Source organism: Vanessa tameamea, chromosome 2 (assembly GCF_037043105.1).
Source record: "Vanessa tameamea isolate UH-Manoa-2023 chromosome 2, ilVanTame1 primary haplotype, whole genome shotgun sequence".
Taxonomy (NCBI): domain Eukaryota; kingdom Metazoa; phylum Arthropoda; class Insecta; order Lepidoptera; family Nymphalidae; genus Vanessa; species Vanessa tameamea.
The window spans coordinates 3,195,290-3,439,082 of NC_087310.1; the positions used below are offsets into that span (position 1 = coordinate 3,195,290).

The following is a 243,793-nucleotide window of genomic DNA, read 5'->3' on the forward strand; positions in this document are numbered from 1 at the left end:
TAGCTGAAGGATGTCGCTCCTACCCATCTTTATATATTTAACTGTTTTGAAAAATATAAAAGGGGGAGAAGGTTGAATTGGCCCGCGCCCGCCATCAACTGTAGATTCCAACCATAGATCGGCGAACCTTCCTCGAACATGCGAAGTGCAATTTTATAGTGTGTCAACACTTTGTTAAATAATATATGAACTAGAACTAAAGTCCAGCAGGTATCACAGCCGTAGCTGAGGTGTATAAAAGACTAATAGTCTTATTAATAAACTAGACCGTAGTCCAGCGGATAGCACAGTAATAACTACGTTATTCAAATCGACGATTAGACTTATAAATAAATCAACAAACTAGACCGTGGTCCGGTGGTTTTCACAGTCATAACTGCGGTATTTATAAAGTAGCCAATGCTACAAAAATAATAATAATAATAAGGATCAATGTCCCATAATTAGTTAATCAGTCATAGCTCAGGAAATCTGTAGTCAATGGGTTAAAACCTGGATTATCATTGCATTAAATCACTGTTTCTTATACCAGTTCAAGTGCACGACCGTCAGGCGGCCTAATGCAAGCAAAACGTTATCTGTTGCTCTATCCACTGTCGCAGAGTGTCGTTTTATCGTAAGATAATAAGTAATAATTCCAAACATAGTGGAATAATATTCAATGAAACTCATAGATTACCGCGTAGGAATCATTTAAGTGGATTTAACATATTTTGTTATATTTCATACCGTAGTAGGTTATAAAGTATGAATATATATCATAAACGTATAATCGTATTCTTCTTATAACTAAGACTTATATCTAAGACTTATAACTAAATCGAACGTTTTCTTAACTAGCTTATAAACCTTATATACGCTTCGCGTATCACGTTTTACTTAAATCTATAACTATACAGTGGATATCTGAACTCTAGCCTACAACAGGCACACACCCGATAGTCGATTACCTAAACCAGCTTAGAACTCAGATCATTATTTGCACGTGATAACCAACTTCAAAGAGATATACGCAGCCTTATTACTAAACTAGGTGCCCTACTACAATGCCTCTTATAATATCCTTAACACTGAGCTAAGATGGCGTCCCTAAAAGGACGAACATTTTGCTACAAACGACACTTCTCGTATAAAGCGATTAGTGCGCCATACATAGTTGCCAGCCTGGATGAAATCCATTATTTGGGTCCTTCACTGCATGAACGTATCACTTCAGCATTATTACAGCATCCGCAACGCCCTGCAACATTCGGTCGTGATTCTGGTACTACCGATTGATGAGAGACATCAATAACGACATCGACTTGTGCTGGTTGCTATATATACGAATGTCATCCTATCAGTCAATATCTGGCAATAGTCTTGGGATTTATTTATATTATTTATATTTAAAGGACTCCGTTAGGATTGAAGTATGTTTTCTCACTGTTAACGAATAAACGCAACGACAAAAATAAAAGATAGTTATTTTTAAAAATATATTCAATTCAGTTTTTATTAATAGTTTCGCAAACATTCGCTACACATGCCAACTTCGCTGAAATGTAAAAAAAATAAAACGTATTGTTTAATAAATATGAACTGCGACAGAGGTAAAATTTAACAGAAATTGTAAAGTTTAGCAATTTTGTATTTACTCGTCTATCAAGAGCCAGTGCGGATTCAAGTCGGGGCGAGCACTACTTTTAATCTGTTTGAATTGTTTTTATTATTGATATCGTGCTCTAATGTGTAGTACAACCTGCATTTATCGGATGAAATTCTGCCACACATGTATCCAATCCGTTTGGAGCAGTGTGGTAGAAAATTTCCATATCATATCGTAACCATGTCAGGATTTTCGTAAATACCCAGAACATAAACAACTTTCAACATTTTTGTTCGAATTTAGTTTAATATGTAAATTGCAGTGGTATCGGATTTTCTATAAAATGAAAAAGGCGCGAAGCATTTACGGACAGAATGAATGAACGTCGTTCAGTTGTCGTCGCTCCAAACGATCCATTCTTAGCAAAGACTGATTGCTTTGCGCGATACTTTTTATATAATGCGTGTATATATACTATTTATATACATCTTGCCTCGTTGATGTAGTCATTGCCTTGTAAGAGCGCAGATCCTGAGTTCAAATCCTGGATCAAATCAATACAACGGTATTGGGGTTTCTATCAATAAATATTTAGTAACGGTCTAAATTTTACATTAAACATATATTTTACATTTTCTAGAAAATGGACTTGTTAATATAATTGTTAATACCTTGGAAATTACAGAAACCCGTACTTTTTGCACTGAATTTTTTCACAAATCTTTTTAGAATTAATAAGTATGTTACTTTTGAATTAAACAGAAATGACCCACCCAATTATTTATTTACAATACAACAAAACACCTAACTAATTATCTCCAATTTAATTTTATTTATCAAGTTCCGTTAACAGCTTCCCGGATGTTCAATACGCCTTTTTTCGCAAATCAATTATGAACATCATTGATTTATCAAATTTTCGGCCAATGATGTCGCATCATTTCGATGTCAAATGTTGTTTATTTGGTCCGCTTGTGGTTGGAAAATATACCTATACTATTGTATAGGGATATATAAGGAGTTTTCACTATACCATCTCATACCATGACTATACTATACTACTACTACTACTACTACTACTACTACAACAACAACAACAACTACTACTACTACTACTACTACTACTACTACTACTACTACTACTACTACAACAACAACAACTACTACTACTACTACTACTACTACTACTACTACTACTACTACTACAACAACAACAACAACAACAACAACTATTACTACTACTACTACTACTACTACTACTACTACTACTACAACAACAACAACTACTACTACTACTACTACTATTACTACTACTACTACTACTACTACTACTACTACTACTACTACTGGTACAACTGAGAGAACAAGAAACATAAACTCACAACACGCGGTGGATACGCGGATACTACGTATACTAAAACCGTTATGTACGGGTGGAGTCAGAAGTCCAGGACCAGGACATGCTATTCCGTACCTAATACATTCATAGCACGATCATGACATGAGACAGTGTACAAAGTAGATTATTTAAGGACGGATGAGGAAATGAAAACATACTAAAACTATATAATATATACAAAATTGTATACAAGCAGTTACAATTAGTTTTAAAAACACTGTATGGGAGACGGGGGTATATTCGAAATTTGTGTAAATGTATTCCTTTCCTTTATATTGGTTTTATGAATAGCCTCCAGTTATCGTTTCAAGTAAAACATTTCACAACAGCGGTCGGAGTAAATTATTCATAATTAATACCATTTCATATATTTTACAATAATAAATCAAACGTAGAACTTTAGTGGGATAGTGGTATAGTGGTTCAAAATATTTATCGAACTATTGTTTGTGAGTTAAAAGATCAACTCAAGTTATATTTAGTTTACAAAGTATGTTCTCTATTCCCTTACTCTCGCGATCAAACACAACGGCAATTTAAATTGACCGGGGAGAGTGCGTGCAAGAATTTAAATGCTTTCCAAGACTTACTTTAAAGAAAATCCCCTAACGAAATGAAATGTTTATCCATCATATTAAAATTGGGTTCGAAGGCTTATAACCAGACCAACGAGACGCTTCGCATATAAAAGAAAATCTCTAAAAGAGCCTCAAATATTTTTCTCATGAAAGGGTGGATACGAAATGAGGACTCCGTGACAAGCTAAATTCTATTTGAAAATTTATTTCTCACATATCATCATCATAGCAGTCTTATTCCATTACTTTCTCATCCTGATATATAAAATTCTATATAACCGCTTTATTGTAAATGATACCAAAAATATTTTTATTTTGTTTCCAATAATTAAAATTTAATATAATATTTTAATTTATTTTTAAATTTCGTTTCGTATTTATTAATATTACTTAATTTTATATCTGACTCAAGAACATGATATTACGCCACAATAATTTTAATTTAAAGCCAGTGATAATGAAACGCAGCTTATATGATACAATTATATACCTATAAAACCTTCTCCGTACATCGTTATATCTTCTAATATAAGTTTTATGTATGTTGTTTTAGTAGTTTTTTCAAATAGGCATTAAAAAAAAAACCGTGTCCGAATTTATTAGTAAAGATGATGTCATTTATTTACAACATTACCTAACTTTTTAATTTTTTAGTATTAAAAATAAACAAAAATCCAACATCAAATTAGAAAGTTTTCTCATATTCGAGAAAAAGGTCAAAGTCATTATGATTATCCTTTTTTTGTTTAACGACCTGTCCACAGTTCACAGCTACTGCAAATTTTGAAAGGATAAAAAATATATTTTGATAGAAATTAATATATTTTTACTTTTTGTATTAAAAATTACAAGTAATAACACGGGTACCACTAATAACGTTAGGTTTTTAAATAATTAATTTACAATTATATTAAATTCTTAGTTGAAAAGTGTAACTAACTACTGAACTTCTTGCCAATTCTTCACATCAGAATCTACATTCTACATTATGAAACTGTGATACTTCGGATTAAAAAATACTTTGAAATACCTACTCGTGTAAAGCGTGTGTTTATTTTAACGATGCGTTTTAATAATATAAATACCGTAATAGTTATTACAAAAAATTATGCAGATTCACACCACGCAATTTAGTATTCCTTTACTAAGATAACCTATCTACTAATAGTGTAATACACATTTTGTTAAATATATAGTAATTGCTTATATTGTTTCATCTTGTCACCCTTCTATGCAGACCTGATTTTCACAGTAACTTTTTTTTTTTTTATTGTATATAATTAAAGGCCACAATATAAATAGTTCGAACTCAATATAAATAATGAAAACTTTTTTTTCTTTTTATCGTAATTGTTCATCACTATATGACATAAAAATGATTATAATATGGAACATATTACATTTGACATGATTTTAAATACAAGTGAAATAGCACCTGCGATATGAGATTTTGTTTATTGTGGATATGTTTTGATTCGTAGTCGTAATTAATAATGAGGAACAATTTTCTGAATATTCTCTACGTATGCTGGGTTCCGGGAACTACACAATTCCATGTCATGTATATGTATATTTCGAATTATATTGTCTTAAAGATTTACACGTACCAAATGGCCCTATTATTAAATATACACCAGCAGATTTGTGACATCGAAAATTACATTTAATAATGTATTTTTTTATTCAAGAAAATTAAAAATAAATAATTTGAGAGTTAATAGCTAACTAACATAATAATGTGTAAATTATAATACGCGTATACTCAAGGGAGTGAGAGAGGAAGCGAAGAGGGATCTTAAACCGCGTCAATATATGTTTAAAAATAAAAACTATAAGAAGCTATTCCCAGAACATGAATTTATACATACGCTGTGTATTCAGAGAACTCCTATAAGACATTTTTATAAATTGCTTTTTTTTTTTTTTTTATAATGTGACTGCAATCACTCAATATAACTCAGTTATATTTATTTTTGTTTCAGATTTAACATTCAGACTACGAGACATTAGTATGTTTAACTAAGAAAAACTCCAAATTAAATTAATGTGCCTATAGAAATAATAAGGTGATATATTCATATTTTAAGTACAAAATATTTATTAGTGTTTAAAAAAAGAAGACAATAATAAATCTATAGTTCGTCAATAGTGTGATTGACAACATTGAATATAACATTCAAAGGCTGGGATATATTGTGAAGTGTTGTTAAACGTAATCATGTTACCCGTGCCGCAAGATCGTTTGTCTGGTCGCCGCAGCAGCTCCATAGTCAGCAGAACGCTTCTCGGTCGCCGAGCTTCAGTTTACGTCACGAGTAACCAACAGGATCCTGCTAAGGTCAGATATACTATCAATACACATAGGCTTTAAGTACTTCTTACATTTTCAGTTTATTAATCAGTTAACCTCCTATTAGTATTATTTTTTATATTATTCAAGCGACTTCTTACGATATAAATAAAATATATAATACCCTATATCACTCAGGAATAATGTAGCTTTCTGTGAAAAACCTTTTTTTATAAATAAAATTACCCTTTTTTAATATTTCTATAGATTATTTGAAATACTTTACCTAGTGATTACATGGAAGAGATTGCTTGTTCAGCAAAAAAGAAAGAATATTTGTGAAATATATTTAACTTTATATATTATATATTATACTTCTTAATACAAAAGCAATGTGTGTTTACTTTAAAGTATAATGTTGGCTATTCTAGAAACTTATATATTTTTTACTTATAAACTGCATTGTACGTCAATATCGAAACGCACAAAAGATGGTCTTAAAGTTATCAGCCGACCGTCAGACGTTCAGATCAGGTAGTTGATTAGTAGCTGAATGTGAACAGAAAATTTACTAAAACTGGTAAATTTTCTTTAATAATATTATAATAATAATAACTGATATGACTTATTTTATACCCACACATATACATGAACACATACAAATAATAATTATTATTTGACAAGACAATTATAATAATCAATATACGTATTATTATCACATGTTTGGCAAAAGTTAAAAATGTGTGGTTTTATAAAGTACATTTTAGCTTAGCATAAAATTGTTGAATCGGCTTTGATTTCTTTAATTGTTACATAAAACATTATATTTTAAGTAATTCCCCAAAACTGAAATGAACGAAAACAACAGCAACCCGAAATGATGGATATCCATTTGTTAGATTTTCATACGAGACATGCAGGTTTCCTCGCGATGTTTTTCTGCCTTTACACAAATGTTGAACTCTAAATATGTATGCGGTTAAAATTCACGTTATATAACCATCAATCAAACTAAGCTCGAACAAAAAACTCAAACTGTAAAATTCTATATGAAAGCTAAAAATAACCACATACATAGAATTATAGAATATCGAACTACAATTGCAATTCATATTGAATATCAATTTCAATTCTAGTTTACAATCCTGAATGTGACTCTGTTCGTGACTTACAATAATGGGTTTCTCCACTCGTTCGTTTGGGTCCAACTCTGACGGAATCGTGTAGTCCCAGAGGTGCAATTCGTCGCTTCTAGTTTCCGAAGTCGATTCTGGAATGATCTAGAACGACGCAAACGGTTTTCTATGTATTTCACGCATTGTAGCTTCTACTATTATTTATTGAATGTTTTAAAAATTATATATATATTATTATATAATATATATATTGTTATATTTTTAAATATATTTTATATATTTTGTATTTTATATTTAAAAATCTATTATGCATGAGTGAGAATAAATAAAGATTCAAATAAATAAAACGCGATAAGGCTTTATGCAAGATGGACTGAATTTGTATCTCACTTTTTAGTAATCACTTATTCTATCGCTTGCACTATTGTTGTATTCCGGTGTAAACGTGTTTCCGGTTGAGTGAGCCAGCGGAAGTTAATTATTATTACTCAAACTCAAACTCAAAAATCCTTTATTCAACATAGAAGCATTACACTTACTTATTGATGGTCAAATTAAACACTACCACCGGTTCGGAACACCCTGACCTGAGAAGAACCGGCGAAAGAAACTCAGCGGGTCTTTTTTTTTGTCAAATTAAGTAGATACATAATTGTATATGAATAGAAACAGCCAGGAGGCGATCGTTTCATTCCCAAGGTGTGCTATCAAACATAAACTCACTAATTGTATAGTAACCTTTCGCACACAAGCGTTCCTTAACAATTTTTTTAAATTTGGCAACAGAAGCATTTTGAACGCTTGCTGTGATCCTGTTGTAGAAACGTATACATTGCCCCACAAAAGAGTTACTGACTCTATACAGTCGAGTAACAGGAGTAACAAGATTGTGTTTGTTCCTTGTACCAATGTTATGAGAATCACATTTTCATTAATATTTTTCCATACATACAAAACATTACAGAATATATATTGAGAAGCAACAGTTAATATCTTAATTTCTTTAAATTTATTCCTTGGCTCCTAGGTTATAGATTGCGCGAATATCCCTCTTCTGCAGCACAAATATAGTATGGATAGCGGCTGCGTTACCCCAAAGCATAATACCTACCGTAGGACATTATACTGTGAAAGTAACTGAAATAAACTAGGCGAGCCGTATCAACATCGGTAAATAATCTAATTTTTTTGACCGCAAATGCCGCAGAACTCAGTCTACCCGCCAATCCGTTTATATGGGGGAGCCACTGTAACTTGGCATCAAGAGTAAGGCCAAGAAATTCAGTTGTTTCAACTGGATCCATCGATTCCCCATTGATAAGTACATCGGGTTATACATTTTGCAGGTTTGGTGTGCTAAATTTTACAATTTTAGTTTTTTTATTATTCAGCCTAAGATTATTTACGCTAAACCAGTGTACTATATCAGACATAGCATTGTTTACATCGTCATATTGTACCTGTTTCCTACTAATTTTAAAAACCAAAGAGGTATCATCACTATTTACAAAGTAATATAATATATCATATAATGACGGCAGTTCAAGATGTAATAGCTAAAATTATCAGAAGTGACATGTTTAGCAATAAGTTAAGTTTTTTACGTCTTCAGGCTTCCTTACCTCTGAAAAAAAAGGAATCCTTATAACATCACTTCGTTGTCCATCTGTCTGTTTTTATGTCCATCCCTTTTTCTTAGGTACGCGTGGATTCAATCAATCGATCATTTCATCAATCTAAATATACGCAATCAAAAGGTATGGCCGTTTATGTCGCAAACATTCGCAAAGATAATCAAAACCTCTATCTTGTAGCACAATTATTGGAAAAAAAACCAAAAACCGTAATGGTTTTGTTACATCAGTGTATATTTGACTGCTGTTGCGGAACCCTCATTGTGCGAGTCCGAATTGCACTTGCCTAGCTTTTTAAATTTAAAACGCAATTCTTATTATACAGAAATATTTTTTAAAATAACACATAAACACATTACACATTAGTTGCATCTTATGTCATCCTCAACATTTCGATTTTAGAATTTATTTCTTCTGACATATTCAAACCGTTTATCTGGACTCCATTCAGGTATATAATAACTTACATTATTCAAAATTTGTTCTATTTGTGGATCGAATCCGTATAAAAATGTTTACATTATCAATGGCTGTCAGTATTACCCGCGGGTATTTGCGGGAAATCCGACGGTAACAGCTGAAAGGAATTTGCATTATAAATCCAGGGCCTGGCAAATAGGCCTATTCGAGGATATAAGTCAACTTCGTGAACCATTACCAGTAGAAATTATAACCGTTGTAATATCACGTTTAACATGGAAAGCAATAATGCCAAAACAGGCTATGATAAATGGGTATTCGATATATTATTAGTCATTTTAAATTTCGAACTATTAATTCGTACCACTAACCGCATCGTTAGCAATAAAACCGTTCCTTGTACAATTTTGTCTTCATTTTATTGATTAACTTTATAAAGTAAAATATCAACCTGTAAAGGTCCCGCTGCTGGGCTAAGTCTTCTTTTCATGGAAGATTCCTCAGGATTTTTTCGTTCACTGCCAAGCACGAGAAGTACTAAAACCAAAAATGAAGCACATGAAAATTTAGCGAGGCAGGGTTTGAACCAGCAGTTGTCGATTAAGGCACGCGTTCTAAACACTGGGCCATCACGGCTTTATAATGTAATTGTTTTACAATAACAAAACGAAATAGGTAATATTTTATTCCTTTAGGAACAAGCCTCCATATTGTTATACTTATTATTATATATATATTTGAATATTTTGGAAATAAACAAAGTTATTTTAACAGAATTTCTACTGGATTCATATTTTTGGAAAGTACGTGATAATAATAATTGGTTTAATCTATATTAAACAGTTGAATTAATAACTATGCCGTATACACAATTAAGTTTTAATACTATAATGTCTTGAGACACAGTTATTTAAATATTTTCTTTTGTTTCCTGAAAGTAAATTAATAGTAATTCCGGAATAGTTGATCGAATGATCAAACAATATATTTTTTTTTAATGTTAATGTTTAATTTTTTATAATATAAGAGAGCCTGGTTACATTTCAAAGTGAATAAAACATAAGAAAAGTAATACGAGTATATACTTTGGAATAGTCTATAGTTTATATCTTATGAAAATATGAAGATCACTAAGCTATTTGAAGGAAACGATTTTTCGCCTTTTGATGTTTCATATATCTATGAACAATCTATTAAAATAATAAATCATTCATTACTAATTAAAATAAACACTACCTTGTCTTGTTTACCTTCACTTTGAAGATTTAAAAATAATAAATTGTTGGTTTGTTCTTCTTTTTTACAATAAGTATTTAACACAATGAAATTACGTTGTAGTGAAGACATATTAAATAATTTATCACTTTTTATTATATAAATTAACTTCTAAAATTTGATGAGATCATTTCAACCAGAATTTTTATAAATCTGATATTAGATTTTTGTTTTTGAAAATTCTTATAAAAAATATGATCAAACTGCTCAAGGCAATTTGGATTGTATTTTTATCTATATAAAAAAAAAGATAAAGGATGAATTATAAAAATAGTGTATTGTGTATGGTAAGGTTACATAAATATATCTTAGTAATTAAATATTTAGGTAGATGAACACTTACCATCAGGTAACGAATATTAGTCGGTTAGTCTGTTGAAAATTAAAAGTATTTATAAATAATGATTTGTTATATGTAAAGTGTTAAAAATAATCGACCCTCCCAATAATAACTATTACGCACTATACGATTCGCGTCAATCATAAGCCATCGTTTGTAATAAATCTTTTTAGAGGTCGAACGTTTTTTTGATAGCCTATAAATTAACACTAATTCTACATATTTTACGATTTTCCTTATAGTTTTACAGATGAAATATATTTAAGCGCATATAACATATTGTAACTCGTGTTTTAACTCAGTTTAACTATATTTTGAAATAAAGGTCGACTTAACTGATACTCAATGCAAACACCGGCGGAAATGTTTACATGTTTCGTTTTTAAATCGTGTTTAAATAAATTTATGAATGGAATAATCTTAAATTCTTGATTGAGATGTGCTAAGCTCTATATAGAATATTTTTTTCCAAGTGGTACGACTTTGAAGTAACATCCACTCGTCAGACGATTTATTAGATAATTTTTTTTTTTTTGGTACCGTCTTTGAGTGAGCTAGTAAATATAACTGGTTCAAGGCTACGTTTAAGATGCCACGGAACACGTTCAAGGTGTGAATAGTATTTATTCATTTACATATATTTCTTGCAATGCCAGTGTCAAGATTGACATCTAATAAGGTGAATGTCTTTGCCTACTAAAATAAATTTAAAAAAAAGATACTTAAAAAAATATTTGTCTCTGGTATTAGTCAATTTGTTAAAAAGGTCATTTTAAGTCTCTGTTTTGTATAAACTTTGTTGTAGTTATTTTATTATTCGAGTCGCTGCTCGACATTTCATGGTTGGAATTTTAAACGAGGATATTTGCTTTATACCTTAAGTTAATATATTTTTGTCACAATCGGATTACACTTATATTATCTTTGCGGATTTACACGAAGGTAAGTGTGTTGTTTTAATTAAAATGTCCATAATAATTAATTTGTAACTCTATTTAATTCGACATTTTACCTAATATTATATTGCTTATTATTTAAACTCAAACTCAAAAATCTTTTTTTATGGTATAGTTTGGCGCCACCAACCTTGGGAACTTATGTCCCTTGTGCCTGTAGTTACACTGGCTCACTCACCCTTCAAACCGGAAAATAACAGTACTGAGTACTGCTGTTTGGTAGTAGAATATTTGTTACATAATATTCATTATAGAAGCATTATAGCGCTATTTATTTCCCTTTCATAGTCCAATAGCTAAGTTCGTCACTAAACTATAAAGGTAGTTAATGTTTTATAGCTACAAATTAAAATTATATATAAGCCTTCGCCACGTCTATCTGTCTGAACAAAAGTAACTCAAAAACTACCGAACGCATTTCATACGGTTTTCATTCACGAGGATGGTTAAGTGTAATTTTGGTGCAATTTGGCTAAAATGTGGAGATGATTCTTGAAAATGTCGAAACAAATCATGCCGATTGAGAGAGTACTTGTACTTCGTGTTCAATTGTTACACGTTTACATCCGATATATGTGAACCTGTATTAAACCCGTAATAAACAGTAATTACTATAAAATTTATATACTGAAAAAAAAAAAAATTAATTCACTGAACGTTAGGACGTTTTATTCTTGTTCGGAGAACAGCGTTCCTTCAATAGCGTGTCATTCATTTGATGTGAACATTGTTGTCTTCTAACGTATTTTCACTTGAAACGTTTTAGTACTAAAAGATAATACTCGTAAGTGTTCGGAACAAATTGACACGATTCTAAACACGAAATGTCACGACGTATTCTACACAACAACTTGTATATATTTTGCATATGACCCAAGACGCTTAACTGGTAGTTTCTTAGATAAGCGCGTTTGATGAAATAAACTTTCCTGTTTTAGAATATAGACTATGCCTCTGGTTTTACCTGTATTAAATTTGACTATCCGTGCCTATTTGATTGACAAGATGAAATTGCCAACAGTTCATCTAAGAGTATCTTCTAATATAACATTTTTCTGTTTAATAAGTCTGCTAGTTTCGCTCGGCAAGTCGTCTGTATAATACAAATTTAGATTCAGATAAATTGAAAACACATTAGCGTGACAATCTTGTTGATACATGAGGTGTCAAGGATCGACTGACAATCGATTTGTTGAGTAAAAACAAACTCAAATTCCTTTATTCAATATCGAAGCATTACACTTACTTATTGATAGTCAAATCAAACACTACAACCGCTTCGGAAAAGAAAATAGCCTGACCTGAGAAGAACCGACTAAAGAAACTTAGCTGAAACAAACATCTTAACATCTTTTATTGATAAACGTACGTAGATATAGAAAATTAATGAAAACTTTGTATTACAGACATGAGTATAACAAGGCTTAAAACGAATACTATATTCAGAAACTTGTACAGACGTAGAAAAATTCTTAAGTTTCTAATATAGAAGATAATTATGTACCTGTTTTATATATCAATGACTTATCGATCGATCTTAAATGATTATAAAACAAATGAAAACCTTACCCTTCTAAATTTTGATTACGACAATAATTGAAATACATAGAATCCTTAACATTTCTAACACATAAGATCATTATATGCCTGTGCTATGTACCAATGACTACTCAAATGATTATAAGAGAAATAAAAAGATGAATAAATACGTAATGAATCTATCTTTTTTTCATTTTATCATTATATCCCTATAATAAAATATATTACTTAATTATTCGTTTTTCGGCCGAATATAATAAAAGCAGCCGAATAGGCCGAATACCGAATAGCAACCGAATATTCGTTGCAAGTCTAGTTACAACGATGTTTTACTTTGTGCAAGACCGTATACCCATACGGTCAGTAACACATCTACCGCGAAGAATTACTTATGATCCTTGGTTTGATCCGGTTTGAAGGGTGTGTATAAACGAGGACAAGGGTCATTAAATCTTAAGACAGTTCACAGAGTTGGTGGTAAAGTTTGCGATGAATAGTACATCAGGCGACCCGTCTGTCAGTCCGTCAGTCTAACGTAGAATGATTAAATATTTTCGGTCCTATGTTATATTACACAAAGAAATTTAATTAATAATCCTTTTTAATTTAATTAATAATGCTTTTCTATTAAGCAGAAGGTTCGATTTCGATTTAATGGCTCATTATTATGATGAAGATATAATATATACTACTAACTACTAAACAGCATGAGATGCTTTTTTATAGTAAGAAATAATACGATACGACTTGCGTGCCATATTTTATACGTTCATGGCACTATGCCAAAAAACTTTCTTTTCAATTGCCAAGACCAATTGAACAAAGTTTAACTCAATCGGAAGAACGATAAGTGAATGAAAGAATACAAATAAAATAAACACTTTTTTATATGTATAATATACTAACAATATTCGTTAATAACACAGTTATACAAAAGTATCAATAAATCAACGTCTTTATGTAAAAAATACTATCAATCAATAATTATTTAATCAATAAATAAAATCCCATTTTATACATTTAGAACAAGATTATCAACCAGGTATAGCTGCAACGCCTTTTTTTTTTTTTTGTTTTTTTTTTGTTTAACGAGGAGGAAATGCATTTACGCATGTCGCCCGGTCGGGGGACCGGGACGGGTATGTGGGACTCAACCGGGAACTAATGCCCCGTGCCAGGGCACGCTAATGCTAATGCCCTGTCCTACCCACTAAAACCATCCTCGGGTTTCCACCATGCCGCCTAGTGGTGAGGCCACGGGATCGCCAAGGGCATGCAAGCACGACCCCACCAGCGGCAGCCGCCGTAAGGCGGCTGAATATTCATGGAAAGCGCGCCTAGTGCGCGCCTTCCCCCTAATCCTCCACGTGGGAAAGTGGCGAAGTCCCCCGAGTCCGCCACTGGAGGCTGGGCGTCAACGAAGCAGACGCCCTGCGGCGGATAAGATGGTAGGCTCCGCCGCTGACCGCCGGTGTAAAACACCTGGGAGGCTCGAGTAGCGAGCCCTCCCACTTCCTCCTAGCCAACGAGGCCACTCACATGGTCCGCCCTGACACCGATCAGGGACGTACTAGGAGCAGCCCAGCGGCATCCCTCCCGCCAGTCTTAGCCGTAGCCGGCGAGCAAGCTCAAGCCGGCCCCGTTGCCCAGGGTACGCCACGAGGAGGCGACTGACATGTACCCCATAGCTGCAACGCCTGAATAATATACATAAACGTTATTCGCAGACATGAAGAAATTGTGACCTCCTGCGTTGGTTGTCAAGGATGTCAAGGTCGTAGAAAGAAAACATCCAACTCAATTCGGCGATCTTTTAATAAAATAATTAAATTGTTAGCTTCTGTTTTATCTTTCAAAAGTAGATGTGTATGGATATGTTTTATTAATATTATAGTAAGCTGTGGGCATAGGTTTTATATTAAGTTACTAAAGTGGACATATGGCGAAAGTTTTTACTGTGATACGCTTTGCACCAAATGGAATCACTATGACTATTAAAAGGTATCTTATTATCTTGACAATATCCAAATCTCTCGTTAGCGAATCACCTCGTTTAGCCTATTTATTACACTATCATTTGTTATATATTCATAATAACTATAGTTATTAAGTTCTCGGGGAACTCCTGAAATAACAGTAACAAAGCCTGATGAAAATCCTTTAATTGTAACAATCTGACTCCCATCTCGGACATTCCGAAGTCAGAAAATTTATAAGATGTATCATTAAGATCATTGAAGGTCGAATGCGAGCCAGTGTAAGTAAAATGCAGTAGAAAGGTAGAAGGTGTCCTTTTGTTTGTCATCACGGCATACGAGTCAGCCTTACACTCAGCCTGCGCTAGTGGATGATTTACATCATAAAATAATTTATCAGCGAAATTAATTAATTACTGTATCAATATTATTTTCGGTAAAATACAGCAATACTATATGAATAATTTGATATCTCCATCAGTCATTTCTGATCCGATTATCGCCCGTGTGAGCAACTCGCCTGTTATAATAACAACAATGAGTAAATATACATTAATCATTTCGTTAACACAAACAACGGCCAAGACCTACTTTAAGATCAATCTTATAGGATTTTCTTAGGCTTATTGTTAGACCTAGTTATGAAATCAAAATTGTTTTCTTTCGTTACGTCAACGATCGTCATCACGAAATATATAGTATTTTTTTTTATTAAGTATCTGCCAGATATATGCCATACTTTATCAGAATGTTTGTTATTATTAAAATTGTTACAGCTTACATCGAAATACTGAGGTAATAATGCACATCTATAATTTTGTTTGATCGTTTATAGATATGCCATTATACACTTATACGAGTACTACATTATACACAGTAGTGAATAAATTATAGACAGCGCGATTCAGGAAAGTGACAATTTCAATCAGCGCCATCTATCGGTACCGGGTTGTAGCATACGCAATTATAAACGCTCCCATATGCGTACGTAATTATTGGTACATATATTTTCAATACGTTTCGGTTTCTTTATTATTATTTATGAGCAGCAGTTTTAAGTCTCGAAGATATAAATACTCTGTAGAGGATTTTAATACACATTTATTATTTATTCTAACAAATTATTGATATCGTATTTAATTAATATTATATTCTTAACATATAAAACATAAAAAATATATAATTATTTTCTTCTATTAAAATGTTCGATATATAAAATCAAATTAATCGATCTCGATTGATTTCACAGAACAAAATTTACTCAATAATAGAAATTGCAAAAAAAATACTAAATAATGAATTCTGACGTAATCACCAAAAATACGTCCCCCTACCCCGTCCCTTACGTCATCAATAATAAGAAAAGCAAACCCCCTTGTTTACGTAGTACTTGAATGCCGCCTAAGGTAATGTATTATAAGACTGCCTGCTTTAATTCGATCACTATAAATAATAAACACATGCATCATGTTTAATCATTCTCATCTGTCATCCCTTGCAGGTAGATTTAGCTCCGCGACATACGCGATGAGGAAGGTTAGACAGCTAACTGACATTGATACTGCTCGATTAGTATATTTTCATAGTATCATGTTCTATGGTATATAAATTTGGTGTAATGCTGCTGATACAGAAACCATATTTATATACGTGAAAAGAGACCCATTATATTTACAATCTCAGCGCTCGAGACTCCCTTCGAGATGTTTCAGCGATACTGTTATGGTATACAGATAATATATATCCAAAAAGTAACAAGGACGGGCCCTTGTATGGGACGCTACATACATTGACATGCTGTCGGCCCTGTCGCAGATCAGGGAGACAATGTTAAAAGCCGGAATCTCCATGGAAAAATTTTGATTCGATTTGTTTTAATCATCCTAATGTTTTACAACTTTATACCAAAACTTTAATACAAAGTCTCAACAAATGTATCATGCTTGGAAAAATAATTTAATTCGATTATTATTCAATTTCAGGGACGAGTTCCCTTGCCTAATTCATAATAAACATTAATAGTAAATCTCAGACATAAAATGTAAAACGAGACCGTTCTAAGTATCGTATTAACGTAAAAATTTGCTACCGAAAAAGATTTTAACGTAAAGGAGCGGTGGTGAAATAGGAGTGAAACAAAATTCCCATTTGCTTTTATCTCGTATTCAAGTATCAAAGAATACACGACACCTGCCGCTCCTCACGTCCCAGATGTTAGAATCAGTTGAATACATTTTGACAACCAATTACAAATTTCTTTTCACTTATTTTCCAGAATAATAAACCTTTATAAAGTTACGTACCGAAGAGGAATTTATTTATTACAAAAGTTTCATTAAAAAAAAAAAAGATCAATAATATATTGCCTCCATACAAAAAACTACTACACCAATATACATAGAACTTACACAAAAGATGAATCGTATTTCGGAGAAAATTTTGAAAATTATTGAGGAATAATACTACTAACTAATAATACTAAATAATAATAATACTAACAAGCGATTAATTGCTTGTGAAAAAATTTATCATAGTATAAATAAAATGAAGTTATTTGAATTAAGAACTAGCTATAAATATGTGTGTGTACATTGTGTTTGTTTAAAAATAAAATACTCGAAGTGGAAAAATACCTATGTCAACAACCTTTGTAATAAAAGCAACTGACCATTCCTTAAAACGACTTTTATTCACGGCGACTATTACATAAAGCGCTCCACCTACGCTTACTCGATCATTTTATAGAACCATATGCTATAGCGAATACAATACTGGTTTATATAATAACGTCAATGAAATATAGAAAATCATATAAGACTAGTTGTCGTCGTATAAAATACCTATAGCTATGTGCTTCTTTGGAGTTCAAGCTGTGGTTTGGCTGTGAAAGCGCAACAGACCGACTGACAGACAGGGAGATTTACTTTCGAATTTATTATTTTTTATTGATTGTGAAAAATGAATAATTATGAAAAAGTTAAGGAACACATTCTGGTGCACTATAATTTGTTCTGCGTGGACGGCTAATCTCGCGAATAGGCACATTATTTTTATGTCCCGACAATCTCAATTGCTCGGCATCTTTACGTTACTAACTTAACTATACATAAAAAATAAACCGGTCTTAATTTATTTTAGATTACGTTAACTGCACTTCATAATAGAATCATAAATATAATCTATCTCGCGAGATTCACATTTTTGTAGTTACGTTCGCGGTTTTCGAGAAAATTGTAATGTAGCCAATTCTCTATTTGTAATCTACATTTTATTCAGTTGTATTTTCGCAATAAAAGTAACCAATATCACGGACATCATCTAATATCTATCGAAAGCAATAAAATTGCTTTTCATATGTAATAAAGATAAATCTCTAAACACTGACAAATGCTGCTCTGTCACGTTTATCTGCAACCGCAATATAATATACACCCAGTATCACATTATTGAGATATATATGTAAATGATCTGTAAAATTTAATTTTGACTTTATATTTTATTATATACTTGAATAAATAAGGCATCTGGCCTATTGGGCCAATTAATGGTAAGTGTGTACTAACGCTCAAATACATTGTCAATATAAAAAATATTGGAATATTACCCATTCCTTGCATCACCATTGTGAGTTGAATGCAATAACACAAAAAAATAATATCCTTTCTTAATTTTTTTTTATAATTAATTTCGTCTTACATCATTTAGATTCATGATAAATATGCCACATGTCCCAATAATAAAAACTAATTTGTCTATAAAACTAGTAAATAACACATATCGAATTTTAATTACATTCAATTTTCATAAGTAATGATATATGCCAGATAATCACTTCTAACATCACTGTGATGAAAAATATTTTTTATTGCAATTTATACAAAATCAAAATATTTAAATTCCGAAATAAATATCGATAAAATATAAAAAATAATTCTCAAATAAATTCAAATTCAGAATTACACGATATTCTCATTAGTTACATGTCTATGATGCCAACAACATCTATCTAATTATCGAATATTAAATTTTCTCAAAATAAGGTTTAAAAAATTCAATCTAACTTCAATCATATCTAACTAAAATCGTCCCTCAAGCAAGTTTTCTAATATAGTTCATAAAAACTTTAAACGAAATTGATATAAACTTGAATATTTGCAGTGTAATTTCTTGAAAACTTACAATAATAACGAAATTTGGAAAATCTTTAGTGCCTAAGTAATATAATAAAACACACAGCATAAACAAACAGCAGCAACAAATAAACTCGAAGATCTTACTAGTGAAAAAGTTAGATAATGTTTTCCACAATATATCGCCTGTATTTATACTCAAAATAGTTTAATACCAACTTCTAATAAAAAAAAGGTATTTCGTTTGTTACACTTTCCTCAAATGTTAGTCAAAAAATAATAGCCTTATACTTTTGCAGTTCAAGTTTGCTTGATACCAAATATCATCAAATTCGGTCCAACGGATCGAAGTCAATCAAAGATCGTCGGTCGGCCGACAAAGACACACAGAGTTACCTTCGGATTTACAATATAAGTATGGAACAGATAGAAGAGTTTAAAAAATAATAATAATCGTGTAAAAAAAAAAAAAAGCCTTCTGACTAATTTCATATTATATTATTTAAAGATAAATTAGAAAAAGTAGAGCATGGCTAAGTAGTCGTAGGCGGTCGGTAGATAATAGAATCAAAATAAGTAATCAAGTTCGCTATCAGCAAATAAGAGTTCGCATAAGCTTGCTGGTTCATTAATGATAACTATTATCAACATGACTGGCGCTATAACTTATTATCGATATATTAATGTATGAGCAATGAGCATGTTTCATAAGCCTCTGTTCCAAATTATTAAGCATATCTTTGTTATTATTATTATAATTTATTGTCTGTGGTCTATCTACAATTCAAACTTGATTTTTTGTGACATATACTTCTGGTATACCTACATATGAATCTCATTTCAAAGTTTGGTTTAAAACAAAATAGTCAAGTCTACAAAAATACAAAAATGACTTTTTTATGTGTTTAATTGTGTTTGAAATTCATTCCGTACTGGGTTCGGAAGGAAGATATTGTGAGAAAATTTGATTGGTGACAATAAATTATGTCAGTTTTATCGAATATTTATCATTATAGATAACTCAGGAACTACAAAAGTTACGCTATAGTGACACGTTGAAATTTTAATTATCCAATTCACACTTCTAAAACTGAATCCATGATAGGTTTTCAAACATTACTGTGTTCTATAGATCTATAGCTCCATTGACTCATGTAGAATCATTCAACTCTTAACACTGTTCTTATTTAAAATCAGTTTCAGTATGATTTGATAGTTAACAAGTTTTCGACGCCCGTTCCACTCCATCAAGGATGGAGTTTCGTTAAATCTATTCTTAGTGGATGTCTACACCCTATAGGGAACCTTCTTGATAAATTTCAAGTTTGTAGGTGTTCTAGTTTCTGAGATTTCGTGATTAATCAGTGAGTGGTATTTCGCTTTTATATATATAGATAAATAAGTTTATATTTTGCAATAAATTAGGTTTCTTGCAGACTTAGACTTCGCCTTTGTTTGAAACGTAATAAAACAAAATTGGGGCGTTGTTGAGTGTTGACTCAATGTATAAACTCAATGTTGACTGTATAAATAATTACTTTTATGAAAACCCACTCGACGGGTATTAATCAAAAGCGTCTTTTTATCTAAAGAGCCGTGAAATATGTTTCTATGTTTTGTAGGCAAAGACTTGAAATTTAATGGGATCCTTCTTAGCTATGAACGGATTTTACGACTATAAACTTGGAAGGAAAAATATGCAGCTTGTTAAAGTTAAGCACGCAGATTTCAAAGCTGTGTGTATAAACTTTTTTTTTATTGAGATCATGAAAACTTTTGATATATAATCCGTGTATCCTATAAATTTTATAATTATTATACTCAATGACGGATATCACATTCTGACACTTTGGTGATGACGCTGGTGTTCTGCATGGAGTTTCGAATTAAATCAAATCAAATGAAAATATACTTTATTTAAGTAGGCTTTTACAAACAATTTTGAATCGTCACTTAACAAACTATTTAAAGTAAAGCTCGGTTCCGGTTCGGAATGTAGATTCTACCGAGAAGAACCGGCAAGAAACTCAGTAGTTACTCTTTTTCAACATCTAAAAATACAGTCATGTTAATTACAATTATATATGTATGTTATGTCTCCTGCCTGGAAGTCAACAAGCATTAACTCCACGCTTTTTTGTCATATATATAATCTTGTATCGAATAATATGCCTTCTTTACCAATGTATTTTTTACAAATGACTTGAATCTATGAAACGGCAAAGTTAAAAATGTCTGCGGAATTTTATTAAAAAAACGGATACCTTCTTTCTCAATTCTTTCAGATTACCTCGACAACCCACTGAATAAAATTATTAGCTACCTTTTTTTAGATAAGACAATCAAAGGCTATCCAATTCACTTACAAACAAAAATTCAACATATTATTAATTTACGTTACTTTTAGCAACAAAAAATTGGAACTATACCAGACCACGAGTAACCGCGCGTCTTAATCTTCCAGTTTAAATTACAATAATTTAAATACTTATAGAACAGACATAATATGCATTTCAGTTTATTTTCAAGAATCGTATTGCGATTAGTATCAATAGAACGCAAGGACGATATATAGAAATAGAAAGCATTGACTAAAGGCAAGATGTTTCTCGCACGGATAAATTTGCGTAGGTCGTTTCACAGTAAGTTATTCGAGCAATTTTGTCGTGCTAATATGAAATGATTGCTAAAGTCATATTATATAGAGGCTTGTATTAAATTTAACTTTAAGAGATTGATATTTTTATTTATCCTTAGTGATACAGGATTTATACCGTAACTACATTTTATTTGAAACTAGCTGTGCCAGCGACTTCATGTGCGCTTGAGTTAAATAAAAAAGTTATTGTTGTAGCCTAAGTTACACTACGTCAGCTTTCTGCCAGTGAAAGTCCCGTCAAGATCGGTCCAGGCGTTCCAGAGATTAGCCGGAACAAACAGACAGAGAGACAGGCAGAAAAAATAAAAAAATAAAAATCAGTGTATGTACCGTATGCATACATACATATACATTTTGTAAAAACCGGTAATTTTAATATTACAAACAGACACTCCAATTTTATTATATGTATAGATATCATACGATATTTGATTTTTATTGACATCTATTGGTAGAATTACTAAACTGTTACAACTAAGATTACCTCTTATCTTGTTCATGAAAATCAAGAATGTTGCTCTACTTTTAAATTTTCTAACAAACGCATTTTACCTTGCAATATTTTTCTTCACTATCAAAACGAATAGAGATAGAATTTCATTACGATAAAAATATATGTTCAATCACAAGACCCGAGATAGTTCAATCCTCAATTATTCAAATTACTTTAGTTTATTATTAAATCGAAAATATGATTCAACAGGGAAATCATGCTAATATCCATTAGCACAATTCTACGCGGTATTGTTTGCATAGAAATTATTTAAAAATAATGTATTTGTTCATATTAATTTATATAATTTATTTTATTAATAATCATTTACTCACAAGGCAATTATAGAATGCTTTATTTGGTCATAAAGGTACGCGTGCCTTTGCATTAGAGTCGCGAGTCGATTATATCCAATCACGTCAATACGCAAGGCTCACGTTCAAATTTGTTCAAAAGCTTCCGAGCCGAAGTGTGCGAAGCAATGCATTGCTATTCGTCTTGTACTGCCATCAAACAATATAGATCAATACTTTTATTTTTCTTGTTTTTTATTCATAATTCGGTTAAAAAGAACAAACACGTTGTTGAATGAAGCCCATCTTATACAAAAATCTCTATAAATTGCGAAGTGGATTTGAAAGTGAAAAACGAACTAAGGCTAATTAAAAGCAATATGCAATTTAAAAAAAAAACGATTAATCGATGGGTCGCCTCTCGATATGTGTGGGGCAGAGCACAATCAGACGAGTATCAGACGCTTGTATTTACTCGAGCTAACTCGTATCGTATTATTCGCATCTTAATAGATAGGGACCTGTACCAATAACATTTTAATTTGAGATTATAATACTCGTCTGACTGTTGGTCTGCCCTCACTATCGCACTTTCGATTTAACGTCTAGATTAAATTAATATTTTTTTCAAATAATAAAACTTGATATCGATTTTAATTTAAACGTAATTTTTTGTTTATTATGCTATTACGCGTCTGATGAAAATGTTTTAAGTCGTGCATATTTTATTATGAAAATATACGAGAAAAATATGCTCACACACAGCAGACATTTTTATAAAATACTGAGTCCAATTATTGGAACCAAACCTATTGGAGATTTGGATTTCTATAAATCGGACCCGTTTTAATAACTTGCAATGGATTGACCTAGATAGAGATATTTTGTTTTCTAGAATGTTCGCAAAGGAAATTGTAACGAGCGATGAAAATATTAGCTATATTCTGAAAGAAGCAGCAACGTGGAATGATAAAGTACATGTTATTAATGAACGAAAAAGTTTTTAGACATTAATAATAATTTTAATAACTTATCAATTCGTACTTAACTGTTTTTCGTTTTATTCATCGATAGCTTTGCCTATTGCAAACCACTTTTAATCGTGATTATTCTTTTGTTACTCTTTACTTGTTCATATATATGTATATATAAGTTAATTGAACAATCAGTTCTGAGAGAGAAGGTAGCATAATAGTAGATTAGTCATCTGTTCTGAGTATTGTAAAGAAAGAAAAGTTAATTAAGGACACGGCACAATACAAAAAAAAAATCAAAATATACTTTATTCAAGTATAATTTTACAAGCACTTTTGAATCGTCATTTAACAAACTATTTAAAGTAAAGCTACCACCGGTTCTGAATGTAGATTCTACCGAGAAGAACCGGCCAGAAAATCAGTAGTTACTCTTTTTCAATATCTAAAAATACAGTCATGTTAATTACAATTATATATGTATGTTATGTCTCCTGCCTGGAAGTCAACAAGCATTAACTCCACGCTTTTTTGTCATATATATAATCTTGTGTCGAATAATATGCCTTCTTTTATTTTTTACAATTGACTTAAATCTATGAAACGGCAAAGCTAAAAATGTCTGCGGAATTTTATTATAAAAGCGGATACCTTGCCCCAAGAATGATTTTTTGACTTTGCGGAGTCGGAACTTGGCGTTATAAGCTTATCCTTACTTCTTGTCATTGTCACTGATTTTATCAAAGTGATCAATGCTACTGTGAATATACATAATATTGTTGTAAATATATTGTGAGCTCCAAGATTATAAATATACAGGATTGCTCTCTTTTTTAAAATAAACACAGATTCAATATCTGCAGCATTACCCCAAAGTAATATGCCATATGACATAATACTGTGGAAATAACCAAAATATACTAGACGAGCGATATCAATATCAGTTAGTTGTCTAACTTTTCTAACTGCGTATGCTGCGGAGCTGAAGTTTAGAATCCAATGCTATTCCTAAAAAAACCGTAGTATCGGCTACATCAAGACGGCCACCATTTAAAGATATATTATAATTTTACTTTCTAACATTGAGTAGGGTAAAAACTACACATTTTGTTTTTTGAGTATTCAAAACTAAATTATTTACTGTAAATCAATCGTGTATCTGTGATAATTGAATTAAATTAAATTATAAAAAGTATTAATAAAAACCTGACAAAAATAAATTAAAAATAGACAAAGTATATCTACGAAAAAAAAAAAAACACAACAAAAAAGGAAAGAAAAAATAAAAAAAGATATTTGCAATTGTACATCTCCTTTCTTTTTTTATCAAACAGTAAACTCCAAAATTAACTGATTAGATATTGTAAAAGTTTAACAAATATTACTCTAAGGGTTTTATGTTCGTGTAGGCAAATTTTTTAAAACCATTTTTCACTTTTGTTTTAATTACGAGTCCTGAAAGTAACAGTGTGACGGATGACTGTTATTAGCAAAACTGACTAAACACAAACTGCCAATAAAGGTTGCAAATGTAAAAACACTTTATAACAATGATTAATAGTTTTACCTACTTTACACATTGTTATTATTTACTAAGTATATTTTTCTTTATAATAAGGACTGAAAAATACCATCTACTGGTCACCACTGATAGCATGAACCTTCGAACCTGTAGTTATACCAGCTTACTCGCTTTATAATCTGGAAGTATTGCTGTTTGGTGGAGTATAACTCTTATAGAATAATCAATCGTGATTATAAACTTTAAACGATACTCGGTTATTTAATTAATGCGAAAATAATTGTTACATCGTAGATAATAATCACTGGACATATTAATATAACGACCCCAGTGCTCGTATATGCGTTGATCGATAGAAATTAATTAATATTCTATTGCCAAATCAGTAGGCTGTAGGCATTAAACGGTCCCGTATTATTACCTTAATATACATATTCGTACTATTAACAAAATAGTAAATAGATTACAATAAATCATTGATACAAATAGAATTTTCGTAAATATAATGTTTTTAACAACACATATATGATAATGTTGTCCTGGTCGATTATGGCAGCCATTCTCGACTAAGCTAATTGCGCAGAAAATGCTTTAGCGCTAAAGTATCTGCCCATGCACTGATGCTGTAGTCTTTTACTTAATTTTCATAATCCAGTGACGTCAAATCCAAAACGACTGGAAAGAGTAGCACAACAGGAGGAGGAGCAGGACAGCTTTACATACTTTTCAAGGCACAAATTTAGACTCCAGACTGTCACCGCAGAATTCTCAATGAAAAATGCCAATAACTGTTTGCCAATAACGGAAAAGCAGGACCCTGCGGTCTCCAACCTTCATAATGAAGCCATTAGACCTACCCATATAATAAAATGCGTCTTAAAACAACGTCTTCCAGGGTCATATTCAAGATTTATTTCAAATAAAATGATTACGGTATAATCTTAAGTCACAAAAATAGTATTTTAGCACTGGCCGTTATAGTTCGTCTCATATAACTTTACTGCTCTGAAACCGGAATTCCGGAAAGAATAAACGTAATTCCTTAACATAAAATAATATATACATGTAGTAAAATTGGAGTGTCTGTTTGTATTATTAAAATAACCGCTTTTTACTAAATTTATATTATACATGTATACACGGTACATATACCAAAATAACATTTTTTTCAATTCTTGTCTGTCTGTCTGTTTATTCCGACTAATCTCTGGAACGTTTTTCTCTTCGTATTATTCAGAAAATACCAACAAGCCTTAGTTTAATAAAAACTAAAATAACTATAAAAAAATATGTGGAGTAATTTTATTGCGTTGCGTTATAAATTATAAATTCAAAATGTACAAAAACAAAATCATATAGCTGTTATTTATTTATTATTATTAGTCGTATACAACACATGTATATTGTATTGTATAACACATTATACGTATTGTAAAGCGATTAAGTGGTAAGCGTTACATAATTCAGTATGTCTCCAGCGTCACTCAACATTGCTTCTACATTATTAAACGCTGCGATTTGTCTACACCTTTAAATATTAATGTATTAGCTGCTTAAGTAATACACTATTTAAAATATTATTAATAATCTACATTTATGATCTCTTAAAGCAGAACTATTTTATTGTAACATATATATTTTTTTTTACATGAATATTGTTCTTGTCGTGTTTATGTCATTGAACTGATAGTTTTTTTGTGTGAATATGGATCCCTAGATTATTTGTCTATTTATATAGCAGCATATATTTATAGTTAATAATGATCGAAATATAATTAAAATATTGAAGGTTTTATTTACTGAAATCCAATCAGATTTGCGAGTGCTTGGAACATTAATGATGTACTTAATCTTGAGGGTCTTATTTATCTTCTCCAGATATCGACTCGTCGTCCCCGAATTCACCCTTTTAACGGCTTTCGTTGAACTCGTATCTTTTAACACCTTCCTGGTTTTGCGCATCTTACAACTTTCAAAGATACTAAGAGGTTTTTGTCGCCTAATGGATAAGCGTCGAACATTTATAGAGGCAATGACCGTGTACAATGATATCTAAAACATATATGTCCAAGGAAGTATTTTTACCTGTTTTCTTCAAAATACCCATTCGTTAGAACACGTAAATATTAACTAAGCTATAGACAGTATACTCTGCTTCGATCCGGGCAAGTACTGATGCGACTGAACATGTGCTTAATTCGCATTTTGACATAATGAGAGAACACACAATGTTTAAGTCTAATATTTTTTACTCATATATACACAAATCTGTAATCGATCAATATCGCAAATAATAATATGTATACAAGTTCTTAGAAGGTTTCTTTTTTATGTATAACAACAGGCACAGGCCCTAAAAATTTAGCCGATGCCGATATAGCTTAAGAGCCGTATTCACCAACAATTCGACCCTTAAGTGTGGAACTATTTTATACGTGAAATTTTCTCAACATAGCCGGTCAGACGGTGATCTTAACGAAGCCCTTTATACTCTCAGTTAACCGTAGATCACTGTGTGATTTCGTTTATAACTAAGAAAAATTATAGATATTCGTAATGACATTAGACGCATTTGAAAAATCGCTAAAATAATTTAGTTTTATTCGACATCAGTATCGCTTATACAAATAAAGTGCAATTTATATTCTAGGATTCATTAAAAATTAACTAGAACTCACATAGAGTATGCGTATACCTTCGAAGATAAAACGATAAACTCCCAACAAAATAAACAATGAACCGCAACCTTTACATTTTGGAGCGTTAATTGTTACCTAGCCAAATTGAAACATTATTAGCTCGAGCGTCATTTATTTTTAAATTATTTCATTTTATTTTGTATATTATATTATTCATTCACAAACGCTCGGTTTTGTCTCGGCCTACTTTCCAGCGACGGCCTCTCCCGTGGCAATGAGTTCGATCTTTATCTCTTCTTCTCGAATCCCTGCCCGCGGCCTTACGAATCTCATCGCCCCACCTAGCTACAGGACGCTTAACACCACATTTGGCCGACACGCGGTCTCCACTCATGAACCAGTCTGCTCCAACGACCATCGGCTTTGCGGCACTTCTGACCTGCCCATTGCCTCTTCAGCTTACTGATTCGCCAAGCTATGTTAGTTCCCCTGGTTCTCTGACGAATAATTTTATTCCGGATTCTATTCCTAAGAGAAACTCCGAGCACAGGTCTCGCCATTGCTCGCTGAGTGACCTTCAACTGGTGGACTAGTCGAATTGGCTTAAATATAATATGTTTGGAGAGAGCTCAGGCGCAGGACCAGTGCTTTTCCCGTTCTCCAAAGCGCGTGAATTAAACACTGTCATATTCCAGGCATCTTTATAGAAAAACCTATTAACTTTTTTACTAGTTTGACCCATTATATCAACGCGAAATATCTCAATATACAGTCTTATAATTAGGCACTGAAGCAATGATGCAATTAAAAAAATATATTTATTACATTTTAATTATGAAAACAATTTTATACCAGTTTTTACTATACAAGCAGTTCAAGTATTTTTGCTTGTCTATTCAAGGTTCTCCTCGTTTAACTTTTTGGTTAGCAAACAAAAAGTGGTCATTCCGAGGTTTATTATAAAAGTTTTACCAACTTTAGTGTAACAGAACGGCTGAATAGTTTTATTCTACCTACACAATAATTACAAAAAAAAAACAGTCACAATTTTCAAAATAAAAATAACTTCTTTTCAACAAGTTGTTTCACTCAGGCTGGAATATCAGAGCGCCTACTTCACCCAATAACGTAATCAGTATTATTAAATTGTTAAGTAGATAAGTCCCAACCAGTAAATTTACACACTTGAAATTTTTTTTTTTTAATTTATATCAAAAAGATTTTCGTATGCATTATAAACATTTCCGCATGACGATACCTGATTTCAGTCAAAGCAGCAATCTCAATGAAGCTCTCTAGCAACGAATCTCAAAGAAATTTAACCAATTGTGTAGGACATATTATATGGCACAAGTATGTGCTTAAACAACAGTGCACTCTCTATTTCCTCATACTCATAATCCGATGGGACGGCAAATCCGACACGACCGAAAAGACTTCAGGCGCTTGACCAACGGCGTTAAGTGCTTTTCAAATAAACGGAAATGTAAATACTGTCAGAATATTTCTCGTCAGAAAAAGCGAATTCATTTTATATTATCTTCTTCCGGATTTCAATCTGAGGATATGCTGTGTTATATATATTAAATAGGTTTATGAACGAGCAAAATTGGCCACCTAATGCTAAGTGGTCAACATCGCCAATAGACATTGCCTTAAGAACCTTTACATAGTACACCAATCCATCACCGACCTTGAGAACTGTGTCATGTTCCCTGTGTCTGTAGTTACACGGCCCACTCACCCTCTAAACCAGAACACAACAATACTGATTATTGTTGTTTGACGCTAAAGGTGTGCTGGTTGGGTAACCTACTCAGACTGGCCGACGAACCTGAGATTATAACCTCGACACTAGAACTTCGATGGTCTAGTATCTAGGCTTTAATTATAATAAATTGCATATATATACAAATATTTATCTATAGTGTATAAGTTGGAAATAGTTTCGCGTAAAGAAACGAAGAATACAAAATTAAACTCGTGATACGTGTTTGATAGTTAACGAAAATATGAATTAGAAACATAAAAACGTATAATAATGCATATAGTTTAATGATCTTAAAATGAAATCGATAATCTATATAAAACGAGCGAACTTTCAGAGTTACGAAATTTCGTAACGGCAACATTTCATCACTTAGTACCATTAAACAGGCAATCGCGAAAGATTTCGATTATGATACAGCTTCACAGGAAATTTAATCATCGACACGAATTCTATAAGTCTTTGATTAAAATTCATTTTCATAAACTAATATAACAAAAATATATTCGATTTTATAAATATAACGAAACATTTTACATTATTTGTACTTACCTATATTCTGTTTGTGACAATTTAACGTTTTTTGTATTAAACAAGTTGTCGCCCGCAGCTTCGCTCGCGTTTTCGGTTTGATCGTCAGGTTTTAGATATAAAAACGTATCTTTGAAGTTCTTTGATTTGAGCTACCTTCATACCGAATTTCATCATATTCGGATCAATTTTTTGGCCGTCAAAGAGCAACAGACAAAGATTCGAACACACAGATTTGCTTTATAATATTAGTATAGGCTTAAAGGCAACGGTAGGAATCTTGGTGATAAGGCTTTGGTAGCCCGTCTGGGTAGGTACCATCCACTTATCAGATATTCTACCGCTAAATGGCACTACCCAGTATTGTGTTCTGGTTTGAAGGGTAGGTGAGCCAGTTTAACTACAGGCACAAGGGACGTAACATCTTAGTACCCATGGTTGGTTGCAATGCGCAATGTACGGAATAGTTAATAGTTCTTATAACGCCATTGTTAATGGGCGGTGGTGACTACTTAACATCAGGTGGCCCACCTACATCACAAAAAAAGAGAAAAAACAGGGAGATGGGTCAGCTCTATATAGAATAAATTGGATACCAACATGTTGATATTGACTCGACAAAGACAATTAATGAACCACAGTGTATTTTACTGAACATTTACTACACGATTTTATTTCACTTGTCCGTTAAAAAAACTTATAATATACATACGACGATTATTTATCGTCCGCGGGTTCGCTTGCTTATTAGGGATTGGTCGTTAGGTGTAGGGTATAAAAGCCTATTTCCTTCCTTGGGGCTCAAGCTTGATTCACACAAAATTTCATCAAATCTTATTTGCACAAACAACAAAAAATTAGTATAGATTATATTAAATTACTTAACTGAGATAAACCAGTGGCTAAAACACGCTCATAGCAGACAAACAACAGAAAAACGTGGGTATACCACAAGCAACACTTAATGCGTTTGTATGTGAGTTTTTATGTGCTTACATTGCATCTCGTTTTTGTGCGTTGAAAGGAAACACCACAAACACTTATAATATGTTTTGTGTGATTTTTTTCATTTGTTTCAAACTCGCATTGGTGCAGGGTGGTATTATAACCTTCTCATCAATAATATTTCGAGGATGTTATTGTTAGCTTTACTTGATTTATTAATAATAATAAATCAAGCAAAACTAACTAATCGTATAAAAAAATAATTAGTTTTGATGAAACCGTAACTAAGCCTGAAACAATCACACGGAGTTAAATCGGCAAAGTTGCCGCGACAAACTAAGTCCGCCATTCATTGAAAAGGCAAGTTTGAATGAAAGCTTTCTCAACTTTTGCTGGCGGTATTCTTAATGTATGTCTTTGAAAATAGTAAAGATTTCTGGAAAAGACAAATAAGAACATCGTTGGTTTACTGCAATAAGTCAACATTTATATACAATAAACATAGTACATACCACGTATTATATAAGCATGAGTTTTTTTTTTTTTGTAATAGGTACTTATCGACTGTAGATAACTTTGAGTGTACGAGTCAGTACCTTTGCTATCAATGTAATAGTTTTTGGATTAATCAATTCTTACAGTTGGTAAGCGATCGATAATTTTATTATGATTAAATCATAAAATAAATACATTATAAAATTCGCTCGAGTAAAATCATTATCATTATTTAAAGTAAAATAAAATGTAATTTAATAAACACCTAAGCCGCTGAGAGCCAATATGGCCCAGCGGCTACAAGACATGAATCTTAATCGTGGATTCTAAATTCATACCCTGGGCAAACACTACGCATTGGAGAAGCGTGGTGGAATAAGCTCCAAACCGTATCCTCAAAAGGGAAGCATGAGCTAAGCAGTGGGCCATTTACAGGCTTTTAATTTATTTTTATTTTACTACATATGGACCTTATAACGAGCGAGAGACAACACATTGAGGTCACTCTCGAATCATAAATTATTAAACACTCTTTGTAGTTTTGAAACATATTCAGCGGATAAAGTTTTTCGTATAACTCCGTAGTTATATTACTACGTTATATATTTTTTTTATACAATTGGATAATAAAAATGTTTAGACGTCAAAGCTACATAATACAGAGAAAGATATCAGTTCAGTAATTACGAAATCGAATTTCGAATAGTGTAAATGTTATCATTGTAAATAAGTAATTCTTCGATGAAAAACATTATTTATAATTGCAATCTACATGGGATTATTATAGAAGAATAATTTAATTAAACATTCGAAAAAGCCACGAGAATTTAATAAAACCCAACACTGTATTCGAGCGAAAACGCACTCAGTCCGACAAATCTCTTTGAATTAGAGGGTAAATTCAACCGTCAATATTGGCTAACTGTGTCACGCTTCATGATTATACTGACATAGATTCAATGTAAACGTATAGCTCTTATGTCAGCAAGTATTACTTACTTATTTTTCTGAGAAATACTGAGAATAATAGTAAAATATCATATTTAAAAAGGAAAATGTGCGTCTCGACAAAATGGATAACTTAAACTAATCTACGTTGAACTACTATAAATAGAATCTTTAATTGATTATAACATATATTTTATTCTTAGTTACAATTATTGAATATGTATATAAGAAATTTGTGTATGTACATTATTAGTATAAATATTGCCTACCGCTGCCGTATGCGTAAGAGAAAGGGAAATCAGACAGGCTGGCGCCGTAACGCGTAACGTAACGAAGCTTCTTACCCTCCCATAACAATTTCTTACTTCGAAAATTAAATATTTTTTCACTAGCAACTATTTAAAATTGAAATCAGTAAATAAATACTTATCCAAAATTTTAAACAATTAGTTTAAAAAAAGTAACAGTTGGTAAAGACTAAAGAAAATATAACTAAAGTAAATAAATTCAATGCATAACACTAAAAATTAACAGAAATTCAATTATGAAGCGATAAATATTATATATTACATATATAGCATACTAGTCGTTCGACCTCGATTAGGGATGGACATTTGGTGTAGTAAGTCATACTAAATCGGCATAGATCTAGTACGGCATATTTTATGTCACATCAATTCGATCGACAATAACATCAAACTACACGATCGAGCCCCATCGACCAGAATACCTGCAATAAGTGAATATTATTTATTTAACATGTTATGTAAGTATAGTATCAATACAAGATTGTCTGATTCTACTTGGTGGTAAAGCAGATACCAATCAATCATCATATATTCTACCGACAAACAGAAATAATTAGTATAGTTGTGCTGTGGTTTGAAGGATGAGTGAGCCAGTGTAACTACAATTACAACGGACAGAACATCTCAGTTCCCAAGGTTGATAGCGCATTGGTTATGTAAGAAATTATTAAAATTTCGTTCGATGTCAAATTTATGGGCAGTGGTGACGCACAGGGGGACCTATTTGCGCGTCTACCTAATGATGCCATAAAAAAACATTCCATTCGTTTATGAGGGCTTGTGTTAGCGCATACGTTGGTGCACTAAAATATGACTGCATTAGTCGATTCGTTTCAAAAGGTCTTATCGTAACAACATTTACCACAGATAATACATACGAAATGAAATACGAAATAACTATAATTTTGTTTTACTCTATTTTCCGAGAAATTTAAGACTAATTATTTCTCTGATATCAAACATCAAATTAAGCTAGAAGTATTGTACCACATACCAACCGCATGCTACGAAATTATAACATCGCGTCAGCAATTCCCCTAATATTCATAATTAATTTAATTAAAACTTTATTTAAAGTTAGTTCACTACTGATCGTCAACCGCTCCGTAGGCATCTGTATTCTAATTAGCAATATTAATATTAATCATAGACCACTAATAAATTATAATATTACTAGGAAAATCAAAAACGACTAATAAAATTCGGAGTGCAGCCTGGGCACCCCTGTTGAAGTGGTGTACGTCCTAAGCAGGGATACCCAGAGAGAGATTCTCCACCGCTGTAGTTGATGGTAAATATACCAAATCCTGGGGTAATAATACCAAATTTTGCACAACCATCATGCATCATGTTTTAGGGGGGAGAGGGAACGGATCTCCGAGATCCTCACATACCGGACGAAACGCAAGCACGTCATGATGGGTACCACCCAGTCATCAGACGTTATTGTTGTGTCCAATTCGATGATTGATGATTGGATATGAGTCAGCCACATTCATTGGGATTTAATATCTTAGCTCTAAGTATCTACAGGTTCTAGGGATATAACATCTTAGTTCCCAAGGTCGGTGGTGCATAGGCGACATTATGTTTAATATTTCTTAAAGCGCTAATGCCTATGTGCGATGGCCACATAACATCAAGGGGCCCATTTCGCCGTCCTCCTGCCTGTACTATAATTTTTTTTTTATAGAAAATTATATGGTGCTTGCTGAGATTTGAACTCACAATCTTCGGTTATGATTCACGAGTACTACTAGACCATCTTAGTTGAGAGTGTAAGTTAAGGTTTCGGTAAGACATAAATGCACAATGAGACGAAACTGTTAATGATTTAGACCAATGCCCATTAAAAACAAACGTTTGAAAAATAATAGTAGCCTCGATAAGCTCACCGTCAAAGTCGCGTATCATTATGTAATCTTATTAAAAAGTAAATATGGTACAATATCAAACAAGCGTATAAATATCAATGAAGCGAACAGTTTATTCGTGTAATATATATACGTAACGTAACTTGTTTGTATTCGTTTTCTTTGTTAGCAAGATTCGTGTCGAAAACGTGACGCGTTCGGCAACGATGGCGGTAAGCCTCGATCTATCATCAAGCGTAAATGGTGCTGACACAAGGCGGTGTACCGTTATATCACACATAATAATTTGGTTACAACGTACAGACACTGATTTATGAAGCTATGGAGTTACTATATCAAATCAGAATCATACTTTATTCAAGAAGGCTTTTACAAGCACTTTTAAATCGTCATTTTATAAACTATATTACGAGAAGCTATTAACGGGTCGGAATGTAGATTCTACCGAGAAGAACCGGCAAGAAACTCAATAGATACCCTTTTTCAACATTTAAAATACAAAGTTGTGTTATTTAAATACAATTATATATCTATATAATATATCCTGCCACTTCCTCTAACTTCCAAGTTAACAATTAGTATCATCTATACAATCTTGTATTGCATTTTTTCTTCCTGTATTTTTTACAAATGATCTGAATTTATGAATCTATTGAAATACATGTTACTATATTGATAAATAAATTAACCTCGTTCCTATTTGCACTACGTTTTACTCATGTAAACGTTACAACTCAAATTAAAGCTTAAATTTCGACTCCCGTCTTGCTTAAGACACTTCAAAAATTTAATATTTAATTAAAGTCCTCTGAGAGATAATTACTCATGCTCTTCTAAATCCTGTTTGTCTGAAGCTAAATTTATGTTTTTTGTTACTAATCTTATTAAAGCTCTCAAGTTAATTCAAAACATCTAAAGTCGAGAAACAAAATCTTTTAAAAGCATTGAGAAATTTCCTGATTAAATTATGGAAATCTCGACAAAGAGCATATTTTTTAAATCACTTTGTTGCATTAAATATCAGTTTTGCAAGATAAGATCTTTGTGTCTTATAAGAATGTGTTCTAAATAACTTATAATAAAATTAGTCAAATCAGCAATCTTTTAATTTATTTTATGAAAAACTTACGTAATTTTGACAGTAATATAATAGATAACAACACGCACACAAATTCTCAATTAGTGATGAACTTCCAAATAAAAAAAGAAAACAAGAAGACAATAATAACATTGTATATTCACGAAACTGATTCTAAAATTGAAATTATTTGCTACCTGAAAATAAAACTATGTAAGCAGATCATCCTTTAATAAATATTTCTATTATATTTACATAGTTTATCTAAGTAAGAAAAAGATAAACCAAAACCATGCACAACACTTCTGTAAAGATTAGTTTAAAAATAATATGAGGAAATAATGTTTCAAATATGTTTATTTTACTTTACTCTTCATGATAATCTTTATTTAAGTCTAATTACATTTTTAATATATTACACTTTTTTTAACTTACCAAATTAATTATTCTCTTAACATCGAACTTTGAAGGCATTACAAAATCGGTTTTATTAGCATAGAAACTATAATGTACCTATTAGTCCTGGCGGCAAATGGTTATTTTGCAAACATAAATTTAAGCCCCGTCTCGTTTGCACCAAAGGATAATAATAATAATAATAATAATAATAATAACTCTTTATTGTACATACACGAGAGAAAAGAAAAACTTACATTCAATAACACATTATTAAAAAAAAAATAAAGAAATGTACAACAGGCGGTCTTATCGCTTAAGAGCGATTTCTTCCAGACAACCAGCATGGAGGAGTTAATGTGAAAAAGCGGAAAGCGCGTGTACAGCACAGAAGTTAAATACTATATGAAATTATATTTATACAAAGGATTACGAATGAGAGAGCCTAAAATATTCAGGGATCTCAGCAAACGTTTAATGCCGCAACTAAATTTACTAAGGTCCGTTACTCAGCTAAGCCTATAGATTTATGAAGTGGCAACACATGGCCATAAAATATAAGGCTCTATCCAAATGGATTATGGATGTTTGAATTAGTAATATAAAATACATTACGACGTTTGCACATAAAATTATTCACATATGTTCGAATAGAGACGTGTCTGAACCTTAATGATGTTGATCAAAGTCAAAGTCAAATATCTTTATTCAATATAGAAGTGTTTACACTTGCTTATTGATAGTCAAAAATCTACCACCGGTTCGGAATTTAATACTTCGGACCTGAGAAGAACCGGCGAAAGAAACTCAACGGGATATTTTTTGATTTTGGGAACGTTACATATTACATCAAATTCCAGTGTCAATATATATTTCAAGTATCGAATTACCTTCTTATAAATATAAATAGGCAAAGGAATAACAGTTCAGTACCTTTCTGTCTTGTTGTTGCTGCGACTGTTGAAGAACTTTAGTGTTCGATAAAAACATTTTGGAAATAGAACGTTAATATCGATTATAATGTTAGCGCTAGCAATTACTAAAGTTAACTCCAAAATAGTTTTATAAAAAATACCATTAGAAGAAATCTATTCAAAATTGTTCGAATTTTGAATACATTCCAAATAAAATTTTTAAATTTGTTCTAAATGAAAAACGATAGCTGAATGAATGTGCTTATTGCAAATGTCACCGTTTATCCTACAAAATTCCAGTTTGGTCAGTAGGAACTTAATTCGTATATGAACAAAGTCGACAGCTTAATACCACGTGGGTTTCGTGGCTAAAATATCTAAAAGTATTAACTGAAAGCTGACACTCGTGGCTAAGTCGGTAGTATTATTCAACTAACATAATAAAAAGAGGCTGAATATGCATTAAATGTAAATTTTTGAATTTGTAACTTCCTATTAAGGGAAATAAATTGGTCTACAATTAAAATGGCCGGCGGACATTGACTGATATATAACCTCCTTGCTCAACGATGTCTCGAGACCGACCAGAGCGGAAAAAATGAGCCACCCGTCGACGTCCTGCCACAAAATTTATTGGCCACTTTAATGGAATGTAAAAATTTTCTCGCAATTCCTTTTCAATAGAGTATACTATAATAAATCTTAGCGAATAAAAACAGCTAGCTAGCGCTTTTTTTAAATTATTATGATGTAAAAAATGTATATGTATATCTCAATCATTATCACAATCATAAATTCAAATTTAACAGTCAATGTTTTTATTAATTACTTTGAAATAAGTGGATTTTTTGTTAGAACAATGTATAACATTGGCTATTAAATAACATCACGCCATCTAGCGTCAGCGGTTCGTAATAAGAAAAGAAGGACACTGGCAAAGTCTCACATACTCACGAAACTTTATTACAGTCATTGAATACAGGAAAATCCCATTAGATGTCGCTACAGTCGTGTTTTACTGAAAAAGCACGCAGTAGGGAGAACCGTTTTTTTTAAGTTAACTTCTTTGGATAAGTGGAATAATCCATTTAAGATTTTAATTAAATATTTAATCATTTATATTATTTAAATAACATTTTTAGATATTAAAGAAAAGGTACTTAATATCTACTGCTACTTATAAAATAAAATTTGGTTAAAGAAACTTTATTAATATCAATAGTTTTTTTTTTTCATTATTTAGACATAGTCTTTGTTGTTGTAACTTTCAGAAAATTCATAGACAAGTAAAAAAAACAGCGATGTAAGGTTTTTTAGAAATTTTGTAGATATTTCAGTCATCCAACAAAGTTCGGGCGACGTAGAACGAGGGAACTTTTTCGAACATTCTGGTAAGTCTACAAAAGTCCGGTTGAGGAAGTTGCCGAGTAAGAGCCCTCACTTATAAATAATCCTGGAACGTACCATGAGAGGCATTTAAATTGCCTACTTATGAAGACTTACTTGTAAATGGTAATTGGGTGAAAATCCATCGAACTTATTAAAACTAGTGCCTGATGATAATATTAAAGTTTTTATATATATATATATATAGATCATAATATTTTATTTAAATATACATATTTTTTATGGTATAAGTTGGCGGACGAGCATTTAGGCCACCTGATGGTAGTGGTCACCACTACCCATAGACAACGGCGCTGTGAGAAATATTAACCATTCCTTACATCGTCTAAGCGCTACTAACATTAGGAACTAAGATGTTATGTACATTGTGCCTATAGTTACACTGGCTCACTCGCCCTTCAAACCAGAACACAACAATACTGAGTACTGTTGTTTGACGGTAGAATATATGATGAGTGGGTGGTACCTAGCCGGACGGGCTTGCATAAAGCCCTACCACCGAGTATATATAAATAATATTTAAACTACTATAATATTGTCACTATAAGTTAAATAAGGAGGAGTTGGTAGACATTTTTTTTTACTAATTACATAAATATCGTGATCGAAAATATTTAACATAAAGATAATATAAATTTAGTCGCCTTTAAACTACAATCTCTCATAGTGTGAATATTTCATATCAGTCGGGTTAATATATTTTAACACACAGATGCCAAGCTGTCCTTCGCAGTACTTCGGGGTAATACATTTTACAGTACGTCTAACGACTTCATTACTGAGTTTATAGTTAGAGAGCTGTCGAACATTTCGTTATATGATTTATTCATGTTTCATATCGATAACGGATAAACTGCAGATTTATAGAAATTGATTTGGTAATTGATAATCAAATATGTATAATACAATTTTAGTTATAGTATACCACCAACTCCAGAAAGTTGATTATCAAAATGTATGACACGAACAGTAAAGACCTTACTATATGTATAGAGCATACATACATATATATACAGAACGTACCTTTTCGTTGCATTTATTTTATAAAAACCATTATTTTAATTAATGTATTATAGTTAAAAATGTAATATCACTAATTTTCATTAATATTTTGTAAAATTTCGTGAATTAATGATCGTCGCGTATGTTTTCAGTCCCAGAGGCAGACGACTAGGCAGATAAGCTAACTTTTTTTTTGGTAAAATATTTTCTGCGGTCCTTCGGACATCCTCAATCGAGTAATCCAAATATGCTATATATGTTCTTCATACTATATATATTTTAAATTGGATAAATAACCTTAAAACATAACAAAAAGATGGCAGCGATGATTTCTATCTCTTCGTTTTTTTTGTTTTTTCAATCAGTTTTGCCTGCGCAGGGCGGTTTAAAGACTGAAAACCCTGCGTGTAGTTCGTAAAACTGTATCATGCTCCAACCGCACAACATGGCTTACGTACTTTAAGACTTGTTTGAATTTTACCTACGCAAGCTCGACCTGCCCGTACATGCCTGTGCGTGCGGATGGCGATCAGCGTTCACGAAACAGTCGGGGCTTGTTATGGCTCGGTGTGGTACGTCTTCGCCCACTTCACAAAGTTGCATACGTACAATTGCGGGATAGTTCTTTATAGAAACAAAGAACTCTGAATTACAAAAATATGAAGCTATGATAATATTAGATTATAACATATATTCCTATTGTAAAATAAAATTGAAAAATATCTGAAGAGAGGAGACGTCATTTTGGTGAAGATCGATTACCTATCGCAAAATCTATCTCCTCGTGTGATAGGTCTTTACAAGTTAGCAATGCTACCATGGTTGTAGACACGGTATTTAATATATGACGGAGTGGCATGTCCCGGTTTGTTTTTAAAAAACATGACGTCACGAATGTCAGGGTTTGGATTTGTATCCATCTTCGAAGGTATGAAATTAAACTCAGGAAATATTCTTCTCTGATTTATTCCAAACAGAGGAGGTCCGATCGCTCCGACGGCTCGAACAAGCCTCTCGATACCGACGGGCGTTCGGCCTTTTATAACAAAAATGGGTGGGGGCACTATTCACTCAATATAACACCTATTTATGGACGGTGAAATATTTCAAACTAATTTAACATCTCAAAATTCACTAAATATTATTAATTTAATAATCAAACAGTTTTCAATTATTAAAAATAATTAAAACAATAATTTCCGGGCACGTGTTTTTCTTAAATACGTGATTTTCCACCGACATATACATAATATATGTATTTTCTTACAATTTATAGAAAAACATCATACTGTTCTTTTTCTAATCGGCTCCTCGATCGTTATATTTATGGCGCATTGCGATAATTTTTGGGACTGTCAGGGTGAAACGACATATTCATAAAAAAAATAATGATGTGAAAATTGATACCTAAGTAATGTAAAATTTTCACAAAACCTTTTAAAATATTAACCCAGCCAAAATGAGACCTGCATGCAATAAACCATTAATATTGTAGTTTTAATAATGACGAGTATGTCAAATTAAATATCAATATCCATCCAATTCACTTTTGTTAGTTCTCACTCGTGGAATTATTAAAAACCGACTCACGGTGATACGCTGTATTGAGGCGTGTATTCTTGAAATGTCATCATTAATTATTCTTGTCAACGTCGGATTGGCAAATGGGACACCCCAATCCGCCTACATGATTTTATAGAGTATGATATGACATACATTTGTTTTGGGTTCTTTAATCTCAGATAATGGATGCATTGAAAAAATCAAGCGTAGAATGGCTTTATCTAGCTACACTGACAAGATGACCGGTAGTATTCTTCATATTTTTCTAAGCCTTGGAAAACCGATCTTGCGACATATTGAGATAACGAAAGAACAGATTACTATCAAAGTGTGGAAGAATGTTATTGTTAATGCTGGAGAAAAATGTTATACTATATCATGGAACATGTTCTGAAAATGGTGCTTTTAAGCGTGAAAATTTTGTCCGTGAAACAAATAGTCGTGCATTTCCCTTAAATTCGAGGGAACCAAAGCACGCAACCGACTAACCTTGAGATGGCTGATCAGATAAAGGCTACACTGAATTTCCATAATACAAGTATACAAGGAAGGAACCATTACGGAGCAGGGGAGATAGTGGGATATTTAACGGGCCACGGTTGAAAAAAGATTGGATATATATTTATTAGTTTGGGCGTGTTTAAGAAGACCATAAATATCACGTGATAATCGGGCATAATTATAGATGAAGAAATAAAACGCCCCGTTTAAATCAAAATTACTCTTAATCCTTCCTTTGTGCTTTTCTACGTTACAAAATTATTATGGTCTGCAAATTTATACGTCTTTGTTCACAAGGTCTAAAAAAGTCTGCGGCCTACATTTTAAAACAACGCGAACGTTTCAATTCACCTTCATATTATAGTTAAGGTAGCCTCACTCGCGTTATTTGTATTATACGCGCCTTGCTTTCATATTTTTCGGTATATTTGTTGATATTTATGGTAACTGTTCCGCTGCTTCGGATCATATATGTGTGTAGGTGAAATAATATTTTTTTATAAATTGACCTTAATAAAACTATACAATAAACGTTTGCTGAGATAAACGAATTCAATAACACAAACTTTATACTTTAAACTTAATTATTTATTTATTAAACAGGAACGCGGCAACACACAGCTAGCAAAGTTTTAAAATAACATCCGCGCGTCCCTTACAAGCTCCTCTCGGCGCAACTGTCTCATTTCTATACTTTTTTTTTACAACAACCACGGTAATACGAAATGGGCATTTTTATTTTCATGATAATAGTTAATATGATATAGTTATTTCAAATATAACATAATAATTAATATAAAGCGATGTAATTTTTTTTCCATAGCCCGCGCATGTCATCTCCACCGCAGCCACTTATTATCTACAAAACATGATATAGTCAAGCACATTCAAATAATAAATGCTTTTACTCCCTCTTAAATAGTACTTTTTGCCTCGGTGGGTCATACTGATAGCGTATTGTTGTATATTCCTTATTTGTTTCAACTATTGGACTATCTTCTATAAAAGGGAGTGGTAGATCTTAAATAGTCGTAGGGCTATGGACAGAATAAATATATACAAATACAAATAAACAATATATAATAATTATATCAATATTTTGATACGCCTTATAGGCAAATTGTGTTTCAATGTTTCACAGATAATTCAATATACACCAACGGCTTGGTTATGAATATGCCTTAAATTTTATGTGATAGGGGCAATTATCTCGATGATTAAACGCCACGTCAATTACGCCATATTGAATCATACGGGCTGAAATAACGTACCGTTGCCAACGTGTATGAGACGGGATTGCCAAACAGAGCTAGTGTCTGTTCATTCCAATTAATTAATGAAAAATATTTTAACTTTCCGGTATAAAATAACATCACAATCAAACTGTATCGACGATCCCGAGTCAGGATTATAATTTGATTTTGTAACCTTTTATAAAAAGACAAAGAGAATTTTGTCATATCAAATTTATTGTGATATGGTCAAAAAGCTTATCGTCAGCGACGTTAATGGCGGAAAAGATATATATTTTTATGTATACTATGTTTTTATTAAATGGTTTAACATTGTATGAATACAATATATAATTAATACTGATATAAAACTTATATTGAATCCGAGCATTTCGGATGAGGCCGAGGGTACGTTATATTATCGTAACGATCTCGTAGTCTCTCCGATCCGTGCCGAAGACTGCTATCGCAAATATTTTAGTGGGTAAGAAGCCCACGTAACGCGACACGTTTTAGATATATTTAAAATAATAATAATAATAATAATAACAAACGAGCAAGCCGCATATTTTTTATATATTTTATTTTTATTTGGTTCTTCAACAATGTTTACACTGATTAAAACAATATAATATAAGCCTTTGTGATAGGTCTGAATTAATAATCGACCCAGTAAAGATTCTACTCAGAAATATTAAGTGAAACAGACTTCTACGTTTCGACAAAGGAGTAAGACTGATTTATTCAATATGTTCTTCGTAAGATTTGCGTATTTTGCTAATCTTACAACTCAAAATATCTAATCATTTTTACTGGATGGACTCAAGTCTATCGATATGATTCTTATATCTAGGAGACCAAACTACGCTACAGTACACAAAATTACTTCTCACCAATGCATTGAACATAACAATCTTTGTAGTTGGTTGTTTGAAGTTCTTAGATTCTCTTATTAGAAATCCTAGTATTTTAGATGCTTTGAGGGCTAAAATTTCAATCATCGATCAACATTTATAGAATTTAAGTTTTTGGTCAAAATTTATACCCAGATCCCGAATAATTTCTACGTCCATAAGTACTTCCCCGTTTATAATACATACTGTCGGTTTTCTATATTTATTTTTTGTATATAACGTGTAACATCTGACATCTCACCTAATAGTAATAAGAAACATTAACTGTATATCCTCGTTGGTCAAACATCGTCACGCGTCACGTTACGCATAACAAATCTGTTATTGATTATGTTTTAATAAAATAATAATAATTTATACGTATAATAGTGATATATTTCATTAAAGTCATGAACGATACCAATGAATTTAACGAATCATGTATATGAATATAATATAGTTTTATTGAAATGCTGAAAATAATAATGCTTACAAATGATTTATCATAGTCGTATAAATCGACAAAGCTAGCTAATTTTAGCATCATATAACGAAATGTATCTGTGGCTATTAAATATTTTATTAAATTCATTGATGTAGAATCAAACTATGATACATTGTGATCATTAATATTTCCAAACCAGCCTTTCCCAAGCTCCAACCTTTTGACCTACATGTAAGCATAAAAATATACTGTTGAAATAATTATATTCTAAGAAAAAAATATTCTACCTTCATTATGAACAATTTCTGAGTATGATATTCTTTCGTGTTTATCACGCGAATGTAAACTGCATAAATTATAATGTACCTAAAACGTATTTCTCGAAAACATGCTTTCAACTTGAATACACAAGATTATATTGCATTGACCCCGACGTTGCATGTTACAATGAAAATGTTATAATAATAAAATACTTGTAACATTAAAATAATAAAATTCATACGAATAAATATTGTAATTTGCACACCATACATTGTACCATACACTGGACGCAAGATAAGCGTGATGGTACCAACGAAGGTGGTCAACATCATACTATATTAAGTACGAATAAATACTCAACGCAAACATTTGTCAGAATTCCTACAGTTTGAATAAAAAATATATGCCTTAAAAACTCACAAATGTATCCTACTTTTTACTATAAAACAAGTTCAAATTAAACGTACATTTATTTATATTATTCCACTAAAATACTTTAGTTTGTTCTCTTTTAGACTATTGCTGTGATAAATAAAATATTAAACCGTGTGAACTTTCGCAATGTATATTGTCTATTTTATAAATTGCATTCTGGTTTAAATCGCGTCGGTACCTTTTGATTATTTTGCCAGACTTTTCAAAAGAGAGTGGTGGTGGTTTGTAGCTGATTGCTCGGCCCGTACATAAAATATGAAATTAATAAATAATATTCTGTAATTTATTGCTTTTTTGTTCATTTATTATTTTTTAATCTGGAATAATTTACCTATACGACAACTATATTTGCAAAATGCCAACTCAATTATTTGTCATACAGTACTACCAGTTACTAGTACTACAAACTTCAAGGAAGATTTTGCTAACTCCAAAAACATCTACCAAAACTTTACAGTATATTTATAATATTTATTTCAATACGTGCCATATGACTCATAGCATATGATAAAATGTCGTCATAAATGTAAATCCGATGAAATGAAATAGTTATAACCAATTTTAATCTAGATTCGTTAACAAATATAAGTAAACTAAATCGTATTATATATTATTTTAAAAAAAAGTAAACACTTTTATATACTGTCCAAATGTAAAAATACTTACTTAACTAGAACGCAGTCTTCTAAGTAAGTTCACTCGTATCACTTGTCCCTAATAAATATACTCACTGACCATTTGGAAAGAGTCGCCATCAACAATGTCCATCTGACATCAGTACCGTTGTTCGGATATGACTTATTTATTCCATGTTTATCTTCAGAACCATCCGTTCAGATCTCCAAGCATGGTACTTTGGTCGTCCAGAGACTTCAACAACATCGATATATACCAAATGGCTAAGCTTTTCATCGTTTATGTCAATACCGCGTCCTTTTTAATATGTTAGCTTAGACGTGTCTTCCACTATTGGGGTATCACGTTCTCTAGCTGACACGTCTCTGCAATTGGATGTGGTTATTTTGAGATGTAATCGGATGACGTGCCAGTGACTTTTCTTTTTGGGTCTTCCTCTAGTCTCAAACGGATTTATGTCAAGGATATTCTCTTTGGTCGTGTCATTTTAGCTTGATTTTTATAAGCTGCACTCTGGTCCAGTCTAGTTTTCATAGTCAAATTTTCATAAAGGAACTGAACCGTCACGAACCTTCCGGAAAAATGAGGGTTGCTTATCTACTGTCCGGCACCATACCTCGTGATTATACTAACTCGCATTTAGATTCACAATATAGTTATAATTCATTCATGTTTATAAAATAGTAAATTATAAAAATATATACATAATTCATATCAACGTAACTTAGATTTATAAAAAAATAAACAAATATATAATTGGTTTTTGTTTGTAGAAAAATCCTTTTTTATTTTTAAATATTAAACACGATACACGTTACGTTTCGTTGAAAGCTTTGCAACTATATTTTGATTGATACACACGCGATTTGTATACCTACTCGTCATGTATATATAGTGGATTAAATACAAACAAAAACATATTGTATTTTTTAGTAGTAGGAAGGCGGACAGGCAATTGTATCTGATAGTAAATCGACACTACATTGGTAGTCAGAAATATTAACCCTTCCTTAGATCAATGACCACCAACCTTGGGAGCTAAAATCTTGTAACCCTTGTCTGCAATTACACTGCCAAAAGTCCGGAGCCAATTGTTTTTTATGTAATAGGTTCGCGGACGAGCAAATGGGCCACCTTATGGTAAGTGATCACCACAGTCCATAGACATTGACGCTGTAAGAAATAATAATCATTCTTTACATAACACCAATGCACCACCAACCTTGGGAGCTAAGGTGTTATGTCCCTTGTGGCGGTAGTTACACTGGCTCGCTCACCCTTCAAACCGGAACACAACCAAAAGTATTGCTGCTGAGCGGTAGAATATTTGATTAATTGGTGGTACCTAATCCAAACACAAAACTACCTAGCAAATGTTCATTTTTGAAGCATTCCATATAAAAGCTAACTAATAAACTATAACTAAATTCGTACTCTGTTATAACATTTCGTTCATAATCATATTTAAGATATTACTGTATCGTAATATACATCTTCAAACAATGTTTACCGCAATCCTATTAATTATTTATTACGGTTCTACAAACAAATGACAGATTAATATATCAATGTGCTCCAAAGCTTTATTAATAATTTAATAGTCTAATTAATGTGCTGTCTAATAAATTATAAACAATTTATGTCTGAGCTTTATCATTGGAAGGCTGAAATAGTATGAGCCGGGACGCGTGGTTGACTTAGAAAAAATTTATTGAATTTATGAGCTATAAATGTACTGAATTAATATTTAATAGTAAAATATAATCTTCGAAACAAAGGTGCCTATATAAAATCTGATCAACTAAGCTCGTGATATTTTATAACCCATAAAAAATACGAATAGAAATAAAACTGATTGAAAGACAAACAAAAAAACCAGTGGGTTCATAAGCGTGTGCACTGATGTTTCTTATAGCAAAAGCAATTAATGAGTTTCTAAATTTATTCCATAAGAAGGTTGAATAGTATAGTTCTATGGAACTTCTTCATTTATGAAGGTAGAAATGTGAATATTGCTATTTAGATATGTATAAATATAAGTAAATTATATTCGAATTTACAATGGAAGATTTGTAATTAAAAATAAGGAAGTTCAATGAACTTTTTAGTCTTTGAACTTTATCATCAAAAAATTCGAACTACTGAGATATATCCGAAGATGACACGCAGTAAATACAACCGGGCCCCAAACAAGGACTTAGTCAAATACAGATAGAATATTTTTTTACAATCTGACTTTTTATTTGATTTTCAAAAGTTATTATAACGATAATAATTGCTTGGAAATGTTTATTTTTTTCAAAGACTTGTGTTTTACTTTATTTCAACGAAACATAATATACATCTTTAATTTCCGTTTGACAAAATTACGCATATACATATTTCAAGGTACCTCAACGAACGACTAATATTAAAACCCGAACACGAATGAATTAAAAAGAGCTTCATTAACAGCATTCATAGAGTAAAAAATATTTTTAATTCAATACACTTGACTTACAAAAAAAATGATGAAAGAATAAATAGTAGTAAGGCTTTTCGAAAAGTATTAACTGTATTACTGAATTAATATTATATTATTTTCTAATATCAATACATAAAGTATATTCCAATGTCAAGAGGACTGGAGACAAACAAAACTTAGATTTGCATATTTGGTTTAGAGATTTATATCTCGTAAAGAACAAACTATTCACTTACACGCAGATTAAGTATATATTGATTATACCATGCGGTTTACTAATAGTTCTAAGAAATTAATATGTACTACAAACAGATCTTAGTAATGAATATATATTTATTTATAATACATAACTTTTGCATGAAGATCCTTTAATGGGCTTTAATTTTTACTTCCAATATCAACATCTCTGACATTCAAAACGTCATTTTTCACTAATCAACAAAGGATACAACAGCTTATTTTAATTCTCGGCAAATGTCATATCAGTTCAAAGTCAATGATGTATTTTTAATTTTGCTTCTTCTGCCATTGAAATGGGCTTTGTACTAAATGGTTGTGATGGATAATTGCTATGGTTTTGGTTTATTTCAAAGTTCTATCTGCAAAATAAGGTATTATTAATTTCTTAAAATAAAATACAGAACCCTCGTTATCTGTATACATTGTATTCCAATGAATATTATTGTTTTTGTGCTAGATACTTCTGTTGATAATATGTTTCTTTTATTTGTGAATCGAAGATTGAGCTCTACAGAACGACCTATTTAATTTCTTCACAGCATGCAATATAATATTTTTTGTAATAACTCGTTCGTTAATAAGATTCTTTTGAAGTGATAACTTCTTATGCGAGGGTAAACCGCTTCGTTATGTAACGCGTTACGGCGCCAGTTTGTCGGGATTCCTTTCTCTTATACGTTCTTCGTTACAATTCTTGAATATGTAGATTAGAATTTTGTTACAATACATGTTCAAGAATTGTAACTAAGAATAAAATATAATTATTTTATTAATAAATAACCTTTCCTTACATTATCATATTAATATTCATAAAATTTAAGTAATAACCTTAGCTTCTGTCGGGCGTCCTGAGACGCACGTTTTTGTTTTCTTTGGTGACTCATAAAGTACAATACACATTGACTACAATTGAGCCAAAATAGATGAGTGGACAGACAACGCTGATTTTAAAAAAATATCGCAGTTTTCTATTACAAATCTGGGCAAGAACTATTGATTTGATTTGAACACTTTAGTATGTGCTTCATTTTTGTTTAAAAATCATCTCGTGGAAGAAAACCATTGTGTGGAAGCCTGCAATTTTTCAATGATATTTATCGACATACATGTATCCATGATGGCTTACAGTTGCTAAGGTGTTAATGATTGTGATCGATGTCCTAAATATCACCTTATGAGCTGGTAAATCTGTCTTTAGAGGTCCTCTTTAGAAAGTTCTAACTTCCTAGAAACATCAGATGATACAAATAATAACAAGACTGTATAGTTTTTATTTATGCTATTACAATTTAACTAATCAAAAAATTGAACAGGGCAAATTCTATAATAACTCATGAAACAAGTAAATGAGACAGACAAACAAAGGCAGGGCTTTATTTATAAAATACCTGGCACTCAGTAAGGCAATACAGTACTTCACGTCGACCCATCGCCTAAAACTTAACAAGGCGCAAATTCGGCCTTACATGGAATACTGCTCTCAACTCTAGGCGGGTGCTTCCCAGTACCAGCTTCTTTCATTTGACCATATTCAACGCAGAGCGGCTCGAATTGTCGACGATCAAGCCCTTTCTGATCTGCTTGATCCTTTGACTTTAAGTAGAGATGTTGGATTACTCTGTATCGTCTACCACATCTTTCACGAGGAATGTTCCGAAGAATTGTTTGGATTAATCGTGGCTGCTGAATTTCACCTTCGAACATTCCAAGTTTCACTCGCACCACCTAGATGAACGAAAATCCTCATCACCCTAATTTTTGGAGCAGTTTCTACCTCGAACAACCGCATTCTCTGTTTTACCGGCGTTTTTATACCCATTGATCTTGTAAGAAGATCTATTCACAAATAAAACTTACACAGGCACACTGACTGTCAAACAACGCACAGCCACTGGTGGGCTGAGAACCTACAAGTAAACTCATTTATTTATTACCAAATAAAACTAATCAAATCAAAACAACTAAAACAATTACAATTTATTAAAAAATTAACACTGTGAGTAAGCCACTGATGGTTCAATGACCTTTATATTTCGATAGGACAAATAATGAACATTGATGTTTCTTCGGATCAGTAGACACGGAACACAGCGGCGTCGACTCAGCGGCATGTGGCCCACCATTGGCGCATATTGTTTGATTGAGTCGACCTGGATGTAGCACCTCGTTTCACATCGCCGCCTCTCAGCCTGCTGGACTTAATTTAAAACTGTATTACATTTTCGAATCTATACTATCACAATATCATCACAATATGTATATGTGAATCGAACTTATTTTTAATTTATAGTGAGTTTATGATCGGTGAAAGAGTTACGTGGTAAATTAAATTTTATTTTAATCAAATAATATTATATTAATTTTGAAATTCAAAAAATATTTTTTTCCAATCCTTGCTCGATCCATAAAGGAAACGAGAAATCAAAAGAAATTGTACCAGATTCATATATCAACAAATCAAAGTTACAACTCCAAATACTCTATATCACGCCTTTAAATAACAGCCAGTTGAAACAGTCGACATTAAACTTCATTAATTTTAAGTGTATGGTGTAGTCGACGATGGCATAATGCATTTCGAATCAATTATAATCAAACGCGGAGCAATCGTTCAATAACACATACGCGATAACCGACCCTAGTTCCACAACACGAACCAGTTATGTACATATAGGTATGTAAAATACAGTGCGGTTCCATATTTCATGTTCCACCTCTTCTAACCTTTTTATAGCAGTTTATTTCAGCCACTTAAAGATTTTTATCGCATTGCTATTTTTAAGGCGCTTTATTACGATTATATCGATGAAATAACGCCACTATTTATAATTAATAACTTTTTCTACGTTGAATATTCGAAATTTAAATTAAATCGTATTCATGAAAAGGAGTAGACTCTGATTCTATATTTAAAAGACGCAAGGCTTAATTTTTTTTTCTGAGTGTCTGACGTGTAATGGGCGAATCACCTCCGCACGACACTGGCAAATACTACTAACCTGTACGCCGTCAATGTTTGCCTGAAAACATTAGTTGTAAGATGTTTTGTTTTGGTGCCTATAATTATATTGGTTTACTCACCATTGAAACTGTCTAGTTATTTTTGGGATATCAGGTATCACACATACGAACTTTCATATCATAAACGATTCTTATTGAATGACACATTTTTATATATAACATGTTTTTTGTAAAGCTGCAAACTTAATACGACGGTAGCGATGTTTTTAATGACAAAACAAAAAAAAAATACAAACAGAAATGAACACAGTTGAAAAGACACAAATTAATAAATCACACATGCCGTCTGAAACATGATGAAACGACGGTAGGCGGCATGGAGCATATCTCATTATTTTAGCTTCAACTTGTACGAGTATATGCATGAATTTGACTCCGAGTAATTTATAGTTTGCCAACGATTTATTCTCCTCTTCGGTATACACTGTGAGCGAGTAATTAATGTGTCTATGTATTGTTTCATTTTCCGCAAATAATAAAACGCAAACGATAATGTGAATGCCGATTGAGAAAGATGTTATTATTAGAAATATAAATGTCATGGCATTTATGTGCTCTTTACTAAATAAGGATATTATTCTAAAGAGGTTTTACAATGTGATTCATTAATTAATCTAAACGTACATACATATATTTGTTTTTATATACATTAGTGTTATATTTAAACTTATAAGTGTTAAGAACAATTTAATTTTCGTTAGTATATTATTGGAATATATAATATTATAAATTCAAATCGTACATGTTTGTGTACGGGTTTGAGTTTTGTTATGCCGCTGGATGGTTCAATCGATCGCCACGATTTTTGCTATATATACGTATACAAGTAGGACGTCAGCGTCCGCCGGGTCTTACTAGTAAAATATATTTTACAAAATGCATCATTAATTTTTTTTTCTCTTCAGTTCAAGAATTTCAGCGAGTAAAATCACTTCGAAACACTTTAAATACTGTATACATTCCTGCTACCACTTCACGCTGTCAGGATTTCTACAGTTATTTTTAATCTTACAAGCTAGCATAGGAGCTTACTAATCCTAGTATATCGGAATTGAATCCCGAATTAGGAAAATATAATTAATAATAGTCAATGAGTTTTTCTTTAAGATAATATCAGTATTTAGCAAAATTTAACTATTTAAACCAAGGGCGTTAGATATTACATTTAACCGTTGGGTATGACCAAAACTATGAGTATGAGGAAATAAATAGTGCACATTCGATTGTGAAAGATCCTGCACAGATAGCTCGTCCTTAAAATTGGTCTTTGTCGCCATTACATACATAATAACTTTAACATCTATACATTAAAAATTATCATTTATTCACAATGATCTTAGACATCGTTTCTAGAGAAGAAAATGTAGATAGATTTTTCTAAATTACTAATGCAATGCTAGCGAATTAATTTTCTGAATAAATAGCAATATCTTGATCTGATATATTAAATTAATTATCAATAGTTCAATTAAAATTGGAACTGTGATATTTGTTCTTCTAGTTTTGCATGCAATTTCTAACTTATCAAAACTAGTTCGTTTGATACTCGCTTGTAGGATTTAACATAACCTTATTGAAAGAAAGAGTTCGATTGTATTTTCTTTTATTATAAAGTTCATGTAATCTTTGTGTAATCTTATAATAATAACAAATCATTTACTTGAAATTAAAAACGCCCATTATGCTAATAACAATGTTCTTATCCTAATGTTAATATAATAGATATAAAAGATTAAATGAGGAGCACAAGCACTGTTAACGATCACTGCTGCGCTCTTCCAGTGGAGCAAAGTTAAAGTCAAAATATTTATCCATTACAGAAGCGTTAAACTTGCTAAATTATTGGCAAAAATCTATCACCGGCTCGGAAATAAACACCACAGACCTAAGAAAAACCGGCGAAAGTAACTCAGCGAGGCTTTTTTCCATCTCAAATTTAACAATTGTAAATTACAATAACGAAATTATCATTTTTTGTGCGATCGTTTCATTCCCACGAAGATTGATATACGTGTGATCAAGTCTGCCGGTGATCATGCTGTCGGTGCTGCCACTGACTGCACACTAAGGAATCGCATCTTTACACATCGTGACCTAAAAACAATCAAATCAGTCATCATATCATAAAATTTAAGAAAAGTACTTCTATTGTCTTTGAATTAAATATGGCATTATAGTATAACCTTTTTCAAAGAGTTTGAAAAAATACTACAAATTTAAGAAATTTAAGAAATTGGGAACCTTCAAGAAAAGAGCGTACTCTTTCCTGAAAGGCCGGCAACGCACCTGCAAACCCCCGGGGTTGCAGATGTCCATGGGCGGTGGTAGTCACTTTCCATCAGGTGAGCCTCCTGCTCGTTAGCCACCTATGACAAAAAAAAAAAAAAAAAAGAACTTTGCTAATATTAATTCCACATTTTCGTCTTTCTCTAAAAAATTAAATATTCTTTATTTGAAAATTTAAAATCGCCAACGAAAAGTCCATACTTAACTGATATAAAGCAAACAATTAGCAAATATATAATCCATCAACAGCTGGATGTCACAATTAACGTAACCTGTCATCCCTTTTTCTCGTTAGTCCCCAAAGCCATATCGTGATATAACGTGTGGATATTGTAGTAAGCTAATGTCACATCATATTAATTGCGTAATGCTCAGCCTGAGACAGGCATCAAGCACTGCTCTCGCTACTATAAATGAAGTTACTAATTCTACATAATCGGTAACGTCAAGAGTTTAATTACAAGCATGAATATCTTATCGTGACTGTCGACACACTAACGCGTTTAAGGTACCAGCTACTATACAACTGTGTATAGAAAAATAGATATTACAGGAATTAATATTTTGAAATGTTGTTTCATTTAATTATTGGAACGAAGTTATTTCCCCTCCAGGTTACCTTCAATTGTTTTAATACATATTTTTTAAGGAATTATTGAAAAAAAAGTGTCCATAAAAGTTTTCATTTATTTTATTGTTTCATTTTTTAATATATATTATATTAAAGAGAACCGGGTACCCACGAAGACTCTCTTTTTTTTAAATATTTTATTTACTTGTACATAGAAGACATTTGAGACTTTGCTCTTTGTTGACAAAGTGTATTAAGTATGTTTTGCGAAATTTTGATTTTAAGTAGAGCTTTGCTAAAACACAAACAACTTTGCCCGATCATTCTGTTTATTGTATAATTCCTTTTTACTTGCTTTAATAAATACTACTATCTATTTAATTTAAAGATATATAGAAGTTAAACATATTTAGATATTAGTCTTACGTTCTACTCGACGAAGTTCTAGAAGTTTACGAATGTGACTCGCGTTGTGTCTCCATTTAATCGACCCATTCAAAATATAACTCATTCCAGTTAGCCGAGATAAATATAATCACGTACTTTATGAGGTTAGACAAATGTGATGTACAAATGCTTTAACGAGAAGACCCAAACACAAATTAATCATCTTTGATTTCAAATTATTCAAATTATTCTTTCATGTCATTGGGTTCAGAAAAAGGACCTAAATTAAATTTTTCACATAAATTTATAACAGCATTGTGACGATTCACGAAATTACTAGTCTAGCGCTAGTAGCACGTCGGATTCAATCATTTTTATCAATGTTAAGCCAATCTGCAACCATTCAAACCTAAATTAAATCTGATGCCGTAAAACTTTGCTTAAAATCAATTGAAGTAATAACTTGAAAATATCTTACTGGTAGGCTTGGCTGCTTCTCTTAAGGGTATTTGGAATTATAGTGCATGTCCCATATTGCGAATGGGGTAATCTTTTACTTCACAACCAATCACGCAATTAAACGCGATGATCCCTCCAGGCTGTTTCAAATAACGAAAATGTGTTTATTGTTATCGTACATGTAAACATAAAATATTTATGTATATACTACTTGGGAAAATGAAATTAAATAAAAAATATATTCCGCTGAGTTTCTTTCGTCGGTTCTTCTGAGGTGTAATTTCCGAACCGGTGGTAGATTTTTGACTATCAATAAGTGAGTGTAATCACTTCCATATTGACTAAAGATTTTTGACTTTGACTTTGAATCATAATCTTAAAATTATAGGTTCATGTAACCTGAGTGCTTACCCTGATTTGAACCTGCAATGCTTTATCCGCTGACAATATTAATTGTTTTAACTAATGTGACGTCTCGGCTGCATATTTAAAAGAAGCTTGGATTATTCAAAACAATCAATTAAATTCATTTATTTCATATTAGTTATTCTATTTACTTCAATTAATAGATTAAACTTATGAGTTGTAATTTTTAAAACTAATTCAAATAAACTTTATTCAATAAACACAATACTACTACAACGAACAACTTCATGCATAATTTTAACATTTCTACTTATATTCAAAAATAAATTCAAATTATAAATTAAATTTTGCGAGTCTTAAAAAAACTGTTTTAGAATTATCTTCATTTTTTTATATACGACTCAAATGCAGAAAAAAATTAAACGCCGATTCGAATAAGACCAGACTAATTACAATAATATTTGTTATTTATCATCATAAATAAAAAAATCTATTTACGTCTTCGTTTGCGTATACGAGTTTGCTATTTTGTTAAATCTTAAAAATAGTTAGTTCGTAGTTAGTAAGTCGTTAAGCATATATGAAGATTTCCATCTAATCTAAGGAAGTCCTTAATTATAAATTTAAAGAAAATTATGGACACAAGACATCTTATAATGCACAAGTGTGTGTAAACTCAGGTGCACTCTTTATTCTATAAATCACATAATACGATGGGACGGTAAATAAGACAGTTCAAAACAAAAAGGAAATCATCGACGAGGAAATATACACGTGTCAAGTGTAAACAGGGGTATCCACCAATGGGCATTGAAGCAGCGTGGTTGAATAAACTCCAAGCCTTCTCATCAAAAGGAAAGGAAGCCTTAGTCCTATTGTGAAGTATTTACGAGCTGTTAATTTACTTTATTAAGAAAAAGCTTTGTTTTCTTTACAAATTTTATTTAATTGTAAGAATCCGCCTCGAAGAGGACCAAATTACAATACAGTAAAAAACTGGCAAAAAGTCCTTAGCCAATATTTTTTTTATGTAATAGGTTGACGGACGGGCAAATAGGCCACCTTATGGTAAGTGGTCACCACCGCCCTCAGACATTGACGCTGTAAAAAATAATAACCGTTCCTTACATTACGCCAATACGCTACCAACCTTGGGAGCTAAGATGTTATGTGGCGGTAGTTACACTGGCTCACTCATCAAACCGGAACACAGCAATACTAAGTATTGCTGTTTGGCGGTAGAATATCTGATGAGTGGGTGGTACCTACCCAGAAGGACTTGCACAAAGCCCTACCACCAATTAATTAACAATTTAGAGGTGGCAAACGAGCAGGAGGTTCACCTGATGGAAAGTGACCACCACCGCCCATGGACATCTGCAACACCGGGGGGCTTGCAGGTGCGTTGCCGGCCTTGTTCACTGAGTAGTATGTCGTATAACTAAATTATATCTATATTGACAGTCCTCGAATAAAGAAAGAGAATAAATCGGATCCGAGTGCTTTTGTGGCGAAACAATAACAGACGTATCCAGACTTTATAAAAGGAATAAATATATATAAAGGATGTGCCGAGATTTTAAAAATTGAGTGCAGTTTAGTTATCTTTCGACAAGTACACACTCTATAACCATATTGAAGTTTTGTTTTATTCACTTAACAAACAATATTTGTCTGTAAATTTTATATTTTTTTAATTTAGTGCAATAAATTCTAAAAATCTAACTATTTATGACAGTGATTATAAGTAGTTATATTTAAACTATATGTATAATATATTATTAATCATTTCTAAGTATTTTCTGTCATATCTGTTTATTAAATGGGTCCCTTTAACGAAGTTAAGACGTATTACAACTAAGTGATTACAATACTTAGCCGTAATATACACATTGGTGAGACGTGTTGGTATGTTAAAGGGACATAACATCTTAATCCGCAAGGTCCCTGGCGCATTGGCAATGTAAGGAATGGTTAATATTTCTTACAGCGCCAATGTCTATAGTCAAAGGTGATCACTTGACAATAGCTGACCATTTGCCTACCTATATCAAAAAATTAAAATGATAAACATAATATAAATTCCAATAGTCATACGCTTGTTTATTTCTAGAGACTACATACTATTATCTTATCCATATGCTCGAAAGATAGATCTTTCTAAAATATATATAAAAAATACTCGTGTTTTATTTCGTAATTCGAGCTAGATATGCCAGGATATTAATTATTTATTTTTCATCTCGCCTTTCCCTCGTGGATAGAGGTCAGGTGGGATATAACAACTCGAAACTCAAACTATAAATATTTTCTATTAGACACGCTGACGAGGTGGCCCGATGGTTATAGCATTTGAATCTTAACCGAATATTGCGGTTTCAAATCCGGACAATCACTATTATTTATTATATGCTTAGTTTGTGTATACGTGTACACATCGGATCTTAGACGGTGAAAGAAATCTCGTGAGAAAATCACCTTAGCCATGTTTATTCCATCATGTTGATCGTTGCGGTTGCTCTGGAGCTTGATGGAATAAAACTCTCGTCAAAAAGGAAAACAAGAGCACATTAAGATGCTGTTACTTTACTTTTTATATTAAACTATCCAAACAATATATACGAACTGTTTTTGCCATCATTTGAACGGTATAGAAATTCATATGATACGCCACTATCTAGGTAAGTGTAACCTATAGTTTATATTATTATATAAAAACACTCTCCATGGAAGAATAATTTATATGTGCCAATTTACATAGTAGACAAACCGATGTCCAACTTTATTAATCTCAAACAAATATACCAAGTTTCATTATATGTATAATATCATGTCACAAACCTGCACTGGAGTAACGTGGTGAAATAAGCTCCAAGCATTCATAACAAAAGATAAAACCTTAGCCAATTTTTGCAGTGTTAATAGGCCTTTTTTTGATAAAAGTTTGATAGGCAGTACTATATATAGAGACCCAATTTATTTCTTGATATTTAATATAATGTGTATCAATGCGTGCAAAGACATACTTAAGACGGTTCTCGTTACGTGTTATGTATGGATATACTGTTATATTAAGTAAATATATAAGTTAAATCTCCATTAGTCTCAATAGTCCAACTATAGCCCAGTGGTGTAACGGATTTGTTACTGATTACTTGAATTATTATTACTGGCTCTCCAAATAAAATCGTCTTCAATAATTTGCCCTGAAGAAATTAATTAATTAATTTGTAATTCATGTCACTCAGAATGATGTAGGACAACGATATCCATCCAAAACTTTTCAGGAATTTAAAAGTTATGGTTGAATATAGAAACTCATATACACATATATATGTATATATATATCAAATGTATATATATATATATACATGAATTACAAAAAATAAAAAATATTACAGTACGCCTTTTTTGGGCAGTCGTGTTGAAACATTTATTAATACTATGACATTTGATCGGAGGGAAAAAATGGATCGCATTTGTCGATGCGAGGGAAAACTGGAATTCTTATAGCAGTATGAACGTAATAAAAAGATGGAAATTTCAAGTAAATTGCTAGTTTCCTTCGTTTCGAATATTCATAGTTCTATTTACGTTTAAAATACGTTTAACCTTCGATTGCTTGATGGAAGTGTATCAATTTGAACTTTAATGCAATCTTATTGCAGCTGATGGATTCGCTGGCGGAGTCGGGGATAATCGCATTTTATACATTTACGTACGGTTACGTGTGAACGTTATAAATGCGAATTGCAATTTCCGAAAATTGAAATTAAACTTGGACGGAGATTGAAAATAAACTTTGCGCAAACTACTTCATATAAGTCATATATGTAAATTAAATGAATTGAAACGAATTTAATTTGATTGAAGATATTATATATTTGTCTGTAAAATATAAGTAAATTTCTTGCTTCGTTCAATTTAACGGTTTTACAAATATCGATTATTTATACGATAAATGGAACCTTTTTTCATAATAAAGCAAAAATAAAACTTTCAAAATTAAAAAATTAAAAAGTAATCTTGATCATTGATCATCAATCGTCTTTATATATGTTTAAATTAAATATAAAGTAATAATGATGATGATGTCCTCCTGAACGATGTCTAGGGAGACTAACCAACTACCCAGGTCATATTATAGAGCACAAATGAGTGCAGAAACACAGGTGCACTCTCTATTCAGATGAGTCAGAAAATCCGAAAAGACCAAAAATAGTTCAGACAGGACTAACGGCTTTATGTTCTTTATGAGGCACGGGATCGTGCACACTACCAACTCCCAGATTCTGGGTTGCAGTTGACAATTTTAACAGAAAAACCCAATTACTTTTTATCGGCTCGACCTGGGGTTTGATCCCAGGACCTCTATAAGGCACTAAGTTGTAAAGTTACCACCAGTTCAGAAAGGAGATCCAACCGAAAAAAAAACCGGTAAAACTGTCAGTATCAGTTCTATAAATTTTATTAAAAAGGTGATACAATTCAATTTATTTGTCTAATGGTCGACATTGGACTAAAATAATTATTGATAATTTCAGTAATATATGTATATTTTATTTTGCATGTTTCGAACATATTCTTTATCTACTCTTATTTCTATTGAATTTATTGACTATTATATATACTAAAGTTCCTAAATAGTTACCAAACAAAAAGAAAAACATAAGTTGAAGCACAGAGAAAAACAGGTACTGAACTATTTGCCTTCTTATATGTTTTAAAATATTTCATTGAGAATCGCCTCGTTTTTATAACATTAGAATTTAAATAATTGACATTGAAAAAAAAATATGAAGGCAAAACGAAAGTTGCACGTATCCTCAATTTACCGATCGTTAAATTTAACGCTACGTTGTTTCAATTACGCTACTATATTTGATCGTATCGCTACTTTATTAACTGAGTTTCATTAGAAGTGAAATGAAACACTTTGTTTTCTTCAACAATAAGTGGATAGGTAAACACGGGTAAAGAAACGTTGTCCACCCCAAGATTTACTACAGATTAAATGTCATTCTAATAACGATTAGTGTTAGTGTATTAAATTTCAGAAAATTCCTTGATAGAAAAATGTATGCATATTATTTTGAGGTTCTTTACTTTAAGATATACGCCTAGTGCTACATTATCTATAAGCAGACGAAAGTTATTTGATTGCTTTTATCAGATCGTCATAAACGCCAAGCTAGCAATGAGTTACTTATTTTGCGGATTACGTGACACAAACTCTGACTTTGATTTTTACTTAAAGCTGACATTAATAAAATATTTAATGATTGAAAAAATCATCTATCATTTTCTATTTCAAGTATTGTGATTTATTAAAACTTAAAGAAATATAAGAAAGCGAGATACACACTCCAAATGTTTTGCGACAAAGGTTTACTTAATTACAAATATCTAGCCTAAATCTGAAAAAATATAAAACACTTTGAACAAAGCATTAATTTAAATAAAGAAAACGCGTACCGAAATAAACTGAGAGTAAGCCCATTTCATACGATTTTTATTTGTGCTCTCGTATTACTCCAATTTAAGCAAAGTATTGGATACCTGATATTTGCTGTCTTCATTGGAGTATTTCCATTCTTTGTAGACGACGAACAGATTGTTTTTAATAATTTGAAATAAATTATTAAAAATTTAACATTAATTATTAATATTCTTCTATAAAAATATCATAAAATTAGAAACAATGTTTATCTACAAGAAAATAAATAAGCTAAATAAAGTAAAGAAAATAAAGAAAATAAAAAAATAAAATAAAGTCCTTAAGGCGTGAGGGATTCTAGTTGGATATATATATTTATATAAACGTATTTTCCATGAACAATGACCTACTTTACCACTGGCTGTATCGTTGATATAATCCGCCTTTTGAATCGGAACGGAAAATATTGTGTGTGTCGGACTCAGAGGTGCGGCGCGGATATTTCGACGACGACATTTACCTCACTTCGCACTTTCATTTCAAATGACATTTTAAACTATTCCCTTTATTTTAACACGCGTACTCATTCAAATAAAGTTATTGAGTGTGTTTTAGTTTTTATGGAATCTTATGTTACGAATTTAAATGTAAGACTACTTTTAATATTTAACAAGGAATATATTGCTTCAGAAAACGCTGAAATACTTATCTCTGTAAGATGCCATCTCAGCTATCTCTACGCCCACTCGTGTGGAATGTAATAGATAATCGTTATTATTAAAGACTGCAATGCCGATTACTAGTTCCAGTAATCACATTTTTTTCAATATTATATAATCTGTGTTTTTGCGATCGACTAAAAGCGTATAATAAATACTAACGCTGTGCATCCAATACTCGATCCGTTCTATATCCAATATTTTCAAAGACTATTTATATATCTTCAGAATAAATTAATTCAATATTTTATATTTAAATACGCTGAAAGCATTTTGTTGTCTCTCCGATTAGTGTCAATAACATCCAGTGTGTAAAAAAGCGCGTGCAATTTATTACACGCCGTAGAAGTGAACCGTGTTTCAGAAACGTATCATTTTGCACTTCATTCAACATAGAAGCACCAAAAATATCTAAAAATTTTACTTCACATTCAACGAATCATTACTTCAGAAATTAGTAATTGAAATATTTAGCTCAATATTTCTCGCCAATTCGTCGTTAATGAATAGGGAGTGCAACGTTTACCTTGTAATATTATAAATATTATAAATAAATATATTGTATATTACGTTATCACGGGTATAGAAAAGCACATAGGCTCCTCCTCCGGAAGATATCGTGAGCAATGAAATATATAAAATTACAAAACGTTTCTGGTACAATAAAATTTCACTTCTGTCACAGGTCCAAAATTACACGAGCATTTAATAATATTATAGATACTTAAATACCTATATTAAACAATCAGGTTGCTTTAATATTATACACATACTTAGAGATATCCTTCATCAGAATGCAAAATATTACCATGCCCGATATACTGCTACAATATTGCTGCCTCAGGATCAATCCGAATCGAATCAAAATCTACGATTACCTAATCACAGATACTAAAATATATACAAAACTAGCGACCCGCCGAGGTATCGCACGGTTACTATACGAGTTTATAAACAACTATAAGATTGAAAAACAAATCTAAAAAAAAGTTGCAATGCTCGGCACTTCTTAACTATAATATGCATGATTATACATATAAAAATTCCTCTTGAATCACTCTGTTCATTGATAAAAACCGCATTAAAATCAGTTTCGTAGTTTAAAATATCTAAGGATACAGACTACGGTAAGCGACTTTGGCTTATACCATGTAGAGATTTAAATAGAATATCTATAGAATCATTTTAAATAAGTTAATATTAAAACTTAAAATATAAATTTTAATAGGAGTTTCCTGGTTATGTATGAAGAATACATTCTTTATTTGTTTTATATAATTCATCTGCGCATTTCTGAATTTTTTATTTACCTGCTAATCTAATTCAACGAATATATATAAAATATATGTTATAGGACATCCACGATTCATATATTTTTGGTCCAAATGTAAAAAAATCGCTGTTGTCATTTAGAATTATCTCGTAAATGTCGAGCATAGCTCAAAAGCCATATTATGCGCGTATCATAAGAGCGCCCAATTATTAATTCGCCAATGACGCGTGGACAATTAAACAATATCTATGGACGATTGCTTCTCTTCCTGCTAATGATGTATCTTTCGTTGGATAAACGGAAAAGAGAGGGAATATATGGAAGAAAGGATGTCTGGGGCAATGGTTTCTGGAAGCCACATTATAAAGACTGCAGAAGTAAATCGGAAAGAATGATACTGAGAGTAAGGAAATGTTTTGGAAAAATACTTGACACTGATAAATTACAACTAATATAATAAAAACATAACCAAAAGTAGATTATAAAATTGTTCTATATATACGTATATAAAAATAAAATCATTTATTATTTAATCTAAAACGTAATTATAGGAGTGATTACAGTCCCCTCTAAGTCGTTAATGTGCAGTGAACGTTGCAAGTTTGGATGCTCATATAAAGTGTACCTCCGAAGGCCATTCAAACTGCATCAGTTTGAATGCGCTTGCCTTTTCGAAGCAACAACGAATATACATTACTACGGCTGACATAAGTTATACTTAAGTAGAGGATTACTGGGGCAGGAAACGTTAACTCAAACAATAAAACTGCACCACATTTACGTTTAAAATCTCCGACACATTTATACTCGTATATAAAATAAAAATAATTGTACAAAAATTTACAAAAAATATTGAAGGCGATCAATACCTCCACCCTACGTGTATACACAAATATACTTTACGTATGAACTTAAGATAAGATTACACTTTCGATAACAAACAATGAAATCCAATTTTAGTTGCTAGTAATATATCTTACACCACTTTCTTTGGATAAAGTTTTATTTATTTGGATTATCAACAGGTAGCGGTGGAATCTTAATCTTAAGGGGAAGATGTACATTTATGAAATATTCATTTATATTTTTTAATATATTATATGATTGCATGTGTTATTTTATTACAAAAACAAAAGACGGTATTTATAATTTATTAATATATATTTTTATCTTTATTATTAATTTTCTTGTAATGAATAGGCAGCATTTTCGTATAAATAATTATATAAACGTTTATTGTACATAAAAATATCTGTTAAATCCTGATAAATTAAAAAAAGGAGTTTTGATGGTTAAAAAACAATTTCTCAAGAATACACAAAAAATAATAATAATCTCCGATTATTAGATAATATTATCGTCGATACGTTTCCCGCCACCTGTTTACGTACTCGGCAAGAAAACACAAGTATTTTGTCAATCATTACGGCTATTGCGCGGGCGGGCTGCGGCAGTCGAGCGCTGGCAGCCGCTACGCCACCCTGTCTCGTCTACGCGCCACGAGTGCTACGCTGACACGACACGCACATGGCACTACGCGTAGTGTTGACTAGTTAACATTGGCACATTCAAGAAAATTGTAGGCGTGTCTCGATTAACTTTATATTTTTAATTTTACAGTTATTTATTTTATATTTATTTGTAACATTATTTTAATAAACTTTTATAATAAAAAATAAGAAAAAGTATTTACTAAAACTTTCAAAAAGTCTCTTAAAAAAAACTTACTTTAAGTGTAAAAAAGGACTTTTTTTGTTCTTTAGTGATTCAATAATTTTCAATATTTTTGTGTATACGTGATATGGCAATGAATACCTGATTAATGATCTTGTCATAATATAGCTAAATTATTAATCTTCCCTTTAGCGCTGAACTAATGAGGGATATATTTACCCATTATCCCCGAATTGTCAGAGATAGCTTAATGATAGTTAATAACATCAATACGATATGTTAAAGGTGGAGGGCTCGGATTAAATTATTCCAAACAAAGGGTAAAGTTTGCTCTATTTATACTAATAACATATCTCATTATCAAATACGGAAATTCTATTCAATATTATATATATTCTTATAAAATCTTAATAAAAATAATTCGACTATACGTATTTTATAATAAAGAATGTATTTTATTTGTTAATTTATCCATACGTATTTTGAACCCCTTCGATTCTAGAGCCTAGCACATAAACTCTTGTAATATTAACAAAGCAATACGCGGGTATGTTTTTACACTCGTAGGATAATAACTTATGCATTGTATTCGTTGTACGAGGTGTCCCAGTGGAATAGAAGAACTAAAATTACGCGTTTCAATCTTGAACATCCAACTACTGACGAACGCAGTTTTTATACATGTGTTATAGGTATAAGGCTATCTACCAGCGTGCTTACCAAGTATTATTTTTAAATTAATTAATTGTACATGATTTAGACTATACATACCAGTAGTATATACTGAAAATGATAATGTGAATCTCATAATTAATATAATATATAATCTAGAATTATATTAACATAAAAACTGATTTCACCGTAAAAATATCTTCAGAGTTAGATTGGATCTAATTTGGAAGTAAGTGAGATTAAGAAATATCATATGAAAGCTAATTTCTATATATTAAATGGAAGTTCCATTGAATTATTTCATTCCGTTTAATATTACTCGTAAGACATTAAACCGATTTAATATCAATCGTAACGCTATAAACATTTTATTAGGCCAAAAAGAGAGATGTTGGTATTCTGTAATTAGTTTCCTCGCACATATTACCATCAAACTCGATCGCAGCTACGTGTTTTAGATCTTGTGATATTATATTATCTCACAAATAAAAAAATAAGTGCTTTATTAACTACTTTTGTTCAAAGAATTATGAATAATAATAATAAATGTATCATCGCTTCGATAGTACAAATATGTTGTGTGAATATTACTTCAATCGATGAAGTCATTCGGAAGGTAAACGATCACTACTAGACAGTTGGATTACATATATAAATGTAGTAGATTATATCGTATATCTTGAGCAATATAACTGTACTACTTAAGTAAATACTCGTAAGACGCCCTGTAGGGAATTATACAATCGCACACATTAATATTCATTCACGTTACACTTAAAACATTACTGCAGCAATAAATTCTAGTCAGCAGTAAAAAAAAAAAAAACTCTGAATAAATTATTTATGGTCTATATTTTTATTTACGTATAAATTATATTGCAAATGATTTCAGCTAATGTGTATTTTATCAAAGAAAATTCACTCATAAAATCATTATGAAAGTGATATTAAAGATAAATTTAAAAAGTGATAGTGCGTAAAATGAATAAATTAAATTATAATATAAAAGTGATGTAGACGACGACGGTATGGCGGGCCCAATTCGACACCTCTCCACGTATCACCATGACCCAGAGCCTAACGCCAATTCGGTAAGTCTATAGAAGATAAATCTATACTAACCAATGTAGATACGTTTTTATTTAATCCCTAACTGAAATATTGCCAGTCTATTTACATAAAAGTAACCAATAAATCGGAAGATGCGGCGTGCTTCGATGAATGTTTTAGTGTGGTAGAGCTTCGTGCTAGCCCGTCTGGGTAGATATAACCCACTCATCAGATATTCTACCGCCAAACAGCAGTACCTAGTGTTATTGTGTTCCGGTTTGAAGGGCGAATGAGCCAGTGTAACAGGCAAGGGACTTAACATCTTAATTCCCAAGGTTAGTGGCACATTGGCGATGTAAGGAATGTTAATATTTCTTACAGCGCAATTGTCTATGTGGTAACCACTTACCATCAGGTGGCTCATTTGTTCGTCCGCCTAACTATATCGTAAAAAACCTCTGTCTTTCTGTTACTCTTTCAAGGCCAAACCACTGAATCGAATTTGATAAAATTTGATATAAAGCAAACTTAAACTCAAAGGAAAAGCATAGGATTCTTTATATTGCCTGGTAAACAACCTCTAAAACGCGAGCGAAGCTTTGGGCGATAACTAATATATAAATGTAGCTGGGTTTCGTAATCTCACCCGCTTAAAATTGAGGCTATTGATGTGACACGCGTCAATTTCATTCTCTTGTATAATTTGGAAGTAAAACAACAGCGTACCAAATTTTATAAAATATTTTACAACGACTAGGCAAAGTTCCAATCTAAAAAAAATAATATTTATTTATAAACTTTATTGTAATACAAAATAAAATGGTACAAAATAAAGTTTGGTAAGTATTTTCGTATCAAAGTCTACACATAATTTAACTTTTAAGTATCTCAATGAAATGTTATATCGGTTTTTTTTTAATATTATGAGAAGAATTGCTTGTTTTATTAAAAATCTCATTAACATTGTATTAGAGATATTATATGCGTATAAAATATTTAAGTTTGCCCTGGATATTAGACACAAGATACATATAAAATATTTATTTAGGAATCCTGAGTAAATAATGCTTGTCTATTATAAACTTATTAATTAAATATTATGATGATTATACTGGACAATCATCGATCTTTATGACGCTGTTATATTAACAACTAAATTGAGACTATGCTATAGTTTTTAATGATTTACTATCTACTAGTTACTTTAGCAATGAACAGCAATATATTGAATTCCAATTTCAATCGTGAGTGATCCAACGTTTATTTATTGATTTTATTATACACACAAGGGACATCTTAGATTTCATCAGTTTCATTCAGTTAGTATATAAAGTTGCTTATAATTGTCACTATATTGATTTACAAATATGACACTTCTGTACTGTACAGTAAAATAGGATGTATAATATGTTTATTGTCATAAAATCAGCATACTATTTTGTACGCATTTGGGTACTGTTTATTGTAAAAAGATGTCTAGTTATTATATGTTAAACAAACGAATCTATACATATAAATTTCTATTTTACATACGACCTTAAGAACACTTTTGTTCATGTATCGTGACAGTAGGATTGTTAATCCATAAGTGTGATGTAACGCATTAGTGTGATGTAAGGAATGGTCATTATTTCGTACAGTACCAATATATATCAGCAGTGGTGACCACTTACCATCAGGTACATTTACCAAAAAATATTTATATGAAGTGACTAGTTACTAAACTTTTAATATTGTCAGTCATTAAAAACCTAAAAATAGATAGTGCAAAGAACAACTTTGTTTTTAATTTCATTTTAAAAAATACTATTAAATATTTACATTTTTAGAATCATCTTTAGTAATAAATTTATTAATAAGTCGTGATATATTATTATATATAGAATATATATCCAATTCCAAGTTGTACGGATAAACTTTTACGCTCGAGTGCTCCGTGTTGAAGCAAGAATCTCAGTAGTGCTCAACGAAGCCAGAGTTATCGTTGATTTCAGTGGCACTCACCGGAAATGTTTACTCGACGAGCCGCGATGGCAGAATGTAACATTATCGTGTCGCTTCCAGAAACGGCTGAAATCCTTTACCACTCCGCTATGCAATTCCCTTTTGGCAGTCGAGCTGCACACAACACAGAATTTTAATTAGATCGGCTCCACTCTCAATATATCCTGCATCTATTCCGATATTTCATGGCGACTCTTAACAATGACTGCAGCCTATTCAACGGAGGAAAACAATTTTATATGGATTCTATTGTTCTTTGAATAGAATATCAAATCACACTGTATGATTTTTTTTATATATAAATCTTTTAGTATTATTTCCAGTAAATGCGTCATGAAAAATAATATCAGAATTCAATTAAATTGTTATTAAATTAAAATTATGTACAAGGTTTATTTTTATTAAAGCATTGAACTTTAAATTTTATACTTTTTGTGTCTGCATAAAGTAGACGTTAAAAGTTTCGTAGGAGAAAGTATTTAAATTTTTTGAAACATAAAATTTAGTAAACGCTCTCAAATTTCTCTGAAAAATTAAGCTATACATCGAAGTAATCATGTACTCGATATTTTAAAAAATGCCTGTTAAAACCAAATGCAGATATTTTTTTCCAAAAGTTCATATTTTTGTAATCGTTTTAGAACAATCACTTGTCTTTAGATAAACATATTTGTTTATTAGTCGTCGCCCGAAGATTAGCTCGTATTTTAGCGGTTAGGCATACTTGGAGTCCAAGCTTGCTTCATACTTATTTTCATCAAATTTGCTTCAGTGGTTGGTCATGAAAGAGAGAATTACTTTCGCATACATAGATTAGTGAGCTTTCAGAACACACGTGAACTCATCCTTTCATCTCAAAAACATATTCTAACGTATTAATTTAACTCGTCGTACTTATCATAAATGGTAGGTCTCCAAAATTTAATTCTCTGACTGGTAGTTGGTATTGGTTTGATAGCTAATCCGAATATATATGTAGATTACACTCAATAATATAACTAAATAAAAACATACAGAATAATATCAATAAAAAAGAATTAAACATAATCGTAATAATACCTACCCACTGTTTATCGAATTTAACAAATGCTCTGAACACCCTACGCTTGTGAAACATATAAATTGATGGTTTCTAGAAGAGTTTATATAAAAATGAAAATGATAATTACATATGTATAGAGTAAGTTCCATAAAATATATATAGTAGAGTGAACTGGCAGAAATCGTTACGTACCGGAAAAGCATTTTGCCTCCAGGCGACCTTTCCCCCTCTTATTTTCTCACACGGGAATTGTTAGAGGCTTTTCAATGTCATTTTTAATCAATTTCGAACGTTGTTAATTTAATTTATTGCGTCTGTTACATAATACATAATATACAACTCAAACAACTTTGTTCCTACTGAGTGTCCCACGGCACCTCTCGTTTTTTTTTCACGTACAATACGCTACAGAGATATTTACATTTCAGCATTCACGAAAAATATTTATTTTTATAGATAAACCTTATTTTGTTCCTAATTCATAGAAATACTAATATGTACGTGATAGTATATATAAAAATTAGGATAAAGAAAATTAAAAAAAAAGGAATATATTTTTCACTCAGTCTACAGGTTGAAATAAATCACAAACATCGAGTTCATTCGACTCGAAATAAAATTTTACAAACGAATGAACCTCAGCGACCAAACAAATTTAATCTAATAATTGGAAAAGAACACGGTGTCTGCATAATAATTTATTTAACCTGCTTCACCATAATCTGCTATCTAATATTTTACCATACAAACAAACACACACATACACATAAACACACACGCACATAACACACAAACAATTGTTGTTTTTTATGTTGTTATGTCTGGCACTCTAATTCACAGAACTTGTTTGAAAATTTAAAAGGAAATATTTATCGTAACGAGAACTTTTTAATCTCGAAATGAATACGAAAAATTTGCGAAACAATATATAAATTCCTTAAAAAGTATCGGCGAGGTATTACGAATACAAATAAAACACTGAACACGACGATTTATTCTTAGAACATTATTAACAATATGTGTGTATTTTAAAATACGCATATTATAATTTACACAATAATATATACATGTATATATAATTTATGTAGGTGCATGACACACACACACACACACACATACACATACACACACCCACTCACGCTTATAATATATGCTGTTGTAAGATATTGATATGGAAGACCGGTGTCTTCTGGCACAGGTGCCCTGCTGCACTTAAAAGAAGGCTCCAACCTTTACTATGGATACGCTGAATAAATATATATTTTTTTTAAATACTATTTATTTAATTTCTTTATATATAATATTAAAATACATATACAGTTATGGACACATAAGTTTATTTGTACATAATATCTGCTATTATATATAAATACATTATACATTATTATAATCAAGTAAATAACTATATACAGTAAGTATATAGTTATTTACTTGGTTGTACGGCTTTGTTTCAATCAGTCTCAATGGGTGGGTGTGCAACCGACACATTTCATAATTCTACCGCCATACTGTTATATTTAAAAGTGATACTATTACAGACACAAGTATATAACATCTTAAGAATGGTATGACGATGTATGGAATGTTTTAATTTCTTGCAGTACCAATGTTATGAGTAGTGGTAACCAAGTGGCTAGTAAGTACCATCCATTGGGCGTAAATGACATTGAATAATACTTTATTAATAACGTTTTCGATTTAATTGTAAGCTATGTAGTAACGTCTAATAAATAAAATGAAAACAACTGTTTTTATTATTATCCAATATATTTACTTTTACGGCCTCAAGTCCAAGACTCCCTCGAGTCTTCCTCCAGTCTAACCTTAATGGGACTGTCGTGTGGACAAACAAGCGAGTAATTAAGTGGTAGCATCACATAAATACAAAATTAACGTAATTTTTTATTGTGATATCTATACAGATTAAAGCATTTAAATACAAAAACATCGTTTCAACATTATGTTACGTTTCGATCAGATATAATATAATTGTTATGTGTCAATTATTATTAGTATATTTTATTCCCAAACGAAAAAGCAAATTTAAAATTACTTAGATTTTTTTATGATATAACTAGTTGGTACGACAAAAGGAACAATTTACAACGAAATTCTGCCACATGTGTATTCCACCAACCCGCATTGGAGCAGCGTGGTGGAATATGCTCCATACCTTCTCCTCGACGGGAGAGGAGGCCTTAGCCCAGCAGTGGGAAATTTACAGGCTGATTATGTTTATGATTATACGACAAAAGGGCCGCCTGATAGTATATGTCTCTGACAATGACGGTGTAAGGCGACCATTTCTTACATCGCCAATCCGTCACTCACCTTGGCAATCAAGATATTGTCCCTTGTGCCTGTAGTTACAACGGCTAACTCACTTTTCAAACCGGAATACAATAATACTGATTACTGCGGTAGAATATCTGATGAGCGTGTGGTACCTACCTAGGCTTGCACAAAGCCTAACCACCAAATAGATATTTAAATAGGTAAAACAAACATTTTTAGTAACTTTCAAACTATATAATAACAATCTTAATAAAAATTTATTAATATTGTATATTCATCAAAACGAATTATGAGCCGAGATGGCCCAATGGTTAGAATGCGTACATCTTAACCGATGACTATGGGTTCAAACCCAGGCAAGCACCACTGAAGTTTCATGAACTTAATTTGTGTTTATAATTCATCACGAGCTCGGCGGTGAAGAAAAAATATCGCGACGAAACCGGCATGTGTCTAATTCCAAGGAAATTCTGCCACATGTGAATCCACCAGCAGCAGCAGTAGCGTGGTGGAATATGCTCCTAACCTTCTCCTCAAATGGAGAGGAGGCCTTAGCCCAGCCGTGGGAAATTTACAGGCTGTTACTACTATTACATAAAAAGAAATATATAACTCATAACCAAGAAAATGTAAAAGTGATTTTTCCTTTTTTTAAATTTATTACCGTATTAGCTTACTCCAGTTTCGCGATACAGAATGAAATGTTGGCATTAAATTATGCCGTGACAAACCCGAGTTGCGACTTTTACGTGATAAGATCACGCCTCATCCAAACCTGAATAATGTTTGCTCATCACGTACTTTAAAATAACCAACTATAATACTGAACTATACAATAACTAATACGAATATTTACATCCTGACCCTAAACTACGCAGACCCGTATCGTAATGGCCTTTATATATACTATGTCTGTGTGTGTGTGCGAGTGTATATTGTATACATTTTCACATGTCACAAGCAATAATTAGGATTTCTGTATTTTCATAGTTAATTTTCATAAAAGAGTCTTGCGAATAATTATCCCTTTTTAATTGTGTCATTAAATTCAAATAATGTCTAAACCAACTTCATGATGATAAAGAACCGCTTCTGAAGACTCAAATTAAACTATCGGAAATTTCTTACTGAAATACCGCGGCTTTTGATGTTAATAATTCATCGCGTTCGCGTTGTATAGCTTAAGGAAAGAATCGTTAAAGTTATATTTAAGAGTAATTTAAAAACGTGCAAATTCTCAAAAGTGAAAATTATTTTTAACAAGAATAATACAATTCCAGTAATTTAATGTTTGTACTGTTTCCACTCAGTGTGGGTAGTTGGAATATAAATTGAGAAAAAACAAGGATTCACATCCCTATTTTTGTACACTCAATCAGTGCAATATACCCGCAATCCGTTGCATGTTTGCTTTTCATTAAAACTGTGAGAAACACGTTTTGTATTATTGTATCGAAGTTCGTGCATACAAATCACAGCGCAACTGATTAGTTGATTCCGTAGAGTATTGGTGACAACGTAAGGATTTATACACTCATTTTTACGGTTTAAATAGAAAACACGATAAACTAAGTTATGTTTCAAGTTTTTCGAAGATTAATGTCAGTTTCAGTTTCACAAGACAAGTCTAGTAATCTGACTAAAATATCGCTTATTGGTCGCCGATCACGTCATCGACTACAATCACCAATGACTTTTAAAATTAAACTTGAATTATTTGATCAGCGCTTCACAAACTGGAGGTAAGATTTTTCTTAAGGTTTTAACTCGAAAATTATTTGTATATATTTTGACTTTTATAATATTTATTACCATATTTTAGTCATTTTCTTTAACCAACACTTAATAACAATTTCAAAACTTATATATGACTAGTTGTCGTCGTGGCTTCGCTTTCGTTTTAAGGGTTAGCTGTCAGGCATATTAGCCATAAAAAGTAGCCTAAGTCATTTTGCTTAGTTCAAGGCTCCATACCAATTTCCATCTTCATTTATATTTGTCCGTTTTTCGCATTTATAAAATTAGTATTTAGTATACAGACATTTATCAACTTCATTCTTCTTTTTTTTTAGATATCAGAACCACGACGTGTTGTCTGTGAAGCCTTGGTGTATTATACCTATTATTTTAATTGTTTTTTTTTTTACTATCCATCTATAAATTTATAACCAGTCAATATTAAAACAAATATTATAAGATTGCTATAAGTATCGCCATTATTGTATTAATAGATGATTCACACTTAACGTCATAAACTTTTTCACTTACAAACAAAATATCAGATAAACGACAAAGAATAATCGAAAACCATATTTCAAATAAGCCGCGTAATATTTTTGTTATATCAGAAAGCGTACCCTACATTGACATAGACTGAGGAGTTTTGTACAAAAAAGGCTATTTCCTTTGGAGAAATGGTTCCGAACTCGATCTTGCGACGTAGTGATAAATGGGTCTAGTAATCATTGCATAAGTCCTTTTTAGATCTGTTTTCTAATCATCTAATCTGCTAAATTTGCTAAATAACATACATATTTTGATGACAGTACCTATTAATATATTTACAAACACGTTAGTCACACTCTCGGGTGTCTAGAATCTCTTAGAAAAGCTGTTCTTTGTAAAACTATATTTTTTATTTCAAATAGTCCTAAAAACGCTACCTTTAATAATTATGTAAAAATGAAAAAATAATATCAAGATTGATTATTGAAATATAGAAAAATAGTTAAAATAGAAAACCTATATACCACATTGAATCAACGTGGCGGAATAAACTCTAAGCCTTAACCTTGAGGGGCCCATAAGGCACGTCTATAGGAAACGCCTTTGAATATTTACACGCTGTTGCTAGAGTAATACTAAACATATGTATATATTTTTCTCCACAAAAGGTCTGACGTTAAATAAATGGCTGTTTATAAATTTTTGCTACGAATCTAAAGCGCAAAGGAGTGACAATATTCGTCAACGAATCCGTCAAACTGTACTAAACACCTACTCATCTTATATTCAAATACTACAAATTTAACACGAGTTAAATATCGGGACTCAGAAAGCAAGTACACTCGAAAAGATCACATGTCAGTTATATCATGGAAAGAAAGATAGGTACTTATAAACCAAATAATAAATGGGACTAAATACAATAACATTAATATAATTTGTGTACAATAAAATAAAAAACCAAGTCTGTGAATGTGTGACGTTAGAATTACTGCAGAACCACCCCACAATGTTGGCCAATATTCCATCAGCGATATAAACGAAGTGTGAACGATAGACCGTCTGAATTGTTTGTCAGTCAGTGACGTTAAATCTCCTGAATATGTCGATAATAATAGGAAAAATATTTTATGTAATTAACCAAATACTAACTGTCCTATAAATAAATATTAACAGCCTTTTATTTGTAAAATCGCAATTTTCTGTTTTTTCGCCCTGTTAGTTTTTGTTCGTGTGTACTGAAGTACGAAAAAATTATTATAGTGTTAATAAATATTTTAAATTTTAAAGCAATTGTCATTTTAATTACTTCTTAAGATTGAAGAATGTCGTTTACCTTTATATGAAAGTAGGTCCAGATCTATAGATTTCCTTTATTACCTGACTTCCTTCAGTTACAGCCGTGAGAATCAATCAAGACAAACATTACATTTTTTCTAATCATATCGATCGATCGAATTAATGGGGGACGTAATAAAAGATCCAGAACTAGAATGTAATTGGGAGGGTTATTCACTTCTTGAACGAGCTTTTGTAAACATGAGTAGAGGAGTTCACTTCGAGGAGAAATGTGTACGAACGAACGAGGAATTTACTTAATTTTTTCAGCCATTTATAATACAATTAGCTTCATAAAGAGCCGAGATGGCCCAGTGGTTAGAACGCGTGCATCTTAACCGATGATTTCGGGTTCAAAGCCAGGCAGGCACCACTGAATTTACATGTGATTAATTTGTTTATAATTCATCTCGTGCTCAGCGGTGAAGGAAAACATCGTGAGGAAACCTGCATGTGTCTAATTTCAACGAAATTCTGCCACATGTGTATTCCACCAACCCGCATTGGAGCAGCGTGGTGGAATATGCTCCATACCTTCTCAACGGGAGAGGAGACCTTAGCCCAGCAGTGGGAAATTTACAGGCTGATTATGTTATGTTATGTTATGTAGCTTCATACATTTTACCGAGATTACATTGCGCGTTTTAAAATTTATTGTTTTTATGGGATTTTTTTACCTTTTTAAGACTTTTTTTTCCGTGTATTACAATATCACAATTTAAGTTACACATAATTTATATCACACTCTTATGTGCTCAGTATATTACGGTTCCAACATAAGATATATCGATCCTAGTTAGTTTTTAAAAAACAAATGGTCGAGACGTGTTTTATTGCTGGTTGCAATACAACGGCAAGGTAGCCTGCCATGAATTACTAGAACGGAAAGGTCGTCCCAGGAGCGTTTATCTGCATATCAACGTTAAACAAAGTACAAATATACTTTATTCAAATAAGCTTTGAATTGTCATTACACAAGATAATATTAAATATAAATTCGAAATATAGATAAGAATTTCTTTCGAGAAAAACCGATAAGAAACTCATTAGTCAATTTTTCCAGCCAAAAATGACGTAGGCGTATTAAGAAAGTAAAATGAAGTTTATATACACACAAAATCAATGAATACGATCCCCGCGCTATTAAATTATATATAATAGAATATTATATTGATAGAAATGCCTTTTCAATTTATTACCCTAATTTTCAAGCTTTCGGTCCATTTTCTATTCGAGTAAATCACTCGTCCATCATTTTCTAAAATCCTAAATAATGCGAATAATAAAATATTAACATGACACCGTGAGTGTTAACCTCGCCGCGTCGACGATCAGTTTATATCAGAGCTGCATACCAATTTTCGAGTTCCAAAATGAACAGCTAAAATTATCATAAAGTGATTTCGGCTGTATGGTACATATGATAATTGAAATAATGTATGTGCTACACGTGGGCTGAAATAGAAATTCGATATTTTTACATTTTTGTATTAAATGTTACTAGTAACGTAAACTAAAAAAAATATACATTTATCGGTACAACCTCTGTTTTATATTGCAGTAAAACGGCTTCTGTGGCACATCTTGCTAAACAGTGGTTTGAGACTTATACACGGAGAGATCCTTGTTTTTGTTTACTTAATTTATCAATCAGGCAATTCTACTAAGCTATCACGATTTCGATACGTTCACGATTCTATTCCGATCCTATTTCGACTTCTTCACAAAAATAATTCTCAGCTAAATCGTAACTGCTGACCAAATCTACTAGTTTATAAAAGCAACGATACATTCCCAAATTAATTCCGATCTAGTTTCGAACGAACTGCAACTGGATTTTTATGTTATTAATAATCAAGAATAGGAAAAAGGACAAGAAGATTTAGATTTCGTATCGATTCAATTGCGATTAAACGACAAATTGTTAGTAGAATTACCCCCTGCTTAGTCCATTTACGTCGCACGGAACAATGGTTTCGCTTTGATGATTACAAAATATTGTTATCGTGTTACCTATGTGATTGGATAATTTAGTGAACCATTGACTCCATATATCATTCCAAATTCAGTGTAAATCGGAATTCAATCTATTTTACCACCCATAATGTAAATAATTGTGTTCGGGCTAATGTCTGGTTATGATTACATTTTAACTGACATAGCCAATTAAAGTAACTATAAATTAGGTATTAGTATCTTTAAAAAAAATACATTCGCATTCAATGTTGACCTTTTAGGTATTTAGGAGAGTAAAAAAAGGAAATGAAAAGTAAAGAATATGGGCACTAGTTTAAAAATTATAATATATGACGGCGACTGCGTTAGATCATCGGCACGCCCGTCATCGGTAAGAGCTTCTGGTACAGGGTTCATGGCGCAGGTCTCAGGCGATTAACCACAACGATACAGTATGACAATTCTTGTATTTTATGTAGGTAATTCAATCAATCACAAATTATAAAGTAGGTATATCATAACTATCAGAGTTGCGTGAACCAACGGTCCCGTTTCGAAGGCCCAACTGTATCGCGCTTTATAATAATATTTAGCTTCGGACTCAAAAATAATTCAAAATGCCAGTTGCCAGTTGTCCCTTCAAACAATTCCGATCACGTGACTCAATACGTCATGGCTTTCACACCCCACAGATACAACAAAATCAACTGAATTACTAACTGTTCGTGATCGACGAAATATATATAAATAAATCATTATAGCTTATTTAACGGATATGGGTGTCATAGTTACTATGAAAAGTTACAAAAACTTTATAGCACTGTAATAAACCATACATGGCTAATGTTCTTGAGTACCTGTAGTTACACTGGCATAGTCTTACTTTATACCGGAATACAACAATACTAAGTAGTACTGTTGAGCGGTATAATATCTATATAAATACTAGTCAACTGCTAGCAAACAAAAAAAAAATGTTTCTGCAGGATTTTAACAAACAGATACTTCCTTAGTGATGATATGATGTTGATAACAATGTAATCCAATTTGGCTACAGCTACCGTCCTCTCAGACCACTCAGGACATACAAGAAACCCAGCAAATGAAAAGCAAAAGAGTTCAGGCACAAGACCACAAAATTTTACATATTTTCCGAGGCACAGAAATGTCAAAGCGAACTTCTGGATTTCGTTCTGTTACTGAAAGAAATAAGTAACACTTATTGGCCTGACTTAAGGATCAAATCTAAGTCTTCAAGATTCACAGTTCAACGAGACAAATTTAATAAGAATATTTAGAAAAGATTTTTATTTTGAATATTATCTTTAATTTGTATTTTTTATTTTTGGTACCTGCATATTTTCATTACCAAGGAGCATTACAATTTAAGTTTAAGGATTCATATTTTTGTAAAGATATTTGGTATTCATATGCAATATAAGTCTGTCTGCCAATGAGTCGTGAATTCCAGACGACATTTTCATTGTTTCGGAGTGTGACCTTGAAGGGGTGTAATTTGTCTTTAACGTAGGAATTAAGACATTAAATAAATTTTATTAGTCGAATAGATAGACTACTGAATTCGTTGAAGGTTATTTTTGTTCAAATCTAGCAGTGCATAGTGCTAGGAGATGGCTCTCCTGTTAACAAGAAGGTTTTGGACTTATTCCACCACTGTTTAATGGATATACATTTACAGGACGTCCAAGACGTATAATAAATTGTAAATACAAATTTAAATCAATAAAAATTTTAACATTACATGCCTAGAACTGAACCCGTGATCATTCATAACATTTCGACTAAACATAATATTTATACAACATGTTTATACCACATTTTTATTTTACCGCGCGTCTTTTAACATATTAAAAATATAGTTATTCCGTGCACACGAAATGTACACCATGTAAAAATATGTATAAAGCGAACTATGTCGGACAGAGCGTACATAAAAACAACAGCAAAAGTAAGCGATAAATTAATTTCAATCGGTCAGCGTTCACAACCAGGGGTTGGCGAGCGTTCATATAATTAGCAGGCTACTCCATTTACCGCAGAGCTGCCGTTCATCGTTACGATTTTATGATTTCAATGTGATTCGCTATCGATTACCATTTATATGTACTGACAATAACTCTGTGACTTTTGTGAGCCAACATTTCTCGGTTAATTTTATTTACAGAAAAGAATAAACCTCAGCAATATAAATATAATTCTGTTTAAAACCGTTCAATTATTTCCAATTGACAAGTCAAAGTTTTAATGAAACGTTGCACTATTTTTTTACCCTCATAGCATCTAAAGAAGTTTTACTTTAGGAGAAAAACGAAAATGGGATATTAAATACTTTTTGGGCAAAAAGTATTGAAAAGTTTATTCTTAGCGCCGCCCCCGGGCAATGTAAAAATTCATCCCCATTGTTGAAATTATGGATACACTATTATTCAATAAATAAAATTACTAAAAACATTTTATCAATTATGTCTTGCAATATTTGAAAAACCGATAACGCGATTTCTTTTTTGCTATCGTACTAATTTTGGCGGCCCTGAAAATTGGCGCCCTGGGCATTAGCCCCGGGTGTCCTTAATGTAAATTCAGCCCTGAGTATTGGACACATCCTCTTAAAGAACTTAATGTAGGTTGTTTACGGTCAATGATCTTAATGATAATATAACAACACTTGTAATCATAGTATGCCACCATAGTCTTAATGGTGTCATAAGTCCTGGTAAACCGATATTACTCTCTTGAGAATGGAGACGTCTTCTCTTGGAGGATGCTACATTAGATGAGCTGTTTATGTCGTTGTCTATGCAAGACCAGAGCTGCAGCTGAATAAGCTGAAGCGAACGACCGATCCCTAATTTCAACGTATATCTTTGTTCCGTTTGCAATTAAAATACTTGGAGCAGTAGTGCCTCCAACAGTACAGGAGTATAGGAGATCTGATTATTTTTTCTCCCAGGGAATTGGAATTGCGATATAAGGGGGAAATGCTGCTAAAATTCTTGCCACCAAACCATTACACGCGGTCATTACGAGTATTTATGCAGGAGAAACATTTATTTTGATTTAAATATATTTATCTAAGTCCTAAATGCGAAGAGTTCTTATGTAAATAGGTTTTATTTGATTTTGATTGTTTTTTTAAACGTGTTGTATTTTAAGTATTGCATGTTATGTCATTATTCGTATTGATTAAATCATTTGATAAATAGATGATTATGTACTCTACACGTCATGCTTGACTGTAACAATTATTACTATTATTATTACGAATAATAACAACTGACGAATATTCTGTCTATTTCGATTGAATGAGGCTGTCTGAGTCACATATGTGCCATTCTTCCGAATCAATAAAACTCAGGACTTCGATACAATACCTCATTCAGCCTATTCATTCAATATATTCCCTTGCCGTTAATAAAATATAGTGAGCAATAAAGTTACATACATCACAAAAAATAAATCACGAAAAATAAATTTAACTATTGTTTACAATTTATACTTGTACATGAATGTATCGCCATTTTGATGTGAGTAATCGCGGATTACCATTAGTATACTGCGTTATACTTGTATGTTAGAAAAAGTAGGCTATTTAATGGCAAAACATATGAAAATTTATCTTATTAACACCATTTCGTTTGCATTATTTTGTGTACCCGATAGTACACACAGTCCGAGTACCCGATAGTCCTTTTGCAGCGTTTGTTATTGATATAATTATTGTATATCTGCATTATTCTAACGTTCTTTTTGTAGAATTTTATCAAAAGAGATAATACAATATTTCAAAAAATAAAATATATATAGGAATTTATAATAGAAGTGAGGTTTTTTGAAGCATATTTTTATCTTTTACACGACACTATCATAACATTTGTGTTGAAATATAATCCACCTACATTCAACAATACCTTTGTTAAAAATGAATAATCTTTTTTTTTTGTTGCAGTTAATAACAGAGATCAACGTACAGCTGGCTCTCTTCCGGGATTTGTTGATCCACATCGGACAACCCCACGACTGCCCGGAACTAAGAGAGAGAGTACGTCGCTTACGGCGCACGTGCGTTGAAGCAACAAAACAAACCAGCCAGCTCGTTTTGCCGACCTGCAAAAAGTATGTATTGATTTTTTTAATCTTTAAAAAAAATAGGACAAACAAATTGAACGAAAGAAGTAAAGTTATTTTTATAGTATTTACGTCGGCTGATGTACTAGTAGGATTTTACTTTTAGTGATTTTTTTATGGATTATCTTATTATACTTGAGAAAAAATCCTTCCTCGTTATATCTAAATTTAAAAATAATCTAAATGGATAATTTTGCATTTTATTTATTTAATACTTAGTTACAGTTAAATACGTAACAACGTTAAAAAAATGTTTTTTTTAGTCTATTTAACAAAAAGTTATATTGTTGTAAAGTAATAGTAAATTGAGTGTTGCCATTTTTTTCTTTTGTTTATCAAAAAATTATATGAACATAATAATTAGTAGTAAACAGTAAAATATCACTTCGTAATGTGACTTTGTGCTTATATACCGGCTTTTCTTTGGTGATGTTAGCTAACACCAGACAAAAGCGGGTACATAAGCAGTAGGTGTTGCCTACCCAGAGGATCTGCACAAATTAATGCTTGTTGGGTCATAAATTCATTTCAATCTCGTGTCCTAAGAATGTTAACGATTTTGCCTTATTTGTATTTAAGTATTGAGATGTAATTCTAAAACCGAAATAATTACTTTCTAAAGCCTTGGGTAATCTAGTACCCCATTATTAGCATATCAAAAGACGCATCGTGGTAACCTTTATATTAAGTACGCAAGAGAATCAATTACGTCGATAAAAGTTTTCACCCTTCGACTGCGTCCATTGAATGAAAAACATTAAACTAATAAATCAATCTATTGTGGTGTTGCCAGCCGTTAAAACAACCTATTGGCACTTCCTTACACAATCTAAAGCTATCACTTGCCAAGTCCAAAACTAAATAAAATCAAGCAATAGTTTTGAAACGAAAACTTCAAGCTACTTGATTAATGAGTTCCTAGACTTAAAGGATTTATCTAGCAGTTTTATTCAACTAGTATCGAATAAGATTGTCATTCCACGTTTAGTTATATTTATTAAAATTATTATCGAAAACGAACTGTCAGCCGTCACCCAAATATAGTGACGCTGTTAACGTAATTACCTCGTTAATCTTGCTGCTATTATATAAGACCACTTAACCCAAGATTTCTAAGTTCTAATCCCGGGGCAATAAAAATTATTTGATTATTCCTTCGAATTCTCAGTAGCAACATGTCTGTATCGGAATATAATGGGATATATTAATATGCCATTTAATAATGGGAACGAGAGGATAAAGTGTTCATCTATGTTTGGACACACACCTGTGCATTATAATAATATGTCTTGCACAGTTGGCGAAGTTAGTTGGTAGTCCAAAGACGAAGCCGATATTTCGTCGAATGGATGTTTTTTTTTTTTTGTATCATGTAGTTTTTTAACGGTCGATGGGAAATCGTTTCGCCTTTTTAAAATAAGATTTAATTCATATTATTTATATTAAAAAACGGTGTGTGTGTATATTGTAAGCGTATGAGACGTTCTTTTTCTTCAGCGTGATTATAAATAGTTAAAACTCACTTACAAATTTAAACCTTCACAATTTAATTAAATCTAAAAATAGTCACTAATAGACTTTGTCGTTGTATAACATAAATATTCGTAATGAACGAAAATTTAAAAGCATAATAATGTATAATGCTTTAAATCACGAACAATTATTTATGTATCTTCCCTAACTTTATTACTTAAAATATATTTTGATTATGAGATAATTTTGGTGCAATATAGTTCGTAGTATGAACAAATATACGCCGTGGACAATGATCAGGTCTGTTTTCATTTTGTTTCGTTTTATCTAAAGCACAACTAATTCATTTACAGTATAAAGCCCATCTGGGTAGATACTACCCACTCATCTATTCTACCATCAAATAAGATTTTTTGTATCCAATTTAAAGGATCAGTGAGCCAAAACTACATGCACGAGGGACATAACACCTTAGTTCCCAAGGTTCGTGGCGCATTGACGAATCACCGGTTAATATTTCTTACAGTTAGTGTGTAGCGGTAGCATAAAACAGTGCTTAAATGTGGTATTTTGTGCGTGGAAATTGCTGAATCTGAATTATTTTTATGTAACTAAAGTTTTTTTTTTGTCCTTCAGTTGTTTTGTCGAACTGGAAACATACTTTTTAAGTACTTTTTGTGATTTACTTGAAATTCCTTTTAAGTGACATTGTGTTGACCTTGTTGACCTTGCGTTAGTGGCTCAATAGTGATTAAACAAAAGGACTCCAAGTTATTTTATTATAAATATCTTCTATCTTTGAACCTGTTCCCAATTTTTACACAAATACTTAAGTAATCGATTGGTATAGTGGTCACACGCTTTTTACTACACCATCTCAACTGATGTTACTAGGTTCAAACTCAAGTAGTATACGGAGACGCAATTTATTATTATAATTTTCTGAGAATCTTGTGAAATACGAATTATAATGAAATACTCGTGTTGCAAATCGCCAAGAGGTGGAGCCACGGATAGCATAACTTGTAATAAGTGTCACAATAACTATCATTATCAATGCTTGCATCCATCCGATGCTAAAAAGGATTTGTCAAAAGATTATAAAAAGAAATGGAACCGTCCAGAGTGCACACTGTCTCAGCCGCGCCATCTACACAAGGACAGCACATCTGTGCGTGGTAATATATCCGATTCTCAATGTAAGGTGAATGATAATATAAACTCTCGTAGAGAAGGCTCTGCCACAGTCAACAGTTCACCTGATGATGAAAATATAATTGACAATAGCATGTGTCCCTCATCTTTTTTTAAATTAATTAAATCTATTATTACTTCAGAAATCTCAAGCTAAACAAGACTTCAAGTCTTCATAATTCCTCTTGAAAATGAATTAAAAGCTTTAGGACAGGAATTTCTAAGTGTCAAGGAAAGTCTCGATTTCTTCAACTCAAAATTTGAAGACTTTAATTCGAGAATAGTAAAATGCGAGACTGAGGTTGAACTACTATCGAGTAAATTGTCGGACGTCGGCACTTTGAAATCAGGCTTAGAATCCATTGAGGCAGAGAACAATAATAGAGATCAATGGGCCCGTAGATCAAACATCGAAATATATGGGATTCCTGAGAAGAAAAACGAAAATTTGTTCGCCATTATGCAATCAGTGGTCGAAGCAGTGGACTCGAAGTTAAATCTAAGCACTGATATTGATTTTATTACCAGAGTCGCCTCAAAAAACAACAAAAATAAGAAAACGAAGCCAATTATCGTACGATTTTTATGCAGATGGAAAAAGGATGACTTTTTATTACAAGTCAGAAAGCTTAAGCTTAAATGCAGTGATATAGGCTTCTTATAGTAATAATCCTATTTATTTCAATGATCATCTCACTAGTGCTAATAAAACATTGTTAAAAACGGTTAAAAAAATGGCTAAAGAAAAACGGTATGAGTATGTATGGGTCAAAAAATGTTGCATAATGATTCGTCGTACAAATACTAGTCCAGTTTTGCATATTATCACTCCTAGTGATTTAAAAAAAAATGTCTAAGGACTAAATTTTTTTTTTATATTGTTATTAATCATTTTTTTATTTAAATTATAATTTTGAATCACTTAATAATTATTTTATGTCTAATGAATCTTTTCTACTTTTTGGGTGTGATGAGCGATTTGCATGATTCTTCATTTTGTAGCATATTAATGAAGTATGAATTGAGAGTGGGGTATCTTTCTTTTAAATGTGATAAAATCTGGAATTATCTTTTTTATGTCCACAAGTCTTGCGAGGAGTATATGAAGCTTATTCCTTTAATTATTAATATTATTTTTGACCATGAATACAAAACTTAATATTATTTACCAAAATGTACGCGGACTAAGAACAAAAACAAATTTATTTTATAAAACAATGATTCAGACGGATAGTGATATAATATGTTTATCCGAGACATGGCTACATGAAGGTATTTATGATTCCGAAGTTTTCATCAGCAAATGAAGTATATTATATATGTATTTCTTCAATTTTTGTTTTATTAGATTTTACTTTCCAAGCGTGTTAGGAGTGGCCATTTTTCTTTAACGTAGCAACGTAAAACAAGCTTAACAATGCTTCAATTTATGGGTGCTAACATTTTTAACAGGTCTATAAATAAATCCTTAGTGAGTCGTTGAATATTATTGTATATCACAAATTCTTTATTGCTTTAAACATAAAATATGAATACCAAGCTTCATTTTTCAATCATAAATCATAATCGATATTCGCTTGCTCTTACTCCATTTATTTGAGATTGACGCCTGCGCACATTGCGCACATAAAAATATTTGTGACAAATCAACAGCCAGCTGCATGCCAACGTTTGCTTACCACCAAATATGGCCAAGACACATACATTACATAAATCCTCAGTCCGCTTTTACGACACGTGATGGTCGAGATTGAATATCTCAAATCTACAACGGAACCACGTGACATTGCTCATAATAACCAAAGGGAATTATCAGTCTCGTTTAAAATAAAGTTTTATTTAGATTTTCTACTCATTTTCAAATGTTTATGATAGGGATATAAAAATAAGTACAGAATAAGAAGTATTGAAGATATCTTAATAACAGCTATTGTATGATATACGAGGAGAAAACACTGCGAGGTATTGTTACGTGGATAATAGAAATCGCAAAGGCGAAAATGAAGGTGGATGTTAAAAGGAGACGGCAATCGGGGAACGAGCTAGAGTTTATAGACGCGGAAAACCTGTCAAGTTGATTGATTAATCTCTGTTGGTATTTAACGGCACGAAGTACCTACTCTTATATAGTATAAACTCAACAACCTACTTCAATCTATCAATTACTTCATAGTACCGCTCCTTATAAGTTTTTTTTTAAATGTTGTATTAAACAATAATAAACGTTTACGCGTAGAATAAAATTAAACATTCGGAGTAAAAAATTAAATTTAAGTAACTATGTTTAAAATACATAAATATTGGGTTTTTTATTATTATTGTTTATGATGCAATAGGTAGGGGGACGAGTAAATGGGCCACCTGACGGTAAGTGGTGATCACCACCAATAAACATTGGCTCTGTAAGAGATATTAACCATTCCTTACATCACCAATGCGCCACCAACCTTGGAAACTAATATGTTATGTCCCTTGTGCCTGTAGTTACACTGGCTCACTCACGCTTCAAATCGGTACACAACAATACTAAGTATTACTGTTTGGCAGTAGAATATCAGATGAGTGCGTGGTACCTATCCATATAGGCTTGTACAAAGCCGTACCACCAAGTTAATTGTACTGAAAAAAAATATATATATGAGTATTATAATTATTATGGTGTAATATATCAAAACTTCTTTGACAATGCGCGTTAAGAATGACTTAAAAGTGACGACGTCACTTTGAAACCAATAAATAATTAATGCAAACAATCTCCATCACCCTTACACGTATTGAGATCATAATGGTAGAATGAGAGATGGCAATACTATTTCCAATGTCAACGCTCTATCGAGATTCTATTACGAATAAAATTAGACACATTTGAAAAGACTGAAAAGACAATACATGACATTCATTTACTTTTAAATATAATATTTCATTCACCCCCAAGACACAACAAATTAAATTAATTTAATTTGTTGTGTCTTGTGTGTATCTTGTGTTGTGTGTTGTGTCATGTGTGTGTAAAAAATGAATTATATTATAATATTAAGTTCTTTATTCAGGTTACAAAGCTTAATACAAATTGTAATTGCAATGACAAGAAAAAAACTTTGGACGATAATATTATGAATGTAGCATAATATTGTGAAATAATATTTTTTATTAAAACATAAATTTATAATTTCATCTCGGTTATTAAAAATTTTAATATGTTGTAATAAATAATTATTTATTTCCAAATAAATTACGTTTTTGATATTTATCCATAAATTTATATTATTATTTTTAATCAACAAAACCTGAAATGAATGAAATAAAAAATAATGTAAATAGTTTTTCACTGAAAACTCTTTGAAACAGAAATTTTTAGTGTAAATATTTATCATCATCATATTTATCGTATTATGTAAACAAAAATGTTTGCTAAAGAGCCGGGATGGTGTGCTGACTAGAAAGCGAACCTTAATCAAAGTTTGTGGATTCAAACCGGTGTCAGCACTAGTGTTCAGGTTTCACGTGTTTAATTTTTGTGATTATAATTCATCATTATGAAGGAAAACATCGTCAGGAAACGTATGTTCTGCCGTTATTGGGTAATAAACTTCAAACCTTCTTCAAATAGAGGAAGTCATTGCCCAGCAATGGAACAATTACCTATACTTTTTTTAGTTGAAAATTTATTTCAAATGTTATATTTCTCCAATCGACGTAAACATGATTCTACGAGAAAATTGGCCCAATTTATTTCAAGTTGAGCGTCATCACCGAATCTTACTCATATAATAAATGTGAAATTTAATATGGGTGGATGTTTGTTTCTCAATCGCGGCAGAATGGCTGAACAGATCTGAATGGATTCTATCACAGAGATAGTTTATAGTCTGCAATAGCTCACAGGTTATGTTATATTACTAACACCTACACCTTACCCCCTCCCCTAAAACGCGGAAAACCGCGAGCGTAATCTAGTAATATATTCTACTTAAATTGTCAAATAATAATATGATAGAAAACAGTGGTTTGGTGATTATTTAAAATATGCAATAAGTAATGAAATAATAAAAACCCTTTTCGATTTTCGCAATTAACGCGGAGTTACATTTTTTTTTTAAATTGCAAATTGTCAAAAACAATGTTACGACATACAATGATAAATATAAATAATTCATTTCATTTTTACAGTAACTTCAATAGTTTCACTAAAAATTCAAACTATGCAGTGCTTTAACAGTATAGCGGAATGTCAGTGTTTTCACTTGCACGTTAAAAGAAATATGGTATTTTTTAACTCACAAACTCGCAGGGGAAAACTTCAAAAATATACGCTCCAAATATTTACCTCTTGTTATTATTGACAAAATGTCACAGAGCAAAAATTCATTAATTACTCTTTTGCTCTGTATTAAAACCACTTCATTAAAAAATTTTAAATGTCAATTCATAAAGATTTTAAAGAGAAATTAATGATGTTGGTTTGTTTAGTGAATTTTCATGAATAAGAAGTTGAAATAGTATTCATAAAACACTAATAAAGGCTTAAAACAGACTTACAATGTGGCGGCTGTAAAATTATCAAATCATGATTTATAGTGATGTGTTTAGTAGTGATATTATATATCTGAACCTTTTTTTTCTCGCTGAAAAAACGCATTATGCTTTTCTCTCACGTGAAGTGGGGGGGGTATGTGCGACTCGCCAGGGCCCAGGACGCCTAGAACGCTCCCTAGTACACCGGAATAACCACTAAACCAGCGGTACCGATATAATCTATGCAATATTTGTGTTTGGCATAACACTGTAAAGTAAAAGCCCGTTAACGCCCATTGCTGAGCTGAGACCTCCTCTCCTTTTTGAGGAGGAGGTTTGAAGTTTACTCACGCAGCTCCAAACGGATTGGTGAATATACGTGGCAGATTTTTCCTCCGAGCTCGAGATGAATTATAAACACAATTTAAGCAGATGAACATTCCGTTTTTGAACTCTGAATGATCGTTTAAGGTTCACGTACTCCTTACCACTGGGCATCAACTGCATAGTTTAATGGTCCGAAGCTTTTTACGTCTTAAGTACACCAATATATTATTAAATATATATCGTATTAGCATAGGCATAAACGATCTTTAAATCGTGCCTTATTATGCGTATATTAAATGTAATGGTCTGGCTACACGCAACGACTCCGACGAAATCTAGTTCGTGTCGTCAAGAACAATACCACTTCCCATAGACATTAGCGACGTATGAAATTTTAACCATTTCTTACATAAGCAATGCGCCAGAATACTTGAGAACTGAGACTTACAATTACTCACCCTTTAAACCGGAACACAACAATAGGAAAAATTGTGTGGTACCTACTAAGACGGGCTCGCACAAAATACTACTACCAATCAAAGCTTGTGTATATTCCTCTTTATATCGTGTAATCATGAAAAATAATACACATTTTTAATGCAATAGTTATTCTATACGAAATAAAATGTTTTTATTCTAATACATTATATATTTTATCACATTATTATATCTAGATCGACAAGCGAAGGCTGCGCCGATCAACCGCAGCTGGTGCTTCTATACTTCATGTCACAACTACTCCTTCGAGAGCTCGCCAAGTGTCACCGTCTAGTACAACTCGTACCCATGGACATGTCTTCCTATTATGGTATTGAAATCTTAGTAATTACTTTATTTTAAATCAAACAATAATCTCATTGTACACATGCTGTTATCAGTTTTATATATTTAATTCGGGTTCACAGCTATGCCGAAATGTTGAGTAAAATAAAATGTTATGTGCGCTGTTAAGCCCCGAATAAAATTTATAAATAAATAAACATAAAAACATAGCTCTATCAAATTCCTTATGACGAAACGATTGTGTAAATAAATCATAATCAAAATATTATTTATTCAAATAATCATAAAAGCACTTTTGAATCGTCATATTATATTGTTAAATTAAATGTTAAACAAATATCGAATATATATGTTTATTGTATTATAATTTATTCAGTGTATAGCTCGTGAGAAATGACGTTAGATACGGGGGACGTAACTTAATAACCATGAGCTTTGCAATGCTCTCAGGTCTGTTGTGAAAGTCTGTTATGAGATTAACTCCTACCTGTACGTATCGTACCAGAATCAATATCAATATCTTTAAAAATATTTCCGTTTATTTAGGTTCACCAACAATTGTTTATGCTAAATAATTTACTATTTTACAAATATATAAACTGAAATATTGTTAGGGATGTTGACTCTCAAATCAAATGTCCATATTTTTATTAAACGAATGAAAAGGAATGAAATTGTTCTGTTCTATTGAATATTTATAAAATAGCACATTATCATACATCGCTATTGTTGTTTTGTGTTTAGTTTAATGTTTAGTTTATGTAAATGTAAGAAAAACAATGAACGTTATTTTTCAAACAATTTTAATATAAATTATAATAATGATTACGTAGCTTTTGTTGTTAATTTATTTTGAACGTTTGAATTGCTTAGAGTTAAACCCGGAGACGTAAGTGTAATTATAAAATAGTTAATAAATTCATTATTTTAATGTATTTTTTATGATTATACTAGAAAACCGCGCTGGTCCATCAAATTTTGGGAATGTGATCAGTCAGATCCTACTCTGCAAGCAGATCACGCCGGACTTCAATCAAGAAGAGCTGTGCAGCATCGCTAAGGACACGCAGGAAATCACAAGAATCGTCAACGATATTCAAGAGTATCTTCCACAACACGATAATCTTACTCATTTAGGTAAAACCTGTATATTTTATTTATCGACAAAAACTAAAAGAATGTTGAAATTCCTGAAACAAAATGTTTATTGTACTTTACGTTAAATAATTAAATCTATTTCGCGAATCTCGGAAATGGCTCTAACGATGTGACTCGAACTTTGTATTTAAACAAGGTTTTCCTTTTTAAGTTTATCAGTTTAGGTCTCTTTCCGGGGAAAATGCATTGTTTCACAAAAATACAATAAAAGCCCGGCAAACACCTCGATCGTCCAGTTTATTATAAATAAGTAATTTTCTCAGTTTTTTTTTTTTTTTATTTCATGCCAAACTTTTCTAAATTTGTAGATCTCAATTGTTTCTACAAGAAAACTAATCGTCGATAAAATATGTTCTATTATGTTATTATATGCAACTTCACAAGCACTATTTATAGATTTAAAAATTTGGGAAAAATTAAATACTTAGTTCCCTTGTTACATTAATCATATACAAACTTGATAAGAAAATGATTTAAAGGTTTTTCGTACAATATACATATACATACAAGAATATACCAGTTTTGAACCAGTACACACGAAGATATAAAAGATCTTAACAAACAGCCCGTATGAGTTACGCCTATTCATTAATTATTCTACCCCAATGTAGTGTGCACCACACCTTGCCCCAGTAAGTAAAAAAAAACAAAACATTATTTCTGACAAAGTGTTATACTGCACAGGACATAATAAAATCAAAAAAAAAATGTTATACTGCACAGGACATAATTTTTTAAACTTATAATAGCATTAATACAAACTGGCGGTTAATTATGGCATTATTACAAATATTTTTTCTATCTTTTATATCGTCAACTCACCGTTAACGGTGAGAACTATGTCACCTTGTTGCTATTATGCCTCGTTCATCGGTACTCAGTAAAATATGCTGTTTGTCGGTAAAATTACTTATGAACAAATGATACCTACGCAGAAGGGGTTGCACTAAGCTCTACTAGCAGTGTATAACATTATATCAAAATTATAGTAGTGAGTATCTATATTATAGTGGTTAATTCCCGTATTTCTCACCTAGAGATGGAAAATTAAATTATTGATACCATACTTACGAATAAGTAAAACTATATGATTTACTAGTAACTATTAGTAAAAATGAATAATACTACTTCGGTTTCTTTTCCATTGTCTAGAACTATTATACACTAATATTGTATAGTGATAGTTTATGTTATATTATTATGGGTGGAATATTTACCAAGAGCTAGCATTTTATATTCACACTAGTTTTACAACCCGACTTCACACGGGCTAAATTCACACAAATGAGAGACGAGACGAGAGAACCAGGAAAGTTACGACGTTTAGTTCTATACATTCACGAAGGCGCGCCCCTCCACTGTAACTTATCGTGCTTTAGTATTAGTGAAGCTCGTACTTACAAGGTGTGGTGTGCGTGAGGTGACGTGCGTGAATTTAAGAATAAATACCGCAAAAAAGCTAAAAATAGATTACATTTGTGAACAGTTCTATACGAAGATATGTAATTTGAAATCGTAACGAAAAACAAGAATAATATTTGTTATTTTTTCATAATATATTCGCATAAGTCAACATTAATTTTAGTATAAATATACTTATTAAAAACTTAATCGCTGAACTTTTTATTTATTATTTCATTTAAAAAATGGTTAACTACTGATTATTCTCGTCATAATCTGTTCCAAACCAGTAGCTTTATATTTACTATACTAGAAATGCTCGATACAATGTTTACGTCAATCAAAGGTTTATCTACGTTAATCTATCATAGAAATATTTTGCTATATGAAGAAATAATAAGATAGATTCATAAAAAATAGTAAAAGTTTCAATTCCACCGGTATTCATTGAGAAATCTACTTTATTAGTATTATTTATATGTAACATAAAATATAAACGACAAAATATATATATTTCAGCTACTTCTAAAGGGCTACAATGCATGCGTTTACTTTACGTAGACATCAAACAGTTTTAAGCGTTACGGCAACAGATCCACAAATCACGCCCAATACACAACATGCAGCTTGGTTGAAGACTCACGCTTAATTGGACCTCGTGTCTGTTTGTTACAGAAACCAACGTTGCGCTTAAAGGCGATGACGGTACCGGCCTATGGCGAAACAAGCGGCGTGGATCCCTCTACAAAGGAATGGGCGTGCTTTGTTGTATGTCGCGTCCAAACTACCTCTGAGGGTGACGCGTATCGCCAACGAGGCGGCCCAGAGTTACAGATAAATATTAAAAATGAACTCTAAACAAAAACACCAGTGAAACAATAAATAAACTCCAAGTGTTCATAAACTTTAAGTGAACGCCATAAGATATTAATTAGATTAAGATATTAATGAATGGTCGATTATATGAAGCGTAGAAATTAAAAGGGTCCACTAGGTTGCTTTGTACGGCCATGCAATGTGAAATGTTAATTACGTAAGCCGTGAGAATCGCATAATGCAATTAAATATATCAGTGTAGTAATATAAGGTAACATAAGACGCACGATAAAATATTGCGAATAGCCTGGAGTGGGATCAATTGCGTTTAAGTAGATTAGTGTTTAAATATTTTTATGGTAGAGCATTTTGAGTTTTAGCTGCGGTTCATTTTATTTATTGCAAAATATAATTCTTGTTGTTTTTTTTTTTTGTTATTGTTAAAAAATCGAAATTCCATACAAGTGATGAAAGATATTTACAATAAATATACATATATATATATTTTAAGTAATAAGTATACCCCCAGCTAGTTTGCTTCTTCCCTATTCTATATCTATGTATATCTTAAGAAACTTCAAGCAGGTGCCAACAAAGTTTATTCCAGTCGGATGAACGATACGCGAATGCATAGAATACGAACAGAACAGATTTTTTTTTTACATAACATTTATTAAAGCCTTTCGCTCAGACAAAATAAATAGCACACTTACAACATACGCTAAAGAGCATTGACGTTTCTCGAAACTGTTTAAAACGGTCTTAAAAGGAACGTTTAGAATTAAATATAATTAGTATTTACGTTACTATGTATTGAAAACAGTTATATTTAATACTGTTAATTGAATAAATATTGTTTATTTATTAATTGCAATAAATATATTTATAAATATTGTAATGTATGCCTAAAATGCTATTTAATGCTAAATACTATTTGTTACGCTTTGATATAGTAGATAGTATTTATTTAGGACAGATTTTCGATAATATGAAACATGCTTGTTTTTAATTATTTTATAAGAATACTAGCTTTGCCCGCATTTTCCCCCATGTGATATTGGAATTATAAATGTGTGTTACATACACACGATGCTTTTTTATTTTTTTTAATTGTGCTACATAGTTGAAAAGAATATAAACTATAGTTTGTGACGTTTGAGGGTTCCACCAAAGAAAGTTTCGAGAAAGTTTAGGTCAGCCTTGAATATTTTTTTACTATGACTACAAGCATTTATGCTGGTTATTATTTATAACGCTAAATTGATTTGTAATAGTTGAACAATATTGAATTCCTATCTTCCAAATTTCTCGTCTTCCAATTCACAATCTGACGATGTATTAAGATCTCATTAGACGTAAGTTATGCAAATTAGCACAATAATAAATTTTAATTCTTGTTTAATATTCATCAGACATAATTAAATCCTTCAAAATAAAATAAGTTGCTCAGTAGTAAAACTTAAATTAAGGTCACTTTTTACATTGATACCGATCTGTATAAAAAAATCATAAATATTTTTTAATGGAAGGTACTTTTTTAAAGATAGTCTTTTAAAAACTACCCGAGACTAATGACTAAAATAAATTTGAATCTTAGAAATCTTTTTTGATTTTATATATATATTTTTAGTAATGATTTCAGTACCTGATTTAATCAAACTGATATAAAGTCACTGTAAAAAAACCTTAATTGTACTGCTGCTTGAATATTCAAGTTTGCAATAAGTTGCATAAATGAAACTACAAATACAAGTGGCTTAGATTGTCTAAGAAAATATTAAATAAACTTATACGTTATTTTCAATATTTTTTATAGAAAAAGAGAAAAATCTCGTTTTTATTTTTATTAGTAGAACAAAGTGAAAATATCATTGAGCGTTATTTATTATGACATGGAAAAATAAGCAAAATCGGAAAATATATATATTTTTTTAATGTATGGAAATATTAGCAAAAATACTCGGCATCTCGACTAAAAATATTAAGTTCCTTTCATAGTATTAAACCGTAAACTTTTTTAAATATCTGTATTTGATTAGTTCATAAATTAATGGCCTAGTTGTTAATGTAAATTATAACTTAGCTTGCATATTCTAGTCAATTATTGTTTAGGTCCCAGAATATATTTATCATTGTAAGAATCAATTATTTAATATTTAAACTACTTAGTCTTAGACTTAAAATACTTACATTTATTGTCTATGAAAATAGCTTTCAATTAGAATTATTTCATTCATAACTAAACTGTAACAAACCGTCTAAGTCTTTCTATGTTTTTTTTTTACGTCATCTGTCGAAGCAAAGGACGACATTTTTTCTCTCATTTTGTGTTTGACAGATTTCAAAGAAATCAAGTATGACCATAACTTATAATTAAATATTTTTTAATGTCTGGAAATAAATAAAAAAATAAAACAAAATAAACAAAAAATCCACAATAAAACGGAAAATAATGTGGATGATTTACGTCTTTAAACCTATCCGTCTATGTTTATATATCCTTCCTTAATACGAACAATTACATAATCATTACAAAATTATAATAATATCAACGCTATTTATTTTTATAAAATTACAAGAAATCTACAAAGTTTGAATTTGAGAATTATTAAAATAAATATATATTATTCCGAATGATGATAATAATAATCCTACAATTACTTTAACATTGATTAAAAAAAAATCTGATGACTGATCAGTCAGTCATACAAACAGTTTTCTTTTTTGTCGCAGATTTTAATAATTCTCACATAAGTTATCTATTAAAGACCTTAAAATTATCTATTTTATAGTCATAGTAATTTGTAATCTTCAATGTGAAAGCGGTTTTGTATTCAGTGGGTCAGAAACGATTCGAGTTAAAAATCATCTCCGAACCCTCGCTGAAAAACAAAACGCCGCTCGGCCGTATACATTCGCAAAACAAACGTGTTCCGTACAAACAATTAAACGAATGGCATGCCATCTATCAAAAATATTTATATAATACATAAAATAGATTTAGGATTCACCATTTGTAAACACCGAACATATTCGATATTGCACAATTTCACCTAGTCTTATTTATATGGTAACAATAATTTATTTATAAAATAAATCGTAGAACATTCATTGTAAAACTCTAGTCAAACTATTTATTAACCTAATAAAAATTCAATTTATACATACATAAGTTTTCAACTGTATTACAAGAGTAAACTATTTATACTAATGCACTTATTAAAGTGATGACTGTGATATACTCTTAAATAAATTATAGAAAAAAAAAACGCATTAGTAAAACGTATAAAGCGAAATGTAGTTTTATTTATAATTCCTTATATCTTAAGTATGATCCTTTATCCATAAGATCTTGCTGGTTCAGTCAATTAAACTGGATTTGTCGCCTTATTAACAATATATTTTATCTATTTCAGTTCTTAATATTAAAAAAAAGCATATTTTCTAATTTAAGCTTAGTATGCATATGGAGATCTGAAAAGTCGTACGCGATAATTTCTATACTAGCATATTTTATGTTTCATTTGTTATTTATTGTCTGTGCAAATCTGCACGGAAATAATTTACCAACTTGGACGTCCGGTCAAAATCTTTAAGGCGATGTTGCATACCTCGAACTCGAAGCGGCGTGGTAGTGTTCTATTAATCGCATAAAATAGAAGACGTGATTCATTGTAATTCGATTGGCTGACTTCCCAGAGTATATGGGTGTTTGAAACGCTTATATGCTCGAAAGTAGATGTGCTTAACGGAATACTCCATACAGCAGTTAGAAAAAAGGTTATATTTGATCTACTGATTCATTAAAAAGCTTTGGCTAGCGACTACACTTGTTTTTAATATTTTTTTTAGTATGTTGGGTAACTTATACCTATACAATAAACTTTCCCAATAAGACAGACTCTCTGACGAAGTTTTTTATTAAAATTCGATTAGTAATCCGACAATCAACACGTTCGACCATATATAGTCTGCTTTTTAATATATAAAGATATCTATATAATCTTAGTATGGTCGCAAGTTTAAACAACGATATTCTTCCAGATTCATTTCTTAACACTATTTTCACATTTATTTTACCCACTAATCCGTGTTTCACGATACATCCCGTATCCTCCAAATCTCCTTTTAATTCTAATTATTTAAAAATAATAAGCATTATAACAAAACACTGCCGCCGCGTTCGATTTCTTGACATTCTTTTTCTTGCGGGCCAGTATCAGCCATTCGGCCAGTATTCATCGTGAAAAATTAAAATATTACATTATAACATATTCTAAAAATAGTCAATCGACATATTATTAATTCAATTATTCTAATAAATTATAGTTATAAAATGTGTGAAAAAAATAACTCTAACAATAAAGATTTGTACTATTTCGTTTACATTTTTAATTTCAATTCAATATTCCGTCAAATTCTTTAAGAATGACCCCAGCAGTCTTTATGATATATAAGCAAACAAATAACTTAAAGCTGTAGCCATCCGGTATTACCAAGGTGGTGTGCCAATAAGCATTGTCAGATTAACCCAGCTGATTACGCTTAACTTATAAAACAAAAGGCAGGTAGAGTGCTTCACTATATGAAGTAACAAAAGCGAATACAAAGCAAAGGCGAATGTGATTTCCTGGTTATATATCCTGGATGTATTTACAAATTGTTAATTACTACAAACACTATCGGAAATTTATGATCGCTTTTGATTTTGTATTTGGTTTTACTGCTTTACTATGACGTTCCACGCGCTCCATTTGTCTTTTGTTTTTTTTATCAACTGAGTTATTACGTTATAAGGTACATTTATTTGATATATACTGAATGTTTTTATTTCATTTTCGTCTAACTTTTTTTTTACTGAGTTCATATTTCATAAAATAATGGCATGGATAAAATAAAGTTCAATATAATATAATTTTAGTAAAAGTTTGACTAATTAAAGGTATGATAATTAAAAAACAACTACATTAGATCACGATCGATAAATATAACAAACAAGTAATTGAAAATCAAATGTTAAAGATTTGCGATTCCAATTCTTTGTATCTATTTTAAATGCAATTATTCTGTAAACATTTTTTTGATTGTCTTGCAGAATTCGTATAATATACGTTCTCTTTTTAAATAAAAATATACGTATTTTTTTTTCTTTTTAATTAAAAAGATAAAAGCGCTATGGGAACACGATGGGAACTTATGGATATAATTATAATTGTTTAATATATGTCTCTTACTGTTTATAAAATTATAAGATGTGAAGTTGTTGTTGTATATTTTTATTATTTTCATAGTAGTATTATGTCATATGGCATATTAATTTGGGGTAACGCCACAGATATTTAACCTGTTTTTATTTTACAAAAGAGAGCAGTCCGGTCTATTTATAATATTGGAGCTAGAGACTTTCTTCAGGATGTTTTTAACAAAGTAGGAATACTTACGGTTGCGTCACAGTATATTTACAGCAGTGCTATGAATATTCACAGTAATTTTCATCTATCACTTTGATAGAATCAGTGATAATCACTGTATGAATATGAAGCGTAAGGTTAGGTTTATAAAGCAAAGTTTCTGAATCCTCAATGTCAATAAACCCTTCTTGGAGCAAGATATTCTTTTCTATGATAAAATCAATAAATTCAAATAATTGGTAAAAATACATGAATAAATAAAGCAAACTATTCAACACAAGGATATATTTAGGCACTTTTTACTTGTTTACTTTTAGGCAGGATCTATTGTATATACATATATATAAAAATAAATCCTGATTGTAAGTAAGTAACTAACATAATGTTTTTCAAATGTTGGAAAAAGGTGCCTTCTTTGTTATCAATCGAACCGGTGGTAGCTTTACTATTCATATAGTTCTGTAAAATAACGATTCAAAGGTGCTTGTAAAAGCCTCCTTGAATAAAGTATATTTTGATTTTGATATTTCGAATTTGAAAGAAAATTTTAAGCGATCACCTTTAGACACTGGTATTGTAATAAGTATACGTAGGTACGCCATCAATGCTCTGCCAGCCATGAAATCAAATGTCTATAATTACATAATGTATAAAGATAAAATTCTTCCACACAACCAGTTACAAAAAACCACATTATCAAAATATAAACCCCAGACGCCGAATGTAAAAAGTAACAGCTTTTGAATATCCCACATATAGGGTTATCTCTTCGTTAAAATTAAATTGGAGGATATTCAACAACGCTGCTCCAAAGCATGGAAATACATCTGGCAGAACTTCATCCCAACACATGCAATGTTTCTTATGATATTGTTCTGTACCACCGAGCACAAGATAAGTTATATTCGATTAGTAAAGCACAATGAATGCCTAAGTTTACAACCAGATTGGTTGGTTAAGGTTCTCGTGCTCTAACCGCTGGACTATCTCGGGTCAGTGTGTCACTTTAGTATTGAATTTCAGATTTCGTCGCAGACACGATCAAAGGTAAGCAGCTAGCTACTCGTATTCCGTATAACGTTCGGCGATCGGTTTTCAATAGCGATATCGTATTAACGTGTAAATCTCCCAATAAAGAAGTAATGGAAATAAAAATGTAATTTAAAATACTTTATTTTTAGTCTCGTATCATTGATAATATTTTAATCTCTCTCGTATATGTCACCTCTGTGTCTTATATATGGAATAGCAGTCCGACCGCCACCGCCACCGCCTCTACTTCTTTTTGGCTTATAATCATCCTCTATAGAAGACTCAATTGCGAATTCTGCAATATCAGATTATTTCATAATTATCCGGATTATTTCATTTCTTATGTATTAAAATAAAATAAAAAACTTTCACTCTATGAATGTTCAGGCATACTTCAAAATTACAAAAAATCTGACCATACCTTTTGACATAGTGGCCATATGCTATTGAGTTTAGCCCACTAAACACCAGATATACAATATATCTTCCTACTCTCGTATACCAAGGCAATGGCATTTCGGGAAAACCTGAGACCGATAAGTTGCTTGCAAGATTAATTACTTTATGTAATTTTACTTGATGGTAAGGCTTTGTGCGAGCCCATCTGGGTAGGTACGCTCTACAATATAAGTTATAGCGCCAAGCAGCTATATTGAGTATTCTTGTGTTCCAATTTGAGGTGTGAATCAGTGTTACTAATGGAGCACTGGTTGTGTAATGAAACTAAATAGTTAAAATTTCATACGGTACCAATGTCTATGGACAGTGGTGGCCACTCACCATCCTATTGCGAGTCCATCTGCCGATGCCATGAAAAATATTTCCGAGTAAATATCACACTAAAAATCTGGGGTGTTTTTGTTCAGCTTCAAAAAAAGTCTTGTCAGAAAAACCCGACAAGTTTCATTGGCCCAGCCCCGTATAATTATGATCCGCAGGCTGTATAAGCGAATGACTTAATATAAATACTGTATTTTATGTTTGTATATAATAGACTATATATAATTCTTATGATGAATAAATAATAAATTTTATAACTTGAAAATAAAATCTAAAGAATTGAATCTCGAGGAATTCAACTGTCGGCTTACTTTCTTGTTTGTCTTTGAATCGCCGTCTGTTATCGCTTATGACGAATCCTTTGTATCGCCTTATCCCTTTATGGCGATCTTTAAATGTTGTCTTTTTATTGAGTACAGATTTTGTAAGCAAAGAAGACACCCTACGAAAATATTTTTCGTTAACACAAAATAGAAATTTATTTATAAATGAATAATTTTCAAATGATTTAATTTATATGTATTTCTTATACTTACAAGTTGCTTATTTCTTTGACATCGGAACTTGATAAATTGCTGCCTGGGTCGAGGACCAAGTAAACTTTGGAATAGTCGTTACGATCGTTGCGAATATCTTTATAAATCCCCTGTCCTTCATTCGTCTGATCATTTTGCGCTATTTGCTTGGGGTGTAATTTAAACAAATGAGGTTTTACATTAGGATTTTCATTTATGGTCAATTTAGTAAAATCCTCACTCGAACGCTGAATTTGATCTAAATTTAATATATTTTCTTTATAATCGTTAGATATTTTTTCGTCCACACTTAATCCTTTAATAACTCTTTTGATTAATTTAAGTAATTCATCAACATTCGATTTTTTATAATCGACTGACTGAATCCTTTGCTTTTGTTTGTCCACATTTTTAAAAATATTATTTAAATCTACTTCTACTAGGTTTAAACTGTGTATATTGTGACTATATACTAAAATTGCTGTAAACAAATTAAAAAAATATATAAAATACATTAGTATTTTTTTCATACTATATTTATCTTTTCTAGATCTAAATCTCTGTAAATATTCTTTCACTAAAAGAAACCTAGTTTAACAATGAAATATTCATATATCAGCTTATCATTTCAGCCGAATCGGAGAGAAAAAGTTATCGGTTGGGCAATTTTACCAACTAACGCTGCCAAAACTATAATACATAAATAAATGTACAATACGTTTTGTCGATCTAAGCATATCTACAGAAATATCAACATTATCTATCTAACTTAAAAGACAAGTCACAATAACAATAATTAAGTTGACAAAAAAATAAATATATTTAATTCATTTTTTAAATTTCATAATAAGGTATTCTGAACGTGACTGTTAATACGTTCTGTATTATTTAAACAAAAAAAATTTGCTTATAGTAAGCGTTTTCCTTGAGGTAAGTGTTAATACAACCCTTCTCACTACCGGGCAAAGGTCTTCTCTACTTTTAATAAGAAGATTTGGAACTTATTCTATCACCTCGTCATAGCATCATACAGAGCACACTTAGCGCAGAGCTTATTCTCAGGACTCTATCATCGCCGAGCTCGAGATAAATTATTTAAAAAAACAATTAAGTATAAAACATGTAGAAACTTCCAGAATTTAGACCAAGGTCTTCAATTAAGATGCAATATTATTCTATCAGCTGTGCCGTGGCTGTTTTTATTTTCTTTAGTTTAACTTTTAACATTTCTCCCTAATATATAATCACCATAAGTGACACTATCAGCGGTTACAAAAATATACTACGTGTGCGATTTAATGACGTCATTTCTACAATAAATCATAGGCATACTTACCAACAATTGTCATAGAAAAAGTAAACATAACGTTAAGCGCCAAAGAAGTAAAATGCACAAAATATTACATACGTTCTTATCAACACGACCGATTGGTTTCCACGCTAATTTTCAATTTAATTTCATATCAGATTTACGTATAAAATACAAAGTGTACGTATTTATTATTGTACGTATGTGTTTTATTTCATTCTAATTAAAGTGATTACAGCGAATTGTAGAAATTCATTGTAACTTAATAATATTATAGCAAATCTACGAGTACTACTATTACTCGACGGATTTTAATAAAAAAGTCCATTTATTCCCGGTCACGAACAATATCGTGTGCCAAATGTATTGAACCGACAGATTACTGTCCAGACCACTCTCATCAATTCCCTCTAAATTGCTTCAAATCCTTTAGGAACTTTCAAATTGAACAGTGATTCGATTAAATCTATCAAATTATGTAAATAAATATTACAGTTACAAATATATAACTAGGGAAACAAATATGAATATGGAGGCACATCCGAAATTGTGACGTCACCATAAGCGGTTCCCCGTTAAATTACTGGGTTATGCGCTCAAAGAAAAGTAAATGCAAATGCATTCAATTCAAAGGGGAATACATAAACGGATGCGACAAAATTTCTGGCAGTAATAGTTTTCTCGTCGAAATACTTCAAAATGTGCACTTCATATTACAAAGGTGTACGTCGTTGAAATAAAAATTTATGTAATGGAATACTATTTTGTTGGCAATGCATTTTAGGAAGATATTTCTAGGTGGAAGGAGTTATTCTTTTTATTCGCTCAAGTATTACTTTCACATTCCGAAACTGCATTGCGGGGTTTCGAAACGTTGGAATTAAATAAGTTTAACATTAAACTACAGGTCATCGTCACTAAAGAAAATATTTCAAGCCCCTATTCTGTAATAATACATATCACAGTAACTTATAATTATATACGCGATTGTATTTAACGATCATTATTTGCAGTGAGCATAACCTCTTACTGAATATACCCCAAAATTCATATATATAGCTTATTTTTTCTTGAAACTGACTCTAAGTATTTGAACAAAACTTGGTAAGTTTTTACAGTTGCTTATCTTTCCGGCCAGACTTGAATGCCCCGAGCGTAGTTCGGTTAAGCCGATAGTTTCCTAATTTAGTACTCTAACTCAATCATCATTGAAGTAATTATTTGTGTAAAATCTAAAGTAACTTTATTAAAAATCCTACTGAATATCTTACACGTTCTTCTCGGTAGAATCTTATGACAAATATTATTTGAAAAGCATTTATTTAACATTGTTAATTGACGATTCAAACGTGCTTCCCGTTAAATAAAGTTTATTTTGATTCTGAATGTTTCGAAAATAAAAAAAGTTACGATAGATGCGAAATAATTTTGCAAAATAAATTGTATATTAATTAAGACATTTTTCTGCTCCGTTAATTAGAGAAATGTGCTGCACACCGCGACCGAGCCATTCTTAAATGTAAATAATTGAAGTTTTTAAAGCACTGAGCGTTAACACAATAAAACGCTGGAAGTTCAGCTCTCGGAATTTTTTCCAAGCTCTGCAAAGCAGACTTAATTATTTTATAATTTTAACTCACGTAATTGAATGTGATCGAATTGAGTCTGATAATAATTAATTCGGGAAACATATTAAATAATTATATTAGAGCTTGATTTTATTATTATTTTTTTTCAATAATAATATTAATGCATATTATTATTCTGCGATGACATAAGGAACCAGTCGGTGGTAGATATGAATATTCTCGTCCTTATTAAATAACCATCAAGAATATAATTGATTAAATTTAATATCTATTATTATTAACCCATTTCGAAAAAAATGCTTTTTTTCTCTTATTGCGAAACGAAGCGTCCCTTTGTTAACTCTTCGATAAGTAAAAGTTTGTTGTCGCTTGAAATTTTAATTATTGACGTATAAACAAAAATATATGGTCGTTTGGCACTACTGTAAATTTCTATTCGATGTTGTTACTTCACTATAATGTTGCTCTATCTGCATTTTGATTTATAATCAGAGTTATTTTTATGACATATAATTGTAATGTAATTAATATGTATTTGATTTGAAAAATATCAGCTGATAATTCATTATCCTATATTTTATTTTATTAACCAAAAATATTCGATTTTAAACATTGCTCAGAATATACATTTACTTGAACATAAAATGAACGCTTGTCACGTCAATATATATAAATTTAAAGCGAATGAAACTGCGAAACGAAACTATTTTTATAATTATATTAAGTACTAAAATATAAACCAAAAAAAAATCCAGAAGTTAACTGAAATCTTCTTTGACGCCTTGCATCTTCCTGTATATGTAAATGTCATTTATAAATTACAAAAAATCCGTCTCCTATTTGAAGTATAGAATATAAAAAGTAAAGTCAATATCGCAACTGCTTGAATATTTGACGACGTCCATTCTCCATATTATAGTCAGTTGAAATTATGATAAAACCTGAAGATTCGTCACTTGTTTATCTTAACGATGTCTCATTTGAGTAATACGTTTAGAATGTCTAGCTATTTTTAGTATACAAACTATAAAACCTACTGAATACAATATACTATATAATTGCTACACTATTGAATTATTGGTCTTTTTTAGTCACCAATTACACTGTATATTATGTAAAAATAAATGTATATTATGTAAATATATTTAAACAAGTTCTTTACCAGCCCAAGCAAAAGCAGTGGCATATGTAATAATAATAATATAATGTATTATAATACATAGTCCCTCACATAAATACTCAAATAAATAACATAGCCTTCTAGCGTACTGTCAAATATTATATATGTAGACTACTAACCAGAAACCATGAGATTCAGACAAAGACAATATTACTACTTTTTAGGTACTAATTGTTAAATTTCCAAAATTACCTCCTGAAGTATAATATTAATTTTCATTGACAATTCAAGTTATAAAAAAATTAAAAACACCTTCGTACTATACACACCCAGTGCTCGAAAACTTAAGCAAGTTTTTTTTTTTTTTTAAATAAAAGAACATGGTAAATATCCCTTTTTAAATACTGATAGTAATTAAACAAGTTCTTTACCAGCCCAAGCAAAAGCAGTGGCATATGCCTAGTATTGTCAGGAAAAAGCGGAACGATCGTGCGTGTGTATGTAATAGGTTCATATAAACATTTTAATGGACACATTTTAATGGACACTCCTCTGTGGCCCCAGGCCCTCGAGACCTTTAAATCCGACTCTGAAAAAATACATAAACAGCTGATAAGGCTTATCTTAATTAATTATTATTAGGAACCTATAATAGCTTAACTGCTGGAAGAGACATACTGAAGATTAATTCGACACTTTACATTTTATAACGCGATTGAAGTCGTAAAGTGAAAGGACAATAAACAGACATTCTCTTACTTCGTAAAACTCTGTATTACGGTAAGAATTAAACAATACTTTTCAAAGGGAATTCAATTAACTCGCTTCGTTCAACTGTTCTCACTCTGAAGTGTTACATATTTAATTCGAATGTCCCTTCACCTGTGATATTCTCCCTACAACAATAATGAAACAATCTAAACCTTACTTTTGTATTTTACTTCAGTTGTTAGCTTTACGTTCTTTGATAACCACGTAAAGCCTTTTGTCTTGAATTATATCCGCTCGTATCGAATTTTCTGACCTATCGCGTCTCGAGTTAGATAGTATAGAGACCTTAGGGTTTACGCACACTTTTGTGTGTGTGTTTTTTTATTTAAACATACAGATAGATGAAATACCGGATAGTCACCACGGCCAATAAACATTGGCTATTGGCTTTGAGAAATATTAACCATTAATAACACCTCCTATACTTCAGCAAGCTTTTCTAAGATACCCCTTGTGGCGGTGGTTGCACTGGCTCACTCTTCCGTCAAACCGAAACAGAAAAATACCAAGAATTACTGTTTGGAAGCGGAATATCTGATTAGTACGCTTAGACTTACAAAGCCCTTCCATCAAGTATAATATTACGCACAGTTTTCTTTGAGAATGATCAGTCATTCTCAGTAGGAAAAAATGGAGAAAAAAAAATGGTAAGATTCGTTACCATCGTCAACACTAACATAACCGCTGTTTGAATATTATGTTTTAAGTCAACGAATCTGTGCGTTAACTATCCAGCCAATTCCTTAGTATTCCACTAAGGAATTGGCTATGAAGTCAATACTAAGAATATATCGTTGATATTTTAAATTAAGGTATTATATAATTCGCCTGTATTTCAAGAGGACTGTCGGTTGCTCCTTTCAAGGCTTTTATCTTCATTGCTCTCTGTTGCAGCTTAATCACGTTACCGCATTGCGGCCTAAAGGCTTACTTGAGCTCGTTGGTCGAACTTAATTGGCAACTTTTCGGACATAATCCTTTTAAAAGTAAATAACTTTTTTTGCTTCTATTTATAAAAGAACCATCAGATATAAATCGCTTCGCTCCATTTAAAGAATTAAATAAAATTCTCCCTAAAAATTTTTTACACTAAACTCGACTAACTAGACAGTCTGGTCCTCGTTACTGTATTATAGTGTACATTCCAAACTCGACTCGGACCAATAAATTTTAAAAGGATTTATTTATTTTAAAAAATCTTAATAATAGGCGAGAGTAACTAAATAAGAGTGACTCGTAATGTTTTACACAGCACGTACACAAAGAGTGAGCCGAGATGGCCCCTTGGTTAGAACGCATTCATATTAACCGATGACTTCGGGCTCAAACCCAGGCAATCACCACCGAATTTACATGTGCTTAATTTTATTTATAACTCATCTCGTCCTCAGCGCTGAAGGAAAACATCATAAAGGAAACCTGCATGTGCCTAATTTCGAGAGAGAAAATTGAGAGTCGGCCTTCGCCCAGCAGCGGGAAATTTACGGTCTGTTACTGTTACGACCCCTAATACGTTGGCGAAGCCGCGCGCGAAAACTAGCTTTTGAAAATCTCCACCGTTACACCCCGGTCAAAATTTGTTCAGAAAAATGTTACCAATTTACTTGTTCTCTTTAATTCTGAAGTATAATAGTATATTACAATATATAAACAAATATTTGTTTCTTGCAGTCCAAATTGACGAATTATTATTGTACTAACTACTATTAGTCCATTATGTTAAAACATAACGAGATGAGACGGTGCAGGAATTTCATTTTGTAAGTAAATTAATGAAAGATGCACCACATTTGTCTTATAGCCTTGAAACATACACCTAAATGAATTTACTAAAACATTTAAAATAAATACGGACGGACACTTATTAAACAAATTATAGTTATATACAAAAAAAATATATAATATCCATTAAAAACGCAATTGACAGTTAAATTTTTAAAACCATGATAACCCCAGATGGATGTATCTACACGTCACTTTCAGTTGTTCATATTTCTGATGTTTATATACATTATGACGGTGGTGACCACTTACCATCAGGTGGCCCATTTGCCTGTCCGCCTACATAATTAACAAAGATTAATTGATTTATTATACACATATATTTGGGTGTAATTTTAGGACATTATTTTCCGTGTACATTATTTAATAAAAGCAATATATGTATATTGTAAAGGAATATACTTGAAAATGTTTTAATTAGTTGCGTTATCTGCGAATCTACAAAATACTAGCATACTTGTAGCACTTGTATCTGAGCGAGCGTAATGCTGTTAATAGGGTTAAATGAGGTTAATTCTCTACATTTACTGTTCAGTAAAAAGGTCCAATTCAACATGAAAATTATGGTTTTAAATAAATCACGGCTATATTTTCCTTTTACAAAAACGTATCCTGGTATATATTTTTCATACGACTATTTTATATCTGTGGCTTTGACTGTATGGATGATTGCTTATGTCAAAAAAATAACTGCGATGTCATTACGCAATACGAGATTGGAAAACTCTACATATATTATATCATTTTGAATTAACAATTCAATTAAAAAAAAGGTACGTCATAAAAACAACTGCAATAATTTTAACAATAATGAAACCTTTTTATTATTGTGTGTACCCGGTTGGTTTTAAAAAAGATATAGATTATATATTCATCTTAAATGAGAACATGTTCTAGTAGGAACTGCATGAAAAATACCTAAGATTCGTTTTTAAATAATTTATAATTATAAGACAGCAACATGTATTACATTGGAATTATGTTGTTAGTTTTAAGAATTTATATATCAATATCACTATTTTATATACATAAGTATATTCTCCTGATTATTTATTAGAAAACAGAGAGTTTTGCAGAGAACGATATTTATTGTCTATATAAAATTTAAATAAAATTGCTCTGCCACATAAATACTTAAAAAAAAAAACAAAAGAAAGAACAAAACTAACTTAAACGCCTTAAAAACGAAGCGATCGATTCATTAATTTAAATTTAATCTTAATAAAGTTTTAATTTAAAAGAATCGTTCTAATTATAATCATTTGCTACGTTTTTAAGCGGCAGTTTGCTTGTTGCTTTTTAATGAAAATTCTATCTCCAGTTCAATTATCTGTAAGAGGAGTTTCCAATACCATGTTTAACATAAGCAATCTTTGTCAATTATGTGTGTCAAAATGCCACAAGTTCTTGTTGCATTGAATTCATTCATAATTCGGTTTGATAGTGATTCGATGCCTTGATAAAGTCTTAAACGTCACTATTAATATAGTCAGATGTTTTGCGATTTGGATGAGAGCCAGATTAACGCTCTCAAAGAAACTCTTCAGTATTCGCCTTTAGCTTCAACAAGACTATCTAAAAACTGTCTTTACAATGCAGCCACTTTTTATTCAGTTAAACTTTATGTGACATTTTAGTTTGGCACAGGCCATCAATATCAGTTGGAGATAAATTATTAAAAAAAGCGTGGAGATGCTTCCATTATTCTTTCTGCAAATAATATTAACTATTGGTTACATTGGACGGAATCTATAATACTCTGGTGTATAGGTTATCCGTGACAATATATATTTGATTTTTAGGATCAGTGTTTAACTTTTCCGAAATGTATTTGTTTAACTCAAAACCGTCGCTGCAGCGATTTTCGGGAGAAATATAAATTTTAAATGCTATATTTTAACCGAATCATAAAGGCGAAGATAAATTTATAAAGCCATTTTTTTGAAATTCGAACGCACTCTCGACCGCTCTGTGTATGATTAATAATCTCCTGATATTTTTTTTTTAACATTCATATCAATTTATTTAACTACCTACACATTCAATTTTTGTTAAATATTTGGCGAGTCTGTACCGAACACTTTTCAAATAACATTCAAAATGGGAAAACAAAATTCATTAAAATAATGTATTTTTAATACCCCTTCTATCTTCTATCCCTTCTATCCCTCAACTTTACAGTTGAAACCATTGTATAGTAAAATGCCTGTATGCTTAAGCCATACCGAGAAGAATTCCATGGTCTAGTGCTAAAAGGATCATCAAGGCCTTCCTTTTGGGAATCAGAATAGAAACAATGAACAGATCTTGGTTGTTATATACAATATATGTTTTTTTTTTTACGTAATATTAGTATGGATGAGCTCAAGTCACTTTAGTATAAATAAGTTCAGTATTTTCAAAAAGATTTATACATTGGCCCTTTTAGCACCATGACAAAGAACTATATGTCTTACCTAAACTCTAGACATGATGGTTGATCTGCGGTTCGTTAATTTGAGTAAATTTAGTAAATAAGTAATCAAACTTAATGACTTACAATTACTTTTGAATAAGAACAAAATAATATTTATGTTGGCATCGTTAGAGGAAATAGCAGCGGCGTCGTCGTCAAGATTTCATTAACGAGTTTGCGCCTTTAGTAGGATTTCCTACCCACAGCTAAAATTCTGCTCGATAATAATAATAGAAAGGTTAACAACCTCAATTCATTGTGCGAAATTGAAAGATAATATTTAAATTTAGAATAATCTCATAAAGAATCTGAACGAATAACGAATAATCTTAGATTGTTATCAATTGTTACGTGTAAACGCGTACTAGCGCGGTTGTGGTTGAAATTTGTCACTTTTTACACGAATTGTGACCCTGATTCCTGTACAATTATAAACATGAAAACCTTTTGAATGACAATATACAAAAATATATAGGAAACATTTTTATCTAGACTACCATATATAAGCCTATATACTATTACCTTATATAGTTTACTGTCAAATACAATACAACAAGACATTCGATGTATATTCGATCAATCCCTCAAATTAATGACTAATAGGATTCCAATCTTATTGTTTGATATAGTAGTTGATTAGGAGTACGTCAATATTTTACATGTAAATAACAATACATGTATTTATGTATGTACATATTATTTAAATATCGTTATATCAAACCTTTAACTACGCTTTGTAAGGCATATTATTTATATACGAATGATTAACTTCATTATTTTTATGATTAAATTTACAAATATAACCGTTAAAACTTAAAATAAATGTTTAACAAAAATCAAATCCTTGAAATGTCTCTCGTCAATGATAAATAATAATTAAATAGTATTATCGTGTACCCGCAGGTCAATTTTCCTTTCGGAAATCGTTTAATTAAGAGCTTCGTTGGGTTCACTGTAATTACAGAAGACGTCGAGCGCTGCTTTCTCGGCTGAAATTTTATGGGACAATTGGCGTCAAAACCAGGAAATATTAAATATTTCATTCATATTTAAAACCGATTAAGGTTATTTGAATTAAGAACAATGCGTTTCCGACTCTTAAAATTAAATAATAAAATATATTATATTTATAAAAGTTTTAGTTTAGTTTTATTATTAATTAATTAACCGGGCAAGTGCGAATCACCAATGGTGCCGTACGAAATTGTGAGCATGTTCATCACGAGAATCGAGTGTTAGAATAAATTTTATTATGTAATTTAAAATTGACAGTTCTCGGATATCCCTTTACTTCTGACATTGCTCCTTACCCTTCATAGTTCTAGGTCATCGGGATGTACTATCAAAATATGCGGCTTAAGCGGTCGTATTTAAGTTCCTTTTAAAGTAAGGAACTTTAATAATACCAAAATATCGTGTTATAAGAATACTATAATAATTATTATAACATTATTTACTATGAAAAACACTCCATTTAATTTAAATAATTATAATAAAAAGATGTAATTTAATAACTATTCAATTCTAGGAGGATCGTTAGAGTCCAAGGAAGTTAAAACAAAGGCTGTTGGTCGCTACAACTCGTTTATTATTACTCGCCTGCTAACGAGTCAACATTTACTTCGACGTCATTCACAAGCCTGCTTATATTTACAAGGCTACAATGTCAGAACAGTTTAAATACTATGTTGCAACTATTTATTTAACATTTCTTCTAAAATTGAAAAACAATGCGGACCTACAACACGTTACGTAGTCATTACGAATTTTTTATTGTTAAATTTGTTGCTGGACATACAAAATCATTCCTCTCCTAAATCGCCAATGTGCCACAAACCTTGGTAACCATAGTTATATCGCTGGTCTGTATTTATACAGGTTCATTCGCTCTTGAAACCGAGACTTCGTATTGTAGTTTGGCGGTAGAATATATGATAGGTTGTATCCCACCCAGACGAGACGGTTTGCACAAAGCCCGTCTGGATGGCTACCGAGAAATTGAAGAATCGCTTGAAGAAAATGTACGACAATAATACATTTACATGCGTTATATTCGATTTATAGCGTGACCAACAATTCACGTATTAAATTAAATAATTTAGACGAAAGCGAATTTCGAAAGCACTTCGACTGTAATATCCAAAAGTGATCTAACTTACAGAAACATCACATAATAAATGTTTTTAACCTTTAAAAGAGAAATAACATTTAAATTTGACATTTGTTGTGGTAATGCATACAATTTTAAAATTAATTCATGGGTTTTTTTTATTAAATATTCATGAGTTTTGTTTGTATATCTATGGATTGAAACATTTCAGCAAAACACGGTTCTATTGGCGAATACATTAATAGTGGTAACATTACTCAAAAAAAAAAAGTTTCAATTTTAAGTTTTTTTTTATTAAAGTACTTATCAAAATATTCATTTACTTAATTAATTATCACAATAGTATTTTCTTATATATAAAATTTATAATTTTCCAAGTTCGATGTCATCGTTCGGGCGCTGATATTTCATCCTGGTAGTGTACTTTTCCGCATTCATGACATCGCATTTTAAATTCCTAGGAATAGAAAACAAAAAAATTATTCACAATATAATTACTCATTCCGTAAAGATTATACTGATGTTAACAACACATATGTCAAAAATAAAGAAAAAAAAAACATGTTTATAGACGCTTCTTTTTCAAAGTATTAATAGCGTAATAAAAAAATGCTTTATCTATCTTTCTTAACATTATAAAGAACAAAATTAACTTAAAGTACTGACCCGATTTTAATAACGGTAACTTTCACAATTACAACGAATTTATCCAGGAGTAACATTTATATCGTTATTTTAATTTAGTAATACTTCAACAATTCAACAACAATTAGAATTCAATTTGATTTTTTTTAATTTAAATATTAATTATAAGTATTCATAAAAATAAATAATATAAATATTTATAAAAAATATTTATAATATTTATAATGCAAGCCAAAGAGAGCGGTACCGAACTTGTTTATCAGCGAGGTCGCATGTATGTATGTACCCTTAAGTTACAAACTAACGTCCACGCGATACCTAGCTTTATATATAACCATAAACCTACCATATTGAATAGTGATCGCAATCTATTCATGGCATTCTGCTTTATAGAGTAGTCTTGTGGATCTGAGCTATATTGACGCAGGAACGAATACGCCACCGCCATCGCCGATAGCTGCTCGAGATCTTTCAACTCAACTGAGGGCTTCAAACTGTATACTGGAGAATCATTACAGTAGAATAATAATTCCCCTCTGCTTTCTTGCCCACGGTTTACTAAATCTTCAGGTAAATTTACCATATCGAAAACTTGGATAAGCTGTCTCTTAAAAACACAAAGTCTATACTACAACAATGTAGCGTCGTATACATTATTTATACAAAAATACCTCGGGAATGGAGGGTGCAAAGGTATTGTTTAAACTCCTAAGTAACTGTTGAAATTCCTGGAAGTCTATTGTTTCAGTATCGCTTAACATCCCTTCTACGTAATCCAGTAGCAATGGTAATGACATCTTATAATTTAAATATGAAATCAGTTAGCAAACCATCGCGGTATTGGTTGCAATTTACTAAATAAACTTAAAAACATAATTATTAAATTAGCAATTAGTTAATGGAGTAATTAGAAAAATAAATAATTAGATTAGTTAAGTGGTATAGTTTTAGTATATATAATCTGTATTTGGGTGTAAGATTTGTCATTACAAGTTAGGATGGTAAACATAACCGGTCCAAATGAACAGGCAGCGCGAGCGGTGGGCGAACGAGGTAGCGTTCGACCGTTGGCACCGCGAAGTCACCACAATTGGGGTGCTCGGCTTGGCAGACGACGTGTAGATTTTAAACACAAGGAACCCGCTACCCTAACACAATTAGAAGAACTTGCGCAAAAGTCCGCAAAGCTAATGGTGAAACATGGAGGAAAAGCAGAAGAAAGTTATATTATAGCCATGGATCTCTTACGACAACAGTACAATATGGTATTATTACAGTAATTACTTACTTATGTTATGTACAGTGTATGAAGAGTTTCATGTAAAATTGTTCTTATTTTTTTTTGTTGCAGAACTTCATAGTTATGTGTGAAAAATGTAACGGATCCCACTTGTATGATGAAATTATTGCTCCCGAAAGATGACCAAGCATACTGAATTTAGATTTGGTAAACCAGCATTTGATGATTCTATATTAACTATGAAAACAAAATTCTAAGTATATCTAATAAATTGAATATAATCCAATTAATTGTTTTATTTAAACATAATTTTTACTTAAATCGACTTGAGAGATTAATAAGCTGTAATAATTATTTCCTTTAATCGTATTAATTTGAATTAAAAAAGAATTAAATGAAATATTTTATACCATAAATGGTCGATTAATTCCTAAAAAATAAAATACTAATAACTAATTTGTTGACATACTAACTTTACTATTATTATACATAAATACTTTTATATATTTCGATTAAAGTACTGTATACATTTATAATCCCTGCCAAGTTTTATAGCGGGCCGAGCAGTCATTTAGCAGCTACATTTAATATACCGCGGAGGCGCAGCGAAACTCCATACTTGTTCGCCGCGCCTTGCTAAAAAACAAAAAGAAAGAGCCATTAATATATTGCGTCTTGCAAAGCTAACCTTACTAATATTATAAATGCGAAAGTAAATTTGTTTTGCCGACGCGTTGTTTGTACAGAAAAGGTCGTAATGGCATGCCAACCCCCGATATGCCAATAAAACTGCAAATATCGTCAGTGTATCGCACGAACTTATCAAAATACCTAAACACGGCAGCTTATTATCCATATAAACTATGAGCATATTATTTATCTTAGTCGTGCTAGAGAGAGATATGCTCATAATAATTATACTACTTAATAAAAACAAGAACTACTTTGTGCGACTTAATAAAAACAAGAATTCGGCGAGCGCTTAAGATTTGTGCTTTTTCACTAACGTACTGTTATGATACAGACATGATAATTGTATTTTACTAAGTAGCATGTGATCTAAATCAGCGTACCAACAACATGGTGAGTGATTTCTGTGGTATGATTAATATTTGAAGATGACGTGTTAAAAATCGATTTTTAGCATTTTATGATCGAGTTGACACACAAATTTACTGAACGAATGTTGACGGTGTGTCAAAATTCAGTCTTTTCGGGGATTCTCAATGTAAAATGACATATTTAATTATGTTAAAGCTAATATATTTAACTCTTGAGCATATGTCTAGCAGTAATAGTATGTAAACTTTTTAGTACTAATTCATTTTGTTTACTGACAACAATTAATAGTTCATCTCATTTTTCGTATTTTTTTTTCTTTTGTCTCTCAGGTGATATAAGGTTATTATTATTAGGTTTTAATAATAAAATGTATTTAAAAAACGTCTACGAAATCCACTTTTATTGAAATAAATTTTAAATTCAACGTAAAATCTCGCTCGAATGAATTTCCGCTGGCCTGCGGCCAAATGCCGTTTGATTTTGAACCCACATGCCAACAACTAACAAAGCCTACATCGACGGAAAGTGAAACAGGGAACTGTTTGTGTATGTTTGTGTATCTGTACACGTGCAATCTTGGAGCCAAAAGGCTTACAACGCCCATCGTGTGCAATATAACAAATCGTTTAGTCTTGTTTGTTGTTGGGCTCACTTAATCTGCAACGCGATCAAGGATGTTTGCGATCTGACACGTCGCATGCTGGTCATGATCGCGGACTGACTTGACTTGATATGTGATACATTGCTACGCCATTACAATCGTTAGCGGCAATAAATCTTACTTCAACGGGTAAATTGGTACATTTTGCTGACTTAGAATAAGCAATTAACCGAAACAATTTATTTTCTAACTTTAAATCTAAATAAAATTAAAAGAAAAAAGAAATTTAAAATTAAGCTTTTATTATATTCTTGTTAATTTAAAGAACTAAAAGCTAGAAATAATGATTTAAACCTAATAAGAAAAATATTTTATATGATAGCTTAGATGTAATAAGGAGTAAGGAATAAGGAGTGAGTACTTAGGCTACAACAATAACATTTTTGTTAAATTCAAACGCGCACGAAGTTGCGGGCACAGCTAGTTTATTCTAATAAAATACTCACGTAGGTAATCCTCACGTTTTCGTACGTTTCCTGTTTTTAACTCGAATGGTAGCGCAGATCCAAATCCATAAGCTTAATGGTTAAAGTTTGTCAAATTTACAAACATACAAACTCCGCCCAAGTAAAATGGGGTAAATGAAAATGAATAATAAGCAATATGATAAGGATAAAACTGATACTGTTAATTTATGATGATGTCGTCCAGTCAATTTTGGTCACACCGACCAATGTCATGGGAGACCAACCAACTACGCAGGACATATATATAGTAGTTATATAGTGCACAAGAATATATGCAACCACAGGTGAACTCTCTATTGCGTCAGTATAATAATCCGATGGGACGATAAACCCGACTCGACCGAAAAGAGTTCAGGCCCAACACCATGGCTTTACGTGCTTTCCGAGGCACGGAAGTGTACACACATCGGACTGTTACTGAGAATTTTTCGACGGAAAAACCCAGTAACTTTTGTCGGTCCGAGCTCGGGTTTGAACCAAAACCCTCGGGATCTGTGACTTTATGCCAAGCCGCTAAACCAACGTGACAGTTTATTAATTCATAATAAACGTGTTTACTTAACAATAAAATAAAGTATACAATTAAGGATATATCCATAAAGATTTCCACGTTTATTTTAATTTTCATAACCAGTTTGAATACAATTTATCTCCAACAATGCAACAATGAAAACATTCTTAGCAAAAGAACTAATGACCGGATAAACTTATCCCGCTGAGCTGCTTTATTAAGTGCTGGTAAGTGAGTTTTTTAATTGTTTTAATGGGTAAAATAGATTGCAATATGCATTTTAAAGAATATTCTTTATGTAATTAAACTACTCATAAGTTTTTTAAAAGCGGACCGTCCTGAGCCATTGAATAATAAAACGACTTGGTCTGTTAAAAGTATGCCGGTTACATATAAAAGTATGTTATTATAACAAATGCATAATGAAGTGAAAATTTTAAATACAGCTCAGTAGTTATTTAAATTAATTCCTAAGCGCTCGCCCTCGAGGTTGTTTTGGATAAAATTAGAAATTCAAACAACAAATTTCACGAAAGTTGTATTGTAATATGTTAATTTCATCTATTTTTAAACTTAAATGTTTAACGTGACCTTTTAATTAAAACATAAGTACGTTTTTCTTAATTTTTTAACAGTGCTAAAAGTGTTTGTATGTAATTTAATCAGTAGAACGATTTCGTTGTGAGACACGAAATTCACCGTAGAATACAAGCGTGGGATGTGCGACATTCACTATAATAATAATAAAATGTATATGATATACATAATTATGAAAATAGCGTACCAACGTTAGTCTGTTGTCAATATTTCACGACATTAGAGGTATTCTGTAACAAGAAACTCGAATCTCACCGCAGAACAAGAGTGGGAAATATAATGTGATATGAGATATTGACTATAATTATTATAAAATTTGTAGGATACTCGTAACAAAATGGCGTATCACTGTAAGTCAGTTGTCAACATTTCACGAATGAGTTACGAAGTGAGATCTTTCAGAATCGCACTGCAGAAAATTACAATTTGTGCTACCTTTATTTTCATAATGACATTTCTGACTTCTGTTAATATTCTGTTAATAGTCTGTAGATATTCTGTCTTCTATGTTAGCGTTGTTATGTGTAGTCTTTAATTTGTTGAAACAACTGTCGTACCAGCAACTTATAAATAGTTTTATTAATTCATAAGCCTTCGCTGAATTAAATTGGAAAAATGTTGTGGTTCAGTACTCTACGTAATAATTTAAATTAAGAACAATGCCAGTTATGTTATTTTTATGATGATGATTTTTTTTTTTTATTTGTTTGTAGAAGGTCTCTGGTACTAATGAAAGAATAATAAAAAGCATAATAACTGGTAGAATGCTACGTTACACCTTAGTTCTCTAGGTATAAGGTATAAGTAAGTTGGAAGATATTTTAGGATTTCTTAGTATTCTAATATCAGGTGATTATACTCACAATGTTCTATCATTATCTTTTAATCTTTTAATGAGTTATATTCATACACTTCATAATAACAAAAGAGTAATAAGCAGCTAAGTAATAAGAAAAGAATGAAACAATACGGTTCTATATACTCTATTAGTTACCAAGTAACTCATAAAATGTTTTTTACATTCATAGTTATAACAATAAGTCGGCCATCTTTGACTTTTGCAACAATAAAATGTTATATATTTATAACAAATAAAAATTACATTATTATTTGTAATAGCAATCAACGTGTTATTTATTACTAAGCTCTTACGCCATAAAATATTAAATAGAGTAGCAAAGAATGAAAATAAGATAACGTAACAGAGATACTGCATTGTACGTACAAGGATACAATGTATTTAATTAAATCCGGATTAAACTGGAAATTAAAATACTTATCCTGTTCTCATTTAGCTATTCGGGTCTTTTGCAGAGTGATATTCACGCAAATTAAACATTTATTTCATATATTCTTTGTAGGAAGTACAATGTCAATTTCACTGTAGAACGAAATATTTGCTTAAAAATGACGCTGTGTCTTTGTGACTGATTTTACCAATGATGGCTATTTACATCGGAATATACAACTGCGTAGAATATATTACGGTGCACACATGTCTACGCACACACAAGTAATCTATCTACATACAAATCTCATTCAAGTAACTTGATGGCGCAGCAAATCTGACATGACGGCACCTAACCAACGGCTTTACCACAGTACAGAGACACTATCAAGTTCTAAGCTCCAGGCTAGAGAGATGTTTTGACAAAAAACCTTATCTTCGGGATTAGAAACCGTACCTAGATATATGCAACCTTATAGCATTTGGCAAATAAGTAAATACTAACGCAATCTCTATCATAACGTATGAATAATGAGGAAATATTTTACATTCCTCCGTCCTTATAAAGACTTTTCGCAAGTTTATTTAACTGACCACATTAATTTGTGTCATCTACCAATCTAGCTGAATTAAATATTCTGCCTGCATCTTTGAAGTTTCACGAAGTATCATAATTAAATAAATATTATTTAATTTAAATATTTATATTAAATTTCAACATGATATGCACATTACTCAATATAAATAAATATCCGTTTGTTTTACGTATCAGTAGCTAACTTGTAGCGAAAATTCATTAGCGTATCGTTATATCACCATCGCGGAACTCCGGCTTAAGTCAATATTTTGTTTGGGCTCAATACCCTGCCAACTTCACAAACAAATTTAGTACCCGCAACGTGTACACTGTGAATTTCATAGTAAGAGTTTCAAGAGTGACTTTGGAAAAATTGTTTTAACATTTTAAATGGAATTTTTTTTTTATACACTAATCAGAATCTATTGAATACATCGAATATTCATTCGAAATGTAGTACAGCATATTTGAATCAATTTAATTGTAAAAATAAAAGTAAAACTCTTCAAATATATTATCCGGATAAAGTGAGTAGTAACCTTTTAAAAATAAAATTCTATTGAATTCGTGTAATAATTCAGATAAAATTTAATAGTTATCTGCTAGGTTGCATTGTCACGACAACCGTCAAAACTGTATACAATATACAAGCTCATTCCTTCAGATGGTTTGTTTACTAAATCATAACGAGAAAAAAAATATGATTTAACTATTATTTTTTAAATTAAGTTTTGATTTTGGTTCGGCTTTTAGTTTCGAATTTGAAATAATAATGGCATAGGTACGTTGTCCGATAGCAACAAAACGTATTAACATTAAAAATAGATTTGTCGTTTAGTCGATACTATTATGCCTGTATAACTTTATAATCTACATTTAGTCCACGACAGATCTAATTCACGTACAGTATTACTTATGTAGCTTACAATATCAGAATCAATTAATTAATTTTAAGCGAAACACTACACGGCTTTACTACAGCAAATTAGTTTATTCATTCATTCATGAACTCATTCCTGTCTCCCTGCGGTGTGCCCTCAGCCGCAAACTGAGCTCGCTTTCCTGCCACCAGCTCGTGATAACTGTTTGTAAATTAGTAGATGAATTAAACAAGCTTTATATGCTTTAACATTTATTGTACTTCTGTTTTATTGCGAGTGTATACTTTGTTCCGTATTAAAGTGTTTTTAATGTTTTTTTTATTAGAAAGAAACAATATAGTATTACATTTAAAAAAAAACAATTATTTCTAGGACATAAACCAACAAACTTTCTAGTTTTCAAAAAAATATCAATGACAAAACAGCGCAAAGAAAGAAAAAAGATATTTAATAATTAAATCAATACAATATCATCAAATAGTTTCAATTAAACAATAAAAATAAAACTAAGATATAAAACTTATTTGTTTCTAATACTATAAGGAGGAAAGATTTGATTATTTGTAATCAAAGGACTCTTATAAGATTTTACACTTCTATTGACACTTCTAATGCCGTCAACATCTACCCGCAAACGTCAGTCTCGTGAACAAGACAATAATGTAATGTAATGTAGATAATGTCGAAATATCGAGCTCCACCAAATAAAAATTAAAAACATGGTAAATATCCCGTTTTAAATACTGTTAGTAACAAAGGACTCTTATTGTGTATATAAGCTTTAAGCCTAAAATAATGGTATTAGTAAAGTAAGCCAAAATAAAAGCGCCATCAACCTTGACATAGCTATGCCGATGCAACCAATGCGGTCGCATGGGGCTCCCTGATCGAAAGGGGCCCCGGCGATCCACAGATAATACTTTTATTTCAAAATACTATGTCACGGAGAGACCCCATGAGCCCTGATGAAGTTAAAAAAAAAACGCAAGGAAAACTGTACAGTCAGAGTAAGAAAACCTTCGTCAGTTTTCAAATTCATTAATCATTCCTTTATCAAGTCGTAAACTCTTAGTACCTTTTGAAACTAAATCACTAAACAGACAACTGCATATAAAATTAAACTATTATAGTATGATAACTTGGTTCAAAATAGTGTAACATCTTTAGATTACGTCTAGTGTCATATCAACATGAAACCTTTTTAATGGCCTAATTAGTCATTACAAGATTTAAATTAGATATAATATCTTCTACTGAATTGTCAAAGTCTGTCGGTGTCATATATTATCTTGCAATATCTTGCAATTTTACAACAATTAGAATAAAAACGCTTGTAATATTATTCGGCCGTTATTTAGAGTGAAGGTTAATGTAATGACGTGACGTGTGCTGAGTGGTTCCATCGGCACCGGGAAGTGGCGGTGATTCCTTGGCCTGTAAAAGCGGCGGATATAAATCGAAAAAATTAGAAATCGAAAATCTATGGGGTTTGATGGTGCAGCGGTGGATAAATAATAACGATAGAACCAAAGCAGCTGTCTTAGAACATTGCCGAAGTGTTTGGGAGAGCTTCAGAGGAACCGACATATGCTCTGGCCTTGTTGGATCAATGCGACAGCGACTACAAGCTGTCATTGATACAAATGGCTGATATACTCGTTTTTAATTAAATAAATAAGATTTGTTTAAATGAATAAATTTTACCATAATTACTATTTTATTTACTACTTCCGTCCTGCGGTTTCACCCGCGTTCCCGAAAGATTTTATGTTTTCCCGGGATAAAAAGTATCCAATATATTATTCCAGTACATATTCTATCTGTGTGCAAAATTTTATCTAAATCCGTTCTGAAATTTTTACGTGAAAGAGTAACAAACATCCATCCATATCTCAGAGAAATCAGCCAGATTTATACACACAAACTTTCGCGTTTATAATATAGGAAGTAGGATTACTACTATGCACTCTCTTTTGAGACAAGACAATGTTCTAACCTCCGATGTTACACAAGCATTCACGAATGCCTATGAGGTTTCGTGAAAAGTTTGTAATTGTCATCCCGATTTGTAGTGTTTGTATCTATACAGTAGATATAATACACTGTCTCACGTACCACACTGGAGGGGGTAGCTGTGACTATCGGGGAGTCGTGTTGCAAACAAAGTACGAGACGGACGTGCGCCTGCGCTCCAGGTGTGGTAGTAGTGAGCCAGTGTCTATAATAGTTATCATTGTAGAACAGGAGGGTCCTACACGATTGACGGCTTCTTATTATTATTATTATAGCTTTTAAACGCAATAGCGAGTATAATAATACTCTTTGCTAGATGCGACTTATAATGACATTGCGACGCAATATGTCATACTCAATCGGTAAAGCAGATTATCGCTCATACTGAGCACACGAAAATAGATCTTAAGGTGACGAACCTTTTCTTACCCCGACTGTACATATGCGATACAACCTAGCTGTCAGGTGTCTATTGCCGGGTGACCAACTTTTCTTCTAACGCTCGACAGTCCACATTCGTTTTCATAACAGGCAAAGGCCCCCTTTGTACACGCTTTTTTTTTGCAATGGAGCCCCAAAAGGTTATTTATACCACCAGCCAACAAGCTACGCTCCACAAACTGAATTCCACACGGAAAAGCCGCGGTCACAGATAGTATAAAATAAAGCTGTATTATTTGACTACCTAAATTATATTCCTGTCGCCGGAGGATTAAAGATAAACAATCCCTACATTTACATAGTCCGGGCGATTTGCTAATATCTCTGCTATATAATGCATTACAAACAGCTCCTGATTGATGCATCTTTATTGTAAATACACATCACTAATCCACTAACTACTTATAACCACGGATAAAAACATCGCCAACATTCAAACCGCTGTTTTTTCAGATACCCCTGATTATTTAGATCTCGACCAATTTCATCATGTCAATTCTCAAGGTCAAAGTGTTTTATTTATCTTTACGGCTGAAACGACTTTGTGTGCTAAAATATTTATAACTACGGTGTAATTAGGTAACAAATAAAAAATCGCTTAAGTTACAAAGCCATTACCACAAAACCTATTCGTGCTTATTTTATTACTGGGCTATTTTATTGTATGTTTTTATGTTTCGGTTATTTTATTATTTATACATATTATAATATACGCAATAGTGTTAATAATAATTTATTACAATATCTATTAGATAATTTATTAGGAAAACCGCACTGTGTGCATTATAATAAATCTTTGCGATTTATTATTATTAATAGATATTATGAATAGATAGTACAACACGAAGTCGCTTTTCACATGTGAACGTATCTATTGGTTGGTTGCAATTTTATTTTGAATGCGGTTTTTATCATTATTTACATAACTTTTAGAAAAATTTTATAGGATATACGGTATACCTACCACATTCCTATGAAATTTTATTATATATACTGCTTGCGTCGCTTATTTTGAATATTAAAGATACTTCAAATTAATTTACCATTAAACTTAGGTCTTAAAAAATCAACAGAAAATATCCACGAGCAAAATTTTTACTCTCTATACTTTCAGTGTTCTATTTTATTTACATAGATAAACAATAAAAATGTTTCCAGGTAATAGACTAAAAATATTTCAATTTCTAATAAACATGCTAAAGTTTTATCCATGAGCTTATGTTCCATAAAACAGGCAATTAAATCTTAGTAGGTAAACTTTTATCATCGTATTCATTGCTCGTACATGCTAGTAAATTATCACAAATAAATTTTAACGACAAGCTAACGCCGCATTAATATATTTTACAAACAGGGTAACCTTGTGTCTCTTTTGTCATATGACAAGATATTATGAATGTATTGATTTATTTTTAAACCTCAATATTTCAGCAAAGTTTGTCCGTCTAAAGAAGTCAAAAGTACAAGATGATTCCTGACAGGCCTTCCTATCCAACTACTAGGACGGAAATGGATTACATATGATGGTATATAAGAACTGGTTTATCTTTTATTCATTGCCATTGTCTATTGGCTTACTTACGTTCACTTAACTCTTTCAGGTGGCCCATTAGCCTTGAAAAAAGAATGTTTAATACGCTCTTTTTTACTAAACACTTTACTTGAATCCCCGGCTACCTTTCCTCGACACTTATTTTCCACGAATTTATTGTTTTTTTTATGCAAAAATTACATCAAAAAGGTATTTATTAGCATAAGAATTGATAACATTAAGTGCTTAAATATACACAAATATGAATTTAAAATAGTTACTGTATAAATCTTGACCGCGTGGAATTATGGCAATAATGCTAGCAGCAATTCCCCGTTGAATCGCAATTCCGATCATCTGGGCTAAAAACGAACCAGCCCTCCTGTCACCAGTATTTATTGGTTTTCAAAAAAGGGTAATAAGGCTAGTACAAGTACCAACTAATCACTGACAGTCAACATACATATCTAAAAAAAATAACCGACTTCAAAGAAAAAAGTCTTTGCATTAACCCCTGTTGTATGTACGAATATATGTTTGCATGTCGGAAATTTTCTCAAAACCTACGAATCCAATTTCGATAGTATTTATTTTGTAATATACTTTTAAGGGTTTTTGTATAAAAATATAGCTAAGTTCTGTAGAATAATAAATTTTATATCCTATTTTAGAATTATATTTATATAAGAATTATATTCTCAAAGGTAGTCAAAATTAATTAAAAAATATATATGTCTTGGTGTTCGTATTTGGTGAGTAAAATAAACTTAAAGAAACTAGTAAGTATTTTTGCTACAAATATTGTGTATATATGTCGTGATATAATCGCTTCTTATGAATGGTTTTGCTTTGTTTATTGGTTATGTATATATGTTTTCCAAGTAGTCACACATTTATTTTGAAGAAAAAATCCACCACTATAGTATTCTGACAAATTAATTGAATTCAATTTAATTCAATTGAATGAATTGAATTATTTAAAAATACATTTCCAAAATATATTTTTAACTACAAGAGTAAATAAGGTTTTGTAAATATTTAATCAATAATAATATATTTTATTGTACAACTAACACTTCAATACAATGTTGCCATTGCTTCGTCATTTGCCAGTTTCTATGGTAATTTCAAACATACAAAAGCCAATTAATCCAACCATTGGAGGGATGGTGGCGTTGCTTCTATTTATCGTTCACTTACGCATTATCGCTATATACTCACACCCACTAGTAGGCAATAAAATAAGAAAATATTTTATTTATCAGTAAGTATTACTTTTTATTGTTAAGAGGATATTAACAAGTGTAACTCAGAAACTCAGAAGTGAGACATAAAATTGAAACAACAAATAAACCAACGCAATAACAATCCTTATTAAAAACGAAATAAATAACATAGTTCATAATATACAAAAATAAAAGATATCGTTGGCGTCTCGTTCAAAATGGACGTTGGTGTAATAATTCTTATACTGCCAAATCATATTTTTTTTCTGAAAACATATATCAATAAGATATTTTGAGTATTATCTAACATCACCAAATAAATATCTTTGATTTAGTACGAAAAATAGATTGAAATAATATAATATTTACTCTTACAATTGGATAAGTCGTGTTACACAAGAAACTAAAATACTGTCTAATAATAATATTAGTTAATTTTATCAATTCATTTTTTCTATTCATTAATATCTTTATTGAATATTTATTAGCATTTATTTATCATTATTACAATGAAACTACGCGTTAACTAAAAATCCCAAAAAATCTAGCGATCTGAAAGCAATAATTTAAATATAAATTTCACCATAGACACCATTTGTAATTTCTTTAGCAGAAAGATATAAAACAAAACTTAACACGTGTGTTAACTTATCTACGATGATTTTAATTATCAAAATCTGAAATAATAGATGTAATTTTTAAATAATTTATTATCATACACTGAGTCCTAGTAACTAATTAAATCATCAATATGAAAAAAGCGACTTAGAAGTCGGATCGTGTGTGGATAACATATGCACCTTATTAATGCGGAATATTATGGAATGCCGAATGACCGACAATGAGTAATGAATGAGGAATGACGGATTGTGATTGTGTACATACGAGATACCAATTGCGATTCGTGACGGACGATTCGGTCGACAGCTCATCTTTTGTATTTCTAAAAAGTGCAATTAATATTATAAACCTAAAGAATTAAGTGCTAATTATTGTATATTACAGCAACGAAATGTGGGATCCGACTCATGTGCAAGTAACAGTGCAAAAAGCAAGAGGTTTGCTAATAAAAGGCAAAAACGGTACAAATAACTGTTTTGTTACAATCTCGCTGGCTAAAGAAAAATTTCAAACTTCCGTAAAACATAAGTCAACTGAGAATGTTGAATGGTTTGAAGAATGTGAATTACGCATACCGTCTCAAGGAAACACTGCTGAGATTGTTTTAAAAGTTTACGACGAAGATTTCGTAAAGGACCACTTATTAGGTCAAGTATCGATTCCGTTAAAAGACCTCGATGTGTATGAACGTCCAAGAAACCGCTGGTACCCGTTGCAAGGAAAAGCTGGTAAAGAAAACGACAAGAACCGAGGTGAATTAGAGGTTAAAATAGGTTTCACTGTAAAAGAAGGGAGCCTAACAGATTTGAGCAAAAAGGAAAAACACAAATCATCACTGTCCAGTATTGCGCAGAATGTTGGGGGCAGCCTCATGAGTATTGGAAGTATTGAAAAACGTAAGAGCTTAAAGAAATTTGCAAAAAATTTAGGATCTAAGATAAACATTACTAATAAAGAAAAAAAGAATGATTCATCATCTCTAGGTGGGAGTGTAGGAAATCTTAGAAGTTCTGTGATATCAACTCCTGATACATCTACGCCAAAAAGATCCCCGGCAGAGGCTGATCCAGGTGTGATAAGTGAAGATGACGATGAATTTGCCTTTGATGACTTATCGCATAAAAGTTCAGGAAGTTCACTCAATGTACAAAATTCTTATGTACCCCGAGGAGTAAAATACACACCATCTCCTAATAATGCTTCACTTGAAAATCTAGGTGGAGGTGAATTCTTAAGAAGATCTACAAGTAGTAATTTAGTAACTGCAGAGAAAACAGCACCTTTAAAACCTGTGCGTTTAAGTCTTGATACATTTACAGCACCACAATTACCAGTACAAGTATTAAATAAAGATGATGAATGGTCCCAGAAACTTTATCCACGAAAATCTATCAGTCAAACTATGATAGACCGAGAAAAATCTTCCAGTCTCGAAAGAAATAAAAAATTGGATAGCCCTAGTTCCCTTAAAGAAAAACCTAGCCCTAAATTCTTTAAAAAGTTTGGAAACAGTAAGCCTAAGAAATTACTGGAGGAACGAATCATTGTCGGAGAGGAAAATATTGTTGAAGAAGATTCAATAAACCCGGCATACAATAATTTACCCAAAACTGTAATACAGCAATATGATGACATGACACGAGAAGATCTAATAGTGATGATCTATAATCTACAGAAAGATGTGGAATCAGAAAAGAAAAAGAACAAGGATCTTGAAAATTACTTAGATGAGTTGTTGTTGCGAGTAATGGAGACAACACCGAGAATATTGCAAAATCCTTATGTCAGAAATAACAGCATGCATATCCGGAACAAATAAAGGTTGCAGTTTTTTAATTTCAATTGTAATACATTGTTTCAATAACATTACAGGTTTGAAACTAGTGATTCTAAGTTCTTAATTATCTTACATTAGTTTTGTTATATTATGAGATTATTGTATTTTGTCCATAGTTTATCATAGTAACTTATACAGTTTAATATTAAATTTTGCATTTCTAAGAAATATTTGTTATGATCACACATAAAAAAATCAAACTTTTAAAAGTCAATTAAAATTCTAATATTTAAAGGTGATATAAATGTTATGAGAATTGCAAATTAGTGTCTGAACCAGTGCCTTAAGTATTTATAAGATCTGTGATACATATTGTCTATCACAATAGATTTCTATTATTTTAACTATATGTGAATTGATAAAAGGATATTTATCTTTTTTTGGTCTGATTAGATTTTTATAAATATCTCACTAAAGTGATATATGATTTTATTTAAAAAAAATATTTCAATATGTCCATGGAATAAAAAAAATATATTTATAAAGTGCCAAAACAAATTTAACATTGTAATAAAGCATAGCAAGAATGGTAATAATTGCTATATATAAATATATTCAATTACAGATTTAATTAACAACATTCCAAGTTTACTTAGTGTATTTATTTTTAAGATAAAAAATAATGATAACATTATCCTTGATATTAATAAAGTGTTTTTTTTTTCATAGATACAGATATAATCTTAGTTAATATTGAATTATACATACTAACAAAATAACAGTGCTGGCCAGTTTAAAAAAATAAAACATGCCATGCTGCATTGATCTTACTGTGGTTCTTCATTAAGCTTTTTATTTTGTATAGTGCAAATATAGGGCCAAATGAGGCCTTTGTGCAATATAACATAGTTGAAATATTTAAGTTATACTATTAAAAGTCATCTTATTTGTTAAAATTTGTTCAAAAGAAAAAGTTAAGTCATATTTGTGTATTTACACTGGTATCATAGTTATGAATATTCTTTTATGTAGATATTAAGGCAACATGAATAATTATTATTTAAGAATAGATACTATCTTTTTCAGTTGTTAATCTAGATACAATAATTATTTTGCTGAGATTGGAAAAAAACTGATAAGATTAGTTTTGATTTAAAGTTATTGGTTGTATTGAAGTAAAAAGAGTATTGTTTTGATAAACTCTTTAAGAACAATAAATAATAACAATAAACCAGTAGTACTACTAACTTTGTCTTTACAATTTTGCATGTTTTTTTGTAGATTATAATACATGTAACATAAATATTAAGATTTTTAGATTGCTAGCAATATTAAAATTTGTTAATAAGAAACTGCTTATTCTTAAATTATTTTAGTCATATAATTTATTTGAAATTACTTAATCTCTTATCTCTAAAGATAAGAGATTAAGTAAGTTCATATGAACATTATAAAAAGTATATTATGAAAATTGATCCAGAGATTAATATTTTATTATAAAATATTTAGTAAACATTGTTATTGTATGAAAACTAAAGTATGACAAAAATAACAAAAGTTTCTTTCGAATAAAAGACCATATTAAAATAAATGTTTATTTAAAACTGAAAAAATATTTCTCATGTTTATTTGTGACGGCGACTCTTTACTGGAGCAGGAACAGGAATTGTGGTTGTATATGTTTTTTGTGACAACTTGTTCATGTAGTAGATAGTAATCAGAGAGAAAATTAAACTGAAATAAAAAGTTTTAATTAGTTTTTTCTCAACAATAATCATCTGCAAATCAATAAATTATAATCTATAATACTTTCAATGCTTGATTAAAACAATTGTTGCCTATTGTTGATCAAAATGTTTATGAAACATTAATATGCTTCTACCGAGTATATAACTTCAAATCTCATCTACCCTTGTATAATAATTAAAAATATAAAATTATATAAATTATTTGTTACAGCCATGAATCTTGACTGCATATTAGTTTAGTAGTTAGTCAATTATAATTATCATTATAAAACAAACATTGATGCCATAGCTGAATTTAACAATTTCAAAAAACATATTTACCATGTGGTGAAACAAATCCTATGTACCATTCCTGATGCAATAAGAGAAATGATCATTGACAACACTATCTCAGGTAATTTCAGTTGAAAATTTTTCCCGAACATTGTAGCTTCCAAGTTGCCTATAGCCTGTTTCACGTATTAAGGATTATTATTTATTAAAAGTCAAAACCAAAGTAACTATTAAAAGCTGAAAATCCGCATTGGTTTAAGTAATGTACAAAAACAATTTTCTGCTGGTTTAATTTGAATAATTATATACTTAAAAAAGGATACAGTAACGAAGAACATAAACATAACGGAGCCCAAATAACCACCAAATATAATTGTAATTGGCGATCTTATTAGTATTGGTTTATACATTTGCATTCCAGAAAATATTAATAATGTTAAAATTGATGATATGATAAAAGACGTGGCGCTGTTTACAGCTGGAACAAAAATAAATAAATAGCAAACTTAGGGGTCTTATACAACATTTTTATAACTATTATAACGTACCCATATTAAAATCTGTTAAAACGTTTAATGGGAGTATGTAATGAAAACAATAAAATTCGCCGGTTTCAGCTCAAGACTCAAGTTGAGCGACCATAGATAAATGACGATGGCATGGAATTGAGGGACGTGACACTGTCACAGTGACAGTGAGTACAACCACAGAGAACAAAGGTAGAAACGCTAGGCAAATACTTGTAAAGTTTAGCATTTATCGCATAAAGACCAAATAAACAAATATTCTTTAAGGAAAAGGAATGAAGAAGCTACATAGCCTACATAATGATTTGGTTCTGAATATTATAGTGATGATTTTTTTTTAAATAATCCTATTTTAAAAGAAAATTTTAATAAGCAGCATTGAAATATTTTAATATTATAAACATATATATATATATATATATATCCGATCATACTGGGCTTTTGAAATTTATGTATGTAATGGTAGACAAAACAATTTATCACTATTTAAGATTATTGATATACAACATTTTGCGTAATAATATAACACATAAATTGGATTTGATTAAGTTTTAAGTAGACATAATTGTTTCCGAACATTAATTTTAACAAAAATGTTGATTTCAAAAATAATGAAATTAAATCTATTATAGATCTATTATAGATTAAATTACATTATATAGTCGTTAAAAAATGTATATAATCATATAATTTAATATAAGCTTCTTTTTACTTTATTTAATTTAAAGTTTTTTTTTAGTGAAATAACGAATATCTAAAATTACATGTATCTTAAAACAAATTTATCTTTATCCATAACTGCCAAACTAACAAAAAATTATTTACAATGTAGTAATTATTTGAGTAATAATTATAAAGCATTAACATCAACAAATGTTTACACATTTTGAATATTATTATATATTATCTTGTGAATTGCCATTGCTAAAATGCTTACATATGTCAATGTCGCATTTGATATGTAAATTGAAATGAATGTTTGAATTTTGATTTTAGAACATTAAAATCATATTTAAATTAGCTAAAAATTAGAATAATGAACTAATATACTTATTAGTTATTATAGGTACTAAATATTTTTACATGATTCATAAATAAATATGTATTACATTTAATGTATGTAAACCATCTTTTTTTATCCAAAAGTAATAGGTACTTAATTGTATGACTTCGTCAAAATGTTATCATAGATTAATTCACATTGAACTAATAATGTAAAAATTCATGACTGATAAGAATGTTATAAGTCCATGTTTACTGAATAAATATCTCAATTGTTAGTAAGAGTAACAAGACATAATGCAATTTTTAAAGAGTTCTTGTATAAGAAAAACATTTTCAGCCACATATCGTACAATAGTGAGTTTCTTACATTGGTTTTGTAGTTTTTTTTCTAAGATGAGTAACAAGTTTCGTATTTTATTTTAGAGTAATAAAGTTCCTGAGGTACGAATTTACGAAGTGGGGCCAAGAGATGGACTTCAAAATGAATCGAAATTTGTACCAACAGATATTAAAATTGAGCTCATTCATAAACTTGCCGCAGCTGGTATTAATAATATTGAATCTGCAAGGTAATGTTTGATGGATGATATCTTGACACTTCTAATAAATAAAATTATATTTTTCTTACAATTTGTTATTATTGTTTACAGTTTCGTGAGTCCAAAGTGGGTAAAACAAATGAGTGATGGGGCTGAGGTTATGAATAATCTGAAAAGATCTCCTGGTGTTAATTATCCTGTTCTTATACCAAACTTAAAAGGTTATGAGGCAGCGGTATGTTTCATTTAGATCTGTTAATTTGAATGAATATTAGAATTTGTAACAGTACCAAATTTCCTCTTTTAATTGAAAAATAAAATTTATAATATTTTTAGAAAAAATGCAATATTGAGGAAATTGCAATATTCCCTGCTGGTTCAGAAGGATTTTCGCAAAAAAACTTAAATTGCTCAGTGGAAGAAGGTCTCAAGAGATTTAAAGTGGTTGCCGATCAGGCTGTCCAGGATGGCATCAGAGTGAGAGGTTATGTTTCTTGTGTCCTTGGGTGCCCCTATGATGGATCAATTAGCCCTAAAGCAATTGCAAAGGTAATAATGAAATAATTCAATGAAAATATATATTTGAATGTTTAGATTATATTTGTTTGATTTAGATCACAGAGGAACTGTTTGCAATGGGTTGCTATGAAGTATCATTGGGTGACACTATTGGTGTTGGTACTGCAGGCTCAGTGCGTAGGTTAATGCAAGAAGTCCTGGCAGTGACCACTCCTGACAAACTGGCTCTTCATTTTCATGACACATATGGACAAGGATTGTCAAATCTAGTAGCAGGTTTAGAGGTATGTAATTATTGCTTAATTACAACTATGTATGTGATTTTTATTATTTGATGTTATGATAATTTATTATTTACAAATTTGTAGGAAAAATAGTATGTAAAGTAATATTGCTAAGCATACAGTGCTTAACTGTCATAAGTCACATTTGAAATATTCATGATCATTATTTCATTAACAGCCTGTAAATTTCCCACTGCTGGACTAAGGCCTCCTCTCCCTTTGAGGAGAAGGTTTGGAGCATATTCCACCACTCTGCTCCAATGCGGGTTATACTCATGCAGGTCTCCTCACGATGTTTTCCTTCACCGCCGAGCACGAGATGAATTATAAACACAAATTAAGCACATGAAAATTCAGTGGTGCGTGCCGGGTTTGAACCCGAAATCATCGGTTAAGATGCACGCGTTCTAACAACTAGGCCATCTCGGCTATTAATTGAAATAATAATTGTAACTAAGCTCTATATTAGTTAGGGTCTTAAAAAATAAAGGAGTCATGTATAGAATATCTTAAGAAAGTGGATCACAACAAATCATTTGTGTATTATGGGGAGATTATTAATTACATATCTCGTGCTAAACATGTGCCACATGAACTTCTACTGCACGTGTATCCACGCCAACCCGCATTGAAGCAGCGTGGTGGAACTAGCTCAAAACTTTCTCCCTCTTTGCGGAGACATTTTATTTTTTAAATTAGTATATCAACATCTATTCCTCGTCAACTATCACGGAAAGCTAAAATTCGGTTCATTTTTATATATATAAATGACGTAAATAAGAATATTATAATAAATACAAAAACGCTTCAATCTCGTGTGAGGTCCTTTATAGGCGGCCCCTATTTGTACGGGCGGAGTACGTTGTTACGTAATTTGTGTAATAGAACATAATAATTTACTCGACCAAGAGAACAGGACCGGATTTACGGAAAACCCTTTAGACCCGGAAGTTAAGCCTAAGTTTTTTAATTATATTTATTTAATATATTTTTAACATATTACTTATTGCAACTAGATCTTCAACGTCATATTACTGTGTTCCGCTTTGAAGGGTGACCGTGCCAGTTTAACTACAACCACCACTGAGGACATAACTTCGGAGTCATTGTTGGTAGGGCGTATATTGGCGTGGTATTGGCGATGTAAGAAATGGTCAATATTTCTTTGCATTCAAATATAACAACACTATACATATGTATTAGACCCGTGATAAAAATAATTTTGTGGTTAGATCCCTTGGAATTTAACCCGCTCGTTATATAGTATTGAATTAAAATACCTATGTGATTTATTTTTTGTTGAAGAGTACCCAACCATCGAATAAATCATGCCGGCTCTTCTCCAGTGGTTTAAAAAGCCTTTTCGGACAATACAAAATATGGAAATGAATGGATTGGAGGATTATATTGCTTAATGACCTCTTAAAAAATATATATAATTTAAATCAGGTCTGCGAAAATTTAGGGCCACTTTTTTTTCTTGCAATTTTACAGGCCATCCCTGAAAAGTATTTAAATCGAATCGTATGTGCAACCGTAATGGTCGGATTGGTTTAGGTACGCCACTGCTCTTTTCGTTACTCTAAACCAAGGTAGCCGTACATTTATATGATCATGACCAGGGCCGGACCGTAAGTTTAGGGGGCTCTGGGCTAACACTACTTAGAGGCCCACCTAAGACATATCTGAACGTAGACTTGTATTAAAATAATTGAAGGGGTTTAATTTATTGCAGGACTCGCAGGGCTGCAAACCATACGATCTGTTTAATTTAATAAAATTATGGGTTCTTTCGCATTTTCGTCTATTTTTGACTTTGACTTGACTTAGCTGGAGCCCCCTTGAATCCACGGGGCCCTGTGCTGAAGCCCAAAAAGCCATATGGTAGATCCGGCCCTGATCATGACGATTGATAAATGCTAAAAAGGGCTTTTTTACTAAAAAATACTTCGTTTTGTTGGCCTTATATGCATATAGGGTGACTAATGGGAAATAAAAACCATAACACCTATCTTTCATATTATAATAATTAATGTAGATTTAAATCTTAGTAGAATATACTAGCAACTCAATTAAAAACATTTAATCGCGGATACAACATCTCGTTAAAGCGGAAACGGAACCAACAGCACTAAAATCTAGATTCTATTCATTTTTTACTTCGAATTGACCCGGAAAAAAAAAACAATGCATTAGATCATAAAAAGTTTATTTAAGTTAATAGCCATAAAGAATGCTTTACATTTTTTGCCGTCTTGTTAAACATTTTTTTAAGGTATTAAATTTATAGTACAGTTTATAGTAACTAACGCATTAAAACGATCGAAATTTCATGAACTTCTACAAAACGTAAAATTGCGAGTTCGTTTCTCATTAAATACTCGAAATAAATTATATGTTCAGTTTAATCTGACTTTAAATAAGTGGACATTAACTCGGTCTTTATTTTTTTTTTCTGTTCATGGTCTTCGATATCGTCGCCATTTTGGAACTGTTTTTTTTTAAATAGGCTGATTTTATATATCTATTTTTTGGCGTCTGCCAGTCTGTAAACACCTTTAAAATAGTTTGATGTGAAGTTTGACCGGCACAGATAAATTAATGTATTCAGCGTTAGTGTGGATTGTTTTATATTTTTATCAGTTTTATTCATCAACAAACTATTTACCTAAAAATTAACGAGGCTGTTACGTATAATTTGATTAGACGGGTTATGAACCAGATATGGAGGATGGGTATGATGAAAAAAAAAATCAACCTGCCTGACTGATTTGATTCGTTCTTTTGATCTGTTATTTTCTATAAATCGTTTTAACTAGACGATATTATATAAGAATATGTACCTACTATAGTTTGTAAGACATATGCTACAGATTTCGCTAAAGTACATCCATTTAATGTTAATTTTATTGTGATACTTAAGTGATACTTAATTTAAACTACAAACATTTTTTGTTGTTTTTATTTTTTATGTTTTGATGTTACGCATACTCATGTATACGTAAAAAAAAAAAAACAAAATAAAAAATACCTAACCTAACCTGCAGTATTATTTTGCTGTTTCAAGAACATCTTTTATCACGGGATTGATAAAGTGAACAAGGTGACAAGAACCGATAAAAAGTAATTCGTGGCTATTGTCACTTAAATGTGAGGCTGAAATCGTAAAATGTCGGATATTAAACTCTTGTCTTTTTTTATTTGACTTCATTTATTGGTAAATGCTGGTGAAATCTTTCGAACTTTTAACCATCAGTCGCAAACCAAGAGATTGAACAATTTGCGAATACATTTAGTTATGATATAATAAGAGAGGAAGAATGAAAAGTTTATTTAATACAATATAGTATTTATTTAATAGATTTCATTCGTTACTGTACTCTATGAAATACAAAATATTGTGTCTAAAAATATTTTTTACTTTATTGTCATAGTAATTAATACGGTTTAAAACAAACATATATATTATATAATGTTCGTTTTACGTGACCTGTTTAAATTAAATGCTATAGAATTATTTAATTATAAATACAAAGACTGTCGTTAAAAGAACCTTATTTTTTTTTCTTACAAAAGCAAAAGTTATGACTATTACTTTTGCTTTTGTAATTATTATACGTTTATCATTGTATAAATATCTATATTGACATTACACAATCAGGCAGAGTACAAACTACTTAAAATAATATTTAAAATATTTTTACAGTTTGGCATTAAGACAGTGGATTCATCAATCTCAGGACTAGGAGGGTGCCCGTATGCAAGGGGAGCGAGCGGAAACCTCGCGACAGAAGACCTTGTGTATTTCCTTTACGGCCTCGGAGTTAATACCAACGTAGACCTGGTTCAGCTAGTCGAAGCCGGCCGTTACATATCAAACTTCCTCGCAAAACCTACAGAATCTAAAGTAAACCGTGCGCTAGGTGACAGGTTTAAAAACCATCAAGATATCATTAAAATGGCCGCGTGTACGATTTAACACAAATAACGACCAAAGAGTAAACAAAATGATAATTATATGTAAATATTGACTGTAGGCGCGTGTAAAGTGTAATAAACGTTTTATTATTGTATCGTGTTTTATTTATCTGGAGTTATGTCAGCGTGGTCACAAGCGTCGCTACCCAACATACTGGTTTTTATCAATTATCATGCGGAGCGAGTGCTGGGCCGGGCAAGCGCGCACTACCGCACTAGTGCGACGGGCGCGCACCGAGTAGCTCGCTTTTATATTGAATTGACCTTATTTACTCAATTCGATCTTGGAAAGAGGGGTCGATAAACCTTTCAAGTAATATTGAACAGTTTTAACATATCAGTTTGCGGCGGCACACGGTCACGATTTGTTTGTTTTTATGGCAAATTGACAGTTTTGAAAATGGTCGAAGTGAAGATAACCGATGACATTAAAGTTGGCGGTAATAATCCATGCTTTATTATCGCGGAAGCTGGTCAAAATCATCAAGGTGACATTGAAATTGCGAAAAAGTTAATCAAAGCAGCTAAGGTAAGTAATGTTCGAGATATTTTAAACAACGTCGAATGTGAACGATTTGAGGTTGTGAGCGCTTTGTTGTGAGAAGCCAGTAGCCAGTTGGAAACAAAACAATAACGGATGACGTTTCGCGGTGAATGCCTTGCGCTTGCTTCCAAGTACCAACACAATACAATCAAATAAAGCTTTGTTTGATAAATATATTATTTTATTTGATAAATAAATACAAAAAAAAATCTGTATAAATACACGATGAATACCTACTTAAGTTTATTTTATTATCGAAACAATAAAAATTGCTATCAAAGTCATAAAAAGTCAGATAAATATACCTTAGTTTGTACGTATGATTTGGCATTAAATCTACATTTCTGCATTCCAATGAAAGAGGAAATCAATTTAAAATTTAATTTGATAATCAATTATGTCGAATTCTGAATAACCCTGAATCTAAATAAATAAGTAAACGATTTACTAGTTATTATTACAAATATTACTGTGTAAAAACATGATTTCATTAATTCGACGCCTTATACATAGAGATCTGCCAAAGAACATACTATATACTTTTTAGGTACATGTACATAGTAAACCTGTTATGGTATTGTATTTGTACACAGTATAGGTTCGCAAATTATCTGTTAACATCATCAATGGTAATAATGATTAAACTTCTTGAACATGGTATTATAATATCAATCAAAATTCGACATAATTATATACATACATACAGATACATTAATAAGTTTATATACATCACTCGTTAAGATTTTGTACAGGTTTGGTAGGGAAAGGTTGTCTTGTCGCTTCTAATACTAATGAATGATTCTTATTGGAATAATTATTACTGAATATGCGAGTTAATTTTTCGATGAAATAAATTGACAACTAAGAGATCAATAAAGCGAAGACATGGTCGAAATTCCACAAATTTATTTGATGTAATTCGATCAATTTTTTAAATAAATCTGATAACATTGACCCGTATGTAGGTCTCGTATGATAAAATTTTCAATCTTGTCCTTTTATATTAAATTCCAACTAAAAATAAGACAACATTATTTTGATGTTCTGTGAACATCAGCTCATATGATGTTTATAGATTTCCCAGTACATAAAGAAATATTTATCTCTCGAAAAAAGTCTACTTACTATCCTAGTTCCAACAGTAAAAATAAAGACCAAATCTCGTCCAAAATAAAAGCAAACCTTAATATATTTCAGGAAGCTGGAGCGAGCTGTGTTAAATTTCAAAAGACATGTCTCAAAGAAAAATTTACCAAGAAATATTTAGAAAGGTCTTATGACAATCCGAACTCTTGGGGTAAAACTTACGGCGACCATAAAAGACATTTAGAATTTACGGAGAGCCAGTACAGGGAATTGTTCAAATATGCTCAAGAGGTCGGAATCCTCTTCACTGCTTCAGCCATGGATATGGTATGCCATTGGAAAATATTTATTTATAAATCTTTAGATCTGGTAATCTCTGCATATGCAGAGATTATAAAACCGTACGGACAGGACATTATTCAAAATACAACGTTGATATTAAAAGACAAATATAAAAATAAATCATGACATTGTTGGACTTTTCTAAAGTCTCTAAACATCACAATCGGATTTATAATTTAGAAACGCACTGAGGACAAACATACGAACAGAAGATAATTCGTAAATTTTGTCTTTTTTAGGTTTCATTTGACTTTTTAGTCAACATTAAAGTACCCTTCATAAAAATTGGTTCAGGGGACTCAAACAATTTGCTATTTTTAAAGTACGCTGCGTCCAAGAAGGTCCCCCTTATCATATCGACCGGTATGGTTGACAAGCAAGCTGTGAAAACAATTTACGATATAGTATCAGCGCAACACAAACAGTTCTGTTTATTGCATTGTATATCAGCGTATCCAGTGCCTTTTGAAGATTGTAATCTTACTGTATTACAAGATTATAAGAACACGTTTGATGTCCCGGTCGGGTATTCTGGTCAAGAACTGGGAACAGCAGTGGCATTGGGCGCAATTGCACTGGGAGCTAAGGTAAACATACTTTAACTTCTTCCTTAATAAAAATATATTTTGTCTTAATGTAATTATAAATATATATGCTACAAAAATGGCAACCCTATCTGATGCTTCTACAATTTAAAAACATATTTCAATGTTATTTTCGAGACCATAAACATTTCTCATGACCTTCAAGGTCTGCGAAAATAGTCAAGATACAAGATGTTACAACTAGATCTGTGTGTTCTATGTTAAAATTATTTATCTTAATATTAAGACGGTATTTGCAACCACTACAAGATTCTTATATGGTTTCACAATACGCGTCATCTAATTTGACTGGTCAGAAATTATTATTTACGATAGGCAGTGTTTAGGAACAAATGGGAAAGTTAGTTAGAATTCCGTATATAGACAAAATCTAAAATACACGTACAAGATGAATATGTCACACTACTGGGCTAAGGCCTCAGGCAGACATCTACTTCTCAAAAGGAAAGGTCCTTTTCAGAATTAAGGTTAGGAATGCAGTTTTTGGATATACATACATGTGACAGGTTGTGTTACGACACATACGATTTTATGATACGACATGTCTTATAACATTTAGTTGTTTTACCCGGAATTGAACCCGCTATGATCAGTTAGGATTCGCATGCTCTATGCACTGTGTCATCTACGTTCAGTAGCCGAAAAATTGTATACATTTCCTACGGAAGAAGAGATCGGGCTTAATAAATGTATATTAAATAAGTAGGTGGACAGATTCACATTTGTAACACGCAGTTTGACATTGACGTCATGCAATAGAGATGCCCATAATCGTTGACATGATATCGATATTAATATGAGTCGTTTTTGTCGATATATATTTGTTACAAATACCCAAAAACCATACCCAAAAATGCCGATAGTTTAATTATGTTAAAAGTCATTTAACTAAATATTAATTATTAGCAACAATCGAAATAGTGAAATTTTCTACTAACGTAAAATATCCTATGATTCATTATTGTGCTATTAAATGCTAACGAAGAAACGAAACAAAACTATACTTTTGTAATTTGCTATTGTACTTAATGATGCAATAATATATATTAGGTAATGATCTTATCTGTATGAAAAGACGTTACCGAACTAGCCTCTATGTCGTGTTACATTGCGCGTTTTTATTCAACGACGATAACAATTACATGACAACGTTTATGAATGTTTTGATATCATAAAACGCAATCTGTGACCAATATCTGACTTTCAATTGTATTCGTTATAGAAGATAATAATGTTTTTCTGTATTATAGGTTTTAGAGAAGCATATAACATTGGATAAATCTATGAAGGGAACGGATCATGTTTGCTCGCTTACACCCGCAGAATTCAAGCAATTAGTAAGAGACGTACGTGTAATCGAAGCATCGCTTGGCACTCCTATCAAAAAAGTTGTAACTTCAGGTAATACTTTTATCGGTGGTAGAGGTTTTTACAAGCCCGTCTGGGTAGGTACCACCCACTCATCAGATATTCTACCGCCAAACAGCAGTACTCAGTATTGTTGTGTTCCGGTGTGAAGGGTGAGTGAGCCAGTGTAACTACAGGCACGTAAGGCAAGGGTCGTACATACATCTTAGTTCCCAAGGTTGGTGGCGCATCGGTGATGTAAGGAATGGTTAATATTTTTTATTACGCCATTATCTATGGGCGGTGGTGACCACTTACCATTAGGTGGCCCATTTGCTCGTCCGCCTAAAGATGTCATAAAAAAATACATTGAGAACATTTCGTTATTTATTTCTGTCATAAAAAACTGGTTTAAATAAAATCAGTTTATATACATTTGATCTCTATAGCGATGTTAGTCATAGCATAGCATAATAAATGCTAGTCATAGCATAGTAAATAATGACAGCCGTTTTTCAAATATGTTTATAGTAAAGACAGCTAATTTTCAAATATTTGTATTTCATTGTAACATACAAGTACCGAGTATTTATATTTTTGCTTATGGAACAAACACGTGCCTGAAAACTTCGTTTCACATGTTTATTAAAAGTAACCTATATTGTGTTTAAAAAATAGTCGACTGTCAGATTCGATCGCATCCTATTTACGATATATTACTAGTAACTCCGATGCTACCTAAGGAAAAATATATTATAATAATGAAGTGTTTACGCAATCACAGGTGATTTCTGCCCCTTAATTGACTAATGGAACGGCATTAAGTCAGAACTGGTTTTCAGGTGCAGAACAAATGTCTACTTGCCTCAACTCTTTTTAGGCTGACCCAGTATTGATACCTTAAGATTAGCTATCATAAAAGCACCTAACTGTTCATTCCTCATTATGTTCCCTATCTGAGGTGTATGGTCGGGCTATAACTCGCGATGTTCATATTTTAATACCCACGTTTTGTAAACTGGGCTATCTCAATTCTAATTTAAAGCATAAACAATGTTAAATTTAAACATAATTAAATTTGTTACAGAAATACCATGCATTGATAAATTGCAAAAGTCTCTTGTGATGGGTTGCACAAAAAATAAAGGCGAAATTCTATATCCTGGTGACGTCAAAATTAAGGTTGCAGAACCCAAAGGGCTAAATGCGTTACATTTCGAGGAAGTTATCTATAAAACACTCGTTTATGATAAAAAGGAAGATGAGCCGCTCAATGAAGGGGATTTCTGTTGATGTTATCGAAAGATAAATCAAATTTTATAATCCAATTACAGTTCTCGCTAGAAGTTTGAAGTTTTAAATCTGACATCAATTTTAATATCATGTATTTTATACTGAGAGCTAATTTCTTATAAAGTATCATTGTTATTGAAGAGGCATACATGAACATTATTTATATATCCTTGGAAATAACACAATAGATAGTGACAGAATTTGAACTTTGTACGTCAGAAACTTTTCACAGTAACGTGACATACAGAACATAGCTCTCAATTCGATGTTTACGTTTTAAATTAAATACGTTTAAAGTAGTTTCGATGATTTTTACATGATGGAAGTGTACTTTGCATATTTGCAGAAGGTGCACGCCGTTTTTAATAATTCCGATAAAAACTTTTTGTCTCATATTCAGCAAGGCATTATTAATAACGCAACAAATAAATATAATTATTATTATGAGCCACAGATATAGTGAACTGTTCATTAAATATAAAGGTAATATGCATGGATAATTTTACGAAGCTAAGGACAAAATAAATATTGGAATTTAATGTTAATTATGAAAATTAAAAAAAAACAACCAATAATAAGTTACTATTTTTATAAAATAATTGTTAAATATTAATAAAAAAAATTTATAATACTCTTATGTTAAAAAGGAGTTTTATTCGATACCGATTTATGAGTTTATTTATTTCCACTTCGAATTTACCAACTAATATCAAAAATACTCGAATGCATGTATTGTATAAATAAATCAAATGAATGATAATCAATGTAGGTGTATTCTTGGCAACGATCGAATGTAAATATTATCACAAGAAGTCCCAGAAAATATGTTTGTAGGCGCTAGTACGAGTAAGTATTTAATAACGAAACTTTCCATGTCTCCCCTGTTCTTTTTAACGTCCACCAGTCATTCATGAAAGCGTGACGTCATTGCTGCATACTTAAAATATTTTCCTTCTGACGATAAATGAATATTTTTGGAAACGATATGTTTCTATCTTGGCGTAGGTAGTGCGTCGAAAGAACAGCTTAATTATTACAAGAAGTCGAATCTGGCTCTGGGATGCCGAGAGGGGTACTCCCTGACGTGTGCTACCGGTGAATTCGTTTTGTTAGGGTTCCTTCGTTTAAAGTTTTGTTGTATTCGGTTTTATCTCATATTTTGAATTAAAATTAAATTAAAACCCAATCTTCGGTAACATTTATTTTAAAATGCCTCTTCCTATGTTTTTTACGGATGAATTTATTGTTTTATTGATTGTATGTGTGGTAATGTTGTAGAGCAAAATACGGGCTTGAAATACTACCATTATAAAAATAAACAAGTATGACGTATATGTTGCAACCGAAAAATAATTTTGTCTTTTATTATTTTCCCGCCTACGGGACCCTATCAAACGAGTAGCCCGGCACGATCATGTCGGAATTATTTTTATGTGGAGTGCGAGCGGGAGCGGCGCGGGCGCGCGTATGAGCGTGTGGTGTAATAGAGCGCAAGTGGCGCAGCGGGCGAGCATTGGCAAGGTGCCCGCGCCGCCGCCAGTCCCCGGAGTGCCGGCTCGACTGCCGCCTGCGCCGCGCCGCGCCCTAAACGTTCCCACCCCCAGTGAACCCACGAACCATAATCCCATTACGATTTTACGCATGCGACGCTCACAACTATATATCGCTTTTGCACCATAAAACCACTCCATTGAGATAACTAATTTTCCGCGCTACGAGACGTTTTCTGACGCCCAGTTCAGAGCTGCCGATTTAGGTCGCCCGGTTCGAACAGAGCAGCAAGATATTTTTATGGCCGATGTGCGGTGCAGACTTACGAGCGTCTTGATCACGTTGCTAGTTACATGAATTATTATTAATAGCGTAGAACCGTAAAACTCATTCCATAAACAATATCGAGTGATGTGCTTAACGCACACTATACGGCCTTCCTGGACTACATTTTGGATAGGAAGTTACTTGGCGAGAAACAGATAGGTTTAGATGTAATGATATTGGCATTTAGGGTTGAATCGTTGACATTTTTGAATTGCATTTGCTAGTAGTTTGATTGTGGTATTCCAAAAATGCATCATTTATATCCGTTGGCGAAGGGAGACCCGCTGTGTCCACTGGGTTTTCACCCGCAAGTGCGTTGGCCGACGCGTTGCAAGCGTTGCTTTCGCGACTACAAGGAGCACGGTGGTCGGAAAAAAGACGAAGATTTTACTGCATCTACGCCGAGTCTCTCCAGTTGGAACTCACCATCATCACGGTATGTCACAAAATTTAGGTCACTAAAATTGTCTCCTATTGTCATTATCCTTAAGACTATTCACACAATTGAATAATTCTATTTTTGGAACAGCGACTACGACTGACAGTTGTAGTAGTTTTTCATATCGAAACAAACGCAACTCAAAATACATATTTAACATGGTTTTTAAAGATAGTTTAATGAGAGGGAAAATCACGATAAAAAACGTCACAAACATTTCAGTTAAAATCTTACCATTAACTAAATAAAAATCTTTTACCAAAATAAGCAATATTCCTTTAAGTAACAATTAATTCACTGTAAGAATATAAAGTCACTCGTAGCTTAAAAACCCTTATCAGTAAGGTTTTAACTACCCGTTATGTAAATGTTGTAAATTAACTTATGGTAACTCCTCGTCATTCCTACTCCTCTTCTATGGCTGGCCAAGGATTATTAACTCACTTTTTACTTCGTCTGGAATAATTTCGATATCAATAATTGTAAACATAATTTTGGCACTTTCCTTTGATACGATTTTAATCAACATATATGTATTCATTGATTTATTAAAAAAGCATTCGATCTATTAAGCCATTTCAACTCGATTATAAGTCGATATATCGGATCTGATTTTATGATTATAAATGTATATCTACATAAAGTAAATTAAAGGTTTATTTTATCGAAAACACGTTAAGAAATGTATTATTAGATTCAGGTAACATTTCACAAGATCAACAAAAAAACCTACCTACCTATTACAATACAATTAACATTAATCATAATGAAATTCCAATAATACACTTGATTTTTTTTTCTTTGCGAAATTCACGTGAAAACTAACTTATCAGAATCGTCAAGAGGGTATTATATTTTTGAATTCCGTTGATCCTTCCCTATTTTTTATTTAATGCCCTTTGTATATTGCATAAATATAATATACAACAGGAGTACAACCTGGAGTACTATTCTGTAAGAATTCTCTTCATATCTCACTCGTAAAATGTTAAACGTTTTCAACAAAGAGACTTACGGTGATACGCTATTTTGACGCGTTTATGCTTTTGATGTTATTCTCCTTAGTTCATACAGAATACATTCATTTGGGTTAAATCGCCTTTTATCGATCGACTTTCTTACATAAATCTTTGATCATCTGCTATCAAATAGTTTGTTACCTTTTCTTCTGAAGTGACTTTTATACTTACAAGAAAAATACAAAAAAAAAATCTACTTAAATACAGTTTCAAGTAGGTGTAATACGTGGATATTCAAAACTATTATGAATTGCGAAAACCTAATTAAAAATTCTTAAAAGAGTCTAGGGGACGATTTTGATAAACTAAAATTGTGTCTATCGATAATATTTTTTGATTATATTTAGCAATAAATTAAGGTAGGATAATAAAATAAAGTAGGACTTAAAATAAATAGTAAGTGTTCAAAAAATGACAATTTATAGACTACAAATTTATTTTAAAGATAAAAAATCGTACATTAGTGCAACTGTTGCCTTTAGTAGGCTTTCGAATTATTTACAAGACATACAATGGTCTTAAATGTTATGTTATACTAAATAATTGGTCAGTTAACAGGTTCGACTAATCCAAGACAATGAGATTTAGACATGGACAGTTTGACTACTTTTTATTTCTAACAGACACCACGAGCAATGAAATGAAAAAGCGGAATACGAATCCAACTTCTAGTAAAGCCTGATTAGAAAGATTTTCAAGACAAAAATGAAAACATGGTTGATCACTTTTTAATATTAAGTAATATTTTCTTTCACAATTTTTTCACTAATTGTCATATCAATTTAAATATTAATTAATTATTGTAATAAAAGATAATTTGCTTATTTAATCTATCTGCATAATTCGGAATATATTTTATGCTCAGTATTCATTTAATAAATAATTTCTAAACAATAGTATTCTAATATTTGTTTTTACACGAGATGAAATATGAAGGAGAATATTTTATACCTATGCCAATATTTTCGGCGGAAAAAGTTACAGATAAAATATAAATGAATATTACAATAACAAAGACTTTTAGGTAAATATTGATTTAGTGTAAATTGTAGTTTAATTGATATATTTGAGGTGTAAATTCATAGAAGTAACTCAGTAATGAAAATCATGCAATAGTTACTTTGTTTCTTTTACTACAAAACACTCACAGTTTTATGAACAAATTGATAACAAAGAAAATGTGACCGTGGTGTCTGGAACCATAAATGTTAAATCATGGCACTATTCCAAATCGCTAAACATTTTCTCGGATTGTTTGCATTCCTCTAAGAAACGCTCACCGATTGACGTAATAATCTAACAAACAACGTTAATATTTCAGCACCTGAACATTTTTACAATGTGCTTAATTAGGTTAAAATTAACATCACTTGTAATTTAAATAATCTTTTGGTAACTGGTGGTGAAACTACCACTTAGAGAGGTTGTCATCAGTTATTTCACCGGAAAACAGATTTTTTTTTAGTATTACATGCTGCTGCTATCCGATTTTCGAGCGATTATGTGTTACTGGGACATTTCACAACTTTGGTTCCAAGGTTGGCGGGACTTGGATGTTATTATTTTTTATAGTATAAGTAGGCGGACGGGATTTCGTTGGCAAATGGGCCACCTGATGGTAAGTGGTCGTAGTAAATAGTTTAAGTAAGCAGTACTAGTCTACTGGTGACCACTTATCATATAGTAGCTTGGCATATCCTTGACTATAAAATAGAAAGGTTGATCATTCTGATTTAAAAATAAATAATGATTTTGTTTTTTGCTGAATACCATATCCAGGTACAAAAAAATCAAACCAAATGTACTAAAAGAGCAATGTTGTATCGAAGATTGAATATAATGAAAATAATTCAAGACGGGATATTTGTTATTAATAATAAGACAATTACTCAATACATGTGTGTATTATATTAGACTGTTACTGATAAGCACATGTGTTTAGATTATTTTAATAAGGATGCATCTATTGTATAATTTGACAATATTTCTGGTTCTATATCATCACATCAATTACGATACGATGTAGGATGATAAAGTTGTAAGTAATATATATATTTTAAAAATAATTCCCATCACACGTTACTGGCTTGTAATACTATTAAATAATTGCATTAATAATTAAAAATGACATCATTCTATTTTACAAATGCGATATTATCTGTATTCAGCCCCGAGATTTTCATGCTGCTTGTTTCATAATGGTGAAAGTAATTGCTTGTAAATTTCCCACGACTAAAAATGGTTCAACTTACTTCTAAAAGGTGCTGGAACTTATTCCCAATGCTGCTGTGCATATATAAAGTGCGGATATATAAACATGTGGCAGAATATCATCCGACACATGTTACGTCGTTTCCCTTGACCGCTGAGCACGAGATGAATTATAAACACAAATAACGCACATAAAACTCAGAGGTGCTTGCCCGGTTTTAAAACTCCGATGTTCTGTTAAAATTAAAGAGTTCTATCCAAAGGGACATGTAAGCTTTACTTGATGGTAGGTAGTGCATTGTGGAAACTAGTCTGGGTAGGTACCATCCCGCCATCAGTAATTCTACTGTAAAACCTAAACAGCACTACTACTTAATTTCAACGGTCGGTGGTGGCGCCTTGTCAGTGTAAGAAATGTTTTTTTTTTGTGCAGCGTCACACTTATCTCTAAATGGAATTTTTGTCGGTCTGCCTATCTCTTAAATATAAAAAATCAGGTAGGTATATATAAAATCCAAAATTGTGAGGAGTTACAATATTACTTTAGTTCTAATTTATTATAGATGATTAATAGATTCACATTCGTGCACGAATACATTAACTGGACTATTAGGTACTTACTTACGTAAACATTAAATCTACCACTTACATTAAGTATCCACATTAATTTTATTTATTAGACAAGGTTATATTATAATTAGAGTAGGAACTGTTTTTCAAGAAATTGCCTTATAATATTCAATTATTTCCATTAAATTATACGTAAAGCTTGTGTTGTGAAAGCACAAGTAACTAAGTCACACCAACTCCTCGAATGGGATCAGAAACGAACCTGTAAATTTCCCATCAAAAGACTTCTAAAAAGGTCAATAATACCGATGACTTAAAAAAGTTGGCGGGACCCAATTGGATGCGGCGATTGAGAAGAGAACCGGGGCAGCTTTTAAGCAACTTATCTATTATTTGATAGTCGTTATAATTAATGATTGCTAATATTATATGCCTCAATAACTATTGGTATTAAAGGCACACAATGACAAACGGATAGACATAAAGACATGCAAGCCAAGATTTAAATAAGCAAAATTTTTTTGCCTAAAAAAATCGAATCCGAGCCTGTGTTCAAGACGTCGATGTCGATACAGCAGACGGTCCGAAATGAACTGTAAACTTCCTGTAAAACTACCTCCATGAAATAAATTAATATTATATTGGTATCCCAATTATTATGATAATCTAAATGATTATTCAAAACAGGAGCCGTGAAGATGAAAACGGTGCAGTAGGTGAGAAGGTGACACGTGGTTGGGCTTCCAGCTCGAACCTCAGTACTATTGATCCATCCAAGAAAGATGCCTTCTCCACTGGTAATTATTACATTATCTGCATTTTTGCTAATTTTTAAAAGGTAATTTAAAATATTTCTAGTCCGTTATACAATTATTAATTAACGGGTTAAAAAATCAAAACAAATTAAACTTTTAACTGTACATACCTATAGTCATATAAACAGTATGTACCTATGTTAGGTATACATATGTCATTAATTATACGGTGAAATTAATTATTAAACATAAGAAACGCTCCGGTACTTTATAAAAACCGGAATTAATCGAATAAAAACGTTATCGAAAAATATCAATAATATTTTTAAACAGAAGATGTATAAATAACTATAATATATAAAATCAACAGCTTATAACATATTCGTAATATACATATACTGCTAGACGAAACTAAGACTTCAGGTGTATAATTAAAAATCTTTTTAGGGTTCAGTAAAACGAGCTCATCGTGGACGTCGACGCCAGACTTGGGGGCCAACGAAACTGAAACCAGTACTGCAGTTACAATCAGTCTCAAATTACCTAAACGAAGAAACACAGGTCCCTTACCTTCCATAGATACGGGTCAGAATAATACAGGTAAAAAAATACGTGGTGTATAAATTTGCAAAAAAATATAGTCCGTGTTAAATTAAAGGCGGTATCATGAGTGTGGACAAAACAATTGACAGATAGATTTAAAAAAAAGTAGTGAAGATTAACCGATTCTAGTTTAGACTATTTTATGAACCTAATAGTAAATAAAAATCACCAAGTTTTATATGTAATAATTAATATAAAAATGAGCTCGAACTATAACTTTACAATAACGTTAAGGAAAGACTGCAATAAATATAAACAGACATAATATATTCTAGCAGTACCTGATGTATAACCATATTCACAGAAACAGTGACAGTGCGTCGACCGTCTCCATCTCCTCCTCCATCAACCACGACTCAGTTCACTATAAACAAAAATGACTCACTCGCTGAACGAGTGCGAAAGGTATCAACGCCAATTTTTATATATGTCAAATAAATTACACAATCAAGCTATAAGTAAGAAATCTTTACACTAGTCATTTATCCCAACTAATGTTTCTAAGTAAGGCTCTTAATGGATGTTTACCAAGATGATTTATGACACAGTACTAATCGAAAGAATATCTGTGCTTGGATGTTACGCGTTTGTTTCAGATACGAATGTATGACGATCAATTAAATTGATGAAAATAAATTGATTCAGTTAATCTGGCTATGTCAGACGAAACGACTGAGAATTGAAACGACACTTTACAAATTCTACATTACCTACTACTAAAGTTGTAACGTTATCGATGTGAGCCGTCTAATATCGATGGACCTACATCGAGACATCAAACTTCATAGTTATAATTTAACATTAAAGTAAAATGAATTATTTTCACGACAGTCATCCCATGACTGTTCCGTATTTTTATCGAATTAACGAAAATTAGTCGTTAATTATAAATGCATGGTACCAAACATTTTTATTATTAAGATTTTATATTATGTGTAATATAAAAATATAATATAATAAAAAAAAACGAATTGTCTTGCCATTAAGCATGCGGTTAACGCGTGTCCGACTTTAAAAACAGATATTTTAAAGAACAATGGGTAAAATAACACAATCTAGCAAATAATTATCATACTATATACAAAAAATAAGAATATCTCACAGACACAAAATTTATCTTATAACGGCTTCTTAGAATTCAATACAAAATGTTCTGAAGTGAACTTAAGTGGGTCATCTCGATAGAAATGCTTGAACCGCTTTCAACTCAATCTGTTTCGTTGTGATGCCCAAAATAACTAAAAGGTCATCGTCAAACTTTGTGCTTGGCAAAGAAGAAGGCAGTTAAATTTATTAAGGAAGTATTCCATTTATTAATTAAATTATGTAATGTATAATTAAATAAATTTATTATATGAATATATAATGATTCATTACTGTTACTTATATATTTTATAATTCTCTTTGAAGAAATTTTAGATTATAAAGCATACCGCATAAATCATACTTTCATATATATAGGCTAAAGCCTTGCGGCGTACTGTCAAATATATAGACATTATTATACATATAAAACCCATAGATAATTAAATTTTTTATTAATAATTTGGGATAGTCCTAATAGTTTATTCTTAAAACCCTAATACAAACACCGATGCGAGTTAACATTTCGTAAGTCCGAATCAGTATAATATTATGATTTTTACAAATACTTTAGATGAACCTTATGAAAGCTCAAAGTAGTTTTGATAAAGAATCGAGCATTGAGAAAGAAAAGGAAAAACGAAGTACCTCGCGAAGCAAAGAAGAAGAAAAGACGAGTCGACATAAAGAAGAACGTGTTGTAAAAGAAGACGTCAATTTCTTGATGCAGGTAACTAGCGTCGTTTTACGACTTATATCTATAAATTTTATTTGTTACACTTATTACTTAATAGTCTCTTTGTTGTTGTAGGTAAAAAGTAGCCGTAACAGTACCAATTTCAAACCACCGATGCGTGGCGGTCCGTCGCGTGAAAAGGAAGACACATCTGATGATGAAGCAAGCACAGGTGGCACCGTCACCACTGACACAGAAACGACCCTTATTGATCCAAACATTAAGGATTATCAAGTAAATATTTCAGCTTTAAATATGTATTCAATATTTATTAATTATATTGAACAGTAAAAGTTTTATAAAAATAATTACTTCATTTAGGACCAAATAGAAAGTCTCAATAAAGAAGTCGATCTTCTAAGAAAACGTTGCGAGCGAGTCGAAAAAGAAAAAAGTGATATTTTACTTCGAAGGTTGGCAAATATTGACACAACAAATAAATATTCCACTGGTCGTTCTTCGGAAGTCCTCAAACTACAACAGAAAGTTAATGAACTTACTACTCAAAATGAAGACTTGAAAGACGAAAAGAAACATCTCTCTTTAAGAATAAAAGAGATGGAAGCTGATATCGAAGTAAGTGTTATTGTTTCTATATAAAATTATTGTTACTCTGACTTTTGCCATTATACATACATATCTTTTGCAGTCTCGACCATCTGTAGAAGCTCAAACTCGTCAAATAGAACAATTAAGAGCAAAATTATTAGCAGCAGAAACACTCTGCGAAGAATTAATGGATGAAAATGAAGATATGAAAAAAGAATTAAGAGACCTCGAAGAAGAAATAGAAGAAATGCAAGACAATTTCAGGTATATATAATAGGTACACCAATTACGAATGTAAATTTGTAAAATGAGGGTTATAATATACAAAATAATACAATGCTTTATTTTAGAGAAGACCAAGCAGACGAATACTCCTCTTTAAGAAGAGAATTGGAGCAGACGATAAAAAACTGTAGAGTTTTATCATTCAAATTAAAAAAGACTGAACGCAGGGCAGAGCAGCTGGAACAGGAGAAAGCTGATCAAGAAAAAAAGTTATTAGAAGTAAGTATTGTATTGAAGTTAAAATGTTATATGGCCATCAATCTATTTAATTAAAAACTTTAGCATATAGTAATTTATACTTTATTATATAATATTCGACATATTGTAGATAGTAGGAGGAGCAGAAGGTCTTCAGCGAGAGAACCGTATCAAGGAACTAGAGAAAGAGGTTGCGCGCTCCAATGAAGTGGCGTTGCGGCTACAACGAGATTTGGCCGACGCTAACGCAAAGTTGGCTGCCGCTTCCGGTGCACCACCAGCCAATGTTAAGAAACAGACTCTTCTTACAGATGGTGTAAGAATCATATTCATATTTGTCTATACAATTAGTATCTTTTTTATATATTTCTTTAGTTATATGTACATATGTATGTGATCGAATTGAATTTGTAATGAAAATTATTTTCGCAGTAGACGTGCCATTATTTCATGTGTTTACATCCTTTGTGTTCTTTAAATAACAATCAATCCATCTATCGAACGCGTGTGATTATTTTAGGAACTACTATAATATGTTAAAAATAAAGTTACTTAAAAATAGTGGCAATTATTTTAACAAATTATTCTGTAGATTACATACAATTTTTTATTAAATTTACGGCAGAAAGTATCTCGTTCATCACTTACGCGAGGTGGCAGTCAAGAAGATCCCGCACAGTTACTGCGTGATTTACAAGATTCACTGGAACGTGAGGCCGACTTAAGGGAACAATTACGCAATGCTGAAGAAGAGGTACTGAATTTTTTACTTAAAAACTTATTGCCAATGCGTACGAACTTTATGCCTAACGCCTTTAAAGATATGGTTTCTAACTAATGAGTGTATTAAAGCATTGCTATATTTTCTTCAGTTCATTTTAATAGATTATTTCTAAAGGAAGCAAGGGATCGAAAAAGTTATTTTAGATATTTTTATCATCAAAATCACAAACCTAATAGAGTATAAACTATAAACTATTAGCTTTGAATGTAATCATATGGTTTACTTTTAAATTAAATTAGACTGGTCGATTTTTTCCTTCGATAAGATTACGTTGAATAATAATAGACAGCTTAAAATTTGGTTTTTATCTTAATTAAAGAAAGCTAATGAACTACTTTGTTAATAGTAGTAGAAATGATTCGATTGATTTAATAGAACTTTAAATTAATTCATTCATTTAATAGAACTCAGCCAACTGGCCCTTTTCCAAGTTCTATCTGACTCAACAAGTTCGGCACAAATATACCATCCCTAAATAAGTCTTTCTACTTATTATTATCTTTGAGACGCAATATTTTTTTAATACCAAGCTTAAATATTATCTTCAAACAGGCTAGTCGATATCGACAACGCTTCGGAGGCAAACAAATACCTCCACCACCGAAACTTCCATCGCCATCAACGCCTCATCTTATTTCTAACCTTGCTGCCAATGATAGTAGAAATAAATCTCTTCAACGAATCCTAGATATGCAATATACCCTAGAAAATCAATTATCTTCATTAGATATAAGCGAATTATCCATAGGCGTTAATCAAATTACTCAGTCACCTCAAGATGTTGCTACTTGCTATTCCGAAGGCTGTCAAACGGACCCTGTAATCTATCATGACGTGGCTAATGATACTAAAAAAATTACACTGGACTCGTGCTTACAAATACATATTCTGACGTCAGATATGTATAGTCAAACGGATAACGCATTTTTAAAACACAAACTTATTCAAACTGATTGTTTTAATATAAATGGTTATTCTCAAACAGATAAGATAAAAATCAAAGATACTTGCACTCAAACAATTGGCACATTATTAAATGATAAATGCTTTCAAATAAGCCACGCAAAATTGGGACAAACACAAGGTGAAAATAAAACATATGATGATAAAAATACATTAACCGATATATTCGGTTTAACTGATTGTAGTAAACAAGATGTCGACGATAAGTTAAATAAAAACATTAAAGATTTCAGAAAACGAAAAGACAAATCCGATAGTCCTCCACTTTCTTCTGATAAAGCTGAAACATCTTCCAAAAATAATATACAATTTCCTTTTGCATTGTTCAATCCGTTGGCAGCAAGGGTACCTATTGTAGGTATATATCTGAATTTTAATCAAAATTATGTATGTATAAATAACAATATCCCTCATGTTAGCATAGAATTGATATTTTCACCATTAGTTAATAATCAACTAACGAATATTTTCAGGCAAATAACTTGCGTAAAACTGCATCAAGAGTTGAGGACGACAATGAGTCCTTACTTCTACAGCTGAAGAAAATGGCTACCAAAGCCAGAAGTACGTCCAATTCTAATTGCCAATTCTCAGTTTGTGTATTCCCAAATCCCAATGAACCCTCTTTATATCACCCTGCCTAACATTAAATCATCTCCATTATTTTGTTCCGTAACTTGCCTAGAGGTTGCCTACCTACCTGTTACCTTATCTTTTGGACCTGCAACCCTTCAACGTTGTTGCTAACATGCTTTGCCTTTAGGGACTTTCTTAAAGTCTACGTAGAAAATTCAATCAATACCGCGTATCTTTCGGAGGTAGCCATTTTCTCCAGTTCAGCTTGAGACCTGACTATCAATAAAATGGAGTTTTGAGTGAACTTACAAATATTAGTATGTAATAAACTAAAATTTCTAATGAATATGCATATTTAACAGTAACATCGCCATCGCACTGTACTAAAATATGGTTTTTGTTATATTACTTAGCGTCTTTGCAACTTTTTATGCAATAATTATTTAATTTTACAGCAACTGGCCGCAAGCTTTCACCATCACCCCCTACAAATAGACTTGCTATTGAAGCCCCCAATGAAAAAGATGAAGGTATATCAGATGAAGAGGATCCAGCAGAACTAAGGATATTACTAGAACTTAACGAACAGGTATTATCAGTTGTCATTTACAACTCGAAATTAAAGTTATGTATTAATGTACTTTTAAAAATTTAAATTGACGGTTTAATAAGTACGTGTGATGTGGTTTAACAGGAAGCTGCTGTTTTGCGAAAAAAAGTGGAAGATTTGGAACAGGACAGAGAATCTTTAAAAAAACAAGTGAAAGATCTCACTGACAAAATTTCTAAAACTAAACCAAATACCATTTCTTCTGTTACGTTACGCAGAACTACCCCAAAGAGTAATTTAGCCGAAGAAAAAGTGAAGGTAAATAAATCAATTACATATAAATTATTTTGCCTTTGACATGCATTTTAAGTTTTGTAAGTTCTATATAATATAGAAGGTGATTTAAAAATGTGACATTTGTAAATCGGCATTTGAACCGATGATCATTTAAATAATAATAATATTAAGGCTTGTCAAACTTTAACAACAATAACCACTAATTAGAGTAATGGGGTAGCAATTTTTTCATAAAATAATAAATTTCTAGCTGCGGTACTATGATATCGTATATATAGGATCTTAAAAAGATCATTGATCAATGTTTCCGAATTTTAGCACTAAATAATGTATCAGTTTGGATGATTTTTATACAAAAAAGAATACGTTCTTTCACTTGCAGGTGCTTGAAGACGAAATAGCTGAATTAAGAAAAAAACTTATAGGCAAGGAAAGAGATTGTGAGAGGTTGCACGCAGAACTTAGCCTCACTCAAAAGAAACCTAAAGCATCACTAATAAAGAGCAAGTAAGTAAGCTTAGGAATGGAAAAGTGAGCAACGAAATATCTTATTACTTAGTACTATAACAAAATAAACATATATTTTACTCTATTAATTATATATCTACTCTACATATATATATATGGAGTACTTATCACGTTTAATAGTACATAACTACAATTACTTATATAATTTTAGGTCTTTAGATGGACCCAGTGATCAACAAAATGTAGATTTAAAACGACAACTCCAAGTCATAGAGCAAGAAGCAAATGTTTTAAGAACTAAAACACAAAATCTAGAAGCTGACAATGAGAAATTGCAAGCTGAAAATAAGAAACTACAAGTGATATATATTTTTTTTATTTTATATTTAATAGTTTTATTGTTTTAAATCAAAGAAGTTAATACTCGTAACTATTCACTGTTGTATCTATGTTATTTATATATTGAAATACGATATGAAAATAACCTTAAGTAAAAGAAACCTAACATACATTTCGTACAAAGTAAATTAGTGTTAGCATAATTAAAGAAATATTTTATAGAAGGTAAACAAATCACTAAACTAATATTTGCATATTCTCAATATTATATTAATATTTGATTGTTTATGACAGCATTGCTTAACTAATATTTCAGTTACTAAAAAATACAAAAACGCTGAAGACAGATAAATCTCTTGATCAAAGTACAACCAAAGTAAGTCAATTAGAAAATGAACTTAAGGAGGCCCTGGCGAAAATAAAAGAATTTGAAAGTAATAAAGAAGAAAAAACGGAAAAGAAAGTTCGCTTTGGCGAATCTAAAAAAGAAGCAGATGCTCTGAAAGTCAAACAAGACGAACTTGATAAATTAAAACTCAGCTTTAACAAGGTTTGTAATTGTAAAAGTAGAAGTGCCTTTCAATGTGAACTTACAAAATTAACTAGAATAAACTATTTTTCATCATCAATGTTAAGAAAAGTTATCATTACTATATTTTTTTAACAATAATTTTATTTGAAACTCAAAGCCCTCTATTAAATAGTGATTATTGTTAAAATCCCCTGGTCGTATTAAATTCACTATAATTCTTGAATCAATTATATACACTTGGTGGTGGATAATTATTTCAAACATTTAGGTTGAAAAAGAAAAAGCTAAGTTACAAGCTACATTAAAAGAATTAAGAGAAGACGCCCTAAAATCGTTCAAACCAAGAACGCCGAAAAAGATAACAGACATCACAACAAAATTACAAATGAAAAGAATGGTGGAAGATCTAGAAAATGAAATTGGTAAATATTACTGAATTCAATGAGTTTAAATCTTATTCAATAATTATTACATTTCGATTTAATAAAATTTATATTTTTTAGGAGAAATGTACGTCATTATGAAAAATGCCGGACTCTCATCTAAAGATGTAGCCGTTAAAAGCCAAATAGAAAAAGATATAGAAAATGTGAAGACAAAACTTAATAAAAGTGAAACTGAATTTACAAACGAAAAAAATCGTTTGCAAACTGAAATTTTAAAACTCAAAGAGTTAAACACTAAATTAGAATCTGAAAATAAATCCACGGCAAGCAAGTTTAAAGCTCTAGAAACAGAAAATAATAAAGCAGTTGCTGAATTTAATGCACTCAAGGAAGAGAAAAAAAATCTAGAAGCTCAAATTAGTAAACTTAATGCTGATATAAGTGAGTTAATCAACAAATATAATGTCACTTGAATTTTATATAAAAATTGAATCCGTCACTTTTGTTACGGAATAGAATAGTCATTTTATTATTGCATGTTACTTTTATACGTTTCAGAACACAATAGTTCACAACAGACGGCTATGTCAGACTGTATGAAAAAAATCGAAGAACTCAAAAACGAAATGGATACAAAAGACAAGGAAATGGATAAATTGAAAAAACAAGTGGAAATTGTCAACAAATTAGAACAAGACAAAAGTAAACTACTGAAGGAGGTATGTTTCTTAACTGATGACAAGTTACGAAATATTATTATAATATTATTATTATTTTTATATCTTACTTACAGGTTGGCGATAAAACTAAAAAGTTAAATGATCTAGAGAAAAAACTAAAAGAAGCTGAAGATAAATGTAAGAGAATGGAAAAACTGTTAGCTACACGGAAAGATCGTGTCACAAAATTAGAAAAGGAGGTAATTGGAGATAATTTAGTTTTTGTGTAAATAATTACTTTTAATGTTAGTAATGGTATAAATACAAACAAATAGTTATTTTTACATGTAGTTCACTGAATTATTTTTATATTAGCTATCTGAAGAAAAAGAACAAACGGAAGCACTAACGAATTCAAAAAGACGTATTTCCATTGATCTTACAACTGAAAAAGATGAAATTCAAACTAAACTGTTTAAAACAGAGGGCAAACTAATAAATTTAGAAACAGATATGAAAGAAATGAAATCTGAATATGAAAACAAAATAACTAACTTGGAGTCTACCGTAGCTGCAAAAGATAACCATATAAAGCAACTGGTATTTAAACTTACCGTTTGGAGTCCATGGCATGAAAATATTCCTATACCCAATGTCATGCATAATAGATTTTTCTTCTATTCTGAAAATTAAAATTTACGACTACCAATGCCTATGCATGACCCCTTAGATCTTACAATACAGTGAAAATGTGACTTTAAAAGTGTTTTTTTTTTAGTTTTGGATTCGAATAGAGTAGATACTAAATTAACATCATGATTGACATATGTTATCTTAAACAATTGTATTGCAGGAGGATGCATTACGGGAGACATCTACTCAAAAGTATGACGAGGCAATTTCATCTGTTGAAATGGCTCAACTGAAAGAGAAATATGAAAAGGTAAACAATGAAATTAAGGAAAAAGAAGAAGATTTGAAGAATTCTAAGAACAAACTACGTAATACTGAAGAGGAACTTTCGACAATGCAAACAGAAGTTACTTTACTTAAATCTAACCTCAATAAATTTGAAACTGAGAAGAACGATTTCGAAACTAAATTAAAAGCAGAGAAAAAAGAATCAACTTATTGGGAACATAAAGCATCTGAGCTTGATACAGATTTACAGGTACTGAGTTACAGAGTTTGCTTTTGCTTATTAATTTACATGTATTTTGAGTATCATCGACAATGAATATATATAATTTTCAGGCTGAAAGAAAAAAACTCGATCGTATGCGTAATAATCATGACAAAGATCTTAAAAATAAAGAAGCTGAATTGGCAACACTTAAAGGAAAATTAAAAGTTTTAGAGCAATCTTCTGGAGCTGGTGCTAAAAGAATATCTGAATTAAAACAAGATTACGAAGAAAAACTTAAAAGTACGTAGCTACCACTACACAATAGCGAAAGATTCGATTATTTTAATAAAATAATTCTTGATTTTAATTAACAATACTTTCAGAATTAGAACATTCATTAGCTGTTGAAAAAGCTGAATACGAAGAGTTAACGGGTAAATACGAATTATTAGAGGAAGAGCATGTTGTAACAAAAGCTCGGCTTACTGTTGATAAGGAAAAAGCACAAAGGTATGATCAAAAATTTTTGAATGAAATATTTACATCCACCTCCTCCAGCATCCAATTAAAAAATACTGTATTTTTAACAACAAAATTCTATAAATAATCGCTTCCTAATTCCTCATTATATTTTCTTCCAGTGAACTTATATTAGCACAAAAAGAATTAAATTCCACAATGGCTGAAATAAAATCATTACAAGATAACTACGACAGCCACTTATCTAACTGGAATAAAGAAAAGTCCGAGATGCAGGTATGTTTCAAAATATGAAAAACAAACATTTCTTTAAAATTTGTACTTAACTAAATTTTAAAGGTAAATATTTGCAGAAAGAAATATCATCACTTCAAGATCGGTTGTGTGGTGGAGGTTGGGAAGTGGAACGTGCAAGGCTCACAGCTCGCCTCGAGCAACATGAAAGAGATCTTCGCTCCGCCAAAGACTCACACGATGTGCTTACGCATCATCACGATTTAATCAAGAAAGAAGTAGGTCTAAAAAAATATTTTTATAACAATACATGTTATGATTACTACTTATGTTATATAAAATATAAACTATATATTGGTTTTATATTTGCAAATTGTGATACTAAAAGTGCTTATAAATTAATGTTTTATAGTTGGAAGAAGCTCGCAAGAAACTTGAAGATTACGAGAGGGTTTCAAAGGTTCAGAGAACTTTGAAATCCGACAACGCTGAACTAGAAAGGGAATTATCATCGCTTAACACCCGTCTCGAACAAGCTGATAAGGCACGGAAAAATGAAGTTGCAGAAATCAAGACACGTTACGAAGCACAAATGAATACGATGAGAGATGAACTCAAATCATTACATAATCAAGTATCAAGATTTAGACGTGAACGCGACAACTACAAACAAATGTTAGAAACAGCCCAAAAATCAGTTAGTGACATGAAAAATGGTGATAAAAGAGCCAAACGCAATTCAATTTCGAGCACCGATGAGGTAAATATTAATATCCCAATAGTTAGTAGGATTTTATTAAGAATGACAACCAATGATCACCCATCAATTTCCCTTACAGGAAGAATACCGAAACAAGGTTGCGGTGTTGGAACAACAACTGACGTGCACAGAAGACGAGTTGTGCGAGGCGCGTTTATTAGCCTCAAAGCTCAACACCGAACTCATAAGCGAGCGCTCCTCCGCGGAAGTGCGTCTCTCTGAGATGCAATCTCGATTAAATGAAGTTAGTAAATTTTAAAAACCGTAACTGATAAAATATTTTTATTAAGCATCATCGCTCGTTCTTATGCAGATAAATTATGAGAAAAAATTATTGATACAAGTCGCAATATTTTTTTAGTATGAAGAAGAAAGACTGCTATCATCTGGGCGAGCACGAGTGGCGGGACTGGCGACGCGCATGGAGTTGGCGTGGCATAAAGAACGCGATGAGCAGCAACGGTTGCTGCACGAAACTTCCACATTGGCAAGGGACCTACGACAGACGCTATTCGAGGTACAATTCCACTCCGAACAAAAAATTAATGAAGTTGTTTTTTGTTAAATAAAGTTTCTACTTTTTTTAATTCAAATCGTTCAATCATTTATTTTATTGATATTAAAAGCTGGAACGTGAAAGAGACAAAGAGAGGTTGGATATGAAGAGAAGAATAGAACAATTGAAGAGAACTACAGAGGAAGAGACAGAAGAAGCGAAGAAAAAGGTAGAATAAACCATTGATTTATTAAAGAATAAGGGAATTTATAATTTTTTTAAAGCGAAGCGCAAAAATGACAAATCATTAAGTTATTTCAATGGTTATGGTTTAAATAAATTAAATTATAACTATAAAAATTAAAATTGTGTCAGGATTAGCACCAACTGCGTAATTATTGCCAAAAGAAAAAATATTTAAGTTCAAATGAGAAAAAAAACTCAGGACGGCGGGTGGTCAGGAAGTTTACAAACAAATAAAATACATAATATCTCCATAGGTTTAAGAAAAAAAAGCAGTAATCTAATCAATTAATTTAGTTTAATTCCTTAGAAACTTTATGTCTGGAAGTCATGGACCACAAAAATAGTTCGATTTCGAAATAGTATTTGAACGCATGATTTTCTGTTCAGGTTACAGAGTTGCAATGCGACTTACTGGAGCTGCGGGACGCGCACGCAAAGTTGCGAACCGCCAACGAGAAACTTCGGCGCGATAAGGAGCGCCACGACCGCGATCGCGACCAGAACAAGTTACTAGTCGCTTCGCTTAAACGGACGCAGCAGGTAAACATATGCCGTAGGATAATTAATGGAAGAAATCGGATCATTATGAAAATCCTCGGAAGATTGCAAAGAACCGGACAATTGGAACCAAACGAAGGTTTTTAAGAATCCTTCGAGCTATTTTTGGGTTTATTGATTTAAAAATATTTATATAGCCCCATCAGAAAAATCTGCACATATTAAATCTGAGTAGTCAATATCTTTCATTTATCTACTCTCATTATTTAACTGTCTCTAAAAATAAGTTATATTAAAATTTGCGAATAATGTGATGGGGATCGATTGTTAACTATATTTATCTACAGATAATATAACTATTTTTTAATGAGAAATCAATTTTATAGGAAGACGATCGAGTTATTACTCAACTACTGGAAACGATCGAAGACCTGATGAAGCAAAGCCCAGACTTATTCCGAAGTGAGCCTGCTGTTAAACCCGAGAAAAGTTTAATGACGCCAACGCCTCCGAGAAGAAACAGAGTGAGTAATATTTTTGTCGATTATCTGTTTATGTATGGGAGGATATTTAATAGTAGTATAAAAAAATAACGCTTTGTGTGTCAAATGGCGCAAGGTAGTCATGAGGTACCAAATATCAACAAACATCTACCACATTTAGAGTAATTAATTGTCTTTAAAATACTATATATTAATATTTCTATTACTAAAAATACAGTTCATGAACTATTTTTACTATTCAAAACATGCTTATACAAGTGTATATAAGTTACACTATATAAGTTACACTTATATAAGTGTTAAAAGAATAACGTGCATCACTAAATAGACATCGTCACGGAAAGACGTGAGACGTTCATATAGCGACGAATATATTTACTTTTCTTTAGATTTGTACGACTTTTTGTAACAAAAATGTTGAAATACGTAGGTATGTACTTGCGGTTTAAGTTCTGTCTGCCCGTAGATAATGTTACATTAAAAATTAAAAGACAAGTTTCAAAATTACTAATTAATTATTTGTTATATTCAATATGAAAACGGTATATGGTAACGACTTTTATCAGGTAATCCATACTAATATTATAAATGCGAAAGTAACTCTGTCTGTCTGTCTCGCTTTCACGCGAAAACTACTGAACCGATTTAAATGAAATTTGGTACACAGCTAGTATTTTTATAAAATTAGCTAATTAAATCAATTGAAGGTATAAAATGTCGCATCTTTCAGTCTTCTAAGTCACGATCTCGATCCGGGACGCCGGAGGCAAGCGAGGCGCGCGCCGCGCACGAGGCCGCCTCCACGGCCGCGCGATTGCGCCGCCTCACGGACGAGCTGCGCGCCTCGCGCATCGCGGAGCGGCAACGCCGCCAGCAAGCTAGCGCTAGACGGTAATGCCTTACAAGTTCTTTTTTTCCGACTGTTAATATCGGACTCGGTCTATGCCTGCAACTGCTCAAGTATTGTGCAGATAGTTTATTCTTTTATTTCCCGAACTAAAATATATTTTGTGACCACAACATCATTTTCTGTTACTGCGATCATTCTCAAGGGATTGGGCAACTGCACTGTAAATATGATAGTGCACAAGTGTAAGCTCAAACACTCTTACATTCTCAATAACCATTCCTTACATTGCCAATGCGCCAACGATCTCGGGAGCTAAGATGTTATGTCCCTTGTACCTTGTACCATTCTTCAAATCGGTACACAAAAATACTATGTATTTATGTTTGGTAGTGGGATATCTATTTAATGATCAGATATTCTGGGTATGCAATCGCAAAACGTAGACGGGCTTAACAAATGTCCTACCACCAAGCATGCAGGAATACATGTACTGCGAACTTCTAAACTCCGATTTTTTGCTGAGAATTCCTTGACAGATTTGAGTATAAAAATGCGGTCTTATAAGGTAGTCCAATATTAATATAAAATATACATATATATTAGCTCTATTTCTTACACATGTTTATATTCTCCATTATACGTTTACCCTCTTTTACTGAAATTTTAATTGCAAAAATTACAACAATAACTACAATGACTTTTCAAATCTAACATTCTTATTCTATATTATCTAAATTGATAATTTATATTTTAAAATGTTCAAACAGTGCGATGTCGACGGAACCACGCGACACACTATCGGTTACACCGGCCTCTCGGACGCCTTCCCGCGCACCTTCGCTGAAGAAACGATCCATATCGCTGGAACAAACTACTAAAGAACAGGTAACAAAATATTTATAAATGAAAATGTATACCAGCTGCCTCTTACATTTATTAACTTGACATTTTTCGTAAATCTATGAAGCAATGTTACCGTAAGCAAAGTTACGGACTTTTTGTCAGCCTAGGAACTTACAGCAAACTTTGTTTTAATTTATAGTTTATATTTACATCAAATTGTACAAGATAAGCAGTTATAACAAACTGGACACTTAAGATCATCAAATTATAGAATCACGTTATGATTTCAGAGTGCTATTTGGAAAACTGTAGACGACAACAGCGTATCGTCGTTGCAGTCTCTAGATGGTGATTCAGACATGCGCATGTTCACTATGCAACGTGATGCGAGTCTCGACAGGTAAGTTTTTTCGCCGAACAAATTGTGGTGGACAAGAGAGTGAGCAAATTGGTGCAGTTTCTGTTCTGTCAGTCATAATTGATAAATCAGGTGCAGACCCAACTGTTTTATGAGTGCAATATAAAAAAAAATGGCCTTTTATTCACAGCCGGTTATCGGGGGGATCGGTCCAAAGTGAAGTGTTGCCTTCCGATAAAAAGAAGAAAAAGAAAGGCCTATTTGGTAAACTGAAAGAGTTCACTAAATCACGTTCCATCGATGACCACGTCGGCGGTGATGACTTCCGACCCATAGGAACTGTATCACAGGTATCAAATTAATTACTCCATCCCATAAATCGAAATGCCATCTTTTTTCTCTTAATTTTCAAACGCCTCTATCAATAAAAAAAGTTACCTTAGAAAAAGCAAAACTAGTAACACGAATAGGTAGTGTTATCAAAGAATATTATTTCAAACTCTTTAATGTCATCAGGGTTCAGACTCTGACATGAGCGCAACTGGCAGTAGGCGAGATCTACGAGGAAGACTTTCTGATATGTTCAGTAGAAAAGGACAGCTGACCAAAGGAAACAGGTAATAAGTAATAACTAAAAAGTTCACGCTGTAAAACGTCTTATTATTTAAGCCTCAATATATACAAAAAAAAAAAAGAAATACAATAGTTAAACATTTATGACTAAAATTATGTAATTTTAATGAAGCTTTACCTAACTAAACCACAGAGAGAAATGTTCGAGTGAAAGATGAATCCAAATATTTTTTATAAATATACTAAGGCCCGGTTTCTGGCACACATTTATTAGCAGTTTACTTATTCGTAATAAAACTTTTGAAAATACATTTCCGAGCAACGCAATGTAATATTCACCGTTTAAACTCGACTTTGAAGTATGTGGTGTATTAGAAGATGTCTCACACTTGTTATTGGCATGTGTCCGTAGCCACAGTTTGAGAGAAACACTAAAATATGAACTAAATTTAAATTTGATTAATATTGGTGCTTTTAATTGTATCCTTAGTAACCCTACGAGTATTTCAGCAATGCAAATCTATGAATTTGTTAGTGATTCTCTCAAACTGATTTAGTCATACTTGTTCAACTAATTTTGATTTAATTTAGCGTGTAACAATGGGGCCGACATATAGGCTGCCTATAAAGGTCCCTTAAAAATACTAGAATAAAAAAAAAACCGACGTTTAATTTTGCCAAAAATTATTACGCGTTAAATTATTTACTTTAATTACATAAAATAAACTCAATATTAATATAACTCAAAAGACAATACTAGTAATATTAGCATAATGAAGACGAGCCAAACTAATTAGAGTCTAATTCAATTAAAAGCAATCCAATCGAAATGTGTACGGATGATGAATTCAAATTGAAATATCGCATTAATTACAATATTCTGATATTAATTATAAATCACAGTACCATACTGCAAAACATTTATTGTTTTGCAGATGGTACTGTGTGTTTTAGTATTTTGACTTTTTTTTTTTAAATATTTCATAAATAGAAGTGAAATATTCATGCGACCAGTAATAATTTACAAATCATCGTAATTTATAGCTGTTCCTAATTTTGTTCAAATATTTACATTCGAAAAAATAATAATATTTTAAAGCTATTTTTAAAAAATGTTTAAACCAATTTCTGGCTCTTTCGGCAAGACCCATGAAGTGGCACATTAAGGAACTGGTTTCATTTATTGAACTGCTGAATATGGCAGTAATAATTAACCCACGTTTAACTATTAGAATACTTTATTGAACCAATGGCTACTGACAATTTAACTTTAAGCGTCATCGTAAAAAACCGGGCATAAGTGACATTGTAATTATTCTACAGTAAAGACCAGAGTCCAGACCGACCAGGGAGCGCAACCGGTAGCACTACCGGCAGCACCACTGGCAGCACGACTGGTATCTCGACTGCTACGAAGCCAATTCTTCGCAACGCCAGCGCTAACACTTTATCGCGTACCACTGTCAAGCCGGTACGTAGATAATCTTTTTGTTTTATACCAATATTCATTATAACGATTTTTTGTTTCTATTTTATATAATATCGATATACTTAACTTGAATTTTTGTTCTATTTTTATTACAGAGTGACTCTCTCGCCGCTAGAGCTTCGAGTGCCACCCCCGGGGTGAAGAGGAAAGGAAAATAATTGAAGATTTAATTAATCGCTGTTTTATTGTATTTATCCAATCTCCTACGAATATTCCACATAGCTTGTAATAATATCACAATACATATCAGATAGAACTATCGAAGAAAAACATCTAATAAAGACTATGTTCCTTCTGGTTTCCCCCTTAAATGCCTTCGTCCCCGTTCCTACCGATGCACGGACATGCGCCTAGCTTTACGTGCTGGTTAGCGATACTTATATTTGTAATTTTTATAATTATAACTGTTGAATAAAACCGCAATGTCTTATTCCATATCGGCTATAATTTTTACAATGTAGAGGGGTGTAGGTATAAAACTTAAGTTAAACGAAAAGAAAGACCTCGTGAGGTACCGCGGACGAGACGCAGGACTGCGAGGCGCGCCGGCTAGCTCTGGTCCATGAGGTTGGAGTCCACGCCGCCGCCCGTCGAGTCCTTCAGGATGGACTCGAAGATGGGCTGGAGGTCGGGGAACGACTTGATTTGCGTGACAAAGTCCATTAAATGGGGATTCTTATCTGTAAAAAAGGGGTAAAAAAGCGATAGTGCATTTGTAATATTACAGTTTCCGATTTCAAATCAAATCAAAGAAATCAGGGAAAATACATTATTAAGAACGAAGATCATTTATCTCAAGTATTATTTACTAATAATATCTCATGACATTACATAGTATATATATATACATAGTATTTAAAATAATTAAAAGGCGAACAAAATCTTTGACTTAGCAGACTTGGAATGTAAGTCAACTTTTAACGGAACTAGGTAGTAAATAAGAAAATGGTGCAATACTAAAATCGTAATAATGAAGTCAATACACATACAACACTATAGACCTAGTACATTTCAATAGCTCAATAGGCAACTTTGACCTGGAATTGACATGACATTTGAAATTTAACTAGTGAAAAGAAAAGTACTGAATGAGATGCTCGATGACTGGTGGATTTTATATAATTTTTATTATTATTAGTAATATATTAATAATAAAATAAGGGACAGAACTCCTTAAATCCAACAGATACCATCAAGTATTTTTTTTTAAATCTGTTCATTCGTTTAAAGAATATCCTTGGATTGAGATCTAATTAAAATTACTATTAATAGGGATTCATTAAAAAATGTTTGTAATACATAAAACAGAGGAGCTTTGAGTGAATCAAAATATTTATACAACAAGGGTGTCGTCTTTATATGATTTAGGATCGAATTGAACACAGGTCAGGTTAGCAATTGATCCGACACCCGACGGTAATTTATAAAATAGTTTTGTTGATTTCATATTCTCATTTTACTGATCCGGGAATACGGGTAAAAATGGCTACATTAGTGCCAAAAAGTCTACACGTCAATCTATACGTCACTCTCTACCAAGGCCTAAAGACGTACCGGCGTCGGGGATCTGCAGCAGCGCGGCGGCGGCCCGCAGCGCCGAGCGCTTGAGCTCGTCCTGCTTCTCGTACTCCTGCTTCACGGAGTTCGCCTTCACCTTCATCGTGCACGTCGCGCGCAGCGGCTCCACCAGGCTCTCTAATCCTACACGGACCATGCTATCGAGTTAACTTTCCGAATGCAATGGGAGCGCCGTTTGACGCCACCTGACGTCTACGAAGCACTATTAGGACCGGTATATATAAATTTATATTTTCATTGTATACTTTCGGCCAAAAATTAATTGTAAAAGTAAAATATTTTAAACACGCTCTGCTTATGAGAGTAAAACAGCGAACTGATTGAAAAAAGGTACATGGCACCAATAATGCTAATACAACGACTCACTCTGCAGGACGACGGTGGGACACAGTTGCGCGAGTCGAGCGCACATGAGGTAGGTGAGCATCTTAATGTCGTAGTGGTCGCGCAGGCCGTCCTCCACGTGCCGCAGGAACTCGAACACGTCGAGGCGGTCGAGACACGTGCCCAGCAGCGTGTACATGCATTCGAAGGCCGCCTTGCGCAGGTCGAGGCCGTCGTCCACCGAGTGCTTGAAGGGGCCCATCTCTACCTCCCTGATCAATTCTTTCTGTTAAAAAGGACGTGCTCTCTTTAGTCAGTCGACGCGACGAAGGAACCGCGGAGCACGAGCCGACGCCCTCACCTTGACCTTGGTCTCGGCGTATATGGTGGGCAGCACCTCGGGCAGCAGGTCGCGCACGAGCGAGGGCTTGTTGTGCGCGGCGGAGTTGAAGGCCACGAGCGCCACGCGCCGCACGCCCAGCTCGGCGTCGCGCAGCGGCAGCAGCAGCTCCGACATGCAGGCGCGCAGCAGCCCGTCGATCGCCTGCGGCTGCGCACGACTCACGGTTACGACATGTTTGCTAATGTCTACAGATTAAATTATTCTGACAATTGTAGACTATCTATATTATCAGCGGATCGACTACAATTACCGAACACATTATGAGATTTTATTATAAAAGCGAATGAAACTTATATAGCACTACTAATATAACATTACATAGAAATGGTACCTTTGCATAGGTTGGATAAAAAAAATGATCCACATTTATAAGTTAGAAAATATTTATTTGACCATGAAGATAGTAAGTAAAACATGGATAATATACCTCTAAGTCTACCGCCCTTCTTATCCGCTTTTTTTGTTATTTTTAAGCAAAAACGAATACATCAACTTAAGTCATGATCTGTACGACGATAACGAATAGAAATTTTGGAACATTTCAGAGACTGTCTGTCAATTAAAGATTGTTTAAAAAAAAAGACGTATGTAAAAATAAGTATACATATAGTAACAAATTACTCTATGATTACATATATTTAAATCATAATGTACATTCTTAACAAACCTGATCCGATATAGTAAATTTGACTGCAGTAACAGCGGTTGTTCTTGTTAGTGGTTCAGGGGATTTCAAAAATTCTTTTAAATGCGGTAATAAATCTTGAGGTTCCAGCAAGCACAATTTTCCTAAACATTCGGCTACCTAAAAGAACAAAACATTTGTTATAGACGGACAGATTTACAAGCAAGACCAACAGCTTTATATGCACAGTACAATGTAATTTTCCAAACTCATAGCCAACTACTGAGATTTTCTTGACAGAAAATAATGTTTCATTTACTGAACCTGCGACTTAAGCAAATGACCCTGTGATTTGATTATAAACTAACCACTGGATAAACAAGATAGTCAAACAGCAATGTATCGATGGAATAATAATTACTGCATGAATAACTATCAATTTATTTATTAAATATAATTTATACCCTATAGCACTCAAGAAAAATTTAGCTTACTAACAGTAAATAAAAAATTAGAATTATATCATTCGTTCCGAAGATAACCTCTCGAAATACAAACAAACAAATGATATCTCTTCGTAATTAGTATTGATATCACTTAGAATAAACAAAGGGTAACTTACTACATTCCGGGATCCTTCCTCAGCGCACTGGCAGTGCTTTGACAGCTGCACCCAAATTTCTGGTATGAACGGCCTCAACGCTTCCACTCCTTCTGGCGTACACGATTCGCAGGCTATTATCTAGGATACGAGACATAAATAACTCAGTTCGACAATAAAACTCAGTTGTTCAATTTAACAAAATCAGAAGTGCATATTATGCTGTTTACAACATTTTTAGATAATTTCTTATAAAGGTTACATTGGTACATCGATTACATTATATAAGATAGATTAAAACTACTTTTACGCTATGGCATCAAGGTATAGATAAGACAAGAATGTCCCAACCTCTCTCAGTGAATGTAAGAGCAGGTACTGTCTTTTAGGCTGCGCCTCGATTTCGTTGAGTATGAAAGGCAGGAACTCCGGCAGGTTGCCGACCGCCACCGAGCCCAGCGCGTAGCTCGCCGCGGACTTCACCTCCTCCGACGAAGGCGCGAACGAACTCAACAGCACCTCTTTCAGATTCGGGATTGAGCTGAGGTCCCTGTTTAATATAAATCATGTCGTAAGATATACATACTCGTGCAAGGTGTTTATTTATGTCTCATGACTGTGTTGCGGGTACCATAAGTCACGTAAATTTACGTTGAAAATATGAAGATGATTCAGTAGAAATAATACATAATCTTTAGTGTTGAAATTTGGTAGTCATATCATTGATGACCTCCGTGGTCGAGTAGTGTGTACAGCGGTTTATCATGGGTACGTCATTCCGAGGTCCCGGGTTCGATTCCCGGCCGAGTCGATGTAGAAAAAGTTCATTAGTTTTCTATGTTGTCTCGGGTCTGGGTGTTTGTGGTCCCGTCGTTACTTCTGATTTTCCATAACACAAGTGCTTTAGCTACTTACATTGGGATCAGAGTAATGTATGTGATGTTGTTCAATATTTATTATATTTATTTATTTACTTATAATATAAATTGACATTTTAATTACACATATTTTCTTATCTCCCAAAATAAAACACCTGTCCTTAAAATTAGATGGCTTAGCCATTTTACTAAACGGCGCGATTAGTTTAGATAAATTAGGTAATTACATAGTTTGCTCACCCTAAAAAAGAATGTTTTGAAAATAAGTGGGATTTGCAGATCTATTTTTTATGCGAAATAGAATGACGTGGCTCTTTTTGAACAAAAGTCGGCAATAATGTGAAACGCTTAAGACAAAATAATAAAATCCCTCGTACAGATGCCTCCCGATCTCCGCGAGCGCCAGCAGGGCGAACATGTGCTGCGTGTCGGCGTGCGGGTGCGACGCGTCGCTCAGGAAGCCGCGCGTGATGTCCAGCGCGTCCGAGCCGCCCGACACCACCACCGCCGCCACGCACTTGGCCAGCGAGTGGTAGGCCTGGCGAGGAAGCGTCCGCTGTACTCCAGACTGATAATAATCTTCGCTTTTAATATGTCACCGTTCAAAGTTCACTTTGCTCACATTTTCTATTGATTTATGAATTCTTTTAACGATTAAAATATATCAAGATTTAGAGCCGATATAAAAGTGCGAAGATCAAAATATCGATCTTTGGATAATATATGAAAAAATTGAAGAGGAGTGAAGTATATTTCTGAAGCACGAGACTCGTGCTTCCAATTCGGGTTCGGGTACCTGTTTGATGTGGTGCGGGGTCGCAGCATGATCCGCGTTGGCGTGCACGGGGGCCACCAGCAGCGCCAGCAACTCCCGACGCGAACAGCCGGCCACGTCCGCCGCCACGAGCGCCGACAGCACCCCGACCATCGCCTTCAGCGCGCCACCTGAACGAACTCCGATATCAACTACGAACGACACCTCAGCATCGTATGCGATGCCTCCCAAATGCAATCGTTAACACTTTACGCAGAGGACAGTGGCGTACCCTGCAGCAGCGGCGAGCGCGCCAGCGCCAGGATGTTGGGCGTGAGCGCGGCGCGCGCGTCGGGCGTGAGCGCGGCGGGGCAGCGCACGCACGCGCCGCGCACCAGCGCCAGCGCCGTCTGCGCGCAGTGCAGGTCCGCCTCGCACACCAGCGCCGGCACCTCCATCAGCACCTGCCGCGAGACCAGACGGTCGGTCCGTGTGAGGCTGCGCGTCGAGCGAGCGCTTCCGCGTCGCCGCTTACCTTGCTCAGCAGCTCTATGCTGATGGCGTTGCTGTAGTTCTGAACGAGGGTGTCCAGCAGGACCAGAGTCGATAGCTTCAGGGCCCGCTGGTTCTTTCTCAGGAAGGATCCGAGTATTGGCACGGCGTCCGGCTGAAAATGTGATTACTTCGTGTAGAAAATGACTCGATTCGGTTCTGGTTATATGTTTATGAGAAAATGAAATTACCAGGATCGGTCGCAAGTCGATGCGCAGCGGAGAGGAAGCTATTTTAGTGAGAGCTTTCACAGTTGTCAAACGAGTGATTTCGTTTCGCAATCTTTCCAAAAATATCGGCAAACAAACGGGAAGCTCATTCTGTAAAAAAATAATAATTTATTCAACTAGATTTTGTGTTTTAATTGTTATTAATGTGTTTTATGAATTCCTAATAGAACAAATCTATAAAAATAATATAAAATTATTAACACATTAAAACTGTTCCAAAATATTTTTTAAATACAAATAAACACAAACAAAAAATATAAAAGTTTAACATCAAATACTTTCGAACAAGTATTAATTCTGTTGATCAAAATTGCCACCCCATTACTACTTTGCCCGGTACGACCTTCGGATGTACCTCTAAGTAATCTCCGAAGTGACAGATAAGCTGCCCGCAGGCGGCGATGGCGCGCTCCTTGACCTCCTGGTCCATGTCGGTGGCGCGCAGGCGCACCAGCGTGCACTCGTACATGGCGGGCACGAAGCGCTGCAGCTCCTCCGCCGGGGCCGCGTCCGCGCCGCCCGCCTCCAGAGACTCTGGGAGCAAGGAACAGCTTTAATTTATATTTAATGGATAGCCATTAACAGGTTGCATATATTGTGCTGTGTAGTGAAAAAACTCGGCCCGTATTACCATCAACTTCTAGATTGTGGGTGTGCGGATGTGCGTATTTTTGTAAGGATATGATTAATTGAGTTTACTAGTTTCCAATTTTATATGTGTTTAAAATAAATGTTCTCTTTTTATCCCAAATAACGTGTGATGTGATATAAAATAAATTATTATTTTAGCTTATCGTTCATTTTACGAATGTCATGACAATATATTCTGATTAATAAAATAAAAAATTAACATATTGTAATATGTACAAATATATCAAAATTTTAAAGAGAATTTAAGGTAGATTTATTTTGTTAACACAAATTATAATGAGGGAATCGCAACTAGACGGACTAGGAACAGAACGAGTGCACTAACCGAGCGGACGCATGACTTTGACAAGCGTCTGCAGAACACGCAGCGCCTCAGCGGTGACTTTGTAGAAGGGGTCGTGCACGCAAGCCAGCACAGCGGGCAGCAACGCCGCCACGTGCGGCCGCATCGCGGGCGCGTCGTGCCCGCGCACCAGCCATACAACGAACACCAGCGTCTCAATCTTCATGGACGATGCCGTGCCCTTGTCACTGTGCAACGAGGTTTTGTGATCAATTTTCAAGTTCATTTACTCATTTCGGTTAAATTCAATCGTTTAAGAAGACTAATAGTTCGATCTAACAAAAGCAATGAAAGTGTTTCGATATGTAACGAGACATTCGACATACGTGAGCGGCGGCGTGAGGGCGCGGATGACGCGCGAGGCGTGGTCGGCGAGGCAGCCCGGCGCCGCCGTCAGCAGCTCGCGCAGCAGCGCCAGCGCACACGAGCGCGCGCGCACGCTGCGCCCGCGGATCACGCGCAGCGCGCCGCGCACCACGCCCGGCACCTGCGGGAACAATTTATTTTTTAACATACGTTGGCGGCCTCTCAAGTGGGACGTGCAAGTGGGCCAATTTTAACCATCTCTAACATACTAATGCGCCACCTATCTTGGGAACTGAGATGTTATGTCGCTTGTGCCTAGTTTAGGACTGACTGTCGCTCATCCTTCGAACCGAAATAAAACAATTCTAAGTATTGCTGCGTGGCGGAAGAATATATGACGAGTGGACCGTCTTGCACAAAGACTTCCCACCAAACATGGACGCTCGAGTATCAATTTAAATAGAAGATTCATTGTGTTGAAGCCTTCAGAGTAAATACCATCCAATTTTCAGGGGCTCGATTCAATGATGTAGACAATTACATACAGGCACAAAATCATAGCATGAAGTAAGTCACGCACCCTGTGCAGCAGCAGCGCCTGCGGCGAGTCGTGCGCGTGCGCGAGGGCGTGCTGCAGCGCGGGCGGCGGGCGCGTGGCGCGCAGCAGCGCCGTGTACGCGCTCAGGATGTCGCACTTCACGTTCTCCTCGCGCTCTGCGAAACGAACACACGCACGCTCACGACAATTCTTTTCTCTCATACTTATACGTTGTGTATCGTTTTATATGATCTAAGATTTTATTGATATATTTGATTTTATTATTATTTTAATCGTTAGGATAGAGTTTCGTAAATAACTGACGCATATTAACAAAAAAAATCGACCCTTAAAAATACTACACTACTTATCAGCATATTTACAAATTTCGAATTCATTACAATTAATTTTATTTCAAGAAAAAATATTACCTTTGAATCTTGCGATTAAAGCTGGAGATACATTTTGATACATTTCAGCTAATAGTTCATGGCGCGTTGCTATAACTGACTCGAGACATTTAGCAGCCGCACGTCTGACCTAAGAACAACATAATATACAATTTATTAAAATATTACTCAACATAAGATAATATACCATTTTATCGTAAATCTTTTATAATCAAATGTATATACCTATTCCATTTCATAAGTTACGTAATAATATTGCTGATACTAAACAATATTTATAAAAAATTTGCTCAAAAGATTTGTTATCTTATTAAAACTCAATTATAATTCAGAAGTAATTATTGTTAATGCCATTATTTATTACAAAAAAAAAACATCAAACTTATTAAAAAATTAAAGAGAGTTTAAGTACCTTCCAGGACATATCGTCATCATCAGAGTATTCCTCAGAGTCAGACTCCGGCTCCGCATCAGGCTCGAAAGATTCATCCTCCATCTCCTCGTCTTCTCCTCCCCCGCCCTCTTCATCATCCTCATAGTTATAATTTGGATCATATGTGATCATCTTTAAGCACAGGTCAATAATCTATAAAAAGACATTTATTTTATAATTACATGTTTAAATGTCAGTCTAATGACAAAAGTGAAAAAATAACTTGGGCAAAGACATCGGGCAAAAACTGGATTGGCTTGTTGATTTAGTGTCTAGCTATAAGGACGCAAATCCCGATCCCAAGTCAGGTCAGACTACTAAAAAGTTATAGTTTTTCAGGTGATATATTTTCAATAACAGCTCCAAGTCCAAATGACTTACCTACTCATGCATTGGAAAGCAAATAAAGCCATTGTAATTGAGTCTGAACTATCTAATATCGTGTCGGATTACTGTCCCAACCGTTTATAACAGAGAGGAAATAGAGCACAATAAAACGTAACATGTGTGTGCCCAAACACAGATTGAGCATATTAAAAGCGGACTTGGCTATACTTAATAAATTAAGTAAAAAAATTGAACATAAAATTAAAAGCTTTAACAAAAATCCTTTAGTCAGCTCTTGTGACAAGTACAAGTATAAATTCTAATGTGCCAGGATAACAGCATCATACAGTTAATGTAATAATTGTGTTCCAGAGTTGTACAAGACATCCTCATGACCAACTCTTCATAATTGATTTGTTGACATTAATAATTGCATAAACTTAGACTTTTAGATACAATTGTACCTACATACTGCAATTATTTATACAATTTTTTTTTAAGTCATTATAATATTAGTAATGTCATACAATAGAACAGCCTAGATTTATAATACATACTTAGGATTATGACATAAATACTTTAGATCACTATAATCTATATAATATAAAAAATAGTTAAGCACTAAATGGTAAAAAATACTAAAGTTACCTTAATAATGCAAGACTTACTGTTGGAATATGAGGCTGGACTTCTTTTGGGCATTTAAGTACAAATGCCTCCAAAGCCTGTAAACAGTGCTCACGTAATTCTTCATCTGTGTCTGTTGAATGGTTAAGGACTTGAGGTGCCACTCTCCACAACTGTTCACCGAATCTATGACCAGCTTGACGACTAAAACACAAAAAATTAATAGTATGACATTATTTAGGTACCTTTATAAAGGAAATAATGATAATATTTATGCCTTACCAAATAGATGCAATACATTGTATATGGGTACGACTAACACTGGAAGATGTTGATGAACTTAAACCTTCCAACAAATGATCTATGAGTTTGTTGTAGAGTGATGCATTGCATGACATGACCAAATGTGACAATGCCACAATTGTACGTTTGCGTACAGCCTAGAAAGAGATAGTACTTTAGTGTTCATCAATAAATGGTTTAAAAACATTACAACACACTTATTCAATTTTTACCAATAAAGATCAATATTTTTTTATAAATATCACATTGTTATTAAAAAATATAGTTCTTATTATGTATTTGGTTAACCTGACGTGGAGAGGCAAGCTGAGGAAGCAGAGAATTCAACAGCATTGGATGAAAGGAAATCAACAACCCTCCGAATCTGCTAAGTAAATCCGCTAAAATATCCAATGCCTCTAATTGCACAGACACATCTTCTTGCTGAAATTATTCATTACATGTAATGTATTTTTGTGGGATTGAAAACAATAATTATTATTGCAAGTTATTAAGCATTATTAGTAATATGACTATATATTAATGCAAACGGTAGGTGCGAATTTACAAATATACGAACTAAAAGTCTACAAAGATATTTAGTTTAAAACTGTTGTATAATGGAACTATAAAATAATAACTAAGTAGTTTTACACACCTTCTCAATAGCACTGCTTAGCCTTCCAGTTATTTTTTTACACACATTCGCAGCCAGAGTATTTGAACCTAGGGGTAGTTCTGATATAACTGTTTTTAAACCAATGCTACTTATATCCCTCAATTGTTCTGTGTCTGAAAGCATGTTTGCACAAAGAGTTTCTACTATTCCTTCCACTTGATATTCTTTGACTTTATTTACCAAGGGACCAAGACTGAAAGTAGAAGGATTATTGTGAATTGTAACATCAACACAAATTAATTAAATAAAGCAACTGATTAAAAAGAATACCATTTCACTGCTAGATTTTGAACCTCTCCATTTTTATCTTCAAGTAAACGTAGAAGCATTTTAACAACTTTTCTTTCTGAATCATCATCAAGTTTTATGCTATCTTTTTGTAATTCAGTCATCAGATCATTTGTAGCCATAAATCTGAAGTCTTTGTCGTTAGATGTCATCTACAAATAAAATTTTATTTTGTTCAAAATATAAGCCTTCCGTGTAATGTAGAACTCAATTTGTATATATATATATGTAATAAAATTGAATAATAGGTGCCGGGTACCTTTTCGAGAAGATTTGCGATTTGATAGGATACACTAGCCATTTTGATATAATTCAAGTTTTTACTACGATGACACTTGAACCCCAAAAAGTAAAAAACATGTGAAAAACTATTTTCTATAAATTAGAAAACAAATTAAAGACATTTGAATATATCCAAAAAACAACCTATTCCTATTGCCAGCGAAATAATCGAAAAATAATGCTCCCAAATCTCTCCATACGTTTTTTTTTTACATTTACTGGCTTTGGTATGCATGTCTACAGCCAAGACAGAAGCTATCAAAAAGTGTCAACGAATGAGCAACATTAAACCTAATCATATAAAAAATTTAAGAAAGAAAGTTAAACATTCGACTTCAAATTATTCCGGTAGTCATATTTATAATTCCCAATGATTTTAAATTATATTAAAGTAATACTATGCGTATCTCCTCCCACCGCTGTACGTGTCACCAGGAATAGGATAGGAATAGGAAGCCTACGTCATAGGAATTCTCTGTACTCCGAGAACTCCCCTAGCTTGGAGGCCCACAAAGGTGGGCCAACCGTCAAGGAGTCACGGTAATATGCGCGAGCGATCCCATGATGCCCCCTGAAAAGACGGAGTGGGTACCGCTGGTATTTTTAGTGAGTATTCCGGCGCCTTTAGTGCCGGCGAGCCCCACATACCCTCCCTCCCCCAGTTCACGCGGCGGAGTTCAGTTAATTTATAGAACCCTTTTAATTATTATTTCCTAAATTCTTACATATCAGTAATTTTTTTCGGTAGACCCATGATATATTTCTCCGTATTTATTTCCATAAATTATAAAAATTATGTCTCAGACTACGTGTTCTACCTGAAGTAACTCACACCATCTCAGATTACCAATTTGGATTTCAGAATTCAGATTTACTTTAACATTTTAGAAGAATGTAAATCTGGCAACTTTAACAACAAGTGTTTTTTTTTAGGTTATAGAAGTATTTTGATTTGCCTTCATTTCAAAATTACAAAATCGAGTTATTTTTATTTTACTTTTCTGTAAATAATATTTAGAGTAAACGTTAAATGCTGGAATAAAAATGGATTTATTTATTATTAACAGGTGATAGATATTATATTGATTAGTTATTTTTTTTAAAAAGGTTAAACTCCGTTTAGTGAATTGGTTATGGGATGGGACATTAAAAAACTTAAAGGTATATTAAACATTGATATTTGTTGTAATAAAAATCATTTCATTACATAGATATACAGGTGCTAATGAAGAAACAGATGTTTTGGATCAGGAAACATTACATTTAAAAAGGTTAAAGCAGAAAATTGAAGAAAGAAAAAAAAAACACATATTAAACAAAAAAATACCAGATACTATAACTTTAAAAGAACAAGATGTGTCAGTGAAATCAGAAAGTACTGAAATAATTAGCAGTCATAACGAAAAAGATGATCTAGAAACCATAAATGAAAATAAAGAAACATTGACCACCCATGTACCATCAAAAATTAGCAAAACAGATAAGCACAAAAATGAATTTCAAGTTTTAGGAAATACTGACTTTGAAAAAAAAGCTAAGGTACGATTAATTCTATAGTAAATATTTCCAGTTTATATAAGTCACATAATTTTAACAACATATATATTTATTTTGCAGATTGAAAGAGTTCTCCCATTCTGGCTCTCACATGCATATAGTGTATCTAAAGATTTACAAAGCTTAACATGTTCTATAGAAACACAGAAGTGGCTTGATAGTACTCTTAAGACTACATTAATGAAAGAAGGTTTAAAGCATTTGTTTCCTGTTCAAGAACAAGTCATTCCTTTCATAATAAATGAACATAAATTACCAGAGCCTTTCAGACCTCATGATATTTGTGTCTCTGCTCCAACGGGTAGTGGAAAAACCCTATCATTTGTTTTACCAATAATACAAGTAAGTTTTTAAAGAATTGTGTATATTATAATTATATTTTATAATGTTTAAAAAGCACCAATATTTGAAAACCCTTAAGTCAATAATCCATCATAAATGTACCTGAAATAGTATAATTCCTTCATATTAATTATAAAAAAAACTTACTGTAACTTAACTGTTTATAATTATAGGTTTTAATGAATCCACTTGGCCATCATATAAGAGCTTTAATTGTCTTACCCGTGCAAGAACTTGCAGCCCAAGTAGCGAAAGTCTTTAAAAAATATTGCACTAACACTGGACTGAGAGTGGCATTACTAAGTGGATCTACTCCTTTACATAAAGAGCAACAACAAATAATGAGATACAGTAAGAAATATTTTATTTTGCAAATTATCTATTGTCTGAGTAATCCAACAATACTAATGATGTCCTTATTTTTGCAGCTGAAACATTAGGATGGATTAGTGAAACTGATATTATAGTATGCACAGCTGGCAGATTAGTTGAACATTTACAAAATACTGAAGGATTTTCATTAAAACATTTAAAGTTTCTTGTTATTGATGAGGCAGACAGAATAATGGATAATGTACAAAATGACTGGCTTTATCACATGGATAAACATATTAAAATAGAAAGTGATATTTCCAATAAAATTCCTCATTTAAATTGGAACAATATAACTTCTCCTAAATCATCAATACATAAGCTTTTATTTTCTGCAACACTATCTCCAGATCCTGAATTATTAGAACAGTGGGGATTGTATCAGCCAAAACTTTTTTCATCTGCTCCAATAAATGATTTTACAGATGAAAATACCATTAAAAAATATACAACACCAGATGAATTGGAAGAACAGTATATCATCTGTACAGCTGAAGAGAAACCTCTAATTTTATATCATTTTCTTTCAAACCAAAAGTGGGACAAAACATTATGTTTTACAAATTCTTCTCAGTCAGCACATAGGCTAGCTGTCCTTTTAGATATTTGGGGAAAAGGTAATCTAAAAGTGGCAGAGTTATCAGCAGCATTAGACAGGACGCATAGAGAACAAGTTTTAAAGAAATTTAAGCAATCTGAAATTGATGTGTATGTACCATAATCTTGTATATTCTTGAGACATTAATTGCATTTTATGTAAATATTTCATAATGTATTTTTTTTATAGGATTATCAGTACAGATGCTTTAGCTAGAGGGATAGACATTCCAGATTGCAATTATGTTATATCATATGACCCACCAAGAAATATTAAGACATATGTGCATAGAATAGGTCGTACAGGTCGAGCTGGACGTAAAGGGAATGCTTGTACTATTTTACTTCACAATCAGTTGCATATGTTTAAGGTAAATTGACAATAAAAAATATTATTATAGCAAAATGTGCAGTATGAAAATCACACTCCGAACTAGGTATTGTGATTACAATACAAATAACAGCCTGCAAAAGACTCACTGCTAGACAAAGGCCTACTCTCCTCTCAAGGAGAATGTTTTAACTTTCTACCATGCTATGTATCTCCTGTGGGTTTGAAGATTAGAATATTCTTATTATTTTTCAGGAAATTTTGCAATCTGGAGGAAAAACTGAAATCCCCAAATTGGAGGTAAATAAAGAAATTTTAAATCAACTTTTCGAAGGATACGAAAATGCTATACAAGACACTAAAAATACAATTAACAATGAAATTTCAACTAAAGTAAAGAAATCCATTGAATTAAAAAGAGCAGCTAAAACTAAATCACGCAAAAGGAAACACAATGACAGTAAAATGACGAATGCTTAATTGGATATTTCTATAAATGTATTGATTTGTATAATATTGTATTCTTTTTTTACCTATAAATTGAATAAAAAAAAGATTTATACGCGTTTTCAACGCATTTGCAATATTGTGCATTTAGACTGTTTTCCTTTTACTCTAAAAAAAATTTTTTTTTTTATCATTATATTATAAAGAAGGCAATCTGTTTGTTTATCCAGAAATAACTTACAATTAATTTTATGAGTAAAACAATTCAGAGTTTAATTTACACTGAAATGTAGAATTTTTTGAAAACATGCATTTTTAACAAATAAATTGTCAGATCTCAGTAATGTTTATTGAGGATTTTTCCAATAGATTATATTTAAAAGAGACTAGACTTGTACAATTTTTTTTCTTTAAGTAACTGATATTTGGCTCACAATCCCTTTAAAAGTCTCGTGCAAACGGCATAAAGGCTATCTATCTAATCCGGCATAAGCTCTCTTAAGGTGGATTTAAATAGAATAGGGTTGAGTTATAAATAAAGGTATATTAATCGAGTTATGTTCGTTATCGCATGTAACGTGAAACCTTAAGTAAATTACCTTTATTCTTCCTGCCATTGGAATATAGTTTAGATAACAGACTCCATGCAAATGCAAAACTAATTTAATTATAATGTAGGAATTTTAGAAATTTAAATCTTTTAGATACCTAAATAAGTTTTAATACTTTAAAATTGAGAGGAGCCTGGTAAAGAAAAAAATATTTGCATCATATAACTCACAATAGTAATTTATAATATACAAACAAACAAAAATAATATTGTATATTATACACGCAATTAGCAGGTAATCAAATATTTAATAAAAAAAATAAAGATTTAAAATAAAATATTTTACCAAAAACTACCACAATAATAAACCTATAATTATAAATCATATATTAGTAATTATATTGAAATAAATAGGCTCATAGTATCAAAATAAAATTATAAAAACACATATTCCATTCCGGTTTATATTTTTAATTTATACATAAATTGCAAATAGTTTTTATAGTATATACAGTCTAAATGGACGTCAAAATTTTGCGACCGAATGATTAACTTATTCTATATAGTTTTGAGTATACATACATAGGTACTCGAAACTGCTCGTTATCGAGTGCGACGGCTTTAATACCTTAGTGAATTTTTTTTTTCCTAACAATATAAACCTAGGTATATAAAGTTGAGTATTTTTAAATGTTCATACAGCTAGTCCATTTGTATAAAGTACTTTTCATGAATTCTTTTTGTGGAAATAAATGGAATAAGCATATTACGGTGATAAATACGAGCTAGACAGCTTAAACCAGTACCTATATTAATAGCATTAACAATAAAACTATTGTTGACTAGATTAGGAAAAACCTGTCTAAGCAACTAAGTTTTTGCTTCAAGATAACCAGCACCACTGCTGGAAACTGTCTACAATACACATAAGCTATTTTTTTTTGCTGATCCTACCGAACTATAATTCTGTGATCGTGATACAATATTATTAAAGTTACATCAATAATATTTTCATTTGCCAAATTAATTATTTATTATTTTTTTGACAAGAGTTGGCGAGTGTTATGATAGAATTAAATTGAACCATTTAACATGTATCTACATAATAACCACAATCATTGGGAAGCGTTAAAAAATTTTAAAACAAATAATTATCTTGGTTAATAATTAAAAAATATTGTAATAAATCATATTCCCTATATGTTTTTTTTTATGGCCAGAACCATGTGCTGTAAACCTTTTTTTATACATATATTGACATGTCAATGACTATAATTAAAACTGAATCATATTGAACGCAAGCGCATTTTAAATAAAAATTTCACAGTCCTTACGGACATATAGTTCAGGACAGACAATTATACTAATACTGGTAAATATACAATAATGTTGTTACCATCTTTTTACATACAATTATTTATGTATTAGGTATGCTTAGGTCATTATTGTATTTCTACAAAAAATATAAACTTCATCGCCAGTCTGTTGCTGCACATTCAAAACTACAAATTGAACTGTAATAAACACATGACAGAACATATCTAAACATACTAGCTGTGTACATGACTGTGTAAAATGTTATTTCTAAAATGTTGATTCACACTTTGCTAATTATTTTTAATTATAAAAATATAGTAGATATATTTCTTAATACAAGATACTACACAATAATTATTCATATCACAATGTAAAAACATGAAATTAATTTATATAAAAATATAGAAATACTATGTATCTATCTCTTGTAGGAGGCAAGAGTTTTCTAAAAAATACTTGGTGGGATTAATGCAACTATACCAGATACAGAAACAATTAAAATTTAATAAGGTCTTCACTAGCTTTATCTTGTAAAATGTCTGTACTAGGATAAACATTGTTCTTATCTGCACTATTATTATCTACAGGTTTTGGAGACATTTTTCTTTTGGGTGGAACTGGTACATCCAAAATTCCTATTTGTCCGAAATTTTTACTTTTATCTGTGAACAATCTCACTTCTTTGTTTAATTCAATGTTTCTGCTTCCTATTGAAATTTTCTTTCGCACTGGGGGGCTTGGAGCAGCCCGAGAAAATGCAGGACGATTATCAAAAATTGAAATATCAATAGGATTTAAATTACCAGCTAAGATTGATGATGTTTTACTTTTTTCTAATGAATAACTTTGGTCCACTTTAGTATCTTCCTGTTTAGTCTGGTCACTTACATAAAAAGTAGTTTTGTTCATAGACTCTGCATGTAAATGTTTATGTGCTTGTACATCAGATTTACTCCGTTCAAGTGTGAAGGCACCATTGGTATGAAGATGACAACTAAATGAAGTAGTATTCAATGTGCAAGCAGGAACCGGTGAAAATGGTTCAGCCGGAGCCCATAAACAAGCACCATCATTTCTTGGCACCAACAAGAGAGGATCCTGAAAATAATTTTACTTTTGACATTAACATAGCTAATATTTTATTCTTGAATGTAACTTAAAACTCCTACAAATAATTTGACATTAAATTGAATTCATATGTTTTTTCAATTTAGTTGATGATTTATTAAACTAGTAAACTGTACTAGTTTAGAAACTATAATCATTTAATTTGGCTTACTTGAACATCAATTAAACATTTATAATCTAGATTTATTGGGAAACTTTAACTGCGATACATATTAAAAAAAAGGATACAAATGTAATTTACCTTGCCAGTAATTGAAAATATTTTGGACTGCAGGGTATGAAGTCGATTTCTTAGATACTCATAAGAACATTGGCGTAGCTTCATAACCCATTGGACCACATTATCTTCACTACGGGCAGCAAATATATGTCTTTTTTCTGGCTCATCTCTGTAAAAGTTTGGAATGTATGTTTTCTATTATAGGCTAGATAAATAAGAAACCACTGTAACTCTTAATGGTCAATTAAAAAAGGTACTCAAAACACATTTCTGTACTTACATAAATGATATAGAAAACGAAAATGATATACTTTGTCCATGTTCCATTTGTATGGAAGAATTTTCTAAAACAAACATTCCAGCAGGATTTCTCGTGTCAAACTTTCCCATTTCACTTATTTTGAAATAAAACAAATAATTGTTAATAAGTCGAAACCATCTCTCCTTAAAAACTGAAATAAATATTTAACAATTTTCAGTTTTTATAACACATTTAATAATCCTTCCTAGTCCACAAATAATGCAATAGAGTAATAAGAATTGTAATTTATAATATGTATCATGAACATATGTTTATAGATAGCTGTTAATAAGATTAAAAACTGTTAAGAAAAGTATAAATATCTCTAAAAAAGTTTTGAATTTACTATATTTTTTAATTTGTTAAAAACAAACGGCCTTAACGATGATCGTATTAACATCAATATTCTACTCAACTCTTTCTGATATTTCTTTGTCCTTACCTGCTTGATTGCGGTAACTTCCATTTGAAACCTTTTTATAGTTTAATCTCCCTTCTAAAACACAAGGTTTGTCGCTCAGAAGAGCAAGTTCACGTATATTGCATTTCATTGGTGCAAGAGTCAAAACGCTATATCTCTACAAAAACAAGTTAAATCTTCAATAATAAAGGGTTTAGGGCATATTTTCTTGACAATTATTTGAAATCGTGCGAGTCTGATGACTAAAAATTATAATTGCTAACATTGATGACATTGCAACATACGCATTTATAAAATTAAATTATAACTAAACTCATAATACAAGCCTCTAAATGTTCTATATATATTTTAACCTTGATTCTTGAATTCTTGATTAAACTTTGGATTTTGGTAGTTGGGCGATGCCAATTGTCAAATACTGTCAATTGTCAAATCAGTAAGCACAAGGAAGAGTAAATATAAACTGAAACATTGAAAGATGCCATCGTAGTCGTACAAGTAACGTCACTTTACCATATACATAATTTAACTTGTCGTACAATTGAATATTGTCAGATTCGGATACTTCTTTTTACAATTATATATAGTTCATTGTATTGTTCTAATATCTTTATACATCATTTTAAACGAAATATTTTCATATATAATTATAATACACACTGATCGCGCCAATGATTGAAGATGGAGAAAAGAGAAGAGTATTTTGCTCTTGAATAATGAATTTAATCAAATTAACATAATATTTTATGTAAATAATTTATATTATTATTTGAGGTCCAAGTCTCCAAGCGCAATCTTCTCTTTTTTCAAAAATGACGTTTCGCCGTAATTAATTTTGTACACAGCAAGGAGGTTTTATTTTGGCTCGAACATCCTCCCCTCGCTCGAAGTCCTCAGGATTTCGTGTAAACTCAGGTTCAGGCAGTAGGCAGAGATTATGAACAGCCCGACGAATGATGCCCTTTGAAGTGACGACGTCCACTACTCTCGACACTCCGTCAGAATCCGGGTATAATTTGTGAACCCGGGCCATGCGCCATTTTAAAGGAGGTGCATTGGTCTCTTTGATGACGAACAAATCTCCTTCTTTTAATCCTCGTTGGTTAATTCGCCATTTATGTGTCTGCTGTAATTCGCTGTAATATTCATTCCTCCAACGGTCCCAGAAGTTCTGCCGCATCTTCTCCAAGCTCTGGTAGCGGTTAAGTCTGTTCGGCTTTACATCCAGTAAATTATCTGACGGTAATGATGTCAGAGGTCGGCCAATCAGAAAGTGTGCGGGAGTCAAAGGATATAGATAATTTGGATCAGAGGAAATGGGAGTTAAAGGTCTGGAATTTAGGATGGCTTCAATTTGTGTGAAGAGGGTAGACAACTCTTCGAAAGTTAAATGTTTGTCACCTAATATACGAGTTATATCGTATTTGACACCTACTTCCCAGAGTCCCCCAAAATGTGGAGAATATGCCGGTGAAAATTTAAATTTAATGCCTTCATCGGCTGCGAAACCAGAAATACTTTCGTTATTTGATTTTAAAAACGTTCTAATCTCGTTGTTTGCGCCGACAAAATTAGTGCCATTGTCGCAATACAATTCCAATGGCTTTCCTCTACGAGATACAAAACGTCTCAGACACAACATGAACACATCAGTGGAGAGTTCGCTTGCTAACTCAAGGTGCAAGGCTTTAGTTGAGAAACATACGAATAAGCATAAGTAGCACCTTGAAAATTTACAGCCGCGTCCCTTACGATCAGTAATGTAAAATGGCCCGGCGAAGTAGACACCACTAACGTGAAATGGGAAACTTAGAGTAACTCTCATGACAGGTAAGTTTCCCATGATAGGATTTGAACCTTGTGCTTTCATGATTCTGCACAGTCTGCAATTATTGACAGTACTTCTAGCTGCCTCTTAAAGGCCAAAACTTGTCTCTTAATGTGCTAAGTAACAGCTGCGGACCTGCATGTAAAAGTGTTTTGTGATAATGTGTAAATAACAATTTGCAAAAATGATTACTTGAATCTAAAAGAATGGGATGTTTCTTCTCGTAAGGTTCACTCCAATTATGAATCCGGCCTCCTACACAAATAATGCCTTCTTGTTTTATAAATGGAGTTAAGGACAAAATACGAGACTTTGGAGGTAAGGTTTGTTTATTTTCGAGTAATCTAATTTCTTCTAAAAAACATAAGCTTTGATGTTGTTTTATTAATATACTTAACGATCTATTTAATTCGTTTGTTGTCAAAGGTCCTGTAAGTTTGCAGTGTTTATTTTTTGTATTATAAATAAATCGCAGAGCATAGGCGAGAGACCTTTGCAGAATTGTGAATTTTGAAAATCTTTCAAAATGTATAATTTCTAATGTATTTGACTTTGTATGTGTAATTGATTGTAATGTAGTTATTATTTTTTTATTTTTCCTTTCAGGTAAGTCACGAATAATGGTTGTGTTAATGGGTGCTGGCCAGTGACTTGGATTTTCAGTAAGAAATGACGGTCCCTCCCACCATAGCTTACTGGAGTGTAACGATTTTGGGTTTACACCTCGAGATGCTAGGTCTGCTGGATTCATGTCGCCAGGCACATGTCTCCATACACCTACTGATGTCAGTTCTTGTATTTCACTAACGCGGTTGGCAACAAAAGTATTTAAGTCAGTAGACTGTGATGCCAACCAACCCAGCACTATTGTTGAATCTGTCCAATGGATCACCAAATCGATTTTACAACGTAACGTCTTCAGTACCTTGTTGCTTAAGCGTGCCGACAACAGGGCACCGCATAATTCTAGACGAGGAATGGTTAAAGCTTTGACAGGGGCCACCTTAGTCTTGGCACAAAGAAGCTTCACAAGAACGTTACCCGAACTGTCACTCGATACCATGTAGATAGCTCCGGCATATGTGACTTGAGATGCGTCAGAAAACGAATGTAATTGTATGGTTTCTGATTTCTGAATAACGACACATCTCGGTATTTCAAGTTCTGATACAGCATTTAAACTCGACGCAAAGTTAAGCCACTCCCTTTCTAATTTGCTATCAACTGGATCATCCCAATCTAAATTTGATAACCAAAGTCTTTGAAGAATTATTTTGGGACTAATAGTACATGGACTAAGCAAACCTAGCGGATCAAATAATTTTGCCGAATGTGACAAAATTATTCTTTTCGTTATGGTTGAGTTGATATTAATGTCAACTGGAAATTGTAGGATGTCTTCAGAAGGATCCCACTTTAATCCTAAAACTCTAGATTGTGACGATGTATCTAAATCTTTAGGCAAGATGATATTTGATTTATTCTTAAAGATAGCGGGTACATTGGTTCACCATTTTCTTAAAGGTAAGCAGGCTGAGTTGTTGCTGTAGTTTGTCCTCACCACATTCTTTTGACAGTTGTAAAAGGCACCGGGTACTCAGATAAGGCGCTGAAGCCGTACCATAAGTAACTGCGTTTAATTGGAATATCTTTATAGGTAGTGATGGCTCATCTCGCTATGTAATAATGTGTTGTGTTTTTTGTGACAGATCCTACAGCCATTCAATCTACATTGATATGATTGATGACCTCTACGGATACAATTACTACGTAATTTCATGATGGATGCTTTAGTTGAGCGTTCCTCGACGGGTAACGATTTAAATTTAAGGCATTCAAAAATTCTATGATCTTGATTACAAAGTGGACATTTCTTCTGTTTAAGATTATATTCGACGGAGGATGAAGCAATAAATGATTTTGTATGTGGCAAGATATGTCGTCTTTCATTATTATTAAACTTACCTGCGTTAATAGTTTCTAAGACTGTAGCTCTTTTAGGCGAAGGAAATAATAAAATTATTCCAATGAGGGTGAATCCAAGTCACTTCTAAATTCTTCCCATTTACGCGCTGTTACACTGTCGAGCTTCCCCGAGGCCATATAAATTATTAAAGTGACCCACTTATCAGTAGGTTCGCCTAAAGAATTTAAGGCGTTTAAGTTTTTGGATAAAGTATCAATTAACTCATGTATGCCGTGCTCACTTTCTTTATGTAGCTGTTGAATTAAAAACAATCCATTAATGTGTTCATTTATTAAGAGACGCTTGTTATCATACCGTTGGCATAAAAGATTCCATGCGATTGAATAATTATTCGAAGACACAGTAATAGACGATATGACGGAACCAGCAGAACCTTCTAAGTACGATTTTAAATAATGAAATTTGTTTATATCTTCTATAGAATCATTATTATGAATAAGTGATATATATGTATCCCTAAAGGAAAGCCACTGATTTGAATTACCACTAAAATGATGAAGTATTTTTAAAGGAGGCAACTTCATTAAGCTATTACGACCCTTATTTGGATTATTGGATGCATTTTCATCTTTATCCTTGTTTTCAAAATACTCCAACAAAGACTGAGCCTTGGCAATTAAATTATAAAATAAATTCTCCGTTATATCGCGTTCCTCAAGCTGCTTTGACGTATCATCTTCTAATAATTCTATCTGTGATTGTATATCCTCAAAACAGCTTGAAAGGTCACGCAACTTGTCACATCTTAAACGAAGTTCGTTTAATTGTACCGCATTAAATTCTTTACATTCCATTAATGGTGTTAAATATTTATCAAAAAGAGTTAATCTACCTCTAATGGTTGCTCTTTGTTTACCAAGATCCTTTAACTTACTCATTTTAACGGCGAAAACAACGCACAATCAATTAACTGTTTGTTTACAAAACTAATCTAACAATATAATTATTGAATTTGTACTTTACGTGAATCCCGTTACGAATCGGTTTCGCAGCCGGCCGGTTTCTGACAACACGCTTGCAATTGTATGTAGGAGCGAGATTCTGCGACACGCGCCACGATTTTACAACCAATTCCGGACTTATAGATTTTTATTTCTGTAATTTGTATAATAATTATTTGAAAATGTGAGTTGACTTAAAAACATTCAACCGTTTTCACACAAATCGAATTAAAAAAAAATTATTATTAAGGATTGAAGACGTATTTTCCTCGGATTGATGGCTGCAGCTGGTTGCTGCCGATGTCCTGGAGGTCCAATATTCTTGGCTTAAAGATCACGTCGGGGTCACCAAATGTTCGAGCCAAATAAAACCTCCTTGCTGTGTACAAAATTAATTACGGCGAGACGTCATTTTTAAAAAAGAGAAGATTGCGCTTGGAGAGTTGGACGTCAAATAATAATATCAATTATTTAAAAAAAATATTATGTTAAGTTGATTAAATTCATTATTCAAGAGCAAAATACTCTTCTCATTTCTATCTTCAATCATTGGCGCGATCACATACTTTACTATTACGCAATCGTACATTGCCATGAACCCATTATGAATATTTTGTTATGATAATTATTGTACGATTGCTAGAACGTAATAATTAACTCGATGGTTCGATTTCATTATTATCAAATCGAGCCTTTGTATTTTGACAGATGGGCTAGTGATGAAAAAACAGAAAATATAACATTTATAACAGTCGATGGAACGATGGAATACGTAATTCAAATTAGAATTCAATTTTTTTTTTACTTATTTTTTCTGAAAAGAGTTATACCAGCTAAAGAGACCCTAGCCACTAGCCAAAGAGACCCCAACCAAAAGGACCCTCGTTGGTAACAATAACTTAACAATGATCTTTAATAAGGATTTTTGTAATCGATATTTGTAGCAGTTACTGCCTGTTATTCGCGTCCCTCCCGTCCGACCATGTAACATTGTACAGCGTCTATTATTTTCAGTGTTTCTATTTAAATTTTACTTGAAGCAATAATATATAATAGAAAAAGTTTTAAAAGTTTCGGATAACGCTTGAATCTTTAGAAATTTTTGTATTATATGTATTTTTTAAAAATATTTTTACAATTTTTAAAATCATTAAATTAAGAAAATATGTCGATCAGAAAAAATTACATCTGTCAAAAAGATCAAGCTATCTTGTACAGGAAACCTTTATGAAAAAGTCAACGTTTGTGTACTTTTGTATATTTTTCATATAAATGGTATTGTATAGAGATTAAAGTAAAAAAATGAGATCACAGCTGCGCTACTGAAAATTGAATTCAATTTAATAATGTTTCGCGTGCGTCTCTGAATATTTATATTATACATGTCTTGCCAATAAAATAAAATGTTAATAAAACGAATCGCATATAATTACTCATTTATTTTAACCTTTTAGTACAAAATAAAACTAGTACACAGGGATACATCTCAAACCTAGCATTTGCAATGTTGAAAAGTCCGAGGCTTACGACAATAAGTCTTCTCATTTGTACTATTTTAGACACTAACGTCACACTGATTAGCTCATTTCCCCATTAAAAAAATAAAGGTTAGTCAAAACTGAATAATGTAATCACTCTTGGACTTAATCTCGAAACGCTTAATTGAATGCCAATATACACTACCTTACTACTGGTACTTTAGAACCGATTTAAAAGCTAACTTATTTTACAAATACACAATTTTGAGGTTTGGAGCGGCATTGGTGAATTTTACAGGCACAATCAAACCAGTGCACTCCAATGTTTATAATACACATAACGACCTGTTATATAATATTATTATTGTTAGATTTTATCGTCTGTATAAAGATAAATTAAATTAGTGCATATTAAAAAGTAATATAATTTAGGCCACTATAGATTATGACAGTTTATAAAATAAAAAAAAAGTTTAGTAAAATTAGAAGTCGTTTATGTATTATAATCATTATAATATCTTAAAAATCTCATTCACTGAACGCAATTTTTGTCGGTCTTAATTATAACCATTGCTCATGTTTTATATTACTTTACACTATCATATTAATATAATCTTGAAAATTCTTACTTACGTTTTAATAGTGCACCAAACGGATATGGACATTTATTAAAAAAATAATTACAACACGCAAGAAAAGAACGAAATAAAGTTCACTTTCTCATAAAATGTCTCTAGCGTTTAATCTACAAATTTTCAGCGAAAGTGATAACTGATTAAAATACAATAGCAATGTCCATACCCAACTCTTTGAATCCTTTTACACAAATACATGCGTAAAGCTGCCAATTATCAAATATATAAAATCTTATTAGGTCAACCTTTAAAAATAAATTTAAAACTTTAAATGTTGTATTTATACAAAATAATTTTAATAAAACGGGCACTTAAAACAAGTAACTAATAAACATATTCATGAGAAAATCGTCTTCATTATTATAAGTAAGTACATTTTCACAATATTTTTAATAATACAGAAAAAAGTCAATAATTATTACATAAAAACATTTAGTATGAAGATTTTAATTTTAACTTTGTAAAGCCTTATTGCTAAAAGGCGGATAAATCTTCGTGAGCTTTTAATCGTGTAAAAATTACATACAGGAATATCGATATAGCGCCGGTGATTTATAACTACGAAAACCTCGAAGTACATAGACCCTGTTCTAGCAATAACTACCTATAATTTCTGAATAGTGGCTTGCATGCATGTTATACTAATATCTTTTTACAGTGTTAATAAGGCATTTTTTTCTTGGTTTGTTTTGTGGCTATTTATATTAATACAAGTATGTTCTATATCGATAAATGAACACTTATAGGTAATTAATTATTGTTTTATCGCAATTATTTCACAGAATGTCGACACCAAATATATATTCTAAAATTGAACGATGAACGTTATGCATGCTAACCACGATTTAACACCGATCGTTTATTACCAGTAAAGCCCAAAGTAAGGATATGTATCTTGCTTACATTTTTACCTAATAACATACAAATATAAATAATAATCATACACGACGGATATCATATTTGTAAAAAAGGCGTATATGTGGTACATAATATATAAAAACATTAAAATAACATAAAACACACCTTTCACCAACCTATTTTCGGGCTTTAGCTAGTTTGATTGCGTCACATGGCTAGTTAACCTTTGCATCAATATGTAATGCTCTTTTGATGTTTTTATACCCCATTATGTTTTTTATGTTTAGAGCAAAGTTGTCATTATTATGTTTCGATAACATATTTAAGCATAATATGCAAATATTAATTTTGGCACAACATAATTGTAAGTTTTCTTATTTCTGTTAATTAATATCAAAACATTGGAAGTTTATTCTTGTAATTTTAATTATAGACATTTCTGATCTGAGAAATGTTTTTAGATATTACAAAAGGCTTGTGATTACCTATGTTTGACGAGATACGTCTTGTTATTAAATTTAAATTCCTGGAATCTTCTTTGAAAAGGTAAAATAAAAAAATAAAACTTTTTAATATCTGTCTAATGTGTAATTGGTTTGAGAAATTGAAGACTCCCATAGTTGAGTTAATCATTTTAGAGAAAAATTTAAAAAATATTATTTTTTTTTTGAACCAGAAGATTCTATGTAAAGCCCTTTAATACAATGTTATTGTTTATGCTTTTAGTATTTTAGACTTTATATAATAATTATTCTTTTTTACAAATTATAGTTGAAAGAAATGTATAGAAATAGTTTACACGAGAAACTGGTGTGATTTTACATAATGTAAAAGTTTGGCTTTATTTAATCACTAAGTAATAAATTAAGTACCTTCATTCATTCATTTTATACTCATCCAATAGTTACAACGAACGAAAAAAGATATCTAAAAATGTGATTTAATGCATGTAAAAATGCTAAATGACCACTAAACAATTTGTATATATTATAATTGTTTACATATCACATGTTTTACGTAAACTTTTGTATTGCATGTATCTCAGATAATCACCCATCAATTAATTCATGTATTGCTTAAGGCTTATTTTACAACTACAATTCTGTCACGTCAAGAATGTACCATTAAGGCAGCGGTTATGATGTCGATATTAGGAAGATTCTAATATTTATATCATTATTATAATTGAAAATTTTCAAATGTCGACCACAATTTTACTAGCGTTTTATTTAATTATTAATTTATATTTACAATTTATTTATTAACACACGTCATCGAGCTTTAAGATTTCTTAAAGAAATGATTCACATTATTCAGGCTGAGCTCTCCATAAAACATCAAAAACGAAACACAAAAACAATAAACGACCGATGCGAGAACGAATCGCACAGTTACCGAATCATGTATTTCGAACACTAACACCTAAATGAACACATGAAATACAAATCCGTCGCGGCGCGATAGACGTTCGGGCGTGCCGTATGAACGACGACATAAACCTAATATTGAATAATTACAATTCTTAAACATAAAATAAACTCATTAATATACATAATTACATTATATATTCGAAAAAAAAAAAAAAAATTAACAAAATTGATAGTCAACATTCGAGAGGAGCACGATCGACAGCAATGTTGCGAATGCGATCGAAGCGCCTCTCGAGTGGCAGTGTTCGATTACGCTAGGCAGCGGCGAGACCCGCTAGGAGCAGCGCTGGTGCGAGAAGTGACACACGTCGCAGCGCTAGATGCGCGGGCGTCACATCGGCGGCCGCTCCCAGTCCACGGCGGCGGGCGGCGGCGCACCGCTCCACGCGCCCCACCGCTCGCGTCGGAAGAAGCGCTTCTTGAAGTGGTGCGGCGGCTGCGGGGACGGCGAGCGCGCGGCGCTGGGCCCGCCCGCGCTCGTCGCGGTCACGGCGGCCACGCGTGCTTCCGTCGCCGGGCCCGCCGCGCGCGCGTCGCCGCCGTCGGCGGGCCCGCGGGCAGCCTCGCCGTGCCCTATGCCCGAGTCGGGCGACGTGTTGCACGCTTCGTCCGATCGTCGCCGTTTGTCCTCCATCGCCGTAGAAGCGAAAGATATTATCTGATCGAAGCGAAACGCTATTCGGTCCTGCCACTTGCTCTCTTCGACTTCCTCGCCGCCCTCGCCTTCTGAAACGGTCGAGACATTCATAAGTTCCGGTCGTCCCCCTTTATATGCGCGTGAGTTGTAAGGACCATAATGTCACCTGGAGGCCGCACGGCGTCCGGTAACTCGTCGACGAGAGGGGTGGAGGTGTTGGAGTGCGGGTCGGGCGGCGGGGTGCGACGACGGCCAGCGTCCTCGGGTTCCTGCGCGCCACTGGCTGCTCCTGCGTTGGTGCCACGCCCACTCCAATATTCTGATGCTAAAACTCGAGCTTGCAGACAAGCGGCGAGACCTATTTGTAACAAATACGAAATATAATTTATTTTCCATATTATTTCCATGAGGATACAAATACAAGTACTTTACAGAAGCGTTTCTTAATAAATATTGGAAGCTTGTAGAAGAAGTTGAAGAGTCATTTGGACTCTTACCTTCGAGCGGTTGATTTGTAGAGACGGGTTCGTGGTAGCGGGCGCTCATGTTAACGGTAGCGTTAATAATGCTCTGATTTGATATTTCTAGCGTGCGTTCAATCTCTCCGTTAACAAGGTCGCCGATGGTGCGAGCGCCGGGCGCTGCAAGCCTTTCTTGTGACAAATGTCGGCGGAGGGCCAGTTTTGCCGGAGAAACCTAGACAGAAAACCAACAGAATTATGTACATATAAATATATTCTCAACAATAAGTAACTAATAAATGTTGTTTATATTATTAAACTTAAATTAAGTAAAATTTTTGCAAGATCACATAACACATTAAGAATAACTCATTAAAATTAAAAACCATTTTTAATTTTAATGTGTTAAATAAGGCTCTTCAGCTGAACGACCGAAAATAGCATAAATAGCAACTATAGGCACAAGAGACATAACATCTGAGCTCCCAAGGTTGGTAGTGCTCTGGCAGTGTAAGGAATGGTTTAAATTTTTACAGTGGTGACCATGTTCCACCAGGTGGCCCATTATCGTCCGACAGCCCATGTAATAAAAAAGGAATTGATGACTTCTTATTTATATAAACCAACCTGCGTATAGTCTGGTTGCGCGGCGTGGTGGTGGCGCAGGTCAGAAACACGCTGTTCGGGATGCACGTGTGGACGCCCATCCCGCCGCTCGTAGCCGAATCGCTCGCGACGCACGTCGCGCATGTCCCGCGAGTCCCGCACGTCGCGCACGTCCCGCAGCGCGCGTGAGTCCCGCACGTCCCTCACGTCCCGCACGGCGCGCGCGTAGGGCGAGGTGGCGGGCGGCGCGGCGGTGAGGGCGGGACGCGCCGCATACTGCGCGCCGCCATGCGCGACGCTCGCCGCCGCCGCCGGCCGCACGTACCCGTTAGCGTACGCGTGGTTGGGAACCGGCTGTCGCGGCTGACACAAAATAATCCGAAATTAAGGATGGGTATAGCCTGGTATACCGCAACAATACTATTTATTTATAACCATATAATAATGAAAACACATTTAATTAACAATTGTTATTATTTTTTCGACATGCATTTTGTAATTTTACAATGAGTACCTTATTTTGATATTTAGGCAAGTCTCTGCATTAGAATTCCCGAGACAACGAAAAAGTGTAGTCGACCAAAGCAAACATAGAGATAATATATTCCAGCAACGTCAAGAACATTGTAGAAACTCGAAACGAAATCAAACTCCTATTAATTATGGCCTCCTCCTTAATATGGACAATCATCTAACGAATTCATTAACCAAAAATTGTGATTGTCTGTATTTATTTTTTAAAATTAATTTGTATATAACATATTTAAATTAATTAAAGCTTTTCAAGTTCAGTAGCAGCAGCAGTTAAAATAGAAAAGTATATTAACCTCAAGTCGTGACGCTTTCCGCTGCTCTTGATCTTCATTAAGCACCGATGTAATTATACTTTTGAGCCTGTCCTCGAAATTAATCACTTTCGGTGACTCTTGAACTTTGCCCACAACATTGAGAGGTTTCTGTGATTTGACGGGCGACTGCCTCGCCAGCGGCGGCGGCTGGACGCTGCGTTGCGGTTGCAGTTGCGCGCGATGTACGTGGACCGTCTTTGATTGTCTAAAAATGATTAGGAAATTTTTTACATTAAAATAAAGTATTATTTCTATATAATCATAATATACCAACGTTTATTTTTTATTAATATTTGTATTTTATAAATGTACTTGAAATATACATCTTATTAAACAAACTATTTCAGGGTTTAATTATTATATCAAATAATCAAAACATTTTTTAAAACACATAAAAAACAAGCAGAGGTAGATTAATATTAAAAACGAATTAAGTAACTCTAAGAATATAGGCCTAGAAACAAAATTAAATTAAAGTTATGTAAAAAAACACAATGACAATTGATTATACGTAATTAAAAAAAAAAAACTTGTTTCTAATGTACTAGATCTAAGGTTATATGTAAAATATAATTGCGTGTGAGTTACCTGTGATCCATATGTCGGTCTGGTTCCCTCGCATATCCGTTGACTATGACGTTTGGTTTTGATATCTTCGCAGCCTCTATCTGTCGACCAGTTTCTAGAATTTTCTGTGCAAGAATTTCGGGATTCTGTTCGTCAATTTTACCCACATCTGGCACATCTGGCCAGTCTTGGGAACGTGATCTATGCTCTCTTGACTTCCTAGGTTTTGAATTGACTGTGTGCGGCTTGACGGTGGCAACTGGAACTGTGGGAGTCATTACTTTTTGCTCGCTGGCCCTTTCCATCTGAATTATCTCATTCTGCAGATGGCCAACTTGTGCGTGAAGTCTTTTTCTATGTGCTAACGTGGCCGATATCTCTTTTAAAATACAATCGTGTGCTATACTTTGTGTTATTTCTACATCTGGAGGTATATGTCCTAGCTGTCTATACTTCTCCGTTATTTCATAAGTTCGTTGTTTCACTAACATAGCCTGTTCAGCCTCTATACTGTTTACCTGAAATATGTCATTTCATTAGAACAATACCCATCGGCGAATAATCATATTTAAATAGTCATAAACAAATTACCTGGGCCTGCAATTTACTCGCTTTACTCTGCAACTCCTTATGGCGCCCCACGATCTCCTTCGCCTTCGCCAGAAGATCGACAGTGTTGTTAGCGTGAATGCCAAGCTCGCTCATACGCGCTTTCAATAGGGCAACGCTGTCGCTAATCAGCACATTGATCTGTTTATCCAACTGAGAAGCACGGGACTTCAATTTTTGATTTCTCTCCTACATAGCAAAATAAAGTCCGATTACTTTAAACATCGAAACATATGTTCGTTCAATAAACTCGAGACGAGACGCGAAACGAGACGTACCTTTTCCTTATCGATCTGGTTGCGTATGTCGGCGGCGTACTCCGGCGTGTTCATGCGGCGGATGAAGGCGAGGTACTGGTCGCGGAACATGTCGAGCAGCAGCTGCAGCGAGTACGGCGCGTGCGGCGCCTGCGGAATGTCCAGCTCCGAGTGCAGGCGCTCCGCCGGCTGCAGCTGCACGCCCAGCGCCGACAGCCGCTGCTCCACGCAGCCCGGCGGCGGCGCCGTCACCTGCAACCACAACGTCTTCAATCTCCTCCCTACCACGACGGGGACGATCGAGCTCAGGAGAGAAACACTAACGGCGCCATTGTGCAGCGTGGAGGCGAGCGTGGTGGAGTGCAGCAGGTCGAGGCCGGCGATGGCGGCGGGCGCGGCGCGGCGGCGCTTGGCGCGCGCCACGCGACGCCGCGCGCCGCCTGCGCTCGCGCTGCGCTTGTTCGTCGCGCGCCGGTTGCGGTCTGCGGGCCGAATTATACAATCGTGTGACTTCTGTGAACCTTTAGCGTGGGTAAAATATATTGCCCACTTTCATTTACATAATCATCCGACTGCCACGTTTTAAAATGACAGGCAGATAGCGGGAACTCTGATATAATATTTTGCGATACTGACTGGAGTGCGGCGAGGAGGCCCAGGGCGCGCCCCACTCGCGCGGCGCGGGCTCCGGTCCGGGCGGCTCGTCCGTGCCGCTCGACTCCTCCTCGCTCTCGTCGCTGGAGCGCCGCACCACCCGCCGCTTGGCGGCCGCCGCGGCGCGCGCACGTGTGCGTCCCACCTCCCCCCTGGACACGCTCCCGGTTAATCAAAATATTTGAAAGCTGATGATTGAATGGGGCCTGATATCGTTGATGTATGGAGAGAGCGAGATCGGCCGAGTTGCGCGGTGGGCGTACCTGATAGGGCGCGGGCGCGCCAGCTTGCGGCGGCGCTCGGGCAGCGAGCCCGTGCTGTGGTTGCTGTTCCCGTTGAGCAGGTCCGGCGTGGGCTGCCGCGTGGGCGGCGCGCTGGCGTTCCGCTTGTCGTCGTCGCCGGCCTGGCAGCCCTGTGCACAGCGGACATTCACACGTGCCGTAACTCTATATTATCTTTCGTTACGCGTTACACAAAATACCAATTACCTTTGAGTGCGTCGAACGAAACGTTAGTTCCGATATTTAATGCAAGTATCTACATGAATTCAGTACTTAATTATATTTCGTTTTATAATGCGATAAACGCAAATGTACTATGACCGACCAGTTTTACACAATAGATTATATTGTTTTGTTTTTTTACAAAATATATGAATGATAAGTATCTGCGATTATTCTCTACGACAAATAAATATATATTTGTACATAATTAGATTGTGACGAGTATGACCCGAATAAACACATATCTTTGATAAATATATCATAGAGCTACTTATAAATGACCGTGCAATATAATATTATTAAACATTAAAGTGAACAATAAGAAAGATTATATGATTGGAAACAGACCCTTTTGCTGACCTTGAGTTTCGGATTTTTCAGTCTTTGAAAGTATCTCTCCAATTTGGTCCTATCTATTATGTGTAAATAGTAAGATACTGGTTTTCCCGTCCACGAGACAGAGCCCTTGAGCGGCGACATTTCGCTCACGTGCATGATGGTCCCTATGTCGCTCAGGTTTCTATCCGTTATCCTAAAGTTCAGCGGGCAGAAACTTTTCGAAGATACAATTTTGGCTCCATCTTTTAAATCTGCGAATCTCTCTTTCAATTGGTGATCGACATGTGGACCAAAAGCGAAATTGTTGACAAATACGATGGTGGCCGAATTTATTTTCTCTCTGTGCTCATCCATCAAAAAGTCTCCCTTTATTAATTTATATTCTCCATATTTTTTGCCATACCATCTCATCCACATTCTAAAGTGTAAATCCATGCTCTGTAAACAATCAGGAAAATAAGTTTATCAAATCTTAGGTAAGTTATAAACAAGTGATATTAAATTTGACTTCACATAATGAAGTAAACGTTATCATTGTGATAATGATCGAAGTAACTTCAATAACGAGAAGGGTTCATTGACGATATAGTTATAAAATTATGCTTTTTTTTAAATAGGTAATAATTATATCGATCATTATATTGAATTGTTATTTCATTGTAATAACAAATCTAACGTTTTTGAATAATAAATTCAATATAAGATTTTAAATTAACATGGTTATTTTTATTACTATCAGTATTTAAAACGGGATAGTTACCATGTTTTTTATTTTTATTTGGTGGAGCTCGATATTTCGACATTATCTACGAATGTCTTGTTCACGAGTCTCGTGAACAAGACATTCGTTCAACATGGTAAATATCCCGTTTTAAATACTGGTAGTAATAAATTAAATATTAAAATGCCGGATTAATGGACTCAAAAGTAAAATTGAGACTTCGCAAGAGCCGACTAAGAGTATTCTCCAAGTAAGCAGCCAGCCCAGCCATTCCCACATTGCGTCGCCGGCGTATTAAATCGAATAAATTAAAACGTGTGATGATATAATAAACAAATGATACACACCTCAGCATATTTGCTAGGTACTTCCGCCTTCTCGACTCCGAAGCAGATGCGGCAGGGCGTGGCGGCGGCCATCTGCAGCACCACCTGCCCCACGCCCGAGCCGAGGTCCACGAACACATCCTCCGCTGTTATATCGATCTGATCTATCATCTGACACACCAATTCGTAGGATGTTTCACCGTAAACCTGGAATCAAAACATAAATTTAGAGGAACTTGTTCATATTTTACAAGTTCATTATATATTCATTAAAATAGATTATATTGTTTTTGTTTTTTTTATTATTATTTGTGATGATATAGCTTATGTTTACGATTGTACGATAAGTTTAGTTAAAGGTTATATATTTGTTTATCAATATTTGTAATTTAAGACTCAAAAGCCTGTTGTGAAATATTTAATGGGGAAACGGTGACAAGGTTGTTTCATATTAAATTTGTAATTAGATAATTAGACATCAATTTATGTTGTCTAAAACACATTACAAAATATACAATTAAAAAAAAAAGTGAAGAATTAATACCTCGGGTGAAAAAGGTTCATATTGGTTTAGTTTGTCAGGATCCGACACAGCTTGGTTGTATGTCTGTTGGAGAATGTGCTTCAGTAGACCTCTCGAAGGATACTTGTTCAAACGCTGGGCAGGTAAGGAAGTACCCTTTTCCTTTAAAAAAAAAAATTAATTAAATTCAAAAAGAATGGAGTTATTCCAGTGGTTCGAAAACTCTTGACCGAAGATTGCGGGTTCGGTTAATAGTGTTTAACGTGTAGTAACCAACCCAAATTGGAGCAACGTAGCGACATGAGCTTTGAATCGTCTAAGAGAGAGAGAGAGAGTTGCCTTAGCCCGGCAATGAGATATCAGGCTGTTGCATTTTCACAATGAAGAAAAGAAATACGACATCTATTGTATTATAACGATTTCATATGGTTTATTTTAAAATACTTCAATTTTGTTACTACCTTCTTTATATCAAAAGTAAGTCAGTATATTCTGACGAACAGACCTATATTATTAACGAGAGCGAACGTAAACAAATAAAGCTATGTTTATAATTTAAAGTTTATCAATGAATAATGAATTTCAATAAAAATATACTTTTCAGCCTTGACATTGACAACGTCAAAATGCTCGAACGATAAAAGCACTTGATCGCATATAGGAACAATGTAGTTAGCCTTGTGTTCGATTACGATTCGTGATTGATATACCTACACAACTATTTTAATGGACACGGTAACCTTTATATATTTCGAACATACTAATATATTTACGGATTATTATACATAAATGCATTTATCTAATTATACAAATAAAATGCGTGCACCTTTCTATCGTTTTTATTTATTACTAATGCTTTTTTTTAAGATATATATTTTAATAAATTATCCGACTCGCCTCGCGGGTCACGTGAAAAACCTAATTGAAATTCAACTATACAAAAGTTTACTCAATCAAATGGATGATATAGAAATGCATACGGAACTGACAAAGACAAGTTCATTTTTATTCATACTCATATAATATTCGAGTTAATAAGTAACCTCTACTGCTATTTTATTGCATCTGCGGTATTCATCACAATTGTCTATTAAGCCGAGTGCATTAACTCATAGAATATAGTATAATAATTATAAGTAAATATTTTTTTAACAAATGCAATGACCATTAACTTAAGGACAAAAACAAACAACTAAGCACAATCAGAGTCATTCAGTGTGTGCACGAACTATTTTAACACTCAACTGTATTAAATATTGTTTTGAACGTTTGATTAATATCTGAACCCAGTGAAATGTAATGCAAGCTAATAAAAGCTCAACATAAACTATAACTAGGTCAAATACTTTCAGTTTTCTGGGGCACTCTTTTTACTTTCCACGTTATGACTTTTGTTTTTCATATTTATAACATTTTACTATTATTTAGGACGATAAAAATAATGTCATGAAGTGTCGTGAAGTCTACAAGTGTACGTTCCGCGGCTTTGTTCATGTGTATTTTGATTAGGAAGAAAAAGTGTATATCAGCTAAAATACCATCCGCCATCATTATTAGTTTATTTATTGATAATATTACTGTCGGATATATAAGTTAGCTTAAAATCGGCCCTTATTCTATGTAACAATAATAAATTTTTCGTCGTCTACACAAAACAGGAACACTGTCCACTCGAATCACATAACATATCTTCAATTATATGTTAGCCTAGACCTTATGCCATAAACTATTTTCTTACAAGCAGAAAAACAGACGGAAGAAAATATTTTATTTTAAAAATGACCTTTATACTTTTAGTAATTCCTTCCTTTTACGACTTCCCATGATTCCATGTTTATTAAATACTTTTTGTATAGAACAAACAAGTTTATTTTTAAATTTTATCTATTAAAAATCAATACAATTACAATGAGTTGTCCAGTAAATATTTAGTAGCCATTATAGTAAAATACTCTGTAGGTCCACCCTTCTTATTTTTGCATAACTCTGCGGAATAGTTTTCATTCCAACGTTGATTACAATATATAAAATATATCTAGATATTTAGATATCTGCCTAAATAAACACGAATCAACGCCCCATAATATTAACGTCCGAATACTAAGCACTTGTTATCAGTCATTAGCGCTATCAGTGAGAAACTGTCTGGTTGTTTTGGCGGACTTTCTTTTAACGTAAGAATCGAAAGTGGTTTAAGCCATAAAAATACACTTCATACAAAAACAAAATTTATATTAGTCTCGCAAATATGCCAATTGTTTAGTATTCTACGTGTCTATTAAATTTACTGAATGTAATAATTTAAAAAAAAAATAACATTATTATAAGTCTAATTTATGAATTTATGATCGAAACGCTCATCAATAGTATTTCAATATTGAAATTGCAATATACTCTTACTTTTTAAAATGATTATTTAAATATGCAAAATAAAGCTATTAATATTGGTAAATGAATTAAATGCAGCTTTTCAATAGTTGGAGGTGTATACTGTATATTTTAACGAAATGGAGCCAGTTCGCGGCAACTGCGGCGCGGCGGTGGGCGCGTGGCCTCGCGCGTTCCTTGTTTACGTTCTGCAGGCATTTCATTCATGCATCCATCGTTTTAATATTAAATTGTACCTACACTTGTTTTAATGTCAGTAGCACACGCTATATTTAATCTTAAATATGTATCGGTTTAAAAATATATAATTACACACATAAAATGATATTGATTGACTCCATTTATGAAACATAATTTGCTCCTTATTTTTATACTTGTTGATAAAAAAAATTAAAGGTATTACTTACCACTAAAATAAATTCGTATTATTAATTTGTATTGAATACCGAGTTCATTTATTAAATTAAAGCAATATAACAATAAACGGTATCAAGACAATATCGGAGGTCAAAAGTAAAATTTGGAAAAAAAATTCTAAAATTTCTAGCAGATATGTAATATTTTGTAAATTTAATAATTGTTGTATATGAAAAATATTGTTAGTTATATATGTATAGTATATATATTTTTAATAAGTAATTTAACTTAACAATTTATTAAAAGAATAGAGACATTTAAAATATACAAAATAATTTACTTATACGTAATAACCTAAGATTTATCTCTCGATATGTAAGTATTAAAATTCAATTTAATCAAATTCCAAGAGCACAGCGACGCTAGCGCAACCAAAAAAAGGTCATTAACACTACGTGAGATATTCGCGCTGGCTCAATATTGCGGTCAACGCCCCCAAATACGACCCGTCCTAACATCTATTAAATTATAATTCGCAGTTAAATCATAATTAATAAATTGTATTTTTCAAGGTAAGAAAAAACAATTTTACGGCAAACTATGATTGTTTTTTGATCATAATATCAAAATGAGAACGCGAATAATACCTAATTCTCAAACAATGAACGAAGGCAATCAACTTTTAGTAGATGCCTGTCCGCCGCTAAGGTCACTCAACTCGAAGATCGACACTAATGTCGATGACTGAGAGTTTGTAATTCAAAGACTTTCACGGGCGATAAATACACGTACATTGCGCACTTTCTTGTTGAATATGATAACGCTATGATAAAATTCACAGAGTTTCCAACTTTTTTTCCATTTGCTCGTCATGGCAGTGACATCACAGCTTTTGATGAAAATTATTTAGAGGAACATAAAAACGATTGGTTTTCGCTTCGTATACTCAACAAGAATTGATCCGATTTCCAACTTGTGTTCCTGTATTTAATTATATATTGCATTTTATGCCAATTGATAAGATCTTAAAGTAGGGGCAAAGAAAATAAACTAAACATGAGGTGATCCGTATAATATTATGAAGCAGAAAAATATCTTGTTTTACTTCACTACTCGCGTTACAAAGGTCTATTCATTTTAAAATTGAACATGTATTAAATTAACTATGAGAACGGTTTTATTATTTTTTTAATTGTGAGGTAATAATTCTGAGGTAATAATATATAGAAAAAAAAAATGTAGTTACAACACAATTAAGAAAGATTATTGTCCTACGTTATATCTTGGTTTTATTTTTATTTAAAATAATATTGAATTTCCCTTGAGCTTAAACATATTAAAGGTGCTAAAGACTATTTTATTTTAACCATTGGTTTTTTATTATCCCTAGTTGATGTCAAACATTTTTAATTTGTTTTATTTCAAAAGTAATAATAGTCATATATTTATGTAACGTAATCCATGAAATATAGCAAATATATAGTGCACATACATATAGATCGTTGCAAAACATCTGCATTGTGAAAGGGCCGAGGTCAGGGCTAAGCGTGTATTCAAAAATAGTCGGGAGGGCAAGATATTTGCAAAGGGGCATTAAATTGTATAGTACCGAATGAATACGTACATGATACCATTTCATTGAACAGTAATAACAGCGATTTAAAAAAATCTTGCCAACACTTTATACCTACTTCTTTAAATGGGAGTTTATATGAATATAGGTTATTTTCTATAATAACTAGCTAACCATCCCCGGCACCGCGCTGGTATAACGGTCTACATAAAAAAATATTGATGCACAAAGATACACAGAAAGTGGTTTTTTTTTTGGCCAGGAAACATCGCAGGTGAACTCTGACAACTCACCTGACATAGTTTCATCACAATCGGAAGGATGGTTTAGAAACGTTCAGAGGACAAACATCTGAACATACATTATCATTTATTAAGTACATATACGATTACGATATAATTATAAAATAGCACGTACGACTACCGCGTAAGGCACTTCCTAGATCGTAAGCACAAGGTTGCGGACAGTTTAAGTATGCGCATAGTAGTCATCGATCACTTGGTGACATCATGACCGAATCTTGCTTTGCAGTCAGCTAATATCGTTGTATTGGGTTTAGATTTGTTATCAATCATATTCTAATTTTTAAGACAATACACTAAAGATAAATCAACGAGTACTTTAAACTCAACTATATAGTAATCTATTGTGGTAAAATAGTATCTATTTATAACAATATAATTGTATTTAAATACCAATTTAATATATTTTGTTCATGTATTCTACGTTTCTATTTCTATCGTCCATTGGCACTGCCCGGTAACAATTATTTTGAGCCGTCGTATGTATAAATAACCTAAAAGCATATCGCGGTAACAGGATAGCTTAGTTTGGTACCAGCTAAAGATCCACCTAGTCAACATAAGTATAAATTACTAAATATGTAACTGTAATCATTTCAGAAATTTTGTCAAAAACAAAACATTTCGTCAATAAAAGCACTATTTAAAAATGGAAAAAATACTAATTCAGTTAAATTTATTGCAATTAGTAATATATTGAAAACATCCTAAAAATAATTTGGAGGCATCCGAGTCGCGGTAAGAAATTGTATGCGAGTATAAATAGAGGTAGCCTCGTGCTATGTCTGCTTCGACCATCGATCGTTGCGTCCTCGCCGCCATCTTGGCCCTCGTATCTCCCTCCTGCAGTCCGCGCTCCACTCCCCTCTAATGCCCCTCACTGCCCCACATTCATGTTACGTTTTGCACATGCTACACCATATGATTTTTGTCTTAGAAACATTAAATCTGTATAAGTATACGTAAAACTTTGACGTCAGTGAACAGAAGACTTCTGTAGAATAATTTATATGTCTAGTATTTTAAATTAGAAAATATATAAAATAATGACAATCATAAAATCTTTTTAAATAAATTATTGATAAAAAGTTACAATGTTGTTTAATTTCTATGTTAATGTAGGAAGTGTATAAATAAACGAAGGTGACATTGAAATATTTTTCCGCGGCCTGGAAACTATGCCAGTGTAGTGTTTGAATGTGAGAGAGGGAAGCAAATGTAAAATGAATCATGTTCACACTCTCGAATGCATAATCTCTTAAAAATAGGACGCACAAAATTTTTTTTTTATAATTATACTGTCATGGTATTTCAAATTATTCATAGTAAGTACACTGTACAGTTATATGCCTATTGTATATAATTGTTCAAAAATAGGACAAGTTCGTGTCAGACAGTCAGGTGTAGCCGGTGTAGGGTTCCGCAGTTATGCAAAGCACATGAAACTATTTGTGTGGTGTTTCTCACGTTTTAGTCGCACGTAATATACGTATTGTATAACACGTGTATTCATTTTCGTTATAGTTACGTTGAAATAATCAAAGGATGCTTTATGTTAGTGAACCACAAAATATATTCCTTTGTTAATTATACATTTCAAAATATAGCTCTTCCTCTCTTTTCCTCCGTCTGCGACTCTGCGTAACTGTGTGTGTCACGAGTGATTAACTCAATATTTGAAATGTCTGTATATATAAATTAATTATTAAACATCATCTTGTAGTACATCGTTAGGTGTTATATAACTTAAACGTGTATACCGCTTCGGTTCATTCGACCGACACGTACTCAGTCGCTTTTGTTACTTCACTTCTTTTAATATTTGTTTTTTGTACCATATTAAGGGTATCATTTTAATGTTCACATTAGCTAAGCGTCGGTGGTTTCATTAAAAATTTCAACATACAAATATTTTCTTCACATTTTGCATTTAGATATGACTTTTATAGTTTGACCTAGATGATTCTCGTTTCGAAGACGAAAATAATTCAAGGAAGCGCAATAAAACCCGGAATTAAGGAAGCTAGAGAATGCTTTTGAATTTGAAGGTTTCAGAATATAGGACATGTTGAAGTAAAACTGTGCTTGTTCAGACTTACGTAGCAATTATTGTGAAGGTGAACATCACTATACAATGACCTTCTCAGATAACAACGCTAATAGTCTAAGATAACAGGCCCTTTGAAAAGACAATTTTAATAAAAAACCTGTCGTGTGTTAATCACTGTAAATCAAATAGATATATATTTTAAGGTTTGTGATATATATGTCGAAATTGATTACACAATTATACCCTAGCTTTACATAATATAGGTGTTTATTGTTGCATTTTTGTGTATCATTGAAGACTCAACAAAGCCAAAAAGAAAAAAATATATTTAATAAATTGTTATATACAAATCTCTGGTTAATTATCGATTTCTGAAAAGTCGAAATGCTGTGTTAATGAATCCTAAACGAAGATTGCGGGTTTAAGCCTGTGCAAGCACAAGTGAGCTTTAGCATAGGTTGTGGCTATAATTCATACCGTGCGTGACCTTCTCCTCAAAACGAGATGACATCTTTGCCCAGCATTAAGATATTTACTTAATATTACTTTTAAAAAATTCATCAGAAAAAAGTTATTTTATAAGATCAGATTTTTATATAAAATAAAAGATATTATTCATTCAGTAGACTATAGGTATATATTTTTGTTATAAAAAATTACTTACCAACTTTAACTTACCTTACTAACAAACTACTATAAATTGTAACTTTTTAAGGCATAATTGCACATACAAATTTATGTATAATTAAAAAGATTATAATGTATGAGGCATTGATCTTGTTTATTTAATAAAGTGGAAAATCATCGGTCTACGATTATATACAATATTATATAAATTGAAATGATAATGTGACGAGTACTGTTATTATTAATTAGATTACGTAAAGTGTCAATCAATAATAATCAAATTATATTATAAACGTGCAATCGGTTAGTTATTATAATAATCAGGAAATTTAAGTATTATATAATACTGGATTATATAAAAAACGTGTCACTATATGTAGACAAAAACAACGGTCGGTGTTGTCGTCTAGTGTGGTTGCACCGGCCGTTAGCAACTATCCGGCTTGCTTTTAATAGTGCAGGATATCGATCGTACGAGGACGTAGAACCCTACAATATCAACTTTTAATACTCTCGTCTGTATATCGACTTGTAACTTTTGTTACAACAAACTTTATATTCATGTAATTGTAATAAAAGTTTCGAATTATTTTACTATCTTTGTACTGATATCAAAATAATAAATAAAGTTATTCAATGTTGTTGATTTATCGGTTTTTCATGAAAAACACGTGCCGATGTCTGTTTATGAGAGCGTAACCGGACTGCGCAAATTGTAGTTATTCCACAGATATATTTTTTTCTATTCCGATCCAATACGTGGACAACTAGATTACAATAAAGCAATCATACAACATATTTATCGAAGAAACTATAGTTACTTTACCAAATCAAAGTGATTTTAAACGAGTTTTAAATAGTAATTTTAATATAAAAATATTCAATTTATAATTACCAAAGCGACAACAGAGTCTATGGCGCGGTTGAAGCGATCGCAGAGTGCTCTCATACTTTCGTATGAGTGGGTGTCGTAATCGCTTAGGATATTCTTTTCCAATGCACCTTTCATCTCTGGTAAGTCGTCGCAGACCCACCTGAACAAAAAAAAAATGTATAAAAAATTAGTCTATTATTTAAAGATACACTGCATGTTTTGACTTTTACGCGAGTAGTTAGAAGTCTAAAATTAAAATGCACCAGCTGTTTTTATCACCTTACACAAATTACATATGTTTAACCTTTATGCAGTTCAATAGCATGCTGGACAGGTGTTTCGATGATAGCAAAACGTCAATCTACTTGCGTCCTGTTCCGACTACGTGTGAGTCAAGAACAGGTTTTTTTTCAACATTCATTTATTTACAATATATAAAACAAATATTTTAAACATTCGTATAAAACGCTATAAATTATCTCCTACGTATAACACACTCATCTTATTCCATCTTTTAAATATTATGTTTTACTACGTTGATCTAAATTAGAAAGTTCAAGAAATGTAGTTCACATACTTAAAATAATTATGGTATATTGTCTATTAGTTCTTTAATAACGTGGACATTATACCAATTATCTCAAATTTTGGGAACGAAATATTAACATAACATAAGGTATATTAGTTGCTAAGCTAAAACATATAGTTAAAGAAAATTAAAAGATTTGAATGAAGACACGATAATAAATTTTTACTGCTATAAAGTGGTGTATAGTCTAGCCATATGTACATCCAACAATGTAAATAAACCAATTATATTCGACTTTGTCATTTTTTACTTTTAATAGACATTCCAAAATACTTTTCTTTTTAAAACAAACGCGGACGAGTAAACTTGCTAGACGAGGGCAAATGATCATTACCGTCAATATAAAGTGTTGCTGCTGGTGTTAGGTTAGAGTAACTATTTCATGAATGAGTCATATCTAACCTGGCACAATATTATATAAAATATACCAGGTGCACAAACATACACACTAATAATACTAATTAAGTATTAGGTAATAATTTAGCTTCGAGATTATTTAATGTGCAGCTGTCAATATTTTTTACTCGTCATTTTTTTAAATATCTAACTTTTACTATATTACAATTAATTGATCAAATTTGAAAATAAAAATAAAGACGGCATGAACTTAGAAGACTGCGTGGAATAAGAGAATATTCTAGATCCAACAAAGACGTATGAAAACATACCTATCCTAATGTAATTATGTAATTGGGCTATACATGTGTTTACTGATTTTATAATCTGTCGTCATTAAATTAAATTTTAAAGCAATCAATCACTGATATCGATTAAAAGATCTTTAATTAAAATACATACTTTAAAGAAGTATATGGGTAAAGTAAATTAACACCTTTCTATTCCCGTAAAAAATATGAACGTAACTGTAAATTCAGGTAGCCAAATTATATTTTTAACTAAATATTAAATGGTCGCAATACTTATATTAGTAATTATACCAAAAAAACGTGTTTGTAGCTTTGACTTAGTAGCTACAAAAGGGCATTCCTGATTCGCATTTCAAGGTCACAATGGAAGAGTGAACGCGTCCGGTCGAGAGGAGGTCGCGGTCGCCCTTACCACCCCGACCGCCCGGGACCGAACGGGTCAACTTGCCAAACTAGTTCTTTTATTTCCGACCTGCATAACAGGTGAGCAGTAAGCGTCATGTCTTCATAATTCCAATAACCCGTGTCACATGGTTATATACGAAACATTTAATATTGATGTTAAAATAAATAAGTATGATTAATTGATTAACATATTATAATTTGTATTGTTAGCATTTATTGTACATTGTAATTAAAATTGTAAGCGCATTGTTTTTTATTCCAGGTCGGGCAATAGGGCTACGTTGCAAGTAGGTAACTCATCGGTGCACGCGAAATTGTTTCGGGCGGTCATCGCCCTAACGTCCTTCGTGTTATGCGAACACTCACGCAACGTTAATTATTAGAGCACATTGTCATTTCAACTACGAAACTTTGTTTGATTCTTTATAGTACCTAGTTACAATTACAATTATTCCTAATACATACTTTATTTGTGCATGAGCTATACTTTACTTGATTAATTATAAGTAATATATTCATTAATTATCATACCTTATTGTTTCGACTATTTCTAAGGCTCCATCGTGTTTGTCCTGCAACAAAAAAAAATTATATATATATATATATTCACACTTTTAACAAATTTTCTTTATCACCTACATTTTCTTATTTAATTACACAATTAATGGTTCAAGAGTCTACTGTTATCTAATTTATTTTATTAATTATCTCTTGAAAATTAAAATCATTGTGCAAATGAATTACTAGAAAATCAAGATACCTCCACAACTAACGATAAATTAAGTTCTTTATGAAAATTTCTGATTTTAAGTGAATCAAGAGCATGAAATTCAATGTAATTACCTATTGATACTCTTAATCTTTGTAAGGTCATAAGTGTTATTAACGGCTTTGGTCTTCTACCATAGTGAATGATCACATTCTGTATTCAGTCTAATAACAGCAGCCAATTAAATGGATTCATTTATGAAAAAATAAATACATCTGATATAATTCTTGTATATTTTATAGATTTAATAGTATGTAAATATATATGATGGAAATGGAAATTTAATCAATTGTTAAATATGTTTTCACAAATATTAATGAGACATACTGGCTCTTGATAACAAACATACGAGTAATTTAAACACTTTGGGGTAAACCTATTTTTGATATTGAGGTTTATATATCTCTTCGAAGATATTAATACTTGTGAATTTAATACATATACAAAAATTAAAATTATATATTTTAATATAAATTACCATTCCTTATACAATAAAAGGTAAGGTATATTTTTCTTATCATAGTTACATTTATAATTAATATTAATAATATTATAATAAAATAAATATTAATAATATAAAATATTATAAATATCAATTATTAATATTATTGTATGTCTATATCTTCTTGAGTTGTTTAATAATTTAATTACAACAAATGAAGATTTTAGAGGAAAAATATTATAAATTAATAATAATATGATTGTAAATTGTAACACAAGAAAGTAAATAGCTTGAAAAAAAAATTGTTTAATATAATTTCTTTACAAAATGCGAATTATGCTTACAATGTAAACATATTATTATACTGTTCAATACTTTTCAAATAATAATAATAAAAAACTTTGTGAATGCATAACATTAACATTTATGTACTGTTTGTACAGTTTCAACATTTAATTGTCAATACTGTCATTGCTCTACTGTTACTATTTACATTTTTAGGTAGTATTGATATTAAACCAAAAAAAAAGTATGTTTCACAGCTGTGCAAATACCTCTTCTACTCTAGAGAACAATTTTGGAGTTTTATTAACAAGCTATTTGAAATATATTAATGTAATGTTATCACATCTAAATAAACAATGGTTCCTATTTAATTATCTAACAGTCAGAATTTCACTTTCCAGTGGTCATTTTAGTTTTAAATTGTTTGAATGATATATATTATCATAATAACCTACAGGATGTAATACTAAGCTACAATCTCAGTATTTAAACCATTTGTTTTATATTTAACTATTTTTGTATTATAATTTATGATCTATTTTCAAATACGTAAATGTAAATAAAAGAGGACGGTTAAAGACTACGCAACAGTGTGTACATATCTAAAAAAAGCCGACACCTTGACAAAACACGAGGTCAATACACTCCACAATACAAGATCCATGTGATTAGACATTACAATAAGATATTTTGTTTTATTTATTCAATATAAAAACTTGTCTAAATTTTCTTGGACTAAATTTCATTATATACTTAGAAATTAGCTATAATTTGTCTTAACGCAGCGTATCTACATATACGCACCTAGTTGTTTAAACTATTCATTATGACAGCATTTCATACATTTTCATTTAGGTTTATTTACAGACATGGACATTATTTACTTTAACTTAATTTATCTGATACTTATATCTACAGAACTATGTTTATGTTTTTAAGTATACAACAATTTTATTTCTTACCGAGCCATGACCCGATGTAAGGGGCCATGTATAAACAACAGGTTCTGCGCCTGCAGGAGAGTGCAAGCGTAAATCCAAAGCCATGATAAGATAACCGCTGCATTAATGCACACTCTTTTCACTTATACACTAAATTTATAACTATAAACAATTGATATTAACATAATTTCACTGCACTTTCACACACACACACTCTGAACTAGGCTGGGCGCCATGTTGAAAATAATATCAATCTAATCATGGCCGACAAATCGGTGTTGTCATCAATGTTTAATTATGGTGAAAAATAAATTATAGTCATAAATCTAATAAATATAAATTTATCAATAAAAATATTACATAATTATGTGTATGCAATAGTTATGCATTTCTGTTATTGACAATGATATTGTAATTATTATGCTTCAACTACATACGATGACATACATGTGAAATGTATATATTTGAGTCAAAGTTGCAAGGTACTATCAGATTCAAATCATTAGCTCTATATTTAATTCGCTGGATTAAAAACTTTGCTCGAATTATGATACATATATTATTAATTTTATAAATATGCGTACTTCTAGACTAATTATTATTCGACAAAATGTTTCTGGCAGATTTGATTTACTATATTAAAATATTATTACTTCCTAAAAAAATACCAGTACACATTTTTAACTACTTAAGATTTAAAAAAAAAGATGTAATAAATTAAAAAGTATTTCTAATTAAATATGTAATAGATCTATTTTTATTGAGATCATATTCAATTATATGTATAAATCATTATCTGTGCACATCTCTTTGATTTAGAAGAAAAAAATCGATTATCTGGGTTTTCATTCTTAAAAATTGAATTCGCTCTTGGACTGTTTATAATTATTATTTTAAAATATAAAACACTAACATTTAATAATCGTCTGTGAGTATTGTTTGAATTTCAATCGACTAAATATAATAAAAAGTAAAAATAAAAAAAATGTTTTAAATACATATTAAATTGTATTAATTTTAAAAACATCAATAATACACTTATAAAGTTTTACTTTTATAAGTTTCTACATGGAATATTACAGATATCACTAGTTGTTACAATGTCTGATTCGGAAGACGAAGACCGTAAAGTTCGAGATTTCAAAGAAATTTCAGAAGAAATAGAACGATGTAAAAGAAATCCTGAAACTTCTGGAATGTTTGTGTCTGGTTGGGATGACGCAGATCAAGATGTAAATCTTGTAAAAAATCCCAAAGGTTAACTATGTTTTGAACTAAATATTGATTATTAGTCGATATAACATGTTTGAAAGTATAATTCCAATCGAAGTATTTAAATTATTATTTCAGAGAATCCAATCGATCACGTTTTGTGGGCTGCTGAAAATGGGGAACTAGAAACCCTTCGAGAACTTGTAATCAAACAACCAGGATTGGTTCATGCAAGGGATTCTGATGGTTATACACCACTACATAGAGCTGCATACAGCAACCATGTAAATGTGATATCATACCTACTTAGTGTAGGAGCTAATGTTGGGGCTAAAACTGAACTTGGCTGGACTCCATTACATTCTGCTTGTAATTGGAATAATTATGCTTCTGCTGCTAGATTGTTAGCTGCTGGTGCTAATCCAGGGGCTTTATCTGATGGAGGTAAAGAATTTTCACATATTGTTTAAACTTTATGTGTTCACTATAATTAACTAATTCAAATGTTTAAAGTTCCAAATCCAGCAATCAAATTACATTTAAATAATACATATTAAAATAACACAGGTAATTTTTTTTTGCAGAACAAACACCTTTGCATTTGGCTGCAGCAATAAGTCACTGTAAATCAACATTGCTTGTCTTGTTCATAAGAGAAGATGTGGTGGAAATAGCTCGAAGACCTAACAATTCAAAAGAAACTCCAGAACAACTTGCTCGTGGCCATGGAATTTATGCACCTCTATTTGAAATGGTTTTACCAGCAGCTTGTTTTATTCGTTCTTTATCCTTCACTTGCAATCCACATATAAGAAGTACTTAAATACTTGAAGCCATGGCACTAAAGACACAATGATTAAAATAAATAATTTTATTAATAATAACATCTATGGCTTAATATAAAATTAATATTTTTTTAGTATTGAATTATTTTACATTATGTAGGTATATGTAAGGATACAAACATATATCAATATAAATATAGCAATTGCATCAATCTGTATAAAAAATCATATACAGTGATGTTATTTATATTTATCAACATCAACAAAATAATTATAGTAAATCTGTCATTGGAACATTAACATGGTCATAATAATAATTCAAAGTACACTGACCACTGTAGTTACAGCATTATTTGTTACATGTAATTGTGGAATGATAAAATTTATAACACACAAATGTAAGAGACAAGACACAAAGGTGTTAACTGACAGTGTTACCACAACACACAATGCTCTTTGTGTTCAGTTTAAATTACAATGAACATGTATCAAGGAGTAATTGCAAAATTAATGAAGTAAAAGTGAAAATGTGCTGTTAAAACATAACATTTATTTAAATGGAAAAAATTTTAAAACTATACATTTGCGTGGCCAACTACAACACTCACTATTCAGAGAGTGTATTGTTAAAAAACAGCTTAGCTCTAGCCGAGGGATTTTTTTATTGGTCCACAGCACAGGCACAAACTATACTGCTTTGTTACTTACAATTTTGTGGATTGAAAAATTTTATACCCTAGTAGGTAATCAAGGTATTTCTTTCATATGAATATATATCTTTATATATATATAAATATTCTGTACTTGTGTATATAGCTGAACTCATCCTAGATCGTTGGACTGATTTAAATGAAATTATTTGAGTGGATCTCTAGATTGTTAAGTTTGGACCTAGTCTACTACTGGGATCCTATCATTAGGAAGTAAATAAAATTGTATTTAACCTAGACCATCAGGGCTAGGGGTTCGAATGGACATATATATATTTCTGTTACTAAATTGAGTTGCTAAGTAAATATATTTAAAAGTTTATGTATGAGTTGAAGATTAGAAAGAAAAATGAATAACTTTCAAAACAAAGATAATACAAAAATTAAAATCATTACAATATCACTGGAAACTGATCTGTACTATAGAGGCCCTCCAAAATAAATTACTTAAATAATATTTTTCCTCTAACATTTCTTAGGATCTGTATAACTTTACCATTGTAATCTGACAAATTGTAATATTTAGATACAATAATAAATCTAATCTTAAAAAAAAATTGTTTTTTTTAAATACATAATTTTTTTAAAAGAAAACCAAGGCAATGTTTTATTACTTTATTTCTTTAAAATGGAAAATAAATTGCTAGAGATATATTATGTCTTGAGGTTTTATCTTAATTTTTAATTGGTAATTTTTACTTAGTCTAAAATGAATAACCTCCTTTTAAAAGAAGGTAAAATTTATTTAGAAACCTTTGATTTCTTTAAATGTTGTACTGTACTTTTAAGAATGAAGTTTGTATTACTCGGCTACGGCAAAGCGATAAGTATCTATATATATCTATGTTTGTAGGATACTTTTTCTAAGCTGGAATATTATTCAGTTTATTCGTAAATAAAACACAAAACCTAGATATATATATTTTTTAATTATACAATGTTCATGTTTCTTTTACTTACATTTTTGTTTTATCTTTCTAAATAGTTTGTCCTTATTTGATAAATATATTTACATGATTTTATATTTAGTTAAGCTTAGACCTTATTATAATAAAATAATACATGATTTCTTATTATCCCAATGAGAGTTCATCTGTATGTCTTTTTAGTTAAATTGTCTAAAACATACATGGCACCAGGCACGAGATAGCTCTCAGAGTACAAATTTTTTAAACTTATTATTAGATTTCTTTTATCAATTTTTTGGAGTTCACTTAATGACTGCCTGGTTTTAGGAGTCATATATGGTAGTAATAGGCAGCCTAATCCTAAACATTTACACCTAACACAGTTTTTCCATATTTCAATTAAATCTTCATCTTTAATTACTGGGCACACTGGTAATAAATTTAAGGATTTAAGGCATTGCGATTTTTGACGGTCAGTAATGGGGTAATCTGCTCGTTGAAAAGGAGATAAAATGATAGCTCGCCATGCTGTATATATAATGTTATCGGGTGACTGTTGGATTTTCAGCAACAAAGGAATCATGTCTTCGATTAGAGAAGCTCGCAACAGCATTGGTATAGCTTGGCGTATAATTTGTACATTTCCAAATCTATGTGCTAATTCACCTACTATTTTTAAACTATCTACATTATTTCCCGAAACTTGCAATAGCTGGTTAAGAGCGAGTGTTTTATTTTGCATAAAGGTCGCAACAACCCAAGGCATATCGATTTTCTCAAGATATACAATATACAAAAGATCTAATAAATATTTCCAAAGCACACCTCGTTCCCGGTTACTAACTTTGATGGCAGTATCCGGTTCAACTACGCTCATCAAACATTGTAGCGCTCTCAATTGTTTGCATTTCTTATAGTCACTATCATCGTCAAATGCAATTCTAGATAAATAAATAGCCCCCATTTTTGAACAAGTTGCTTTCAAAATATATTTTGCCGTGATTAAATCTTTAGTATCTAACCCAGGTGAATTGTCCTTTTCTTTTTGTCTCTTATCAAGAATATTCTCTAATAGCTGGATTCTGATTGAGCTTATGTTAATATTATTTTTGTCAGCTATCTCATTGGCTGCGCGGTTTATGTCGTATCGAGTTATTTTATCAATAAAATCAGGATGAAGATACAATGCGTGGATGAGTTGAACAGGCTCGGATGAAAGACGTAAAAGTTCTTCACGGGCCCAATTAATCTTGTACAATACATGTCTCGTAGAAAGTGTAGAATGAAGCCTCTCCATTTGTCTAACAGCACGATTACCAGGCTGAATTGTGGCCCAACGCTGTGAAAACTGATAGCAAAGTTGAGCAGCTGCAACTTGATCAGCTCCTCTAGTGCATCCTTGAAGAACATAAAATAGACAAGCACCTGCCCATTCCATGTTAGCGATATATCTCACGCAACGATGTGCAGTCCGAAGCAGAGGCTCTTCTCGTGATGTTAATCGCCATGGCTCATTATCTTTGGAATCAGTATCATTGCTTTCGTATCTTTTACGAGAAGTCATTGTTTGTTTTACTGCATTGCTACATATCATATCCCTTGCTGTTTGTAAATCACCATCAAGGGAAAGCAAAGCAACAACTGGTAACCAGGCTTCATATGTTTCTAGTGTAATCTCAGATTTTAAATTTGACCACATATCATCTCGCATAAATAGATGAAAAGGTAGACGATAGTGACCGATTTCGGGAAACATGCCTTTAACGGAAAAAAGTTCATATTCATATTGCTTTGGAGTACTTTTTCTTTTATATTCTTTTAAAAACTGTAGTAAATAATATTCTCTTATTATTTTTGATTCAGCAGGCGTCGAGAAAATTAATTGATATATGCATAAGTATATTTCATAATAATAAGGGTTAATAGATATAAGACATCCATGTATTATAACTTCACCATTTTTCCAAAAATCATTTAAAACGTCCTTCAAAAATTCCTTATCTTCAATACTTTGCCAAAGTATAAAACATTTTGATGTTAAATATGATACATCATGTTCCGTGATTATTTCACGATTACCTAGATCATTTTCATATATCTTATACTTCAACTCCCAATTTACCAGTACAGATATTAGTAATAGAGAGAAGCCGTCGTTTTTAGGAATATTTAGTGTATGACATAGGTCAATGAGTCTATCGTATGGTGTCTGTGGATAATGTCTTAATATATAAAATAGTAGAACCTTTGCATCCCATGTTTCCTCAGTGTTTTCCGGTAATGCAATTTCTGATAAATTAATATTAAATTTAGATTTTAATGTATATTGCGGTGGGTAGGATAAATTACTCCCCGGTAAAATATTTTCAAGCTCAAATGTGCGACGAATAATAGGCGAAGAAACATAATGCATTGCAGCGGGGGGTATTGATTCTGATTGGCCTCTTAATAACTCTAAGATCCAAATTTTATCTTCAATTACATCAGTGTTTTTTAGGATAAGTAGTAAGCATGTGACTAAAATTTGATCTATGTCTTGAGAGGCAACAACTTTTGTAACGAGTTTTTTAACGACCTTCTCTCTTACTTTATTAAACTCATCACATAGTGTTCTTTCTGAATTTAAAGTGTTGTGGATGATATTTGAAAATATTCTAAATGGTATAAAATCGCTCTTCGTTAATATATCAGAGACATCAGATTCTGAAAAGTCATTTGAAGCAATAGTGGTGTAGAAATTGATCAAATCATTCAGGCCGTTGATTGACGACATCGGTAAAAATATGTATTGAAACTTCCATGCCAAAGAAAGGTTTTTCAAAATTACACTAGAATTTAATAACGCGTTTAACATTGACAGACATTTTAACAAATGGTGCAGATATTCTTCATCACAACAAGACACTACCTCCGAAAGTATATTATAAGACTCTATCAAGTCAGCCGAGTTACGTTCATCTTTATATTGAGACAAATTAGTATTATTGTTTCCAGATCTTGAATCTCCCAATAGTATTAAGCTTTCAACTAAAATTTTTGCGCTACGACTTGAAGAACTTCGACGCAGTAAGGATATTAGTTTCGATTGTTGATAGATTTCTCTGCTCATCAACTGTGAAATACATCGTCCTCGCCCAGAACTTGATGTTATTTCTTCTCCATCATTAAACATTTTTAATTCATTTTTGCGATTTTTATTACTAAATATGGTATTTATACTCAATTTAATATTATATGAATTTTTAAGATAGTATAGATTATCAATGCGATTTATTATTATTTTATCTAATAATAGAGATCCTTTAAGAAAGTCAATATAATTCCTTTCCAATTGTGGATTTGTAGTTACGCCTGTAATGATTTGCTCATATTTGTTTTGCATTGTCTTAATTAAAATTTTTTGGCTTCTATTACAAAGACTTTTTAAATATTCCAATGCCAATTTTGTTTCACTATTTCGCAAACATTTGTCGATGTATAAACTATTGGCATAAAGAGACAAATTAGTTAAGATGGTTGTAATAACTTTCAAATCATCCAAATCTACTATGGAATTATTGATTAATTTATGAATTACTAATGTGTAATCAGTACAAGTTAAAGGGAAATTGTATTTCTTCAAAATAACTTTGATTTTTGCATAATTTAACTCTTTGTATATTTCATTTGCGAGATTACGATCAGTATCAGTAATAGTAAAATCAGTATGATTTAAGGCAGCTGCTGTGGTAGCTATGGTCAACACAATTGGATTCCATGGAACGTCTAACAATTTTAGCACATTCAAAAGGCATTCAAGTCTGTTGTTAGGGTAATGAAAAGCATTTAACAATATCTTAAAACGCTGTCCATCCACACTGCCTCCACTACTAGCAGCTTCACTCTCTATAAATGAACGTAATGTGTCATCTATTTCTAGAAAATGTCGAGAAGCATATGTTGGCAAGCTTTCTTGCAGAAAAGCTTCAAGATCTTCTGTATAGCATCGCCGTAACATAATGAGTGCAATTTCAGAAGGACTTTGTGAACTAAATTCACTTAGTAACATGTTGATTTTATATTTTTCTTTTAGTTCTAACACATAGTTTATGTGATCCTTTATTACATCGAGATCATCAATGGAAATAGGTCTAATACATATAGTTTTAATTGATGTTTCTAAAACTTCTACTATTGCCGAAATGAATTTGAGACCAATTTTTGGCCAATAAGTCGACTGTTCTAACAAAAATACTCTGTCTGTAGTCCACTTAACAAAGAGATCAATATAAAATGGATTTTGATCTAAAAGAGGGGGAACAAAGTTTCGGAACCAAATTACAAGTGCACCCATTTTTATATTTAACGGTATAGCATTTAAAACAAGAGTTACATCATCTGCTCTTGGTGTTGGTTTTATTTCAGAATATTTTATCCAACATATGGATGCTAAATCCAAATCAGACTTTGATATAAATGTTACACAAAGTTGAATAAAATCCATTTCAAATATATTTACATCATCATAATAACTCCCTCCTCTAAACTGGACATATTCTAATAAATCCGTCTTAATTATTACATCACAAATGAGTTCAATTAAGATCTCATCTTCAGTAGAACAAATCCGTTTTTGTAGTTGATATAAAATTGCTTTGTACATTAGATTTTTGTGACAAAGCTTTGAAGCTGTGATTATGAGATGGCTGAAGTCTTCAATATCATTAAATAATACTTGTAACTGTGGAAGTACCTGGTTGGGTGCAGTATTGTGAATAATTGCATCCTCAACTAATGATTTCAATTGCAACTTGAGTGTTTCTTGAGATGATAAGTTCTTTTTCTGATTATTTGATAAATCATCTTTTTGATTGTCAGTGTACTCAGAAATTGAAGCATGGTATATTCCTATCTGAAATATACAAATTTGTTTTAAAAGATATGTGCAAAATGATTACCAAAATTCATCATTTAGATTCATTTTGTAGGGTTTAAAGATATTTATAGCATTATAGTAATTGGGTAGTATATTATTAAAATAAAAATAAGTAAAAGTAAAACAAAAGATTGTAAAATAATTACTATGTACAGTTTAGAAAAAATATAGTAAATATTGAATTACCTCATCTTTTGTCCATGTAATATAATAAAAAACATCATCATTAGCTGCCAGTGGATAATAATGATTATTACTCTCGAATTTGTAAACTAAATCAAAATGTTGGTTTAGAATCCACATATTCACATCATCACATATAACATTCATATCATTCCACTGAGCGACATGCTGCAACTCGGCGTTAATATTTATTACATCCAACAGACCTGAAGCATTACATTTGACCACAAGTTTTCCTTCAGCTATGTACGTATTTGTTTCTTTTTCAAAGTTATTGACACAAATATTTGTATTAATTGACAAAGGTGATTTTTCAAAAGAGACAATTATTTGGTTTGTACCCTTACAAAACTCTTTTTCCAAGGTTTGATCAATAAAAGGGGCACAAAGACGTTCACCGCTTTCACTGACGAAGATTAAATCGGAGTTCTGGATTATGAATCTTTGAATTTTATAGTTAGCTAAGCTGTTGCACTGCACTTCTATTATAGAATTATTTATAATATTTATAACATAAATTTCGCCAGACAGTAGCAACAACCATAAATGGTGCCCATGTAAAATATAATTTGTAAGTTCTATTTGAAATGAGTGTACATAATTTGTATTTCCAGGTTTTGTAATATCACAAATACGAACAATTGTTTTTTCTTCAAATATCACAACTTTAGGAAAAGCTAATTCCGCTCTGATATTGCTTAATGTCTTTGTAGGTTCAATCTTCTGCAAACATTTTTGTATGATAGTCATAATTAGGACTAATATTAAATGTCTTATTAGTTTAAATTTAAAATCACTGCTCTTAATTATTTATTCTATCTAATATGAAACTTAGTTAACGGAAAGTAAAATTTAAATTTTAAACTTTTTGACTGTACCAACTGTATTCTTTGATTTATTTGTCAAAAGAAGATCGCCGAGTTGTGTTTGCCTGTTTGGTGTTACCACATTCAGTTACCACCAAGTAAGTTGTTTCCTGTGACAAGCAAATATTTAATTTCTCCATATTTAAACTTTAAATATGGTGGAATATAAATTTTCAACATAATCGAAATTATTAAATTTAATAATTTATTGTCATTTTGTAACTCTTTAGATCATTCTTTTGTCCTATTTTTTTTGTTATATTTTTCTGTTTTGGCCCTTGATTTTACCTGTACCTACTTTTAAAATAATAATAAAGCTGTATTTGCCTTAAACAGTGTTTTGCAAAGAATGTGATTTTTATGTTTTAATTTATATTTGGTATTTAAATTGTAATAGATACCTTATGAGCTAGTTCTAACAAATAAAAAAAAAAATACTGTATCTCATAAAAAAAGAGGAAAAAAAGCGATAATTGTCGTGGGACATCGGATTAGAACTAATTTGCAATTTCGCATATAATGTATTACATAACAAACACAATGAAACAAATTAAGATTGGCGGACTAAGAGGGGCGTGGAAGGGGCGGCTCACCCCGGGCCTCCAGTCTTGGGGGGGCCCAAAACCTGCGTTTTCCTGATCAAGTCCTAAACAAGTATTAAAAAATAATTCACTCTTGTACGCCTACATTTACATTCACTACATTCTATTAACGTCGAAAAATAAACATTGACTCATTTAAAATATATTAAAACTGATTTAGTTGATGTTTAATAATTTATTAGCGTATACTTACTGATATTTTCGCGAACGGGTAAGACTTTTTTCAAATTAACATAAATACTCATTTATACACAAATGTAAACTAAATAAAAAGCTTGTAAAACTACTTTTTTTTTAAAGCCTCATTCAGCTTGCCCTCCTGGGCCTCTGACGGGCTTAGTCCGCCACTGAAAATTAACAACGCTTGAGCATAATTAAATGACAATGACAAACATCCAGAGTGAATAAAATTAAAAAAAAGTATAAATATTTTTTCTGTAAATACTAAAAAACTGTATACTTACAATAATAAGAGATAGAGAGAAAGGGAAGAGAAAGAAAGGTCGCTATAACTTTTTCCTCACGTGACGATTTCTACCAGACTTTTACGCGGCATAGGGGAGTAATCCTAAAAAATGTAAAAGACCTTCGTTCCAAAGTGAAAACGAATCATTAGGGCCGTTATAAATCTTTAGAACAGCGGAGTAGGGGCGGCAGATAAATACTAGAACCACTAGATCTTTGCCGAGTGTGCATTGTCTTTGATAATTATGTAATTATTATGTTAGTAAATTCAATTATTTCAGTTATTTCATATGGCAAGCAAATTATAAAAGAAAAAATATATAGCATATATAAATTGGTATCCTATCATCTTTCTCTATTTATTTATATATAATAACACGTAACCGTTACTTAATAATACTAAAATTACAAATAATATTAATATACCTATCTAGTAATCGTCGGAATTTCAGGGCGCCTACTTTTTCAAAGATTTCAAAGCTTTTGTGTGCAGCGTAGGCAACTCCCTTTTTTTTTTTGTTTAACGAGGAGGAAATGCATTTACGCATGCCGCCCGGTCGGGGGACCGGGACGGGTATGTGGGACTCAACCGGGGCCTAATGCCCCGTGCCAGGGCACGCTGATGCTAATGCCCTGTCCTACCCACTAAAACCATCCTCGGGTTTCCACCATGCCGCCGAGTGGTGAGGCCACGGGATCGCCAAGGGCATGCAACCGCGACCCCACCAGCGGCAGCCGCCGTAAGGCGGCTGAATATTCATGGAAAGCGCGCCTAGTGCGCGCCTTCCATGAATATTATCCCTCATCCTCTACGTGGGAATGTGGCGAACTCCCCCGAGTCCGCCACTGGAGGCTGGGCGTCAACGAAGCTGACGCCCTGCGGCGGATAAGATTGTAGGCTCCGTCGCTGACCGCCGGTGTAAAACACCTGGGAGGCTCGAGTAGCGAGCCCTCCCACTCCCTCCTAGCCAACGAGGCCACTCAAGTGGTCCGCCCTGACGCCGATCAGGAACGTACCAGGAGCGGCCCCGCGGCATCCTTCCCGCCAGTCTTAGCCGTGACCGACGAGCAAGCTCAAGCCGGCCCCGTTGCCCAGGGTATACCACGAGGAGGTGACTGACATGTACCCCAGCGTAGGCAGTTGCCTACGCTGGGGTACATGTCAGTCTGTGTAGGGCTGTGTAGGGAGTTCCCTACACAGCCTATAGATAACCTGGCCCTCAGCCCGAATTGGAGCAGCGTGGTGGAATAAGGGAGCCTTTGCTCAGTATTTTTATTATTTTAGCCATTACTTGATTTACTGTGTTTCGGCCTATTTCTTTTTTATGTCAAACATATAGTAGCGAACCTTGGGTGTAATACGACTCGTATGCAGTACGCTTGTGAGTACATACCACGAATATTGGTTCAAATAAATAATACTTTGTTAATAATAAAAAATTCATATTTATTTTATTGATTAAATTTATGTTTTTATTAACAAATTATTTGAATAGTCATCAATTTGGGTCATCATCAATTTTAGTCATTTCGTGACCACCATATTTTTTTTAAATCTTTATTAAAAACTTTTGGATATGCCTTTTTAACTTGATAGGTATATGGTATGGTACCTACATAATTATAAATTGATATTATGATTCTGTTAAGAGGAGGATGCCTTTTAATCGCCCATACATGTGTAATTTATTTCAAAAAGAAGTAAAACAAATAAATATACAAATTGAATAATATAATTTATTTTTTTACACATTTATATATAATGTCGCAGAATACTGCAAAAGCAACGTATGCAACACAACAAAATAATATTTAAGGTTATTGTCTTAATTATAAAATGATTATATCATAGGTGTTTTTGGGTGAGATCACAGTTAATATAACTGTGTCATTACTTATCTGAAACAACAAAACGCAAACAATACACATAATTAATTGTTCATGTACATTAACTACGTATATATTTATAAAAACACATGCCTTTAAATAATAAAGACAATAAATGCTACAGATTACTATTTATACGAGTACATATTCTATTTACCGCTTAGTTACTAACTTTATTATATAAATTGGACTGTACATTTACCAAAACAGTATAGAATTTTCATATATCTTTGAGATATTGTACGATGTAGAAACTTGCCGTTTTTCGTAAAAGTTATATATTAAGATCAACCTTAAGGCACTGATTTCACTTCTTTGATTTATTTTTGCACATATTAGTTTAAAACAAAAGTTTTTTTAAAAACAGAGTTGGTATAACTTATTATATAGGTACAATGTGATTGTAAATAGCTTAGGAAAATATAAGAAAATATATATATATAACTTGCCTTTATGAATGAACAAAAACATTGCGTAAATTTTTTACGAACAATAAATATAATTCTTAATGCTAATAATAGTAATAACGTGAGTTCATAACTGAATCTATACTAGCTGCTAACACACTGTTGTGATTGACTATAATTATTTATAAGCAAAATATCATTAACTGTATAACATCTGGATGAAACAAATATTGTTTCAAAAATGTCTTTGCATTCCATAGGCGTACAGAGAATTAATTAAAGATGAAGACGGAATCAAGGTAAGATCTGTATCATTGTCTTTTATGATAACACTATGTGAAAGTTTTTACTTTGCGATAGTTAGTTGCCACCGTAATCGCGTAACTCTCGATTGCCGAGGGGGAGAGTGGGTCGATAGTTATGAAGCAGTTCCATTGCTTCAACTCCGCACGACGCTTCGCCACATCTTAATTTTCTCATTAACGCTAACTGAAATTAAAAACAAACAGATGTTAGATATACAAAAAATATATAAAATTGTTCTTGTTCTCATGGCTTAAGTTCTTGATTAATATTTCATTATTGAAGTGATAACTTCTTATCTCCTATAAGACCGCAGTAACCGTTTCGTTACGTAACGCTTTACGGTGCCAGTCTGTCTGGCTTTCCTTTCTCTAAGCACTAAGCAGCCGTAAGTAAGCTCCTCCTCACTCACTCTAGCCTCATTTCGGTCAGTTTAAGTTATCACTTCTGTCAGGCGTCCCGAGACGCACATGTATTTATTTATATACAGCACTATTCCACATAACAATTTATATCAACTTTTATTTTACAAAAGTCCCGATAGTAGCTTCATCGATGTTCAAATTGGCATGTTTTCGAAAATCCATAATGAATATTATAGATTATTATTCAAGCTCTCGACTAATAATATTGCGTCAATTCAATGTCAAATATTGTTTATTTGGCTTTTGTCCTCTTGTGGTTGGAATAGACTATATATAGATAGTATCTGTATTAATTCATTGCGTGGTTCCTAGCGTTATATTATTGCGGTCTATGATTCTAACTTATAGCTTTTAGATATATAATTAGCTGGTACTTTATTAGTAAATCATAAGCAAAATATACGTATTTTAAAATCAGAATAGTTTTATTCTGAGATTAACTCGTTCAAACAAGCAAATGATTCCTACAGCGTTATTATAATTTAGGAATATGATTATTAGTAACAAGTATTAAAATTGTCTATGCCTAATTATCATTGTCTTTTATTAGTTAATAATAAACATGATAATAACTTTATAGAGATAATAACACAACATACTTTATTAGATAGTATATTTATTAGTCTGGTCTCCCCAGTGAGTTTCGCTCATGTCATTATGTTATTACAATTAATTGTTGAAAAAATATTTGCTTGTTTGGTTTTATATTTTATAGAATTAATTTATCAGTTTAGTGAAACCAAACTTTAACAAAAAGGGGATTTTGACAATTGACGTCTTTGTTAACATTCGAGAAAAGGTACCTTATTTCTGTAAGAAATCGTAATTTTATTTAATTTACATTTTCTTAGAACCACGATAATTATTCCTTCTAATGATATCGTTAATGACGCGGTAAAATATAATCTAAATTGTTTAAAGCGTAACGAATGAAATTTTAAATTTGTCAAGGTTATAACATTTTTTTTAAAAATGTGCGTTTTACCTATTGACTACGTCAACACTTGCTAACAAAACTGTTTTAATACAGTAAACTATACATGGCTAACTGTTTGAAGAAAAAGGCTTATGTTGTTAATTTATTCTTATCAATTTTATTTTAAAATTACCTGTTCAGCAGAAACTTGTATCGGTTCCTTAAATAGAATCCAAGTGACGGATTCTGTGCATGGCGGTGTCGTCAGCGAGCCGGGGTATGTCCAGTAAGCGACGCGCGGGGGAAGCAGGTTAGCGGGATTCAGGGGTTCAGAGAATGTTACTTTATCGCCTTTGTGTTGGATGTATGGCAGCAACTTCACCACCTTATCCAGCTCGTGATGCTTGGACCCAACCTGAAATTATATATATTTATTTAAATATACATTGCTTTGTACATTATAATATAAAGAGAATTTTTTAAAGTAAATAACTAACTTAATAACGCCTCTTTAACTCTTGTTTTTATTAGTTTATAGCGTAATATACTTTATTGATATGTAATTTTTTATTTGAATGCAGAACGCGTAGCAGTGAAAGTTACTTTAAAAGCAGTTTTTGCTGTTGCATAAAGAAGGTACTACCACTACCATTATTATTGTCAGTACACTCCCACCCTCTCTCTAGGACGGATAACAAAAATACTCCTTATTTAATAAAACACATTGCGCTATTTAATTCAACTACTTTACAATTTCATGTTATGCAAACTACAACAAAAGGCACAACTATTATATTAAGACAAACTAATATTATATTAAAATAAAATAAAAGTGAGTTAGGCATACATTGTTGGTGATTAGATACACCTGGTAATCATAACATTACTTTACTGTCTGAGTAACAGCGGAGATTTAATCGATAAGTAAAAGCTAATAACTGTTATATAATTTCGTTTTAGAAACACTTTGCATGTCGTTAATGTCTTACTAGCCAGTGTAAAGTGTAAGACTTAATATGCTTATCTATAATATACAAGGTAAGACAAACTGCCTCCTTACACTCACATCTTGTTAGAATGCGTGTTGTGTATGTGTGACTACTACAATCCAATATAAACATATACACAGTTATATTATCTTAAATACTTTTAAAAGGATTGCACTATAAGGTTTCTTAAATATATATTTAGAGTTGGTATATTTGTTCCATATAATTGGTAATTTATTGATTATTGCCATAAGACATATGAGTATTTCAATGAACATTGTCTCATCAAACTTGGAAATAAGATGTATATATTAAAATATTTACTAAAATAAAAAAATATATTACAAAACTTAATTCCATCTAATCGGTATTCGGTATACGTTATTCTCTGCTGGTCTACATTTGGGCTAGTCAGATTTCAGACCTATTCACACGTTGTTAGTATTATTAAACTATCGTTAGGGCAATAAATCGTAGAATAAATATTTATGTTTGAAATAAATCCTTAATAATATTCTTGTAATATTTAATTTCAAATAATCCTTTTGAAAATTTAATCCAAAAATATGACGCACGGCAACGTGGAGAAAGTAGTTCATGGAACGGAGAGAGCTGTATAAAAGTGGTACGATTATATCCGAACGATATTTATATGAGATGTAAAATGCGATTACATTGAATTGACTGCGTAAGTCGGATGTTCACAATCATCGTGACGATTCAGTAAGTTGGTTCAATGCACTAGTTCAAATGATGGCATTAAATAATCTATATATCGCCTCATATTCGTATTCGCAGCTTTAAGAGAAACAAAAAAAAAAATTAAATAAATTATAAAACATAAAAAATATTTAGAACCATCGAGATTTGAGTAAATACAATTATTAACTGTTTTCCAAATGAAGTTCCTACTCCAAGAGCTGTGTTAATCTGTTAATATCATAAAACAAAGTTTTTAGTTCTTTACTCTGGGTTGTTGTAATCGGATGCCGTTTCCATAATTATTTAGAAAGATTTACTGAGAAGGGACAATCAAAAATTAATTTAAAAATAGCAGAGAGTTCTGAAGTATAAAGTATTTTGCTTTATTCGACTTGTAGGGTGTCATTATGGTTAAGCTATAAAAGATACACAAAACTAAAGTTCTACTGAATTTAGGTCTTAAAAACGTCTACACAAAAGACTTTGACAATACCTTTTATAGACATCACATTTTTATTTTAGGTAAACTTTACTATAGTTTAATTAATATCTCACACATTCATAATGTTAGGTTAACCTTACACGCGTTTATTTTAAGTATAAATTGCCTTTTACAATTTGCAATTTGGACAAGTAGTTTGAGTGATATTACAAGACATTTGAATAAACGGATGAAACAATGGCGTGGGCGTGACGATGAATGAATTACAGTACGGCGGATAGATCACTTGGTCCAATACTGATGTATCATAATATTTGTTTACATCTAATTAAAAAAAAACACGTTAAGTATGGCTATAGTAATAAAGGTTAAATTTTATTATAAAGAAATGTAATATAAAAATGTGATATATTTTATGTACCTACCTACTCGAAAAAAGAAAATTAATTTACAGCCGGCGCGTGGCGTTCTCTACACTTAATATACTACGACATGAAAATAAAATATATAGTGCTTAAACTTAGTTAATTATAGCTCCTTAATAGTACATAAAAAGTTGTTAAGTTGATCTATAAATATGTCTAAATCGCAAAATATCTGACCTACTCTATAATATAGTAAGTATTAAGTAGTACTCGTATATTAATGCAATTGAGTTTCTATTAAAAAAATATTGATTTATTTCCAGTAGCAGAAAATTGGAATTCAATATTATAATTAATTGGATATTTTATTAATTACATTCGATATTTATGTTTGTGGCACTTCGTGATATATTTAGTAATCAGCATATTGTGATTGACTGCTTATTTTTGCCCTTTAGTTTAACCTTTTATAGCAAAAGCGATCAATACGAATGGTAGCGTAGATACTGAGAAGGATAATAATAATTGTGTAAATGACAATCAAGTGTTAAGTTTAATATGAGTCTGTTACTAAATAGGACGAGAACATGAATTTAGATAATCTTAACTTTTTATCGCTTAGAAAAACCAGACGCTAATACGTCAATATACACACATACCATTAACAATACTCCAAGAACAGCGAGTCCATCCGTTTGTCCTGCGGCCTCAGCAAAACTATTGTATTTGCTAGTATTCCAATGAACAAGGTGTAGCTCGCCGGAGAAGGCACGACCATCCACAGTGTGCTCCGACCCTTCACCATTGACAGCACCCCAGTGACAATGCCACTGTTGGAGCTTATACACGTCTGATCCGAGTGGACCACCGCGAAGTTCTGCAAAATAGATAAAGGAGGTATTAGCAAAATTGTAAAAACATATGATTAAGTTTTTTGGCCTACCCTTACATTTTACACGTTTTATAAATATATTGACATAATGCACGAAAAGAGGGTCGGATCTGAGTCACCGGTAGGGGAAGTCCGTCGCGCGTCGCGCGATAGATGGAATTGCAAATTGGCTTGCACCTATTAGGATGAATTTATATTTCCATTTACACCGCCTCCGTGTTTGATTATTATTTTCATATTAAATACGGTACTCCAATTAATTTAAAAATTTTGTTGTATTAGTTCTGTTGAATTTATCATTTCTGAAACCAAATAGGTGCAAATATAACTCTTAGCTAATTAATAAAACCTATCAACCAATTACCCAAGTAAAGATATTTTGGACATGCCAGATATATGTATTTATGATCGTAACGATGTGTATTGACGTCATAAATAATGCTACGACTTCGTTGCAATTGTTGCTAAATTTTTACGAAATGAAATGATCTACTAGCACGTTTCGAGGCAAATTCATTCAATATTTACTATTGTATATTATTCGTTGAAATAATCTCATCTCCATATGATAGAAGCCAGAGTTTCCCTGAAACATATCTAGCATACCTTTATAAATAAGTTATAATAATGAAATAAAATAAGTACCTGAGTCATAGCCGTTTTCATCGACCCGCCAGCAGTAGCCTGGGTTAACGACAGATCTTGGGTGATTGACGGAGTAGCGCCATACAAGAGGCGGAGCACTTCCACTGCTACTGGCACGAGATGTATCTATATCGACAGGACTTTGACGAGCACCTCTGGCTTCAGGAAACTTCTCTACCCATGTCGCTGGGCCTGAATAGGCAAAGATAAATAATTCATTAACTTTGTGTAGTTTGTGACCTCTTTATGTCAACAGATTTTCTTTTTGGTTTTGTATCAAACTTTAATTTTATCAATATAAGAAAAAAAAATTGAAACATGCAAATTTATATATTCATGTTTTCCTCAACATTTTAATAATGATAACTGACGATTTTTACCACTGAGCGAACACTAGTATACAAATACTTACTATTTATTATAAAAGGTGAATATAATTGTAAATATAATTCACCAATAAGCTATTAACAGTAAAAAAAGTAGGAATAAAGAAAACCGGTGATTGATAAATCAATTCTCTAGAATCTTGATATTTATTGCTTACATGGGAACTATTTTTATCTCTGCTTAATTACATCAGATACCTGAATTTCGTTTAGTGTACAAGGCTACACAAACAAGTCTTCATGGAAAGTGATTTGTGGTTGACAGTACTAATCCTTACCAATAACTTTAAACATCTTGGCGTCTAACATGACAAGATATGATAAGAAAGTTTAAACGGCTTACGTGAAACAAATGTAAGAAGGCGTGTCTCAATGTAAACAAGTCGACATTTTTTGCAAATAACTTACCTAATTTTTAAAATGAATGTCAGGGCGGGAGATGGATCGGATAATGACTAACATAAGTGACAGCTTGATTTATCAGATAAGACCATCACACTCGTACTAGAACAAGAGCTAATAAATTTTTATGATGATAAATTACCGGAAAATTGGTTTAGTGAAAAATAGTTATAGCGATATTTGAGAAAAACAGATTTTCTCTCCGGTTGACGATCTGACGACGAATGTCTCGTCGGGTTGGATTTAGCGTTTCCTCGGATTATGAACGCGAGGGAATAGAGTAGACATGAGCCTGCTTAGTGCTTACACAAAGCAAATGTTCTTCTCAGTTAGTTGGTTATTGCTTGAGATTGATCGCTATAGCCGAAATTAAGCCAGTAGGAGTTTATGACAAATAAGTTCCTGCGGATTGTGTCAACGATTCTCTTATATCTACTGTGTAATAACTATATAAATAAATATTAAGATAATTTTAAAGTGTAGTTGACTTAGTTTTTTAACTTATTTGTATTTCTTATAACTTGAATCTTTTGTCTGTAGGTCGCTAAAGTAACTCTCAAGAAGTTAATTGACGATCGAATCAGAACTAAAATGTTTTTTGGAATAGTGGTCCATGTTTCATTTGACTCAATGTTGAATTCTCACGCAGTAGCCCTATTTTTAAATATTATTGATATAGAAAATATTTATAATGCTATCCAAAGCAACATACATTTATTTAAGTCTAGACTTCACGAACGTTTTTCTAATTAAAAGTATTCATTTTATTTCATTTTGTTCATGGAATATACAAAACACACGTCTTTATTATAATGAATTTAGTTACGCGTAAAATTATTAAAATCTTTCTATTGCAATGGAATAAAAATTTGTTAAAACAAAAAGGTGTTTATGCCATTTTTTTGTGGGGGTGACATTGCATTAGACAGGGTCACTCAACCTTGTCGCATGGTACAAACAATTATTATTATGTATGAATAGAAGGTTACCGGAGAAAAAATACGTTTTTTTTTTCATAATTACTCAGGAAATAAACAATTTAACGTTTAATTAATAATAGAAAAATTATTTTTGGATAAATCGAATTGTAGAGTTTTTAAATACTTTTATAATTAGAATATCTTTTGATTAAATTTTGTTTTAATATTATTTCAGTTTGATTTATTCAGAATAGTATAGATAAAATATTTGCAATTTCTTTTATTCATAAACATATCTCACGCAAGCGCCTATATGACTGTATTTATACCTTTGAATATTACTAATTTATTAATTCAACTGAATTACGCCTATCAATTTATTATAAGTACTTCTGAATGGATCGTTTTCAAATAACAACGCATTCCTCACATATTTACGATGCTAATAATAATAATATACATTTACCAAAATAAGTCCTTCATTATTGGGTGTGGTGAGTAATTCAACAAATTGGGATTCGGTTTCCGATATGTTTTAGCTAGAAACATTACCTCCTTATACTTTAGTTACAAATAGACTCCAATAGTATAATTATACGTATGAATTGTATTCAATTGATACGATTTGCTGCATCGTGCACAATAAGAACACGTATCTATGTATAAGAACGTATTATATTAAGCCGATGCAACGAAGAGTTATTTCTATTCAAAATTAATTTTCTTCATGTGGCTAATTTACATAATATGAATTAAATTGAAAAACATTTATTGTTTTTCAAATCGTAAACTTATTCGTTTAGGTATTTTTTTTAAATTAACGTGAACGAATTATTCGAGTAATTAAATATTCGAATTTTTAAGTTCTAGTCTTACTAGAAACACCAATTAATGTATGTATATTTTATGCTCTATATGTATATTTGGTTTGTTTTACTTACTGCGATAGTGATATATAACTACATTATATATACAGATATAACTACTTTGTGTCTTAAGACTTGTAACATTTATTATATTAGTAGAGTTTTTATAACTTTTAAGGTTTTATTTAACTCAAATAAATATCAAAAATAAAGTAAATACTTAAAACAATTTATTATTTTTAATATATCTATAAAATTAAATAAAGCCGTAAATTATTATTATTATTGTATATACCATTTAAGGATTTAATGTTAATAATTTTTATGTAAATAAAGATTTTGTTATTTTTTTTATATAACGTACAAAATATATACCGGATAAAGAGTTACTTTCTTGATACATTATTTTAATTAATTTATATTATATCTAGTTAGTTTATATAAGTAATTACTTTTTATTATTTTATCTCAAGCTTAATTTCACATATGGCCGACGACGTACCAATAATAGCACACTGTTTTTGATATTTATTCGCGAACTTAGACACGGCCGAAAGACAATTTTGTATGAAAGACGTATTTTTTTTTTCCGTTTAAATCATGAACCGCTACTCGCTGCGATCAGATTCGACCTCGGCCTTGTTTGTCGTTTTTTTTTTATCTAATTTAAAGTACTTTTGCCGTCATTATTCCCTTTTGCGACCACTGTTGTAAACATATAATGAAGATTAATATATTATGTACGAAATACAATAGTTAATTATATATATTAATAGGATGATTTATCCTGTCATTTATATATGTATGGCTGTCTTGGATAAATATTAAGTATGTAAAATAAAAGAGCATTTTTGAATAATAACTTATGATTGAGCTTCAAAAGATAGTACATTTCGCTTCAATATTATTTTACAAAATGTTGTGAAACTAAGACTAAAACCTTGATATATACATTACGATTAATTACATGTACACCTACTAATATTAACTTATAAGATTTTTTTTTTATTCCGTTCAAAATTAAATATGCATTTACAAACGAAAACCGATTACTGTCGATTTCCGCGTTGGAAGTTGAACGTTTACGTCGTCGAGGTCACTACGACTTAAACTCTTTCGATTAAAGATGCATGCGCTCCCACTCAACTATACAATCAGTTTTCATTTAAGAGATCCAGTGTTTTTAAAAGTTTTACGTCAATAATAATTAAATAATTTGTGAAAGTACCCATTCAATAATAAATGAGATTGGATATTTATGTATAAACTAGTTGTCGCCCGCGGCATCGCTCGCGTTTTAAGGGGTTGGTTGTCATGTGTTAGGCAAAAAAGCCTATGTAGCCAATGTCCTTTCTTGGAGTTCCAGTTTGTTTCACACCAAATTTCATCAATTTCGGTTCATTGTTTTGGTAGTAAAAGAGCGACAGACAGACAAACAGACAGACAGAGTTACTTTCACATTTATAATATTAGTATAGATGTATCAAAACTTGTTGTATTCGATTTACATAACTTTGTAATTGCAATAGTGGAAAACAGTAACTACTTGGTTCCTGTTGGTTCTACTTAGTAGGATCTACATTTCGAACCGATAGTAGCTTTACATTTAAGATAATCCTGTAGGAGGATGATTCAAAGTAACGTATACCTACCTATTTTGATTTTGGGTCAATAATTTGTTATAAATTGCGTAAGCCGATAAAACTCTACATTTAAATTTTAAATTTGAATATCTAAATGCTGTGATATGGATATTCATGTACAAGAAATTATAAATTCGTAACAAGAAATGGTTTTCTCTTTTATAGATAATATAGTAGGATAAGTTTAATAACACAATAGTATTAATTTTATATGCAGCTTTACGAATTCAATAACTTATATACATACAAAAAAGTACATTAGGTGTTTATGTATGTTGTAACTATATAAAGTAGATTTACAAAATTCAAAACATAAATGCCGTTTGATAGAAAAATATCTTATTTTAATGTTTACATTTTGTAACATAAATATATGTCTTAATGTAAGTAAGTACATGTCTACGTAGTCTACAAATTATTAGTCACGGTTGATATTTAACATTCAGATAAGAGTGGATGACTTCTCTGAATACTTAGAGCACTTTATGAAAAGGATAACCGCAAAGATTTCAAAGAATAAATTACTTTTGCTTAGTACCAATAAATATAAAATATATTGCCTAGATAAATTATCTCAGTCTGCAATAGTAGGTACCTAAAACGAGCTGAATGAAAGTCATTGTTTATTTATATAAGTTTTCGTATTTATATTCAATCACGATTGCAATGGCAAAATAGTTTATAAAAAGTAGAAGTCTTTAAAATAAACAGTCTAATATGAAGCTGCTGTGTAAAAGTCTCCTCTACTCGTTAGGTTTGGCACTTATTCAAGCATGGTTCTACAGTGCCTCTATCAACCCGGTGTACCCGGTGTACCCGGTACACATCTGATGGAATATGACTCGAGACATGCAGGTTTCCCTACGATGTCTACAACGAGTCAAAAATCCATAAACCCAAATTTCATGTGTTTAACATGAAAATTCAGTGTTGTTTGTGATTTGAACTCGCAAACTTGATGTTAGATGCGCGCAATCTACGTATAGCCCAATTACCGAGATAGTTCGGCTTTAAAAAAATAATAATTTAGAACGCACTTTGAAACTTTAACTTAATGTCAACAAAATATCGCCAAACTTAAATTGATCATGTATTGGAATCATAACATATTTTATTACATAATTTTTAAACAAATAAAAAGTAAAATGTTTCATGTCAATAGTTATGTCTTTTTTTTTTAATTAGCGTCTTTATTTTTCATGATCAAGAAATTTGTTAAAAAGGTTATGCAATATTTAAGATGATATTACTGTTTGTTTTATTAATATGAGCCAGACATCACAGTTAGTGGTTAGTCTAGTAATACTAGATTCGAGGTAATCACTCAGATCGAAGACATACATATATTAGACCTCGTTATAGTGTAGCTACTTCTACTTATTTTCAAATAACAAGTTATTACCAACATGCAACGCAGAGTACAAGAACTAAGTTTCTTTTGTATCCGTATAGTCGTATACCCTTATGGTAGAGCGATTAGTATACATTACAGTACAGCCTTCATGGTTGTTAACTCGTAAACAAAATGTTTTTGTCAACACTTCCAACAAATTAGAGGAAAATGTTCATCAATTTATTACGTGTCTAAATTGGTAGCATAGATACAAAAAAAAACGATTATCATAATAACGAAAAATACTGAATATACGAATGTTTTATTCATAGTTTGTCAATCCATTACAAACACTTTGAGAGACATTCGTGAAAATAATCACGACATTATATGACTGAAGTTTAGTTATTTTTAGTAACTGTTTATAAATTACCAGCAAATATTATTTGATAATTAATATTATAAAAACGTCAATTTATATATGTCAAACACTAGTAAAATTGTTCGGCGATGTGTTCTGTAACTTACAATTCTTACTTTTTTAATTTAGTTTATCGGAGAAGATGAATAAATTTCAGAGATATTTCATATTGATGTTTATTGCACAAAACGACTATAACCATTGTCACGAAAGCGTCTTATCTTTACTGATTGTATTACCCATTCATTTAATTCAGTTAACTGTTGTGACATAGTCATCAATTCTTTGGACAGCAAGGTCAGAAATAAAAAAATGTATACTTGCGTTTGTAAATATGACGAATGAATGTTTGTTTTATTAAAAAGGCGTTAAAAAATACACACTGTAAATGCAAGTGCACCTGGACAAAAGCCTCTTTTGCCTTGAGGCTAAGAATTTGGAACTAATTCCACTAGGCTATTCCATTGTAATAAATTTGTCAGAATTTCAACAGATTGATGCAGGGCGATAATTTTTCTAACAAACTATCACTATATCGCAATCGAATTGGAACGTAAACACTGTCGTTCAGGCGTTTTCCTATTCTACTAGCACAACGATCCAGTTGGGATTCAATCGAACTCGATCAGAATCTAATCGTATCACAACCAATATAAATAAGTTGAATTATCCATCAGTTACGATTAAGTTGAACTTTATTTTTGTGAGGAATAGTCGAAAATGGATCGGAATAGAATCGAGAACGTATCATACGTAGCCTTTATATGATAGTAGAATTGTTTCCAGATTTTGACACGATATTTTTTAATAAGCAGGAGTTAATAAAATTTAATTCACAAATTGAAGCGAATGAAAACTATGAATGATACTTGCCAATATTTGAACTCGAGACTCGATTAAGATCCTTTTATTTTATCAGTTTTAAAGAAGAAGAGGAACATTGCAGCCGTCATAAAATGTGTGTTTATTATTATATTCAGTAGCTTAATTTATTTTGAAAATACAAAACATTTCAAGATGTAAAGTATAAGAATTGGAACTAACTTACTTTTTTTTTTCATTTTATTGCTTTTATTAAAACCAATCAAAACTGTAGGTCTAAGTTTTGTCGGTTACCGACACAGTTACTCAACAATTTAAATAGGCCATTGCTCGCTGCACGCAACTGATATTTTCGGCACTACTTCTAGTGTGAAGAAAACACTTGAAATTACTGTTGTAAATTCCTTTAAAACAGGCACGCAGGTATTTTAATATTTTTGTTTATAAAAAATTACCATACGTGTTTAATTTTCGTGGGAATTTAATATTTATCATTAGCCTACACACAATCGTAGTTAAATTGCGATTCAAATTAACATATAAACTAATACATAAGCTCATTTTTATCTATTGAGGTAAAGGATCATTTACCTTGTCTCAAATAATTCAAAATTGCATAACTTAATAGGTATCAAGAATATTTTGATGTTAGTACCTAATTACAAAGTATTTTGTAATTAGGTACTAACATCAAAATATTATATTGATCTTAAAATAAATTCTAATTATCTAATGGCTGATTATTAATTTAATGTGCGTCATAATTATGTTATGTTATTTTCGTTAATGAAATGAATATTTATGTAAACAAACCCGTATTATAATGCAAAGCAACAGGTGCTCTGTAAATGATACAAATTTTGACATTCATGTAAAACCCTGACAATACGTCACAGTACATGTTTTATTGTTTCTGAGTCATTATAATAAAACTTAATTACGTTGTTGCAATTTCAACTTAAATTATTTATAGCCACTTTATCACTGTGAACTAGTTATTTATCTGGGAAGTTTAAAAAATCATCTTAATATATTTACTATTTTATTGACATTTTTTATAAAAGTAGGTGCCGTCACGTGCTTCACTGTAAACAAACCGGTTTTACAAATGCACTACAGTTTATCTTCTTTCTACAAACGATTGGAACGGGTAAACTCACCGTTTTCAATTGTGTACCCCCATTCCTGACTCGCCATCACCGAAACTGTTTAGTATCACTGATTATTTAGTAACTGATATCGTTTATCGCGAAAAAGCCGGGTGAATGTATAAGATCGTGGTTGGGTCGTGACTGCGTGCGAGTTCGCGCAGGTCTTCGCTTTATATGAGGGTCAAGCTCAGTGCTCGAGGCGGAGGCGAGTGCGGGCGCGGACGCTTACGATGACGCGGGTTGACGAACGAGCAGTGCTGTACGAGCGCGCTCCTCTCAGCCACTGCTGACTGCGTGGCGCGTGCGCCTGCGCCGGACGTCAGTCCGCCTCATCGTCGACGACACAGCGCACTCCGCCCATCTAACTACACTTTCTAATCGTCGTAATTGCTAATTATACATATATTTATACATTATTTACTGATTAAATAATTAATGCTGTGCCAATACCATAATAATAATAATACTATCTATTCAAGAATAATTCGGTCGGGTTGTGTTTAAATATGCAAACTGAAATGAAGGTAAGTAAACCTTATTTTAGTCTTCCTAAGTTAATTTGACAAGAAATACGGCCATACAGTACAGGTACGCTCAGCGTTAGCATAAAATTAATTTCAATATTAATTATTAAATACGCTACGCTTGTGTCAAGTGTTGAACCTCATTTAAAGCAACGCTTACATGAGCGTTTAAAATTTTACGGGTTGTCTTAAACTATTGAATTGAATTAGGGCAATATAGGAGTAAAAGTCTACGTAGGTTTTGAAAACAAGAGAACAAGGACCTTTTTCAGCGATATTTTTCAGGTTCGGTATGTAAATAATAAGGCGTATAGTCAGGTAATCGCACATACATTTGGATAATACTTTGTCCTACTCTATTTTTGTATGAAGTAAATATCTATTTATTGTCGTATAATCTGTCCTCATGTGAACATGGCCAATATCGGCGTTTTATGTGCAACAGAAGCCCTATTTTCTTGTTATCTCTGCATTTTTATTGGATTAAATTACCTATATATACCTAACTCTTTATTCGTTTAAATTACTTTTGTTACATAAGTATTTTTACGATTGAGTACAAAAAAGATAACACAAAAAAAATTTAACTAAAATTTAAGTAATGTGGAAATTTATAACAAAAGCAAGAAAATTCTTGCGTTATTTTTATTTAAATGCATAACTGTTTTCAAAAATAACATTTTAATGTCGAATAATTACTAATTAAGAATGTCTTTGTTCTTATAATTAAATATATGATTTTATTAAAGTTTTCGAGATAATATGTAGTATCAAATATTTATGAACTGGAACTAGCTTAATAATTGTTTTTATTTAAACCATTTATAACTGTAGGTATGTTTTGTTACCGTAATGATATAATTAAAGTCAATGACGTCACACTGACCCCTACTCATGTTGGAGAAACAGCGTTAAAGGGTTAAACTGCAGTGGAAAATGCTTAGACGAGAAATTGGCAGCACTATACGGCCCTAGTTCCACATTATATTATATACGTATTGTATATTTGTGCCGTTTGTAATTTAAAAACATAAAGTAAAGAAAATATATTTACGTAATATTAAAAAAATATATGTAATTTTTGATTATAATTATATAATAGATAATTGACGATGTAAATTATTTATTTCGTTTTTATCCATTTAATTGAGTCACGCATGTAATTAATTTTTATGAACTCAAATAATTTAGTGGAAAAAACAAAACAAAACTTTGCTTTGATGGGGTCCGGTTTGTAACTGAATGATATAGAATAATCACAGGCAATAGGAACGCAACATCTTAGATTCTACGGTTGGCGTCGCATAGACTATGTAAGGAGTGGCTTGTATTTCTTGTAGTGCCAGTGTCTATCAACGAAGGTAACCATTTACAAAAAGCAGACCATTTAATTGTCTTCATTACTAAAATTGATAATAAAAATAACGAAATCAAATATCTTCTACATACGTATATATTTACAGGTATTCTTAAGTAACGATCAGATACCAAACGCAATATGAACATTATTAACGCAAAATATTCTAATTTTAATTACATTAAAAATAATATTAATTGTCGATAAGGCAGATTAAGAGGCAACTAAAGGTCTTTGAATACGGAAGGTATAAGAATTAAGACGGAGGTTGCACTTTGTGGCTTACCTTGCTTGAGGGCAATGAGCTGTTGCAAATATGTGATTTATACGTACTTCTACAAATCGTAAATCCTGTACACTCTTATTGTTCTAATTATTAAAAGTCTCCAAGACAAATATAGGTACTAACTAATTCAAAATGTATTAAATATTATTCACTTTAAATATTCATTGCCTGCTTAATAATTTTATGGCATAATACTCCTTTAAATTAAGTATGTCTTACATTATATTAGACCACAACGTATAGTGCTTATGTTATAAATGGCCATCGGTATTTAGATAATATAGAGAATGAAAAAAAAAACGAACGAAAAGTTACTGACGATGTGCAGCAATAAAAAAATATAATTTATGTATCTATATCTATCGCAGAGAATATTCTGCGCAGTAGGTACCTTTTATATTTATACAAATCACATTACACATTATAGCATTTCATCGGTGACAGCCTTTGTAATTGATCCTTCGTTTACTTCATTATTAAATGATATGCAAACTTTTTTGATGAGTAAATTCTTAAACAAATACGTATTTAATATTTATAATTACATTTATTTATTTATCTAATTTTAGTATTTTTAAACATAAATTTCAACAAATCTAACAGAATACAAAACTCATGTAAATATTTTGGCAGTGTGATAATGTTTATGTTTCAGTTTAAGATAAAAACAGATCTATCGATAGAGAAAAGGAAATAATCATGTTCTGGTAAAAAGAACATAAAATATTCAATTCATTCGTATTTATTAATTTGTTTACCAAACAGTATACAAAACAGTTTAGTTTAAGCAACAGCGTTACACGGCTTTATATAAATAAGTTGATGATGTAGTACTTAGCTACCTCAAACTATAGAAACAACCAGACGATAGAGCTAAGGTGGTTATCAATCCGAATTCGCTAACAATAACTAAAAATATAACTTAACAAAACAAACAGTATAACCAAATAATCATGCTGTCCTTTTTGTTATATGTTTTTACAAATATTTTCTTCCTATGTCATTGAGAATGTTAAAAGAGATTGACACTTGACGAAAAACATTTGAGTATCTGTAGGTCCTTTTTTGTAGTTACTGTAGGTTTGCTGTAGGTACAATATTTATTGCAGTTTTACGCAACGTTCGCCTTAAATCGTTCGATAGGCGATAAATCTTCGATAGCATTTTTATATACGTTAAATATAATATATGTAACCTAAACATTTCACATGTATATGATTTTACATCAATTGGATGAAATCGAAATAATAGTTATGGTTAATGTATTTTATTTTAACTTGTAAAATTATTATGTAAATAATAACACTTTTTTAACCTACAAGACCATGATCCATCTTAAAAAAATATTTACATTTTACTTTTCATATAAAACTGATTATTTTATGCTCTTGTTTGTATAATTTATACATGATGTAAAATTATAAAAGAGAAATGGCACGCAGTGCCTACTAATAAAATATAACAATATTTAATGCTGCTGTTTGATTTATGATTCCTATCCTTTTCCTATTCCTACTTTCTCCGTGAGATCTTTCAGTACAAACTGTTTTATTATTTTACATACCTATATATTATATGTAGTGTTATGACCTTTTCGATAACTCACATCTTTATCTTACTAAAGAGATTAATGAAAAAGACATCTAATTTAATATTGATGTGAAATATATTTCTTATAATTTATAAACAGATATTACGAATTACTGAAAATTTATCAATATTGACGTTACTAAATTTTGGTAGGTATTGGTTCTGTGAAAAATGTAGAATCGGCACTCGATTTTGTATGATTGAAACTTGCTCAGGAATAAGTTAATTGTACTGATCTTTAGATAGTTTCTTTTATAAATAACATGAACTTCACGCTTGTTTCTTCAATAGTCTAAAAAAGCGATTAAAGACAATATTACAAACCTCGTCCAAAAGGCACTGCATTTTCTGGCATAAGTTTAATGTATATTAGTTTAGTAGTTTTATTAGTTACGAATTACAATAAAACATTTATTTATTTATTAATACAGATCTTTAAATACTACTAATACAACCCAGCTTTAAGATGTTAATACCTTTTTGTTAGTGTTCATATAACAAATATTCATTTTAACTAAAAGTAAAGAGACTACACTGAAAATATTAGTTATAAGCCACACATTGAGTAATAATAAAAGATTTAAAAAGAAAATGAAGTAAATTCACAAGATAACAAAAGACGAGAGTTTTTGAAAAAAAGTGACAGTGAATATGAAAATGAAAAACAAACTTATAAAAAAGCTAAGAAGATTCAAGGAGGTACTAAAGAAAAGAAACTCAATAAAATTCGTTACGAATTTTATTTGAGTTTCTTTTTTTTCGTTTTTAAAACGAATAAAGTAAAGACGATGAAAATGAAATACACCAAAAGAAAAGGTAAGGGAAAGAAAACATTGAA

The 243,793-nt window shown here is 32.1% G+C and overlaps 13 protein-coding genes and 1 long non-coding RNA gene across 22 annotated transcripts; 7 read left to right on the forward strand and 7 right to left on the reverse strand.

The window, feature by feature from the left end:
• The first annotated feature begins 5,761 nt into the window (after positions 1–5,761).
• Dcma (decima) lies at positions 5,762–93,145 on the forward strand. 2 transcript variants are annotated; one of them, XM_026638949.2, is made up of 6 exons: positions 64,161–64,275; positions 65,956–66,133; positions 80,921–81,087; positions 89,283–89,416; positions 90,346–90,528; positions 92,626–93,145. In XM_026638949.2, the coding sequence occupies exons 2-6, from the start codon at positions 66,071–66,073 to the stop codon at positions 92,742–92,744; spliced, it is 666 nt and encodes a 221-aa protein (XP_026494734.1). In that variant the 5' UTR covers positions 64,161–64,275; positions 65,956–66,070; the 3' UTR covers positions 92,745–93,145. The 2 variants fall into 2 exon arrangements, with proteins under 2 accessions (XP_064071585.1, XP_026494734.1); XM_064215515.1 differs by lacking the exons at positions 64,161–64,275; positions 65,956–66,133 and adding an exon at positions 5,762–5,903.
• Positions 93,146–99,377: 6,232 nt separating this feature from the next.
• Positions 99,378–101,946, reverse strand: LOC135193619 (uncharacterized). Its single transcript, XR_010309334.1, has 4 exons — positions 101,841–101,946; positions 100,526–100,985; positions 100,301–100,431; positions 99,378–99,504 (listed from the first exon to the last, which is right to left on the reverse strand). It is a non-coding gene; the product is annotated as an uncharacterized LOC135193619 (long non-coding RNA).
• A 23,611-nt stretch (positions 101,947–125,557) lies between these two features.
• Positions 125,558–128,091, forward strand: LOC113399752 (rab11 family-interacting protein 2). Its single transcript, XM_026638971.2, has one exon. The coding sequence runs from the start codon at positions 125,733–125,735 to the stop codon at positions 127,158–127,160; it is 1,428 nt and encodes a 475-aa protein (XP_026494756.1). The 5' UTR covers positions 125,558–125,732; the 3' UTR covers positions 127,161–128,091.
• A 2,654-nt stretch (positions 128,092–130,745) lies between these two features.
• LOC113399754 (hydroxymethylglutaryl-CoA lyase, mitochondrial) lies at positions 130,746–136,083 on the forward strand. The gene is made up of 6 exons (XM_026638974.2): positions 130,746–131,025; positions 131,095–131,240; positions 131,322–131,445; positions 131,547–131,759; positions 131,825–132,013; positions 135,720–136,083. Exons 1-6 carry the CDS (start codon positions 130,966–130,968, stop codon positions 135,990–135,992), a joined length of 1,005 nt encoding a protein of 334 aa, XP_026494759.2. The 5' UTR covers positions 130,746–130,965; the 3' UTR covers positions 135,993–136,083.
• Positions 136,084–136,157: 74 nt separating this feature from the next.
• LOC113399753 (sialic acid synthase) lies at positions 136,158–141,854 on the forward strand. The gene is made up of 5 exons (XM_026638972.2): positions 136,158–136,520; positions 137,733–137,948; positions 138,203–138,550; positions 139,819–139,969; positions 141,003–141,854. Exons 1-5 carry the CDS (start codon positions 136,392–136,394, stop codon positions 141,206–141,208), a joined length of 1,050 nt encoding a protein of 349 aa, XP_026494757.1. The 5' UTR covers positions 136,158–136,391; the 3' UTR covers positions 141,209–141,854.
• An 863-nt stretch (positions 141,855–142,717) lies between these two features.
• LOC113399750 (myosin-13) lies at positions 142,718–165,916 on the forward strand. 4 transcript variants are annotated; one of them, XM_026638966.2, is made up of 40 exons: positions 142,718–143,462; positions 147,953–148,062; positions 148,468–148,620; positions 148,928–149,028; positions 150,281–150,436; positions 150,518–150,676; positions 150,764–151,018; positions 151,092–151,255; positions 151,342–151,495; positions 151,605–151,790; positions 152,100–152,228; positions 152,811–153,579; positions 154,253–154,386; positions 154,492–154,665; positions 155,027–155,151; positions 155,324–155,471; positions 155,768–156,001; positions 156,252–156,405; positions 156,487–156,810; positions 156,928–157,088; positions 157,163–157,288; positions 157,404–157,628; positions 157,882–158,199; positions 158,283–158,454; positions 158,538–158,664; positions 158,796–158,910; positions 158,988–159,146; positions 159,281–159,628; positions 159,708–159,872; positions 159,990–160,145; positions 160,255–160,353; positions 160,758–160,910; positions 161,255–161,392; positions 162,102–162,262; positions 162,989–163,106; positions 163,355–163,464; positions 163,613–163,772; positions 163,939–164,039; positions 165,319–165,466; positions 165,580–165,916. In XM_026638966.2, exons 1-40 carry the CDS (start codon positions 143,275–143,277, stop codon positions 165,640–165,642), a joined length of 7,140 nt encoding a protein of 2,379 aa, XP_026494751.2. In that variant the 5' UTR covers positions 142,718–143,274; the 3' UTR covers positions 165,643–165,916. The 4 variants fall into 4 exon arrangements, with proteins under 4 accessions (XP_026494751.2, XP_026494752.2, XP_026494753.2 ...); XM_026638968.2 differs by lacking the exon at positions 152,811–153,579 and adding an exon at positions 153,695–153,785 and having other exon boundaries at positions 142,719–143,462; XM_026638967.2 differs by lacking the exon at positions 157,404–157,628.
• Positions 165,651–176,815, reverse strand: LOC113399751 (cullin-associated NEDD8-dissociated protein 1). Of its 2 annotated transcripts, none has more exons than XM_026638970.2 (24): positions 176,573–176,815; positions 176,296–176,465; positions 176,005–176,218; positions 175,656–175,790; positions 175,347–175,504; positions 175,106–175,268; positions 174,090–174,263; positions 173,699–173,807; positions 173,310–173,443; positions 172,750–172,910; positions 172,406–172,611; positions 171,785–171,963; positions 171,391–171,519; positions 171,183–171,314; positions 170,940–171,111; positions 170,690–170,838; positions 170,271–170,431; positions 169,367–169,565; positions 169,037–169,156; positions 168,457–168,594; positions 167,748–167,936; positions 167,429–167,672; positions 167,039–167,185; positions 165,651–166,164 (listed from the first exon to the last, which is right to left on the reverse strand). In XM_026638970.2, exons 1-24 carry the CDS (start codon positions 176,612–176,614, stop codon positions 166,034–166,036), a joined length of 3,756 nt encoding a protein of 1,251 aa, XP_026494755.2. In that variant the 5' UTR covers positions 176,615–176,815; the 3' UTR covers positions 165,651–166,033. The 2 variants fall into 2 exon arrangements, with proteins under 2 accessions (XP_026494755.2, XP_026494754.2); XM_026638969.2 differs by having other exon boundaries at positions 170,271–170,461.
• Positions 176,816–177,515: 700 nt separating this feature from the next.
• LOC113399740 (probable ATP-dependent RNA helicase Dbp73D) lies at positions 177,516–180,308 on the forward strand. Its single transcript, XM_026638950.2, has 7 exons — positions 177,516–177,662; positions 177,807–178,134; positions 178,213–178,494; positions 178,668–178,845; positions 178,923–179,574; positions 179,654–179,834; positions 180,050–180,308. Exons 1-7 carry the CDS (start codon positions 177,640–177,642, stop codon positions 180,272–180,274), a joined length of 1,869 nt encoding a protein of 622 aa, XP_026494735.2. The 5' UTR covers positions 177,516–177,639; the 3' UTR covers positions 180,275–180,308.
• Positions 180,309–181,494: 1,186 nt separating this feature from the next.
• Positions 181,495–184,609, reverse strand: LOC113399762 (uncharacterized). 2 transcript variants are annotated; one of them, XM_026638983.2, is made up of 5 exons: positions 184,532–184,607; positions 184,200–184,333; positions 183,737–183,908; positions 183,478–183,625; positions 181,495–183,206 (listed from the first exon to the last, which is right to left on the reverse strand). In XM_026638983.2, the coding sequence occupies exons 2-5, from the start codon at positions 184,306–184,308 to the stop codon at positions 182,604–182,606; spliced, it is 1,032 nt and encodes a 343-aa protein (XP_026494768.2). In that variant the 5' UTR covers positions 184,309–184,333; positions 184,532–184,607; the 3' UTR covers positions 181,495–182,603. The 2 variants fall into 2 exon arrangements, with proteins under 2 accessions (XP_026494768.2, XP_064071722.1); XM_064215652.1 differs by having other exon boundaries at positions 184,200–184,609.
• A 398-nt stretch (positions 184,610–185,007) lies between these two features.
• Positions 185,008–186,048, reverse strand: LOC135193480 (uncharacterized). Its single transcript, XM_064216144.1, has one exon. It carries the CDS (start codon positions 186,046–186,048, stop codon positions 185,008–185,010), a length of 1,041 nt encoding a protein of 346 aa, XP_064072214.1.
• Positions 186,049–190,358: 4,310 nt separating this feature from the next.
• On the reverse strand, positions 190,359–212,891 carry Gpp (grappa). Of its 3 annotated transcripts, none has more exons than XM_026638994.2 (17): positions 212,657–212,891; positions 210,730–210,770; positions 208,579–208,717; positions 200,408–200,548; positions 199,885–200,070; positions 198,838–199,254; positions 198,238–198,386; positions 197,957–198,126; positions 197,645–197,802; positions 197,342–197,572; positions 197,046–197,252; positions 196,476–196,972; positions 195,867–196,092; positions 195,061–195,402; positions 194,470–194,668; positions 194,139–194,330; positions 190,359–194,061 (listed from the first exon to the last, which is right to left on the reverse strand). In XM_026638994.2, exons 1-17 carry the CDS (start codon positions 212,738–212,740, stop codon positions 193,667–193,669), a joined length of 3,774 nt encoding a protein of 1,257 aa, XP_026494779.2. In that variant the 5' UTR covers positions 212,741–212,891; the 3' UTR covers positions 190,359–193,666. The 3 variants fall into 3 exon arrangements, with proteins under 3 accessions (XP_026494779.2, XP_064072909.1, XP_026494778.2); XM_064216839.1 differs by having other exon boundaries at positions 190,359–194,058; positions 198,826–199,254; XM_026638993.2 differs by having other exon boundaries at positions 198,826–199,254.
• A 654-nt stretch (positions 212,892–213,545) lies between these two features.
• Ankrd49 lies at positions 213,546–215,899 on the forward strand. Its single transcript, XM_026638996.2, has 4 exons — positions 213,546–213,563; positions 213,718–213,892; positions 213,986–214,291; positions 214,432–215,899. Exons 2-4 carry the CDS (start codon positions 213,736–213,738, stop codon positions 214,668–214,670), a joined length of 702 nt encoding a protein of 233 aa, XP_026494781.1. The 5' UTR covers positions 213,546–213,563; positions 213,718–213,735; the 3' UTR covers positions 214,671–215,899.
• A 374-nt stretch (positions 215,900–216,273) lies between these two features.
• Positions 216,274–222,213, reverse strand: LOC113399767 (uncharacterized). The gene is made up of 2 exons (XM_026638988.2): positions 221,352–222,213; positions 216,274–221,141 (listed from the first exon to the last, which is right to left on the reverse strand). Exons 1-2 carry the CDS (start codon positions 222,096–222,098, stop codon positions 216,432–216,434), a joined length of 5,457 nt encoding a protein of 1,818 aa, XP_026494773.2. The 5' UTR covers positions 222,099–222,213; the 3' UTR covers positions 216,274–216,431.
• A 2,783-nt stretch (positions 222,214–224,996) lies between these two features.
• On the reverse strand, positions 224,997–239,497 carry LOC113399769 (carbonic anhydrase 1). Its single transcript, XM_026638995.2, has 5 exons — positions 239,208–239,497; positions 231,255–231,446; positions 230,377–230,594; positions 227,413–227,634; positions 224,997–226,064 (listed from the first exon to the last, which is right to left on the reverse strand). Exons 1-5 carry the CDS (start codon positions 239,242–239,244, stop codon positions 225,936–225,938), a joined length of 798 nt encoding a protein of 265 aa, XP_026494780.1. The 5' UTR covers positions 239,245–239,497; the 3' UTR covers positions 224,997–225,935.
• Between the last annotated feature and the right edge of the window lie 4,296 nt (positions 239,498–243,793).

Coding starts and splice junctions, on each gene's coding strand:
- LOC113399754 (XM_026638974.2), top strand. CDS start 130,966: ATGCAATTTTTAAAGAGTTCTTGTATAAGAAAAACATTTTCAGCCACA. Junction 131,241..131,321: donor AATAATATTGAATCTGCAAG/GTAATGTTTGAT, acceptor TATTGTTTACAG/TTTCGTGAGTCCAAAGTGGG. Junction 131,760..131,824: donor GCCCTAAAGCAATTGCAAAG/GTAATAATGAAA, acceptor TGTTTGATTTAG/ATCACAGAGGAACTGTTTGC.
- LOC113399753 (XM_026638972.2), top strand. CDS start 136,392: ATGGTCGAAGTGAAGATAACCGATGACATTAAAGTTGGCGGTAATAAT. Junction 136,521..137,732: donor AGTTAATCAAAGCAGCTAAG/GTAAGTAATGTT, acceptor AATATATTTCAG/GAAGCTGGAGCGAGCTGTGT. Junction 138,551..139,818: donor CAATTGCACTGGGAGCTAAG/GTAAACATACTT, acceptor TCTGTATTATAG/GTTTTAGAGAAGCATATAAC.
- LOC113399751 (XM_026638969.2), bottom strand. CDS start 176,614: ATGGCTAGTGTATCCTATCAAATCGCAAATCTTCTCGAAAAG. Junction 171,112..171,182: donor GCATAGAGCTGCTGAGCAAG/GTAAGCGGCGAC, acceptor GTCTCGCGGCAG/GTGCTGATGGAGGTGCCGGC. Junction 167,186..167,428: donor TCCCACCGTCGTCCTGCAGA/GTGAGTCGTTGT, acceptor TGGTCCGTGTAG/GATTAGAGAGCCTGGTGGAG.
- LOC113399740 (XM_026638950.2), top strand. CDS start 177,640: ATGGATTTATTTATTATTAACAG. Junction 178,495..178,667: donor TTGTTTTACCAATAATACAA/GTAAGTTTTTAA, acceptor TTATAATTATAG/GTTTTAATGAATCCACTTGG. Junction 179,835..180,049: donor ATCAGTTGCATATGTTTAAG/GTAAATTGACAA, acceptor ATTATTTTTCAG/GAAATTTTGCAATCTGGAGG.
- LOC113399769 (XM_026638995.2), bottom strand. CDS start 239,244: ATGGCGAGTCAGGAATGGGGGTACACAATTGAAAACG. Junction 231,447..239,207: donor GGGGTACACAATTGAAAACG/GTGAGTTTACCC, acceptor TTGCCTATTCAG/GCCCAGCGACATGGGTAGAG. Junction 227,635..230,376: donor TTCTTGGAGTATTGTTAATG/GTATGTGTGTAT, acceptor ATATAATTTCAG/GTTGGGTCCAAGCATCACGA.
- Ankrd49 (XM_026638996.2), top strand. CDS start 213,736: ATGTCTGATTCGGAAGACGAAGACCGTAAAGTTCGAGATTTCAAAGAA. Junction 213,893..213,985: donor TCTTGTAAAAAATCCCAAAG/GTTAACTATGTT, acceptor TTATTATTTCAG/AGAATCCAATCGATCACGTT. Junction 214,292..214,431: donor AGGGGCTTTATCTGATGGAG/GTAAAGAATTTT, acceptor TTTTTTTTGCAG/AACAAACACCTTTGCATTTG.
- LOC113399762 (XM_064215652.1), bottom strand. CDS start 184,308: ATGAAATGCAATATACGTGAACTTGCTCTTCTGAGCGACAAACCTTGT. Junction 183,626..183,736: donor TCGTTTTCTATATCATTTAT/GTAAGTACAGAA, acceptor AAACTTTTACAG/AGATGAGCCAGAAAAAAGAC. Junction 183,207..183,477: donor TATTTTCAATTACTGGCAAG/GTAAATTACATT, acceptor AATTATTTTCAG/GATCCTCTCTTGTTGGTGCC.
- Gpp (XM_026638993.2), bottom strand. CDS start 212,740: ATGGCTTTGGATTTACGCTTGCACTCTCCTGCAGGCGCAGAACCTGTT. Junction 196,093..196,475: donor GACCGACATATGGATCACAG/GTAACTCACACG, acceptor AATCATTTTTAG/ACAATCAAAGACGGTCCACG. Junction 194,331..194,469: donor TACAAATCAACCGCTCGAAG/GTAAGAGTCCAA, acceptor TGTTACAAATAG/GTCTCGCCGCTTGTCTGCAA.
- LOC113399767 (XM_026638988.2), bottom strand. CDS start 222,098: ATGACTATCATACAAAAATGTTTGCAGAAGATTGAACCTACAAAGACA. Junction 221,142..221,351: donor TTACATGGACAAAAGATGAG/GTAATTCAATAT, acceptor TGTATATTTCAG/ATAGGAATATACCATGCTTC.
- LOC135193480 (XM_064216144.1), bottom strand. CDS start 186,048: ATGAAAGCACAAGGTTCAAATCCTATCATGGGAAACTTACCTGTCATG.
- Dcma (XM_064215515.1), top strand. CDS start 5,784: ATGTTACCCGTGCCGCAAGATCGTTTGTCTGGTCGCCGCAGCAGCTCC. Junction 81,088..89,282: donor GTTTTGCCGACCTGCAAAAA/GTATGTATTGAT, acceptor TATTATATCTAG/ATCGACAAGCGAAGGCTGCG. Junction 89,417..90,345: donor GGACATGTCTTCCTATTATG/GTATTGAAATCT, acceptor TGATTATACTAG/AAAACCGCGCTGGTCCATCA.
- LOC113399752 (XM_026638971.2), top strand. CDS start 125,733: ATGTGGGATCCGACTCATGTGCAAGTAACAGTGCAAAAAGCAAGAGGT.
- LOC113399750 (XM_026638966.2), top strand. CDS start 143,275: ATGCATCATTTATATCCGTTGGCGAAGGGAGACCCGCTGTGTCCACTG. Junction 149,029..150,280: donor TCGCTGAACGAGTGCGAAAG/GTATCAACGCCA, acceptor CAAATACTTTAG/ATGAACCTTATGAAAGCTCA. Junction 154,666..155,026: donor TAGCCGAAGAAAAAGTGAAG/GTAAATAAATCA, acceptor TTTCACTTGCAG/GTGCTTGAAGACGAAATAGC.